Genomic DNA, 266577 nt, shown 5'->3' with positions numbered 1-266577 from the left:
GGTAGATAGCTGAAGTTATCCGGCAGCTTGGCTGGGGTTATAAAAGGTTCATGATGTCCTCACTCACATATCTGGCAGCTAATTAGGAAATACTGTTTATGATACCTGAATTCTCTATTTTCGTTAGGTGCCATAATGTGCTATAGATTGCCTATGACTGAAATCTTGATGGAAACAGATTGTTAGCTTTTTCTCTCACAGAGCCCCTGAATGAGTTCATTCCTCCAACCTTTTGATTAGCAGCTGAACACAGTTTATGTATGTATGGATTGTGATAAGAGTTGTATGAGTCCCTAATAAAATGTTAAAAAACAATTCACTGCCATCAAGTTAATTCAGATTCATAGTGTCCTCGTAGGACAGAATATAATGGCCCCTGTGTGTTTCCAAGAATGTAAGGGGTTGTTTCATTTTTTTAACTTTTGTTTGCACTTCTTTCACATGTCATGCAATTCAATAATTCAGTCCTATCAAGCAGAGTTGTACAATGATCACCATACTCAATTCTAGAACATTTTTTTCACCCTTATACTCATTGTTATTCATCTAATTATTAGTTTTGGACTCTGGCCAAAATATACATGACAAAACATTCTCTAATTCAACACCTTCTACATGTGTAATTCACAGCCACTGATTATACTCTTCATGTTGTACAGCCATTATTGATACCTTTTTACAAATTATTCCATCACCACTAACATAACATCAGCGCTCTCCAAAAGGAGGTAGGCTTGCCCAAATCTCTACAAATGGAGAACAGAATCACTACTAATCACTACTTTGGAGAACAAAGGTAATGTCTATATACTGGGATGACCCCGATTTTTAAAGGATTATAGACTGGTTGGCAGAAAGAAGGAAAAGGAAATGCTGTCTTTCTAGGATTTGCTGATGGTGTTAAATTCTGCCAAGTAAAAATGCCTAACAAAAAGCAAATAGAATGATTTCTTTAAAATACTCCTACCTTCTCATATGTACTTTAAAAGAATTGTTTTAAGTCTATTCCTTGCTGGAAAGTTAAGGATAATTCTAGTGGAATGAGTTCATGATCTGGCTACGCTAAAATACCTACCATATATACTCATGTATAAGCACATTTTTTGGGCTGAAAAACTGGCGTTCGACTTATACACGGGTCAGTGATACCCCAGCGAGGTGTAACATCTCGCTGGGGCCCCCAAGGTAACTGGACGAGCACCTGTTATCTCGCAGGTGATTGCCGTTTCGCCACTGTTCATTCAAAGCCCCGCTGACACTGCAGGGCTTTGAATGTTTGTTTACTCACATCTAACCAATCAGAGATGTCCTATGACATGGACGGCTCCAATTCTCAGAAGCACCTGTAGCGATTCACTTACGCCGGCAGCTGAACTGGTAAGGATGTGTCTGTGGCTGTGATCCCTCTCTCCCCTCTGGTCTCTGTGTTAATTCACATCCTGCATCCCCCGGCCCGCATGGACTACTCCCCCTCCTCCCAGCTAACATGTCACGGGGGGTAAGGGGGTTGCGGGGGGGGACATTACTATGAAAATTCTTTTTCAAAGTCTTGTTTTTTTATCCTATTACAAATGGATACTCTTGAACCAAAACAAAAACGCCGGTCACATGAGGCTGGTTTCAAAATGAAGGCTGTGTAAAGAGCAGAAGAGAGCAACAACAGTATTGCAAGTAGGGAATTCTGTGTTGACGAAAAGCAAGTGAGGGAGTGGTGGAAAATGAAGGCTGATTTGGAACAGATTCCAAAAGCTCGTCATGGTTTAATGTCTTTTTATGGGGCTCTAGAGAGTGAATTACATAAGTGGGTTATGGAGTGTTGTCAAAATGGTTATTGCGTAACACACATGGGAATCTGCATACATGCCCTACAAATAGCTAAGGATGACAAATATAAAGCACCAGGCATTGAAAAATTTGCTGCATCAGCAGGATGGTGTACCTGCTTCATGAATAGGTTTGGCCTGTTTGAGACAAAGAACAACGATTTCCCCAAAATTGCCACAAGACCTTGAAGAAAAAATTATGTCATTCCAGTCATTTATTATAAAACAAAGAAGGATTTATGATCATGACCTGGCAGATATTGGGAATATGGATGAAACTGCCATGACTTTTGCTCTTCCAAGCAACAGAACTGTGGCAGGTTTAGGAGAAAAAAAGCATTTTTCTCAAAACCACAGGAAATGAACAAAAACACTTTACAGTTGTTCTATCATATTTGGCTAATGGAACTAAGCTGCGTCCTGTCATTATTTTTAAAAGAAAGAACTTGCCTAAAAAGATCAATTTCCCACTAAGAATTACTGTACGTGCACAAGTTAAAGGCTGGGTGGGTGAAAATGGAACAAAAAAGTGACTGGAAGAAATTTGGAACTGACGACCAGGAGCAGCCTTAAAGAAAAAGCCATCATTACTTGTTTGGGATATGTTCAGAGCCCACCTATCGGATGACATAAAAAAATTGGCAAAATCTAGTAAATTTACTTTAGCCGTTATTGCATCTGTACTGCAGCCTCTGGATGTATCTTTGAATAAGCCTTTTAAAGACCAGGTGCAAAGGATGTGGCATGAATGGATGTCATCTGGTAAAACCCAACTAACAAAAGGAGGAAATCTCATTAAGCCTGACATAGAGTTAGTAGCAAAGTGGATTCAAGATGCATGGGAAGACATTCCAGAAGACATGGTGTGACGACTGTGCTTTGTATGAAAATGACAGCAGTGATGGTGATGACGGCATCTCAGTGAGGACAGCGTCTATGATGACCTCACACCATCTGAAGCTCTGCATTGGGATATGGATGATGATGAGGAATCCAGTTTTGAAGGATTTTAACTCTTTATGTTTTAGCTTGGTTGCTGATTGAGCTCAGAGAATAGTACTCTTAAGGTATCATTGATACCTTCTTGTTTTTGTTGAACCTATTTTCCGCTTACTGTGCTGGTTTACTAATGTTAAATGACTTGATTTCCTTTTATTTACCGTAATTTCTATAATACAATACCTACCCTAGCAGTCTGGTAGAAAATTTCTTGAGATTCTTGTGTTGCTAGTTTTTAAGAGTTTTAAACTCTGAGTAGTGAAGAGAAAGCATCCTCGAGATTACTTGTCCTCTTTATCTGATTATTTTCTGTTGCTTTTATTTTTAATTGAGGGAATCTTAATCCATACATTCATCCAGTGTGTCAAGCACATTTGCACATATGGTGCCATCTTCATTTTCAAAGCATTCTCTTTCCATTTGAGTCCCTGATATCAGTTCCTCACTTCTTCTCCCTCCATCCCCTGCACGCCCTCCCTCCCTTACGCTAAGTTATAGATTATTATTTTAATATTTACATCATCCTCCTTCACTCCTCATCCACTTTTCCATTGTTCGTCCCCCTGAGAGGGGGTTATAGGTTGATCCTTGTGATCAATTCCCCCCTCTCCCCCACCATCTCCTAATCCTCCTGGTATCTCTACCCTCATTGTTGGCCCTGGGGGGGGGGGTTACATATCCTGGATTACCTGTGTTGCTGGCTCTTAGATGTAGCAGTGTCCATGTTCTGGTTTAATCCAATTTGTATGGTAGAATTGAGGTCATGATAATGGGGGGAAGGAAGCACCAAAGAACTAGAGGACAGTTGTGTGTTTCATCAGTGTCATACTGCACCCTGACTGGCTCATTTCTTCTCTATGACCCCTCTGTGAGGGGAGGTCCAATTGTTACAGATGGGCATTGCGTCTCCACTCCATACCAGCCCCCTTCACTTTGGGTGTGATTTTGTTCTTATTCTTAGAAACCTGGTACCTGATCCCATTGACACCTCATGATCACACAGGCTGGTGTGCTTCTTCCATGTGGGCTCTGTTGCTTCTGAGCTAGATGGCCACTTGTTTATCTTCAAGCCTTTAAGACCCAAGGTGCTATATCTTTTGATAGCTGGGCACCATCAGCTTTCTTCACCACATTTACCCATGCACCCATTTTGTCTTCAGCAATCGTGTTGGGAAGGTGAGCATCACTGAATGCCGGATTGTTAAAACAAAGTATTTTTGTGTTGAGGGAGTACTTGAGTCGAGGTCTAATGTCCATCTGCAACCTTAATTCTTAACATATAGATATGAGTACATAGTTCTATTCCCCTCTCATTATATATAGATTTACCTAAATACGTGCTTCTATTTAGACCTCTATAAATGTCCTTTGTCTCCTGGTTCTTTCCTCTATTGCCTTTTATTTTCCTCTTGTCCCACCATCATGTTCAGCCTTCATTCAGGTTTAGTCATTCCACACTACTATATTGCCCTTGATTAAGCCCCACTAGGCATCCTTCTCCCTTCTCTCCATTGATTTTAGTTTACTGTGGTTCCCTGTCCCTGGGTTCCTGGGGCTGTTTTGTAAGCCTTCTGCCACCAATCTCACCTTCCCACAAGGGGGGAAGGAGGTGAGAGAGTGAGGGTGGAGTTGCCAACCTCACTAGTCTTTTACTAGCCAACAGGAAAGCTCTTTTGAATTTGAAGAAAATCTTTCTCTTTCCATCTTTCTTCAGAATAAAGGTATGCTTTCTCTTTGCCACCTTGTTTTGATGATAAATTCTGTATGACAAACTGCCAAAAATAAAGCAACATTTTATTGCTATGGTCATGATTCTGCACTTTGGGCAGGACTTGGTGGAACTGTATCGTCTTTACTCCAGGGGGCATGGGTCATTTGACTTCAAGGTGGTTTCTCTCACATGCCTGGCAAATGGATGCTGGTTGTAGCAAAGCAGTTTGAAACCACCAGGTGCTCTCCAGAAGAAAGATGAGGCTATCTACTCCTATAAAAATGTATAGTCTGATAAATCCATAAATATAGTTGTACTCTGTCCTACAAGGTGTCTAAGCCAGATATTTTATGTTTCAGCTTTTGTTTTTACATTTTTATGTTTACATCGGAAAACATGTTTCATAATAAAAGTATATGGAATTGATGTCTGTTAAAATCTACAATAAAACCAACTCATATGTAGCCACTACCCTACTTCAGAAAAGAGCATTACCAATACTTTGCAGGCACACTATGCCCCTCTCCAAGAGGCATCTCTGTATTATTATTATTATTATTATTATTATTATTATTATTATTATTGCATCTCTGCATTCTTGAGGTCATTTCTACTCAGACATTTGTAGGCATTCACTTTCCTTCTATTTACAATAGATTTTTTTCTTTCTAATGTTTTCAAATGTTAAGTACATATATATATTTATGTTTTCAAATTTTATGTACATGTATATATTTTTCTACAACTCCTTTTTCCAACATATTTGTGAGATTTAGTCATATTGAAGCACATAGATGTAGTTCATTCTTTTCCACTATCTTTACTGGTTATAGAATTTTTATGAGCACACCATAAATTTTTCATTTTCCTATCAATGAATGCTTTAATAGTCTTTAGGATTATTTTTCCCTTTTTTAAATCAAATATCTGTGAATACTTGTGTGGCAAACTCTTGTTTTTAATTATCCCTGCAAAGTGAAGATTTCTTCCTGTTTTTGATCATTGTGTTCTCATCTGAGAGATAGTTGGAATTGTGATAAATTATATTTATACAGTAAGACATTTGGTTTAAGAAGTACTTGATGTGTTAGCCTGGGTTGACCAGAGAAACAAATCCAAGGACATCCATGTAAGTATGTGTGTAAGAGAGAGCTTTATATCAAAGAACAATTGTATATTGAGAAAACAATCCCAACCCAGACCAGATCAAGTCCATAAGTCTGATATTAGCCCATATGTTTGATACTAGTCCATAATTTCTCTCAGACTCATGCTACACATGCAATGATGCCGAATGCAGGAAGATCACAGGCCAGTGGTTGGAAGGTCCTGTGGACCCAGTGGCGGTGAAAGCATCTCAGTGCCACTATGGGTCACTACGGACTCCTCCAGCTCTCTGAGTGTGACTACTTAACCACTAGGTGAAGCAGAGAGAGAATGTGGCTCACCCCCAGGAGAAAGAGGGGACGTTCTCAGAATCCTCATGAGAAGGCCATGCCCACAAGGAGGCTTCATCAGGCTGTGACCTGATTGACAGGCTAGACTTCACCCCTGTACTTATTTATCAAGTTGATATGAAATTATGTAACTACTACACTTAGTTATATCATAAGCTCTTTAAACTAATTATTTATTACTGAACACTTAGTTGTGTTTTGAAAGCTGCTATTTGCTTCCATATCAAGGTTTCTATGACAGCCACAGCCCTGATATTTTCAAATTGTCCTTAATTGACCCAATATATTCTGATTTACTACAGCATGATAGACTAAGTTCCCTAACAATAAATAAGTGCCACACTTTTTAATCACTCACTATTTATATAATATTGTCTGCTTCCTGGATTCTGAACAAAAAGGAAAAACACGATTCTTCTAATTTCACACACACACACACACACACACACACACGTGTACAGCAAAACTTTGTATGAGATTAAAAAGTAATAATCCAGACCAAGGATAGTAAGGCCTTGATCATGGCTGGTAGTGGCAGAGGTGAGAAGAAGTGGTCCGAGTTTGGATATATATTGAAGGTGAAGCTAATAAATTGATTGACGGTTGGATGTGAGTGTGTTAGAAAGCAGGCTCACGTTGGTCTCCACAATTTTTGCTTCTTGGTGAAGAGTTATGCGTTCTTGGATATTTTTTACTACTGAACCCAAGCATCTCAATTCTTTCCTCTATTTGGGCAAGTCCCCATGATACCAATCTAGCTGAAGACACCCATTTTTCAATCTTCCTTGCAACTGAGATACATGCACACAACTTGGGTGTCACCAAGCCAATAGCAATGGACAGCAACATCCTGCATGTGGAAGCCACAGAGGAAACCACACCCCAGGGCATTAGAGGTATCACTTGTGCATGGGGTAGACGGCAGTGAAGTCTTCACAGAGCCTCACAGTATGTGATTTTAGATGTCCTTCAGCTCTGTAACTTTTGAACTGAGTTCACCAATCCTCAGCAAATTCACCAGTTATAAAAAAAATCTTGTTTCTGCTTGAAAGAGCCAGTGATCCTTTCTTTTCCTCGAAACTAAAACCCTTGGGGATGTTGTCATAATAATAACTGACATTTGTTGAATGATTGCGTCCTGTATTTCAATTAATTCTGCTGAGTAGATGTTACTCCTATATTTAAAATATGGAAACTGAATATAAATAGGATAAATAACTTTCCCAAAGTTATGTGCCTAGAAACCGACAGAGCTAGGGTTAAAGTCGAAATTAGTCTGATTCTAATCTTGTATTTATACTTTAGAAAAGCCTTAAAGTCAATTGAAACTCACAACGACTCTTGTGTGTCACAATAGACCTATGCTGCATAAGGTTTTCAGTAGCTGGTTTTTCAGAAGGATGTATTGAGCCTTCCTTTCAAGGTGTCTCTAGAGACATGACATGGTTATCAGGCATACATAGTCTTCATATCCACCACTCAGGGACTCCTTGATACAATATAGATAAGCTTGTTTGAAATTCATACAGTAATGTGAACTGAAGCCTAATCCCCATTAATCTAGTTCTTTATACAACTTTTATGCATATAATCTGAACATAATTCAAATTTCCTTGAAATCCTCAAAACTGTAGAATTGAGTGCTCAGATGAGACAGTAACTTTTTAGGGAAGTAGAAAGCCTAACCTTTGTCCCAAAGAGCAGTTGTAATTACTTAAAATAGTCATACATAGAAAACAAATTTTACATAATATTTGAAAGTTGTAAACAACACCGATGCTTGCCAAGAAGAGGTGTGGCTCAAAAGAAACAAAACTGACTACCAGAAAAGAAGCGGTGGATTGTGAATCTAGAGAAGTAAAAGGAGGGGCACCTTACATTGTTTTCACTTGCATGGCATGAAGATAGCATTGAAGGATGCAGGAAGCATCAAGATAAGATGGAAAGAACACACAGAGTCACTGGACCAAAAAAGAACTTTTCAACAGTTCAGCATTTCTGGAGGTGGCATATGAGTAATAAGAAGCTGAAGGGAGAAGTTCAAGCGGCCCTGAATACATGAGCCAAAAACAAGATTCAAGAATTGATGGACTACCAATTGAGATGTTTCGGCTAGCTGAAATAAGTACAGCCAGAGTGCTCCTTAGAGGCGAGGATAGCAAGATATTGCCTCATGTGCTTTGGACATACTGTCAAGGGAGACCAGTCCCTGAAGAAGGCCATCATGCTTGGTAAAGTGGAGAGGCAGCAAAAAAGAGGAAGGCCATCGATGAGATGACTTGACACAGTGGCCACCACCATGGGCTCCCCCACAGGAACAATGACAAGGATAGTGCAGGAGGACCATGCAGTGTTTCCTTCTCTTGTGCATTGGGTCACTTTGTGTTGGGGCTGACTTGATGGAATCTAACAAGAAGAATAAGAAGCACAAAGAAGCTACATTTTGATAAGATGGAAAAGATACTTAAAAAAATACTCATATGCGCTCTCGAGTGTCATCAAGAATACTTATATAACTGAGGTGATTCTATTCAACTGAGCACAAAATGGAAGAGAATGATGAATAAAACAAGCACAGAAACATCAATAGCTATGATGTCCTATTAAAACTATTCATTCATCCAATGCTTGTTCTTAATCATATCTTGCCTGGGACTTCAAAGATGAACATAAAAAAGTCCCTTCCTGTCAAGGAGCAAGTGGCCCATATAAGGATGACTGAAGACACTACAAGCTTTTCCCACATATTACTGTTTGTAGTAACATTATACTCCTCCCAAAATGTTTTCTCTCTCTCTTCTCCTTCCCTTTTCATCTCTCCCAATCTCCACAACCCTGCTCCCAACACACACACACACACACACACACACACACACACACACACACACGGTTTAACTGTTGTCGTCCATTGTTGTTGTAGGTTGAGTTCTGTGGAGGAGCATATCCAAAACCAAACCCACTGCAATCAACATGACTCACTCACAGTAACCCTATATAGGGTTTCAAGCCCATTAAATCTTTATAGGATGACAGCCTCAACTTTCTCCTGCAGAGTGACTACTAGATTTGAATCGCTAACCTTGTGCTTAGCAGTCCAATACTTACCCAACCACACCACCAGGATATATATAGATTTTTATCAAGGAAATGGCCCACACAGCTGTAGAAGCGAATAAGTTCCGAATTTATGTGACAGATGCTAGGCTGGTGACGTCTCGACTCATGTAGCTGCAAAGATGGATTAACTCAAGATATGGAGATGAACTCAAGACTGGCTTCTGATTGCAGTGAGAATGAGTCCAAATTTGGCAGGTCAGGTTTGTGGTTGCAGAGGCTAGCTAATCCAAGATCAGCAGGTCATATGGGAGGTTAATGATGGCTCCCAGTGTTGGCAGGTAGTATGGCAGCAATTGGTTCAAGTCCAAAGAACTAGAGGTTGATGGGGTGCATGCAGGAACCAGACCTAATAAAAAAGCAAGCAAGTTTTTCCATGACATCCACTTATATTGGAAACTGGAAACACCCTCTAGACCAGCTGTTCTCAACCTGTGGCTCACGACCCCCTTGGAGGTTGAAGACCCTTTCACAGGGGTCACCTACGACCAACAGAAAACACATATTTCTGATGGTCGTAGGACCTGAGACACTGCTCCTCTATCTGTCTCCAGGCATGTCCACCCACATGCAGATACGTCCACATAGGAGTGCCCGGTGTGATGACATCATCACGCCAACCCCATCATATACACCCCATACAAATACAGGTGTATGTGAGAGGGTTGGTGCCATAATGTACTTATGTGCACTAGTCACACATGTGTAGAGAGCAGCTACTGTGTAGAGAGCAGCTACTGTGTAGAGAACAGCTACTGTGTAGAAAGCAGCTGCTGTGCTGAAAGCAGCTACTCTGTTAAAAGCAGTTACTGTGTTGAAAGCAGCAGTATTGGAGGTAACACAACACTTTATGAATTATAATTAACGGGTAAATGTAAAATCATGTACTGTAAAATCATCAACTACTGCAAAAAAAATCTGTACCATGGGAACTTAATCTGTATGCTGATCAGTCTTTTTATATTCAGCTGAGGTTGATGTGAATACTGCCCCCTTGTGATAGTAAAAGGTATGTAAAAAAACCAGAACGGTAAATCATAGGAAACTAATGATCTGTATTGACTGAACAGTGCCATATATCATCTTTTGTATTGTTAGAGCTATTGTTATATATTATTTTCATTAGCAAACCATCCCATGACAATGGATTGTGTACAGAAGATCATTAAGAAAAGAAAATACAGTGAGGATTTTTTACAGTATGGTTTTACTTCAAGAATTACAGCAGGAATTGAGAAACTGCAATGTGTTACTTGCTGTGATGTTCTATCAACCAAATCTATGAAGCCAAACAAACTAAAACACCATTTTGATAGCAAGCATCTGAGCTTTGCCGGCAAGGATATCAACTATTTTAGAAGAAGCAAAGCTGATGGACTCAAGGAAGCTACACTTGACACTGGTGGCAAGTACTACAAACAAAACGTATCAGCCGTTAAAGTTTCCTATCTGGTGGCACTCAGAATTGCCAGAACTATGAAACTTCACACCATTGCGAGGATTTACTGTTGCCAGTGGCCAAAGACATTATTTGAGTTATGATCAATGACGAATTTGTTACAAAACTGAGTGTAATTTCCTTATCTAATGACATTGTCTTCAGAAGAATAGATGACATATCTGCTGATATTCTTGATCAGGTAATCCAGGAAATTAAATCTGATCCACTTCCAATATTTAGTACCCAGTTTGATGAATCTACAGATGTTACAAACTGCTCACAGTTACTGGTTTACCTGAGGTATATTAATGATGGCAACTTTAAAGATGTTTCTTTTTTGCAAACCTCTTGCAACCACAACTACTGCATGTGATATATTTGACACGGTTGGTTCATTTCTGAAAGAGCATAAGATCTCTTGGGAAAAGGTTTGTGGTGTTTGCACTGATGGTGCTCCAGCTATGTTAGGATGTCGATCTGGATTTCAACGTTTGGTACTGAATGAGTTACCAAAAGTCATCAGAACTCACTGCATGATTCATCAGCAAATATTAGCAACAAAAGACACTGTCACATGAGTTACAAGAAGTAGTGAAAAGCATCATAAATTCTGCCAATTTTTTAAAGGCGAGCACTTTAAACAGTTGACTATTTTGGCAACTGTGCAAAGAGTTGGATGTGGCGAATAATGTTCTGCTATTTCACACTGAAGTGAAATGGTTGTTGAGAGGAATGGGTTTAAAATGTGTTTTGTTTTAAAAAAAAAAAAACAAACAACAAAAACGTGTTTTTTTTTGTTTTTTTTTTTATTTTTTATTTTTATTTTTTAATTTTAACAATTTATTGGGGCTCATACAATTCTTTTCACAGTTCATACATATACATACATCAATTGTATAAAGCACATCTGTACAGTCTTTGCCCTAATCATTTTTTTCTCTTTTCTTCTTTTACATTTTATTAGGGACTCATACAACTCTTACCACAATCCCTACATATACATACATCAATTGTATAAAGCACATCCATACATTCCCTGCCCCAATCATTCTCAAGGCATTTGCTCTCCACTTAAGCCCCTTGCATCAGGTCCTCTTTTTTTTCCCCTCCTCCCTCCCCCTTCCCCCCTCCCTCATATGCCCTTGGTAATTTATACATCGTTGTTTTGTCATATCTTGCCCTATCCGGAGTCTCCCTTCCCCCCTTCTCTGCTGTCCCTCTCCCAGGGAAGAGGTCACATGTGGATCCTTGTAATCAGTTCCCCCTTTCCAACCCACTCACCCTCCACTCTCCCAGCATCGTCCCTCACACCCTTGGTCCTGAAGGTATCATCCACCCTGGATTCCCTGTACCTCCAACCCTCATATGCACCAGTGTACAGCCTCTGTCCTATCCAGCCCTGCAAGGTAGAATTCGGATCATGGTAGTTGGGGGGAGGAAGCATCCAGGATCCGGGGGAAAGCTGTGTTCTTCATCGATACTACCTCACACCCTAATTAACCCATCTCCTCTCCTAAACCCCTCTATGAGGGGATCTCCATTGGTCGACACTTGGGCCTTGGGTCTCCACTCTGCACTTCCCCCTTCATTTAATATGATATATATATACATATATATACATACATATATACATATACACATATATACACATACATACACACACTTATATCTTTTTTTTTTTTTTGCATGATGCCTTATACCTGGTCCCTTGGGCACCTCGTGATCGCACTGGCCGGTGTGCTTCTTCCATGTGGGCTTATTTGCTTCTGAGCTAGATGGCCGCTTGTTCACCTTCAAGCCTTTAAGACCCCAGACACTATCTCTTTTGATAGCCGGGCACCATCAGCTTTCTTCACCACATTTGCTTATGCACCCATTTGTCTTCAGCGATCCTATCATGGAGGTGTGCAGTCAATGATATGATTTTTTGTTCTTTTATGCCTGGTAACTGATCCCTTTGGGACCACTCGCTCACTCAGGCTGGTGTGTTCTTCCATGTGGACTTTGTTGCTTCTGAGCTAGATGGCCGCTTGTTTATCTTCAAGCCTTTAAGACCCCAGTCACTATCTCTTTTGATAGCCGGGCACCATCAGCTTTCTTCACCACATTTACTTGTTCACAAAAACGTGTTTTTGAGCTTTGTAATGAACTGAAAATGTTTTTGAATCAGAAAGCAAGACCGAAGTTCAAAGCGATTTTCATCGATAAGAGTAAACTGCAGTAAATAGCTTACTTGGTTTCCATCTTCGCCATCTTGAATGAGTTAAATTTATCACTGCAAGGACCAAATGCAACTTGCCTTCATTTGTCTGAAAAGATTCAATCAAATAATTGGATGAAAATAAAATTTACATGTTGCCTACCTTATCTACTTTTTTGAGGAACATGACATTGAACCAGACAAAAGGATTACGATGATAATTTCTGTGAAAGAACATTTGTACATGCTTGCAGACGAAATTTCATTGTACTTTCCAAATCTACCTGACACTCCATTTGCATTTGCCAGAAGCCCATTCACAGTCAGAGTTGAAGATGTTCCTGAGACAGCACAAGAGGAGTTCATTGAACTTGTTAACAGCGATGCAGCGACAACTGATGTCTCTACAATGCCAGTGACAAAGTTCTGGATCAAGTGTTTGCAGTCATACCCTGAGACTGTGTTGTGCCTTCTTCTTCCAAAACCCAAACAAGGTTTTCTAGCTTGTTGGTTATCAAGGCTAAATTCAGAAGTAGACTTGTGGAAGATGATCTTCATTGTACTCTTGCAAAGACTACCAGAGAATTTCTTATCTGCTGAAAAAGAAGCTATCTCAACCTTCGCACATAGGCTTTTTATGCATCCTGTAGCAAACTGTAGCAATGTCGTTTACTGTTGTTATATTAAGACTGTTACCCATGCTACACCAGGCTTCAAGACAAAATTTCATTTGTTTGTAATTAAAAATAAATATTTCACAATATATAATTACATTTTGTTTTTGTGATTAATCACTATGCTTTAATTATGTTCAATTTGTAACAATGAAAATACATCCTGCATATATCAGATATTTACTTGACGATTCATCACAGTAGCAAAATTACAGTTATGAAGTAGCAACGAAAATAATTTTGTGGTTGGGGGGAGGGTCCCCACACATGAGTAGCTGTATGAAAGGGTCGCGGCATTAGGAAGGTTGAGAACCACTGCTCTAAGTGATCTCTTCATTGGCTATGTCTAGGTCTTAACCAACACATCAAAGAGCCCGGTGGTGTAATGTTTTACACTTTGGGCTACTAATTGTGAAGTCAGAAGTTTGAATCCACTTGCTGTTCTGTGAGAGAAAATTGAGAGTTTCTGTTTCTGTAAAAATGTACAGCTCATGAGGGAGAGGGGAGCAGGGAGGGAGGGGAAAAAAAGAGGATCTGATGCAAAGGGCTTAAGTGGAGAGCAAATGCTTTGAAAATGATTAGGGCAAAGAATGTACGGATGTGCTTTATACAATTGATGTATGTATATGTATGGATTGTGATAAGAGTTGTATGAGCCTCTAATAAAATGTTTTTTTTAAAAAATGTACAGCCTCCTAAATCCAAAAGGATCATCCTTCTCTGTTTATTGGTCACTATGGGGTCAGAATTGATACCATGTCCGTAAGTTTGGTTTTGAATTGACCTGACAGACCACTGAGAACTCAGACCCAGCCAACTTGACACAAAGTCTTATCTGTCACAGTTGTCATCCAATATATTCCATCTCATGTTTGCTGATGAGTAGTACTGTCCCAGAGGGATTTCACCTCTAAGGGGACTACAGTAAGACTTGCTTCCTCTGAAACTTTCCCCCTGCTCCCACCACACCTGGAACAGAATGATTTTTAGACACCTCAAACCCTAAAAAAGTATGTTTCCTATTCCTTAAGTTAAAACACACACACACACAAAAAGTGTTAATTCTATATATCTACATATATATATATATAGTCAATCTGCTCTTTTCCAGATATTGTAAACCTTAGAGAACCTAACTATGTGTATCTATCTTTCCTTCAGGAAAGATGGGGTGGGGAAAAGACATACCTACATGCATATTAAATCTTGGATGGATCATGAGGTCCATCGATTTTCTGATGTTCCCTGATGGTCCTGTTAACTACCTCTGTTCCAAAAAAGTATTTCAGGAGATATCCAGAAGACCTTGAATGAGATCTCTGGCTGAAGAGGCACAGGCTACTAAGACTAGATGCATCAGAGACTGGCACTGAGACTCAGAGAAGCAGTGAGGTGCAGTACTGAAACCATGCGGTACCTTCTCGTCGGACTTGAAACTATGCAACAAAGTGGAACAGTGACAGGTGGGCTGGCTTCCTGGCCCTCAGGGACAAAGACCAAGGGAAAACATGACTAAGAGGCTGAGAATTAGAAAGAGACGTGGGGACTGGCTGAGGAGACCAATGACTGTCCTTACTGTTTGCTGATCCTGACCATTGATAATGTCCTGGCCAGGGATAATGCAAATGGTCAAACTTCAACACCAAAGCTGAGTCGTTTGATGGGTTTTTGTGTTAGCTCTGAGAGCAGCTCCATCCTATGAAGATTGTGTTGCTGCATTGACCATAAAGGAAGATGATCGCCAGAAAGAAGCCTTTGGTATTGGGACGGCCTTTACCTCCCTGCCATGGAAAAGCAGTTGACTATACTGGACACACTGTACGAGATCCTCCGACTGGCGTCTGAGGAGACGGTATGACCTTAGTGGGACAGTGCCTCCTTTTAACTTTAAGGAATAAAGTTGGCTTGTTTTGTTGCTTAATTTTCAGTAAGCACGTCTACCCTCTCCAGCCCCCTACTTTGGAGAATGGAGAGGACAAAGCAAAACTCAGTGCTTTTTAGATATCATTTTTTTAAAAATGCATGTGTGTTTAAAAATCAAGGTGCTATAGAATTCATTTCAAAAAGCTAAATAGAAACCAAATCATATAGTTGAACTTTATTCTGAGATTACAGACTTAAACTGCAAGTTGGAAGAGCAGATTTGACAGATGAATTTATTGGCACTGTAAAAACATAAAATACAATACTGTTTCAAATAGCAGCAGTCACCCATCGGAGACAGGTTTGGGCAGAAGAGCCTGTGTGCTGCTGTGGAAGAAGCATTGGGCTCCTGGGGTGGTCTGCTGCTGGAAAGATGTACGTACACTCTTGGAAACCAAGCAAAGCAGTTCTACTTTATCTGATGGGGTCCTTCTGAGTCACAGGCCCAAGCTCCTGCAACCATTCAATTGGTTGCATATGAGTCACCATGAGTTGGGGCTTACTCTATTGCAGCTAGCAACATTCCAAAATACATTTTATTCCTAGAGTAGGAAGATCCGATCTTTAAAGGTCCTGGGAGACACTTTAAATATTTTGTGGTTTTCAGGAGACTAGCATAGAATTATTGAGGGTTTTTAATTGAGGAGACAGCATGATTACATATGCACTTTAGCAAATTCACTGTGACTGTGTACTGAAAATAGAGTTTAGGAACTAAAACTAATGACTTGGTAGGAGGCTGTTTCAGAAACCCAGGCAAGAGACTATGATTGCTAATGAGGATGCAGTTTCTTTTTGGGGTGATGTAAATGTTCTAAAATCAGATGGTGACACAATTTTTGACCATACAGAACACCAATTGAGTTGTACACTTTAGATGGGAGAATTTTATGCTGTGTGAATTGCATCACAATAACGATGTACTGTTCCTTTTCTTTTTAAGCATTAAATATTTAAAAGTCAACCTCTTACACACACACAAACACAACAGAAGTGAAGGAACTTATGGATGTGTTATAAATGGACAATGAACAGATGCAAAAACCTTTTAGGAAAGGGAACTGACACATTTCAGAGGAGAGTGACAACAGAAGTGGAAGTCAAGAAACATTTCTAGCTCTTGATTTAGGCAACTGGGAGATGACGGAGCGTGCTGTGCATTGGGTGCTACCCACAAGGTCAAACAATTCACAACCACCGGCCTCTGAGACAGAAAGGAGGCCTTCGACTCCTGAAGAGTTAACGCCTCAGAAACCCACAGAGAATTCTACACCAGTGAGAATCAACTCGAGGACGTGTTTTCTTTCCTTTCGGGGTTTTCTGGTGGAGGCATGGAACGGAATGATCTTGGTGCCATGGAGGGGATTCCACGGGACGCAACTCAGAGCTGGAGAGGAGCTCAAAGGACTGCTCACGGGATGGAAGCAGGTTTTAAAAGGAAGGGGAAACCTAGCGCGAAGGGGTCAGACTTCAGAAGGACTGACTCACCAAACTAAAAAGCCAGGAATTTCAAGACGGGCAAAATGATCAAGTGTACTGCCTTTACATTAGTCTGTCTGTGGTGTGAGAAAAAACAAAACAAAATAATTTTCTCACAAAGTAGTGATAGGTCTTTAGACATCAGCATTGCTAAAATCAAAGGTAACACCATGGAAGTGGGCACGGGGCATGGTGTGTGTGTGTGTGTGTGTGTGTGTGTGTGTGTGTGTGTGTAGTGGGTGTTCCAGGTTTATAGGAAAACTTCCAGGTTTTATTACTTAGGGAACCAGAACCAGTCAGAATGACCCTATTAATTTTGGTCTACCTGAGCACACAGGGTGGTTTTACTTTCCTCCCTAACTACAATGTGGGCTGCGTGTAGTCATGGATAACTCATAGCAAAAGCACTCCTTTTGCTACTATAGGATATTAATAATGAAACAACTACTGTAAAGAGAATTATGAACTGGTGGGTGTGACAGGGTATGAAGGAAAGAAATAGTGCTTGTTCCTGGGGCTCCACTAGTCCGATGTGATGACTGTGGTGTTACAGGGCCTGTAAGGAGCTTCCCGTCTTGAACTTTGGTTCCAGATCCAATGCTAATGAGGGGTAATTGTGCTACTTTTGAAAGCCCAGAGGAGATCTTACTCAAAGGCTTGTAAATAGGTGTGTTCTAGCTCGAAAGAAGGCCATCTTCACAAGAACTCAGCCATAGCCCCATTTGGAAGCCTCCGGTTTCATCTGGTGGTAAAATAAATGATGTAGTGAAGATCTTTCTCCTCCAGAAAAAGGCAAAGGCTGTAGAAAATCACTACCTCCTACAATGAAAATCAAACTCAACTGCAGTTGGCAATAGAAAGCACATTTGTATATGTGCTCAAACGGCTAGACCTTGCAGCCCTGCCCGGCGGCTTGGGCTGTCTGTGGCGCCGCCATCGCCAGCTCCTTCTTTAACACCGCCACCTTGTGAATGCAGACTTCTTTTGCAGTTGTGGATGCACAGTTGAGTTCCTGATTATGATTCAAACTATAGTCTATGTGAGACTAGTCTTTCGTGTGAGTTCAAGATACATACTTCTAAGTTCTGCCTTGCTAAAAGTGAGGAGGACTTGAAGCATTTGCTGATGAAACCAAGGATGGAAACCTTTGGGTATGGATTACAACTCAATGTGAAGAAAATCAGAATCCCCAGGATAAGCAGAGACAAGATTGAAATTGTCAATTATTTCATCTTGCTTGGATCCACAATCAATGCTCATGGAAACACCAAGCAAGAGATAAGATATGCATTGCATTGAATAAATATGGGGCACCAGACTTCTTTGAAGTGTTGGAAAGCAAGCTTGTCACTTTGAGGGCTAATGTGCACCTGATCCAAGCCATGGTATTTTCAATTGCCTCATATGCATGTGAAAACTGGACATTGAATAAGAAATACCGATTACAACGATCTACATGTGACCGCCTCCTTGGGGGGCGGACAACCAAAAAGTGGGTGAAGGGAGACATCGGACAGGGCAAGATATGATAAAATAATTTATAAATTATCAAGTGTGCATGAGGGAGGGAGAGCGGGGAAGAAGGGGAAAAATTAGGAGCTGATGCCAGGGACTTAGGTGGAGAGCAAATGTTTTGAGAATGATGAGGGTAATGAATGTATAAATGTGCTTTACACAATTGATGTATGTATGGATTGTGATAAGAGTTCTATGAACCCCTAATAAAATGATTTAAAAAAGAATAAAACACACACAAAAAAGAAATATCAAAGAAGAATTGATGTATTTTAATGCTGTTGGTAAAGAAAATTGAAAGTACCATGGACTGCCAAAAGAACAAACAAATTGGTCTTCGAAGAAGTACAGCCAGAACACTCCTTAGAAGCAAGGGTGGCAAGACAGTCTCACAGACTTTGAACAAGTTGTCAGGAGAGACCAGTTCCTACAGAAGAACATCATCCTTGGTAAATTAAATGGGCAGAAAAAGAGGAAGGCCGTTGACAAGGTAGAGCGACACAATGGCTTCAACAATTGACTCAAACATAGGAACAATTGTGAGGATGGTGCAGGAGTAGGCAGTGTTTCACTCTGTTATACACATGCTCACTATGAGTAAGAACTGACTCAACAGCATCTAACAACAAGTTGTCCCTTTAGATATTTTGAATCAGTCAAGTATGGGACTAGAAAATTATAGTTTAACAACATCCGGGTGATTTTAATGGAAGTCATTCAACTACCACACTTTGAAAATATACCCCCCCAAAAAAGGGAAAGAAATGAAAGATGATGAATATAATAAAGAGTGTGGTTTACAAAATGCAACTGATTCATTTGCAGTTCATGGGCCCCATCTTCCAATGAGTACAGATCATCTTCCCCACTAATCATCTCCTTAAGGATTTCGAGACTCTACTGTGTGTCCATAGGGTTATCTTTGACTGATTTTTGGAAGTAGTCCACTAGGTCCTTCTTTCTAGTCCGTATTAGTCTGGAAGTCGACTGAAACTTGTTCAACACCATCACAACACTCAAGTGTTCAGTACCAGAAAGTGGCTGCCTATGAGATGCGTTCCAGGGAAGCAAACCTGATTTGCTTGCATAGACGCAAGAATGCTACCACTGAACGGAGTGCCCTTTCTTTCACATTTAATCTTAAGATTTATTCCACTGAGTCAGTTTCCATTTGCGCTTCTCATCCAAGTTTCACTTTTTTTTTAATTTTAACAATTTATTGGGGCTCATACAATTCTTTTCACAGTTCATACATATACATACATCAATTGTATAAAGCACATCTGTACAGTCTTTGCCCTAATCATTTTTTTCTCTTTTCTTCTTTTACATTTTATTAGGGACTCATACAACTCTTACCACAATCCATACATATACATACATCAATTGTATAAAGCACATCCATACATTCCCTGCCCCAATCATTCTCAATGCATTTGCTCTCCACTTAAGCCCTTTGCATCAGGTCCTCTTTTTTTTTTCCCCTCCCTCCCCTTTCCCCCCTCCCTCATGTGCCCTTGGTAATTTATACATCGTTATTTTGTCATATCTTGCCCTATCTGGAGTCTCCCTTCCCCCCTTCTCTGCTGTCCCTCTCCCAGGGAAGAGGTCACATGTGGATCCTTGTAATCAGTTCCCCCTTTCCAACCCACTCACCCTCCACTCTCCCAGCATCGCCCCTCACACCCTTGGTCCTGAAGGTATCATCCACCCTGGATTCCCTGTACCTCCAGCCCTCAAATGTACCAGTGTACAGCCTCTGTCCTATCCAGCCTTGCAAGGTAGAATTCGGATCATGGTATTTGGGGGGAGGAAGCATCCAGGATCTGGGGGAAAGCTGTGTTCTTCATCGATACTACCTCACACCCTAATTAACCCATCTCCTCTCCTAAACCCCTCTATGAGGGGATCTCCATTGGCCGACACTTGGGCCTTGGGTCTCCACTCTGCACTTCCCCCTTCATTTAATATGACATATATATACATATACACATACATACACACACTTATATCTTTTTTTTTTTTTTGCATGATGCCTTATACCTGGTCCCTTGGGCACCTCGTGATCGCACTGGCCGGTGTGCTTCTTCCATGTGGGCTTATTTGCTTCTGAGCTAGATGGCCGCTTGTTCACCTTCAAGTTTCACTTTCTTAAAGAGGAACTCATCCTTCCCAGAAGGCAAGAAATAGTACTGATTCCTTCCTCCCTGGGCAGTTGACCTCGGATAAGATTAGCAGCATCCCCACAAACAGGTACACAGGTATAGTATATACACATACTTACGTCATTTCGCCATTTAAATTATTTTTCCCTTTTCTCGAAGTTTGCATTTTTAATCGTAAATGCCACCGTCATTAGTGTCATTTATACTGACTTTTGCCAAGGTCTAACCAGTCTCTCCAGAGACTCTCCTCCAGCTTGAGGTGACTATCACACGCCTGTTTCCCTAAGAGTTTTAATTCCTGTACTGAGATCTAGGAAAAAACAAAAACCTCTTTAATGGAAACAATAAGTTTATGGAGAAAAAACTACACAAAGAGAATCTGGCTTCCCCGCTGTCATTTCTAATATGTGAAATGTGAACTTTTCCCAGAAATTTTGTGGAAACAAAGTAAGTACCTAACTAACCCAACCCAATCCTTTGCTATTGAGTTGATTCCAATTCATAGCAACCTTAGAGGACTGAGTAGAACTGCCCCCCAAAGAACTACTAAGGATGTACGTTTGAATGGGCATTTTAATGCCACATTTCCTTCTGTGGCAACACGGTTCCATAAAAGTTTACAGCATTAGGCGTGGCCATTGGGCTTGAATGACTAATCTTGTGGTTAGCAGCCAAGGAATTCAACGCTTGCTTCGCTATGTAGATATTTCCTGCTTCTACAGCTGTTAGGTGTTTCCCCCCCCCCCCCCCTGTGATCTAAACTTCAACAAATTAACAAAAAAGTTGAAAAACAACAACAAACATAGCCACACACACACCCACACACACACACAATCACTCCCTGAACATTTTAGATTCTCTGAGCCACAATATCTTCACCCTTTTCATTTCTGAGAAAGCTTTTGCATTACATTTGCAAAATGAAATCTGCCTCGCTGTTGCTTTTTTCAGAAGGGAAGTTTATTTTTGTACATTGTTTCTGACTTGGCTAGCCCAGGAGAACAAATGCTTGCAATTCAAAGCTAAATTCTTCAAGGTGTTCTAGCTCAAAACCAACCACAACAGGAAGGGGAAGTACTCTGTCCTTGTGCAATTTTGTTATACCCTACGTGCCTAGTCTCCCCACATCCCTAAGTACTCTCACAGAGTAGAACTTCCATCCACAGATGGACACAAAGTAGCTTCTGAAATCTAGGGCTAAGTTCACCTTGCGGCCTTGCGTCCTCCCACCCACTCCCAGCCACCTCCCGCTCCTACTTTACTTGAGCTGTTTCTTAGTTCACTACTTTAAAGCTCTCTCCTACTGAGGCGTTTCTGTGGTCTTGTAGGCTGCCAAATTTCTTTCTCCAACCAGGTATGTTTCCAATTAGTGTTTGGCAAAGTGAAAAGAAACTCTATTAGCAATCAAATCGCAATAAACAATGTCTCCAACAGTTCAAATTCAAGCTCAGCAGAACAATGTTTCCAACCAAACCTAACTAAGCTTACATTAAAGAAGTCCCAATTGAACCATAATCCAGTCTTAGAATCGATCACCATGGATCCAGCGGATTTATTTGTTCAAATGCTCCTCTCCGCTCCTTTTTCACTCACATATCCCTGATGAGCTCCTTCTGTCTGCAAAAAAAGTACAACCACCCCTCCTTTTTTGTTAGCATTGAGGATCTGTAATAGTTAAGTTCTTGTGTCAACTTAGCTGAGCCAGAATTCTCAATGACAGTTAAGACTTAAAACCCCCCACAATGAAATCTTCTGGACAATTTCCAATATAAGTGGGAAAGCTTGCTTGATTTTTGCTGGGTCTGGATTCTGCAACTGGCTTGTCATCTGACCTCTGGTTCTTAAGACTTGAGGCCTTTGTATTGCCTGCTGATACAGGAAGTTGTCAGTAGCCTACCATTTTACCTGCCAAATTGGTATTCATGGACCTGTGAAGCCAGAACCTGCCATTTAGCAGCCAGTGGATTCATCCACCCTTGCAGTTACTATGAAGCAGGAATAGCCTGACATCTGACCTATGGGTTTGGAACTTGCCCACCTTGACAATGGTGTGAGCTATTTACTAGATATAAGCCTTTCTCTCTCTCAAGTTTTACTGATTTTGCTTCACTAGAGAAACCAGTATATTTGGTAGCAAGAGTGGGTCTAGAGAATCAAATTGTAAGAATGAGTTTTCTAAATCAATTCTCAAGTCTGATTAGTTTTGGGTTTTTTACGTCTGATTAATTTTTAGGCGCTGATAATTCTGCCTCTGTTAGTAAAGAGGACACTATTCATCCATGACTTGTGGTGGCAATATTAATACACAAAATTCACCATAAATAGATCAAGCATTGGCGAGGATTGAGCTCTAGGGGAATTCAAATTTGATAATTTTCTGCAATTTTGTCAGGATGAGAACTATAGGGAAGTTTCTTGGTTGATCCTACTTATAAGAAACGAAGTGGTAAAGGAAAAAGATGAGCTCAGGGTTTGGGTCACAGCTCAAGCAAAGCACCACAAAAAAAGATATTGAATTTTCTACCTATACCCTAAATCTTATTTCTTATAATAACAAAGCTAGTGTTGCCAAAAACAAGCCCAAAGTTTTATAACAAGAGTGGGTGAATTACAGTGCCCATAGAAGTCTCAGAAATATATGTAGTCTGAAGTAAAATTAAGGGTAATTGATTGGGACTAAATGGGCTTCTGAAATTTTGGATGGGGACAGATGAGCAGATAATCAGAAAGCTGAGTGCTTTGGGTCCCTAATTCCACTGAATCACTCCTACCACTGGCACCACTGCTGTTTTTGAAGAGAATTGCACCTCTTGGTTTGTTGATGGGTTTTCAGTAAAAGTATTATCCCTTCTGCTCATCTATGACAAGAGTAAATAAAGTGTGCCTGCTGATCTGGAGAATTACCCAGAGCATTGCCGGAGGCAGATTCCATAAAATTCATTTGCTGAATGTCCTCAGGAAACACCCCCACCACTTATAATTCCTTCTAGACTGATAGTCTCAGTGAGCCCCAAAAGGTGAAGAACAAATTGTCACCCAGGGAGAGATGTGCTACATTCCAAAAGAAAAGCTTGTTTTTATAATATGTACAAACAGAAACTAGAGACTATGTGTGGGACTGGCTATTAAAGGTGCGAGATTTGGTGCAAGAAGCATAAAGTTGGATCAGTCTGAGTTTATTGAGATGAACTGACAAAACACAAATTCTTCATTCAGTATTTCAGCTGAAGATTTGAAGAGAGGATCTAATAGTAAACTTTGGTTCATTGAAATGTGATTGTGGGGTGGCTTTGTTATGTTATACTGTACTAAAAAGGTACCCCCCTTAAAAATGTATCCAAAAGTTCAGGGAAATTGTTTGGTATGGTAGAGTGACTTTATCAGTGTAGTTCGATAGACCCATAAATGGAATGCCCCGAGGAAACACGTTTTCCAACAGTGAGAAACAAATTTGTAAAGGGAGTACCAGATCACGTCAAGATTGTTGGGGCTGCTACTTGACGTAAATCAGATTTGACAGCAGGAGCTTCCCTAGTGGAAGCAAACTGGCTGATTGGATCCTCTGGTAGTAGGTGCCAGTGAAAACCCTAAATCTACAAAACCAAGGTGGGCGTGGTTACCATCATGGACAGCAGAGCCTAAGCAGTACTTTTATTATGAGTATTTTCTCCTCGAATATGTTGTTGTTCTTGCTGTTCGGTGCCATGGAGTTGGTTCCAACTCACAGTGGCACTATGCACAACTACACAAAACACTGCCCGGTCCTGGGCCATCCTCACAACTGTTCATGCACTTGACCCCGTCAATCCAGCAACCATGTCAACCCATTATCAAGATCTTCCTCCTTTTTATTTTTTTTTTTTTTTTGCGGCCTCCCTATTTTGCCAAGGATGTTGTTGCTTTTCCTCAGAAACTGGACTCTCCAAATCAAGTGAGCCTAAGTCTTGCCATCTTTGTCTCTAAGGAGCATGCTGGCTGTACTTCTTCCACCACAGATTTGTTTGTTCTTTTGACAGTTCATAGTACCTTTAATAGTCTTCACAAGCATAATTCAAATGCATCAATCCTTCTTTACTCTTCCTGATTCAGTGTCCAACTTTCACATGTATTTGAAGCAATCACGTGCACCTTAGTTCTCATAGTACTCTCTTTGCTTTTCAGCACTTTAAAGAGATCTTGTGCAGCAGATTTACCCAAAGTAATGTGTCGTTTGAACCCTTGACTGCTGCTTCCATGTGCATTGATTATAGATCCAAGCAAGATAAAATCTTTGAAAATTTCAATTTTTTCCCATTTACCATGATATTACTTATGGGTCCAGTGGTGAGCATTTTGGTTTTCTTTACATTGAGTTGTAATCCCTATGGAAGGATATAATCCTTGATCTTCATCAGCAAGTCCTCCTCACTTTTGGCAAGCAAGGTTGGGTTAGTTTTGCTTAGTTTTGGTAAGCTTTCCTTTATATGAGATCCACCATAAAGAAGACTGGAGAGACAATAACTGGATTCATAGCCTTAGTGTCATGGGAGGGAAGGCTTGGGGTGGGGGGCAGATGGGGAGCTAATAATAATGAGTGCAAAAGTGAGGAAAATGTTCTAAAGTTTTTTGTGGTGATGATTCCACAATTCTTTTCAATAGGTTTAAACCATTGATTTTTATATTTGAACTATATATCATTTGAAGTATATGTCAATCACATTATTATAAAAAGGATGAAAGCACAAAGCATTTCATGGCATAGATGCAGCTGGGGAACATTTTGCTGAGCACAATTATTCAGTCATAAAAGGACAAGCATGTCAGATATCACTGTTGTAATGGAAAAAAAAAGATGGGTGAAATGGAAGATAGCCGTCCATAAGAGGGAGAAGAGGAATCAGAGTAGGTGAAGGGCAAACTCTTGTGAGGGCTGAGGAACAGTTTAAATTGTTGAATACAATGCTGATGAAATGAAATGTAAATCTCCACTAATTTACAATTTTAAAAATTTGTGGGAAAAAAATTAAAAACCAAGACAGACTATCATACCAAAGGGAACAGAGTTTGGATTACCAAGGAAGGGGCAGGGGGGAGAGAAGATGAGCAATAGGCTGGAGACCTGACAGGTATTAACTTGGGTGGAGGGATAGACACTAATCCACAAGTGGAAGGAGGGAAATCAAAGGAGAGGGTTAGTGTAAGCTATTGGGAGAAGGGTGTGTGGGAGGAGGTAGAGGGATATGTCACTTAAACTGTTAAGAACAAAACCTCCACCTTACTCACCATAGAAAATATTAAAAAACAAATAGAATACATTGGTGAGAGTAGCAATACTGTCACTAAAAGTTAAGTGTTGAGTCCTGTATAGGCTGGGAATAATGAAAGGAGGGGCAGGACATAGAACTAGATCCGTAGGTCCATGGGGTAATGCTACCCAGAGTAACAAAGCTCAAGAGGGCACCCACAGTAATGGGCAAGACTCAGAAGCATTCAAGATGGTTTGCATACAGGAAGTTGTGGAAGTGGGCTTTGCAGCAGGTGCTGGCCATGGTGCAAACATCCTGCAGGGAAGTGGTTAATAGCGATGATGTTCTAAAAAGGTCTGACCGTCATATTCATCCAGTAAGGGTGCTCACAGCATCGATAACACTGGCCAACACACACTTTAGTGCCTCAAATGTCAGACTTGTTTTTAGGATTATTTGACCTGCTGATTCTAAATACAGCACCGGTTTCCCCCTGTCAGCTCTAGGTTCGGAGATACAGACCATAGGGCACATAACCCTCCACTCGGCTAGCCCATAAAAAAATCAGAATATTTTTATGTAGTTTTAACTAGCCTGAGGTAGATGAAGTGCACAGTGGCTTTATCTAAAGTAGCTTGTTTTGTACTAAATATTTAGGCCAAGTTATACTTCTCAGGGTGTCCGTTGATCCCAAGCTACATTTGAATAGTGCAAATTACATAAATATAGGATTCCCCGTAGTATCACTTCACTTTTATTAGGAACTCAATAATAGGCAATTCCAATTTGCTATCTTAAAAAGGGACGAGAAATAAGAGTTACTATACAAGAGTTAACTCAATTCTGATAGTGGAGTGAGATATGTGTTTGACTGCTAACCAAAGGATCAGCTATTCGAGCCCACCAGCTGCTCTGCAAAAGTAAGATGAGACTTTCTACTCCCATACAGATTTATAGCCTCAGAAACTCACAGGCTAAGTTCCACTCGGTCCTATGGGCTCACTGTGAGTCATAATCAACTAACTTCCTAGTGAATTTGGTACAATCGAGAGATGAAAATGTTCTGAAACTCTCAATGGGTCTTTCAGTTCAAACTCCTTTATTAAAATTTGCGTTGGCCTTTCAAAATTCAATCATGTGATATTTCTTTTTAATCATTTTATTAGGGGCTCATACAACTCTTTTCACAATCCATCAATTGTGTAAAGCACATTTGTACCTTCATTGCCCTCATTCTCAAAACATTTGCTCTCCACTTAAGTCCCTGGCATCAGCTCCTCATTTTCCCCCTCCCTAGCCACTCCCTGCTTGCTCATGAGCCCTTGATATTTTATAAATTATTATTTTGTCATACTTTGCCCTGTCGGACATCTCTCTTCACCCCCTTTGCCTTTATCTCCCCCGAGGGAGGAGGTCACATGTAGCTCCTTGTAATTGGTTTTCTCTTTCCAACCCACTCACCCTCTACCCTCCCAGTATCACCACTCACACCACTGGTCCTGAAGGGATCATCCACACTGGATTCTCTGTGTTTCCAGTTCTCATCTGTACCAGTGTACATCCTCTGGTCTAGCCAGACTTGCAAGGTAGAATTCGGATCATGATAGTTGGGGGTGGGGTGGGGTGGAGGAAGCATTTAGGAACTAGAGGAAAGTTGCATTTTTCATCGTTGCTACAACGCACCTTGACTGGCTCATCTCCTACCCTAGACCCCTCTGCCAGGGGATGTCCAGTGACCTACAATGGGTTTTGGGTCTCCACTCTGCACTCCCCACCTTATTCACTATGGTAAGATTTTTTTTTGTTCTGAGGATGCCTTGATGACTGATACCTGATCCCTTCGACACCGCACAGGCTGGTGTGCTCCTTCCATGTGGGCTTTGTTGCTTCTGAGCTAGATGGCCGCTTGTTTACCTTCAAGCCTTTAAGACCCCAGATGCTATACCTTTTGATAGCCGGGCACCATCAGCTTTCTTCACCACATTTGCTTATGCACCCATTTGTCTTCAGCGATAGTATCATGGAGGTGTGGACCCCATGATACGATTTTTTTCTTTGATGCCTGATAACTGATCCCTTTGGCACTTCATGATCACACAGGCTGGTGTGTTCTTCCATGTGGGCTTTGTTGCTTCTGAGCTAGATGGCCACTTGTTTACCATCAAACTTTTAAGACCCCAGATGCTATCTCTTTTGATAGCCGGGCACCATCAGCTTTTTTCACCACATTTGCTTATTCACCCACTTTCTCTTCAGCGGTTGTGTCAGGAAGGTGAGCATCATAGAATGCCAATTTAATAGAAAAAATATACTTGCATTGAGGGAGTACTTGGGTGGAGGTCCAATGTCCTTCTGCTACCTTAATACTAAACCTATAAATATAGGCACATAGATCTATTTCCCCATCCTCATATATAAATATATTTGCATATGTACATGTCTTTTTCTAGACCTCTATAAATGCCCTTTGCCCCCAGCTCTTTCCTCTATTTCCCTTGATTTTCCTCATGTCCCACTATCATGCTCAGCCCCCACCAGGGTTTCAGCTATACCTCTTCGTTACATTATCCTTGATCATCCCTTACCAGGCCTCCCACATCCACCTCACCACCAATGGGATCACTTGTTGTTCCCTTGCCCCTGGGTTTGTTAACACCATTTCCTCTCCCCACACCTCCCCCTCTCCCATGTCCCCCCAGAACTGTCGGTCCCGTTATTTTCTCCTCCAGATTGTTCATCCAGCCCTATCTTATTTAGACAGACCTGCGGAGATAATAACATGCAGAAAACCAAGACAGAGCAAAACCAAGCAACAATATACAACAAACCACTGACAAAGAACAAAACAAAACACAACAAGAAAGAAAAGCTGGTTGTTAGTGCAAGGATCGTTTGTTGGCCTTTAGGATTATTTTCCGTCCAGTCTGTTGGGGCAACACGCCCTGGCCCCAAAGTCCACCTTCAGTATTATCTGGGGACCTCACCACTCCATTCCCTTGCTGTTCAGTTGCACCCCCTTAGTGTTTTGCCTCTGTGTGGCGGGATCAGATCGGGTGCAATCCCCACACTGTGTCTCTGGTGTTGTCCCCTTTAGGGATATGGGTCAGTGAGGGGCGTCATATCTCATAGTGGGGGCAGCCATGTGGTCCTCTCTGTGGACTGGCTGCTCTAATTGGGGTCATCATCTTCAAGGCCTGGTGGGCCAGGATGTGCTCCACTCTCTCCTCCTCCCCCTTCATCTGTTCTCGTGTGCTCCGATCAGATATGTCCCTCTCCCGGAGCTGCAGATTCAATGCTGTCCTTTGAAATAAATTCTTCTGGGAGGGAGGGGCAGGCATCCACTTAGTATTTGGGAATGGGACCAGAACCCCAGACCTCTCCACTGGTTCCCTACTCCACGCCGGAATGTTGCATTCACACCTTGGGGCACTGGGTTGGTTTTCATTTCTACCACCAAGACTCTATTTTCCTACTGCTGCTTCTCCGTTTTTGCTTCCAATTATTGCATTCCAGTCACCACCAATACCTGTCAAAACATCTCTGATAAATTTGCACGTTTGGTCAATTTCCAACTGAAAAGATGTTGGGTAGAATTCTTTAATTTCTTCATCACTGACTTGGGTGGTTGATGCGTAAGTTTGAATACTAGTTGCATTGTTTGAATTTCCTTGAAGGAGGAGAGATGTACTCTCATCACAGACAGCATTGTTCTTCAGGCTAGACCTTGAAATGTCCTTTTGGAGGATGAATGCAAGCCCATTTGTCTTGATTGTGCTTTTTCTGGCATGATAAGCCATATGATTTTCTGATTCAAAATGGCCAATCCAAGTCCATTTCAGCTCATTAAGACCTAGAATGTCAAGATGTATGCATTCCATTTCATTTTTATGACTTCCAATTTTCCTAGATTCACAAATTACACGTTCTGATGATTAATTGGTGTTTGCAGTGATTTCTTCTCATTTGAAGCTGTTCTCCATCAGCAAATGAAGATACTGGAGACTTTACTCTTATAGGCTTTACCCCATTCACGTCACCATGGTCGACTCTACTTTGAGAAGACAGCTTCTCTTCAGTCAGATTTGATCTTCTTTACATATGAGGTTCATTTTCCAGGAATCAAATCTAGGTCTCCCACATGGAAGGCAAAAATTCTCTTACTGAACCACCAAGGCTTCAAGTACATGGTATGTAGCCACTGGTTTGGCAAATACATTCTTTAGCATTCCAATTATTGAAAATATAATCAGAATAAATTTGTTATTGTGAGGTGGACAATATTCATTAGTATTCATTTACGATGTTTGCCAAAGATCTATGTTCATTCTCTCATCATCTGTCATGATATAGATGACAAATATACTCAAATAGACATAGATCACCTCAATATTGCACTTATCCAATAGGTCAACAACATCAAGTTGATTGAACATGCCAACCAAGAGCTGTGCTCCAGAGGTTTAGAGATAAATTCTATGAAGATTCAGTAACTTGCTACATCAATGAGGTTTTATAGGTGTAGTTATTAGGAGCATGTTCACAGAGCACTTCCAAAGTAAAAGACAAATGACTACATCTTACATCCCCACTCCAAGAAGGAATTATAATGCTTGGAAGACCTCTGAGTCAACACATTCCACAAACAGGAATATGCTTCCAATCCATACTTTTGGGACCTGGACGACTTTCCCACCTTAAGTGGGGCCAAACGCAGAAAAGGGACCTCTATCAGGATGAACCGATAAGGCACTCTGTGCTAGACAGTGTTCTCTAGAGAAACAAAACCAGAGCACTAATAATTTTATATATATATAGATAACATAATAAATAAACAGTTAATCTATAAAGCAGTACAAATGGCTCAGCGAAACTCACTTCTCTGAGACAGCTAATACACTGGCAGTCCTTCAAGCCTTGAGGGCTGCCGGGTTGTCCTCCACAGAGCAATTCAGGCTATCCAGCCACAGGTAGCAAACAGCAAGGCAGGTCACCAACAGTCAGCCAGATGACAGGGTCTGACAGCCCCCAGCTCAAGAGATGTACATTCCAGTAGTGTGGCAAAGCAGGTCTTGAAGGAACCTCAAGTGACAACTACACAGTCCATGGGTTAGGTGTCCCACAGGTGGTGTAGGTTGCAAATGGAGGCACCGAACAAGCAAGGTAGCCACACAATGGTCCAATGATCCAAGAGCAAGAGACAAGAAAGGGGAGACTCGCCAAGCCATTTATCTCTCCGCCCTTCAATTAATCTCATTTGTGTTTACTGGCCATCTTGGCACAACAAACCTATCTATCACACACTCCCCCTTCTTGTATCAAACAATTGATGCTAGGGAAAACTTATATAAGCTCCAATGGGAACATCGTATCTCAAAGATCTAGGACTCCGACAAAATCGCTGAAGACAAAGCGGGTGAATAAGCAAATATGGTGAAGAAAGCTGATGGCTCCCAATTATATCTTACAAATCTGGCTAGACCAGAGGATATACATAGGTACACAAAGCAATGGGAAACACAGGGAATCCAGGAACGATGACTCCTTCAGGACCAGTGGTGATGCCTGGAGGGTGGAGAGAATGTGGGGTAGAAAGGGGGAATTGATTACAAGAATCTAGGTATAGCCTCCTCCCTGGGGGATGGACAGTAGAGAAGAAGGCAGGGGGAGACGTCAGACAGTTTACCATATGAAAAAATAATAATTTTTTATGAATGATGAAGGGTTCATGAGGTAGAGGGGAGTGAGGGGGAAAATAAGCAGCAGATATTTTTTCTTTTCTTTTTTAACATTTTATTAGGGGCTCATACAACTCTTATCACAATCCACACATATACATACTTCAATTGTACAAAGCACATCCGTGCATTCTTTGCCCTAATCACTCTCAAAGCATTTGCTCTCCACTTAAGCCCTCTGCATCAGGTCCTCTTTTTCTCCCCTCCCTCCCCGCTCCCCCCTCCCTCATGTGCCCTTGATAATTTATAGATTGTTATTTTGTCATATCTTGCCCTATCTGGAGTCTCCCTTCCCCCCCTTCTCTGTCGTCCATCTCCCAGGGAGGAGGTCACATGTGGATCCTTGTAATCAGTTCCCCCTTTCCAACCTACTCACCCTCCACTCTCCCAGCATCGCCCCTCACACCCCTGGTCCTGAAGGTATCGTCCACCCTGGATTCCCTGTGCCTCCAGCTCCCATATGCACCAGTGTACAATCTCTGCCCTATCCAGTCCTGCAAGGTAGGATTCGGATCATGGTAGTTGGGGGGAGGAAGCATCCAGGATCTGGGGGAAAGCTGTGTTCTTCATTGGTACTACATTGCACCCTGACTGACCCGTCTCCTCTCCTAAACCCCTCTGTGAGGGGATCTCCAGTGGTCGGCACTTGGGCTTCGGGTCTCCACTGTGCACTTCCCCCTTCATTCACTATGGTATACACACACACACACACACACACAAACATATATTCTTTTTTTTTTTTTTGCATGATGCCTTATACCTGGTCCCTTTGGCACCTCGTGATCGCACCAGCTGGTGTGCTTCTTCCATGTGGGCTTTATTGCTTCTGAGCTAGATGGCCGCTTGTTCACCTTCAAGCCTTTAAGACTCCAGATACTATCTCTTTTGATAGCTGGGCACCATCAGCTTTCTTCGCCACATTAAGCAGCAGATATTAAGGGCTCAAGTAGAAGGCAAATGTTTTGAGAATGATGATGGCAACAAATGTACATATGTTCTCGACACAATGGATGTATGTATGGATTGTGATAAGAATTGTACGAGCCCCAATAAAATTATTTAAAAAAAAAGAAAGAAAGTTGATGGTGCCTGGCTATCAAAAGTATAGTGTCTGGGGTCTTAAAGGCTTGAAGATAAACAAGTGGCCATCTAGCTCAGAAGCAACAAAGCCCACATGGAAGAAGCATACCAGCCTGTGTGATCACACAGTGCCCAGGGATCAGTTATCAGACATCAAGGAACAAAAAATCATATCATTGTGTGCTCACCTCCATGATACGATCGCTGAAGACAAACGTGTGCAAAAGAAAATGTGGCGAAGAAATCTGATGGTGCCCGGCTATGAAAAGATATAGAATTTGGGTTCTTAAAGGTTCGAAGGTAAACAAGCAGCCATCTAGATCAGAAGCAACAAAGCCCACACAGGAGAAGCACACCAGCCTGTGTGACCACAAGGTGTAGAAGGGACCAGGTATCAGACATCAAAGAACAAAAATCATATCATTGTGAATGAGGGGGAGAGTGTGGAGTAGAAACCCAAAGCCCATTTGTAGGACACTGAACATTCCCTTACAGAAGGGTCTCAAGGAGGAGATGAGTCAGTCAGGGTGCGATGTAGCAACAATAAAACATACAACTTTCCTCTAGTTCCTAAATGCTTCCTCCACCCCACCCTACCCCCAACTATCATGATCCCAATTCTACCTTACAAATCTGGCTAGACCAGAGGAGGTACACTGATACAGATAGGAACTGGAAACAGGGAATCAATAGATCCACCCCTCCCAGCTCAAAGTATTAATTCACAATCCACACCTGAGCAGATTAGCCAAACTATTCAAGTGGGGCTGCATCAGTAGCATTGCCTGAGGGAGATGTCTTACAAGATGCTGCTGAGAGCACCCAGGAAACACCCTCACCACCCATTATTTCCTCTAGCCCTCTCACTAGAATTAAGTCTCAGGAAGCTCCTAAAGGTGAGGTTGAGATGATTACCCAAGAAGAAGCGTGCTATACTCATAAAGATCTGCTTGAGTTTTCAAGTATGTATAAGCAGAAGCCTGGGGAATATCCAGGGAATGGTTACTAAGGGTGTGGGATACTGGTGCACAAAATGCAATATTAGACCTGTCTGAGTTTCTGGATATGGGACCCCTAAGCACAGACTCTTCTTTCGATGTCTCTTTGAGAGTGGCTAAGAGAGGATCTAATTCTTTATTTGATTGGTTCAATGAAGCATGGAGTTTTTGGCCGACCCCTATTGGTGAATCACAGTGTAGACCATTGGGATTTTGGAGTAAAGTCCTGCCATCCTCTGCAGACAACAACTCCCCCTTTGAAAAACAGATGTTGGCCTATTACTGTGCCTTGGTGGAGACTGAACGCCTCACCATGGGCCACCAAGTCACCAATAGGCCTGAACTACCTATCATGAACTGGGCATTGTCCCATGGAATCATAAAGTTGGACATGTGCAGCAACACTCCATTGTTAAATGGAAGTGTTATACATGAGATTGGCCAGTCTCCACTCCTGTCACATGACCTTTTTCTCCCAGTCTACACCTATGGCCTCCTGGGGAGTTCCTTACCATCCTTTAACTGAAGACCAAAAAAGTTATCCTTGTTTCTGGATGGCTCTGCACGATATGCAGGTGCCAACCATAAGTGGACAGCAGCAGCACTACAGCCCCTTTCTGGGATCTCCCTAAAGGACAGTGGTGAAGGGAAATCTTCCCAATGGGCAGAGCTTTGAGCAGTGCACCTGGCCATTCAGTTTGCTTATAAGGAAAGTGGCCAGATGTGAGATTGTATATTGATTCATGGGCTGTGGCTAATGGCTTGCCTGGATGGTCAGGAAATTAGAAGGACCATGATTGGAAAATTGGTGACAAGGAGGTGTGGGGAAGAGGTATGTGGACAGACCTCTCTGAATGGGCCAAGAAAGTAAAGTTAATTGTATCTCACGTGAACGCTCACCAAAGGATTACCTCTGAAGAGGAGACTTTAATAATTAAGTGGATAAGATGACACGCGCTGTGGAGACTGGTCCTCCTCTTTCCTCTGCCACTCCTGTTATCGCCCAATGGGCACATGAACAAAGTGGACATGGTGGCAGGGATGGAGGTTATGCATGGGCACAGCAACATGGACTTCCACTCACCAAGGCTGACTTGGCCACTGCCACTGCTGAGTGCCCCATTTGCCAGCAGCAGAAACCAACATTAAGTCCCAGATATGGGACCATTCCTCAGGGAGATCAACCAGCAACTTGGTGGCAGGTTGATTACATAGGACCACTTCCATCATGGAGGGGACAGTGTTTTGTTCTTACTGGAATAGACACCTACTCTGGATATGGATTTGCCTTCTCTGCACGTGATGCTTCTGCCAAAACTACTATTCGTGGACTTACAGAATGCCTCATCCACCGGCATGGCATTCCACATAGCATTGCTTCAGATCAAGGAACTCACTTCACAGGAAATACAGTGTGGCAATGGGTCTATTCCCATGGAATCCACTGGTCGTATCATGCTCCTCATCATCCTGAAGCTGCTGGCTTGTTAGAACAATGGAATGGGCTCCTAAAGACACAATTATGGCACCAACTAGGTGGCAACAACTTGCGGGGCTGGGGCAATGTTCTCCAGGAAGCTATATACGCTCTAAATCAGCGGCCAATATATGGTGCTGTGTCTCCAATAGCCAGAATTCATGGGTCCAGGAACCAAGGGGTGGAAGCTGGAGTGGGACCACTCACTATTACTCCTAGTGATCCACTTGCAGCATTTTTGCTTCCTGTCCCAGCAACCCTGTGTTCCTCAGGCCTGGAGGTCCTGGTCCTGAAGGAAGGAACTCTCCCACCTGGAAACACAGCACGGATTCCACTGAACTGGCAGCTGAGAATGCCCCCTGGCCACTTTGGGCTTCTCATGCCTTTGGATCAACAGGTCAGGAAGGGTATCACTGTACTAAGTGGTGTGATTGATCCTGATTACCAAGGAGAAATTGGACTGGTACTACATAATGGAGGTAAAGAAGAATATGTCTGGAATCCAGGAGATCCCATAGGCCGACTTTTACTGCTATCCTGCCCTGTGATTAAAGTAAATGGTAAGTTGCAGCAACCCAATCCTGACAGGACTTACAATGACCCAGACCCCTCAGGAATGAAGGTCTAGGTCACCCCACAAGGCAATAAACTACAGCCAGCTGAGGTGCTTGCTGAGGGCAAAGGTAATACAGAATGGGTAGTAGAAGAAGGTAGTAGTTCTACCTATCAATTACGACCATGTGATCAATTGCAAAAGCAAGGTTTGTAATTGTCAATGTATTTTCTTTTTATGTGCTTATCACATATCATTCATTTGTTCAGGTATGATATATCAGATATGATTGGACTCAGTATGTTTTCACTTATATGTATGGATGATTGATGATAAGTATAAGTGTGATTTCATCAATGTCCAGAAATTATATAAGTATATATGGCTAAAGAATTGTGTACAGGTACCAGGTTGGCAAGGGGTGGATTGAGGTAGTTAGATTGTTGTGCCAGCCTGGCCGATAAACACATGTGGGATTAATTGAAGGGTGGAGAGAGAAATGGCTCGGCGAGCCTCGCCTTTCTTGTCTCTCGCTCTTTGATCATCTGACCAGTGTGCGACTACCTTGCTTGTTCTGTGCCTCAATTTGCAAGCTACACTATCTGTGAACTGTGTCACTGTAATTTGAGGTCTCTTTAAGACATGCTTCACCACACAATTGGAATGTACATCTCTTGAGCTGGGGACTGACTGTTGGTGACCTGGCTGACTGTTGGTGAACTGCCTTGCTGTTTGCTACCTTTTCCCCGGATAGCCTGAATCGACTTGAAAGACTGTCAGTGTCTCACAACTCTCTCATGGGTGTGAGTCGCACTGAGCCATTTGTACTGCTTTATAATTTAACTGTTCATTTCTTGTATTATATATCTATCTGTATATAATTTAACAGTTCATGTCTTGTGTTATATATCTATCTTTATAAAAAAAATATATATATAATTATTAGCAATCTGGTTTTGTCTCTCTAGTGATCCCTGTATAACACAATCCCCTTAGGACCAGTGGTGAGAGTGGCGATACCTGGAGGGTGGATAGAGGGTGGGTTGGAAAGGGGGAACTGATTGCAAGGATCTACATGTGACCTCCTCTCTGGGGGACGAAAAACAGAAAAGTGGGCAAAGGGAGATGTTGGACAGGGAAAGATATGGCAAAATAATAATTTATAAATTATCAAGGGTTCATGATGGAGGGGAAAAATGAGGAGCTGACGCCAGGGGCTTAGGTGGAGAGTAAATGTTTTGAGAATGATGAGGGTAATGAATGTACAAATGTGCTTGACACAATTGATGTATGTATGGATTGTGATAAGAGCTGTATGATCCCCTAATACAACGATTGAAAAAAAAGATCTGGGACTCTAAAATGTTTCCATCCATGCAGAGAAGTCATGTCTTACTAGAAACAACTTGTGATGTATGTCAGGACCTCAGCAGAGATGAAACACTTGTCCATGAGACATCAGGCAACTGTTCGTCTGGAGCATCCATTTGTCGCTAGACTCTGCTGAGCACACCAAGTCATAAAATCAGACAGAAAGCACACGACTCAAAGGTTGCGGGTGACTGTTCCAATTTTCTTCATGCAAAGCTTCAACTTATATATTCTTTTTCTTGGCTCAAAGCTTATGGCCTGAGGTCATACATCAGGAAATTCTCAGACCACAAGACCATGACAAGTTACATAAATCACATCATAATTTTTTGTTAAAAATTAGTACAGCTTGTAACTAAAACCTTCTCAACTACAAAGGTGATAGGCATAAACCTTCTAACAATAACTGAGCACACTTCATCCAACTAGGGCACATTGTTCTAACTATGAAATCAATAAAGCATTAATACACTTCATTATAAAAAGAATCAGACAATGGATGTGCTTTATACAATAGATGTATATATATGTATGGATTGTGATAAGAGTTGTATGAGTCCCTAATAAAATGTAAAAAGAGGAGAAAAAAAAGAAAATGATTAGGGAAAAGACTGTGCAGATGTGCTTTATACAATTGATGTATGTATATGTATGGACTGTGATAAGAGTTGTATGAGCCCCTAATAAATTGTTTAAAAAAAAAAAAGAAAAAAAACCTAAAAAAAAAGAATCAGACAGACTCAGCAGTAATCCATCCTCAGAGGGCAAGGTACATTCAAGTTCAGTCGTAGCAGGGCATGTAGGCTTTCATAAGCTGCTTAGCACACAGTTTGTGTCGTTCACTCCTGTTGGATCTGTGTTCCTTCCCAGTTTTCACCTACGGACAATTGGAGGATCCTGTACAACTCGCTAAAGAAGGAGAAAAATATCAACGCTGGCTTAAAAATAAGTCTGTTGAGAATGTGGAGTCCAAGCTGCCAACACTTAACAGGTGCCGTACAGCCACATTCCAAGGGAAAATCTTCCTAATGAACAGGACTGTGAGCAGTCCACTCAGTCAGAGGCTTTGTTTGGAAAGAGAAATGGACTGGGAGTTTATGTAGACTCCTGGGCAATTACCACTGATTTGAGGGGCTTTGAACGCAAACGACTAGAAGGTAGGAGATGAAGTCAGCTAGGGTGGAGATATATGGATGATCACATGGGAAAGGGAACAAAGTGTGAAGATTTGGGGCTACATGTTAATTCCCTCAGGAAGGAATTCCTACGAAAACCACAGAGAAGCTGCCCAGAAGCTGTGTGGAAAAAGTATACGTGGGTTGAAGAAGGGGTTGACTGTGACAGCGATGAGGCGGTGTCTCCATATCTCCTGCTACAGGAGGTTTATTCACTGTGCTTCAGGGAGGGGCCCTGACAGCTTTTCCAAACCTTCCTGAGACTGCACCTGGACGAGGACACTTCCCATCGGCCTTCTCTTCCTCTCTGTCAGGTTTAGATGTGTGCATGGTCGGACAGCCCTTCCGCTATCCTCTAGCACCCTGCTTATCCTCTAGCACCCTGCTTATCCTCTAGCACCCTGCTTATCCTCTAGCACCCTGCTTATCCTCTAGCACCCTGCTTATCCTCTAGCACCCTGCTTATCCTCTAGCACCCTGCTTATCCTCTAGCACCCTCAGTCTTTGCCTTCCTAGCAGCCTCACAGGTTTTTCTCTTCCAGACGGCTCCTTCTTGGGGGAACAGGACTTACAGAATTATAAATTAAATTAGGGTAATTCTTTATGATGTCAACTATTCCTGGTAAAAACATGATGTGTTTTTCTATTGCTTGAACTCTTCTGTTGTGCTTTTAAAGTTTTCTTCATGAAAATCTTGCATATATTTTAAGTTTATTCCTAGATGTTTTATACTCCTGTTGCATTACAAATCGGTCTTATTATCCTCAGTATATTTTGTATCTGGTTGTGATCTGTATATTTGAGATATTTTATTTCTTTGTTTTTGTATAGTATGTCACTAATACTTAATAAAAAAGAAATCTTTTGATATACAGCTCTAATTAATAGAAAGAGTTCGTTTTACTTACACATTTCCAGTTATTATACCTCCAATTTCTGTCTAATTGTATTGGTTGGTAAATATAATATCAGATAATATTTGTGAGTTTGGCTTTTATGCTGTTACTTATATTATGGTAAGGAAATGTCCATTTTTATGTTTTTATTTGAGTGTTTTCAGTTAGTAATGGTTGTTAAATTTCATCAAATGACTTTTAAACATTGATTGAATATATGGTTTTATTCCTAAAAATTGTATATGATTTTACCTAGTATATAAACATTCTTGCATTCTTCAAACAAATTCCTATTTAATTATAGTGTGCTGTGATTTTTATGTGTTAAGAGATTCTGTTTGATTACATTTTATTTATCTTTTATTTTTGCACTGTTCATAAGAGAAATTGATGGTTAATATATATTGCTATAGTTTATTGTGCCAGCCTGGCTGATAAACACAAGTAGGATTAACTGAAGGGCAGAGGGATAAATGGCTTGGTGAGCCTCACCTTGGTTGTTCTGTGCCTCAATTTAAAGGGGTACACTACCTGTGGGATGCCTAGCCTGTGGACGGTGTCGCTGTAAGTTGAGGTCCCTTCAAGCCCACATGATTGGAATGTTCATCTCTGGAGTTGGGGACTGACAGTTGATGACAGTTGGGGACCTGCCTTGCTGTTTGCTGCCTGGATATATATAACCCAGCTCTCTCTACAAAAGGGGACTGGCAGCTCTCAAGCCTTAAAGGACTGTTAGTGTCTCACTGCTTTATAATTTAACTGTTAATTTCTTGTATTATCTATCTGTATATAATTTAACAGTTTATTTCTTGAATTATATATCTATCTTTATAAATATAATTATATATAATTACTAGCAATCTGGTCTGTCTCTCTAGAGAACCCTGTCCAATACATATATATTTAAATGTTTGTATGCCTATAATATAAGTGTTATACTAACCTCAGAAAAAGAAATCAGAAAATGTTCCTCTATTTAAAATGTTCCCAGAATGATATCAAAGTATTAGAATTGTATGCTCTTTTACTAATTTGATAGGACTCTCAGCCTGAGCATGATGCTGTCTATGAGTGCCGTTCTTGAACAAGTTTACCTATTCCTAATACAGAATTAAGTTTGTTTGTTTTGTTTTAATCTGCTGTGTGGTCTTGGTACATTATATTATCTTAGCTGCTTTTCTGTTTTATCAAGTGTTTCCAATTGATTCATAGAGAATTAACCAAAGTACCGTATATACTCGAATATAAGCTGACCCAATCATAAGCCGAGGTACCTAATTATTACCCGGGAAACCAGAAAAACTGATTGACTCGAGGATAAGCCTAGGGTGGGAAATGCAGGATGTGAATTAACACAGAGACCAGAGGGGAGAGACGGAGCGCAGCCACAGACACATCCTACCAGTTCAGCTGCCGGCATAAGTGAATCACTACGGGTGCTTCTGTGAATTGGAGCCGTCCATGTCATAGGACGGCTCTGATTGGTTAGATGTGAGTAAACAAACATTCAAAGCCCTGCAGTGTCAGCAGGGCTTTGAATGAACAGTGGAGGAACGGCAATCACCTGCGAGATGTTACACCTCGCTGGGGTAACACTGACCCGTGTATAAGCCGAACCCCAGTTTTGCAGCACATTTTTTGTGCTGATAAACTTGGCTTTTACACAAGTATATATGGTAGTTTTTTGTGATTATTTTTGTTGCTGTAGTCATTTTTGTTTTGGGCTTATGATGACAAGTCATTTTCAAGTTCATGTCTTTTCCTTTAAATACAGAGCTAAGCCACAAATAGGTATAGCCCAGACATTTCATCTCACACGTATATGCTGCTGTGGGATCCTCTAACTGACTTGACCACTAGGCGGGGCGGGAAGACTTTCTTAGGTAGCCCCATCATGAGGCCTGGCGGGGTATCCAGGAGGACAGCTCTCACACCTGTGTCCATTCACATTTACCTGGGAACAGGGTGGGCGGTGAACCCCAAATCACAGCTCTGGAACCCATTCACCTGGACTGTAGATCAATCGTGAGAGAATCTGTTGGAGGGGGCTGGTGGGAGAGGCAGCTGCTCCTCCTGCCTCCAAGCCACTCAGTCAAGGGGAAGACTTTCACCTGCTTCCACAGGACGCCCAGCCTGCTGCTCTGTGGCACCTGGGGGCCCCGCCTGAGACTGGGAGAGATAGCCATAGGTTGGGCCCCAGACTACCAGACTAGTAGATTCACCTGTCAGTTGATGGCTGCTGCTTCGCAGGGAAGTCACCAGGCGGTCTGCCACATACAAGGTGGCAGGTTACAGTCACTGTAAAACAGTTTTGTTGACCCCTTTTCCTCCCCAATGTCCCCCATCTTGTCTATAGCAAACTATTGATCCAGTTTTGTTTCAATAGATTTACCTACACTAGCTTTCATATACAGAAGGGCATGTAAATAAAAACTGAGACAAACAAAACCCAACAACAATGACAAATCAGAAAAACTAAATAGAAAAGAAACCAGAAAATAATAAAAACTAGAACAAAATTTAAATGGTCAAAAGGGAGATAACATGATGCGGTATTACTGCATCTGTAATAATTCACTTTGTAATTCACCGTAACAGAGAGCACAGTTCGCATCCCTGGTCTGTGGTCAGAGGGGATTTCACACGAGGACCCTGGAAATAACATTGGGGCTTTCATTGTAAACCATAGCCTTCTTTAAACTAGGTGCTCAGAATTTAAGCTCTCATACTGTTTCCATCTCCAGATTTGGATTTTATTATTTACAATTCTTGGATCACACAGGCTTGTGTGCTCCTGTGTGGACTTAACTGACACCTAACTTAGACAGCTGCATATTTTAAGACAAGCCTTTAAGACCTGAGATGCTATTCTTTCTGGTAGCCAGGTACCGTCTTTTTTCTTCACCGCACTTTGCACTAGCAACCAAATATTCAGAGATTTTTTTTTCATGAAGACGATATCAAGTAGATCCATGTAATAAGAACTAATTGTTCTTAGATTAGAGCTACAATTAAGTGCGATTTAAAAATTCATAAAAGAGGAGCTGATACAAAGGGCTCAAATAGAAAGAAAATGTTTTGAAAATGATGATGACAACATATGTACAAATGTATTTGATACGCTTGATTTCTGGATTGTTATAAGACATGTAACATCCTGCAATAAAATGATTTGTTAAAATAAATAAATATATAAAAGGAAACTAAGAAGAGTGAACTCTAAATGCAATGTGGCATTACAGATCGACTCCTAAAGCAGAAAAATAAAGACATCATTCAAAAAACAGGTATAATCCAAATAAAGTCTGTAAACTGGTTAATAAGCAATAAATAAAATAAAAATTCATTCATATATCTATGGGTTTATTTTAAATCGTTTTATTAGGGGCTTATACAACTCACCACAATCCATACATGTGTCCATTTTGTAAAGCATTTGTACATTCATTGCCCCATATATCTATGGGTCATATGTGCTCTTGATTCACTTCAGACACATTATCATTTTAGTGGAGAACATAATAAATCCTCTTCATGGGTTTATTCTATTGATAGTACCATTAATTTATGATGCACGGATTATTGACTTGCACGGATTAAAAACATAAGTGACTGGACACTACTTACACAAACAATGGGGCCTGGGGATAGGGCAGAACTTTCAGTAATTCTCATTCACAGAGCCATGTTGGCTAGCCTGCCACGTGCATATCAAAGCAAAGAGAGCATGAAACAGTAAATATGTGACAGTTCTGAGCCACCATTCATTGAGCACCCTCACAGCGAGAGACCTGAACTACAGTCCAATGACCTACAAATCCATAACCTTGGGAGAGCAGGTGTCTACGTTTCCAACTAGACCATCTCAGCCCTTAGTCCAAGGGACTATTTCAGTTCCTTAAATCTGCTACATGTGAGTCTAAGGTAAGGTCTAATTCCTTTGACGGGGTACCCAACTCCGATTCTTCTGGCATGGCATAAGAAGGAGTTTGTGCACCTCAAAAGGCCGGAGTCTCCAATCTCAGTTGTCTGTAGTACACAGCCTGGATCACCAGGTCCACATGGTATCTCGACTTAAATACAAGAGCAAAAGTAAGACTTTCCTTCTCTCTGTTCGGTAACCAACTGCATGGTAAGTTTGGATGGCTTCTCCTGGATCTTACCTGGGAGTGACCTTTTACACTTTTCATTTAAAAGATGGCAGGGATGGCACGTTTATCCTGCTGTCACCAGTGTTACTATTTCGTGGGCTCTCAGGAAGAGTCATGTTCCCTACAGCTGGTGCAGCATGGCTTGGCGCTCCTTTAAGACAGCCTCAGCCTTCTCCAGTTTATTTTGTGCATCAATTTGTGTATGAATATAATTCGTGTCGGTCTCCAATACCATTGTACCCATTGCCATTTCTGCAAGAATATTATTAACTTTTTCTACACGGAAAACTAAATCCAGTTCACAGACATTTTCAAAACATTTGTTTAATGTTGCCATAAATACTTGAGTTCAATGCAAAATGTCAAGTTCAGTTTTTGAAGAATGCACCCAGAAGGTGAAGTACACAGCTGTTTAATATCTACGAATTGGTTTGTTGTCAGAGCCACCTCTTAATAATATTCCTTCCAGGAAACTACAAATGTTTTCATTTCTCTTAGATATCAACTAGAAAGTCTCCCTGATGATTTGTTGTTGTGTATCTTCACTCTAGGGCTGGGAACCTGTAGCATCCCATGATTGTTGAAGATGAGAATTGCTTAGGTCATGGCTCAGCTGGGCCAACCAGGTGGGCTCTAGAGGGCTGTGGGTCGGTGGGCATGTGAGCCTCCCCTGAGGATCTTACTAGTAATCTTTTCCCAGCCGTCCCCTGCTTCACTTGCCTGATATTGTCTCTATTTTCCATAGGCACATTCTCTTTATGCTAAGAGTTATTTTAAATTACTTTAGATTTCTGCATATACATCTTTGTTTCTGAATGATTAATTTCTAATTGTATTTACATTATGTCCAGACAATGCCTTTTATACTATTTTTATTGTTTGAACTTTAGTGAGATTTACTTTATGGACTAATATATTTTGTAAGTATTCCTGAATTGCTGAAAAGAAAGCATATTCTTTTTTTAGAATGTGTAATTTGATATTATTATGTCTTTTGTGATTTATGTACTTTTTAATTTACATGAGTGAGAAACAGAGAAATTATAAAAATAAATAAAAATCTTACCAAACTCTCATAAATAGTAAATGGAAAATTCTGAATTCAATCAGTCTGATTTTAGAATTTTAACTCTTGTACAAGCCCCCACTAAAATGATAAACAAAACAAAAATTTCAACTCTCAACCATGGTGTCAATTTAAGTTTCATGTGCACTTGTTAGATCTCATTCTATTTGGTATCACTTGGTGTCCAGCCACTCAATTGAGAAAAAGGTTTCTCAGAAGAATAGCTTGAAACCATTAAAGATTTGTACAGACATTGAAATTTGTAAAATAATTTATCAAGGTGTCTAGAAATTAGGGAAAATTTCCTAAGGAGCTAATGAATTGTGCAAAATGGCAACACGACTAGGGGAAAAAGACAAAGAAAAGAAAAGGATCCGTAACCTAACAGACACGTTGGTCACTAACATTTCATAAGATGTGCTGTATGAGGCTAGGGTAGCATATGGTGTTATGAGACAGTCGTTGGTCACTAACATTTCATAAGATGTGCTGTATGAGGCTAGGGTAGCATATGGTGTTATGAGACAGTCGTTGGTCACTAACATTTCATAAGATGTGCTGTGTGAGGCTAGGGTAGCGTATGGTGTTATGAGACAGTCGTTGGTCACTAACATTTCATAAGATGTGCTGTATGAAGCTAGGGTAGCGTATGGTGTTATGAGACAGTCGTTGGTCACTAACATTTCATAAGATGTGCTGTGTGAGGCTAGGGTAGCGTATGGTGTTATGAGACAGTCGTTGGTCACTAACATTTCATAAGATGTACTGTGTGAGGCTAGGGAAGCATATGGTGTTATGAGACAGTCGTTGGTCACTAACATTTCATAAGATGTGCTGTGTGAGGCTAGGGTAGCGTATGGTGTTATGAGACAGTCGTTGGTCACTAACATTTCATAAGATGTGCTGTGTGAGGCTAGGGTAGCATATGGTGTTATGAGACAGTGGATATGTGGTTAAATTGGAGTGGTAAAATGAGTAACATCAGAAAAGGAAGTGTGGTAAGCATAATTAAAAATGCACAAACAGTAGAAGATGAACTAAATAAATAGGACTTCTTACACATTAAATACTTATGTTAATCAAAATGCCTTCAAAAAAGTAAAGAGAGAGCCTAGGGTGGGGGAATTTTGGCAAGGACCTAGCCAACAGGAACAAACCTCTAAAATTTATAGGAAACTTCAGCAACTCAATCATAAAGAAACAAACAATTAATGAAAAATGGGTGAAGGACATAAACAGATACTTCACCAAAGACGATACCCCAAAGATACATGAAGAAATACTCAGCATCATTGACCATTCAAGAGATGTAAATAAAAAAAACAATGAGATATCATCTGCCCAGCTAGTAGTGATGAAAAATAACAAGGAGGAGAAGGAAGAGAAGGAGGAACCGAAAGCAAAGGAGGAGGAGGAGCCGGAGGAGGAGCAGGAAGAAGAAGAGGAGGAGGAGAAGAAAAGAAAGAAAACACATGTTGGCAAGGATGTAGAAAGATTGACATTCTCATATACGCTGATGGAATCGGAAAAGTTAAAAATAGAGATAGCATATGATCCAGCAATTTCACTATTAGATATACATCATAGAGAAATAAAAGCCCTCCCATGAACAGACGTATATGCACATCCATGTTCACTGTAGCACTATCCACAATGACACACACTCACATTCACTATTGTACATATTAAGAAACAGGTGGTGAGTGGGTAAGGGCTCACTAATACAAAACCATTAATTAGATAGAAAGACTATTTTGGTACACATGAAGAAACAAGATCGAGTGGCCCAAACAACTGACCTACATACAGAGACAGAAGACATTTTTAAAGAATTGGAACTATCTGATAAGAAATTTAAAAGAATGGCAATTAATTTAAACTCCTCAAAGAACTGAGATAAAGGTGGGAAAAATCCCAGGGGAAAAAAGAAAAACTTTAGAATTCCAGAAAACACTACAAGAACTGACAAAATGAAAAAAAAAAACCCACATTGAAATCATATAAAAACAAAATAGAAATACAAAGGATTAATACTAAAATTTCAGAAATAGATAATACAAAGGAAATTTTATCAATTGAAGGCTCAATTGGGAGACTTGAATACAAATCATTCCTTAATCTGTAAGAAGAATTTTTAGGGGGCGGTTAAGGTTAGACTTAGGGTTAGGGTTAGACTTAGGGTTAAGGTTAAACTTAGGGTTGGGTTAGGCTTAGGGTTAAGGTTAGACTTAGAGTTAGGGTTAGACTTAGGGTTAATGTTAAACTTAGGGTTAGGTTTAGGGTTAGAGTTAGGGTTAGGGTTAGATTTAGGGTTAGGGTTAGACTTAGGGTTAGGGTTAGATTTAAGGTTAGGGTTATGGTTAGGATTATGGTTAGGGTTAGACTTCGGGTTAAGTTTTTCAGAATTTTTTTCTTAAGTCAAATAAAGCCTAAGAGTGATGTGGGATCCCCTTCAAGGGAAATCACTTTTGAGGGAGCAGAATTCCAAAGCAATAAGAAATCCCTTGATAAAACAAAGACTAATTTGTTGACGAGTTGTTGTAAGAAATTTTCCCTAACCTCAAGAAAAATGAGAAGAATAGTGAACTCCCAAAAGGCTAAACTCCCAAGAAAAATTACTACAACATAGCCTTATCAAATTTTCCTCAATGTAAAGACAAAGAAAAATATCCTGAGAGCATCTTGAGAACAAATCGCAAAGTGACCCACGAAGCAGAGCCAATTAGACTAAACTTAGACAGTTCAGTTGAACCCATGCAGGCAAGATTGCAATAGGATAACATCTGGAAAACTCTGAAAGGAAAAAATTGCTAGCTAAGACTCATACCCAGAAAAATTGTCCTGTAAACATCATGATAAAATTAGGACATTTATAGATACACAGAAATTGAAGTAATTTATAAAAACCATACTAAGCTTACATGAAATATGAAGGGAAGTTCTTTGTTCATAAAATAGTAGCAATGGGTGACAACCTCCTGAGACTCACACACAGGACACCTCCACCAGAAGTCAGTAAAACATGCCTCCAAGGCAGATAATAGGCAACCAGTGATACCAACTTCTAATGAAGACAATTACAAAATAATTAGAAGGAAAGTGCAGTTGGAAGTCAAGGATTTCAAGATACAATACACTGTCTTAAATTTGGGAAGAAATGGATAAATTATAGGATGATCTCAAAGAAAATCAGTTAACCTTATCAAATAACAAGAAGAAAATCCTAAGGACTTAGGATTTTAGACACTCAAAGGACACTGAGGGAAATGACAGGAAAAAACCAAACACAAAGAACACAGCACAGAAATTTATGTGCAACAAGGAAACTAGCAACACCATACATATACACACACAGTTTAACAAATGACAGGAATAATTCATATATACCAACAATTACATTGAATGTCAGTAGGTCAAGGCACTAGTCAAGCGACATGGAGTAGCACACTGGATAAGAAAACACGTTCCATTCATTTGCTGTCGACAAGAAAGATGGCTTAGACCCAAACACAAAACACAGGCTAAAAGCAAAGGATGGGGGCAGGGGGATTCATACATACATATATATGTAAAACTAATGACAATTAAAATAAACAGGGATGACAGCATTAATTACGGATAAAATATACTTTTTTACAAAAGATAGTATAAGACAGAATTGCTGCACATGAAGTTAGGTTAAAATTTAGCACCTTATCTTTTGATCTTCCTTACGATTTATTTATTTATTTAAATTTTGTTCTAGTTTTCATTATTTTATGCTTTTTTCTTGATTGATGCTTTTATCTGTTTTGCTTTGTCCTTCTGGTTAGTTTTGTTTGTCTTTTAATGTTTTTATGTATGACTATACGCATAGTTAAATCTACAGAAACGAACTGAATTAATGGTTTCCGGGGACTGTGGCAGGCACCCGAATGCGACTGTAATAAGCGTACTGAAATAACCTATCTCCAGTCATCTGCTCATCACAGAGCTATATTTAAACTCATTTTGTTGAACAAACCCATGCTTGTGTGAACTGGGGCGGGGGAGATACAGCGGGGGGAAGCTCATGAGTTGTCTGCTCAGGGAAAGGGAGGCGACAATGTTGAGGAAAATGAATGGATAACCTCTCCAATGATAGTGCTTTCAACGACTGAGGAAAGGATCACATCTGACTAAACTAGTCTTTCCTCTTTGGGAGGTTGCTCTTAAGGTACTATGTCTAAAAGCACCTTACGACCAACCTCCCAAACATGAACTTGTGTCTCCTAAGCAGTGTCCTGTCAGATATGAAATGGTAGGAAAAGATGATCTCTTTGCTTATCTAGTGATCTCAGAAGTAGGAAGTGTCTATTTTCTACAAATTAGAGAATACATTAGTTGCCAAGGTTCCTAAGAGACAGTCCTTATATACTTTGTTCACAAAGATGGAGAATATAAAACCCCACCAGTATCCTAGGAGAAAAATTAAATGGTTATAAAATTAACTCCTTTGGAATCAGAAGTCATCAGAATAGGTAAAGTAAGATTAAATTTACTCAAATGACTTAATTTTCTGGGCACCAGGTTGGTTGGGGTGTGAGTTATTTGAAACCTGAAAAGGGATTCCAGATCTGAACTCATACCTATACCCCGGACATCATGGACGAGCATTACAGAGAGGTACAAGAGCTGGAGCTGTAAGCTTGTCCATCCGCGGACTGTGATCAGGCCATCCACTGAGTTGGCCACAGAGCAGGTGAAAGAGGCTGGAGTGGTTCTGGAACAACGGGCATAGGGAAGCAAGGAATAGATCGTGAAGGCAGCAGTCCAGTTACGTTCTCATGACTGCCTTCCAGCTGAAAGTGGGTGTGTGGAACTGAGGAATGGAAAAAAGAGAACCACTTGTCATGAGGTGCTGAGGGCAAGAGGTATCAGATGTTCAAAAACATGTAACCACCTTGATGTGAAGGGGCATGGATGCAATGGAGACCCAGAACTCACCTGTATGGTAATTGGGCAGTGCATCTCAGAAGGGCGATACATAACAGATGCTAAATCCAGGGTGAGGTATGGCACTGATGAACCACATAAATAACTTCTAGTTCCTCAATATTTCCTCCCTTAAGATTGAATAACAGAAAGGTACTTTAATGGATATATTGGATTTTGTAAGACATGTCAGTAAAACTATTATCATTTTTTAAGTGGTTTAAGAGAACATCACTTGGTGTCTTTCAAACACACACACACACACACACACACACACACAGTTTGTATCAAGGAAAGAAACCCCTCACACAGTTGTAGAGGAGGCCAAGTTTCAAGCGCATGGGTCAGATGTCAGGTTACAGGCTTCTTTGGATTCCTACAGGGACAGGCGCTGATGAACTCAAGATCAGCATATCTGTTCATATGCAGAAACATATGAATCCAAAGATAAATGGTAAAAGAGTAGTCTGTTGATGACTCCCAGGGCCAACAGGCAATACAGAAGGCGACTGGCTTAAGTCTCAAGAACCAGGGATTGGACGATGAGCCAGATGCAATGTCCAGGTCCACAAAAGGCAAGCAAGGTGTCCCACAGTGTCTATTGATGTTGGGGGCAGTTCACATTGGCACAATGGATGGATGGATGGGTTGTGATAAGAGTTGTAAGAGACCCCAATAAAATGAAATCTCATCATGAGGGATACTTAGGACTGAATAAGCAGCCACTGAAAATCCTGGTCAAATGAAGGTGACAAAAAACTTTAACCGTCACAGTTCGCCTCTTGTTATTTTGGAACCTTTACATAGCACATCTAACCATACATAATCTGTACATAATGACAATTCCAAGGTCAAACTTGCATATCACATGATACTAGTAACTCATACACCATTGAAAATGCACTAACCCATTTACCGCATATACTCGAGTATAAGCCGAGTTTTTCAGCATATTTTTAATGCAGTTTTTGTGGTAAAATTAGGTGCCTCAACTGCTATCCGGGTTGGCTTATACTTGAGTGTATGTGGTGCATCTTATATTTTGCAAGTTCTCGAAACAAAAATATTTGATGCCTATATACAAGGACCACCAATTTCTGTCAGTTCGTCATACCATGATAGCTTGTATGTTGCTGGAAGCTATGTGTCACCAGTATTTCAAATGCCAGCACGGTCACCCCAAATGGAGAGGTTTCAGCAGAGCTTCCAGACCAAGAAGAGACGAAGAAGGACTAGGCTGTCCACCTCTGAGGAGTTAGCCACTGAAAGTCTTATGCACAGCACTGAGATATTGTCAGACACGGAAAGCCTCATGAAAAGAAGTAGCACACTGTGGGAGGTAGTTGCCAGAGGACGAGAGCCTCGGGTCAGAAGGTACTCAAAATATGACTGAAGACAGCTTCCTTCCCAAAGCAGAGTTCCTCATCATAACGTGTAAATAACACAGAGTAATGCTGTCAGGCCCTTCATTTGCTGACGGAGTACTCAAAATGAGAAGGAACAGCTGTAAACATCAGCTAATAATTGAAATTAGGAATGTATGAAGTGAAAATATAGGACAATTGGAGTTGTAAAACATAAAATGGAATACATAAAACTAGACATTCTAGGCACTATTGAGCTTAAATGGACTGGCATTAGCCAAATTACATGGTTACTAGGCTGAAAATGAAACCATCAAGAGGAATGGTGTCACACTCATTGTTAAAAAGGATATTTCAAGGTCCTGAAGTATAACACTGTGATTTTTAAAAATTAGACACTCTAGGGATTAGTGAGCTGAAATGGATTGGTGTTAGCTAGGGCATGGACCTAAGTTTAACAGGTACTTGACTACTAGTTAAAAGGTTGGAGGTTCAAATATCTACCCAGGCCCCTGGAAAGACAGGCTTGTAAATTTGCTTTAGAAAGGCCCAGTCTTGAAAGCCCCATGGAGCTGGGCTCTGCTCGCACAGAATCCCTCAAGTTGGAATCATTATGAAACGCTTTTGGAGTATCATATACTTTTACTTTATTTTCAATCTCTATTTAAAATTTGGGACCCATTTCATAGCCTAGAATATGGTCTGGCTTGGTGAATGTTTATTATGCACTTGAGAAGATTCTGGTTCTGTTGGGCAGGGTTCTAGAAACGTCCATTGGCAGCACTGTGCATATGCTCACCCTTTGTTTTGTTCACCCATTTTCTCAAGCCAAATACCCTTTCCTTAGTATACCTTTGCATGAATAAATAATTCCACCCTTGGTCTTTTACTTTATTTTCAATCTCTATTTAAAATTTGGGACCCGTTTCATAGCCTAGAATATGGTCTGGCTTGGTGAATGTTTATTATGCACTTGAGAAGATTCTGGTTCTGTTGGGCAGGGTTCTAGAAACGTCCATTGGCAGCACTGTGCATATGCTCACCCTTTGTTTTGTTCACCCATTTTCTCAAGCCAAATACCCTTTCCTTAGTATACCTTTGCATGAATAAATAATTCCACCCTTGGTCTTTTACTTTATTTTCAATTTCTATTTAAAATTTGGGACCCGTTTCATAGCCTAGAATATGGTCTGGCTTGGTGAATGTTTATTATGCACTTGAGAAGATTCTGGTTCTGTTGGGCAGGGTTCTAGAAACGTCCATTGGCAGCACTGTGCATATGCTCACCCTTTGTTTTGTTCACCCATTTTCTCAAGCCAAATACCCTTTCCTTAGTATACCTTTGCATGAATAAATAATTCCACCCTTGGTCTAAAAAATGGTACCAATTTCCTCTATACAAAAACACATCTAAAATGTTAACTTCTACACTGACAACTCCACATCACCCAAAATGCCCATTTGTCCTGGTTGTACAAAAACTCACACCAATTCAAGTAAGTTCTTTTTTACGATCTTTTATTTCTTTTTAAACTTCTTCCTTCTCTAATGTTTTTTAAAAATAATCATTTTACTGGGGGCGCTTAAAACTCTTATCACAACCCATCCATCCATCCATTGTGCCAAGCACATTTGTTGCTATCATTGATATTAATTCTTTTAAAAATAGTTTTATGGACATATAATTCACATATCATACAATCCAATGGTTTAATCAGACTGAAGATAGTTGTGCAATTATTACCATAATCGATTTTAGAACATCTTTCTTGTACTCATTGTTATTAGCTCCCTATTGCCCTGCCATAACCCCTAAGAAACTATTAATCCAGTTACTGTCTCCATAGCTTTACCTCTCCTGGGTTCCATATACAGAAAAACATTCAAAACAGAAATAGAAAACCTCCAATGGAAAAGAAAACCGGAACTATGAGAAACAGCTATTTTAGGATGAGAGCCCCTAAAGTACGACTTTTGATGGTCAAAAAGTCTCATGAGTATTTCTTTTACATTGTTGCTTAAAATTCCATTTTTTTTTGCTTTTAAAATTTACTATACAGGTGTTGATGATGCATTAAACAAAGCAGCTTGACCCAGTAGTGGGCATTTACACATATTATAATTGTGGGTGTTGTGGTGGGGGCTGCAGCAATCCGGAGGGGGTGGACAAGCGTCAGTCCCTGACTGTGCACTCTGCCAGCCAACGTTACGGGCCATGCTGGGTGGGGGCCGAGGTGGGGCTCAGAGAACGAACATTGGTTCCAGGAGTGAGCGGTCTTACTCACTGTGGTCCCTTTTTAACAAGCAGCTTACAATATTCTTTTCATGATTGTAGACCACTCATAGGGCTGTTCTTGGCTTTGCAAGATGAAAGAATTCACGCTGAAGCCCGTTATGCAATCCCAGTGGATTTGTTTGGAAGGACAGGATGTTTCAGGTTTTAGTCTCAAATAGGTTCACAACTGGGGCTGAACATGGAAGGGCACCCACATGTGGATCTTGGAGGGCCAGAAGCCCAAGAACCCTAGAGTCTGAGAGCATGTGGACCAAGAGGCTGTGGGCCCTGAACAGGCCCAGAGCGGGTGCGGGAGGGAGGCTCTCTCCCTCTACCTGTCTCTGATCAGGAGCAGGGTAAGAGCTCAAGTTCTAATGTGGCTTCTGCCAGAACAGACACATGACCTGAGGTTAATCAGAACTTCTATAGAAAATGAATTTTCTCTAAAGTGACCGTGTTGAAGATTTTTCTCACATCCATATCCTCTGCATATCCAGAGCAGATACTGTAAGTCTTAAAACAAGCCACAGGCCTTTGGATCAGTAATGGATTGTTTTTGTTTCATAGCAGGGATTGGAAACCTTTTTCTCTAAAGGGTTGTTATAGACAAAATTGTAGCGCCTGCCCATGTTACCTTGGCTAGGCTGATCTTTTATTATTGTCCATTTTGTGCTATGATTTGTATTGTTAATCTCTGTGCTAAAGTAGAATGGCAGGGAGGTCAGAGAGAGGGCAGAACCCATAGGATTATTCTCTTGAGATATGGTATCAACCAAGTGAGCAGACTACCATCAAAAGAGCTAGGACGAGGATGTCTTTTGTACCCCAGGCTGTTAAGAACTTCATATACCCAGGGGGAAACTTGATACCAAGACACAAGTAGCTCTCCAAGGGATGCTGGGCCTATAGAGGCTGAAAGAGGGCAAAGACCTTCCTCCAGGGCCAGCAGAGAGGCCTTTCTCTAGAACGGACTCCGAATTCAGACTTATAGGTAACTAGGGTCAAACAATAGTTTGGCTTTGTGGGCCTAACGGTGTCACAACCACTTGTTTCTGCTGTTGCAGTGTGAAGGCCTTCACAGGTAAGATATGAAGGAGGAGTTGGCATGGTTAAGATTTGGCACACTGTAATTTACTGACGCCTGGTTTTAGAGCCGCATACCTATGCTAACATAGGAAGTTTGGTGAAGAAAAATGAAGGACAAACACTGCTGATTCAATTTTATTAACTCTAACTATACATCCAAGGTAGACAATCCAAATTATACATATTTTAGGCTAACAAATTAATATATAAAACATATACAAATACTACAGTCTTGGGAAGTTATGTTCATAAGACTTCATTGTAAGGATGGGTACAGGATATGTTGGAGAGATTTTCAAACTTAGAAAATAGCTGAAAATGTACACTGTTAAAAACTGAAGTTCTTTCTTGGATAAGCAACATTTCATTCGTCAGAAGCCTTAAGTAGAGCAGCTTTCTTCTTATACTTGTCTCCAATCTCTCTGCTATTTTCTAAGGGATCTTCAGAAAGGTGTTCTTCATATTCCCTTTCAACTTTAGTAATCTGTTCCTCGAGGTGTTTCTAGGAGAAACAATGAATAGTATTAATGCAAAAAGATCATTTTAAAAAAAGCCTCTCATGGAAGATTTATAAACAAGACTAAGATATTTGTAAGTTAGGAATAACAGACACTCTTGTGACCATTGTATGTGCTTTCTCTAGTGCAAGAACATTTCAGTCTTTATTAACTATATTATTCTTCTCCCTTTCCCAGAAGCAACGACTGCCCTGAATGGCATTGCTTTGGTTCATAGGATTCAGAGAGATTTTATTTTTTTAGTTCTTTTGTTTTAAAATCTTTATTTTGTTGAGAGCACACATAGCAAATGATATATCAATCAACAGTTGATAGATAAACGATTTAGGGTCACTGATTACATTCTTTGAATCGGCTTGAGTCAGGTGGCCTTTAGTCCTCAAAGTGGTATCTTTGCTCTGTAACACTTTCATGAAGTCTTTTGTTTTAAACCATTACATTTGTCATAATTTGTTATAATAGCAATAGGAAACTAACACAGCATCTATTTCAAATATTGATACTACAATACAAAAAGTGTCCCTTAAGGTGCATGTGTAATGTCTCTCTAGTGGAAAAACTAGTGGAACAGCATGGGCAAACACCTATGCGCACCTTCAGTTTTATGAGGAATTGCCATAGTACTTGCTGAAACCACTCTATCATTTTATATAACCAAAGTACACGAGAATCCCATTCTGCATTCTTGCTTGCACTTGATAATAACAATAGGTAATTTCTTGGGTGTATAAAATGGTATGTATTTTCATATTCATAAAATATGTTTATTGACCATTGTAAGATTCTTGGTGAAGTCTTTACTCATTTTCCTCGTCTAATTTTGGAGATCATTTTATAACTAAGAGCTCATTCTCTTTTGTGGCTTTTTCTTTTTCCACTGTCTTTGAATATATGAGGGGATGCCGCCCCCCGCCAAAAGCTCTGCTGGGTGTACCTTTCATAGTATGCATTTTTCCCACTAGGTGAGGATTGAGCAACGTGCTCTGAGTTAGTGCACCCAGTGGAATCACCCGGGAAGGTTCTCTCTGGTCACAGTGAATTTTTTTGTAAAAGTGGTTTCACTTGAACCTCAATTTTTGTGATGCCTGATTTAAGAGAGCAGTGAGCGGTTGTGAAATTTTGTTTCCTGCTAGGGAAAATGCTGCAGAAACAGTTTTGATGCTGACCACAGCTTACAAGGACAGTGCTATGGGAAAACTCAAAGACATGAGTGGTTCTCCTGTTTCAAAAAAGGAAAAATGTTGATTGATAACAAACCTTGTTCTGGACATCCCTCAACTTACTGAATAGACAAAAATGTCTACTCATAGTGCATTTGGAGTTCGTTCCACCAGGTCAGACTGTTAATCAAACTTTCTATTTAGAGGTTCTGAAAACATAGCTTAACAGTGTGCACCAACAAAAAAGGCCTGCTTTGTGGCAGCTGGCGGACTGGTTTTGCTAACACAACAATGCACCTGCTCACGCAGTCATCTCAGTGCACCTGTTTTTGGCAAAAACCAGCATCTCTCTCTTGCCCCACCTGTCTTCACTCCGTGCCACTTCTTTTTGTTTCAGTGAATGAAGAGGAACATGAAAGGACAGCGATTTGAAGACTTAGAAGAGGTGAAGGAAATAAAAGACGGAGCTGTCAACCACCCACACAGATGAGTTTGAAAAATGTTTCTGCCTTGGCCTCGCATCTGCTCCTTCTCTTTCTCTGCAGTCTTCTCTCTCCTGTCCCCTTTCCCTCCTTCCCCTCCCCCTCCCCCTATCTCCACAAGGCCCACCAACGGGGGCTGAGAGAAAGCTGATCCCAAGGAGACCCAAGAAGATGGGAATTGTGTTTGCGATCCAGGTCCCTTTGTCACCAGGTGGAAGGGCTATCCATTTTTGTCTTTCAGAATAATGCTGATGGACTCCCCTTAGAAGGATGCAATCATGTTTGGAGAAAGACAAAGAACTCGAAAGAACCACAAAATCTTAATCATAATTCTTTTTCTAGATTGTGAACACCCCGAAGGGAGGGGCTATTTGTTTTCACAGGTGAAGGAGATAGGTGGATTTCTTTTCAGCTGTGCCCCGAGAGTTGAGGGAACAGTTAGACATCTTGATAAGGCAGAAATTTTTATTTCACTCTGGGTTTTTGAAACTCTGCTTTTATGTGTGGGTGCCAGCCCTAGCTGTTTAGCTGTTAACTCTCAGGCATGGAATAACTGGCTGGTCTTTAATGACACCAATTATGGCTTCTATATGATAATGGGTGAAGCATTTGCAGAATATGAGAATATGAAAGGGGCAAGGAGATATGGAAACCTGTAGTTATGATTTACTGGCATGTCGTAGCTGACTCAAATGGCTCAAGTGTCAGGGGCTACATGGAAAGTTGGTAAGAAATGACACTAACTATTATTGATTGGGGCGCCAATAGAAAGTTTCTAACTAACTGCTCAGAGGAATCCTACATCACCTCATGTGATTATATCAGTGATTGTGAGTGGCAAAAGACCCCTAATGACATTGCCACTACCAGGTCAGAGTTGATGGCCTGGCATGAAGGAGGCCTTACACCTCCCTGTCCCAGGTTCCTGAGACAGGACCTGGATAATGGGACCTGGGGAAATGACCGCTTGCCACTAAGCCATTAACAGGCTACACAGGAAGCTTTACTGGCACCAGTCTGGCTATACTTATACTTTTCACAATAATGAGACTCGATTCAGTCTTGTGTGTAAAGCTGCCTTATGTACTTGCTGTAGGAAACGTTATAAATGAAACTGCTTGCAGTGCCACTTGCCATATCTGTAAATTGTTTACTTGCATTAACCATGCTCTGCTTATAAACCAGACAGCATCCTCCTCCGAAAGAGCAGGCTGGGGGTGTGGATCCCCGTGGAGATGAAGCGCAGATGAGAGAGCAGTCTGGAATCGTCCTTCGTGATGCAAGTGGTGTCGGAGACACTGGAAACACCTCGCCGATTTGTGGGAATGTTAACCGCAGCTATAACTGGACTCACGGCCATTGCCACCACTGCTGCCGTCGCTGGGCGAGCGCCACGAGCCCATCAAGACTGAGCATTTCGTGCAGAAGTGGCGAGAGGACTCGCATCAGCTGGGGCCTCTCAGGCAAAGGTGGACGGTGAACTGGGGGAAAGTAGCGGAGCTGCAGCAAACTGTCCAGTGGTCGGGAGATCAAATCATGAACTTGCAACATCAGTTAATGCTGAAATGTGATTGGAATGTAACTGATTTTTGTATAACCCCTGACCCATATAATAAGACATCGTACGATTAGGATTTGATTAGGAAACATTTACAAGGGTTTAAGGGAAACAGTTCATTAGATGTTGATCAGTTTAACAAGGGTATTTTCTACACATTATAAGACAGACTTGAGGCATCTCCTGGCTCTGATAGGATTAAGCAATTGGTGGATAACATGGAAGGATTGCATCCTCGAGCTCGGGTTCAAAGTATTTCTCACAGCCTGAGTCCAGCCTAACAGTGCTGCTCATAATCATAATGTTTGTCCTGGCTATCAAGTGTTGCTTCTATAGAAAGCTAAGGCACGTGAAGGAAAACCTCACACGGCCCCTAAGGCACTTTTGAAGTTTGTGCATACAGTAAACAGTGTGGGGAGCAGGGAACAGGAAGAGTGTTTAAGGACAAATTCTTTATTCTCTCGCAAAGAAGCCTGGTAGGCTGGGTTTCTAGAGGTGGAGGGGGACCTTCACCCTTGTGAGTTGTAGGTAAGTCCTAATCACATTCCCATGACATTGTTGCCCACTTTACCCTAGTTTACGGTGCTGATTGATCTGAGGTTGTCTCTTACAAGCACACAGCTGATTGCTGTGTGCCCGGGGCTTTGACTACAGAAGGGGACGCTCCTATTGGCCCTATTTCTGCCCACCGCCGCGGCATTCAGCTCCTCTACCACCTTCCTCCAGTAGCAGTTGGGCATAGGGGGACTTTATCCTCTATGCCGGCATTCAAAATGTTTGCTATAAGCCTGAATTTTTGGCTATATTAATTGGATCAGGAAGTTTTGCCTTGACAACTTTGAATGTATAGAAAATAACCACATCGCCCACGTGACTCATTGCATTTATATATAAAACAAAAGGAGGAATTGTGGGTAACAGAAAGATTTCTCCCAAGTTGTCTCCCCCAAAATATAAGTTAGACTTAGGACACTGCGTGCAGCTAATGGTAAATGATTGTCAAATTACCTCCCTGAAGGCAGTCAGTTGCCAGACTACTGTCTGGTCCCACCACAAATAGGGCCCACTCCCTGCTGTTAAGGACAATGGACTACTTCTCCAAAAGGCTTGTGGCCATCAGTTTGGTCCCTGCAGGGTGGGTTTACACCCTACTGAGAATGGTTTCTGTAGTGAGCCAGAGAGCAGGTCAAACCTGCTCAGTAACATCCAAAGTTAGGCTGCCATCCTGAATCTAGGATCCGCCCATCTTGTCACATGTATATCTCTAATCTCTCCTCTTCCTATTGCATGTATATCCCTAGATTGTCCCCCTCTCATTGCTGTATAACCTGTAGTTCAACCCCTTCCTGTGAAGTATGTCTATACATGTAATTAGGGGGCTTGCATGCCCCCCCCAATATATAAGCCTTGGTTAGTAATAAAGATCCTCCTTGGCCTCTAAAAAAAAAAAAAAAGTAAAATGCTTCCAAGAATGGAATTGCAGATTTGACAAATGTATTAAGTGTAATGGATGGTTCTTTGAAGGTGATAAAGTTGTTTTGTAAAAAAAAAATTCAAGAGCCTTGCCCTGCGCCATGGCTCTCCTTGGGCAAGGGGGCTTAGGGCTCTTGCCAGGTCACTAGGGACTTCTGCAGGAGCACCGCGGGCATGTCGGCAGCGAAGAGGCTTCCTGGAGCCCAGCATGAACCACAAGCAACGCCGCAATCAATGGATTGACTTCAGCAAGGATTTTGTCTTGCTTGGATCCACAATCAAAGCTCATGGAAGCAGCAATCAAGAGACCAAAGGACGCATTGCTTGGGAAACCAAATGGAGATGCTCAGGTGCTGTTCAGAAGTATCCCCTCCTTGGGTAGCATCAGGATGGACCTGCAGCTAGTGAAGAACATCACGCCTGCCTGGTAGAGTGTCAGCAGACTAACACAGCATGAGAGACCTCCACCACCAAACTGAATTCGGGCCCAGGTGCGAGTTACCTGGAAGTATTGGCCTAGATTTTTATGCTGACAACACTATATGCTCAGAGAAACATCAGACTTCCTGGCCAGCTGTGTGTGAGCTGCACTGGGCTGTTTGGACTGGAACCCAGTGCCCATCTGAGGCGCCTGTATAAGGTCACGGAGTCACAGCCAGCTCAAGGGCACGGCAGTACAGCCACTGGCCAGAGAGCAAGCTGGAGCTTCGTGAAGACCAAAAGTCTTCCTGGCGGGCCAAACTGACCCGGCCTCAAGCAGCACCTGGTGAGGCTTCACCACAGCACCTCAAAACCAAGAGCCAAACCAAACTCACAGCCTTTGGAGCCGATGCTGGCTCACAACGCCCCTGCAGGACAGGGCGGGCAGAACTGCCCCTGGGGCTTCCCAGACTGTCACTCTTCACCCCCCCCCCTTTTGTTTGGATTTAATACACAGATCACACCAGGTAGAATTGTACAATTGCTACCACAATCAGTTTCCAAACCCTCTTTTGCTATGTGGACTCCTTGACATCTACTCCCTTTTACCATGGCTGTGCCCCTGCCCCCTCATTCTGCCTGCTGTGCCTAGAGGTTCATCACTCCTGGGTGTCAGACACGGAAAAAAGAAGAGTGTGTAACAGCTTCAAGGTGATCTCCACTGACAACGCCTGGGGTACTCTAATAGTAGAACAAACAAACAATGACAGAAGCAATACAAAACCAAAATAGAAAGAATTTTGGAAGCCAACCCCCCCCCCCCCAATAAACCAAATAAAATACATAGCTTTGAAAAAAACACATTCCAAACAGATTGGGTTGTCTACATCAATAGTTGAATGTGTTTTAATTATCGAAACATCTAAACAGAAAAAAGGATGCTGAGCCCTTCAGAGAGGTGGGTGTCTAGAACATGAGTGAATAAACTTTTTTGTTAAGGATCAAATAAATATTTCAGGCTTCCTGGCCTTGATGGTCTTTGTTATAGCTAATTAATTTCACTGTAGTATAAAAGCATTCACAGAAACAAATAAATGTGGCTGGGTTCTAATAAAACTTTATTTACAAAAGATGGCTACACACCGAATTTGGCCTTATAAATTGTAGTTCACTGACCCATGGTCTGGAATATCAAATCAGATAAAGGAGCAGTATAGGACTCCAACCAGACTGATGAAACAAAGTCTGTCCTACTAAAAAAGTACACCAGCTAATGAAACCACTTGATCTAAACCAGTTTTCTTTAGTCTAACTTATCTCTCATTATATAAAATTTCCCATTACCTTTTAATGCTGTAGTTGTCTCTGTATTTAATCCATATTTTACTAGGAACACTAAGTATCACACTTAATATTCACTGCTAATTACAAATTTTGCATATTGCAAAGTAACACACTGGTGTCGAATTGGTTCCGACTCACAGCAAGCCCATAGGACAGCGAATTGCTCTTTATGGTTTCTGAGATTGTAAATTTATGGGAACAGAAAGTTTCATCTTTCTTCCATGGAGCAGCTGGTGGGTTTGAACAGCTGACCTTGAGGCCAGCATACCATGCATAAGCCACTATCACGAGGGCTCCTTAGTGCAAAGAAAATGTTTATTGAATTTAGTCTGGTCTTTATGAAAAACACTGAACTGTCTACAAATAACCCCAAACTACTGGTAATGTACCATCGAATTTTCAAAAGTAAGACTTTTAAAATTTATTTAACAATCAATCATTTTGGTTACTTTTACACAAATCCCTAGAGATAAGCAACTGCTGAACTAACCCTCTGGAGACTTGTAGCTACAGGTTGTAAGGTCCAAGATATATGGAAAATTATTGAGTACAACCCTCTGTTTTTGTAGATAAAAATACTCAGGACCAAAAATAACTAAAGTGGTACAAGCAAGTAGATTTTCTCAGCCTAAGGCATTCACTGCACACTACGAATGATCTTTCCCCCATACACCTGTAATGGCCATATGATAAGGTATTCTTGGGAAAACTGAGGAAACCACCACCTCCCATTCTGATGTGTGTTGCATATGCACCACCCTAATTGAAAAAAGGCTCCCTGTAAGGTTACAGTGTCACAAAGTGGTTGGATTAAATAGATACTAGGTAGAAGGTGAGTTTTCAGATGTAGCAGCATCCCTCCCTTTTCTTAGTTCTTACTGCTGTGTGATGGGAGGACTTGGCAAGTCAGAAAGTAAGGGTTCAGTGTCTTTTAGGGGAGGCGATGGAGGCAGGGTATATCGCATGCTCATAAAATTTCTAATAAATCAAAGTCTACTAAGGTGCTGGAATGAGTTTTTTCTTTTCCTAAACTACTCTTAAAAACAAAGCAAAAAAAAAAACAACAACAACAAAAAACAAAGCAAAACCAAACCAAACCAAAATATTGTCATTAATAAATTAACCAAGAGTTTTAAAGTTTAGTAATTTATTATAACTTTTAGTGCTCTGAACAGTAGATCGAAAAAATAGTTTTGTAACTGAACTTTCAAACTGTGAAGAGTGAAGCTAATGGTAAGTATCACAGAAACCCTTTAAGCTGTGTCACAAGAAAATAAGAAAGGAAACACATTTCTCCTAAAATAAGCTCTTCCATATTAAATTTAATGAAATCTTAGTATACAAACGTTTTTTTAGAATGTAGATCTGACCTGGCACAATATCGTAATAAGTTATTGATGTAATAAGCATCATCATGTGTTATTTATGCTAGTAAAACAGATCACTTTATAAAACGCAGAAGTGTCTCCTAAATGCCCTTGCTACCGTACTAGAACGAGTCTTCTGGTAAATTTTTACTAGATATATTTTTCATAGAAGTAAACGGTCTTTATTTTCTATAGGAGCAAGTCAGGACTAAAAGCACACACTTACCTCCACAGACCCCATGTGCATAGCTATCATTTCTAAAAGATGCTGCAGGTTATTGCCCACTTTTCGTCTTTCTTCACTTGTGGTCTGCACAGCTAGCTGGTATCTGTGGAAAAAATAACAACTCTTGATTAAGCTATCTAGAGCAAACTATCACTTCTGCTTAGCTTAATTTCTAATTCCACATGCAATAAAATCAAGCTATAATTTACAGATAATTCAGTTGTTCATCGTTACAATCAAAATAAAACTAATCTTCAAGGCTCCTCGCAAGTTAGGTTAATACACCAGCAGAAACACAACAGTTAACACAGACTGTACATTGAGCTTTCCTTGAGAAAGGGTAGAAAATTCACGAAATAGAAAAAGCTCATTCCTATTTTACTGAGTGAATTAAAATTGATCGAGAACCTTAGAGGTAGAACTGTAAGCTTTAGCGGGGAGAGAGGGCGTGGGGACAATCACTAGGTTTCCTGCAGAGGAGCTGGTGGGCTCAAGTCACCAACATTGTGGTTAGTAAGTGAGTACTTAACCATTGTGCCGTTGGTGATCCCTACCTATAGCCTACTAGTAGACCTACTTTTCACCACTCACTCGATACTTGATGTTCCTGTTCACAAAAATAGTACACATCCCACTGCTGGCATATTTGGGGCATTAACACACCCCGGGCAGTAGGAATGCAAGGTCTCTGATATGTGAACTCCGTGTACTTGTCCTACACAGCATTTCACTGCTGAGAAGGGAAGATGGACAGGGTCTCCTCTACCCCTGGGTAGAGTTGGGGGAGAGGTTGGGATAGGATGCTCTCCAGTAGGTCCTGGGTAGTCACAGGGCGCTGAAGCTGGGGAAGCAGTGGAAAAAGGAACCTAGAGTCTGGCTCTAGTCAGAAGGAGTTCTTATATGGTGCACTTTAGGTGCCTAGGGACCCTAGGTCCCATGTAAGTTGGCCAGCATCTGTGAAACCCCTTATGCTGACACTCCCTCAGAGGTTGGTGTAGGTGAGCATGGAGCAGGCTAACTGGGTGGGGCCAGTAATTTCTGTAATGTAAGGTCATGGGCAGAAACCAGGCCTGTCGTCCTGGCCTTGGAGGAAGCTCTAAATTGATATTCATAGGGATACAAAGGTAGAGGGGACCAGGGCTGTGCAGTGAGAGTAGGGGGATACTTGGCTGAAAAGCTGTTGGGAAAACTAGTTGGGGCAGTGTGAACCCCACTGCAGCATCTAGTCCTTTCTGACTGTGGACAGGACCAAGGGCACATTGCGAAGTTGACCTGCGGCCATTCATCTTAGAAACACAGTGAGGGAAAGAACGGGAGAAAGCTCAAGAGACGGGACAGGGCTGGGGTGGGTTGCCTGGGCCATTCTGATTCAGAAAGACTGACTGGGCAGCCATCCTCTGGTGGTAGTAGGGGCTGTGGAGGAGGGGCTGAGAAGGTAGAGGGGGTAAGTAACTTTATTAGTGGTCCGGGAGGACATTCACAGTACAGGTGAAGGCACGCCTCCATTCTGGTACCACACAGAGGCTTGCAAAACAACCTGGTCTTTGGGTCCTCATCATGTGCAGACTGACTGTAAGGGAACAGAGCTAGCTGTGACTTTCTCTAAAAGAGAATGTTTTATACTTAAAACATTGAAGCCAGATTTTTTCGTTACTTGAGGGCTACTTGAGACGACAGAGTCCCTGGTGGTGCAGTGGTTCAGCATTTACCTAGTAACTGAAAGGCTGGCAGTTTGAACCACCAGTCTTGCCACAGAAAATGGACGTGGCAGCCTAGAAGCCTATGTAATGCCTTAAAAACCCTATAGGATAGTTCTCCTCTGTCCTATAGGGTCACTAGGGATAGGAATTGACTCAAGGGCAATGGATTAGTTTTGAGACTAAACAAAAAGTGTACTTTTATATAAGTGTACGTACATAAATACTACAGATTCAGTACATTGATGTATATCGGCACATTACAGAATTCTAAATGATTCTTAAAGGATGTCACTAATTTTAGTTATAGTTATTACATAGCATGACGATGTAGCGTATATACTCGAGTATAACCCGACCTGAATCAGTGGAGGCAACTAATTTTACCACAAAAACTGCATTAAAAATGTGCTGAAAAACTCGGCTTATAGTGCTACAAACCTAAACCACTTAATATATGTATAATTATGCTAGCATTTTTTATTCCTGTCTTTTGTTTCTGTTACTAAAGTTTTTGAATGCTGTGCCCCAGTACCAATTTTCCACTAGGTCAGGTCTTCAGGTTTTTAATTACACAATTTTGCAAAGCAAAGTAATTTTTAAGAATGCAGATCTGTACTGTAGGACTATATAATTTATAGTCTATATAATTTTAGTGTAAAAACATAATTTCTAAGGAAAGAAAAATTAAAATTTGGTGGTTTTTCTATTATGAAATAGTCAAAGTTGTTAAGTATATCTACAAATGAATGCTTTATTCTTGAGGCAATAGCTACATAGTATAAATATTTCTTAGATAACTAATGTTTCAGCAAACTTGTAATTCTATGTCTGTAGTTCTGCTTCCAGTATCACCCCCAACTTCAAATAACATTATAAAAACAAAAAAAACAACAATCAAATAACCAATGCTGACTCATAGAGACCGACCCTTTGTGGGTTCTGTAACTGCTTATGGGAGTTGAAAGCCCAGTTTTCTCCCAATGAGCTGCTGGTGGTGTTGAACTGCTGACTATGTGGATCGCAGCCCAAAGCATAACCACTATCCCACCAGCGCTCTTATATTAATTAAAGCAAATCAAAACAGACCCAGTTTTATACAAATGTCAAATATTTAATCTAGAACATTATAAAGCTTGGAGACGAACTTACTCCCTCTCAATGGTATCTAGCTCATCCAGTGCTTCACTGAGACCCTCATTAATCACACTCTCCAGCTGGTGCTTGTGTTTCTCCAAGGACTCAAGCTCATTAGCACCCTTTCTGTCCTCTTCTTCAGCTTCCTATAAACATAATGTTACAGTTTGGGGGTATGTGATATTCACGTTACATATACTCCAAAATATTTATTTTCAAGCATTTCCACATATTATCTGTATTATTATGATGTTTATTTATGTGTAAGACTTAAAATGTTCTTTTGGGATTTCCATACCATAAACACAACTATCTCTTCTCTATATAGGATTCATTTAGCAGTATTTTCAAGTCTAAACTACTAGAACATTTTGTTACTTCTAAAAAAATTTTTTCCCTGATTATTAAGGAAGATTAAGCTAGGCCAAAATATGGATAACTCTTTATATTTACATTAACAATGTATACCAGTCATATTTTTTAGCCTATGCAAAGTGATATTTTAACATCCAAACCAAGTAACTCTTCTCCATCCATGCCTGCTATGTCTGGCACATCCCTCTGTGGTAAACATGCCAAAGCCTAAGGTGTGTTTTAACGATAGCTGACAATTACACTCCTGTGTACTCTGACTGCTGCATGTCCCTCTTCCCAATAAAGATGTCTACCCATAGTCCAACTGCATCTCCGCCCGTGACAGCCCCTTATGCTTTCATCATGTGGTCCTGTGGGACATGCTGGAAACAGCAGGGGTGGTGGGTGTAATGAATCTTTACATATTTCGGTATCTTATCATACTATGAGAGCAGGTTAAAGTACTATGCACAGGTGCATCAGTTTTCAGCTTTCTCAAGAGGGTCCTTCATGTAAGTGCTTTGGAGAATGAACTCAGGTACAGGTGGCCTTTAGACAACACGGATGTGGACAACGTCAGCCTGAGCTCGCTCACACAAGGATTTTGTTTAAGACGCCACGAGGCTAATCATTGCAGTATTAGCAGTTCTAGCAGCAGCTTTCAAATTAAAGGGTCTTCCGTTTCTCATACTTTTTTATCATGTGTCCTACAACTGCACCACCAGAAGCCTTGAATAACCTGAATAACACCCTGGGATACATACGGGGTACTTGTGATGCTGGAAGTGCACCCAAGAGTGAAAATCATGTCATTTTAAGAAAAAGTTGAATTGTTTGGTATGTGCCATAGATCGAGGTCTCTAGCTCCCTTCTAGTTCATCATAAAGGAGTCCAGCATAAGGGCCACAGTAAAAAAGAAAGAGAAATTCCTGAAGCCACGACTGTAGTTATAAGTCAGAAGTGACTGGATGGCAGGGAGCTTGTGAGTTTATCACTGTGGCTACACCAGCAACTGTGAAAACCTTGCGTGTTTGGAATCCCTTTTAGCTCACATTATGAATGCAGTTCTTTGTGGGTGCAGCACACAAAGCTTGCAAGAATCAATTGTTTATGGTAGGATTTCTGGTGCACAGAACGCTATTAGTAGTTTAAATTTCTGGACAATCCAACATTACGCATGGCGTTTTCAACTGCATGATGGAGGCGGGAGCAGCACCCTCGATCCCCTATTGCTCAAGGGTCAACTGCATTGTTATGAGGACATATGAAAACACATTTGATATGTAGGTTATATTAAGTGCAATTATGTTCTGAAAACTTCACAGCTGACTTAAGCGAAATAAAATACAGAATGGACCCTAAATATGGCATAGATCAGAAGAAAAGTTTTTAATTTCAACATTTTGTTGGCATAATGGAGAAAAACATCAGGGTGGCAAAAGTTTTTATAAAAATTGTGATAAAGTAAAAAAAAAAAATTGTGATAAAGTGGTGTTAGACAAAATCACCTGACTACGGCCCTAAGACAAATGCGCTAGCAGGGAGGGAAGCTGGGATAGGATATGGAATCAATTTTATTAATTTGTCCAGGATAGTCAGTGTGGAACGACCCTTTATTTTTTATTAATCATTTTATTGGGGGGCTCTTACAACTCTTATGACAATCCATCATTCAACTGTATTAAGCACACTTGTACATATGTTACCACCAACATTTCGAAAACATTTTCTTTCTACTGGAGCCCTTGGTATCAGCTCTTTTCCCCCCTCCCACCCTCGTGAATCCTTGATCATTATATATTATTGAAGTTATTTTGTGTCTTACACTGTCCGTTGTCTCCCTTCGCCCACTTTTCTGTTATTTGTCCCCCTGGGGGGTGGGCTACATATCCAACTTTGTGATGGGGTTGGGTAATAACTCTTGATGGATAATGACATATACAAAAAAGCCTTAAGGGAGTTCAAGACTAAATCTTTATAGACAGGTAGTTAGGCTTCCAAAATATTTTCACCAAGAAAGAAGATTGAATAATGCATATTACACATCATGTAAAATACTAGACAATGAACAAAATAACCTAACTCCTCACAAAAGATGTTCACAATACAAGAGTAAAGTGAAACAACAAAGTATATTTTAATATTTCAGCTGTGGTGCCTGAATATGCAGCTGGTTAATCAACCCTGACACGGCCGTGGCTAACTCAGCCAGAATGTGGCACAACTCTTACCGTGACTTTGTGCTGGTACAGGTCATCTAGCTTTTGAACTTCTTCTTTCAGAGACCTCACACTTCTCTTGCTTTCTGTCACCATGATATTCAACTAGGGGAATACAATTTTGGTTGAGAAACTATAGTTACATAAAAAATGTTTTTAAACCAGCCTTTTAATACTGCCAATTAATGAATGGAATAGGATTTCTTCTGGTCCTTTTGGAAAAACTTTGTACTCCTTAAAGAGAGATTTCAAAGAAACTTGTATTTTTTAACGTGTCATTTATACTTGTAATAAGAATAAAATGTACTTAGAAAAACCTCTGGTTTAATTCTCAGTAAAATTAGGCTCTTGATACCTGCTCTTTCACCGGTAACTAGGAAAGTGTTTCTAAGCACTAGTAAATACTACTTAAATATTACATATATTAATATAAATGTTTTTTGACCGCTCTAGTTTTGAAGTTTAATTCTAGATTTTCATTTGATTGACCTCTGGAATTAAAAAAATACATTAATTTTATTGGATGTTTGCCAATTGCTAATAGTCACGGCTATAAGTAGTATTACAGTAGTAACCACACTTAATCTTGCTAAAGCTTGAAGTTTTAGTTGTGTTGATAGCAAAACAGAAGGAAACAAAAGGTTTATCTAAAGTTCATTTCCTTCTGACAAATGCTGATAACCAGTTGATGCCTATAATTAATAAAATATGTTCTTCAGCTGGACCTAGAGGAAACTGGGCAGTGGGAGGGGGGTGAGAGGGAGCAATCTATAAACAGCTAAAACTTAAAGAAAAAAAAAAGTGAGTCTTTATAAATGGAATTTAAAGAATATGCATATTGTTTTGCAAAAATCAAACCAGTAATGCTATTGTTATTTGGGTAAGTGGCCAAATTAACTAAATTCAATAAAGAAATTTGTACCTTCTCATTTGATCATCAAAACTCCCTTTAAAGGGAAATTCTTTCCTGTCTGAGAAGTGGGTAGAGAAGAGGTCACATATCTGTAAGTGTACAGTAGTCAAAGACAGATGCTGTACCTCAAGGGACTGTCTCTAGAGTCTTACCCGACGTTCAAGCTGATGTAAAGATCAGAAGCAGTGATGCTATAGCAACCTTCATGGAGGTCTGTTTCCCACCGCTCAGGGTTCATTGATAAAGGGTACATTCCTTATGTTGACGGTAAAAACCACCATCAAGGTCCTTTTCCAAATTATGATTTCATTTTATATCTTAACATGTTTTTTAGCAAGCATATAATCGCTTTTGAAAAATTGAATTATTAGTGATTTGCCTTAGTTTTTGTGTAATATAATACCTTTGTACACATTTTAGAAGTTGCTTTTCTTAATGGGCTATAAAAATGCTTTATTATAAAGAACATAGTAGTGCTCTCTCTTAGGGGTATTGATAATTTTATGCTTCAAGGATTTCTAAGCAGGAACATTCTGGAAATTACTTATGAAAATAAACCGAAATTTCCCCAAATTATATGACCAGAATGAAAAACTTTCTAAAAAAACTTCTTTTTAAAAATCAGATCTCCTATTAAGGTAGCCACCTCAAATCCCTTGTAGAATGAAAATAGATTCTAATAAATTATATCTAGTGACATGAGGCGATTCTTTAGTTTTCTTAAAATAAACAAAAACATTCACTCACTTTTCTATCACTTGATCAATGACAGTCTAAGTTGTTTTGCTCAATTTCAAATATTTCTAAGTCAACTCTTATTTTTCATAATTTAAAAATTCATTTCTTAATAATTAGAAAACCATGAATCACATTACCTGTTATATTTTAAAATACTTACTTGTTCTGCAGTATCCTCTAAACCCATCTTTTTATTTAGAGCTTTATTAATTTCTTCCTCAGTCTGATTCAGGAGCTCCTTGAGTGGTACCTACAACATACATAGGAATGTAGGTTATATACCAGACATACTATTGGCAAAATTCCACCCAGGAAGCATCGATACACTGTAACAGCAGATACCACTCACCATTTCATACATAAGAGAAAAAAGTGAATCAATGACTTTTTAATACAGACTAATAATAGATCATTAACAAGGAAAATAAAAGTAAATTTTTAATGCAATTGCTATAACCATAAAATCTGCCTTTTTTTGGGGAGGGGGAGATGAGTCTTTTACAATTAGGGCTTAGTGTTTGGGTTTAAGACTGAAGCTAAACTAAGGTTCAGAGAAAGAGTATAAAATTTAGGGTTCAGGTGAAAGGTAGGGCTAGGTTTAATAGTTCTAGGGTTATGGTTAAGGTTTAGCTTTAGTTTTGGGTTTGGTTAGAGCCAGTTTTAGGTTTAGAGTATGTGCTATGTTGAGTTTTAGGTATGGGGTTAAGTTTAGATTTTGGGTTATACATAGGGTTAATGTTAAAGTTTGTTAGAATTAGGCTCATATTTATGTTTAAAATTAGGTCTAGGTTTGGATTTAGGGTTTGGATAAAGGTTAGGTTTAATAATTGGAATTATATGCTAATGCTGTCAAATTTCTCATTTGGTCATATAAAAATTTAATCTTCACTGATCGCTAATGATTATGCTTTCTATAGAGAGCCCACTCCTCTAGCCTATGTTATTGGATATTGGTTAGTTTGGAAATTCATCTCCATCGCTTAAGTTTATTGTAGGATCTTCTTTTCAAAACAATAAGCAGTTTGTATTTTTATGCCATACTTGTATTCCTCAGACACATAAATTTCTCAAAGACGTCTGGGCAGTTACATAATCTGGTGTCAGTTTGAGAATTAAGAGTGAAGGGGTGTAGTTTATCCTGTTAATCAGGATCTAGTCAATGAGGCCTCTATGTGAGCATGGCCTTCTCTAGAGGATTCTGGGAATTCCTGTATTTCCTCCTTGGAGGCAGGTGACTCTCTCTCTGCTCACTCCCTGAGAAACACTCTACTGACAAGACACATGGCACTATGCTGATAGACCCTGGGCCCTGGGAACTGGAGGAGCCACATGGAGACTGCTGCCATCGCTGAGATGGTTTTACTACCAATGGATGCACAAGACTTTCCATCCACTGGTCTGTGAGCATCCTGCATTCGGTGTCATTGCATGTATTTCATGAGTCTGAAGAGAACTTTATAGATTGGTATCAACATATTGGCTAATATTGGACTTATGGACTCGATCTGCACTGGGCTGGGATGTTTTCTCAATATTCAACTGTTCTTGTACATAAACCTCCTTCCTATACACATGATTGTCTATGAATTTGTTTCTCTAGTCTACCCAGACTAACACATGTTTTCAGCAGTTTAGTCTTATAATTCTCTGCTTACATTTATCTACCTTGTTTTACTGATTTAATTTCAAGAAGGTACTTCACTACTATCCTTTACACTTTACTTTTTAACTGAAGTGAATCTACATTTTAAAATGTTTACACAGAAATGATTAGATTAAAATGAATTTAACATAAAATTAACCATTTTAAAATATACAATTCAATGGTATTCAGTACACTTACAATACTGTACAACCACTATCTCTAGTTCCAAGACAATTGCATCACCGCAACGAAAACTGCACATCCCACTATGTTTTGAGTAGGCATTTTGAAGTTTTTAATGAGTTTTAATTTTAGCCTGTTCTTTCTTAAAAAATGTAATAACTAATCTATTTAAGAATTGGGGTTAAATGACATTGATTCTATTTCTATTGTTACTACAGACATACAGTTACATACAGAACAGTATGAAAAGATCTAGTGCTCTACTTCTGAAAACCAGCCAACGAAAACTCTACGGGTCACAATGGTCTGATACCCAGCATTTTGTCACATCATGCACGGGGCCAGCTGAACAGCAGCTAAAAACATTACAACACAAAATTATGTCTAGAACCACAGAATAGGTTCTTTTCTGAGTAGATGCATTCTTTCTATGTTGGCTAATGTCTTTTGCTCTTAATAGTACCTAACAAACGACCTCTTCGTCTGTGAATTGATCTAGACAATTATTTACTCTCACTCCCCTCGCAAACCCCATGGGTTTCTAAAGTAGTAAATATTTATAAGAGGGAGAAATTGGTGGTTTTGAACTGTGGACCTTGAGGTCAGCAACACAAGACAAAACCTACAAGCCCACCAATTACTCAAATCAGTGGCAAGCAAATTCCATTTTCATCATTCTATCCATTTACTGGAAGAACAATTCAGGAAAAGATAAAATGCTTACTAGATATATTTTTCTATTGAAAACTAATGTCTGTTCACCAAAGAACAAATTGTTGTAGAACCAGGACCTGTGTCTATTTTGGGTTGGTATTATCTCCCACATTTAGTTGGTCTGGAACATACAAAGGTTTTCAAAGTACCTGTGGAGAAGTTCCATAATCTTTCAATTCCATTTTCTCTATTAATTTTTTGAAGCCCCCTTTGTAATACACACTCTATTGAACAGAATAGCAACTCATTCTATTTAATGAATGAATGCTTACCAAGCAAGAAATACATAGATTTGAGACTTTTAAAAAAATCCTGATTTTTACTGATATAAAAAAAATCACATGTTGAAGGCCAGTGAACAGACCTGTGACTTTTGTATATTTCTTCTCTCTTTTTATTGTATTTTAATTTTTCTTATTCATTTACTATTTTCATTTTGTTAAATCAGTTTGGGCTAAAACAAAACAAAACAAAAAAACATCACAGCCTTATGACTTAAGTAAAAATTCTAACTATTCTGGAAATTGGCATTTTAAAGGGAGTAAGCAAAATAGTAAAATCTGAATAAAGTGTTGCAATACAGTAATGACTTTTTCTTTCCCAAACTGCAACTTTAGCCAATTTAGGCACAGATCGCTTATCATTAGCTGCTATTGTGCTATTGTTATGTAAATCCTCACTATAGTTCATGCTTGCATCAGTCCTTATGCTTGGAACCATTTCCAAGGGACTACCCATTTCCAAGGGACTACCCATATATATCTCATCTTCTCATGATTTTTACCCGTGTCACCACTACTTCCACTATAATCTAGGAAGGATGACTGATAATATATCTGAAAAGATTTTTAATAAAGCAAAAATATAGCAATTATTTATTTTTTTAGGAGCCCAAAGGAGATCACTATAAACTTAATAAGAGTCAGATCATATTTGTCTTTAAAATCTTGGTGTCCAAGAAGGGAGCATAACAGATAAACAATTGGAGCAAAGCCAATCCACAAAATCCCTAAAGAGCCCCCCAAATAAACTTTGGGCTAAGAGGAGGAGTCCCTGAATTGCCCTAGGACCAAGGGGGAGGACTCATAAAGGTCAGCAGACAGACCTGGAACTATGTATGGCTCCTCCCACCTTTTTCTTTTTTCAACCTTTTGTTTTCTTATTTTTTGGACTAGGACATTGCTGGTTTGCCTACTTAGATAAGATGGGCACGGGAAGCAAGTTTGGGGAGAAAGCAACAAAGCAAATGACCCCTGAGGGTCTTGGAAGAAGGCAGTGGGGGGAAGGGTGTGGTGAGCAAACTATGCCATTGACAGCGGAACAACTCGGGAATTAACACCAATATCTAGGAGGGTGTAGAGATCCTGTGGCTATTAGAGCAATACCAATGGAAAGTAAATGTCTAGAAAAGAATGAAGGCAATATATGTGCTAATATGTCGAACACAATTGATGTATGCATTGTAACAACAGTTGTCATAGTCCCCAATAAAATGATCTAAAAAAATCTTGGTGTCTATTATAGAACCATATAGAATGTACTGTATCTAATCAAATGCTTTATTACTGGATAGTTGAATAGAAAAGGTTGACAGAACACAAGAAAGTTTTATAACTTGAACAGGTACAATCAAGAGAAGATTTCTACTACCAAGAAAGAAGGAAAATAAATTAGTGTTTTGTTTAGTCCTGAGCTATGAACATACAGTTTTTAAAAAAACACTTCTGTATTAAAACGTAAAATAGTCATCAATCATAAAATTGAAAACCTTTTGAAGTATTCATGATTACTCACGTAAACTTGAGTCTTGTATTTGACAAGGCAGTTGGTACCAGCCTCAGGATTAAACTTAATTTCGAAGTCATACCCTTTGGAATTCTCACCACCTTTAGGGAAAAGTTTTAATTTTCTAGCCAACTTGTGATATTCTGCTAACTGTGCTTCAATCTGTTAGAAAAGAATAATATATTATTCAACAAAAAGAAATGTTAAAGTCCCATTCTATTAATTTAAAAATTGTCATTTCTGAAACTTTACATGCATTATGTCCATTTTTTCTAATTGTTTAGTAATTTAGCATCTTTTGGCAGTAAGGGTAATTATTTTAAAATATAACAATGAAAAAGTTTTATACACACTAAATTTGTAGAACAATTTAAAGACTGAAATAGAGCAGTACACAATCTACTAATATTTTATTTAATGGACAGATAAAATTAAGAGTACATACATTTTAAAGTACTTAATTATTATTAAAATAAGCCCCCAAAATTACACCTTAGGGGGCTTACCTGGGAAAATTAAAATATTCCATTTATCCAAAATAAGCGAAATGTATTCATTTCAGGGCCAAAATGTTACTTTAACTGTTTTGATGAAAATATTTTAGTGTCATATTCCACATTTCCCATTCATATTTCTTCCTTCAAAGCTGTTCAAATTATGCTACCAGTATCCCTTCAATGACTGCACTGGTGGTGAGTCTATTCCAACTCATTGACTCTACAGGACTGAGTATACTGGTCCCTAACGTTTCCACAGTGCTAAATCTTTAGACTCACGCAGCCTCAACTTTTTCTCCTGGAGCTGATGGTGGTTTTTAACTGTTGACTTCGAGTAGCCCAACGTAAAATGAATCTGTTGTATCACCTTTCCTTGTCATAGTCCCTAAGTTTCTTTTCTCCCTCTTCTTTGTTTTTTTCTCTGTAGCACTTATCACAACCTGCATTTGTTTTCACACAACCTCCTTTATTTTATAGGTAGTTCCAAGCTGCTGGTTGAATGGAAAAATGCAACGTTAAGGGCACACACCGGGAACTTGCTCAGATGATCTACAATGTCCCAAACTGCAGCAGATCTCCAAAGCAATCCTATCTATTTACATTACACCTTCTCTTTAAAAACGAGTGAATCAGGACATCATTCCAATTACACTACAGTATAGTAGCTTTCTAGAGATGACTAAAATATGTATGTCTGCTTGTCCTACATGGTTCTAGAATTCTGGGTTTTCTTTTGTTTTTACTTGTTTCATTTTTATCCAATGAAAACAGATTTCACAAGCTCACACAGTTGATCGAGTCTCACCCCTGCAGGGCGACACCAAACACGTGGCACTTTGGTCTGTTTTCTTTTCCTGCAACCAATTCAAACGCTGAAAACTTACCATTCACTCATCCTTCCTGATAGTTCAGCTGGAACCTAATGTTGATTTTAACACAGAGTTGCAGAAAATTACTACTGACCAGTTAGCACGTTGAATAAAAATTAGTCCAGAAAAACACAAATGATGCACGCAGTTTATGTATCTTTTGGACTGCACTACGATCATCCTCTTTCTTGATTGCTAGTTAACCAGGATCCTGTCTTTCTTCACAATGTCCAGTGCTCTGACTTGGAGCCTTCTTATCAGTTCCTTGCTTACAGATTTCCCAGATTTCTCTTTCCTTTTACTCTAGGTCCCCCAATTCAAAAATGTTATTTTTTTTTAGTATAGCTTGGTTTAGTCAAGTTCAGGTTTTGTGTAGTTGAGGAACTGATGCCCTTTCCTTTCCTACACAGTACTTGAGGTAAGATATATGCATTACTATCATTAGCTCCTTTAAGGACTCTGAAAAAGTCTGTGCTCCACGGCCGGCCCCACTATGAGACATGACGCCCCTCACTGACGCATAGCCCTATAGGGGACAACACCAGAGACACAGTGTGGGAATTGCACCTGACTGGATCCAGCCACACCGAGGCAAAACATTAAGGGTGCAACAGAACAGCAAGGGAATGGAGCGGCGAGGTCCCATGGAATGCTGAAGCTGGACTTTGGGGCCTGGGCATGGTGCCCCAACAGATTGGACTGGAAAACACTCCTAACGGCCAACTAACGATTCTTGAACTAACTACAAGCTTTTCTTTCTTGTTTTGTTATTGGCTTGTTGTCGTTGTTTTGTTGTGTATTGGTGCTTGGCTTTGCTCTGTCTTGTTTTTGTGGATATTATTTCCGCAGGTCTGTCTAAATAATATAGGCTGGATGAACAATTGGAGGAGAAAACAACGGAACCAACAGTTCCGTGGGGACATGGGAGAGGAGGATGTGGGGGGAAAGGTAGTGGTGTTAATAAACCCAAGGACAAGGGAACAACAAGTGATCCAAATCGATGGTGAGGATGGTGTGGGAGGCCTGGTTGGGCATGATCAAGGGTAATGTAACCAAGAGGAATTGCTGAAACCCAGGTGGGAACTGAGCATGATAGTGGGACAGGAGGGAAGTCAAAGGAAATAGAGGAAAGAGCTGGGAGGCAAAGGGCATTTATAGAGGTCTAGATAAAGTCATGTACATATGCACATATAATTATATATGAGGATGGGGAATTAGATCTGTGTGCATATATTTACAGGTTTAGTATTAAAGTAGCAGAAGGACATTGGGTCTCCACTCAAATACTCCCACAATGCAAGAATACTTTCTTATATTAAATTGGCATTGTATGATGCTCACCTTCCCGACACCACCGCGGAAAACAAGGAGGGTGAACAATCAAATGTGGTGAAGAAAGCTGATGGTGCCCGGCTATCAAAAGATATGGGTCTCGGGTCTTAAAGGTAAACATCGGCCACCTGACTCAGAAAAAATAAAGCCCACATGGAAGAAGCACACCAGCCAGTGTGATCATGAGGTCCTGAAGGGATCAGTTATCAGGCATCAATGAACAAAAAATCATATTGTATGCTCACCTCCCTGATATGACCACTGAAGACAAATGGGTGCATAAGAAAATGTGAAGAAAGCTGATGGTGCCCAGCTATCAAAAGATATAGCCTCTGGGGTCTTAAAGGCTTGAAGGTAAACAAGTGGTCATCTAGCTTAGGTGCAACAAAGTCCACATGGATGAAGTACACCAGCCTGTGCGTTCACAAGTTGTTGAAGGGACCCGGTATCAGGCATCATCAAAACAAAAAATCTTACTATAGCGAATGAGTGCGGGGAGTGTAGAGTGGAGACCCAAAGCCCGTTTGTAGGCCAATGGACATCCCCTTACAAAAGGATCTTGGGGAGGAGACGAGCCAGTCAGGGTGCGATGTAGCAACGATGAAAAATACAACTTTCCTCTAGTTCCTAAATGCTTCTTCCCCACCCCCCACTGTCATGATCTGAATCCTACCCTTCAAGTCTGGCTAGACCAGGGGATGTACACTGGTATAGATGGGAACTGGGAACGCAGGGAATCCAGGGCGGATGATCCCTTCAAGACCAGTGGTGTGAGTGGTGATACTGGGAGGGTAGAGGGAGATTAGGCTGGAAAGAGGGAACCGATTATAAGGAGGTACATCTGACCTCTTCCCTGGGGGACAGACAACAGAAAAGTGGGTGAAGGGATATGTCAGACAGAGCAATATATGACAAAATAATAATTTATAAATTATCAAGGGTTCATGAGGGAGAGGGGAGTGAGGGGAAAAATGAGGACCTGATGCCAGGGGTTTAAATGGAGAGCAAATATTTTGAGAATGATGAAGGCATTTAATATACAAATATGCTTTACACAATTGATGTATGTATGGATTGTGATAAGAATTGTATGAACCCCTAATAAAATGATTTAAAAAAAAAAAGGCCTGTGTTCAATTCCCCGCATGCTGGCATTTCCAAGCTTTCTATCCTCATCTTTGGCTTCAAATACAGTTCACAGATTTTTGCCAAATGTCCACTGCAAACCCAACTATATTCTAGGGTGCAATTCAGCCCAATGTCTGAGAGCATTTGTGGCTTCACAGAAAGACATTCAATACGCCATCTCCATTTTTAGGGTACCTTCCTCCTCTTCTGTTTCTGAATGAGTGGTACCACTACTGGCTCAAGTGCCCAAGCCAGACACTGAATGTCTGCACTGACTTACTCTACCTCCATAGCCCATCAGACCCGCCCACTTCTGGAATCTCTACTAGCATCTTTGCTAAACTTGGCATTTCTCACCAGATCACTGCCATGTATCTTCATCTCTTATTCCCTTCCAACTCACTGTTTATAGTACCAAAAATGAGATCTTATGAAATCTGATGTCTAAAAAACTCCTTAGAGCTTTTAAGATAATGTTAACTTCCAAACAGGGAAAATATATCCACCATCTGGTCTCTACAAGAGCGGGCTTCAAAAAGTTGACAAGGAGAAACGGAATTAACGTAATTTATTGACGAAAGTTTTAATCTCTATTGTATTTTCCCCGTTAAACTAGGTTTATTTTGTTGTTGAAAATATACTAAACCAATCATACGTCAACAATTTCTACATGTACAATTTAGTGGCATTGATTAACGCCTTTCAGCTATTTTCTTTTTAAAGTGTTCCTCCTTCATTCACACCAACTTGTGTTCCCCTGGGGCTTCTATCCAACCTTCCAGGTTGGTGTTCTCAATATGGTCCTATGTATATAGTTCTTTGAAGAGCATAATGCTGAAGAAAGTTGAAACATAAGCTATAACAATATAGTTTTAAGACCTCAGGGGATATTTTTGGTTTAAGGTTTAAAGATTATTTTAATCCTCGAAGGTTCATGTACTCTCCACAGCTCCACAAAACCAAGATCCACATTATATTTGTCCTTCAAGTCTCGTCTCTTTAAAAAAAATCATTTTATTGGTGGCTCATACAACTCTTATCACAATCCATTCATCCATCCACTGTGTCAAGCACAAGTTTCATCTGCTCTTCATTCATCACCTCAGAGTATGTCAGTCTATTTTCTTTCTAAGATTTCCCAACTAGTCCCCCACGGCCCCCCCCCCACCGGCATGCCTAACTCTCGCCACTCAGTCTTCTTTGTTTTTCTCAATAGGGGCCCTTGTGCCATGGCGGTCATGGGTTAGGTTGCCATCCACGGTTCAGGGAACAAGATGGTGGTTTTACTCCCATATTTAGCTTTGGAAACTTATAGGATCTCTATCTAGTCCTATAGGGTTGTGGATTTGGAATTAACTGGAAAGCAGTGAGTTTTTAACTTCCCATTTCAGCCCAGGTGATATCTATTCAAAGAAGCCTTTGCTAGACACCTCATCTACTTCTCCATACCAAGCTGTATTATGCTGGGTTAGTCTGCTTTCTCAGTACCCTGGACAAGCTTGTAGTGAGGTCTGATAACATGGTAGAAAGTAGAACTGGTCCTTTGGGTTTCTATCGGTGTAAATCTCTACTGGACAAAGCCTCATCTTTTCCCACGAAGTGACTGGTGGAGCCCAACTGATGAACTTGCAGTTAGCAGTGCAACATATAATATGCTACGCAACCAGGGTCCGGCAGACCTGACCCCACAAAAAACCATACTCGCTGCCAGTGAATTGATGCCAACTCATAGTGACCTTATTGGGCAGGCTAGAACTCCTGAGACTTTCTGAGACTGTAACTATTTAGGAAGTAGAAAGCTGTCTTTCTCCGGTGGAGCTGGCTGGTGGCTCTGAATTGCTGACCTTGCATTTAATAGCCCAATGCATACCCACTACGTTACAAGGGCTCCTATGGCCTGACCTACTACATATTAATGTTTGAGTGCTGATAAAGTAAATGAAGATGTGACTCTTTACAGAGTGAGGCATTAGGTTTAGGAAAATAATTTTTGTAATCTTAGAGATCTTTTAGCTTTATCTCCTGGTTTCAAATACAGGCTACCTTAAAGGAGCAATTGGGTAAGCACTGGACTGCTAACTACAAGGTTGGTGGTTCAAAAACCACCCGTGACTTGGAGGGAGAACGAAGCAGCTATCTGTTCTCAGATTTTCTGCCTTTGAGAATCTTTACAAAGTTGGAATCAATTACATGGTAGTAGGTTTTTCTTTGTTTTAAATTTGAGGGAAATGAAGGTGTCATTCATTCACTTAATAAAAAGGGAGGAATGTGTTTTTGTCAAGGCTAGAAAATTCCACCTCTTTATGCATTGAGTTCACTTTGGAAATGACAGCATACATACCTTCTCTTTGCCTCTGGCATACTTTAGTTCCTCATTCCACAACTGCTGTTGGTCACTCTGAAGGTCCTTGGTTAATTTATTAATGGATTGCTGCAATTCATTTCTTTCATGATTTATTCTTTCAATGTCTGCAACTGAGTACTTCTGGTTATCCACAATATTCTGCAGTGCTGTGTTCTCCTGTTTTATTGTTTCACATTCTAGTTCTGCAATGGGATACAAATAAATCATCATGTTTTTCAATTCCTACAAATAAAGTGATGCTGTATTTAATAGTGTTCACTAGGATGTCTACACTTTGAAGTTATAAACATACATATTTTCCCCTCTCCCATTTTTGATAATTCTGTTTGATTCTACTTTATTTTGAATGCAATTTGTTTTAGAGTAAATCTTTTGTTAAAATTTATGTTAAATCATATTACATTATTTATTTCATGTTAAATCATAATACTTAGTTTACAAAAATAGTTTATATTACATCTTTATTTTCCTGATGGCTTCTTATGAGCTTTAAAAAGTACCACATGAAAAACAAGGATTACAACGAAGCATCCTTACACCTAAGAGGGATAGTTTGTCTGTTTACTTCAAGTGTTTGTAATACTCCGGGCACGATGCTCTGTAATAAGTTAGACAAACTATAAATATCTTTCCTAAATTTAAAAGTATTTATATGAAAAAACATCTGACTTTATTCTTATTGCACAGACATTTTCAATGGCTTTATGAGCTATTAAGATCACCATTGCTTTGTTCACCAAAATTTGTCATAAAAACGGCAAAAGTGGACAAAAAAGAATTTGGTACGTACAATGATTATGCTAAAAATAGCTCTTTTATTACCTACTGTTACTCAGGGGAAAAAACCAAGTGTAGCATTCTTGATACATAGTGGCTTACACATCTGTGGCAGTTTGCAAATTGCAGAGACTTTGAAAAGCAAGATTTCACTCACTGCCAGCAAGTCAATGCTGATACATAGTAACCATACAGGACAGGGTAGAACTGTCCCATGAGTTTCGGAGCCTGTAACTATTTTCAGGAGAGTGTCTTTCTTCCGCTTAGTGGCTGGGAGTTTTTATCTTTTGGAGTCCAGCCTAACTACGCCATACGCCACCAGGGCTTCTCAAAAGCAAGACAGCTACTGAAAACATGAGCACTTAGAAATCTTATAATGGAAGCCAAAAAATTACCGTAATTTATTAATTGTAAAAATTCTGCAAAAGCTAATTAGTAAATAAATAAATGAATTATTTGAACTATTAGCTAAATATTTGTTGTTAAATGCCATTGAGTCAGTTTAAAAGATAAAAAAACCTTTCATTATCTGTAAAGGAGAAAAATCATAAAATTAAAAATATTTGGGGTTATAAACAACGTTTCCCAAGCTTCTGTGACTTTCTGTAAGAGGCTAGTACCCATGGATAAAGATGCTCATAACCAAAGGGCCCCAGGTAACCACCATGACTGAGAAAATTCTATGTTGTGGCACTATTATAACCTACTTATTCCATGATAGCTAGAAATCTCTAAGCTGGAGTGTAAAATAAATTAAAGGCTACTTTAAAGCAATCTATAGTATTTATTATAGAAATCTGTAAAAAACTTCCCAGTATCTGTAGAGGTTAAATATTCATCATTCACTCTGGAAAACAATGGCTTTAAACATTACTCTATGAGGTGACTACAGATACCATGGTTTGGGTCAGGCAAAAATTAGTTCTGAGAGTAATATCCTTGTCCTTTAACACACTTGTATAGCAGATGTACTCAATGCAATGTGCTATTTGATTTCTTGACTGCTACTTCCATGAGCACTGATTGTGGATCTAAGCAAGTCGAAATCCTTAACAACTTCAATCTTTCTGCTGTTTATCAAGATGTTATCTATTCATCCAGTTGTGAGGAGCTTGGGTTTCTTTACATTGCGTTGCGCTGCAGCTTTTGTTCTTCATTAACAAAAATGTCAAACACTCTTTGCTCCCTTTTGAAGGTTAATAAAACGTCCTCCAATCTGAAGCTGAGTTCTTTACATAGTTAATAAGTTAAGACAATTAAATAGTTAAGAAGTTAAATACTTTTATCAGCTAGATGTCTCACACTAAATCATTCTAGAAGGCAAATGATTATTTAAGTATTTCTTTCTCACACATTCAGCTAATTGAACTGGAAAAAATGTGTGAAGTGTAACACTCTTAATTACACAACAGTAAGAAAGACTGGACTCAGTCAATACTTTTTTCTGGTGTTAATGTAAACATTGCTATAATAAAATTAATTAAAGGACCAAATTAGTGGTTCAGTGTAAAACATTTTAAACTTTGGTTGAGAGCAATTCTAATATATATTACCAGTGCTACTTAGAAAAATGTAACTACCCAGGATAATCACTGTTTTCATTTTGATAGAAGATCAATATTTTATAGACTAAGGATTAAATAAACTATTTAAGGATCATCTACATAGCTCCTACATGGAACAAACACTGTGCACAGCATCCCAACAGAATAATTATCGGAGCAGGCAAAGATAACAGTAAAGGAATAGCCTAGTGGTTGGGGTGGGAGTACAGTAGCCCATCAAGTTACTTGTCTTTCAACCCACAGTTCACTGGCTGTTGTTAGAGAGATGCCTTCAGTTGCCCTTCTGACAACCTCCAAATGCTAATCTATTGTGATATAGGATTCTAGAATTCCATGACTCAAATTGAGATTAGTATGTAAAACAAGGTTAGGATAATAAATTCTAAATAGTTGAGTTTTTGTTTCCAAAGAATACATGCAGTGTTTCAGATTTATTAATCAGCCGAAGCTGAGGAGCTGTTAAGCAGGTAGTGTTGGGGGTATACCTGACAGAGACAGGCAGAGATCAAGTATGTGAATTATTAAAAGGTGAAATAGAATAAACCCAACTCCTTACATGTGACAATGTTTAGGTTTCAAATGCCAGGTCATTATGCAAAAAACTGGTTATCTGCTAAAATGGAGGACGACATCAGATCACAAAATGAATGGTGACTACATCATTACGTAACTGCCAAGAATCAGTTGACAAGTGACCTTTGTCACCACAGCCTTGCTGTATGTTACTGCTATCCATACCTATGTTACTGATGCACAAAATAGAGATTTTAAAAATTACTATTGCTGTTTAAGAACGGAATCTAAGGGAGCTGATAAGTGAGATGTGGTTAGGTGACACTGAGTTAATTCTAATTCATAGCACTGCTTGATCCTACACCTTGCTCACAATCTCTGCAATGCCTGAGCTCACTGTTAAAGCCATTGTGTTGATCTATCTCATTAGGTCTTCTTCTTCTTTTTTTTGCCGACCCTCTATTTTACCAAGCATGATATTCTCCTCCAGGAACTGGTCCCTGCAAAGTACACGATGGGAATTTTTGCCATATCAATCTTTAATGAGCTTTTTGGTGGTACTTGCTCCAAGAGAGGTTTAGTTGGTTCTTCTAGAAACCCAGGGCTGCTTTAATACTCTTTGCCAACACCATTATTCAGAGGCATTCATTCTTCTTTGGTCTTCCTTATTGTCCAGCTTTTGCATGCATGAGGTGACTGAAAATACTACGGCTTGGGCAGGTACATCTAGAGAAACATTTTTCTGGAATCCTCTGCTTTCAGCAAAGATCCACTGGATTCAGCAATAAACTTCTTTCCACATTTCTGACCATGGATTGAATTTCTGAAAGTTCCCTGTTGGCATACTGTTGCAAATGTCTTGAAATTCTCTATAGCAAAACTGTATTTGTGTGTGACATTAATTTTCCCATTCTGTTAAATCACCTTTCTGTGAGATGGGCACAAATTTGGATCTGCTCCAGTGGGTTGGCTATGGCTAGGCAATCTGAATTTCTTGGCCTAATGTGTAAGCACATTTCCAGTGTTGCATTCATCTGTTGAAACATCTCAATTGGCATCCTGTCAATTTGTCGTCTTATTTTTAGCCAATGACTTTGGTGGACTCTGGACTTTTTTTTAATACTATGGTCCTTGATCATATGCTACCTTCTGAAACAGTTGATTATAAACCATTTATTTTGGGTAAGGCAAGTCTGTGTATCTTATTTTAAAATAGTTCCTGTATCACTCAATATAGTGCCCACAGAATCCTTAATTTTTAAGTTTAATTGGCATATAATACTTTATTTTACTTTTAAATTTTATAGGCAAAAATAAGGCTCATAGTAGATGTAAAGATTTATGTATAGGAATCATAAGTCCAGGTGGTTGGCAATATGCTATGAGGTGTAGTAAGATGAATAATCAATTATATGAACATACCGAATTGTAATGCCTGCAACTTATAACAATTACTTTATTTGAAAAAAAGGTGTTTATAGATATGATTAAGTTAATTATCCCGAGATGAGATTGCCCTAGTTCAGGGGTCCTCAAACTTTTTAAATAGGGGCCAGCTCACTGTCTCAGACCCGTTGGAGGGCTGAACTATAGTTAAAAAAAAAAAACCAAGTATGAACAAATTCCTGTGCACACTGCAAATCTTATTTTGAAGCAAAAAAACAAATGGGGCAAAAATACCTGTCGGGCTGGATCAATGTCCTCGGCAGGCCGCATGTGGCCTGCAGGAAGGGGACGCCTGCCCTAGTTCATCTGAGTGGAACCTAAATGCCAAGTGTTCTTAAAAGACAGAAGCTGAAGATTTCAAATAGGATGAGCTACATCCAGGATCCTACAGAGGCATTAAAAGATGGGAAGACTAGCCAGAGTCACAGTACCCAAAAGAATTAGTCAACATTCAACCAGTTCAAGAGGTAGCATATGAACACAAGCCAATGGTACTGATGGAAGAAGTTCAAACTGCACTGAAAGCATTAGCAAAACAAAGCTCTAGGAATTGATGGACTAGCAACTGAAATGTTGCAACAAGTCAGTGAAGCCCTGGAAGCACAGACTGGTCAATGCAGGAAAGTTGGAAGACAGCTACTTGCTCACCTGACTATACAAGAGCCATATCTGTACCCACTCCAAAGAAAGGCGACCCAACAGAAAGCTCAACTTATAGAAGAATATCATATGTAAGTAAAATTTTGCTAACTATCTTCCAACAACAGTTGCAGCAGTACACTGACGCAGCTGCCAGAGGTCCAGGCCGGATTCTGAAGAGTATGTGGAACAAGGGATACCATTTTTGATATCAGATGGATCTTGGCTCAAAGCAGTGGATACCATAAAAATGTTTACTTGTACTTTATTGACTATGATAAGGGATTCAGCTGTGTGGGCCTAACAAACTATGGATAGCTCTCAGAAGAATGGAAATCCCAGACCACGTCATTGTGCCATGAAGAACCTGTACGTGGATTGTGTGGAAGATGTACAAAGAGGACAGGGCACACTGCATGGCTTAAAATCAGGAACGGTGTGCGTTAGGGTTGCATCCCCTAACATACTTGTTCAAATTAGTATATGAGTAAATCATAAGAGAAGTTGGATTACATAAAAAATAATGTGCTATTTGGACTGGAGGAAGGCTTATTAACCTGTGATATGCAGATGATACACTCCTTGCTTGCAAAAAGTGTGGATGACTTAGCACTTGCTGAGGAAGAACAAGGACTGGAATCTTCCATATGAATTACAACTCATTGTAAAGAAAATGAGAATCCTCACAGCTAAATCGATAGTTAACAGCAGGAAAATGGAGACAGATTAAAGTTGCAAAGGAATCTGCCTTGTTTTGCTTTGGTCCCAATTAACGCTCCTGGAAGCAGCAGTCAAGAGATCAAAAGACTCATTGCATTGGGTAAATCTGCTGCCTAAGATCTCTTCTAAAGTGTTAAAAACCAAGGCTGTCACTTGGAAGACTAAAGTGCACCTTGACCCAAGCCATGGTATTTGATCGCCTCATACGCATTTGCGAGTTGGCCATTCAGTGAGGAAGCCTGAAGAGTAGATGCAGTTGAATTATATTGCTGGGGAAAAATATGTAAAGCGTCATGGACCACCAAAAGAACAAACAAATCTCTCCCGGAAGAAGTAACAGTCAGAATGCTCCTCCGAGGCGAGGATGGCGAGATTGTCTCGTGTACTTTGAACATGTTGTCAGGAGCTGGCAGTCCTTGGAGAAGGGCATCGACTTGGTAAGGCGGAAGAACACTGAAAAAGAGGAAGGCCTTCGGTATGAAGGATTGTCCGTGTCTGCACTGCTGGGCTCAATAGAGGGACCATTGTGAGGACGGCACAGCACTTAGCAATGCTGTTCTGTCGCCACGGGGTTGCTAGAGTCGTACCTGCTTCGACAGCTCACAACAACAACACAGGGAGAGGCAATATGAAACCGGAGACGGCAATGGAGTGGAGTTGGGTACAAGCCCAGGAATGGCACCAGCCACGAGATGGTGAAAGGGGCAAGAACAGATTTCCCTCTAAAATCTGTTCTGGAAGCTTGAGGAATGACTAAGAAAATGTCCGAGCCTGAGGGAAAAAGGATAAAGAGGACAAACTGGCCTCAAAATTTGACAGTTCTATATATTATCACATCGCAGTCTGCATCATTTAGCATTAGCTGTGCTTACCTATTCTAGCAGTATCTTCACCAAGAGCATTCAATTTCTGGTTAAGAATGGCTGAATGAGACTCCACATTGCTCTTGTAGGCCTGGTATTTTTGAAAGTCTGCTTGCAAGGACGCTTTCAGTTTTCTCAATGACTCTAGACGATTCTTTTAGAGAAAAGAAAATTAAATGAGTTTCAATCATCAATAATCACTTTATACTTTGTTTAAAGAAAATATGATGTATTCATCATATAAAAAGGTAAATTATTGTTTCCTTCTCACTTTTAAGAGACAAAAGAATAAAAAAGGTGTTATACCAAGGGCCAAGCTATAAAAGCGGAAATATTTTTAAGCTGACATTTTATAGAACAGTAATATCACACATAAAATTAGATATATGGCTAATACACATCCAGCTTTTAAAAAGCCCTCAGGACCACATGTATAAACTCATTTATTATCATTTACTTTTCTCTAACTACAAACTCAAGGTCTCCTGCAGGTGGTACTCCCTGAAGGTAAGTAACATGGGGACCTTGTACCAAAGATATGTTTGGTGTTATGCAAAGAAGTAAGAATCTTTCATCATATTCTGAACACCATTAGTCTAAGACTGAGAGCCCTCAAGGGAAAAAGCTCTACAGATACAAAACATGTTTTCATAAGGACTTCCATCCTATGTAAAAAAAATAAACCTTTATGAAGCAATTTGTTAATTAGTTCATTTTTTAATTAAAAAAGTTGGTATTTTCTGAGGAGACTCAAGATTCTAAAAGACAAGCATGTTCACTAACCGGTTCTTTTTCTCTCTCTTGCTCCAGTCTTGCAATCTGCTCATTCAGTGCTTTGTTTTTGGCTGTCAGTGATTCCAGCTTGAAAGCATCGACATTAAATAAATCCTCTAGAGATAAACCAAAAGACTGTAAGATCCCAGAGCTGCCGAGAGCACTCTCCCCAGGGTTCACCAATGTTTGCTTTATTTCCTAACATGCTACCCTCTCTGTAAAACAGGAAGTCTTCCCTTTATCCTGCTCTGCTCTCCACCTACCTTGGACCCTGCTGAATTTCTCTCCATAGGACTTACTACCATTTGACTTAGCTGCTTCATTTGATCTAGTATCTAGACCAAATTCTGTACACTAGAATGCAAGTTCATAAGGGCAAGAATTATTTATTTACATATTTTTTATTTCATCGTTTTTATTGATAGATAAAATGCCTACTGCACAATCAACAAAGGTTATGTCTTTCATTGTGCTGGTTTTGCTATTTCACAATTATATTTGCAGCAGTTATGTCTGTTACATTTCTTTTTTCTTTTTTTTACATTTTATTAAGGACTCACACAACTCTTATGACAATCCATACATATACATACATCAATTGTATAAAGCACATCCGTACATTCCCCGCCCCAATCACTCTCAAAGCATTCGCTCTCTACCTAAGGGCAAGAATTTTTTATCTTTTATTCATTACTGACTTAGAGACTAAGTGGTGGCTAGCACTAAATGGTAATTATCCAACAAACAAATGATTGAATAAATGAATGCAATTTGTAGGCTCAATTATTTAAATAGAGGATTACTAAGTACTTCATTACAAATATTTCTCTTTTGAGAAACACACAAACTACCCCTCCTCCCCCAACCAACATTTCCTGTGCTCTTTTCCACGTGGAAAGCTGGAATTGTGCAGGCTACTCTCCAGGAAGGAACAATCCCAGGGGGAACATACAGGAAAGCTCTCACCTTTGTGCTAACAGTGGCAAGATGATATGTTCCTGCTTTGTCTCTATCTACCATCCTGGCATTTTGTACACCAGGCTATCGCAGTAGGATAAGAATAACCATGGGAAATAATTTCTCTAGAATATTTTACAGTTAGCCAGCAACTACTGAATGCCAGGAGATTATAGTTGAATGAAGTAGCTAATTTTCTTATTTATAAACTTTCTGCTACATATTTTGAGAGATAGTAAGTCTTGACTAAGTGGTACATTAAATGAACAAAAATAAAGCAAAGCTAGCACAAGAATACTATTCTCTAAGAAAAATAACATTTTCTAATTAACTTCTGTGTTCTGGTGGTGTGCTTTTGGTACTTAACTACATTGTCATTTACCCAGAAAACTTGATTAGACAGGTTAAGTATCTTGTTAAGGTAACATAACCAATAAAGGTTATGGGTCACCAGTCTTCCTACTTTTACTTCTTTCAAAGAAACCATGAAAACAAAAACCCACTTGCCGCAAAATTTGTTTAAAGTAAACAGCTTCTAGAAACACTAGGGAGGTCAAGAACAAGCTACAGTTCCATAAGAAGAGTTAATTTAAATGGCCAAATGCAAGCACCTGCGGAGCAAGGAACACTTACTCAGTTTTGACTGCAACTCTGTGTTCATGACTTCAAAACTGTCGGCGCCAGTCATGAAGCTCTCATAGCATTTTACGGTGTAATCTAAGAACAACTGAAAGGGTTAAGCAGATTTTTTTTTTAAGTCATGGCTTTTTTCCGTTTAGTTTTGCTTTCATTTTCTAAGTAAAAATTTTAGTTTGAACTAAATAATAAAACATCAATACTATGGAGTTATAAGAAATGCAAATCTACAGTATTATCATTAGTAATGATCTATAGATCCTCACAGTATCTCAGTGTTTCTAATATGAATGATGATGGAAATAACAAATTTAGATGAAGATGCTATAGAATAGACAAGTCCCTACACCTGCAAAATTTGGGGAAGGTTAAACAAAGAAGCTTATAAATAAATACAATTAAACAAAAGGTGAACAAATATAATCAATAAGAATAATCTACCTTGAGAAAAATTGAACTGTGGATTGTCTAAGTACAAATAAATTGACAAATTCTATTCATCAAAACCAGGATGTAATTGAGTCTTCAAATGTAACTTCAGTTTAAAAAGTAGTATAGTTAAGTGGAGATCTACATAAACCATTAGAACTTATCAGTATTACTTAAACTAAGCGGTGTAAGTTGCAGGTAGCTGCTGAGACCCTGTGGGTAGCTACTTTATTAGGAGGCACGCATCCACGCTCAGAATTTCCCATAGCGCCATGAAGTCAATGTCCCAGAGACACACTCATTCCTTTTGTGCTGCTTCGCTGCTTACCAAGCAGCCTTTTTATTGCTTGGTTGACATGGATCGGGTCCCTTAAATAGGCATTACGAATATCCCTGCAACTGGGATTACAAATAGTAAATTTCTTTCTACTTTGCTGTTGAAATTCATGACAATTTGCTAAGAGTCAATCACTTTCCCTAAACTTAGTCCATTTTGATCTTACAGATTAAAAAAAAATTGAGTTTCCAGATCCATAAAACAGGATTAAAATCTTAACTATGGTGAAGCTCGGTATGATATATATAATTTTAGAAACAGTACTTTATGTTTCTAAAATGGTTCATTAATATATGATTATAGGAAATATATTTTCCTTTATTTAAGCAGCATTTAGCCTAAACCAAAGATAAATCAGGGTGAAGTCAGGACTTCAATTGAGTCACTGGGTTTTGTTAGCTCCCCCATCCCTTTACTCTACCTTCTCCTTTCCCGTTCCCTGGAACCATCAGTCCCATTTTCTCTTTGGGATTGTTTACCCTGCGTATCCTAAATGGGTAGACATGAAAACCAACAAAAAAAACGCCTATAAATAGTTCCAGGTCTGTCTGCTGACCCTTATGGAAGTTTTCCGAGCGGGTCTGACGCAGTGACAAGCTCTGTACCCTGAGTCCGATGTCTACTTTCAGAATTCTTTGGGGACTTTGTTGCTTTGCTCCCTTTGCTGCTCTGCTGGGCTCTCTACATGTTATGCCCTCGGGTGTGGTGTGGTGTGTGTTCAGACCGGACGCAATTCCCACATTGTGTCTCCAGTGCTGTCCGCTGTGGGTAAGAACTCATGTCTCATGGTGAGGCCGACCCTCCGATCCTCTCTGGGCATGGCTGAGCTGGAATGTCATCCGTAGAGCTTGGTGGGTCAGGATACAGTCTACTCTCCCTTAGTTTGGTCCCGTGCGGTCTGGGCAGACCCGCCACCCTCCGGCCTGTATCTTCAGCGCTGTCCTCTGGGGAGAGGGATCAGCGTAGCTGGGGTAGGGCCTGCCTGCAGACATCTTCGTTAGTTCACTGCTTCCTGCTGGTATGTTGCCCTCATGCTTGGTCTCTCTCTCTAGCCTTCCTCCAATCTTGATGCTGCATTCTTCTTCACATATCCCAGCTTCTCTGCTCATTTATTTCTTCAGCACACAGATTGAATAAGTAGGGTGAGATGATACAACCCTGATGCATACCCTTCTTGATTTTAAACCATGCAATATTTCCTCATTTTGCTCCCACAAATGCCTCTTGAGCCATGTATAGGTTCTTTATGAGCACAATGAAGTGTTCTGGAATTCCCATTCTTCTCAAGTTTATCCCTAGATTGTTAAATTCATATAGGTGAATGCCTTTGTATAATTAATAAAACACATATTTTTCTGGTATTCTCTGCTTTCAACCAAGAGCCATCCAACATCAGCAATATTGTCTGTTTCACATTCTCTTCTGAGTCTGGCATAAATTTCTGGCAGCTCACTATCAATGCACAGCTGCAACTATTGGATTATTTGCAGCATAATCTTACTTGCATATGTTACGTAATACTGTTCTATAATTTGTTCATTCTGTTGGGTCACCGTTCTTTGGAATGGGTGCAGATACAGATCTTTTATAGTCAGTTCACCAAGTAGTTGCCTTTCAAATCCCCTAAGTGAGTGCTTCCAATATTTTCCCGGTTTGTTGAAACATCTCCATTGGTATGTTATCAGTACCTGAGCCTTTTTTTTTTTTTGCTAATATCTTCGTGCATCTCAGACTTTTTCCTTCAGTATCATTGGTTCTTGATATGCTACCCTTTGAAACAGCTAAATGTGGACTAGTTCTATTTGGCACACTGATTCTGTGTATTCTTTCCATCATTTAATACTAACTACATTGGGTAATATTTTGCTCATAAAATTTTTCAATATTGCACCTCAAGACTTGGGGTTTTTCCTTTAGTTTTTCAGTATAAGGTATGCTGAGCATGTGCTTCCTTTTTGGTTTTCCAGCTCCTGGTCTCTGCACATTGCATTGCTTCATTTTGTTTTTCAGCTGCCTTTTGAAATTTTCTGCTCAGCTTTCACCTCAGTTCTTCCATCTGCCATAGCTACTCTACAAGTAAGAACAAGTTTTGGTTTCTTCTGAGATCCACTTTGATCTTTCCTTTTTAACGTATTAGCTCTCCTCAGTTATGACGATCTGGACGTCATCCCACAGCTCACCAGGCCTTCTATCATTTGTGCTCAATGTGTCAAATCTGTTGAGAAGTTCTTGAAGTTCAGGTGGGATATACTTAAGGTTGTATTTTATTTTTTTAATCACTTTATTGGGGGCTCAGACATACATCAATTGTGTAAAGCACATTTGTATATATGTTGCCCCCATCATTCTCAAAACATTTGGTTTCCACTGAAGCCCCTGGCATTAGCTCATTTTTACCCCTCCCTCCCCATTAGCCCCCTCCCTCATGAACCCTTGATAATCTATAAATTATTATTTTGTCATATCTTGCCCTGTCTGATGTCTCCTTTCACCCACTTTTCTGTTGTCCATCTCCCAGGGGAGAGAGTGTATGTAGATCCTTGTAATCGGTTCCCCCTTTCTACCCTATCTTCCCTCCACCCTCTTGGTATCACCAATCTTATCATTGGTCCTGAAGGGATCATCTGTCCTGGATTACTTGTGTTTCTAGCTATCTATACCAATGTACATCCTCTGGTCTAGCCAGATTTTTAAGGTAGATTTGGGCTCATGATAGTGGGGGGATGAAGCATTTAAAAACTAGAGGAAAGCTGTAAGTTTCATTGTAGCTACCCTGCACCGACTGGCGTCTCCCCCCTCTTGACCCTTCTGTAAGTGGATGTCCAGTTGCCTACAGATAGGCTTTGGGTCCCCACTCTGCACTCCCCGCCATTCACAATGATGTGATTTAAGGTCCTACTTCAGGTCTTGAGGTTGTTAGTATGTTTGCAGCTTCAACTTGAACTTACAGATGAGCTACTAATGGTCTGTTCCATAGTTGACCCTGGTCTTATTTTAGCTGCTGATACTGAGCTTCTCTATATTCTAATCCCACTGAAAGTCAATTTGATTTCTGTATATTCCAAATGAGGAAACTTTTGTGTCAAAAAAATGGAAATGCAAAGAAGCCTTTGGGCTTGCAAAATTCTATCAGGTGATCTCGATCTCCAGCCTCATTTCTATTATCCAGGCCATATATTTCAGCTATTGCTCCTTCTTGTTTCCAACTTTTTCATTCCAATCGCCAACAATTATAAATGCACCTTGATTGCATGTCTGCTCAATTTCAAACTGAAGATGTTAAAGTTTTTCAATTTATGCTCTCAAGGTTCCTCTATCTTATTAGATACTTGATTTAATGTAAATACTACTGCACACACACAAAACTAGAGTTTTTTCTTAGGGGCACTGAGTTTGGAGAATAACTTATTAAGGGATATCAACAATAGTTGCTCAACAAAATGAATAGGATCACTGGCACTGAATTATACAAGCAGAAGCTGTTGAACTGGAGGTTTTGCTGTATGTATTTTTGCAAAAAAATTTTCACTAATAAAAGAAGAAAATGTTCTAAAATGGATTGTGGTAATGTTGTACAACTATTGTTGATATAATTGAATTACTGAATTGTATGATATGCTGATGAAGTGCTAATAAAGTTGTTAAAAAAAAGAAGTCAGTGTCTCAGAAACACACAGGGGCAGTTCTCCCCATCCTGTAGGATCGCTATGAGCAGGAATGGACTAGAGGGCAATGCGTGAGTTGAGCTTTAGAGTCTGCTATGTAAATTTGAATAACGGTTGTATTGTCTGGATTTCTTTTTACAAGGATAAATATCCTAAGACAGCGTTGTACTTCAAGACAGATCTTGAAATATCCTTTTGCACAATGAATATGATATTTCTGTTGAATCTGTCATTTGGCCCAGAGTAAATCATGACTGTCTGATTCAAAATGTCCATTTGATAACACACAGGTTATTAATCCTTATTTTCGATGATGTCCAATGTTCCTATTTTGTATATTACAAGTATTAGGAGGTTTTCAGTGGATAATTCTTCAGAAGTGGATAGGCTACGCCTTCTTCAGTCTGTAAGATCTGATCACGTCTGGTCACTTTGGGTGGCCCAGCTGGTGTTTGAAATACGTGACATTCCTTCCAGCGTCTCAGGACCATCTGAGCCACCCCAGTAGGACACACTGGTGTATGGCCAAGGGCTGGTGCTGCATTCGGACATACAGATGAGTGCTCCAGGAAACGGGGTGGCACTCATTAAACAATTTAGGCCCCAATAAAATCTGATGTGGCAAGCAATTCAGACTGATTCTTTATTTTTACCTCTGCCACTTTAGGAAGTGATAATGCTGTGCTTAGTCACACTGTGACTAACTGAAAGAAAATAAATGAAAACACACATGTACCATTTTAAGACCCAAGGCACTATTCTTTATATAGACAAAAACACTGTTAACATAATCTTATTGCTATAATCACTGTTGATATCCCTCATTCTAAAAGACAGGGGAAGAAATATTGTATCTATAACAGATAATGTTAATGTGTATGATTAAGTCAAATCTTGCATTTTCACTTAGTTAACATTTTATAACTTCTTTCTAGGTACTCAGGAAACTACAATTCGATGCCAACAAGTAGATATATTAATACTTGTAAAAATAAATTTAGTAGTTTCTCAGGAATCAAAAACACATGTCATACAAAAGTATGTATATTAATTGAAACACAATTATTTGCTTGATAATATTAAGAGAACTAATTTTTACAGCATATGATAAACTATGGTACCTTATTATGCATAATTCCATCTTCAGTCTCTCCTCCCCAAGGCTGTCCATCATCAAATGAAGGTGGTGAGTTTTCTTTCATGGCAGTGTATAACTAATTAGTACAGAAGCAAAATGTGAAGTTGATCTTTAGTGCTAAGATACGTATTTTTTGTTTTGTTAAATTTATTTTTCTTATCATTTTTAGAAGCATTTAAATTATCACAGGATGAAAAGTTTCTTTTGAAGATCTACTGAGTCCTAACATATGATCCTTTTAATATTTTGGTACATTAATCCTGTATGATTAAGAATGAATGGATTCCCTGTTTAACTGTGTGCTATAAAGAAGACGCTGACCTGTACGTTATTTTTCTATGTTAGAACCTAGATATAAAAATTTAATGTAATTCTAAGACTACAAAACAAAACTGACCTATATTTGGAACACCTGGTTTTTTAAAAACGTGTTTTTAAAAGTAAAACCTTTCAAGCACAAATAACTTTTAGCAATTTTAAACAAAACTGATATAAATATCAAGATGTGTGTCTCTACTAAAATGAATATTAGGCTTCTCAGGAAAGGACTATGTTAGAAGTATGAATTTCTGTTGAAAACATTTTAAACACAACTTTTCCTATGCTTGGTCTCCTATCTTGGATTCACAATGAGCAACAGTGCTCTCAGCTCCTTATATTATATTTCAAAGCCATTCATGGAACTTTCTGTACATCTAGAGTGAATGCACAGAAACGCTATCAACCTGTATCTTTTATACTACAGAGTCCCAGGAGACAGACAGGTTTAAATAAGTCTAAAAAGAGAATATTTAGAGTCCAAGATGAAGAACAGAATCCTCTACCTTGCCATCAGGGTAGAGTTGAGACAAAATTTCTGCTGCCTTGTCAAAAGTCCTTATGCTAACCTGGTACTCCGCAAGGTTCAAAAAGAACCTTATAGAAGGAGAAATTAGATCCAGAGGAGCTTTTGAAAAGACTCTATTGCAAAGACTGGAACATTCTGTTCAACTTAAAGAGATCTGTTTAAAATAGTTTCAAATTGGAATTGTAAAAAAAAGGGAAAACAGAAACCGAAAACTCAAACCAAACTCAATGCCATTGAGTTGATTATAACTCTTTAAATCTCATAATGAGATTTGAGCTGCCCAATTAGGTTGCCAACGCTGTAAATCTTTATGGGAGCTGAAAGCTTCATCATTCTCCCACGGAGTGGCTAGTGAGTTCAAACTGCTGATTTTGCAGTTAGCCTATGCCTAATGCCAATGCCCAATCCACGGTAGCACCAGGGTTCCATATACAGATAAAGAAAAACATGGATTTTCTAATCCATTTTTTTTAGCTAAAGCTGTCACTTTCCCACTACAATGACATTATCAAGAAGAAAACTTGATAATCTCAATAGCTCTAACAGCTGAATATAATAATCATCAATGAATATTTATGATCTTAAGTAGAAAGACTCTTCAACATGAAAAATACTGACTTCTAGCTCAATACATGGTAACTAGTGATAAAATAGAAAATATTTCATTTGAAAACAGTAGAAATAACAATTGACTATGAATAGTGAGAATAATAGTCAAGCAATTTAATAAGCAAGAATTTAAAAATTGTAGCTTTTTCTTAACAATAACAACTTTAGAGGAAGAAAAACAAAGCCTATTGACAATACTATGTAGATACATGGAATCAGGAATTAACATAATAGAAACAAAGCTATACTTTACTGAAGAAACAAAAGCCATAAATGGGACATCAATAGCTTTCTCAAGTAGGAAGAGCAAACATTTGTCTAAATAAGTGGCAATTTGACACTAGATTAACAGATTTAACGTGATACCAAAACTCACCAAAAAAACCTTAAGACACCTGTTGAAATTTAAAAAAAATAATTAAAAGTATGAGGATATGAGAATAAAGATTATGAAAAAATTTTACAAGCCTATTCTACTAAATACAAATTGATTCTAATGCTGTAGGAATAGGATGCTCACAATGTCAGAATATACCAGTTACAATTCAAAACTAGACAAAAAAATGGATTATTCAGTAAGTGATATTGAGGGAGTCTTTTAAAGAAAAGTATTTTTTCTTCTTACACTAGAAAAAAAATTCAGATGGATCAAGAGTTAAATATACACAAGGAAGTCATAAAAATACCAAGGGGGAAAAATAGGGAAAGATCCTTCCCGGTTCCAGCACACACGTAAGGGAATAAACGAAGCCTTCCTACAGCTCCATGTGCAGGATAAGGAAAAGTGGCAAACACACTGTAATTACAACAAGAGACAACCTTGGTGTCTCACTGTTTCTTACAATGCTACAGTGCTCAGCAATCATGATCAAACAAATGGTGACAGCAAGGAAGGGATTTCCATCCACATCATGGACTTGGGAGGCATTTCAAGTGGTTCCTCTCCAAGAGAAGCCACAGTAGCTGGTCCATAACCTTCTGCATCACTATGGAAATGCTATGGCGCAACCACATACCAATGATACCAACTGCTTAGGCCAGCCTGCATGGAAGTGTACAGTCACAACAACAGGGGTATTTTCTGCGGCGAACAGATTACTCAATGTTCACGAGCATCGCATGGGAGACAAACTGAATGCATTAATGCTATAAAGTCTAATAACACTGAAGTTTCACTAATGGACTACGACTCAGGCGACCTCAAACGGTGGCCCCTGGGCCACATGCAGCCGGCCGAGGACATTTATCCGGCCCGCCGGGTGTTTTTGCCCCGTTTGTTTTTTAACTTCAAAATAAGGTATGTGCAGTGTGCATAAGAATTTGCTCATCGTTTTTTTAAAAACTATAGTCCAGCCCTCCAGCGGGTCTGAGGGACAGTGAACTGGCCCCCTGTTTAAAAAGTTTGAGGACCCCTGGACTATGTTATAGGATTTCTACTCCTATATTGACCATTAATGGTAATAAATCTACTAACATGGCTCCTGGACCAAAAATGCATCCATCAGGACCAAGTGCCTGCCTACATTTATTAAAAGCTTAGTTGATGGCCAAGAGATTGTCAGGGAGGCAGTGTTAGTTTCAAAGGTTCCAGCACTACATGGCCTAGAAAACCTGGAAGCATTGAGAGAAAGAAACTACACTTTGAAGCAGTCAGTATTTCAGAATATATGAAAACAAACAAAACAAACCAGGGCATAAAATCGAAAGGAAACAGAGGGGAAAATATTTGGACCATTGTATATTGGCTATTTTCCTTAACTGAAATATATGACTTATAAAACTGGGCCCTGGAAAATCAACAAGCTAAATAAGAAAGGACAAAAAGCATCGAGAGGCAGTTATAATGTAAAGAATATCTGATTTTAAAACCAACCCAAACTCACTGCCTTGGAGTTGATGCCAACTCCTAGTGACCCTACAGGGTAGGGAGGAACTGCCCCAGTGGGTTTCTGAGACTGTCACTGTTGATGGGAGTAGAGAGCCCTGTCTTTCTCCCAAGAAGTGGCTGGTGATTTCGAACTGCTAACCTTGCAAATTGCAGCCAAACTTGTACTTACTACGCCACAAGGGCTCCTATTGGATCTTAAAAACAATAAGCAAGTATGACAAAATTAGCTTTGTTTGTCATATGGTCAACAATTAAAAAATACTTATATTCTGGCTATGAAAATTTATGGAAAAATGAAATTGGAAGTGCTCCATGAGCCTTTTGAAGTCCCCTTTTATAAACAGCTCAGTGAACCTACATAGGGTCCACTTAAAAGGCAAAAGAAATAATCCACTAAGGGTGGCCAAAAACCGGACAAAAAGGTCTTGCTACTTCAACAATCCTATATGCTGCATTGATATGCATTATTCAGGCAGTCCTGTGATAGACAGTCCGTATATGCTTGTTACTATTAGCGTGTATCTCAGTGGTGCTGTGTGAGCGGGTCACTCTCTTGAAGTTGTGTTACTGGTTTTTTTGTTTTATAGTAAATGAAACCCAGGATTAATGAGCATATAGGGGAAGCAAATAGAACAAGGGTTTTGGGGTGGGGGAGGGTTGTTTTTTAAAAAGTATGTTCAGAGACTGATTTTGAAAGCAATTGTACAATTCTGCTTGATGTAAATGAACTATCGAAGGATATGACAAGTATTAAATCTCAAGTAATAACAAAAAACAAACAAAAACCAGGTCCTGAAATGGGTTTTGGACTAACACTAAATCCTAGCTCCAATGATTGGTTCTTACATCATGGTCCTACTTGATACTCGCCCTCAGAAAGGGAACTCAGAAGATATGGTGCTATAGCAAAATGTGGCAAAGAAATTAGATGGTGTCCAGCTATCAGATGAAATAGAATCTGTGGTCTTAAAGGCTTGCCTCCAAACCAGCAGTCATCTAAGTGAGATGTCAAGCAAGTCCACGTAGAAGAATCACACCACCATCAGACATAGGATTGGAATTCATATACGGTAATCTGAAGTCGAACAAAGGATTAGTATCAGAGCCTAAATTGTGAGACTACGGTGTGCAAAAGGCAGTGGATGCCAGTGGGAGCCTGTGATTCATGAGGACAGGAAATAAGCCTCCGGAGAAATCCCCCTTCTAAAATAGACGATGGGAGGAAAGTGGGCACTAAACAGAGAGCTTAGTACAGAAAAAAAAATCAAAGGCAGAAATATGACTTGTTCATAGATTCCCCTGTATGATGCAGGATCATATCTGGTTTCCAAAGTATTATGTAGCTTTGGTTTGTGTAGTTTTCGTCAGTTTTTGTATCTTCCTCCAGGAGTGCATCTCAGAGGTGCTAGGATGCCCTCTTGAAGTTGTGTTATGTTTCCCTGTTTTTTAGTAGAAGAAACCCAGGTTTGCTGAGCCTATAGGGACAGCAAGTAGAGGACCAGTGGTGGTGGTGGGGTGAAATGGAGACCATGCCAAGGAATCCATGTAGAAAAGGAATGTTTGGAAACTGATGGTGGTAGCAATTGTGCATGATGTGACTGCACTATGGAATGATAGATGTATCAAATCCTAATTTATAACAACAACAACAAAGCGAGCGAGAGAAAAAAGAATGGCCAAAAAAAGCACACGCTGCCAGGTTGGAATGTAAATGGGAAAGCATACAAAAGTTCAATGAGCTCAAGCTCTTTTCACCTCCCCAATCAATCAGATTCTAAATAAAGACCACGATCTGCAAAAATGGGCATTCGCATACATTGTTGAAGTGCTTTTAATTTACAGAAGTGTTCTACTAAAGACTTGTCTATGTACCAAGAGTTTAAAAAAGTACATATGAGGGGGTATCAAAAACCAACCAACCAACACAAACATCCTGGAATTTTTTTCCCCAAAGCTATGTATCGTATATACTTGTGTATCAGCTGAGTTTTTCAGCACATGTTTAATGCAGTTTTTGTGGTAAAATTAGGTACCTCGGCTGATATTTGTGTTGGCTTATACTGGAGTATATATATTTAAAAACATTTTTACAAAACAACCTTATCACCTTCAAAGTACTCTCCGTTATATTTAATCAATTTGTCAACTCTGATTCCATTCTTGGAAACCTTTTTCAAACTCATCTGGTTGGATGACTGACATCACCTCCGCCATCAAATAGCTGTCCTTTCATGTCCCTCTTCATTCGTGGAAACAAAAAGTTGCATGGAACGAGGTCAGGTGAGTATGGTGTGTGGGGCAAGAGCAACTGGCACACTGAGATGGTTGCGTGAGCAGTTGCATTGTTGTGGAGGCAAAACCAGTCCCCCATAGGCCACAGATCAGACCTTTTTGGCTATATTTTGAGAACCTCTATATAGAAAGCTTGGTTAACTGTCTAACTTGGTGGAACAAACTCCAAATGCATTATGAGTAGACATTTTCATCTGTTTGTGACCAGAGAGAACCTTTCCAGGTGACGCCACTGGGTGCACTAACTCAGAGTGAGTTGCTGGATGCTTGCCTAGTGGGAAAAATGTGTACTACGTAAGCTCCGCTTTTTTGGGGTGGATATCCCCTCACATACTGTTCAGCAATATTGTACTTTTCAAGCTAAATCCCCCAGAAAAGAAAGGCTATCAGATGTTACCTGTGGGTTACCAGACTATGGGTTATATTACTTTTGAACGCACTTTTCTACATTTTCCAAAATGTTTGCAAATGAACATGGATTTCAATTAGAAGTGGGAAACATACACACAGGCACAGACATACAGGACTGCCACGGGAAACGTAAAACCTCATGAAAACAAAGTTCTCCTTATCAACGTGTGCACTTCCCTCCTCTCACCTTTGGTATCAGGTGTTTCAATTTAAAAAAAATCAGGTGTACTTTGAAAACTAAAATTCTGAAGCAGAGTTTCAGATGAGTGGCACAGCAGGATTGGGATAAAAACTGAAGCAACACCTTTTTTTGAGAAATAAATCTTTCTCATATATACATTTTAAGATGACAAATCAAATACCTTGATGCAGTCTATTAGCCAAACCAAGGCTGTCACAATGTGAGGCCATGTATGGGGGGCCCCCACTGTATACATGGAGCTTTTAGACAAAGCAAAAGGGTACCTGTAACAGATCAGAAAAAACAAGGTTACTTAATATGCTAATCTAGTAAAAAAATTAAGCAAAGCAAGAGGTTACAATTCAAAATTTGGCATTTAGATTCACAATCTTGACTTACTTCAAAACAATTTGTTGAGATTTTCTTATTTTTTGTGAAGTGAAATTTCTTAATGTGGCTCTTCTATGCATGTCTCTAAATCCTACCAAACGATTGGGTGGGACTATAAAAACAGGTGTTTGAAAAACTAAGAGAAGATTGGTCAGTTTTAATTTCCATTCCTCTATGAGAGCCATGTAAGAAGCGAGGGAATTCTTGTTATCATCAGGGAAGAACTACCATCAGAGCACAGCTGCGCCTCAGGTAGACTTCCTGGCCCACAAGAAGGCGAAGCCAAGGGGCTGAGGACCAGAGAGACTTGGGTGCTGGCTGACAAGAGGTATTGCTGTAGACCAACAAAATTATCGTGACTGTTCACCGATACTGCCTGGTCAACCTGCTAACTGCCCTAGTACATCCCCATACTCGTGAGTTTTGTCTCAGAGTTCCCTGTGGCGATTACAACAAACTACTGAACCGGCAGAAACAGAGTGTTGTGGGAGGAAATGTTGGTGTCAGAATAGGGTAAAGTAAGATGGCGGTGGAGATACGTCTGACCTCTGTCCCGTGGCAATGGCCTTGGGTTTCTGTGGAGTTAGATTTTCCTTCTCCTTGTATAGCCAAACGAGGTCAGATGTGACCACTCATCGCCATGCTGTTTATTATCCGTGATTTTGTCATATTTTGGTTATCTTCTCTGTAGGTTACTCTCTACATCTAGCCCTTTGCCCTTTTTAAACTGCAGGACTGACAAGCAATAGGTTGGGCTCTCCTATAAGAGAGCCTTTGTTCCTTTAATTCAATGTATTCTAAATTAAGTAACTGATGGGTAAGATTTCCTCATCCTTTCCGTGTACTCATTAAACAAAAGCAAAGCAAGAGCCCTTTGCTAATTAACCTGAAATTGCTGAAAGCCCTTTCCTTACACCTCACCCTTTTTTTTTTTAAATCCATGCCATCTATCCTGCCTCCTCCATTTGTATAAAATTTTGGGTAGCCAGCCCATCTTTTCTATTCCACCTGCAATTTTAGCAGGTCTGTAATGACCTGCAGTGTCTTGTTGCTGGCTTCTCAAATGTATTGAGTTTGATTATTCTTTGGGTTCCAATATTCCCTTTAGGCTAATGAAAAATAAAGCAAACACTAGTCACAGACAAGGGTCTTGAACAGCTTTGCTATGAGACAAAGCACTGTTAACTTGAGCATGATGGACTGAACTTGACACTTGGTCAGTTGACCTCCCTCTTCACTCAATCTGAATTTGTTCTAGACTCAAGTATCTCTTGCTTGTTCGAAGACAAAAATTTCTTCCCTGGCGTTTTCCAATATGGATGGTGTTCTTTTATATCTTACTTATTGTTTGTAACTTTATATTAATTTATGCTTACCACTTTATTTTATTTGTTTCTGATGGGTTTCCCAATTTGTAAAGCACAGAAAGTACATAGAGATAATAGCTGATGTAATGGTTTATCAGGGATATGGGGCTGGGGGGGTTTGGAGATAGGGAGGGTGAGGGGATTTTGGGGGCAAATAATGAATGCAGGAGGGAGAGTGACCACTAGAACTGATTGTGATTATGTATATACAACTCATTTTAAAAGTGATTTAACCATGGAAGTGTATGATATGTGACTACTACATTAAGAAAATCATGGGGGGGGGGGGGGGGGGGGGAAGAAACCAAAGTTGATCAATGGTGAAAGTTGACCATAGGTGAAAGGGAAAAAGTTGTGTGGGGGCATTGAGTTAATGATAATAGTGGTCGAATAATTTGGAAAAAGGTATCAATAATGGTTGTACAAAATGATGAGTATAATCAATGACAAGTGAATTCCACAAGTAGAAGTTGTTGAATTGGTTAATGTTCTTTTGTGTACATTTTTGCCACAATTAGGAAAATAAATTACATGAATAACAGTGATTACAAGAAAATTTTCTAGAACTGAATATGGTGACAACTGTACAACTCTTCTCGATCTGAATAAATTATTGAATTGTATGACATGTGGATGCAATGCAAATAATACTGTAAATAAATAAATAAACAAGTCATACAAACCCAAGATCCTTAAAGATTCTGGGAACTTCTTCTTCAAACTTTGTATCAGGAAGTTTATATGAAGGGCACAGCAAGCCATACAGAAAAGTGAAGATCTTTAGAAAGTCTTTCACAGATGGAGCTTGTAGAGATTTCATGGATATGTTATATGCATAACCATTTTCTGTAATAAACTATAATAATCTTTATGAAACATCAGTTATTAGAAAAATCACTGAAGCACATCTAAGAGAACATTCCAAGCTCAGATTATTTAAAATGATAAAGTACCTCACAGAGCTGTCTAATACACTGCTGTATGAATGCTTTGTCATTGAGTGGTCTTGGGTCCTTGATTTTTTCAGAATTGGAAAAAATGCCCAGCTGACTGTTCCGGGATCCAGTGCCACTCGTTCTGGAAGCATAATTTTTTTGAAAAGTCGATCAAAATTGGTTAAGTCTAAATTATTTGAAGGTGAAGTTATATTTTTAACATTAGCATCAATCATTTAAGTTCAAAATTAAATTTGAATTTAATAAAATTCTCATTCAAAGCAGAGAAAAAGCATGCAATGAAGAATGAAGTATGAGGTTACAGCAGTTAAATTCAAGGTGAGAATAAAGATACATTTCTGGTGCTTTGCATTATCAACACATACACTGGCCTTTAAGAATGTGCATCATTTAAGAATGCCCACACGGAAGCAAACCAAGAAGGAAAAAGAAAGAGTGCGGGTCTAGACCCCATATTGGCACACCAAGCCCTGGGGACAACATCCCTGGATGGAGTTGCTAAGGGACACAGAGGACTGCAGCCAACAACAGCTCAAGACATGATGTCCCCTTGCTGGAGTCTACCATGACAGAGGACAATACTGGGGACACATGGTAGGGTGTTAGTCCGGTTTGAACCCCCATAGCGGGGTGCAAGCACTAGAAGGGAACATAACAGATCAGCAATGGAGTAAAGCAAAGCCACAAAGCCCCCGAGGAGCCCCCAAACGAGACTTCTGGCTAGGAGAGGCAGTTCCTGAACCCCCCAGGACCAATGGGACGACAGTCATAAAGGTCAGCTGACAGACCTGCAATTATCTATGCTTATTCATGTTTTGGCTAGCTATTATTATTCATTTTCTCTTTCTATATTTAATCTTTTGTTTATTGTTTTGGGGTCTCCATTACTGCTGGTTTGCCTACTTATATAAGATAGACATAGGAAGCAAGCTTGAGGAAAAAGCAATGGGACCAACGATTGCAGAGGGAACTGTGGGGAGCAGGAGGCGGGGAAGGGAGCAGAGAGCAAACAATGCCATAGACAGGGGAACAACTAGGTGATTCAAATCAACGAGGAGGAGGGCATAGAGATCCTGGGGGTGCTGGAGCAACAGCAATCTAGCTCAGAGGAATTATTAAGAGCCAGAAGAAGGGTGAACATGATGGTGAGGGAAGGAGGAAGGTAAAAGGAAAAATCTAGGAAGCAAAGCTGTGGATAGAGGCACAAAGATGTACACTTAAATACATTATTCATAAAAATAGCAGTATTGGGGAAACTCGACTGCATAATTTGTGGTAGTGGGGGACTGCGCTTGCGCTCTCCCCTGAATGAAAAATTAGAGGTATTGGCCTATGTACATATTTTTATATGGCAGTACACTGATGGGACTTAAGGTCTCTGCTCAAGCCCTGCCTCAATGCAAGAACACTTTGTTCTAACAACCTGGCATTCTGCGATGCTCACTGTCCTAACATGATTGCTGCCAAAAAAATTGGTATGTAAGCAAATATGGTGAAGAAAGCTCATTACCCCAATAAAATGATTAAAAAAAACCAACGCAGCATTTAAGGACAAAGTACAGGGGGCTAGGAAAGTAAGCATGGAGACAGAATACAAAGGGAGGAAGTTGGCTACATGATGGTAGGTTGTGGGGATGGCAATTGGCGAGATGAAGTACTGTGTGGACTGTTAAATGTAAACCCGATGATCTGTTCTGTACACCTTTATCTATTTCACAATAAAAAGTTAAAAAAAGAAGAGGAAAGCTCTTTAATGTCTCATGAGTGGACAATGGAGTTTTCCAGAAGTTACATACAAGACTGTATGAAGAAGGAGATACAAGAATATAAGCCATCTTCTAGTAAGTCAGAGATTAAGATTTTAAAAATGTAGAACAATGTGTTTCTAACTGAAGATGTCTTTGAAAATGTTTCTTTAAAAGTAAAAGCATACTATTAATGTTAACATGTAATAGGCATATTGTTTTTAATGGAATACATTTAAGTCTATAAACACTGCTCAGTTAGTTATTAATATGATAAATGTTGATATAACCTCTAAGTAGCCCTCATTAATAATTAATGTTAAAAAGTCTGGGGCCAAAAAAATTGAACTAGATGATGATTCCTACTAATTTAAAAATCTTATTAACCTAAAGGTTGGCCATTCAAATTCGTCCAGTAGCACTGCAGAAGAAAGGTGTGGGGATCTGCTTTAGTAAAGATTACAATGAAGAAAACCCAAAGGGGCAGTTCTACTCTGTAACACAGGAGGTTGCGAATTGGATTCCACTCGATAATAACAGGGTTTAGCATGGTTCCATAATATTGGAAAACCAGGCATGGGATTTTCAACTATTCAACTGTGTATTAATTAGTCTTGGTACTTTAGAGAAACAAATCCATAGAAACTCATGTAGAAGAAGAGTTTTATAGAAAGGATAAGTGCATATCAAGAAAATATCCCAACTCAGAGCTGCCCAAGCCTACAAGTCCAACATTAACCCCTATGTCCAACACCAATCCACAAAGTCCTGCTCCACCTCACAAAACACACACTATGATGCCAATTGCCGGAGGAAAGCCGAATCAGTGAATGTGTAAACATCTCAACGCTGGCAGGGGTCTCCACGTGGTTGTTCCAGCACCCAGGGCTGCATCGAGGTAGGTCCATGTGGCTTCTCCTTGGGGATGTCTTGCAGGAAGTCAGCCTTGCAAGCTGAAGCAGGGAAGTGCCAAAGGCAGCTGCACCCTGGTCTGACCATCACAAAGCAAGAGATCTGGAGACCATGAGAACTAGAAAGGCTCACTGAGCTATATATCCCTCCACCTTTCAATTAACCCTGAGAATGATGTGGGAAATTATCAAGAGAAACAACCTGCATCCCATCAAGGTCCTGGAGCATTTGCATTCTTTTTGGAACATTTTAAATTTGTTCCAGTTTGTATTATTTTCTGCATTCTTTCAATTGAAAGTTTTCTGTTTCATTAATTACTGTTGTTGGCTTTTTAAAAAAAATCTTTTTCTGTATTTGAAATCCAGAATAGGTAAATCTATATATATAGAAACTCGATCAATAGTGTCTTAGGATTATGTTAGGAGATATTGGGTTGGCAGGGAGTGGGGAATTAGGAGTTTGTGAGTACAAGACTGAAGAAAATGTCCAAAAATTGATTTTGTTGATGATTGCACAATTCTTTTCAGATGTTTAAGACATCAAATTGCATGTGAATTATGTCAATAAAACTTATTATACACACACGACAAAAAATAAACATAAAAAACTATTAAAAAAATCATACCTTTTGCCAAACACAGAGACTTTTCTTTCAGATGTAGAAGATGAGGGTTTGTTTAAACTCAATTTTCCAAAGGTAGATTTCTCTTTGCTTTAAGAGAAATAGAAAAATGTGTCTTTAAAATAAATATCAAGAATCTTAATTTAACAAACCTTTAGAAACATTAGAATCATTAACTCCCATTACCTACATAGTTAAAAATCATAAAACTTTGCTAACATATTGTAAGTTCTAATGATAAAATGTTAGGAAGAACAAAATTCATCTACATTAAGATTTCAATTACAGTGATACCTTGGTTGTTGAGCTCAGTTTGTTCTAAATTTGTGTATGAACAGTGAAAAGTTCGAGAACTAAACATTTTTTCTTTAAGAAATAATGGGAAAAAAATTGGTTCTGAAGCCCAAAAATGATATTTATAAATTCATTTTTCCAGGGCTTTAAATCACTATGGAGGTTTTTATCCTTTAACATGTTATCACCATTGAGTTGTTTCTTATTTATCCAAATTAACAGTAACTTAAAAAAAATTTTAATAGTAACTTTTTAACCTCTTTGATGGTCTGGGTGTTTCATGGTTGATGGTTTCACAAATTTTCTGTCTGAGCAAAGTGTCAATTATACTGCAGGGTCACCCTTTTGTGTCTGTGGTGAGACAGAATGCGTGATGGCCTGTACAGTTTTTTTTTTCAAGTTGGATTTTCCATTTGAGTGTAGAGCACAGTAGCCCAAGTCCGTATTAGTATAAGCCTAGGTATTTAAAAGACAGTTATCATGTTCACTTGTCCCTTGGTCTTAGAGTAGGACTGCGATGACTCTTGTGGCATATAAACAACCTTCTCGCTTTCTATTTATTTTTAGTGGCAGGATGTACACACTCATCTATAATTCCTACACTAACAGTTCAATGACACTGGTTAAATACTTCTTACAGTAAGTCTGGTTTCCTTATTATTTTAAATTCCTTATGAAAATCTGTTCCATGATATTTATCCTCTGCAGCAGGATCCATCTACCGTGTCCTTTATCAAAATGTTGGTTACAATAACTATCCACCACCTAGTTCTTTTATTACCAATGTTAAAAACCACCTTCTCCGTAATTGTTAACTAAATCACCCACAAAACCCTACAGAAGAGTCAAGGTCCAAAGAGATCTAGGCATACTCATGTTCATCAAAAAAGCACTGACATAACAGGAAGAGGATGGAAAGAACCTAAATGCTCATTAATGGAAGAATATAAATTTTGGTAATACACATAATGGAATACTATGCATCGATAAAGAATAATTATGACAGTAAGAAGCAGGAATGGACTTGGGGAACATTAAGCTGAGTGAAGTTAGTCAGTCAACCACAAAAGGGCAAATATTGTATGCGACCAGTTATAGAAGAAAATCCAAAATTAAGGTTTTCATACCAGTAGAAACAAACTGATGCTTGAGGCAGGGGCCAGTGAAGAAATAGCATGGTTTCTCAAACTTATTTGATCTACTGTCCCCTTTTCAGGAAAAAAAAATTACTTAAGTACAAAACTGAAGATCTGAAATGTAAATCCCCACCTAATTCACAATAAAAAAAAATCACTCACAGAAAGTTTTATAATAGGTATTCATTTAGACACTTCCCCCCTACTCCCAGGAAACTTTAAAGAAATGGACTGGAGAGGTGGTATTCTGTAGGCTGCTAAAGTTCATCAACGGAGCAAATAAAGCCTTTGATTGAGGCTTTGGTAGTTGGCTACGCCTCACTAAAGTGCGGTTCAGTCAACAGTTCCAGAATAAAGGAGGACAACTTTTAGCATCCTGGCAATCTCACAAGTACAGTACATTAAACAGCTCCAGACACAGCTCCACACATGTGAAGGGAAAACTCATGAAGTTAGCAATAAGAAAGAGTGCACAAGGTAAATTATCTTTGGTGTTGCCCAAGGAGATTTGCATAGGACTTGGCTTTGGAATTTAAGAAACAAATGAGATAAATTACTATATCTGACACTGTGCCCACTCTCACCATTCTAACTAACTGCTGCTGAGCCATAGTGACTAACTATGGCTGAACTACCCCACTGAGTTTCCAAAGTTGTAAACTTTGATAGAAGAAGCCTGCCACATCTTTCTCCCAAGGAGCGGCGGGTGGGTTTGAACTCCCGCATGTACTCGAGTAGAAGCCGACCCGAATAACAGCCGAGGCACCTAATTTTACCACAAAAACTGCATTAAAACATGTGCTGAAAAACTTGGCTTATGCAGGAGTATAGACGGTACTGACCTTTTGGTTAACGCTCCAGTACTTTACCTGATGCAGCACCAAGGGTCCCTTTCACTCTTTAGTGATACAAAAACAAGCATCCCTGGGAACTGATAAAAATAACCAAGACCCTTCATCTGAACCATTTCTAAAGATGTCTTTGCCCAAGACAAAGGAGTCCTGGTGGTGTTGAGGGTGAGACATACGGCTGCTAAATGCAGAGTCAGTGATTCGAATTCACTAGCTGCTCTAAAGTAGAAAGATGAGGCTCTCTTCGCCCATCAAGATTTAGTCTCTGAAATTCTATTTAGGGTCATGATGAGTTGGAGTCCACTCAGTGACAGTGGGTTGGATTTTTAGTGTCCTCCTCCCCCCCAAGATAAGACATACAGGTGAGAACCACAAGTGGCAGTACTTACCTTTGAGGGGTATAGAGGCCTTGTTTATTGAGGTCCTGCAATCTTAATTCTTGCACAGAGAGGCGGCCAGCACCACCGGTGGAAACAGAACTCCGCTTCATGTTCATTGTTTATGACCTAACATTCATGAAATCCGTATTTAAAAATCCTTCCACACACAGATGGCTTATTAAACACCTAATACTGTTTTTTATAAAAAAATAAAGGAGGCTAACTTTCATCCTTTCTTCAAGATGACCCCCCACCAAGTTGTCTTTAGTCATTCATAGTGTGTAGTTTTCAAATAACAATGTGTACTTATTACCTATTTTAATTGTATTTAAGAACATGCCTATATGTGTCAACATTTACTCCACGCCCTGTTGTCCCTGTAGGCTATGTGGTTTACTTGGAGGAAAAAAAGATGCAGATGTTGGCTCCTGAAAAGATGTACAGAATTGACTTGAAGGCAGGCAGTGGGTTTTAAACATTTGCGAATTGCCACCTAGATGGCAGTGACTTTAACTTTCAACTGCCAACCACTAACATGGGAGTGCAATTTCAGTAGAGGATACAATAAGGTATGGCACCTCACTGCTGTGGGAGTTGGAGCCTTGAATTTAAATGGAAGTCCGGGCCTGGACAAGGACATTCACGATGGCTGTCGTTTGGTCCTGTCTCATCTCTCCATGGCATACTACGCATTTGCCCAGACTTCCTGGGCCATGGAAGCGGACCTCTGTGGTCATAGTTTTACTTCCCTGGCCACCACGCCCTAATTTTGTTTTTTTTTTTACACCGATTGGCTGTGGCAGCCTAACTCGTCTCCTTCGATATACAACTCTTTATCCACACAACTCTCTCATCTCCCTGCCCATTCTCACTCGCGACTTGAGGTTCAAGTGCACAGCGAGTCTGCAGTAGGACAGAGTGGATTTTTGAGATCGTCTCTTCCTGGAGTCGCACGCCGCATCCTTCGCCCGCGGAGCGGCTGGTCCTGAATTGTGGATCAGCCCAGTGCGGAACTCCCTACCTCAGGGGACCCTAGTGTGGGGCACCCCACGCACGGCCCCCCGCGCTTCCCTCAGCCGGCACGCTCCCCGCGCGTCTCCCCTCCGCTCCCGCTTTCTTGGAAAGTCACTGCCCGCAGAATGGACAGGGCTCGGAGAAACCGGCGCCTGGCACACTTGGCTGCGTCGGCCTTCAACCGAGCAGACCCGCGAACGAAGTCCCAGGACGTTACTCGAGCTAAGCCGTGGGTGCCGGCGCCTTCTCCCCTGAAATCGCAGCGGCCGAAACAACACCCCCCCAGTTTCTCTCGAGCCCACCACCCGGGAGGGAGCTCCTCACCTTTCTCCGGGCTTCCCGGCACCACCGGGGGGCCGAACCTCCCAAGCACGCAGTTTCTTTCCGCAAAGCCGCCAAAACGCCACGCCTCCGCCTACCCGCCAGCGCGGTTCAAATTTTAAACATCCCCGCCCGCCCGCGCTACGTCATCACGCACTACGTACCGCTCGCGAGACGCGCTGCCGCGCCGCCGCCGGAAGTCCGGTGCTGCTTGTTCCGCGTCGCCTCGCCGGAGCGACGGGTCGCTCCCAGCTCGAGTAAGCGTCTCCCCGAAGTTGGTCGGATCCCCCCCCCCCACACACACACGCAGTTTTCAGGGACCCCCGGGCTCCGGGTGAGGGGCAGGCAGCGCGAGAGCTCGGAGTGGCCCCCGATACACTCTCCGTACAGCAACATGGCCGCGCCCGTGGACTGTGAGAAAAACATGGACGTTTTTCTCCTCCTCGCCTTGAAAGGGGCGTTTCCCTCCGATCCTACTTAAAAGCATGCTTTTCTCAAGAAGGGAGTCTGGAAGGCGGCCAGCGTCTCTCCCAGAAGGGACGCTGCGGGGAAGGTGGTGCCTGCTGAGGGGGCCCTCGCTACGATTCTGGGCGCCCAAGTCCAACCCGGGGAGGAAACGCGAGGGGGAAGAGGTCAGAGCCGCAGTCCGGACACCTGACTGTGTTCGAGTTTTACTTTTGAGAAAGTTACGTTTCCTGTTGGCGTTCTTCCCCGCTAAATTCCTCATTCTCAGGAACAAGGCTCTAAGTAACTGGCCCATTGTCACCAAGCTCTTACCCACCCCGTTTGAGACTTTACGTCTTTAAGGGAGAAGTCAGGCGCAGCCTCATCTCTGCCCAGAATGGATGACTGAACCACACTGACTTTGCCAACCCTCACACCCCCCTAACCAATCCCACTGGCATGGAGTCGTTTGAGTTTCTGAGACTGAACCTTTATGGAAGTAGAAAGCCTCATTACCACCCCTACCCACCCGTCCCCAAAGCTGGTGGTTTCTCACTGTTGACTTTGTCACTAGCAGCCCAAGTCGTAACCCCATAGGGCACCAGGGCACCTCAGTCAGTACTGCTACCAAAACTCAAATTCAACTCACTGCTATTGAGTTGACGCCGCCAATAGGGACCCAAAAGAACAGGGTAAAACAGCACCTGTGGGTTTCCGAGACACATAACTGGTAACTTAAGCCCGGGCTAGTACCTGGGCTCCCATCAGCAATACAATTAGCATTTCCTTCTGGATGATTGCGGTGGATCTGGTACTGCATGGCATTTCATGTAAATAGATTTTCTTCTTACTGAATTCTCTAAAGTGTCCTCGGAGAGGCGATAAGAAATGATGAGATGGAGGCTTAGGGAGATCAAGTAGCTGGTCCACGGTCCCATTGCTAATGCTTTTGGGGGTCGAAAGCTTGGTTTGAATGCTGTGATTAGTAACGAGGGTGTTGGAATGGACTGCATGGCAATGAGTGTGGTTGCTTGTCATTTCTCCATTGTACTAGATTGAGAAAGTAATATCCATAGCTATAAATCATCTCTTGAGAAAATATAACATGCTTTCAAAAACCTAGCTTCCTGATGAAAAACCTAGCTTCCTAGGTTCCTGCTCGGAACCAATTACAAATTTGGTCCTGTCACCTATTTTACTAGGCCTTAGTGTTTTTGATATACCGTCAAAATTGCATTTTGTTATGCCTAGGCACCTTGGGAGGCCTGGTGGTGTAGTAGTTAGGTTTTGGGCTCACCATAGGATCAGCAGTTCGAAAACACCAGCCAATCCGGGAGAAAATGAGGCTTTCTACTCCCATAAAGAGTTATAATAGTCTTGGAACCCACAAAGGCAGTTCTACACTGTCCTGTTGGGTCTCTGTGAGTGGAATAGACTCTGGCAGTGAGTTTTTTTTTGAGCGGCTGTAGGCTGCTGACCTCAAGTTCAGCAATTCAAGCCCACCAGTGGCTCTGCAGAGGAAAGATGAGGCTTTCTGAAAGCTCATCATGATTTACAATCTTGGAAAATCAAAGGGGGCAGTTCTCTTCTGCCCTATAGGGTCCGTAAGAGTCAGAATTGACTTGATACCAATGAGACCACTAGTTTGCTATCTCCCCCCCCGTAATTTTTTTGATAGCAGCGCTTTAATAGAATAGTGTACTGGAGAATGGGCTAACTACGGAGTATATTTGAAAAATGTGAGCTGTTTTGCTAATGTGTGTAAGAAACATGTGGCAGTTGACTTCTATAAAGATTACAGTTTTGTAAACTCTAGGGAGCAGTTCTCTGTCCTAAAATAGGGGTGGGAGAACCTTTTGTTTTCTTTTTGTCCTGCCAAGGGCATCTGGATATTTTTAGCACCGTTAACTCACCCCTGGTATGCAACTGGAACTGCTCCTCTTTGATGAGGTGTGTGATGTTTGCTGGTAGTGATGATTTTGTGGGCCTTATTTAACCTGCTAACCTATCTTATAGGGTCTCTATGAGTCAGAATTGATGTTGACAGTGGGGTAATGGCCCGTAGGAGCCCAGGTAGACTAGCAGTTTGGGGCTGCTACCTACAAGGTCAGTAGTTCAAAAGCGCCAGCTGCTGCAAGGGAGAAAGACAAGGTTTTCTACTCCAGTAAAGAGTTACAGTCTCAGAATCAATCCCACAGGGCAGTTTTGCCCTCTCCTATAGGGTCCCTGTGAGTCGACCTGGATTCAGTGGCAATGAAATCAGATTGATACAGCTGAACATTTCCACCCCTGTTCTAAAAAAGGGCTATGGTTAGTTGTAATTAACTCTGAAGTAGGTTTGTTTTTATTTTCCTGTTAACTTCCTATCTCGAAATTCTGTGCCCCTTTCTAGATAGGTCCATGTCATTTAAAAGACTGGATTCACATAGGTAATGTGGTGTTCTTTGCTTCCACAGGGCGCTTTCATCTTTTCAGCATTCATTGACGTCCTCACTCGGAGATTTTATACTTGCTGGCTCGGTCCATGGATTTAAGCTGAAGTTGTGGAGAGTCCAGAATGAGAGGAAGATCAAATTGGGTTTGCAGAACTAAGATCAGGTTTTAGCCACCTTTGGCCAAACTGACTAAACAATTTTAAAGGATCAACAATGACATTAAAAGAAGCCTGTATTAAAAGGTGTAATTGATAAACTTGCATCACAAATAGATGTGTCTGAAATTACTTTTACTGAAATACAGACTACTTAAAGGCGGTCTGGACAGTAGAGTGTGACTTCTGCAGGTGTTTGTATTGAGTAAGATGTCTGTGGTGCACCAGCTGTCACATGGATGGTTAGTGGATCACCTTTCTTTCATCAACAAGATAAACTATCAACTCTCTGAGCCTTGCTGTCGTAAAAATGAGCCCACTGTCAACTTTGGTCCTCTTCATGTGGATCCAACATCTTCTTTTGAACCCTCTGCTACGCTTATTGCTTCTGACATGACCACGGAGCCTGAGAATGATGATAGACAAGATAGTGACATGCTCAGGCAAAAATACGTCTTTCGATCTGAATTATTTGACATCACCAAACCCTATATAACTTCAGCTGGTCATGAAGAATACGAACAGAATAATGGAAAGAAAGAGCTAATGGAAGGTGTTAAAAGAGAGAGTTCCACTTCTGTCATTGGGAAGGTAGACAATTATAAGGAATATTTATTTTTTATATGAAACAAACGTATCATGAAAGCATCTCGGCTGTTTTGTGATTTACTAAGTATAAAGAAAAAAATCAGTAAAACCTAACAAAGTTTAGGTTATCCAGAATAACCTTTAACTCTTCACAAGTATTCTACCATTACTGTAAGATCAAGTGTTCATAATTCAAAATCAATCAAACTTCACAGGAAGTAAATGTAAGCTAAACATACAGTCAATCAAAAGTCTACTTTTCTACTTAGATTCTTATATTGATAGCATATTTTACATCTGCTGTTACTAAAAGGTGATTCCTTTTCTAAAAAATTGCAGGGCAGCAAATGGTTTTTGGGTTATCTTTAGAGGCCCATCCTTTGGGAATAATCTCAAATATTAACATTTAGAAGAAGGGATGTTGCTTATAAAACTAGTGATGGAAATAGCTACGATTTATATATTTGTATAAGCACAGGTGTCATCTTTTACTAGAATTTTCAGAATGTCATAAGATCAAATTATATGTTATTATTTTGTAGTTTTGAAAAGTTCAGAAATAATTTTACAAAGTCTATGTTAGCTAGTTTATATTAACTTTTTTGGGGGTAATGATAGGAACAGCATTTGTTATTCCCCCAACAAATGTTGGAATTCCTTCTATTTGCCATTGTACTTAGAGGGATGAGACAAGATAAACACAAGCCCTGCCCTCTTGAATCTTGTAACCCAGTGGGGGAGAAGTAAAGAGGAAAGCATGCTGAGAGTTAACATAAATACATTAACAGATAGTATAACTACTCGAAGGAGAACTTTTAATATTCTTATAATTTCTTTTTGCACATTTTTTTCCTTTAAGCAATTATTTACTGAACCTCTGCTGTGTCAGGTACAAGAAGGAATGTGAGTTCTTAGTCACAAAGAACAGACGTAATGGTTCTATTATTATTATACTTCAAGAGTCCACTCCCACCTAGCTTGACTCAGGGTTCCCGAGACTGTAAGTGTTTGTGCCAGGGGTCCTCAAACTTTGTAAACATGGGGCCAGTTCACTGTCCCTCAGACCCCTTGGAGGGCTGGACTATAGTTTACAAAAAACAAAAATGACGAACAAATTCCTATGCACACTGCACATATCTTATTTTGAAGTAAAACAAAAGGGGGAAAAAGACCCAGTGTGCCGGGTAAATGTCCTCGGCGGGCCGCATGTGGCCTGCAGGCCGCAGTTTGAGGACCCCTGGTTTATGGAACAGGCAATCTCACCTTTCTCCTTTGGATTGGCTGGTGTGTTGGTGGTTAGCAGTTCAATACTTGGCCAACCATGCCACCAGGGCTCCTTACTATTAAACTAGTCCAGACAAATAATAGACCTTATGAAGAACTTTGCAATTTATAGCATATATTATGGTTCGTTTCTTATGTCTGATAAGTTTCTCATATTTTAATATTGAAAAATAAGATGGACATATGCAATGGATGTTATGACAAGACTTATCTTATTCCAGATAATCCTAAAGCAATTTATATCATTAGCCTACTTATAAGTTGATATATCTATGCAGCCAACAAATATTTATTAACCTGCTAGTCTTGCTACCATGTAAACACTGGGATTTCAACAATAAAACATACAAAGCCCCAATGTTGTAGACATTCTTTTTATGGAGTTGTTAACTATAGGACGGTGTTAATAATATTTGACTTGAACCTAACTGATCCATCGGAGAGTTATTATAAATACATTGCATTTAAAAAAATTATAGTACATGGATTGTCCCTCCTCAAAAATGAAGAAAGCTGAGAATACTTACACCATGTACTAGTATACCAACTTACGGTGACATGGCTTACTGATTACTGTGTCACCATCACACTATATTTTGTCTTATGGTGGCCCTGGTGTGTGCCGTAAAGTTGATTCTGACCCCATAGTAACCCTGTATGACAGAGGAGAACCGGCACATACGGGTTCTAGATTACAACCTGTATAAGAGTAGATCGACAGATTGGTCTCTTGTGGAACTGCTGCTGGGTCTGAACTGACTTTGGTTAGCAGCAGAGTGCTTTAAATATTGTGCTACCAGAGCTCCTTATTATGTTGTACTAGTTCTTATTAGTGGTAGTAAGATAACCTCTCATCACCTATTAAATTGATATTTATTATTTTGGTAAAGTTTGTGTCCTTAATCTGTGCCCATTCTACTGATTTTGATCTCAACACATGATTATTACCACCACATAAAGGTTGGCATACATATATTAGAACAATATAGTGAAAAATAAATTAATACATTTAAAGGGTTATGTTATGATAGTTGACAACATAATTTTTCCCCTGTAATTTATTTACCTTTTAGAAGCGTAAAAGATGTATTGTTTTCAATCAAGGTGAATTGGATGCTATGGACTATCATAAAAAGGTACGTATTAAATGTTCATTGATCACATCTGAAGATTTATTTGAAGTACTATGAATAAAGGACTAACTAGGTGTAGCAAGTGGATAAGCACTTGCCTACGAGCTAGAAGTTGGTAGTTCAAACCCACCTGTGGAAGCTGTGGTAATCTGTTTTTGACAGATCACAGCTTTGAAAATCCCGTGGAGAAATTTGATTTTGTACACATGAAGTCACTAGTCAGAATGAACTGACAGCAACTTACAACCACAAAAGGTTGGTTAAATATAAGATTGTAAATGTATTGAAGATAGCTGAGGACATAAAAATTGAGTCCTTAAATACCAAAAGTCCACATATTTGGTTAATTTTAGAAAAACATTTGTGGTCTGAAAATGCTTTTTGTGAGATTAAACTGTAGAGCTATGTAAAAATCCATATATTGTGAGGCAAGGATGATTTAAGATGTTAAATGAAACTAGATAACTGAATTTCTTGATTTTTGTATATTGACATTGCTAAAAATTAAAATGCTGGTAACAATAATTAATATAAATCATGGAATGTTTATATGCCTCAGCATGGAATAAAACTTAAAAAGCCCTAAAATAATATATATTAAGAAAATCTTATTTAGAACTCTCTTTGCTTCAGCAGCAAATTTGAATAAAGATAGTTGAAGGTTGTTTATGATCAGTTCATAGATTAGAACAGTGGTTCTGAGAACCTGGGGGATCAGAACAGTGGTTCTCAAAGGGTCAAACGACCCTTTCACAGGGGTTGTCTAAGACCAATGGAAAACACATTACGTTTACATTACGATTCATAACATTAGCAAGATTACAGTTATGAAGTAGCAACGAAAATAATTTTATGGTTGGGGGGGCCACCACAACATGAGGAACTGTATTAAAGGGTCACGGCATTAGGAAGTTGAGAAACAGTGGATTAGAATAAATTTACTATTATTTGGTGATAATGAATGAACCAAAAAGGACTGATGCCAGGGCTGTGAAGAGTGAAGATGCTAAAACTCAAATCAACTCATAGCGACCCTACAAGATAGGGTACAATTGCTGCTATGCATTTCTGAGGCTCATCTTTCTCCCTGGGCAACTGGAGGGTTGAAACTGGTAACCCACTGTGCCAGGAGTGCTCCTTAATTAGATAAGGTAACTAGGTTATTTTAGGGAGCATGTTGTTTTTATTATTAGGTGTCATTGAGTCAGTTCTGACCCATGGCGACCCTGTGCACAACAGAACGAGGCACTGCCCAGTCCTGCATCATCCTCACAATTGTTCGTGTACCTGAGCCCATTGTGCAGCCGCTGTGACAATCCATCTCGATGAAGGCCTTCCTCTCACTCCCCTCCACTTTACCAAGGATGATGTCCTGCGCCAGGGACTGGTCTCTCCTGATCACATGTCCAAAAGATGTAGGACAGTCTTTCCATTCTTCCCTTTACGGAGCCCTGTGGCCATGCTCTTGAAAACAGACTAGTTTGTTCATTTTAGCTGTCTATCGTACTTCCAATATTCTTCACCAGCCCCACAATTCAAAATCATTGAATCCTCAGTCTTCCTTGTTTAGTGTCCAACTTTTCACATGCATATGAGACAATGGAAAAGACCGTGGCTTGGGTCAGGCATACCTCAATCTTCAAAGTAACATCCTCGCTTTTCAATTCTCTAAAGAGATCTTGTGAAACAGATTTACCTAATGCAACACGTCATTTGATCTCTTGACTGCTGCTCTCATGAGCATTGGTTGTGGATCTAAGTAAGACAAAAATCTTTGACAACTTCCACCTTTTCTCCATTTATCATGATGTTACCTATTGGTGCATTTGTGAGGATTTGGGTCTATTGATTCGTAATCCATACAGAAGCTGCAGTCCATGATCTTCATCAGCAAGTGCTTCAAGTCCTCCACTCTCAGCACAGCAAGGTGTGTCAGCTGCATATTGCAGGTTGTTAATAAGCCTTCCTCAAACCCTGATGCCACGTTCTTCATACAGTCCAGCTCTTCTGATGCAGATTGAATACGTATGGTGAGAGAATACAACTAGGATGCACACTTTTTCTGATTTTAAACCATGAAGTATTTATTCCCTTGTTCTGTTCACACAACTGCCTCTTAATCTTTGTATGAACACAATGAAGTGTTGGAATTCCTATTCTTAAGGTTGTCCATAGTTTGTAATTATCTGCACAGTCGAATGCCTTTGCATAGTCAGTAACACAGAAATAAACATCTTGTTGGTATTTTCTGCTTTCACCCACGATCCATCTGACATCAGCAATGACGTTCTCTGTTTCATTGTCATCTTCTGAATCGAGCCAAAATCTCTGGCAGCGCCTTGTCAATATACTGCTGCAACCACTGTTGGATGATCTTAAGCAAAACTTTACTCACATGTGATACCAGTGATATTGCTCTATATGAAGATTCGGCTGGGTGACCTTTCTTTGAAATGGGCCCAAATATGGATCTCTTCTGGTCAGTTGTCCAAGTACCTGTCTTCCAAATTTTCTGGCACAGACGAGTAAGTGTTTCCAGTGCTTCATCAGTTTGTTGAAACATTTCAATTGGCATGTGTGTTAGACAGGGTTCTCTAGAGAGACAAACCAGATTGCTAGTAATTATATATAAATATATTTATAAAGATAGATATATAATACAAGAAATGAACCATTAAATTATATACAGATAGATAATACAATAAATTAACAATTAAATTATAAAGCAGTGAGACACTAGCAGTCCTTTAAGGCTTGAGAGCCACCAGTTGCCAGTCCCCTTCTGTAGAGAGAGCTGGGCTATATATATCCAGGCAGCAAACAGCAAGGCAGGTCCCCAACTGTCATCAACTGTCGGTCCCCAGCTCCAGAGGTGAACATTCCAATCGTGTGGGCTTAAAGGGACCTCAACTTACAGCGACACAGTCCACAGGCTAGGCATCCCACAGGTAGTGAACCCCTTTAAATTGAGGCACGGAACAAGCAAGGCGAGGCTCACCCAGCCATTTATCCCTCTGCCCTTCAGTTAATCCTACTTGTGTTTATCGACCAGGCTGGCACAATAAACTATCGCAGCATGCCATCAATTCCTGAAGGCTTGTTTTTGGTTATTGCTTTCAGTGCAGCTTGAACTTCTTCCTTTAGCGCCATTGGTTCTTGCTCATATACTCCCTCTTGAAGTGGTGGAATGCTGACTAGTTCTTTTTGGTATAGTGGCTCTGTATTCCTTCCATTTTCCTTTGATGCTTCCTGAATCATTCCCACTGATCTACATCTAACCCCCTCCCAGGGGGATGGACAACAGAAAAGAGTAAAGGAGGCATTGGTCAGTGTAAGGCATGAAAAATAATAATTTATAAATTCTCAAGGGTTCATGAGGGAGGCAGGCTGGAGGAGGGAGGGGAAAAGTGAGGAGCTGATACCAAGGGCTCAGCTAGAAAATATTTTGAAAATGATGACAACAAATGTACAAATGTGCTTGACACATAGATGGATGTATGGAATATGATGAGTTATATGAGCCTCCAATAAAATGATTTAAAAAAAGTAATTGGTCTCTCAAAATTCTACCTTCAACTTTTCTTCTTTCACCAACTCCATATTTTCTACCTACTATTTCTTCCTCTTTGTTTCCAACTTTTACATTCCAATCACCCAAAACTATCAATCTTGATTGTGTGTTTGATCAATTTCCAAATAAAATCTGGTAGAATTCTTCAGTTACTGCACACTAGCTTTTGTATGTGGTGCATAAATTCGAATAATTTTTGAATTGATTGGATTTCCTTGAATGTGGATATAGGCCCATCACAGACAGCCTTGCACTTCATGACTCATTCATCAAGTTCCTAGTTGACAAGGAGTGCCACGCCACTCCTCTGGATTGTGTTCTGCTAGGCAAAGTAAATCATCGTTTCTGATTGAAAATGGCCAACACCAGTCCATTTCAGCTCACTGATGCCCAGGGCATTGATCTTTATATGTTCATTTTCATTGTTGACCACTTCTAATTTTCCTGGAGTCATACTTCACACATCCCAAGTTCTGAATATTAGCAAATTTTTACAGCTGTTTCTTCTTACATTGAGTTGTGCCTTATCAGCAAATGAAGATCCGTGAAGGCTCCCATCCCACTGGCTTTAGTCCAGTACCGTCACCATGGTTGGCTCCTCTGAGAGAGCAGTCGAGGCACATTTCAAATGTGGGGCCGAAGGGGCGCTAGCTCCAACAACGCGCTGCTTCCTCTGTGTGGACCTTCAGTATCTGACAGTGTCTTGAAACTGTGCGTAAGATTTGCAGAGGCTCCTTCCTCCTGAAGTGGGCAGCAGAGTCTTTCTTTGTTTTCTGTTCTTCGTCTGGAAACCCCTCTGAAACCTCTTCACTGTGGGTGACCCTGCTGGCATTTGAAATCCCAGGGACACAGCTTCCAGTATTAGAGTAACACACGTGCCATCGCAGTATGAGAAGTGGTGGTCAGGAGCATAGGTTAAGGCAAAGCCTGGAGTAGGACATGCCAAATTAGTTTTCTCCACTGAAATTATCCGTCTCCCTTTCTTCCTATTTAGTTTATTTGTCTCTTTCATGTCTGACTCATTAATTAAATTTATTTACACATGTTCATTGAATGCAGACTACATATTGGACGCTGTCAATTCAAGGACTTCAAGGTAGATGTAGTCTTTCATAGAATTCACGATCTTGAGAGGTGGAAACAAATTAAATCGAATACAATGTAACGAGTTTTATCATAGAAGAATTGCTATAACCGTGGGTGGGGGGGGGGTGCATAGGTTAGGAGTCCAAACCAGACTTCGAGCAGAGGTGTGAAGGAAAGTTTTTTTTTTTTAGGTAGGGTGGGGGTGGGGTGGGGGATAGGGGAGGTAGGAAGGAAGGAAGGAAGGAGTAAGTGAGAGTGGGAGTTAGGTGGGGAGGTGAGTTAGGGCATTGAAGGAAAGTTTTATGGAGACAGTAATAACTTTAATCTCAATTCTTGGAGTAGATGTTGATCATGAGGAGAGTGATAGAGTGTTTTAGGCTTAGAAACAAGTAGCCTTCATGAAAGTTCAGAAGGAAGAAAGAATATGACATGTTAGGAGAGCTGAAAATTATTCAGGATCCTAGGTTGGAATGTAAAAGAGAGTGGTTAGAGATGAAATTGGAGAAGTTAGAAGTAGCAGATATGTCAGTTTTTATAATCCTATCTTAGGATGCTTTTTATACTTATTTCTATAGGTAGTGAGAGGTATTGAGAATAGGTGACATGGTATGATTAGCTTTTTATTGAATTATTTAATATTAAACTTAATTACTTTTGATTATACATTTATGTGATAAAATTTAAAATACAGTGACATCTCCCTCTGCCTGTCTCCTTCCTCCTTGTCTAGTAGTGTTCTACATATATAATAGGTAATATGTACATGTGCTCTCTTCTATTTTTTATTTAGATCTTTCACCCTTTTGCACTTTGATTTTTATCCTTCACTTAAACATATTTTATGAATTGTTTATCACTCTCAATTTTATTTATTTTGCCTTGGCTGACATTTACATTTATTATACACATGTCACTTTGCACAGGTATACTAGGGAGTACCCCCCAAAAAACTGGAAAAATTTTTTCAAAGCCATATATTTACATTTTTTTATAAAACAACCTTATTTTATTCAAAGTAGAGCTGTATTGAACTGTATAGCTGTGTTAACTTTTGCCTCCTTTCAGCTTCATCTTTTCAATTTAGGGAATCTATTAAGCCGCTTATATTCTGCCCCTTTGTGGCCTTGAAACTCACTCCAGTCGGCTTACTAAGGTTTATTTATGGTTTCCTTCAGATGTCAGGGAAGGTTCATTTAGGGTCTCCTTCCCATCTATTGTTTTCCAACATCTGATGTCTTAGAAACCGTTGTCATCATTACGTCATTTTGTTTGGAAGTGGGAGCTTTTGGTTCCACCTAAGATTTTCTAAAACCCTATGATTTTCCATTACTGTTCTTTTTTCTAATCACCCTTAAAAAACATTTCATGGGATCTCTTACGGATGTTATTATAACCCGTAGTTCTGTTAGTTCAGGTGTAGTAGTGCAGTTGTTGCTATCATCGTTTACAATCCATTTTATTTTTTCTTAACTCCTTGGTATCAGCTCTCCTTTCCCCCCTCCCTCTCCCACCTGTTACTGATTCTTAAGTGATTTGATTGTGCTGTTTCTTAATGCACTTTTTCGTGTTTTAGTTCTTTGAGGTTTTTGAGCCTTTTGGACATAGGAGTGTTATAGTCTTAATTAAATATGGCCATTATTTTAAAAATATTTTTTCGTCTCCTCATCTCTGTTACAAGTTCCAGTTATACATAAATCAGACCACTTGAAGGTGCTGCATAGCTTGTTGATACTTCGCTCATTTCTTTTTTAATGTTCTCAGTATCATTTTGAATGATTTTTTCATGGTTTCTTTTTTTAATCATTTTATTAGCAGCTCATACAACTCTTATCACAATCCATACATACATCAATTGTGTCAAGCACATTTGTACATATGTTGCCATCATCATTCTCAAAACATTTGCTCTCTACTTGAGCCCTTGGTATCAGCTCCTCATTTTTCCCCTCCCTCCCTGCTCCCCCCTCCCCCATGAACCCTTGATAATTTATAAAATTATTATTATTTTGGCATATCTTACACCATCCGACGTCTCCCTTTACCCACTTCTTCGTTGTCCATCCCCCAGGGAGGAGGTTATATGGAGACCTTGTAATCGGTTCCCCCTTTCTCCCTCACCTTCCCCCCACCCTCCAGTATCACCACTCTCACCACTGGTCTTGGGTTCATCTGCCCTGGATTCCCTGTATTTCCAGTTCCTATCTGTGCCAGTGTACATCTTCCAGTCCAGCCGGTTATGTAAAGTAAAATTGGGATCATAGTGTGAGGGGAGGAAGCATTAAAGAACTAGAGGAAAATTGTATATTTCATCATTGCACCCTGCACCCAACACTGCACCCTGAGTGGCTTGTCTCCTCTCTGCAGCCCTTCTACAAGGGGATGTCCAATTTCCCACAGATGGGCCCTGGGTCCCCACTCCACACTCCCCCTCATTCACAATGCTATGATTTTTTTTTTTTTGGTCTTTGATGCCTGATACCTGATCCCTTCGATGGCTTGCTATCTCAGGCTGGTGTGCTTCTTCCATGTGGGCTTTGTTGTTTCTCAGTTAGATGACCCCTTGTTTATCTTCCAGCGTATAGGACCCCAGATTCCATATCTTTTGGTAGCCAGGCGCCATCAGCTTTCTTCACCACATTTGCTTATGCACCCACTTTGTTGATCTTTATCACGGTTTCTTCAGTTGCACTAATTTAGGGGTAGGCAACCTTTTTTCTGCCAAGGGCCATTTGGATATTGATAACATCATTCACAGGTCATACAAATTATCAATTTAAAAATTAGCCAGCTTTATATGGTCAAACTCTTAATTAACTCACCCCTACTTTGATGGCTGGAACTATTCTCTTTGGTGAGGCATGCACTGTTAACTGGTATTGATGATTTTGAGAGCCTGTACAGCCCATGAGGCTGGACGGCCCCCATTACTGTACTGATCTTTTCTACTTCATTGTCTGATCAGCTTTCAACCCAGTCCAGTGAATTTCCCTTTGCATGCATTAAAATTGCCATCTCTGTAAATCTGATTGTGGAGCCCTGGGAGCATAGTGATTGTGAACTAGGCTGCGATCTGCGTGGTCGGCAGTTCGAAACCACCAGCAGCTCCATAGGAGAAAGACTAGGCTTTATAAGCCCCCAAATAGTTTCAGTCTTGAAAACCCACAAGAAGGTCGCTGTGAGTTAGCAATGACTTGATGGCAGCAAGTTTTTTTTTTCCATTACATGTCTTTAACACGCTCATCTTTTTCTTCATGTTCTTGAACATCTGTGATGTAATTATAGTAATTGCTTTTGTACTTCCCCAATCTTTTAAACAAGCTGACAGCAAACCTACCCAGTGTTTTCAGCTAATTGAATCACATGTACTGTTCTGTGTTGGTTTCTACTGAATGATCACGTGTCCTATTTTTATACTTTATATTTCTAGTTTTGAATTTTTAGAAAATATTTCAATTTTACTTTGTTGGGTGCTGAATATTTTTGTATTCCTATGATTATTTTTGAGTTCCGTTTTTGACAGTTATCTTGAACTAATCTTTTAAAGACCACCTTTGTGCTTTTTCAGGTAGGAGCACAGAATATACATTGTCTAGGGCTACTATTTATTAAAAACATAGTTTTATTAGGGCCTCATACAACTCTTATTACAGTTCATAAATACATCAGTTGTGTAAAGCACATCTGTACATTCATTGCCCTCATCATTCTCAAAACATTTTCTCTCCACTTAAGCCCCTGGCATCAGGTTCTCTTTTTCCCCCTCCCTCCCTGCTCCCCCTTCCCTCATGAGCCCTTGGTAATTTATAAATTATTATTTTGTCATATCTTTCCCTGTCCAACATCTCCCTTCACCCACTTTTCTGTTGTCCGTCCCCCAGGGAGAAGGTCACATGTAGATCCTTTTAATCGGTTCCCCCTTTCCAACCCACTCTCTCTCTACGCTCCCAGTATCGCCATCCAAACCACACTGGTCCTGAAGGGATCATCTGCCCTGGATTCCCTGTGTTTCCAGTGCCTATCTGTACTAGTGTATACCCTCTGGTCCAGTCAGACTTGCAAGGTAGAAGTCAGCTCATGATAGTGGGGGGTGGAGGAAGCATTTAGGAACTAGAGGAACGTTGTATCTTTCATCATTGCTACATTGCACCCTGTTTGGCTCGTATCCTCCCCCAGATCCCTCTGAAAGGGGATCTCCAGTGATCTACAAATGGGCTTTGGGTCTCCACTCCGCACTCCCCCGCTCATTCGGGATGGTAAGATCTTTTGTTCTGATGATGCTTTATACCTGATCCCTTTGGCACCTCGTGATCGCACCAGCTGGTGTGCTTCTTCCATGTGGGCTTTGTTGCTTCTGAACTAGATGGCCACTTGTTTACCTTCAAGCCTTTAAGACCCCAGCCACTATATCTTTTGGTAGCTGGGTACCATCATCTTTCTTCACCACATTTGCTTATTCACCCTCTTTGTCTTCAGCAGTTGTGTTGGGAAGGTGAGCATCATAGAATGCTAATTTAATAGAAGAAAGTATTCTTGCATTGAGGGAGTATATGAGTGGAGGCCCAATGTCCTATCTAGTGCTATTTTTCTCCCCTTCGTGCAAGGGAATTATTTTTCTGAATAATGTAGTTTACTCCTTCCATGTGAACTAGGAGGTTTTTTACTCTGCCTGGTGGGATCACTAATAATATCCAGTCTGTACCCTCTAATAATTTCATCTTTTTTTGTCCCTGACAGTGAATCATTTCATTCTACATATGTGCTGATCAATATTCAGCTGGACTTTTGAGAGAACCCTCATAGATTTCAAGAAATACTTCTCTCTCTTGGTCTCTCCTTTAAAACTGTTAGCTACCATTGCCTTTCCAGACACCTTGCACCTCTCCTCCACTCAGAGAGACTTGACTCTGTAGATCGCTTTCGTCTATGCTTCTGTCTTGAAACTTTAACTGTGACTGTCTGGCACTGCTGAAAGTCTGCAAATCACTTTCAAAATGCATACATTTTGTACAATCTTTTGGCTACTAACTGCAAGGTCAGTAGTTCGAAACCACTCATTGCTTCATGGGAGAAAGATGAGGCTTTCGACTCCCATAAAGATTTACATCTTAGAAACCCACAGGGACAGTTCTTCTCTGCCTGTAGAGTTAGTTAGATTTGACTTGATGATAGTCAGTTTCTTTTGAGTTTCTTTCTTTTTTTAAAAAAAGTTAATTCACATGGAAGAGTAAATCTTATCCTTGTTACTACATATACCCAAAGTAGGATGGAGGAATTTAGTTTTATAATTCCTCTAGTTGAATTTTTGCAAAACTTTTTTTATATGTTCACTACAGTTCGCTCTCTCCTTCTTTAACAATTCAAGCTATATTTTTAAAAATGAAGGGATGTGTATTTCATAATACTTGTTCCAAAAACCAAACTCAATGCCATGAAACCAATTCTGACTCAGGGTTTCTGAGACTGTAACTCTACAGGAGTAGACAGCCTTATCTTAGTCCGGTGAACAGCTGGTGGGCTAGCAGTCCAGCGTGTATCCCACCATGCCACCACAGCTCCTGTAATTGTGAGGTGCCCTCAAGTTGGTTCTGCCCCATAGTGACCTACTGTGACAGAGTCAAACTGCCTTATAAGCTTTCAAAGTGCAATCTGTATGGGAGTAGGTTGTCAGGTCAGTAGGTGGGTTTGTACAGACAATCTTTTTGTTAGCAGCTGAGTGTTTAACCATTGCACTGCAAGGTCTCTTCATTTAACAGACCATTAAAAATATGTAATATTAAATATTTAAAATGAACTCTTCGTAGCCTAGAAAATTCCATTTTCTCAGAGCTAGGAGTAACTATCTGAACAGACAAGTTCATTCTATAAATATTTTTTTCTTATATGTGAAGGGATTTCAAAAGGGTAGTGGGAAAATGGAATTAAACTATAATGGAAATGCTTAGAAAGTAGCAGTTACAGGTTTAACTAAATACTCTTTTTTATTCTAATATAAAATTATTTTATTACAGGTATTAAAAATGTTGACTTCATTTTAAGTGAACTTAGAAAATTGTTTTAATGTCAATGCCCTTTCTTGTAATGCGGTTTAAAAAATTCTCTTACAGATCAGGAGACTAATTTTGGATGGATCTTCACAGTTAGTCCAAGAAGGTCTCAAAAGTGGTTTTCTTTATCCACTTTCTGAAAAACAGGCCAAGTGTAGTGGGCATGTCAATTTGCCACTCGATACATGCAATTTATCAGAATTATGTGAAATGGCAAAGCATTTGTCTTCTATGAACGAAACGAAGCTTCAGACACTACAGTTGATGGACGACGATATGTCTATTGATGAGCAGGATTTATTTTCACGGATTGTTGAAAACAACTCTTGCTTCACAAAAATGATTACTTTAATGGGACATAAATACTTGCTGCCACCAAAAAGTGGTTTTCTTTTGTCTGACATTTCTTGTATACAACCACTTCTGAATTGTAAGTAATTATTTTGTTTATTATGATAGACAGTTTTTCTGTAGTCTCAAAAGGCCTAGTCTGAATTTTCTATAAGGGTCTGGAAAGGTTAAACATATTTTCTACCTTTATTTTGCTTTGAAATTTTAGTGTTAACTTTTGATTTTTTATTTTTTAAATTCTGAATTCTTATTTTGAACAAGGGCTCAATGAGTAGCTAGTTCCCAGAGAGAGCAACTGTGGATACTGCTCTGTAGCTAGGAATTCATGATGCTATGTGTGGCCACGTTGCTTACAGCAAAGCTGAATACACAGCAACATGAATGTTAATCCCCAGATCATCCCAAGATGTTAGCTGATCTTCAAGTATATTGTTGAAAATTTCTTGACGTATTTGCCTGCACAAAGTTAAAGAAATTAAATATTGCAGTCTGTGGTCACACAGACTTGGTTTGCACTTAGTCTGCAGCTTCGTCGTGCCTTTTACTAATCACAAACGCTGTGGCCCTTTACTTCTCAAATCTGACCCTCGCTTTCCTTATTCGTAAATCAGTTTCACAGCCCAACTTCGCTCATCACTTTGAGGAGTACACGAAATCCTTTGTATTTAGACCTCAGATCAGTGATTTATAATATTACACTATCCTTAGGGATGATGTGGGTAAGAAATGTATTGATCAAGTTGAATTTAATTTGCTGTGTATTTATATTTTGACCTTTTAAAACAAAAGTCTAAGCTGTTAAGCAGCTACAACATCGCTTACTAATGAAGGACATCATTTAATTGCTGTCAAGCCATCTTCCTCATGGGTGGCTCTCCATGTAACACTGTCAGAAAATCGTTAGAGGCAAATAAATGACAGAATCACAAATTAGTGAGAACATCATGCCATATGTTTAAACATTTTCTCCAGTTCTCTTTGATCTTTGTTAATAGTAATGTTTGAAAATATCATTTTAATTGCATTCATTGATTATTTGTGATAGTGTGCAATTATAAATATAGCTTTATGTTTATAAAAGACAAGAAAGGGACAGCTCTTTGTTACAGTAAAATTCCAGTGAGTAAATTTGGATGGAATGATGGATGTAGAAAATTTCCACTTGGCAAGAAGCATAGTAATAATTATTACAGGCAGGGTATCCTCAGTTGCTGTCAAAATAGTTGGTGAAAAAAATAAGACACTAGTATACTCTTGAAATTATTTCCCCACAAGGTGCTGTGTAGTGATAAAGAGAAAATTTACACTGGGGAAATGTGGCATAGAACGCTTTAGCCAAAGTAACCAAATGTAATATAAAAATGAAATATATAGTTGGTCCTTCATATCTGTAGTTCTACATCTATGGATTCATCCAACAACAGATTGAAAATATTTGGAAAAAAATAAGAGTAAATAAATGGTCTAAAGCAATCTTTTAAAGACCTAGAGGAAGAGTAAAGTGCTATTTATGTTGGATTGCTTTGAGTCAGCATTAACTCAATGGAAGTGAGTTTATCTTTTTTTTAACATTATATTAGGTATTATAAGTAACTTAGAGATCATACACAGGATATGCATATTTATATGCAAATATTATGATATTTTATATAAGAAGCATGAGTATCTGTGGATTTTCATATCTGCGGGGTCCTAGTGGAATAGTGGGTTAAGCCATTGGCTGCTGCTAACTTCAAAGTCAGTTGTTCGAATCTACTAGCTGCTCTGTGAAAGAAAGATGAACTTTCTGCTCCTATAGAGATTTGGAGCATCAGATGCCCATGGGGCTTCTTTTGTCCTATACAGTCATTGTAATTTGAAATTGATGCCATGGTAGTGAGTTTTAGTAGTTGATTTGGGGGTCAATATCTGTGTCAATACCTGTGTCTATACCAAGGGGTGACTGTATTGAGCCTCATGTGCCTCATGATATGATGTTTTTATCAGGCACACATAGTTCTGTGGAATTGTTGCCAAAATCTAAATCTGATCATGAGGAACTTCAAACTCCAGTTGAGGGACAGTCTATAAAATAACTGGTCAGTAACCTTCAAAAGTGTCAAGGTCATAGAAGTCAAAGAAAAACTAGGGAATTTTCCCATATTAGAAGAGATTGAGGAGGAATGGCGATTAAATGCAATACATGATTCTGCTTAAAATCTTGAACCATAAAAAGGCGCATTAGTAGATAATTGGGAACGTTTTACAGTGGTTGGCATATCAACTCATATTGTATCATTTTTAATATTTTTGGTTTTTCTTAGTCATGATATGCTTATTTAAGAGGTTAACCTTTGGGAAAGATAAGTAAAAGTTATATGGCAACTCTGTATTTTTAGAACATTTTTATAGGACTGAAATTACCGTATATACTCGAGTAAAAGCCAACCCGGATAACAGCCGCGACACTTCATTTTACCACAAAAACTGCATTAAAAATGTGCTGAAAAACTCGGCTTACACACAAGTACATATGGTATGTTATAGTAGGAAGTTCAGAAAGGGTAAAGTAAAAAAAGATTTAGGTCTGAAAGGGCCATACAGTGGCTATACATGTGAAATGATGAGACCGCAAGTGACTCCTGAGACTTACAGAGATTTTATCAGTCATTTTTGTAAAACTTAGTGAACTTTAGTCATCTTCAAGCATTATCTGCAAAAGTAGCAATAAGTTAAAGTATGTTAAATTCCTAAAGGTAATAAATGATAAGGGAGATATCTAATTTTTTAGATAAATTATGTTTCATTCTCTTATTTTTGCATATATAGTGAAAGCATTTAAGTTTTGAAGAGCATGTTTCATTTTAAAAGTGATCATATATGGAGGAAGATGTTTTTTAGAATTGTGTTTTTGTTTTCAGGCAGGAAAAAATATGATTTAATTGTAATAGATCCACCTTGGGAGAACAAATCAGTGAAAAGAAGTAACAGGTAAGTGAAAACATATATTAGGTATTTTAGGGATTGGCCCTCTAAATATTATGTCGTGTCCTCCTTTGTCTCCATAACAATTTTTAAAAACTCGATTTGCATGTTAATAGAATAGCCTCTCCATCTTTCTTGTGGTTGGTAGCCCACTATGTCACCAGGGTGTCACCCCAGCACTCTTGTGATTTGTGTTGACGTGCTATATCTTGCCCCATTCTCTTACTTTTAACCCAATGTGCGTTTGAATAGAAGGTTTAATCTCTTAAAGACAGTATTTGGTTGGATTTTTAAAATCTGGTCAATCTTTTTTCATTGGAGCATTTAGAGCCATATACATTTATTGTAATTATTGTTAGGTGCTGTCGAGTCAGTTCTGACTCACAGCAACCCTGTATTTATACTAGAACAAAACACTGCCTGATCCTGTGACCATCTTCACAATCTTTATGTTGTTTGAGCCCGTTGTTGCCGCCACTGTGGCAATCCTTCTTGTCGAGGGGCTTCACCTTTCTTCTGCCCTTCTACTTTACCACACATGACGTCCTTTTCCAGGGACTAGGCTCGTCCCAAAATGTGTGAGACAAAGTTTCGCTATTCTTGCCTCTTAGGAATATTCTAGCTTTGCTTATTCCAAGACAGCTCTGTTTGTTCTTTTGCCAGTCCGTGTTACTTCGTATGTTCTTCGCCAGCACCATAATTCAAACACAGCGGTTTTTCTGGTCTTCTTTATTCAGTGTCTAAACTTTTACATGCATGTGAAGTGAATGAAAATACCATGACTTTTGTCCTCAAAGTAATTGCATCATTGCTTCTCAGTCCTTAAAAGAGGTCCTGTGTAGCAGATTTACCCATTGCAATGCATCATTTGATCTCTTTAATTGCTGCTTCAACGAGTATTGATTGTGGATCTGTGCAAGGCAAAATCCATGACAACGTTAATCTTTTTTCCATTTATCATGGTGTTACCCATTGATTCAGCTGTGACTATTTTGGTTTTCTTTACATTGTTTTGTAATCCATAATGAAGGCTGCAATTCTTGATCTTCATCAGCAAGTACTTCAAGTCTTCCTCACTTTCAGCAAGCAAAATTGTTACCTGCATATTGCAGGTTGTTAAAAAACCTTCCTCCAACCCTGATATTATATTCTTCATATAATCCGCTTTCTCAGATGGGTTGCTCAGCATACAGACTAAGTATTGTGAGAGGTACAACACTGACACACACCTTTCTTGATTTTAATCCTTGCAGTGTCCTTGTTGTGTGCACACCCCTGCCTCTTGTTCCTTGTACAGTTCTGCATGAGCACAATGTAGTGTTCCGGAATTCCCATTCTTCTCAAACGATCCACAGTTTGTTATTGTTCACACAGTTGAATGCCTTTACAGAGTCAATAAAAACAAGTAAACTTTTTTGTATTCTCTGCTTTGAGCCATGATCTATCTGACATCAATAACAATATACCATGTTCCTCATCTAGTTCTGAATTCAGGCGGAATTTCTGACAGCTGCTTGTAAATGTCCTGTTGCAACTGTTGTTGAATGATCTTCAGCAAACTTTTAATTGTATGTTAATATTATATTAATGAATTGTTCTATAGTTTGAGTATTCTGTTGATTACCTTTCTTTGGAAACGTTACAGATACAGAACTCTTCCAGTCTGTTAGCCAAGTAGCTGCTTTCCCAATTTATTGACATAGAGGAGTGAGTGAGTGTTTTATCAGCTTGTTGAAACATTTCAACTGGTATTGTATTGCATCAATTTCTGGACTTCTTTCAGTAGTATGGTTTCTTCATCATATACTACTTTTTGAAATGGTTGAATGTCAACTTGTTCTCTTTAGTGACTCTGTGTACAAGGGGATACCCCAAAAAATCCCAGAATATTTTTTCAAAGCTATGTATTTAAAAATTTTAGCCAAACAACCTTATTGCCTTCAAAGTACTTTCCATTACGCTTAATCCATTTGTCAAATCTGCTGTTCCATTCTTGGAAACATTTTTTAAACTCATCTGTTTGGATGACTGACATTGCCTCCCTCATTGTTTTCTTCACCTCTTACTTGTCATCAAATCACTTTTCATGTCCCTCTTCATTCGCAGCAACAAAAAGAAGTTGCATGGAGGGAGGCCAGGTGAGTCAAGTGTGTGGGGCAAGAGAGGCATGCTGCTTTTTGCCAAAAACTGGCACGCTGAGATGGCTGTGTGAGCAGGTGCATTGTCGTGGTGGCAAAACCAGTCTCCCGTCTGCCACAGATCAGGCCTTTTTTGTTGCACACTGTTATGCTGTCTTTTCAGAACCTCTAACTAGGAAGCTTGCTTAACAGTCTGACCTGGTGGAGTGAACTCCAGATGCACTATCCCCCTCACATCAAAACAACTGATGAGTATTGTCTTGATTTTTGATTTCACTTGACCAGCTCTTTTTGGGCCAGGTGATGATGACGTCTTTCACTGGCTTGATTGATGTTTGCTTTCGGGGTTGTAAGAATAGCAACATGTCTCCTCACCACTAATCACCTTGGACAAAGTCTGGGTGACTTTGGAGCTGTTCTTTTGAAAGGACAGCATGTTTCCAGTCTGTGCTCTTTTTCCCGGTCAGACAGATCCCATGGCACAGATTTTGCAGCCACACTTTTCATTCCCAAATCTTGCATTAAAATTCACTGAACTGAGCTCCAAGGTGGTCCAGATAATGTCCCCATCTCTTCATCAGTCTCTTGTCAGTACAGTCTTCACAAGTGCACAGAGTTTGCACATTTTTGTCCATTTGGGAAGTTGACGGATAGCCAGAACAAGGTTTATCATTGATTGACTTTTTACCTATTTTGAAACGAGAACCCACTCATACACTTGAGTTTTCCCCATAGTGTTGTCCCTATAAGCGGTGTTCAACACCACAACAGTTTCTGCAGCCTTTTTCCCTGAGCAGGAAACAAAATTTCACATCTGCGGGGTCATTCTCTTAAATTCGCCACCACAAAAAACAAGGTTCAAGCAAAACTGCTTTTACTAAAATGTTAAGTGTGACCAGAGAGAACCTTTCCAGGAGATGCCACTGGGTGTACTAACTCAGAGCAAGTTGCTGATGCTTCCTAGGAAAACGCCACTCTGCCCAGCAGAGGAGTTTTTTTTTTTCACTTTTAAAAAAAACATTCCCTCACATTCTTTCTAATTTCTTTTGATGTTTTTCATTGTGTAATATTTTGCTCTTAAATATTGTAACTCCAGACTTGAATTTTTTTCTTTAGTTCTTTCAGATTAATGAGCATGCTCCTTTTTAGTTTTAAAACTCTGGGTCTTTACACATGTGATCATGACACTTTTGTTTTCTTGAGCTGTCCTTTGAAATTTTTTGCCTCAGCTACTCCATGACTAAGAGAAAATTTCAGTCTCTTCTGATGTCTGCTTTGATCTTTTCTTTCTTGTCTTCTTAATAGCCTTTAGCTTTCTTCATGTACCATGTTCTGGATGTCATTTGCCAGTTCATCAAGTCTTCCATTATCAGTGTTCATTGTGTCAAATATGTTCTTGAAATGCTCCTAAAACTCAAGGAAATTCAGGTGGGTTATATTCAAAGTCAGTTTGGCTCTTATGGACTTGTTTCAGTTTTCTTCAGCTCCAACCTGAATTTACATATGCACATTTGATGCTTCATTCCACAATTTGCACCTGGCCTGATTTTAACTGCCAATATTGAGCTTCTCCATTGTCTCTGCTCATAAATACAGTCAGTTTGATTTCTATGTACCATATATACTCGTTTAAGCCGACCTGAATCTCAGCCGAGGCACCTAATTTTACCACAAAACTGCATTAAAAATGTGCTGAAAACCTTGGCTAATGCACAAGTATATACCGTATTCCCTCAGGAGATCTCTCTGTGTATAGTTGCCTTTTTTGGTGAAGAGAGGTATTTTCCTTGCAGAAGTCAAAGGTCTTGCAAAATTCTGTCAGGCAATCTCTAGCTTCATTTGTATCAAGACTCCATTTTCCAAATATTGCTTCTTCCTCTTTGTTTACAATGTTTTCATTCTAATCACCAATAATTATTAGTATATAATGATTTCGTGTTTGAATTGATAAACTTTAAAATTTCTTCATCACTAGTTTTAGTGGTTGGTACATAAATTTTTACAATAAATAATTTCCTTGTATGTATATATATTTTTTTCCAAGCTGATTTTTTTTAAACGTTTTATTAGGGCTCATACAACTCTTATCACAATCCATACATATACATACATCAATTGTATAAAGTACATCTGTACATTCTTTGCCCTAATCATTTTCTTTTCTTTTTTTACATTTTATTAGGGACTCATACAACTCTTATCACAATCCATACATATACATACATCAATTGTATAAAGCACATCCATACATTCCCTGCCCCAATCATTCTCAAAGCATTTGCGCTCCACTTAAGCTCTTTGCATCAGGTCCTCTTTTTTTTTCCCTCCCTCCCCGCTCCCCTTCCCTCATGTGCCCTTGGTAATTTATACATAGTTATTTTGTCATATCTTGCCCTATCCAGAGTCTCCCTTCCCCCCCTTCTCTTTCGTCCATCTCCCAGGGAGGAGGTCACATGTGGATCCTTTTAATCAGTTCCCTTTCCAACCCACTCACCCTCCACTCTCCCAGCATCGCCCCTCACACCCTTGGTCCTGAAGGTATCATCCACCCTGAATTCCTTGTGCCTCCAGCCCTCATATGTACCAGTGTACAACCTCTGTCCTATCCAGTCATGCAAGGTAGAATTCGGATCATGGTAGTTGGGGGGAGGAAGCATCCAGGATCTGGGGGAAAGCTGTGTTCTTCATCGGTACTACCTCGCACCCTGGCTGACCCATCTCCCCTTGGGCACCTCGTGATCGCACTGGCTGGTGTGCTTCTTCCATGTGGGCTTTTTTGCTTCTGAGCTGTTTGTTCACCTTCAAGCCTTTAGGACCCCAGGCACTATCTCTTTTGATAGCCGGGCACCATCCGCTTTCTTCACCACATTTGCTTATGCACCCATTTGTCTTCAGCGATCCTATCATGGAGGTGTGCAGCCAATGATATGATGATTTTTTGTTCTTTGATGCCTGATAACTGATCCCTTTGGGATCACTCGATCACCCAGGCTGGTGTGTTCTTCCATGTGGGCTTTGTTGCTCCTGAGCTAGATGGCCGCTTGTTTATCTTCAAGCCTTTAAGACCCCAGTCACTATCTCTTTTGATAGCTGGGCACCATCAGCTTTCTTTACCACATTTACTTGTTCACCCACTTTGGCTTCAGCAGTTGTGTCGGGAAAGTGAGCATCATAGAGTGCAAATTTAATAAACGAAAGTATTCATGCATTGAGGGAGTGCTTGAGTAAAGGCCCAAGGTCCTTCAGCCACCTTAATATTAAACCTATAAATGTAGACACTTAGATCTATTTCCCCATCCTCATATATATGTTTGCATGTACGTGTCTTTGTCTAGACCTTCATAAATGCCCCTTGACTCCCAGCTCCTTCCTCCATCTCCCTTGACTTTCTTCCTGCCCCACTACCATGCTGCGTCCCCACCTGGGCTACAGCTATACCTCTTCTCTACGCAACCTTACCCTTGATCGTTCCCCATCAGGCCTGCCACTCCCCCCTCTCTACCATTTTGGGTCCCATGTTGTTCCCTTGTCCCTGTGTTTATTAACACCACTTCCTTACCCTTCTTCCCCTCCGCCACCCGGAGCTGTCTGTCCCCCCGGAACTGTCTGTCCCATTGTTTTTCCTCCAGATAGTTCATCCAGCCTGTCCTATTCAGACAGACCTGTGGAGACACTAACATGCACGAAAACAAGACAGAGGAAAACAAAGCAACAGTATACAACCAGACAACAAAACAACAAAACAAACCACTGACAAAGAACAAAACAAAACACTTCACAAAAGAAAGGCTTGTAGTTCGTTCAAGGATCGTTTGCTGGCCCTTAGGAGCGTTTTCCAGTCCAGTCTGCTGGGGCACCACGCCCTGGCCCCAAAGTCCACCTTCAGCACTCCCTGGGGACCTTGCCACTCCATTCCCTTGCTGTTCCACTGCACTCACCCAGTGCTTTGCCTCGGTGTGGTGGGATCAGGTCAGGTGCAATTCCCACAGTGTCTCCGGTGCTGTCCCCTGTATCGCCCTTAGTCACTGAGGGGCATCATGTCTCATAGTAGGGCCATCCATGTTGTTCTCTCTGTGGACTGGCTGCTCTACTCAGGAACATCATCCTCACGGCCTGATGGGCCAGGCTGTGTTCCACTCAAGCTGATTTTTTATTTTCCAGATTATTGCACACATTTCTTTGACAATGCAGTTTAAAAAAAAATCATTTTATTGGTGGCTCGTACAACTCTTATCACAATCTATATATACATACATCACTGTGTCAAGCACATTTGTACATTTATTGCCATCATCATTCTCAAAACATTATACTTGAGCCCTTGGTATCAGCTCCTCATTTTTTCCCCTCTCCCTGCCCCCCTCCCTCACGAACCCTTGATAATTTATAAATTATTGTTATTTTTTCATGTCTTACACTGTCTTGATGCCTCCCTTCACCCACTTTCTATTGTCCGTTCCCCGGGATGGGGGTGGGGTTATATGTAGATCCTGTGTTCAGTTCCCCTTTTCTATCACACCTTCCCCTTCCCCTGCTGGTATTGCTCCTCGCTTTATTACTCCTGAGAGGTTTAGTTGTCCTGGATTCCCTTTGTTTCCAGTTCTTTTCTGTACCAGTGTTCTAGCTGGATTTGTTAGATAGAATTGGGATCATAATAGTGGGGGGGGGGAGCATTAAAGAACCACATGAAAGTTGTATGTTTCATCGTTGCTACATCGCACCCTGACTGGCTCATCTCCTCCCTGAGACCGTTCTGTAAGGGGATGTCTAGTTGCCTACACATAGGCTTTGGGTCTCCTCCCCGCACTCCCCCTCATTCACAATGATATGATTTTTTGTTCTTTCATGCCTAGTGCCCGATCCCATCCATACCTCATGGTCACACAGGCTGCTGTGCTTCTTCCACGTGTTCTTTGTTGCTTCTCAGCTAGATGGCCGCTTGTTTATGTTCAAGCCATTAAGACCCCAGACGTTATATCTTTTGATAGCCAGGCACCATCAGCTTTCTTCACCACATTTGCTTATGTACCCGCTGTGTCTTCAACGATCGGGTTGGGAAGGTGAGCATCAGGGAGTGCCAGTTTAGTAGAACAAAGTGTTCCTACATTGAGGGAGTACTTGAGTAGAGGCCCAATGTCCTTCTGCTACCTTGATACTAAATGTATAAATATATGCACATAGATCTATTTCCCCATTGTCATATGTAAATATATTTACACATGCACTTGCCTGTATTCAGACATCTATAAATGCCCTTTGCCTCCTAGTTCTTTCCACTATTCCCATTTACTTTCCTCTTGCCTGTGGATAGATATTACCCTGTCATGGACAGCATTTACTTCAAGATTAATCTTGAATGCAATGCCATGCCTTTATGTCATTTTTGGCATAATAGTAAATAGTAAACCATACTATTTTCTTACTCAAAATGGCAAAATGCCAATCCTTTTCAGCTCACTGACATCTATATGCATTCAATTTAAATTTTGACAGCTTCTAATTTTCCTATATTCATACTTCGTACATTCTAAGTTCCATTTTTGAGTCATGCTCATCAGCAAGTGTATACTTTACTCATATTACATAGTCAGTTCTACTTTGAGAAGACAGCTAATCCTCAGTCATATTTTGAATGCCTTCCAATCAGGGTTTACTTTTTTGACACTGTGTTTGACAGTGGTCTGCTGCTGTTCATGAAATTTTCAGTATTTGACAATGTTTGTGTTACTACCCATTGGGTTCTCAGTGGCTGATCCCTCTGAAGTAGACAGTCTATTCCTCTTCGTCTGGTAGCTCTGCTCAAACTTTTTTGCATAGGGTGCCTCTGCTGGTATTTGAAAATACTAATGACCTTGCTTCCTGCACCACAGCCACCACAGTAAGGCAAACTGACAATTAGTATAATTGCTTATTACATAATTTTCTCATTCTTACTTGTTTTAGTTTCTTGGTTACTATCATCCTTCGTGTCAAATGCATGTTTATCTAGTGTGCCATTTTAATTCCCTTATTGTTTCTTTTATTATATGTTACTGATTTATTTTCTAAGTGACTGTCTTGGAGCATATAATTAATTTCTTAATTTATAACAACATAGTACAGATTGATAGCAATTTAATAGTAATTGTGTATAAACTCTGCTTCTAAATAGTTCTTTTTACCTTCCCTCATTTACACAGTTTTTGTCAATTTTATTCATGTGTTTATTCTTTTAATAAATTTAAAAATATATTATGTGCCCATCCACCTAGATTTTATAGGCATTACTCTGTATAGTAGATTTTAAATGCTAGGAACTCTTGTTGGTGTTCTTTATTTTATATAGATTTGAGAAAATTTCCAGTGACCATTATTCAGTCTCAAGGTCTCACTTTGCAGGACAGATATGCTAGTAATGAACTCTATGAATATTTGCCCCTCTGACAATGTGCCTTCTTTTAATGACTTAAATAATTTTGCTGTTTATAAAGTCATCCTTCTGTGCCTGTAGCGTTTCACACCTTTCACGCGATTGCTGCCTGTCCCCCTTGGTTTCTAATGAGGAGTCAGTTGTTACTCTTATTGGGGTGCTCTTGTTCACGACGGGTCTCTTCACTCTGGTTGCTTTCACTGTCCTGCCTCGGTGTCTTAATAGTCTGATTATCCTATGTCTTGGTATGAATTTCTTTGAGTTTATCCAGCGTGACTTTGTTAAGCTGCTAAGGTGTGTAGATTCATGGTTCCTTTTAAATCAATTTGAGAAGAATTTGGTCATTATTTCATCAAATGATCTTTTCTTCTTTCTCTCTTCTCCTGCTGAGATTCTCGTATTGGGTGTGTAGGTGTTCCACAGTTTCCTTATGATCTGCTTAGTTTTTCTTGTTTTCACATTTCAAAGCTCATTTTTTTCAAGTTTAGTAATGTTTTACTCTGTATGGTTAAATTAACTGTTAAGCCCCTCGAGTGAATTTTTTAGTTTAGTTATTGTGCAATTTAGGGTCTTTTTGTAATTTCTATTTCTTTATTGATATCTGCACTTAGTTAGGCATTGTTCTTGGGTGTTGCTTAAATTCATTGTCCATGGTTTTGTTTAGCTCTATTAAGCATTTTTTTAAAAAGCTTGTTTAGAATCTTTGTCCAGTTGGTCCAATCTCATTGTGTTCTTGTAGACTATTTTTATTTCTTGTTTATAGACTATACTTTCTTCCTCCTTTGAATGTGTTTAAACTTTCTTTGTTATTAAACACTTGATGTTTTATGCAATAAAAAGTTATAACTGGGGCAATCAAATTCTCTCTCCTCCTCAGAATTTGTTGTTGCTGTTCGTTGCAGCTTTTTGTTTTGTTTTTTACTTTAGTGTCTTTCCTGAACTAATTTTATATTCCTTTTCATCTGTTCTGGTTGCTTAGTGGTCAGCTGCCTATTGAATTAGAATAAAACCTCAGACTAAACAGGACACTGATAAATCATACAAACTACTTTTTGCTTCTCACTTTAATAGAGAATGGAGTGTTAAATTTAAAATCACATAGGCCATTTTGGGATAACCCTCACTTTCACTATTAATGAAAACGAATAGATTTTTGTATCTTAGTTTTCAGTTTTTGTTGTATGTTAAAAGCATGTTAAAAAAAAAACGTAAAAAACCAGGGAAGGGATGAGTCAACCAGGGTGCATTAAAGCAGTGATGAAACACGATATTCCTGTTTCTTTGAAGCGTCCTCACCCCCCACTGTCATGACCCCAGTGCTGCTTCTCACTTCGCGCTACACCGGAGCAGTGCACAGGGACAGATAAGAGCTCCCTGACACATGGAATCCAGGAAGAGGAATGGGAATAGCGATACAAGAAGGATAGGGGAAAGGCGGGGAGTGGAGGGGAGGAAGAAGGGACTGATCGCAATGATCAACACATAACCCCACAGACCCCTCAGGGGGAAGAACAACAGAAACGATGGGGGAAAGGGGAACAGCGGTCGGAGTGAGATATGAAAATAATAATAATAATTTATAATCCATCAAGGGGCCACATGGGGGGTGGGTGGAGGGAGGGAAAAAAGAGGAGCTGATACCAGGGCTCAATAGAAAGTAAATGTATAAAAAAAAAAAAAAAAAAAAAAAAAAAGAAAGTAAATGTGTAGAAAAGAATGATGACAACATATGTACAAATATGTCCGATAAATTGGTGTATGGATTGTAATAAGAGTTGTAAGAGCCCCCAATATAATGATCTTTTAGTAATAATAAAAAAAAATCTCAAATGCCCCCCCCCAAAAAAACCTATGTAAAGAAGTGTTTGATTCTAACTGTTAGTATCGCTGGAGCCCTGGTGGTGTAGTAGTTACACATTGGGCTGCGATAGAGAGGTTGGCGGTTTGAAACCCGGAGGAAGGTGGGGCTCTCTCCTCCCATAAACAATTACAGTCTCGGAAACTCCCAGCAGTTCTACCCTGTCCTAAAAGGTTGTTATGAGCCGGCCTTGACTGGATGATAGTGAGGGAAGTGAGTAGTATCTCTGAGAGATGGCTTTTATTATTTAAAAGAATAGATTCCTTAATTTTATAGTCTCTTTATGACACTTTTAGGTACATTTGAAGTTTTTGTATATATTGAAAGATTTTGAGAATTCCTCTTGTAAGTATTTATAATAATGAACAGCTATGTTGAGATAAATTGACTTTAGTGTAACCAACCTCACAATACGTTGGTATTAGGTGAAGTCTGGTGAGTTTTTTCTCATATTAATCTCATTGAGGTATAATTTATATACAGTAACACACATACACTATGTAGTGTAATGAGTCTTGAGAAGAATTTGTACACACCAATCAATGCAGAACATTGGCATTACCCTAGAAAATTCTCTCTTGCCTTTTTCCAATCAATCTTCCTACCCAACCAGTTGATCTGATTTATGGCACTATTTTTATTAAATAGTAAACTTTGCCATTCTAACCATTGTGAAATACATAATTCAATGGCCTTAATGCACTCTCAATGGTGTGTGACCATGAGTTATGTGCAGGTTTTGACTTGGGTTGCTGAGACAGCAGTTAATGCCGCTTATGGGGTCCAATGGTTGTGGTTTATTTTGAGTGAGAGAAAAGCATAACTTAAATATTCATAAAATAACTGAAATATGTTTAAAAGTGATATAAATAAATATAGCCTGACAATTTTAAGCTAGTAAACCCGAAAATGAAAAATGAAGTTGCCAAAAAGAATAATGGTTATTCTAGCCTGTGTATTAACCTGTGTCCACCAGATGTCACTGTGACTCCTTATTTAGTTACAAGAATAATTTCTGGAGCTTTGTGTTTGTTGATTCAGTGTTATTACACAGGCCTCCTTGCTGCTGCTTTTCCTTTTCTCTGCAGTGATTAAAATGTTTTGTTTTCTTTTCCCCATTAATTTTAGGTACAGTTACTTATCACCTCTGCAAATAAAGCAAATACCTGTCCCTAAAATGGCTGCTCCAAACTGTCTTGTGATTACATGGGTGACCAATAGACAGAAGCACCTACGTTTTGTAAAAGAAGAACTTTATCCCTCTTGGTCCGTGGAGGTGGTTGCCGAGTGGCACTGGGTAAAAGTAAGTTCAAACGTTATTTGTCAGTTATAATCTGATATGTGTACACCATATAAAAGTACCATCTACTTTTTAACGTTCACATGTTACTGCCGTACTCCTTCAACACGGTCTAATTTAAGCTTATTATTTTTTTTTAGAAGGACACTTCTAGTATCTTATCCTCAAGTATCTTCTTTAGTAATCGTGCTGACTTTGGAAAATAACTCAGGGAGACACCAGAATGAAAAACTGTAAAAACCCTGATGTCTGTTTAAAAAATACCGACTAAGCAAACATGGAGGTCACCTGAGCACCACTGTTTTAGGTTCAGAGGACCGCAGTGACACAAGAGCCCAAAGTGGGGTTATTCTGATCTCACGGTTCTGATGAGAAGTCCAAATGGGGGCATCTGTGGTATTGACTGCTCTCTGGGATCTTAAGAGAGTATTTGCTCCTGGCAAGCTTTGGCCTTCTTTGACCTAGAGATACATCTTCATATGGGAGTCTTCTTCCTAGTTATATCTTTGTTTGTTCTATGAATTTATGAGACAGTACTCAGAAAGAATTAAGACCTGTCCTCCTTGGTATCACCTTGTCTGCTTAACTGATACATCTTCAAAGAAAGGCTATTTACAAACATGGTCGTACTCACATAGCCTAGTACTTTAACATATCTTTTTGGGGAATGGATCTTAATCCAGAACAATCATTAGGCATAGAAAATCTTATGCTGTGGCTTCTATTTTACATGTACACACAAACAAATTTTGGTCACTTTTTGTACTTTTCTCTGTTTTGGGGAGTTGTTACAGATGATGAGAGAGGATAACAAAGGTAGGTAGCATGTGCAGATGCTGGAAGGAAGAACCATCTCTAGTCTAAGTCTTAATGTAGGTCTTCAGTGCTTTCCGTGCTACAGTGCACATTTTGAATCTCTGGGGTTGCTTGAATGATCTTATCTCGGCATAATGTAAGAATACCAAGAAATCCAGAAAAGCAAGGCATGAATACAGAGTTTACTGGACATCCTTTGAGATGCATTGTCTACAAAGATGACTTCCACAAAGCCCTCCTCAACTTTAAAAGACAAGCCAAGTTACTCACAGTGGAATGTGTAATACTTCCATAGATGCTGTAGTCATTTTGACACAGCACAGTTGTATTTTCACGTGCTTTGTAGTGTATTGGGATATCTTGTAAAAACTGTGTCCAGTGTTTACATGTACCTATTTTATGAGACTTAACAAAGATTCTCAGTTGTAATTGCCTTCATGGTATATCTATAGCCTTAGCTTTGGTTGATTTGGCATAGGATCACAATAGGAATTTAATAACACCTCAATATGACAGTCTTCTTGTAGGCCAGAGTTTATGAAACCAAAACTATTAGAATGTTGATACATAAAAACTGCAATTGAATTTTTGTACTTGTAACTGGTTCTAGGAAATGATTTTTAAATGTAACTGATAGTTTAAAACAAAACAATGTGAAACATCTGTAGCTGCATCTACCATAACGAATAGTCAAAGAATAAGAATTTACTGTGTTTCCATAGCATTATGTGTAAAAAAATGTTTGTCTGCTGTGCTGTCAGGGATATAGAAGACCCTACTGACTACTTCATAGCTCTTTCAGGTCCTTTGATGGTGGGTCCAGAGCTTCCTCCACAGGAACCCACTGCTGTCAAGTCCAGCCTGGCTCATGGGACCGTGTATAAACTTTAACTGAACAGACAGTTTCATGTTTCTCCTGTGGAGCGACTGGGGGCTTTGAATGATCAATCGTGTGGTCAGCGGCCCAACACCTGAAGCTTAAACGTAATAAATATGAATATTCTGATAATGGAAGTATTTAAGTCTCATAATAAATTAATGAATTTCAGTTTTTATTATGGGACAGAGTGGAGACCCAAAGCCCATCTGTAGACATTTGGACATCCCCTCACAGAAGGGTCACAAAGAAAGGGACAAACCAGCCAGGGTGCAGTATAGCACCGACAAGACACACAACTTTCCTCTGGTTCTTTAATGCTTCCTCCCTCCTCCTCACTATCGTGACCCCATTTCTACCTTACAAATCTGGCTAGACCAGAGCATGTATACTGGTACAGATAAGAGCTCTCAACACACAGAATCCAGGACAGATAAACCCCTCAGGACCAATAATGGGAGTAGCAATACTATGAGGGTAGGGGGAAGGCGGGGGTAGAAGTGGGAGAAAGGGGACTGATCGCAATGATTGGTATATACCCCCGCCCCCCGCAAGGGGATTAACAACAGAAACATGAGTGAGGGGAGACAGCGGATGATGTAAAATATGAAAATCAAAATAATTTATAAATTATCAAGGGTTCACGAGGGTAGGAGGGTAGGAGAGGGAGAGGAAAAAAGAAGAGCTGATATCAAGGGCTCAAGTAGGAAGAAAATGTTTTGGAATTGTTGATGATAACATATGTACAAATGCGTTTGACACAACGGATGTATGGATTGTTATAAGAGCCATAAAAACATCCAATAAAATGATTTATTAAAATAAAAAACAATTTTTCTTATAAATTATGTTTTGAATTGAGTATGTTTCTGTGAGTACTGTGAGTCTAATTATTATGGGGTGAAATAATTAAAATTGAATTTTTAAATTTCAAAGGTCAAAGGCTAGTTTCTGCACCAGCTATTGTATAACTCACCAACGACCCAATTTATTTCCTTATTAATTTTAGCTCTGCCAACATCTAATGACACTACTTTTGTAACTAAAGGACAGTGCTGTTTTTGTTCTGTTGAGGCACAGTACCAGCAACTAGCAAATGGTACCTTAATGAACAAATAAGTAGATTATTGATGAAATAGTTTTCCAAATAAATTTTAGTAAAAAATAGAAATTATGTGAATATAAGATGCTGTCATAGCTATATTTAAAATATTATTTAATCCCTTAAAGCTTCTCTGTCTAGTATGGTACCCATGAGCCATGTATACATTTTCAATATTTGAATGTGACTGGTCCAAATTAAGATGTGCTGTAAATGTAAATTATACATTGAGTCTCAAAGAGCTAGTATTGAAAATGTAAATATCAATAACTTAAAATTGATTATATATAGAAATGTTTTATATATTAGGTTTAATTAAACATACAATTAAAATGAATGTTACCATTAACAAAACCCAAACTTTTATAGTGACATTCCTGTTAAGTGGTTGTTAGGGGCCATCAAGTTGGTTCAAACTCAAAGCAGCCTCTGTCCAACAGAACAAAACTGCCTGGTCCTGTGCCAGCCTCCCCACGGTGGTTCTGTTTGAGCTCATGTTGCAGCTGCTGGGTCAGTCCATTCTGTCCTCTTTTTCCCTGCCCCTCCACTCTGGCAAGCATGTTTTCTAGGGACTAGTCTCTCCTGATTACATGCTCAAATCACTGAAATTACACATTCGGCTTACGCTTTCATCATATTTGAAGAGCCCTGTCCTACAGTATATATACATACGTATGTATTCTAGGATCTTTAGTAGAGAGTGAATAGTAGATTCTTCCCTATATATTAACAGTTTCCCCCCCCCTGATTCTTTTATATTAGATCACCAATTCAGGAGAGTTTGTGTTTCCATTAGATTCTCAACACAAAAAACCTTATGAAGGTCTTATACTGGGGAGAGTTCAAGAAAATACAACTTTATCATTAAGGTAAGAAAAGCGATTTTTCAAATTGGTATGAAAGTGCTTAGAGTTGATAACAATTATGAACACAGTGACCATTGAATATATATATATATATACACTTGTGTATATATATGTATATACACTTATGTGTGTATATACATATATATACACATACACACACATATATACTTTTAATTTTTTTCCAAAACCGTTTATTAGGAGCTAATACAGGTATCATTCCGTAGTTCAGTCACATGGAGCAGTATTGTACAATTGCTGCCACAGTCAGTTTCAAAACATTCTTTTCCTTGTTGTACTCCTTGATATCAGCTCCCCTTTACCTCCATTCCCCCACTATGTCCCCAGAAACCCTTATATGTTCATCAATTCTGGGTTTATCTACTGAAAAATGGAAAAACATGACCAAAATTCAAGAGGGTTACCCCACAATGACAAAATACATCTGAGATAAACCCAATATGAAAAAAGGACAAAATGTCTTTAAAATGTAATTTACTTTCTTACTGTGTTTGCCTTAGGAACGCTGATGAAAAAGTGCTGCCTATTCCAGATCATAAGTTAATTGTCAGTGTACCCTGTACTCTTCACTCACATAAGCCACCTCTTGCTGGTATGTTTCCTCTGGAAAGCAGAGTGATTATTATTGTGTGATCTTTGTCAAAAAGATTTAACTTAGTATTTGAATTGCCTAGAGATTACTTGGAAATTAAATCAGGTATATGTTGTTTTTATTAATGTTCTAAAGTTTCATAGCAGACTTATGAAAACCCATAAAGATGTAGTCTTGGAAACCCATGGGGCCAGTTCTGCTCTGTCCTGTAGGGTCACCACATGTCAGAACTTACTTGATGGTAGTGAATTTGGGAGGTTTTTGTTTTAACCACCTATTGCTTTCTTGACAGAATGAAGACTGATGATGGCACATATAAGGACTGTAGTTTAGTTAGGGATTTTAATTTACTACCATAGCTCTATCCCTTGTTTGGTCCCTAACCATGAGCTCAGAATAGCAGTCAGAGGGATGACAAGAAGTCCCATGATTTGGTCGAGGCTCAGTGTTATGTGTGTAAGAGGTAGTGTTGCTGCCTTCGAACATTGGAGAGGTACTGCTGCAACCTACAGTTCTCCTTAGTATTAATGCTTTCGTGTAAGCTTCATCATTCAGTGGCCTGAATCAGTGGGCAATGGACTCTCTGGACCAAGATTGAATGATGCTGCAAACAGCAAAAGAAGATAGAAAAGATGCACAGAGTCACTGTACCAAAAAGAATTACAAGGTGGTTTATGTTCTGCAGTTTCACGATGTAGAGAGCATAGTGAAAGAAAACATACAAGCCTCGCAGAATGCACTGGCAGAAAACAAGGATCCAGGACTGATGGAACCTTAGCAATTGAGATGCTTCCATAAACAGCTGTAGTGCTGGAAATACTGACTTTTCTATGTCAAGACATTTGGACCACAGCTATCTGACCAATCAAGTAGAAGAGACCCATATTTGTGTCTATTCCGAAGAAAGGTGATTAAACAGAATGCAGGGAATTCGTTAACAATGTGATTACTATCACATGCCAGCAAAGTTCAGCTGAAGAAAATGAAAAAATAACTCTAGTAATACGTTAACTGCAACTGCCAGAAATCCAAACCATATTTAGAAGGGAATTTGGAGTGAAGGCTGCCATGGCTGATGTCAGCTAGGTCTTGGCAAAACACAGAGACTACCAAAAAGATGTTTCCCTGTGTTTTGTTGCGTATGCAATGACACTCAGCTGTGTGGGTCCTAACAAACTGTGCCTATTGTTGCACTTCTAATGCCCCACTTAAAGGGGGAAATTGTGGCATTTAATATTTCAGAGTTGCAAGGATTGCTGAGACTTTATTGAAATCCTAAAAGCTCAGTTAATGCTAAACTTTTCAAATGAGAGTCTTAAAAAATTGTGGGTTTTTTGTGGATTCCTAATTAGCTAATAAAAATTTATGTAACAAATTTTTTTTTCCAGGAGAACTTATTTTTTTAAGTTTGATAATTTCTGCTTCAGAACAAAACAAAACAAAACAAAAAAAACAACATTGCTTCAGTGCCACCCAGGAAAAGGATAGACTATTATATTATTTTGTAGACTATATCGGGTAGTATACGAGCTAGGAAATGTGGGAAAATCAACTCAATTTACCAGACACAAATTGTGAAGGTAATTTTATTAGTAGCACTCTGGATTGGTTATCTTAAATTACATAGGCAGAAGATAATTTCTACTACCTCATTTGAGAAATATTCACATGTTTGTCTGATGATTTATTCTTTGACAGAGATTTTCAGTTATTATAAATCTTGCATATTTACAGAGTCTTTAATGATTAAACACATGACTTAAAAGTAAAATTGTACTGATCTGAGGGAGGAAATATATTATATTCCACAAATGAAGTCTAATTTTTAATCCTGTTACTTGAATTTTCTTATCATTTATATGACGGACACCAAAACTTAGTCTGTTTTGCTTTTGAAAATATAAATGCTAATTCTCAGTGTTCATTTTCAAATAATAGTTAAGCTATCTATTCTTCTCAAATAGAATAAAATTATATTTAAAGATCACTTGTTAGAGCCAAGACTAAAATAATGAGTAAAAATTAGTTTACCCTGTGAAATTAGTTTTACCTCGTTTGCCAGTGAAATGCAGTAATGCTGTAGTTCCAGTAGAGTGCAACACAAGCACATGTTCGAAATTGAGAACATTTTAAAAACAAAAACTAGATTTGAAGAGGAAACCTGGATGACTCATTGCATGTAACCCTAGAACTGGGTTAAGTAGTGGTAGATAAAAAATATTTGTAGTATTTTATCTTTGAGTTCCATGTTACTACATAGCTATTACAATACTACTACATAGTGTTGCATATGTTCTGATTATAATGAATAATTCTCTAGATTAGTTATACCAGAAGAAAAAGCTCATTGAAGTTGAGTTGATTCCAACTCTTAGTGATCCTGCGGGACAGAGTAGAATGGCCCCATAGGGTAGTCTTTAGGGAAGGCTGGGATATTCATGGAAGCAGATTGTCACATCTTTCTCACGTGCAACAGTTAGTTGAATGTTTGAGTTGCCAACTTTTGGGTTTGCAGCCAAAAGCTTTGAGCCACTGCACCACCAAAGTTCTTTAGGTCATTTATAAACCCCAAATGCAAACTTGTAATTGTTGAGTTGGTTACAATACAAATTAAGTATAAATCAAAACTAATAGAGTTGAATCTGACTCAGAGCAAGCCTATAAGACAGATTAGAACTGCCCTTTTGGGTTTTTGAGACTGAACATTTTTACAGAATTGAACAACCGTATCTTTCTCCTGTTGAGCATCTGATGGAGTTGAATCACTGACCTTGAATTAGCAGTCCAAATGCTAACCCAGGTGCAAAATAAAGCCACCAGAAAGCAACTGTTAGATTTCTGCAGTCTATTTAACTCTGAAATAATAACTCTTGGGTCTTGGGAAATACATGTTCTTTATGTAATGTTTATAGCTTTTATATGTAAATATTCTTAATCAGCTTTATGCAGATTCTTAAAATGAAATGTTCTCCCTTTAAAATGAAATGTTCTCGTTTTTTGCTCCTAGAAGCACCAACATTTTTAATGGCTTAACTTGTCTTTCTTCTGCTGCAATATGTTACCAACAAACAAAAAAGTACATTGGCAGAGTATTCCATCCCAAAATGATATATTTGGTCCATTTTTAAGTTTAGAAGTTTTCTCTTGTAGATTGGAAGGTAAGCCACCAATAGTTACGGCTTACATTGTAAATTTTAGAACATAGCATTATAGGTGAATTTTCTAAACTTTGGAAGTCAGAAAACGAAAATAAAAGTACTTCAATCAAATTCACATTTCATATTTCACCCTAGAGGAATTTCCACTCCTTTTTAGTCATTGTATTTGCCGTCTGTCTGAAGAGTGAAACATGATTTGGTGAAGGCTAATACTCTGATGCTTGAGTCACTACTTGCCAGCCCCGCCTTAGAGCTAAAGGGGAATGACTTGTTAAACTCAGATTGCTTCTTCGTTATTGGTTCAGTGTAAGTTTTCTGACACCAAGTATTATGTAGTTATCTATATATTTATGCATCACACTCATTTAAATTTATATCTTTGCTTAAAAACTATATTGAACTTTAGTAAAACTGTATTTCTGGTAACTTTTATTTATTTTGCTCTGATTTGAAATAAAATGTAAGTGGTCAAACAAACAAACAAAACATAGGTGGTTATAAAAACGCTAACTTCACCTTGATTTCCTAATTTTCTCAGCTATAGAGAATGGGAAAAAATCAAATTAACCCCAAACATGTAAAGATGTATTAGAGGTATACTGAGAGAACCAATGCTGGTACATGGGTCCGTTACAAAGTTATCCCTTTCTACTAGATTGTGAGCGTTTATGAAACATGAATATTCTGCTTCATTTGTTAAGTCTCCTACAACACTGATTACAATAAAATGATGAATCAAAAATTGTGTGCTTTGAGCATTAAGCTTAAAGGTTTAAGAATTAATCCTAATGGGAAGAACTATCTTTATGGGGTCAAATTGACAACAACAACTTGAAAAATTAGTTAGAAACCTTAGGGGGCAGTGAGTTAGTGCTATGCTAGTGAGGGAAGACAGCTCAGAAAAGGAGAGTAAGAATAGTTGTACGACTTGAAGACTAGTCGGGTCACCGAACTGTACATGCAGAAACATTTGGATTGGTATAAACTTGCTGTGTATGTTCTTAAAAACAAAAACAATAAATAAGCAGACAAAAACCCCAAATTTGAGTTCAGTTGAATTATAAACAACAAATAGATTAAAAGTGAAAAAAAATTGCTAAACAAGATTTGTATCTTAAAATAAATAATTGTTTTGATTTGAGAGCAACTGAAAAACATCACACCTAAAACATTTCCTATGTTGTCTTTTAAGCCTCACCTACATAAACTATCCCTAAAGAACACTTTTCAATCTTAAAGAAAATTTGGTAGGTATCTTCCAAACTCAGCCATATATAACAATTGAAAATTATATTTTATTTTACTGTGTGCCTTTTCTTCCCGCAATAGTATTTTTATATCCAATTTTTATATTTAACCATCAACACAAGCAAGCTTAAATCAGGTTAAATATTATCATACAAATGAGCAGATGCTTAATATCCTCCCTAACCACATTCATTTCTTCTTTAATTATAGACCAACTACTTAGTCATCATGTACAAAGGGGTTTCAAACTCTTCATGGAAAAAATTCCATTCTACTTTTTTCATGAACTTTTTCAGCTTCCTTTGTATTTGATAGAGGAGTATGCTGGCATAGCGGGTTACACATTGGGCTACTAACCGGAAGGTCAGCAGTTAGAAACCACCAGATGCTCCTCAGGAGAAGGTTGAGGCTTCCTGCTCTGGTAGAGTTACAGTCTTGGAAACCCACAGGGGCAGTTCTGTCTTGTCCTGTTGGGTTTCTGTGAGTTAGAATTGACTCGATGGCAGTTTTATTTTGTATATGGTAACATCTTCTCCCAAAAAAAACATAATCTTTAATGTGTATTACTTTTTTGAATAAACAATCAAGTATGGAAATAATTTGGTGAAATTTTAGATAAAGAAGGAACTATAATTTGAATATGAAGGGATGTCTGGGTCTGCCAAATGATTGCCAAGGGGGAAATGTCTATTAGTTATTTGTTCTGATTACTGTATGTACTCGAGGATAAGCTGAGTTTTCCAGCACATTTTTAATACAGTTTTTTGTGGTGAAATTAGGTGCCTCAGCGGACATTCGGGTCGGCTTCTACCCGAGTATACATGGTATTTGCTCTGAATCCAGTTCTGAATTTACTGCCTATTACTGAAGAATGTGTTACAATAGATGTATTTTGTCTTAGTTTTAAAAAGTGTCTCTGTATTGTCTTTATAAATTTTTCATGTATAAATTGCATTTGTTAAAAAATAAATACAGTTAGTACTTAGAAGATAATATGTCAGAGTAATGAAAAATTGAAAAGTCACTTGTGTGGGTGTTAAAATCCTCATATCGCGTGCAAATGAAAACCAATAAATCAAGATTATTAAAAATTCTGGCAATGGTGTTGCCAATCTCAAGGACACTATTCCAAATACTTTTTTAACTAGAAATAGTAAAGCTTGTTGATGAAATCTTTGAAATTAATTTGCTATCTTTTCTGTTTTTAAGGAACTATTTCCCCCCACCCCCTCTGTTTTCTGTTTGTAATTACTAAAAGGAAATGGACTCAGTTCTTCTTCATAATCTTTGTGTCTTTGTCTTTTTTTTTTTTTTTGGCAGAGGTTCTAAAAGATTACATCAAGCCTGGTGGCGAATATTTGGAGTTGTTTGCTCGGAATTTACAGCCAGGTTGGACTAGTTGGGGCAATGAAGTTCTCAAATTTCAGCACTTGGATTATTTTATTGCTCGGGAGTCTGGAAGTTGACTCTGATCTTATTTTGAAAGCATTTCCTTCAGTTTTCTCTTCGTTCTCCTGCCATGTTCTCACTCATTACCTTTTTCCCTAACCAATATACTTAGAAATGTAAATAGGCATTTCAACAAAATGGCCAGAATTGCCTAGTGTTCATGTACTTTAGAGATGAATTTTCTTTCAATAGCCCAGGTTTATTCAGATCTATTAATAAAATGGTCAATAGAAAGGTAGCAAAATTATTATTTTTTTACATGAGTTCATTCTGACTCATCGTGACCCTATGGGAAGAGCAGAGGTGCCCCTGTGGGCTTCTGAGATGGTAAATATTTCCACATTTTCTCCTGGTTTGGAACTGCTGACCTTGTAACCAACATGTAACCTACTCTGCCCCCATGGCTCTATTGGTCCATATAATAGTCTTTTTAAAAAGAGCTGTTGCTATAAAAAATCAGGACATAAAAGCAGAGATTTGGCTAAGTATTGGACTGCTCACTACAGAACTTGGGCTCAAACCCATCAGCTCTGACTTTGATGGCAGAGTTGTTTTAAACCTCAGAAGCACTGGCTGCTAAGGCATATACTCTGTCGGGCATAGATCTGCTGGGCCTAACGGTGGCAGCTTATTTCAGAGGTCTCCACTGTCTACTCCACCACAGTGCTGCCGACACTGTTCCAGCCGTATTACCTGTGTGGCCCATGTCCAGCTTCCACTTTTCATCTCAGGGATGGTGTACGGCAGGGTGGTAATGGGTCCGAGTTGACTCAACAGCAATATACTTTTACCTTGTGGGAAAAAATACCCTAAAAGCTGCCGAGTACAGCATCACTATATTGAATTTGGAATTTTACCTTTCAAACACTTTTTAGACTTGGTGGTTTTTCTTGAAAAAACTGTAAAGATAGTTCTTGTAACAGTACCAGAAAGTAAACCTTGTTATAATTGGGAAAAAAATTTGTATTATTTACAGATTTTCTGCAAATAAATATTTACTGAGTAAAATGTTTATACTAATGTTTTTTTTAGAAAACTTACTTACTACATATTACCTTTGAAAACACTGAGGCATAATTTTCACCTAATAATATTCTCCCATTTTCAATGTAGCATTCAATGAGTTTTGAAGATGTAGAAGTTGCCCATCTACAAACATAGTCATAGAGAATATTTCCTTAAACCCAGAACAAAGAAGCAAACAAACAAACACATTGCTGAGAACAAAGGGGGTCAGAACAGAGACCCAAAGCCATCTCTAGACAATTGGACTTCCCCTCACAGAAGGGTCACAAGGAAGGCATGAGTCAGCCAAGGTTCAGCATAGCACCGATGAAACAATATTCCTCTGGTTCTTTGAGGCTTCCCCATCCCCTATTGTCATGACCCCAGTCCTACCTTTCACTGCGGGCTAGACCAGAGAATGTACACTGGCTCAGATAAGAGCTCATGACACATGGAATCCACTTTTCTGTTGTCCATTCCCCTGGGTGGTGGTGGTGGTAGTTATATGTCGATCATTGTGAGCAGTTCCCCTTTTCTCCCTTCACCTTCCATTTACCTTCCTGGTATTGCAACTCTCATTATTAGTTCTGAGGGGTTTATTTGTCCTGGATTTCTTGTGTCGAGAGCTCTTATCTGTACCGTGTACATTCTCTGGTCTAGCTAGATTTGTAAAGTAGAATTGGGGTCATGATAATGGAGAGGAGGAAGCATTAAAGAAAGAGGGAAGTTGTATGTTTCATTGGTGCTATACTGCACCCTGACTGACTCATCTCTTCTTGTGACTCTTCTGTGAGGGGATGTCCAAATTGTGTACAGATGGGCTTTGGGTCTCTACTGTGCCCTCCCCTCATTCACAATGATATGATTTTTTGCAGTTAGCAGCTCAATGCATAGACACCTTCTACCTTAGTTTGAAACCAAGTCAGAACTGCCATCATGACTAAACAAGCTACCTTCTCCCACTAAATACTCCTAGGGGTAAACCTATACCTCCTGGGGCTTCCATGAAGTTGAATGCAACCACTTGGGCTTTTTTAGTTCCTAATCCAAACTCTAGGATTTATGAAAATATCGATTTTTAGGTATGGAGAACATAAGGAAAATGTATTCGTCCAACTTTACATTTTATCTTAATTATCAAATACTCATGGCACAACAGTGGGATAACTGTATAACATTTAAACAGGTAAACAGTCATTTGCATTCTTAAAAGTCTTTGGTCAATATTTAGCAAAAAATTAGATTTTGTTGCCCAGTCTCCTTTTTAACTTCTCCCAGCAAACCTACATTTACCATGGACAGTCAAATATGCTATTAAGTGAATTTATACCTTTCAGGTCTTTCTCATGGTGTGTCCTCTGCCTAGGAAAAAACCCAGGCTTTGGATGAGCTGCATTGAGACGGGACATTTAGCTTCTGTGTAAATTCAAATGATCTAACCACTTTATTCTGATATTCTGTATCTGAACAATAAGAAGTGCCATTTTTGGGCCTTGTAGGATTATTATGAGGACAAAGTAAAATAAAAATGTGAAGGCCCATAGTCTGGTTCCTTACAACTAAAAATATTCAATATATGTATGTTTGTTTCTTTTTCTTCACAGTCTCCCTGCAAACCCCTTTTACTTTGTGATACATTTTTTCAAAAAATATAATTTTGGACTAAATTTAGAATTATAAAATGTGGAAAAGCAATTTCAATATACCTCTCAACAAGACAGGACTCTTCTTTGTGAAACTAACCACTACTTTCTAGTCAGTTATAACCAGTTTTGGATCTAGCATTTTCATGTTTCTGAGAAGATATCAAATTCACTCTGTATTTCTGCATTTTCTCTTCAATAGGTAAAGGAAGTAGAGCTAGTTTTTATTTGTAACTGCCAATGAATGGACTTTCACTTTGAATGACCTTCAAATATCTTTAATTGAATAGACAAAACTTCAGCAAGAAATGACAGCATAACAAGCCACACAACAGTAGGAGCTGTGGGACAAATGAAGGTGATGTAGAAACTTATAGAAGCACATCACTGAATGACCACTAAGAATAGGAGACAGCAGGAACTGTATCCTTTTTTAAAAAAAATTTTTATAAATCATTTTAGTGGTTGGTCTTACAACTCTTTTATTTTTTAACATACTTTTCTTATTGCAATCCATACATTCATCCAGTGTGTCAAGCACATTTGCACGTATGCCACCATAATTTTCAAAGCATTCTCTTCCCACTTGAGCTCCTGATATCAACTCCCCATTGATTCCCCCTCCGACCCCCGCCCACCCTCCCTCACAAACCCTTGATAAGTTATAGATTATTATTTCCATATCTTACATCATCTTCCATCGCCCCTCACCCGCTTTTCCATTATTCGTCCCCCTGGGAGGGGGTTCTAGATGGATCCTTGTGATTGATTCCCCCCTTCTCCCACCATCCCCTAATACTACTGGTATCTTGACTCTCATTGTTGGCCCTGGGTTTTTTTTTTAATCTATCCTGGACTCCCTATGTTGCGGGCTCTTATTTGTAGCAGTGTGCATCCTCTGGTCTAATCCGATTTGTAAGGTAGAATTGAGGTCATTTGGGGTGAATGAAGCATAAAAGAACTAGAGGAAAGTTGTGTGTTTCATTGGTGCTATACTACACCCTGACTGGCTCATCTCTTCCCTGTGACCCCTCTGTGAGGGGACATCCAATTGTCTACTGATGGGCATTGGGTCTTCATTCCCCCCCACCCCCCGCCCCATTCACCTTGGGTATGGTTTTGTTCCGAGTCTTGATTCCATCGACACCTCATGATCACAGAGGCTCGTGTGCTTCTTCCATGTGGGCTTTCTTGCTTCTGAGATAGATGGCTGCTTGTTTATCTTCAAGCCTTTAAGACCCCGATGCTATGTCTTTTGATAACTGGGCACCATCAGCTTCCTGCACCACATTTGCTTATGCACCCATTTTGTTTTCAGTGATTGTGTTGGGAAAGTGAGCACCACAGAATGCCAGATTGTTAGAACAAAGTGTTCTTGCATTGAGGGAGTACTTGAGTTGAGGCCCAATGTCCATCTGCAACCTTAATTCTTAACATGTAGATATGAGTACATAGTTCTATTCCCCTCTCACTATATTTCTATTTATATATGTACATGCCTGTATTTAGGCCTCTATAAATGTCCTTTGCCTCCTGGTTCTTTCCTCTATTTTCTTTTACTTTTCCCTTGTCCCACCATCATGTTTGGCTTTCATTCAGCTTTAGTAATTCCTTGCTGCTACATTGCCCTTGATTTAGTCCTACTAGGCATCCTACAACCTTCGTTCCATTGATTATAGTTCCCTTGTTCCCTTATCCCTGGGTTGACTACCCCCTTTTTCTTTCTCCTACTCCCCTTCTCCCGTATCCCCCGGAACCATTGGTCCCGTTCATTTCTTCTCTGAATTATTTATCCCACCTATGTTATCTAGATAGACATTCAGATACATTAATAAGTGCAAAAACCTGGCAAAGCCAAATAAAATAACAAAGGAAGTAGAGACCAACAAAGCAATAACGACAACCCAAAACAAAAATAAAATAACAATAACAAAAAGAAAGCCGATGACAAAAATGGAAAAGCTTATAAATAGTTCAAGGTCTGTTGGTCTTATATGTTTTCTAGTCAAGTCTGATTGGGTGCCACACTGTCTCCAAAGTCTATTTTTGGTATTCCCTGGGGAGTTCATCCCTCTGTTCCCCCTGCTGCTCTGCTGCATGCCTCAGTGCCTCACCCCAGCCAAATGAGGCCACACCATAAACTATTCCCGCACTGTCTCCAGTGTTGTCCCCCGCAGCGCTATGGTTTAGTGAAGGATATCATATATAGTGGAGGGGCCGGCCCTACGGTCCTCTCTGTGTGTTGTCTGCTCTGAGCAGGAATATCGTCCTTGGGGCTTGGTGGGCCAGGATGACCTCTCCTCCCTCTTCATCCCTCTCTATTTCTCCCATGTGCTCTAATCTGATGCGCCCCTCTCCAAAAGCTGTAGTCCCAGTGCTGTCCTCTGCAGTGCATTCTTCTGAGGGGGGATGTGTCCATATAGTTGGGGTTGGGGCTGATCCTGCAAACCTCTGTATTGGTTCCCTGGAACATGCTGGCATGTTGTATTCATGTTTTGGCACATAGGGTTGAAGCCTGGTCTCTCCCTCTCCTGTGTAGATATAAAGAATACTCTCCCCTTGGGTGTGTTAGTGCCCTGCTCCCTACAAACCCATGTCTTTCCCCCTCTTTCTTCCGCCCTCTTATTTAGTTGGCTCCCACATGTATCCCTGGATTAGGTTTGGCCTCTGCCATAGTTGCTGGACCTCACCCCAGGTCAAGTTGTCCAATTGTGCTGTTCAGATCTGTAGCCTCTTTGTTTTTTCTTTCCCTATGATCTGTCTTTTTCATAGAGTGGTGTGTTAAAGTCACCTACTATAATTGTTGAGCCTGTGATTTCTTTTTTCATCTTTTGGAGTATTTGACGAATTCATGGAATTCTCATTGGGCATTATAAATTTATTATGCTCACTGGTTCTTGTTCTACTGTTCCCTTGAGCATTATGTAGTGCCTCTCCTTATCTCTTGTTATGGCTTGTACCTTGAGATAATTTGTCAGAGATTAAAATTGCTACCCCTGGTTTTTTTTTTGCACTGCCATTTGCCTGGTATATTTTTCTTTAATTCTCAACCAGTTTTTGTCTGCAAGCTTGAGATATGTCTCCTGTAGGCAGCAGATCAACGCGTTATGTTTTCTGAGCCAGTCTGTTAGCCTTTGCCTTTTAATACCTGAGTTCAGTCCATTGATATTCAGTGTTATTACATCGATATGTGGACTCTGTGATGTCATCTTAGACCTTTTGTGTTGGGTGTTTTCCTACCTACCTATCTTATCTGCGTGTGTTGTGTGTGTATGTGGTTCATTCTTTCCTTCTTTCCATTAGTGAGCTAATGCCATCTTGGGGTGTGTTTTCTCTTCGTCGCCCTCTGGGTGGAGTTGTTCTATGTGATGGTCTGTTATTTGCTCTCTGTGAGTGTTGATTTTCTGCCCATACTAGATCAGCAAGGATCTTTTGTAGGGCTCGATTTCGTTTTATGTATTCTTTTGAGTTTTTCCTTGTCTGGGAAGACTTTTCTCCATTTATCTTCATAGATAATTTTGCTGGGTATAGTATTCTTGGGTTTGCATTATTTTCCTTCAATTTTTGGAATATGGTACTCCACTCCCTCTTCTTCATCATCTGTACAAAGTAGCAGAATTCTTCCCTTATCCTCCCTGTATTGACTCCTTTCTTTCTTTTTCTCCTTCTTTTAAAAAAAATTAAATCATTTTATTGGGGTCATACAACTCTTGTCACAATCCATACATATATCAGTTGTGTAAAGCACACTTATACATTTGTTGCCCTCATCATTCTCAAAATTTGCTTTCCACTTGGGTTCTTGGAATCAACTCCATATTTTCCTTTTTCCCTCCCCCCTCCTTCCCCGCTACCCCCTCCCTCCTTAACCCTTAATAATTTATAAATTATTATTTTCTCTTATCTTACAATGCCTGGCGTCTCCCTTCACCCACTTTTCTGTTGCCCATCCCCCAGGGAGGAGGTGATATGTAGATTCTTGTGATTTGTTCCCCCTTTCTAACCCCCCTTCCTTCCTGGTATCGACATTCTCACTGCTGGTCCTGAAGTGTTCATCTATCCTGGATTCCCTGTGTTTCCAGATCCCATCTGTACTGCTATGCATCCTCTGATCAAACCAGGTTTGCAAGGTAGAATTGGGTCATGATAGTTGGGGGAGGAAGCGTTTAAGAACTAGAGGAAGGTTGTGAGTTCCATTATTGCTACACTGATCCCTGAGTGACACATGTCCTCCACAATACCCCTCTGCAAGGGATGTCCAGTTGTCTAGTGTTCTGAACATATTCTTACTTGGATACCTTTATAAGTGGATGTTTGCTTTTCTGTAGCTGCTCTTATGATTTACTCCATTACCTCATAGTTGGATAATTTAACTATTATGAGTCTTGGTGACTTCTTCATGGGATTCAGTCTGGCTAGTGTTCTTTTGGCCTCCTGAATGGTTGCCTGATTTTCATTTATTAAGCTGGGGAAGTTTTCTCTTAGAATTCCTTCGTTATTTTCACTGTTGACTTCTTTGTTGTGTCTTGTTCCTGTAGTCCTATTACTCTAATATAGTTTCTCTTCATAGCATCAGACATGGCTCTCTGTTTTTTCCCCCCAGCTTATCATATTGTCTTTTCTCATTTGTTGAGGTCTGCTTGGTCATCCTCTAGGTCACTAGTATGATTCTCTGCCTCCTCAAGTCTGTTGGCAAAGTTTGTTAATTTGCTACTGGATTTTGTTATTTTATCCCTTATGTCTTGTATTTCTCTTTGGTGTGTTGCCTTTATCTCTTGTATCATTTCATCCTTTTTCTATATTGCTTCTTTCATATCCTGTATGACAGCAAGCAGCATTCTGAAAATTTCTTCCTGTGGCAGGTCAATGTCTGCTTATTCTATTCACGTTGTTAGGTTTATGATTTCTTCTGGCCTTGTCTTCTGTTTCTCCTGCTGTTTAATTGAGGCTGTTGCAGCTTTTTGCTGTTTATGTATTCTTTTAAAGGAGCCCGGTGCCATCTTCCAGGGTGGAAGAGCACTGGGATCTCTCTTGGGGGACTTGTATGAGTACTTTTACGAACTACCTTCAGGTAGCTGCACTGAGGTGGGGTTGGGGTCAGACCACCGCTGTATCTTCCTGACGTTTCATTCTTACCCTAGCTAACCAGTATTCCTTTATTTGGAATGTGAGTTGGATAGTCTTTTCATGGGATGCTGGTTGGGTGGTTGTGACCCCATAAGGATGGTGTTTCACTGGCTGATCTCAGTAAGCCATAGTAGTGTGTCTCATGGGTCTTGGAGCACCTTAGGTGGCTTGTTCTGTTTCCCTCTTGCAAGTGGAGGGTCGTGGAGTGTGTGTGGGTGTACTTCTTTGGTGTAGAGCACCGTAGATGGCAGAAGAAATTACCCTAATGTGAGATATCACTGTGGAGTTCGGACAGGTGTTCCTGCAGTAGTGTTGAGCACCACAGAGGGTGGGCAGGAGTCACTTGCAGAGCCTTGGGGTGTAGGTGGGATTTTCCACAGCTGTTTGAAGTGGAGATCCCTCCACTACTTGGGGTGTGGTGGAGGATGGGTGTGATTTCTCCAGCTGGGTGGAAAGCCAACAAGTATGGGTGGGAGCTTCCCCATCTGGGCCATGAGAGTTGCCCTAGGCAAAGTGGAGTGGCCAGGAGGCTGGTAGTGGCCTGTGGAAGGAAATGGAGGGAGAAGAGAAGAAAAAGAGAAAGGAGAAATATGGGAGCAAAAATAAAAACAAACTAACACACACACTCGCAAAATGCAAAGACAAACATCCTGGCTCACCAAGCCTTGAGGATGATATTCCTGCTCAGAACAGCTAATCCCAAGAGAACACCACCTGGCTAGCCTCAATATGAGACACAACATCCCTCACTGACTCATACCCCAAAGGGGTCTACACTACACTGGAGACACTGTGGGAATTTCGCCTTATCTGATCCCACCACACCAAGGCAAAACACTAAGGGTGTGCAACAGAGCAGCAAGAGGAACAGAGCAACAAAGTCCCCAGGGAATACTAACAATAGACTTTGGGACCAGGGTTTGGCGCCCCAACAGACTCCACTGGAAGACACTCCTAAATGCCAATAGTCCTTGAACTAAATACAAGCTTTTCTTTCTTGTGTTTTTTTGTCATTAGATTGTTGTTTTGTTTTACTTTGTTCCTTGGTTCTGCTCTGTCTTGTTTTTGTGCGTGTTATTATCTCCACAGGTCTGTCTAAATAATAAAGGCTGGATGAACAATCTGGAGTATAAAACAACGGGACCGAAAGTTCTTGGGGGACAAGGAAGAGGAGGTGGTAAGTGTCAAAGTAGTGGTGTTAACAAACCCAGGGACAAGGGAACAACAAGTGATTCAAATCATTGGTGAGGAGGATGTAGGAAGTCTTCCTGGTAGGGTGTGATCAAGGGTAATGTACTAAGGAATTACTGAAACCCAAATGAAGACAGCATGATAGTGGGATAAGAGCAATGTCAGAGGAAATAGAGGAAAGAGCTAGGAGGCAAAGGGTATTTATAGAGGTCTAAAGAAAGACGTGCATATATGTATATAGGAGGATTGGGAAATAGGTCTATATGCATATATTTATAGGTTTAGTATTAAGGTAGCAGCTAAACATTGGGTCTCCACTCAAGTAATCCCTCAATACAAGAATACCTTTTTCTATTAAATTGGCATTCTATGATGTTCACCTTCCCAACACAATTGCTGAAGACAAAGTGGGTGAATAAGCAAACGTGGTGAAGAAAGCTGATGGTTCCCGGCTATCAAAAGATAGTGTCTGGGGTCTTAACAGCTTGAAGGTAAACAAACGACCATCTAGCTCAGAAGCAACAAAACCCACATGGAAGAAGCACACCACCCTGCATGATCACGCGGTGCCGAGGGGATCAGTTATCAGGCATCAAAGAACAAAAAAATCATATTGTGTGCTCACCTCCCTGATACAGTCACTGAAGACAAATGGGTGCAAAAGCAAATGTGGCGAAGAAAGCTGATGGTGCCTGGCTATGAAAAGATATAGCGTCTTGGGGTCTTAAATGCTGGTAGATAAACAAGTGCCATCTATCTCAGAAGCAACAAAGTCCACATGGAAAAAGCACACCAGCCTGTGCGATCATGAAGTGTCTAAGGGATCAGGTATAAGGCATCATCAGAACAAAAAATTCATATCATTGTGAATGAGGGGAAGTGTGGAGTGGAGACCCAAAGCCCATCTGTAGGCACTTGGACATCCCTTTCTGGAAGGGTCGTGGGGAGGAGATGAGCCAGTCAGGGTGTAGTGTAGCAATGATGAAACATACAGCTTTCCTTTAGTTCCTAAATATCCCCCCTTTACATAATTCCAATTTTACCTTACAAAGCTGACTAGACCAGAGGATGTACATTGGTAGAGATAAGAACTGGAAACACAGATAATTAGGACCAGTGGCACGAGTGGCAATACCAGGAGGGTGGGTTGGAAAGGGGGAACCGATTACAAGGATCTACATATAGCCTCCCCCCTGGGGGACGGACAACAGAAAAGTGGGTGAAGGGAGATATTGGACAGTGCAAGATATGACAAAATAATAATTTATAACTTATCAAGGGCTCATTAGGGAGAGGGGAACAGGGAGGGGGAAATGAGCTGATGCCAGGGGCTTAAGTGGAGAGCTAATGTTTTGAGAATGATGAGGGAAATGAATGTAAAATGTGCTTTGCACAATTGATGTATGTATGGATTGTGATAAGAGTTGCATGAGCCCCTAATAAAATGATTTTAAAAATTCAAAGACAAAAGAAATGTAAATACAATGAGTCAAAAGAGAAAGTAACAGAAAAGAAAAGCTGAATCTCCTGAAATTGTGGCATGAAAGAGAAGAGGTAGAAGAGGAAAAGAGAAAAAGTGAAGCTGATGGTGCCCGGCTATCAAAAGAGATAGTGTCTGGGGTCGTAAAGGCTTGAAGGTGAACAAGCGGCCATCTAGCTCAGAAGCAAATAAGCCCACATGGAAGAAGCACACCGGCCAGTGCGATCACGAGGTGCCCAAGGGACCAGGTATAAGGCATCATGCAAAAAAGAAAAGATAGAAGTGTGTGTATGTATGTGTATATGTATATACGTATGTGTATATATGTATATATATATATCATATTAAATGAAGGGGGAAGTGCAGAGTGGAGACCCAAGGCCCAAGTGTCGGCCAATGGAGATCCCCTCATAGAGGGGTTTAGGAGAGGAGATGGGTTAATTAGGGTGTGAGGTAGTACTGATGAAGAACACAGCTTTCCCCCAGATCCTGGATGCTTCCTCCCCCCAACTACCATGATCCGAATTCTACCTTGCAGGGCTGGATAGGACAGAGGCTGTACACTGGTACATATGAGGGTTGGAGGTACAGGGAATCCAGGGTGGATGATACCTTCAGGACCAAAGGTGTGAGGGACGATGCTGGGAGAGTGGAGGGTGAGTGGGTTGGAAAGGGGGAACTGATTACAAGGATCCACATGTGACCTCTTCCCTGGGAGAGGGACAGCAGAGAAGTGGGGAAGGGAGACTCCGGATAGGGCAAGATATGACAAAATAACGAGGTATAAATTACCAAGGGCATATGAGGGCGGGGGGAATAGGGAGGGAGGGGGGGGGAAAGAGGACCTGATGCAAGGGGCTTAAGTGGAGAGCAAATGCCTTGAGAATGATTGGGGCAGGGAATGTATGGATGTGCTTTATACAATTGATGTATGTATATGTATGGATTGTGGTAAGAGTTGTTTGAGTCCCTAATAAAATGTAAAAGAAGAAAAAAAAAAAGAGCTGTAAGAGCCCCCAATAAAGTGATTATATATAAAAAAAAGAATGATGTGAGAAATGAATGTACAAATGTGCTTTACACAACTGATGTATGTATGGATTGTACTAAGAGTTGTATGAGCCCCTAATAAAACAATTTAAAAAGAAAAAAAAAAGAGAAAAAGTGAAAGAAGAAAAGAAAGAATAGAAAAAAAATAAAGAGCTGAGCCCCATGCCGTACTGTGTGTAGCACGGCCCCGTGATGCGTGCAGTACTGTCACAAGGGGCAGGCTGTAGCTCTCTGCTGAGTAGGCGGAGTTGCCCTAGGCAAAGGTTAGGGGGCATGTGGAAGGAGAGTGAGAGGAGTGAGAGGAGAGAAACATAAAGGGAGAAATAAAAAACAAGAGAAAAATAAACGAAAAAGAGACCGAAGAAAAAAAATATAGAGCAAGAAAGGGGAAAACACTACTGTGCTTGCTAAAATTGACTGTACTGGGAAAGAGAGAAGAAAGAAATAAAAATATTTAGGAGATAGCTGAACCCTGATTGCCTGAATGTGGGGCTGGAGGGGTTTGAACCCTGTCCCAAAGTAGCAGGTTGGTGAGCTCTTCTAGTGGACGGTCCCACTGGTGCTGGGCAGAATTTCTCTAGTTGGTAAGATCATCGTAGAGGCCAGACTGAGGTTTCCTCAGCAGTGTGGAGTGCTTTAGGGGGCTGTCACAGCTGCCTTCAGTGGCGTGAAGCGCTCCCACAAAGGGCAGGCTGGAGTTCCCCCTGCTATTTTGGTGGAGTTTCCCTAGGTAGAGGGTATTTGGCCTGGAATCCAGCAGTGGTGTATGAAAGGAAAAAGAGGGAGGAAAGGGGGAAAAGACAGAAAAAGAAGGAAAAATTTAAAAAGCCAAAACAAAACAGCCTGTAGAGACCTACTGTAGTGGGAACAATAGAAGGGAAAGAATAAAGAGAAGAAAGAGTGGTAAGTAAGGCGATATCTGAGGCTTGGTTGCCTGATCGTGGGGCTGGAGGAGTTCCAACCCTGCCTCAAGGTAGCGGGGTGGTGTGCCCCCTTGGTTTAGGGTCCCACAGATGCCAGGCGGAACTACCCTCGAAGGTAAGATCACAGCAGAGGCCAGGCAGTGGTTTCTGCAGTGATGTTGAGCACTGAAGATCACTAGTATAGCTTCCTTGTGCTGTATACAGCATTCCAGCAGGTGGGGAGAATTCCTTCAGCTCCGGGCAAGCCCCCAAGACAGGCAGGGGTTCCCCTAGTCACACAGAGGACACACCGGACCTCTCCAGCTGCATGTAGGATCACTGAGTGTGGACAGTTGCTCACCCCCTTGGGCTTGTGGAGTTGTTTTAGCTTGTGCCAAGATAACCGATACCCTAATACCTCAGAGTTTTGGTTTTTTTTCCCACCTGGCCAGGTGGAATTGAATTAAGTTATTCTGAAACAGGCTTGCTCCAGGGGGTCTTTGTTACATTGAAAGCCTCTGGATTTATGGCATTCCTTAGCACGGGCTCCCTTCATCCTCTCCTATGTGCTCCGATCAGATATGTCCCTGTCCTGGGGGCTCCCTTATTATGCCAATGTATGTTAAAGGACTCATTCTAACAGTTGTCTTGGAGTTAAACAATGAGCCTGGGATTTGCAGTTTTTGCCAGAAAAATATTCGTTCTCTTTTATATTGGGTTTGTGGGGTGCCCTGATTTGGGGGCTGTCACGCTGACCCCCATAAGAAGAGATCTAACTTATTTGAGAGGTTGTTTTTTTCTTGGCCAAATATAACTGAATTTGCCCCCTGGACTATGTCATGTAAATTTCCTTATATCTTTTCAATTGCTCCAAATCTATGGCTATCCGCTCACCCCGAACTCCAGGCTATGAGCTCAAGGTAGCGAACAGTGCGGGGGGCTCGGTGTGGGGTCATGGGACTAGCTTTCATAAATTATCCTCGAGTCTGGGATTATGTCTCGGGCGTCAGCCTTGGGAAATTGCTGCTCTCAGCTACTTGGCTGGAGCCCACGAGCCCAGCACACTGAGCCTAGAGCGATTTAGTGAGTTCTAAGTTCTCTTCGTGAGTGAAAATTTTAAAAAGCAGAGTTCAGGACAGACTCTAGTACCCTGATTCTAATTTCAGGACTCTGCCTCCCAGTCTCCTTCACCTTACCTCCCGATTTTCTGGTCTGGCAGCAGGAGCTTTGGGTGGGCAAAACTAACTGGACGCCATCTTCCATCTCTCTCCCTCTCACAACTCTTATAACATTCCATACATCAACTATATCAAGCACATTTGTACATATTTGCCATCATCATTTCCAGAACATTTTCTTTCTACTTGAGCCCTTGGTATCAGCTCCTCTTTCTTCCCCTCCTACCCTCACCCTCGCACCCTCCTGAACCCTTGATAACTTATAAATTATTTTTGTTTTCATATTTTACACCATTTGCCATCTCCCTCCGCCCATGTTTCTGTTGTGCATTCCCCTGGGGGGAGGGGGCATTGTACATCAATCATTGTGATCAGTTCCCCCTCTCGTCCCCTTCTCCCTCCCCACTTTCCTCCTACCCTCATGGTATTGCTACTCTCACTACTGTTCCTGAGGTTTATCTGTCCTGAATTCTGGGTGTCAAGAGCTCTTATCTGTACCAGTGTACGTGCTCTGGTCTAGCCAGACTTGTAAGATAGAACTGGGGTCATGATAGTGGTGGGAAGGAAGTATTAAAAAAACTAGAGGAGGGTTATGCATTTTGTTGGTGCTATACTGCACTCTGGCTGGCTCGCCCCTTGTGACCCTTCTGTGAGAGGATGTCCAGTTGTCTACAAATGGGCTTTGGGTCTCCACTTGTTTGCATCGAAATGGTTGTTTGTTGTGGGTCTTCTGATTTCTAATACCTGATCCCATCGACACCTCGTGATCACATGACTTGGTGTGCTTCTTCCGTGTGGAGGGACCAGACCTTGATTAAATTTTGGTTTATTTTTTTAACTCTAGGTCATGGCTATAATGATGTTATCAGACAGCTAAAATGTGCTAGTTCAAAAGAGTTACAAAGGAAGCAGTTTTGTTCTTTCCAGATTATACATTAAAGAAATATTTCCCCCAGAAATTTAAAAGATATTAATGCTTACAACTTATTTTCTCAATTTAACAGAACTAGAGGTTACATTAGCAGTGTTTTTGCTCGCTTCTGTATATTCTCTACTTTTTGAATGAAAATGTTTTGGGGCTTCTTTCCTACAATTGCCCAGAAATCTTATTTTACCAATGATTATTTTTATTCTTGTATTGAGGTATAATTAATATATAATAAACTGTATATGTTTAAAATGCACAACTTAACATATATGTAAATCCATGATAACACCATCATAAATAAGATAATTCATAATTTACAAAATTTTCCTTGACCCTTTATAATCCATCTCTGTTTAACTATCCCTACCTATCACATGTCTAGGCAAACCCAGCTGTTGCCTCTTACCTTGAGTTGTAACCTATGCACAAGTGAAGCTCCTGAAGTCTCCATTCCCACAGGTTTTTCTCCATTCAAGTCACCATGGTTGACTGTACTTTGAGAAAGGGACTCCTCAGGCATATTTGAGTGCCTCCCGACCAAGGGGCCCTTCCTCTGGCCCTATCTCTGGCAGCGTTCTGCTTCCATGCATTGAGCCACAGGATCTGACAATGTTTCAGTGCTACGCGTAAGGTTTTCAGCGGCTACTTCCTCTGAAATGTGCAGTGCATTCCTCCTTCACTCTTGGTGAAGGATTCAGGGTTTTTCAAGCCACACTCAAAGTCAGCCTTTCCTTTCCACATAAGGTAGCACAAGTTTTAGCTTACATGTCTTATCAACTTATTTCTTGGAAGTAGAATTTTCTGGGTCTGAAGGAGCACCTGGTGGCATAATGAGTTTTCACTTGAGCTGCTAACCGCACGGTCAGCGGTTCAAACCACCAGGCATATTGTGGGAGAAAGATGAGGGTTTCTACTCTTGCTCTTGTAAGAGTCACAGCTTCAGAACCCCACAGGGGCTTTCCTACCCTGTCCTATAGGTTTGCTATGAGTCAGAATCAACTCTATAGCAACCGAGTTTAGGTTTTAAATTCGACAGCCTTGATTACTTTATATTCTCTCCCTTTCAAACCAGTGGTCTCTTCATGAGGGCAGTATTGAGGAGGGCCATATCATAAGAACTAATTGTTCTGATAGTAGGGCTAGAATTAAGTGTAAGCTCCTAGTATTTATACATCTATGGTTTTCATATGTCTCTGGGTCACTTTAGAGACATTATCATTTTATAATACAGAATATTGGAACTCAGCCTTCTGAAGTATAAGGTGATTCCATTGATGGTGCCATTAACTTAGTCAGTAGTACAGAATTTAAAACACTGTTGAGAAAGGAAATTATTCACATATAGGCCAGTTTTCAGAACACAATACATGAATTTTTGACTTTTACAGATTCAATCTTTAAATGATTGGACACTAGGAACAATGGGTGTTGGTGATCGGGCAAAGCTTTCAATAACACTCCTTCATAAACGTGGAAACATAATGACCAGACTACCTGTCATGGAAAACCAAGGAGAGCTTTAAAACAGTAAATATGTGAGTTTGGGAGTTTGCCATTCCTTTTTATAGTGTGGAATAGTTCCTGTAAAGCTGATGATAAGTCTTCACTGAATACTTGTTAAATTCCCCTGTGAAACCATCTGGTCCTGGGCTCTTCTTGGCTGGAAGTGTCTTGATGATCTTCTCTATTGCTTCTTTTGTTATGCAGCTGTTCAGGTATTCTACATCTATGTGCATTCATTTGGGTAGATTATGTATTTCTAGGTATTTTCCCATTTCTTCTAGATGATCAAACCTGTTGCAGCACAATCTTTCAGTGTGTTGTATTCTTTCGATTTCATTTGGATCTGTTGTGATGCTATCTTTTTCGTCTCCAATCCTAGATATTTGCATCTTCTCTTTTCCTCTGTTAAGTTGCCAGTGGCTTGTAAATTTTGTTTACAATTTAAAAAAAACCAATTTCTTGGTTTGCTTATTTTTCTCTCATTGTTTTTCAGGTATTTCTGTTCAAATCCGTATGACTTTTTTCCCCTTCTGTTGTTGGAGGGCTTATGTTGTTACCCTTGTTCTGTTTGTTGAAGGCATTGTGTCAGCATGTTGATTTTGGGTTTCTCCTGTCCCCAATGTTTTGGTATGCTGTATTATGGCTCCTCTAAATTTCAGATCTTTATTTCATCCTTTATTTGAGCTACTCACCAGTAGTTTTAAAGTAGTCTGTTTGTCAGTCTCCCTGTATTTGTCTTTATGTGCTTGCTTTTTCTATTGTTGATATCCTGTTTTTAAAGTGTTGGGATCTGAGAAAGTGGGTTGTTAGAGCTCAGTGTTTTTAAATTTGTTGAGGCTTTGCTGCAAAAATTTGATGAATTTGAGTCTTCCATGGGGTCTGTGATTGTTCATTAAGGATATATGTTCCTGGTGTATTTTTGCTTTCATCATTATGGAATGTCCATTCTTTTTCTCATTATGTTATTTATCTTGTAGTCTACTTTATCAGAGATTAATATTGCCTCTCTTGCCTTTTTATGGTTGCCATTGGCTTGGTAGGTTTTTCTCCATCTTTTGATTTTTAATCTATTTTTGTCTTTAACTTTAAGCTATATCTTTTATAGACAGCATAGAGGTGGGTCTTGCTTTCTAATCCAGTCTCTGGAGTGGTGCATTTAATTAATTGACTTTTATTCTCATTATTGATACTTGTGGGTTTGTTGCAGGCATTTTGCTATGTTTATGTTTGGTTACTTTCCCCCTTTTTTGGTGTGTGTATGGTTTTACTGGTGTCTTTGTTCCTCCTCTATTTGTGGGTTGTTTTGAGTGATGCTCTCAGTGTACTTGTTTCTTGATGTTGCATGATGCTCTCTGGTTTGTCTGCTTTTGATTTACTGTCCCAAGTGATCTGGTTAATACTTTCTGTAATGCTGATCTTCATTTTACAAGTTCTTTTCATTTTTCCTTGTCTGGAAGTACCTTTATTTCTCCTTTGTTTATATGATTTTGCTGGCATCTAGGATTCTTGGTTGCAGGTTTTACTCCGGCACAGTTTTGTACGTGTCGCTCCATTGTTCTCTTGCTTGTATTTTCAGCTAAGAACTCTAAAGCTTAATCAGCTTTCCTTTGCAGATGACTGTTCTTTTATCTCTAGCTGCCTTGAATTCTCCCCCTTTCCTGAGACTGGAGAGCCTGGCGATGAGGATGCCATGTTGCTTTCTTTTGTGTTGGCCCTATTTGGGGTTCTATCAGCTTCTTGAATTTATAGCTCCGTCTCTTTTATGATGGGGAAATTTTCTTCCTTGATTTCTCCTATTACTTTCCCTGTAGATTTTTTGTTTCTTCTTGTTGCAGAATCATAATGAGATGCAGGCTATTTCTCTTGATAGAGTTCCACATCATTCTCAGGCTTTCTTTGAATTCTTTCACATTTTTTGTTGTTTCTCTTTTCAATTGTAGTCAGAATTATTGTCTTCCACACCAATGATTTGATTTTCCTTTTCTTCCATTCTATTCCTCAGTGCTTTTATTATGTTGATTTATTCTCTTTTCTCATTGTTATTTTTTTGGATTCCTTTTGGTTTGAAGATTTTAGTTTTTCAGTTTGTTCCATGGTTCTCATTAGTGTGACCCACATCTCTTTAAGGGACATAAACATCATTAAAAAAAAATTTTGTTCCTAGTATTTCCAGGACCTAATTTTCAGAGTAATCCATTGGGCTTGGGTGATTTTCAGTTGCTTGCGTTTGGTTTATTTTTTATTTTCTGGGCTTACTATGCTTGACAGCTGTTTCATTATCATGGTGATACAGCTACTAATGGTGTGTGACTTGCTGGTCCATATAGGAATAGTTGGCTGTCTAGTTATGTGATAGAGGTCCACTAAGAGCTGGAAAACATACAGTGAAATGGAGAAAAAGGGAGAGAGATGAGTATGTGGGGAAGTGGTGGGGGAAGGAGGAGAGAGAGAATGAAAGAAAAATGATAAGTGGCCATCTGTATAGAGCAACAGATTTTTAAAAATAGTGGGTGAGTATATTTTTTAAAAGGTGTAATCTGAATTAATAAGTTTCATGGACTTATATTTCATGAAGAAAAAGAGAGAGATCATACAGAGAGTGGGTGGGGCAAGAAACAAGTGTAAGTGAATATTCAGACCAGAATAAGAAGACTCTTGTGTTTGTGGAAAGCAAAAGAGTTAGGGAAGAAGATAAAAAAGTTAGAAAAAGACAAGAAGCAAAAGAAGCACAAGCTTGTGCATTTGCAGAGAAGAAGGGATAAAAGATTGAGTATGGCTTAGGTGTGTCATTCTGTGTCTCTGGTACCATGAATGTGGGCAGCTCTGTGTACTCAGGGGGAAACAAAATAAAAAACAAAACAAAAAGAAGTCCTGTTTGGGTGAGTGTGCCAGAATCTCCAGGGTTGCCTGCTTTGCCTGTGGGGTCATACCAGAAGGGGAAGTGGGAGAGACATCCAGCTCTGGTCCCTCTCTCTCTCCCTTCTCTTTCCTGCTTGCTGGCCACCCAGAGAGCTGCTGGGGCTCTGTAATGTTTTCCACCGACTTTGGATCCACGAGACTTTGCACACACCTGCCTGTGATCCTTCTGCATTCTGGATCATTCTCCATCTGTATGTGGCTGTGAAAGTCTGAAGTGAGACATGGACTATTATTAAATTTATGGGCTTGAGTTGGACTGAGCTGGGATCCTTTCTTGATATTTAATTACTTCTTGATATAAAGCTCTTTGTTGCTGGATATGTTTCTATAGTTAACCAGGCCTAATACAAGTTGCTAATGTCAATTTGATCTCATGCAGAGACTTTTTAGACAGGATAATGTTTGAGGAAGGAATTTTTGAATAGATAAGCTAACATCTTTTTGAATTTTATGAAAATTTCAGGGAACACTTTTGATTTGTGGGTTAAAGATTTTCTCAGAGCAATACTTTTAGGGCTTCATCCTATCTTCTAAAGTATATGAGAATTTGAATAAAGGCAGACATATTTTTCTTGGTTCCTAGTCTATGTCATCTGCTAGTTGTGTTTAGAGATTACACACACACTCACATAGAAACACTAAGGAATAAATTAATTGCAAAGGTATTTAAATAAATGCACAGAAAATAATACATAGGTAAAGTTACTACAGAAGTGAGTTATAGAAGTATTGGCTTATTTTTTTAGTTTCATAAAAGGTTTATTAGAAATATTTCACTCTGAACAAATGTAGCACATGGTGCAGTGCAGCCATTCATTGAAACTGACTGGAGAAAAGGGGCTACTTTCCAAGGTGGTCCCCTGATTAAATGTACAAAATTCATTTCTGGTGGGACTTGTGCTCTGGCCTCTGCCCTTGACATTCCAAAGCATCCCACCAGTGGTCACAGACTCCCAGGAACAGGAATGGCAATCGCGATATCCAAAGGGTAAGGGCAAGGTGGGGAGAAGGGAGGAAGGGGGTTACCAATTGTAATGAATGGCACATAACTACACACCCCCATCCAATGGGAAGAATAACAGAAACCAGAGGGGAAGGGAGACAGCAGTTGGTGTGAGTTATGAAAATAATAACAATCTATAATCTATCAAAGGGCCATGAGGGTGGTGGTGGGGGGAAGGAGCTGATCCCAAGGACTCAATAGAAAGTAAATGTCTAGAAAACGATGGCAATTTATATACAAATATGTCTGATACAACTGATGTATGGATTGTAACAAGAGTTTAAGAGCCCCCAATAAAACGATCTTTAAAAAAACCCCAAAACATTGGCATCAGTTAAATTTGCTTAATTAATTAATCATATGAGAATTTCACAGAAGGCTTACTTTGTGTTTAGTGCTGCCCTAATAAGGAAGAGGGCATGATTTCTGGAATTTATAATTTAATTGGAGAGAGAAGACATAGCAAAAACAACCCAAAAACTAAGTAACCATGCACAGAGTATATATGAGTATGCATTTAAAAGCCAATCTGAATGGCAAGGACAATAAGGACCGCAGTGTGTCGGATAAAAGGGAGATATAAAATAAGCTTCCTGGAAGACATGAAACAAAGAAAACGTCTTTGGTTTTTATCCATACAATTAAAAACCCTACAGAAGGTTTACATATTTTTATTTTTAGATTTTTAACAAGAACCTAATAACAAATTACCTGGGTTGCCTACTTTTTATTTGGGGAATATTATTTAGACAATTATTTATTGATTATATATTCAATTATCTATTGAAGCTATATATTGGGAGTTGATTTATAAAATATTCCCAAAGTTAAAAATGTGTAGGTTGCAGGGTTTTTTTGGGGGTGGGATTCATTGTTTGTTTACCTTAATTTTCTATTCTCAAAATACTTGAATATAAGATAATTGTGAACTCAGCAGAGATCCGTTGGCTTCTTGTCTGGGAAAGTGATAGTGAACAATAGTTTCAAACAATCTTTGGGGAATGACTACGTATTCTAATATCTGGTCACCACCTGTTTGTCAGTTAGTCATACTGGGGTGACTTGTGTTGCTGTGATTCTGGGAACTATGTCACTGGGGTTTCCTATGCCAGCAGGGTTACCGAGAGTGAAGAGGTTTCAGCTGACTGCATAGACTAAGAACAGACAACCTGCTGATAAGATCAAGTACTGCTGCCTTCAGGATGGGTTACAACTCAATACAAAGAAGACTCAAACTCTCACACCTAGACCAGTAGTTAACATAACGATAAATGGAGAAAAGATTGAAGCTGTGAAATATTTGGTCTTGCTTGGCTCCACTATTAGTGCTCATGGAAGCAGCAGTCAAGAGATCAAAGGATGCATTGCATTAGAGATGAAAGGACACAGTGCATTAGGTAAATCTGCGGCAAAAGCCCTCATTAGAGAATTGACAAGAAAGGATGCTATGTTGACTATGATGCACCTGACCCAAGCCATCATATTTTCAACTGTCTCATATACGTGTGAATGTTGGACATTGAATACGGAAGACCGATGAAGAATAGGAGCATTTGAATTGCGGTGCTGGAGAAGCATATGGAAAGTGCTATGGACTTCTAAAAGGACATATCAATCTGTCTTGGAAGAAGTACAGCCAGAGTGCTCCCTAGAAGCCAGGATGATGACACTTCATCTCACTTACTTTGGACTTGGCAGGAAAGACCAGTCCCTGGCAAAGGAGCACAGGCTTGGTAAAGTAGAGGGCAGGGAGAAACGAGGCAGCCCCACAGTGAGATGGATTGACAGAGTGGCTGCAACAATGGGCTCTCAGGCATGGGCACCATTGTGAGGATGGCACAGGACGTGGCAGTGCTTCATTCTGTTTTGCAAAGGTCGCTATGGTTTGGCACTGACTCCATGGCACCTAACAACAACAACAGCACATATAGGGGCTCTTATCAGTTTATTGATAAGTCTTCTGGGCCTTTGGCATTCTCTCAGAGCACTGTGAAACTGTTGGGTATGTCTTGAATGACTAATAAGATGAGGCCAACTGCTCCCTTAAAGACTGACAGCCTCAGAGACCCGACATCAGGTCGCTATGAATTGGAATCAATTGGATGGCAGAGGGTGGTGTGGTGGTAAGTATTCTAGTTGACCTTTTTTTTTTTTTTCTAGTTGACCTTTCTAATGAATCCTCCCTCTTTTAACTAGTTCTTCTTAGCCAGAGTGTGGTCATATAGCCAGAGGTGTCTGAATAATTTGTGAGGTACATTCTAAGTAAGAATGATTCACTTTCCCCACATATGAGAGTGTTTGTTCCAGATGAAACAGCTATTCACTACATTGGAAAATGAAAATGGACAAGATGTCCATATAACTAACCTCCTAGGTTTTTTGAGTTGTATGGCGTGTGTGTGTGTGTGTTTATGAGAGAGAGAGAGAGAGAGAGAGAGAGAGAGAGACAGACAGACACAGACACACACACACACACACAGATCATTCATCATGTGTGTATTGCTTGAATAAAAAGAACAATGGTTCTATTTTTTTTCTTTTCGGGAGAGCCCCTCTACCCCACTCCCCACCCCTTCAGCCCCTCTTTCCTTGCCTGAATCTCAAATCCGTTTTCTGGTGACTGGCCAAAATTACTTTTCCTTCAGTCACTCGGACACCACTTTAGTTAGACCCTCTCTCCTCAAGGCACATAACCCTTCTAAAAATCACCCAAGATGCCCACCACCCAATTTTAATAACTTACATTTTGTTTCCCCCTCCGATGTTTTCCAATTTTCCCTCTTATTTTCTCTCCTCTGCCCCCGCCCCCCCTTTTTTGGTTCCTCATCTGAGAAACAACTTCTGGTCCATTGTCTGAAATAAATATTAGTTTACCTACCTACTAATTACACCTTAATCCCTCCAGCCCCAGCTTGTTTGGGATTTCTCCAATTGTTTAGAGTTTAGAGAGATGGTTGTTTTTGTTTCCACTGCAATTATTTAATGATTCAACATCTGTAGAAACTAAAACTTCAGAGGAGGCTAATTAAACTTCATATCACACTCATGAAGTGGGAGAGTGAGTAGGCTGGTAGGCTGCAATAATTTCCTCCAAAGTCTGATTAAAAATAAAGTTTTAAAATGGCAAGCCAGTGCTAATCTGCATGACTGCTTCAGGTTTCATTTAAGAAAGAATTGTGGCTGCTAATATTATCACTAAAATATGTGAATCCATTTCCATAATCAGAGCCTCATGGGAAAGAGCCTTGATTTAATGCAGATTTAGTGCTCATGTGTTTTCCAGAACGGGCAGTCCCTTGGTTATAAATGTCTGATTTACATACAACCCGTAATTATGAACCAGCCCCATAAAGCCAGTTAAAGATATTTTAGTTTATCTGGAAGTTTCTCTAAAATTTTTAATGCATAGAAAAGTACACTATTTATTAGATACGAAGACAAATATTTGACTAACTGATATTCTCAACAAACATAACTGATTGTTCTCTTTATGTACAAATTTGACTTAAATACAGATTTAGGAAGGAAACTTGTTAGTCATGTGGGAACAGCACGTATACTGATTAATACTGTCTTTTCAAGTGGATCATAATAAGGGGCAACCTGTTACAGGGTGGCTTTCCACAAATTCAGCTAAGCTAGAATCTGTGGAAAACTTAGCACTAAAGAAGAGTACAATTAAACTTGCCTTGTGAATTGAAGAATGAGGCAAAGGATAATGAGCATATTGAAATGATTCTACATGTTTTATGCATGACACATTTGTAATTAAAATAGATCCTGAAGATAAGTTTATATATACTAATATAATGACTTCAAAAAGGCAGAGTTTCTTATTAAATACCTACAGGGCATATTTTCCAAGCAGAGAATGTGAAATTTTGGTTTGTTTCGATTGCTCAATAGTTTGTTTATCAGAAAGCAGAGATTGGGTGCATCAGCCAACCATACTTAGGATATTTGTTTATAATGATCAAATATATACATATTACATAAGCTTACTAGCTCATTCTCAATTTATAACTTTCTTTTATTTAAGAATATACTGTGATTTGGTTGAAAGTTTATAGAGAAATTGGTTTTCTATTTTGTCAGAGCTGTCTTTTATTTTTAAAACTTTCAAAATAACACGTTCTAGGGTTAATAAGGTAAAATAAGCATTTATGTCATTAGAAAATTTAATCTGTACATCTTTGACATCTAACCCATGATCACTTCAATTATATCAATTTTGCACTGTCACAGTATTTTATCTTCCTTTAAATTGAAATAGTTTTGGTCTGATTTTGACAGCCAATATGATTGGCAAAATCTTAAGAATGAAGTAGTAAGATTTTTCCCAAGACCAATGACATTCCCGACCTTCAATCTAAAGGCCCAAATTAAATTAGTTCACAGGTTTAGATATCTTACTATCCACGATGGCTTCTTAGCAATTTTTACATTCTTTGGCACATGTACACATTGTACAGCCAACCCACGTGGGCACTTCCCAAGACCAAGATACTTATTGCTCACATCGATACGTTTATCAAGACGTATGGCAAAGAGCTGTTCCATGCTTTATCTCTCAGCGAGGCCATACAAGCAATGGTCCATACCTTTCTCTGAAGGCACAACAGGAGGATTCGCGCCTGTGAGCATGGAAAGTTTTGCTTCATCAATGTCTTGCCTGTGTGATTTTTCCATATTGAGCCCAATCAACACCTTTTCTGAAAGTCTGGAGACCTTTTATTGAGAATCCCTAGTTTATAGTAAATCTATGGATTTCCCCCCTCCTTCTTTATATTGTAGCGCTTTCTCATGAACTTTACTGCTTGTTCACCTCCACACTTTATAGCTTACACAGCAACCAGTCATCTTCTGCAGCCCACTAGTGAGCTGCATGGCCTTGGTAGATAGTGTACGAGAACAGGTACAGGTGGCAGCCATTTAACCCAATGTGGGAATCACTAATTGGTTTTCCATTCAATGGTTCATATACATTTTGTTGGGTGACGTTGATACAAGTCTGCACAATGTAGCAGAACTCTTCCCATGTCCTCCCTGTATTGACTCCTTTCTTTCTTTTTTTTAAAAAATTAAGTCATTTTATTGGGGCTTATACAACTCTTATCACAATTCATACATACATAAATTGTGTAAAGCACACTTATACATTTGTTGCCCTCATCAATCTCAAAATTTGCTTTCCGCTTGGGTTCCTGGAATCAGCTCCTCATTTTCTCCTTTCCCCTCCCCCTCTTACGCTGCTCCCCCTCCCTCATGAACCCTTAATAATTTACAAATTATTACTTCATCTTATCTTATACTACCCAGCATCTCCCTTCACCCATTTTTCTGTTGCCCATCCCCCCAGAGAGGAGGTTATATGTAGATTTTTGTGATTGGTTCCACCTTTCTAACCCCCTTCCCTCCTGGTATTGCCATTCTCACCACTGGTCCTGAGGGGTGCATCTGTCCTAGATTCCCTGTGTTTCCAGTTCCCATCTGTACCGCTGTGCATCCTCTGGTCTAATCAGTTTTGCGAGGTAGAATTGGGATCATGATAGTTGTGGGGAGGAAGCGTTTAATAGGTAGAAAAAGGTTGTGAGTTTCATTATTGCTACACTGAACCCCGAGTGACTCATCTCCTCCCCATTACCCCTCTGCAAGGGATGTCCAGTTGTCTACGGATGGGCATTGGGTCCCCATCATGTGCTCCCCTCATTCATGATGATATGATCCCCCTCGCCCCCTGCTTTTGGTGCTTGAAACCTGGTCCCCTCGGCCCTTCATGATCACACATGTTGGTGTGCTGCTTCCATGTGGGCTTTGTTGCTTCTGGGCTAGATGGCCGCTTGTTTACTTCAAGCCTTTAAGTCCCCGGATGCTATATCTCTCGATAGGTGGGAACCATCAGCCTTCTTCACCACACTTACTTATGCACACATTTTTCTTCAGCGTTTATGTGGGGAAGGTGATCACACAATGATGGTTTTTGTTCTTTGGTGTCTGTTACCTGATCCCTTCAGCACCTCATGTTCACACAGGTTTGTGTATGTCTTCTCTATGGGCTTTTTTGCTTCCGAGCTAGGTGGCCACTTGTTTGCCTTCCATCCTTTAAGACCCCAGATGCTATATCTTTTGATAGCCGGGCACCATCAGCTTTCTTCACCACGTTTGCGTATGCATATGTCTGTCTTCAGCGATCATGTCGGGAAGGTGGGTATCATGAAATGACCGTTTAGCTGAGCAAGGTGCTCTTGTATTAAGGGAATGTGCGCGAGGAGGCCCAATGTCCACCTGCTACCCTAGTACTAAACCTATAAATATATGCACATAGGTCTATTTCCCATATAATCATAAATATATTTACACATGTACATGTCTGTATTTAGGCTTCTATGTATGCCCTTTGCCTCCTACTCCTTTCCTCTATTTCCTTACACTTTCCTCCTGTCCCACTTCCATGTTCAGCCTTCATTCTGGTTTCAGTAATTCTTTTCAGTTACCTTGCCCTTGGTCACTCCCTACCAGACCTCCCATCCTCTCCCTGCCACTGGTTTTGAACCATTCTTTGTTCACTTGTCCCTGGGTTGGCCAACATATTCCTACCTTCCACACTCTCATGTCCCTCCAGGACCATTGGTCCTGTTATTTACTTCTCACATTGTTTGTCCAGCCTATCTTATCTAGATGGACCTGCAGATATATTAATATGTGCATAAAATTGGGGATCACTTTGACAGCACCAAAGTGGCACATAAGAACATGGCGACAATGACAGCAACACCGACAAGTTAACAAACAAAAAAGCCACTGACATACAAAATTTAAAAGAAGAGAAAAAAAAGAATAAAAAGCCCAAAATACAGAAAAAAATTAAAAAAGACTGTTAGTAGTTCAAGGTCTGTTTGTTGACCTTTAGGAGTGTTTTCCAGATGAGTCTATGGGGTGCCACGTCCTGGCCCCAAAGTCTATCCTTTATACTCCCTTGGGACCTCCTTGCTCTGCTTCCCCCGCCACTCCATTACATGCCCCCAGTGTTTTGCCTCAGTGTGGTGGGGTCAGCTCAGTCGCACATCCCACACTATGTTTCCAATGCTTTCCTGTGTAGGGCCATGGATCAGTGCAGGATGTCGCATATTGCTGTGGGGCCGGCTATATGGTCCTCTTTGCACATTGGGCCCTCTGAGCTGGGCTATCGTCCTCTGAGCTTGGTGGGCCCAGGTGTGCTCCGCTCCATTCTTCCTCCTTCCTTTGCTTCAGCTTCATTCTGGGTGTGGTGTGGTAGGTCAATTCCTTTCCCACACCAGATGATCTATTTTCATTTTCTGTGGTACTCACTTCCATGGTGGGGGTCGGGCTAATTCTCGTTAGGGCCAGAGTATGGTCCAGCCTCTTTGTGGATTCCTCTGCGCTATGTTGCCCTCCTGGTTTGGCGTGTCATGGTGGGGTCCGTATGCATGTTCCAGTTCTATGGGGACACAACAAGTACTCTCCCCCTGGGTGGGTTAGTGTCCTGTTCCCTCGTACCATCAACTCGATTTCTCACCACCCTGCTTCTCCCTCCACCTGCCCCCTACCCCGTTCTTTATGCTGCACTCTCATGTACCTCCCTAGGTGCGGCCTGCCCTCCCTCCAACTATCTATGCTTCTACCCGTTTATTGTGAGAAAGGTGTTTATTCCTCTGTTCCTTGCATGCTGATTGTACTTACCTCAGGGAACTCATGTTATACCTGTCCTTTTGAGTTTGGCTTTACCTCACTTAACATGATTCATTCCAGTTCCTTCCATGAAACGATGTGTTTCATGTGATCGTCTGTGCTTTTCAGTGCTGCATAGTACTCCATTGTGTGTATGTGCCAGAGTTTACTAACCCACTCATCGATGGAAACTTAGGCTGTTTCCAAGTCTTTGCAATTGTGAATTGTGCCACAATAAATATTGGAGCGCAGATGACTGGTCATGTTTTCTTTGTTGCTTCCACCGGTTATATGCCCAGTAGAGGGATGGCTGGGTCATAAGGTTTATCAATTTCCATTTTCTTTAAGTATCTCCAGATTGCTTTACACAGTGGCTGTACAAATCTGCACGACCACCAGCAGTGGAGGAGGGTTCCTACTTCACCACAGCCCCTCCAAGACTTGTTGCTAACTGATTTGCTGATTTGGGCTAGCCTCAGGGGTGTTAGGTGGTATCTCACGGTTGTTTTGATTTGCATTTCTCTTATGGCTAATGACCTGGAACACTTTCTCATATGCTTATTGGCCATATGGGTCTCCACCCTAGTGAAAGTTCTTTTTAGTTCTTTTGCCCACTTCCTTAGGGAGGTAACTGTTTTCCTCTTTTTGCAGGACATGATGGTGTTGCAGATTTTAGTAATGAACCCTTTGTCTAATGTGTCATTACTAAAAATCCTCTCCCAGTCTGTGGGTTGTCTTGTCACCCTCTTGGTGAAGTATTTCGGGATGTAAAGGTGCTTTATTCTTATTAAATTCCATTTGTCGATTTCCAGTTCACCTGTGTGTGTACCCTTCCCTATTGCATTGAGCCTATGAGCTCCCTGGGCCAGTGCTCTGAGGTTTTTCCCAATTCTCTCCTTGATGGTCCCGATGGTTTGGGGTTTAACTTCTAGGTCTGTGATCCACCTTGAGTTTATTCTTGTGCATGGGATGAGGTAAATATCTTGTCTCATCTTTCTACATGTGGATATCCATTGTTTCCAGCACCACTTGTTAAAAAGGGCATCCGCTTCCCACTTGATAGTTTGGGGACCCTTGTTGAAGATCAGTTGTCTGTATGCTGATGATTTTACTCTTGGGCTTTCTATTTTTTTCCCACTGATCTGAGTGTCCGTCGTGCCAGTATCATCACACAGTTTTGACCACTGTAGCTGTGTAATAGGCATTAAAATCAGGTAGGGTGAGTCTTCCAACTGTGTCCTTCTTCCTGAGAAGTTCTCTGCTAATTCTGGGTTTCTTCCCTCTCCATATGAAATTGGTGGTCAGTTTTTCCAGTTCTTTGAAGAAGGTTGATGGTATTTGAATTGGTATAGCATTGAACTTGTAAAGTGCTTTAGGTAGGACTGTCATCTTTACTATGTTGAGCCTTCCAATCCATGAGCAGAGGATGTTCTTCCATTTGTGGAGGTTGCTTTTGGTTTCCAGTATTAGGGTCTTATAGTTTTCCTTGTATAGGTCTTTAGTATTTTTTGTTAAATATATTCCTAGGTATTTCAGTTTGTTTTTAGCTACTGTGAAGGATACTTCCTTCTAAATTCCTTCTTCCATGTTCCTGTCCGATGTGTATAGAAAACCTACTGACTGCTGTTTATTGATCTTGTATCCTACCACTCTATCACTGTAAGTACTCCAGCTGTGGAGCTTTTGGGGTTTTCAGTGTACAGGATCATGTCATCTGCAAATAGCGATAGTTTCACCTTCTCCTCTCCCATTTGGATCCCTTTGATGTCCTTCCGCTGTCTTATGTTGTTAGCCAGAACCTACAGAATGATATTGAATAGAAGTGGGGACAGGGGGCATCTTTGTCTTGTACCCTTTTTCAGTGGGATTGTTTTTGTCTTTTCTCCATTGACTATGATGTTGGCTGCTGGCCTTTCATAGATAGCTTGTGTCAGCTTGAAGAACTTACCTTACAATCCTATCTTCACGAGTGTCTTGATTAGGAATGGGTGTTGGATGTTGTCAAATGCTTTTCCTGCAGCTGTGGGTATTATCCTATGGTTTTTATCCTTTTTCTCCTTGATGTGGTGTATAATGTGGATTATATAGCTTTTCGGATGTTAAACCATCCCTGCATCCCTGGGATGAATCCTACCTGGTCGTGGTGGATGATATGTTTTATATACGTTTGTATTCTATTGGCCAATATTTTGTTTAGGATTTTTGCATCTATGTTCATTAGAGATATTGGTCTGTAATTCTCTATACCTGTGGGGTCTGTGCCCTGTTTGGGTGTCAAAGTAATGCTGGCTTTGTAAAATGAGTTTGGGAGTTTGCCATCCTCTTCTATGTTATGGAATACTTTGTGGAGGATCGGTGTCAACTCTTCCCTCAATGCTTGGTAGAATTCTGCTGTGAAGCCATCTGGCCCTGGGGCTTTTTTGTTGGTAGGTTTTTTATGACCCTCTCTATTTCTGGCGGGAAAGAGCCGGTAATGGCACCTCCCCTGCACCCTGGGAGGAATACACCAAGGCAGGGTCAGAGCTCGGAGCCACCGGCCGCTTGGGGAGGGCAAAGCCACTCCGGCAAGAGTGCACGGCCCTGTCGCTTGCTCTCCCAGTAGGCAGAAGCCCCCATTGTTCCACCTGGTGCTGTCCGAGCTGGAAGGGGTGCCCTGGGGCAGGCAGGTTTAGTGCTCCAAGCCATGGCCACAGGTCTCCGGGTGCCTGAAGTGGCTCCAGTGGAAATGTAGTGTCGGCCATGCCAGCGGGACATGCACAGCTCAGGTTTCCGGCTGGGAGTGGAGCGGGAGCTAAGCTGATGTGGGTGGGCGGCTGGGCAAGTGGAGTGCTGGTGGAGAGGTCACAGGCAGCAATGGGGGTGGATTGTACCCCATGGGGGTCACTCAGGCAGCCCCCAGTAGATTGCAGGTCAGTTACCTGGGCCTTGGATGAATGGAGGGAGGGATGTGGGCCCTTGGGCAGATCGCTTCCAGAGGGGAGAGGGGAACCGCAGGAAAGGGAAGCTTCTCTCCTAGTGGGGTCCTGCGAGTGGGCAGCTGCTGTAGGGGTCCTGCCACCACTGCACATGTCTCAGCAAAGCAGGCAAGCGACTCTGGGCACGGGGGTCTCGGTCTGGCGATGGAGTTGGGGCTATAGCTATTCTTGGCTGTGGTCGTAGCAGCCTAATGACCCAAGATGTCCCATGAATCTGGTCCTGGGTCACCGAAGTCCCTGCTCAGGACAAATGCATGGAGTGGGGGTGGGGTGCTGTCCCAGGGGGATTTTTCACTCACGAGACTCCTACCACTAGGCTACCTGGACCCCAAACCCGCCTTGTTTGAAAGAGCTCTCAGAGTAGGCGGGTCCCCTGGTCCTCCATCTTCCCAGAAGTTCGACTCCTTTCCTTAGTCCGTCTTCCCTACCACTTTATGCTTATTGAATTTTATCCCCGTGCCAATGCTGCCCGTTTGAGCTATCTGGTCTACTGTACTAAGAAGGGTTACTACCTAGATGTTCTTGTTCACTCTATGTTGCTGCTGTTGGTATTGGTGACTCAGTTTTGACTCATGAGCCACCCTATGTAAACAGAGGAAATATCAACCAACCCTGTGCCATCTTCACAATTGTCCTTAGCTTCTTCGAGCACATCTCTGTGTCAGTCCATCTTGTTGAAGATCTTTTTCTCTGTCCCTCAATGTTACCAAGTATGATGTCCTTCTCCAGCAACTGATTTCTCTTGACAACATGTACGAAGTATGTGAGACATGCCTCGTCATTCTTGCCTCTCAAGAGCATTGTAACTGCTTTTTCCAAGACAGATCTGTCTTTTTAGCAGTTCATGGTACTTTAAATGTTCTTCAGTGACACCATGATTCTAATGCATCGATTCTTTTCTATTGGCCTGCTAATTGTTTGGCTGAAAGTTGAATCATGGGGGTGAGTTCATTTCCAAGTCTGAAGAGGGACTAATCATCATGGTTTCTGGGAATCTACTAGTTTCCATCGAATCAGTAAATCATGTCAGATTTCCATCAGATCAGTAAAGATTTTGAATTTTGTTTCTTATTTTCCTCCCACTGTATCCAGTACTGTCTCTTATAATCTCATTCAGAGTGATCATCAGTTGTAGCCAGGCACCATCTAATACTGGTCTCAGGGCTCTGGAAGCTGCGATTTGAGTGGTCCATTAGTCCGTTGAACTAATTATTTTCAGATGTCTTTGATTTTCTTTGCTTAGGATAGGAAGAGATCAGAGTTTGTACCTTAGACGGTGTAAACTTTTAAGACCCCAGTTCACTACTCAACAAAGTAGGATTTAGAACAGTATCTTTGTGGATTATGTTATGCTAGTTGATTTTGATGTGCCTTATATCTGTGGTCCTAAGCTTTCAGACCCAGAAGGCTAGGAATTATACAATGCCCTAATTCTATTATTAATTTTAGTTTTAATTACCCAACTAAGTATAAATATTTGTTAAAATTCCCCATTTTTATTTAATTATTATTTTAAAATTTGTGATATTTTAAAAATAGATAATTTTACTGAGGGTGTTTACAGCTCTTATAATGATCCATACATCAATTATATCAAGCACATTTGTATGTATGTTGCCATCATCATTTTCAAAACATTTTCTTTCTAGTTGAGCCCTTGGTATCAGCTCCTCTTTTTCCCTCCCTCTCCCACCTTTCCACCCTTGTGACCCCTTGATAAATTATAAATTATTATTATTTTCATATCTTACACAGTCCGCTGTCTCCCTTCACCCACATTTCTGTTGTTCATCACCCTGGGTGCATGGTTATATGTTGGTCATTGTGATAGGTTCCCCCTTACTCCCCCCTCTCCCCACACCTTTCCCCTACTCTCATGGTATCACTACTACCATTATTCTTTCTGAGGGGTTTATCTGTCCTGGATTCCATGCGTCGAGAGCTCTTATCTGTAGCAGTGTACATGTTCCAGTCTAGCCGGATTTGTAAGGTAAAACTGGGTTATGATAGTTGGAGTGGTGATGAGGGAGAAAGTATTAAAGAACTAGAGGAATGTTGTGTGTTTCATTGGTGCTACACTGCACCCTGGCTGGCTCATCCCTTCTTTGTGACCCTTCTGTGAAGGGATGTCAAATTGTCTGCAGATGGGCTTTGGGTCTCCACTCTGACTTGCCTTGTCTAAGTTGATATAATTGCTTATTTTGGGTCTTCTGATGCCTGATACCTGATCCCACTGACACCTCATGATCACACAGGCTGGTGTGCTTCTTCCATGTGGACTTTATTGCTTCCCTGCTTGATGGCCGCTTATTTAACTTCTAGCTGTTAAGATCCCAGACTATATCTTTTAATAGCCATGCACCATCAGCTTTCTTATTTATTTATTTATTTTAAAATTTAATTTAATTTAATTTTTTTACCATCAGCTTTCTTTACCACATGTGCTTATGTGCCCATTTTGTGTTCAGCGACCTTGTCAGGAATGTGAGCATCACAGAATGCAAGGTTCTTAGAACAAAGTGTTCTTGAACTGAGGGAGTACTTGAGTAGAGAGCCAATGTCCACCTGCTACCTTAATACTTAACATTTAACTATATGTACATAGACCTTTATCCCTATCATTATATCTTAATATATTTACATTTGGACTTGCCTATATTTATACCTCTAAATTGTCTTTTGCCTCCTAGTTATCTCCTCTATTTCCTTTTACTTTCCTCTTGTCCCATTATCATGTTCAACTTTCATTTGGCTCTTCATACTTCCTCTCAGCTGCAGTGAACTTGATTATCCCCCAATAGGCATTCTACACCCTCCTTGCCATCAATTTTAGATCACTTGTTGTTCCCTTATCCCTGAGTTTCTTGACTCCCCACTTCCTTTCCCTCACTTACTCCTCTCCCCTGTCCCTGCAGAACTATTGGCCCTGTTGTTTTATCCTCTGGATTGTTTATCCTGCCTATCTTAAATGGATAGATATGAGAACAAAAAGGGGAAAAAGTCTATAAATAGTTCCAGGTCTATCTGCTGACCCTTATGAATGATTTCCAGTCAGGTCTGGTGAGGTGTCAAGCCCTGCTCACTGAGTCCAAAGTCTATTTTCAGGATTCCTTGGGGACTTTGTTGCTCCCCTTGCTACTCTGTTGCTCTCCCTTTGTGTTTTGCCCTGGTGTGTGTGTGTGTGTGTGTGTGTGTGTATGTGGTGGAGGTGATCAGACCAGGAATAATTCCTGCACTCTGTCTTCACTGTTGACCCCTGCAGAGCTGTGGGTCAGTGAAGGGGTGTCCTGTCTCATGGTGGGACCGCCCTAAGGACCTCCCTGTGTATTGGCTGTTCCAAGCAGAAATGTCATCCTTGAGGCTTGGTGGGGTGGAATGTGGACCACTCTTTGTCTTTTCCTCTTAGCTTGCTCCTGTGTGGTCTGGGCAGATCTGCCACTCTCCTCACACTGTATCTTTAGTGCTGTCCTTTGTAGTACATTCTTCTGGGGAGGGGGGTCAATGTAGCTGGGGTTGGGGCCAGCCCCACAGACATTTCTGTTAGTTCACTGCTTCATGCCAGTATGTTGCCCTCAAGGTTTGGTGTATCAGGTTGATGCCTGGTCCCTCCCTCCTTTTCCTGTGGAGACATAAACAGTACCCTTCCCATGTGTGGGTTAGTGCCCTATTCCCCAAATATCCACATCATCTTTTGTCCCCTCCCCCTTCTTTTCTTTGGCTGCCATATGCATCCCTGGGTTGGACCTGACCAATGCCAGAATACTTGGACCTTGCCCTAGGACTTTATGCATTTAGTGGCTTTCCCCCTATGGCCTTTTGGCTTTTTAAGCTTACTTCAGTGGACTCATGTTGTACTTGTCCTTTTGTGCTTGGCTTACTTCACTTAGCATAATTTCTTCCAACTCCCCCATGAGATGAAGTGTGTTCATTGCTGCTTTTTAGGGATGCATAGTACTCCGTTGTATACCAGAATTGTTTATTCCATTTGCCAGTTGATGGAAATTTAGATTGTTTTCAATTCTTTGTGATTGTCAACTGCACTGTGATGAAACATTGGAGCACAGATGTCTGGCTGTGGTCTGCTTCTTGGCTTTTCTGCCAATATGCCCAGTAGTGGGCTTGCTGGGTCAAATAGTAGCACAATTTTCATTTGTTTTAGGTTTTACCAAATCAATTTCCATAATGGCTGCACATACCTACAGGACCACCAGCAGTTGATGAGAGTTCCTATCTCACCACATCTCTTCTAACACTTGTTGCTTTCTAATTTTTTTTATGTTGTTGAATTGGGCTATCTTTGGGGATGACTATAGATCTTTATGATGGGACCTGAGGAATCTCTGGGGTCTTGAACTGGTAAACTTTTGGTTAGCAGCCAAACTTGATGCACTCAGGGAGTCCTCTGTATTTGATGAAATTATCATGTTTGGCATCAAGGGCACAATATGGTAATACATATTTGTAAATTAATGAACATTTGCGATTATTGAGGTGGGCAGACTGGGTATACAGCCCCTTCCAGAATCTCACTTGTTTCTATCAGAGTGAGCCATGTTGTTTTGCTTGGATTTAGCAATTTGAGTACTTCAGCGATCAGTACATTGCACATGAAAATAATAAACTTCTCTTTTAACTGTTGAAGGGACTGTTTTAGGCATTTCTTCTGGAGAACTCTCACTTGGACAAACTGGCAGGAAAGAGTGGGAGGCTTATCTGAAGCAGTCACAGCCTTGTAAAGGGATAAGAAAAGATGATCTTATGTGTGATTAGCCTACTTGAAAAATATCGAAACAGCTTCTTTTGGCTCTGCAGTGAGCTCTTATTTCTTTTTTTGGTCTTCACTGTCATTCACTGGACCAAACACCTAACAAGGCATGGAAAAGAGAACTTTGACATTTTTAAGCCATAAAGCAAGGTATTTACACATTCTTTTTCCTTCCTACTAACTTATCCAGCAATAGAAACCCAATAGTTATCATGACACTTCCTGTGAAGACCAGTTGGATCTTCCTGATAGAAAACTACCCAGCCATTATAGCCAGCTTTTTTCCTTCCTAGAAAATGCATTTTTTTGAGGTGGGAAAGTTGTTTTCAACAGAAGATATGAACAGCCTGGGAGATGTAACATGTATAGTTAGAAGGTAGATAGTCACTTTACAATATAATAGTTTTGTTGCAAGCCTATTTTATCTTTAAAGATCAATAGTGATTGTTTTTGCTTCCTTTTACTATTTAGCTGCCCAAACTACCACTAGTTTCTATTTTTCAAAATCAATTTGTTGGGGGCTCATGCAATTCTTATCACAATCCATATATCCATCAATTGTATAAAGCACACTTGCACACCCACTACCCCATTGTTCTCAAAACACTTTTAGTTTCTATTTTAAGATCAAACTAAGTAAGCAAGATTTGTAGTCAAATACTTAAAGTTAATGGGGTTTGCTTTCATGTAGGAGAGAACATGATGGGCAGATCAGTTATATTTTAGCTCACAATTTCTTAAAAACAAAAACAAACAAAGTTGTTGCCCTTTTACATTTCCTGTATTTGGTGGCATAATGTGTTAAGCACTGAGCTGTAACCACAAGGTTGGTGATTCAAAACCACTGGCAGTTCCACAAAAAAAAAAAAAAGAAAAAGATTTATAGTCCTAGAAAAAGTACATAATCACATAATATCCTTCTTGTTGACTAAAGAGCAATCTAATGTATGGTTCAAACTGCCTTCTTGCTCCAAAATCCAATCTAAGTTTAAAACACTGAGTATTATAAGATTATTTCTATTTCGCTCAGCTAGCATTGAGACCTACACCTCTTCAATACTTCCATGTTACACTGGAATGGACATTTACTCTGTGTGTGTGTGTGTGTTGTCAGACCAGCATCTTTACTGTTATGTGGTGACAACTGTCATCTTGACCACAGTGAGTACTCTGGGTGGACAATGGGCTCTTGCTGAGCCAGTGACAGGATGCTCTTTGTCTTCTGTGGAAAGTTGATCCCATGGGGTGAGAAGTCTGGAGCTTCTGGTTTCTGCCCTTGTAATTCCAGTTCAATGCAGTAGGATCAGTGTTCAGAGACAAGCAGATATAAGAACTCGACCATGGTCTGTTCCAGTTTCTGATCTCAGCCCCATTTCTACCCCTCTGGAAACTGGGTTAAGTGAATCCTTCCTACCTTCTTGCTTTCCCTTTAATATCGGTGACACAAATGGTTTGTGCTTGATTCCTATCTGAAAGGCTGTATATTTGAATCTACACAGTGGTACCATGGAAGAAAGTCCTGATGGTCTGCTTTCATGAAAATTGTAGACAAATAAACACCGGGAGTTTTTACTTGAAACACATGGAATTGCCAAGAGTCAGAATTGACTGGATGCAATGTATTAAATTTTGTTCACTTGCAACCAAAAGAATCTTGACAGAAAGATTGTATCACCCCTCTTGATGGGATTGAACAATAGAACTGTATGGGAAAGGAAGTGATATATTGGAACAAGTAAGATATGTCAATAAAATATTATTAAAAAGAAAGAAAATTCAGTCACATGCAGCATTTTATGATTTTTGGTAGACTTTATTATATTGGGTGGGAGGGATTACATTCAGCATTTCCCTCAACATATCTCTACCTCCAACTCCAATAAAAATTTCTCCTTCATTGAGAACATTGTAACTTTCTCTAGACCATTCTTCCCTATCAGCATCGGCAACCTGGGGTTTCCTATCAGTTATTTTGAAGCCCCTCACCCCCCTAAAACAACAATATTTTCTTTTAAATGCTGAGCACTTCTCTCTTTGCTCAAGACACCAAAGCTTGGTAATTTGCTTCTATTTCCAAGGTACATATGAGGACATCTTAATAATGTTGATTCTTTCCCGAAAGAGGATTTTTTTCTATTAACTGTTCATAGAATATGTATATTTCTTTATAATGGAACACTTGAAATTTTAAAATAATTATCATTCACTAAGGTCCTCAGGGTCATTTTCAACATCTTATATCAGCACACTTAATTCTTATTAGTTAATTTATATTTATAACTTTTCTTTTTCCACACAATTTTTCCTTGTGAACCTAGACACATCTCATCTCTTTCTAGCCCTTACTTCCTAAGCGGATTAATCATTTTGCCCATCAGTCCTGTGGTGGCTTTTGTGTTGCTGTCATGCTGGAAGCTATATAAATACCAACAGGGTTATCAGAGGTGAATGAGTTTCAGCTGTGCTTCCAGACTAAGAATAGATTACAAAGAAAGAATAAGCTGTATACTTCTGAAGGATTAAAATGGAAACCGCCCCCCCCCCCAAAAAAAATCAAGCTCACTGCCATAAATTGATTCCCACTCATAGTAACCCTATAGGAAAGGGTAAAACTATCCTTTTAGGTTTCCAAGAGTAACTCTTTATGGGAGTAGAAAGCTTTGTTTTTATCTCAAAGATTGGTGGGTAGTTTCAAACTGCTGACCTTGCAGTTAGCAGCCCACTGTATAACCACTGTGCCACAAGGGCTTCTAGGGACTAGCCACTGTAAGTCTTATGAACAGCAGCAGAACATTGTTAGGTATACTGGCAGAAGATGAATCCCTTAGGTGGGAAGACACTCAAAATATGACTGAGGAAGAACTGTCTCCTCAAAATCAAGTCAACCATAATGAAGCAGATTGAATAAAGCTTTTGGGATCTTCATTTTCTGATAGGGCCCGACTCAAAATGAGAAGAAAGAACTGAAAACAACTATTCATAATCAGAATGTCGAATGTACAAAGTACTGGCTTAGGAAAAGTTGAAATAATAAAAAATGAAATGGAAACATAAAGATCAGTATCGTAGGCAGGAATGAGTGGAAATGGACTAGTATTGGCCATTTTGGATCACGAAATCATATGGTGGATAATGCTGGCTAGAATGACAAATGCAAGAGGAATGCATTTGCATTAATCATCAAAAAGAACATATCAAGGTCTCTCTTGAAGTACAATGCTGTCTGTGATAAGATAATATCTACATATCTATAAGGAAGTCCTGTCAATATAACTATTATTCAAATTAATGCACCAACCACCAAAGCTAGTGATGAAGAAGTTGAAGAATTCTACCAGTTTCTTCAGTTTGAAATTGATCAAGCATCCAGGCAAGATTGGTGATTGGAATGTTAGAGTTGGAAACAATGAGGAAGGAACAGTAGTTAGAAAACAAATCCTTAGTGACATAAATGAAACTGGAGATCCCATGATAGAATTTTGCAAGACCAATGATTTCATTGCAAATACTCTTGTCAAGAACCCAAATGGTGACTGTGCACATGGATTTCACTAGATGGAATCCACAGGAATGTAATAGCCTATATTTGTGGGAAGAGGTGATGGAAAAGCTCAATATCAGCAGCCAAAACAAGATCAGAGGATGACTGTGGAATAAACCATGAAATACTCTAATGTAAGTTCAGGTTAAATTAGAGAAAATTGAAATAATGATGAATGAAGTTAGACAATCCCCAAAGGATACATATTGTGTAAATCCGCTACTATAAGGATAAACACCAAGGAGGAAGCAGGTTTCTGGTCTCAGGCCATGTAATCTTCCAATGTGGTCCCAAGCAATGAGGTAGAGAGCCTGTCTAGTGTCCATGAGCCGCATAGCTCCCCCTTTATATGTACATTTAAAAATTACTTCGACAGAGGAGCCTTATCCTCAGCTAGGATCAGTTTTCAAGTTGGTGGGGGTGGGTTGAGAAGAAGACAATACATACAGCATTGTACAAAGGTCACCCCAAATCAGCAGACACTCCTACAAAAGTTATACATGAAACCTACTGGAAATTTAAGTCAACATGTGAGGAGTAGAACTTGTATGGCTCAGAGAAGGCAATTACACTTCTCTTGATGGATGCACTGGATGGAGCAAGCACCCATTGGGGAGAAAATACACTTAACTAACCTTATATGGGATCCAAGAGAAGAGGGAACACACTTGGTATTATGTTCCTATTTTGATACTTTTGACTTAGTTTCTATCTAGTCCTTGGTAATTCAGGCCATAGACTACTGGCAATTTACAGTCTGTCTTTCCAGGTGCAACACATCCTTTATGGGCCACACTAGTAAAGGTTCAATGTGGAAACCCCACGAAGTGAACGGCGATTTACCTCAAACTCACCTATTTAAGGTGAGTTTTAAGGATTTAAGGAACTGATATACTCTCTTGGACTTATGACTGAAATGTACCAATGTGAGAAGCAGATGAATCCTATTTCAAGGCTATGAAAGTGGTGGTCATTGGATTTTGCTTTGGATCTCTTGCTTTTAGGGTGCCTAATGAATTATGGCCCGGGTTTACCATATCTTTACTACATTTATGCTCTCCTTGCTTTTGACATATATTAGTCTGGTAAGCATGGTTCTGCCTTTGTGAATGAGAGTTACTGAAAGATTTGCCCTATCGCCAACTCCCATTGTTTGTATAAATTATGTTCAGTTACTTAAGAGTTTAATCATTACAAGTCAACAATTCATGTATTTCAGTCCAAAGCTGGCCTATATTTGTATAATTTCCTTTCCTTAACAATGTTTTAAATTCTTTATCATTGGCTAAATTAATGACACTGTCAATAGAATTACCTTATGCCCAGGTGAGGCGATTTATACTGTTTTCTCTCACAAAATGATGATGTCTATAAAGTAAACCAGAGGCATTTATAAGCCATAGATATGTAACAATAAATTTTAGCCCTGGTCTAAGAACAATTAGCTCTTATGATATGGCCCTGCTCGATGCTTGCCCACATGAAGAGATCACTGAAGATATGGGTGTTATAGAAAAGTGTGGTGAAGGAAGAAGTTGGTACTGCCTAACAGAAAGAGTAGCATCTGGGCTCTTACAGGCTTAAAAAAAAAACAAGCAGCCATCTAAGTAAGGCTTCAACTAAGTCAACATAGAAGAAGCATGCCAGCTGTGTGATCCAAGGATTGTAAATGATATGATACAAGTCTGAAGGAGGGAATGGTATTAGAGCTTAAATGGTGAACACTTGGTTACCAGAAGGTTATGGATGACAGTGAAAGCCCAAAATCTATTTGTAGAGTCCCCACATGGATGAAGCCTCCAGTGAATCCCCTCTGCACACAGTCCAGGGATGTGGAGGGCCTGGTATTCAGACAGAGCATTGTAAGGTCGATTATGGCAGCTGTAGTTACGTTACAGTGTAGTACCCTATTTTTTTGATCTCCCTTTGGCCCACTAAGGAGCCCTGATGGTGTAGTGGTTACATGTTGGACTGTGATCTGAGGTTTTCTACTCCCGTAAACTGTTGGTCTCAGAAACTGAAGGGACAGTTCTACACTGTACCATAGGGTCGTTCTGAGTCAGTATAGACTCAATGGCAGTGATTTCTTTTTCTTCATTTTGAGCCATTTTAAAGTTGTTTCAGTTTTTAATATTTTGTTTCCTTCTTGCTTGAGATTTTTCTGTTTTGTCTAGCCATTGTTGTTGTTTTTTGTTTGTTTACTTCCTGTTTATGTTTTGTATGATTTTCTGTATATGAAGTCCATAATATGTAGATCTATAGATTGTGGATTGTATAGTAACTGGATTGATAATTGCCTTGGGACATGGCATGGGAGAATGGGACAAATGGGGAGCTAACCACAATGTGTATGAGAATAAAATTGATTTTGGTGATTGCACAAATATTCTTAAGATAATTAAATGAGTAAATTTTAAGAAGTTTGAAGTATGTGCCATTAAAACTCCTTACCAAAAAGAAGAAGAAGAAGATGATGATGATGATGATTGTGCTAGCCATTAGTGAGCTGAAATGGATGGGCACTGGTCATTTTGAAGTAGACAATCATATGGCTTACCAAGCCAGAGATGACACACGAATGGCATCACATTGATCATAAAAAGCTAATTTCAAGAGCTATCATAAGATACAATGCTGTCAATGATGATATACATATGCACCCAAAGAAAACTAGCCAATACAATAATTAATTATTCAAATGTATGCAAAAATCAGGAGAGCCAAAGATGAAGAAATTGAAGATTTTCATCAAAATCTGAAGCATGAAATGAAACAATCACATAATCAAGATGTTTTGATAATTACTGCTGACAAGAATGTGGTAGAGGGCAGGTGTCAGCACTGAATCAACAGAGACAGGGTGGACATGGTTATTGTAATAGACAGCAAGGTTTCCATAGTAATCAAAGCAACCTGTAGATCAAGTATAATTCACATATCATATAAGTCAATGGCTCAAATACATCAAAAAGTATTGTGCAATCATTGCTACAATCAATTTTAGAATATATATTTTTCATTTTTTCATTAATTGTTACCAACATCTCCTGTCCCTCAACCTTCCCTACTGCAACCCCAACCACTGATCTAGTTGCTGTCTCTATAAATTTATCTCTCCTGGATTTCATACAAGGAGAAATGTATCAAAAAAAGGAAAAAGGAGGTCTTGGGGAAGAGAGGAGCCAGTCAGGGTGCGATGTAGCAAGGATGAAACATAGACCTTTCCTCTAGTTCCTAAATGCTTCCTCCTCCCCCACTATCATGATCCCAATTCTACCTTGCAAGTCTGGCTAGACCAGAGGTTGTACACTGGTACAGATAGGAACTGGAAACACAGGGAATCCAGGGCAGATGATCCCTCCAGGACCAGTGGTGAGAGTGGTGATACTGGGAGGGTAGAGGGAGAGTGGGTTGGAAAGAGGGAACTGATGACAAGGATCTACATGTGACCTCCTCCCTGGGGGACGGACAACAGAAAAGTGGGTGAAGGGAGACGTCGGACAGGGCAAGATATAACAAAATAATAATTTATAAATTATCAAGGGCTCATGAGGGAGAGGAGAGCAGGGAAGGGGAAAAATAAGGACTTAATGACAGGGGCTTAGGTGGAGAGCAAATGTTTTGAGAATGATGAGGGCAATTAATGTACAAATGTGCTTTACACAATTGATGTATGTATGGATTGTGATAAGAGTTGTATGAGCGCCTAATAAAATAATTAAAAAAGAAAGAAAAAAGGAAGAAGGAAAAAAGAAACACCCCACAAAACAATTCAACGACAACAATAAAATAAAATAGAAAAAATTCATTCCAAAAGAAAGTAGAAAGTAATAAGAATTAGGACAAATTAAAATGGGTCAAAAGGGATAGATAACAAATTATATCTGCAGTAATCCACTTTCCAAGTCATCCTGGCTGAGAATAAAATCAGAGGGAATTCATCAGAAGCTTCATCCATGTGTGAAACTCTACAAATGAATTTTGGGCTTTCCCTGTCATTCTTAGCCTTCTTTTAACCAGGTGGTTAGAATTTAAGGTCTCATACTATTTCTTAGTCCTCAAAGTAACATCTTGCTCTTCAACACTGTAAAGAGGTCTCTTGCAACAAATTTACCCATATTAACTTACTCGTGCTAACAGACCCCTAGTCTATTCTGTCTTCTGCCCTTAGGCTATGACAATTCAGATTTTTGCTTGAAAAGCAGGGGTCAGCATGCCAGGGGAGGAAGTACCATTTGCTTTTGGGGGATGGGGAATTTTGTCTCTCTTGTTAGATCAGTGGTATAGGGTCTCCTTTGACTGTAACTGGACATTGGAATGTGAAGAGGGCATAGGTCTAGTGTCTGTGATGGACGAGTGACTAAGTGGAGCCTGCCTGGGTTTGCACAGAGGGCTTGTGCTCCAGGGACATGATAAAGTTAGTGTACATTAGTGAAGGCCACTTATATCTTGAATCAAAGGGGCCAAAGTGGGACTTGTGCCTATTAGTGCATATGGCAAGCACCTGTAAGAGGGGCGAGAAGTAAAACAAAGCCCGTAGAACAGAAGGGGATGGCAATTTGCACAGGGACAATTCTGGAGCATAGGAGCAATAGGTTTCCTATTGTTATTCTGCGATTTGACTTTTACTGGGTAACTTCCATCTAAATAACTGGGCAACATCACCAAAAATTAAACTCTGTACCAATTCCTAGTTCCTTGATTTCTTTGTACTTTCCACAGGGAGTGGAGCTCACAACTGGTCTTCTGTACCTCCCCTTTGTTCTTTTGCTAATCTGCTGTTGTTGGTAGGTGTCACTGAGTTGGTTACGGCTTATAGTGGTCCTATGTGTAACAGAACCTAACACTGCCTGGTCCAGCTCCATCCTCACAGTGTTTGAGGCCATTGCTGCCACCATCGTGTCCATGTTCATCTGGTCAATAGCCTTCCTCTTTTGCTGCCCCTGGACCCAGCATGATGTCCTTTTCTAGGGACTTGTCTTTCCTGATTACATGACCAAATTATGTGAGATGAAGTCTCACCACCTTTGAGTCTAAGGAACATTCTGGTTATATTTTGTCCATGGGAGATATGCTTGTTCTCCTGACAGTCTGTGGTATTTTCAATATTCTTTGACAGTACCATCATTCAAATACATAGATTCTTCTTCCATCTTCTTTATGTCCAACTTTCACATGCATATGTGGTGATTCAATATTCCATGCCTTGAGTCAGTTGCACCTTAGTCCTTAAAGTAACATCTTGCTTTTCAGTAATTTAAAGAGTCCTTTTGCAGCAAGAACTCTTTGTGATCGGTTGGGTTCTCTCGAGAAACAAAATCAGTGATGCTTGTATGTGTCGCATATAGAGAGAGATTTATATCAAGAAATGGCTTACACAATTGTAGAAATAGGTAGGTCCAGTCTGATTCATATCAGGCTTCTCCCGACTTGTAGAAACTGATGAACAGAAAGCAGGATGATGAAGCAGAGACAGCAAGGGGCATAGGCTGGTGGATGCAGAGGTCCAAAGTCAGCGGAATGAATCCACTGTAGGCAGTCTGCGGATAGCTCCTGAATGACAGGCAGCATAACAGATTGAGGACCCAGATGCAAGAGTCAGCTCCAGCCGACGGTGAACAGCTTGATCTCTGTCTTACATAAAGAAAGCTTATGACACGAAGGAGGCACCATCAGGCTGCAGTGCAATTGAAGGGTTGAACTCTGCCCCTACCCTTACTCAGGAGTGTCTGCTTGACATAATTCCTCACCATCATGCCTATGTCATCCCTGGAGGTGTAGCGCTTACAAGTGCATGCCTAGTGGATTCTCTCTTCTGCCCTTAGGCTCTGATAATTTCATTTACTTCACTTATTTCCTGGCACAAAAGCTACACCACTCTTGTGGTTCACCCTACCAGGTCTGCCCCATCATAGGACATGTCTGTGTTAGTCCGGGTAGACTATAGAAACAAATTCATAGACACTCACATGTGTATAAGAAAGAGCTCTCTATACAAGAGCAATTGGATATTGAGAAAACATCCCAGCCCAGTCCACATCAAGTCCATAAGTCTGATATTAGCCCATATGTCCGATACCAGTCTATAAAGTCTTCTTCACACTCACAAAACACATGTAATGACATCGAGTTCAGGAAGATCACAGACCAGTGGGTGGAGAGTCTTGTGGATCCAGTGATGGTGTAGGCATCTCAGCGCTGGCAGGGGTCTCTACGTGGCTTTTATGGCTCCATAGGTCTAGCGTAGCTCCATGTGTCTTGTCAGCAGAGTGTCTCTCAGGGAGTGAGTCGAAAGAGAGTGTGTCTCCCATCTCCAAGGAGGAAATAAAGAAGTTCCCAGAATTCTCAGGAGAAGACCATGCCCACACAGAGGCCTCATTGGCTATGACCTGATTGACAGATTAGACTCCACTCCTTTTCTCTTAATCCTCTCAAGTCCCAAATTGACACCAGATTATGTAACTACCACAATGTCCTGCTCACATTTTCATTTATTTTCAGGGTTGTTTACACAGAAACACTGTGTTCTCTTGAGCTTGTTTTACTGGAGTTTTCATTGTGGGTCTTTGCTTGATGCTGTCTTTTAAAAATCATTTTCTTGGGGGCTCTTACAATTTTTATCATAATCCATCCATCCATCCACGTGTCAAGCACATTTGTGCATATTTTGCCACCATCATTTTCAAAACATTTTCTACTTGAGCCCTTGGTATCAATTCCTCATTTCCCCCTTCTCACACTCCCTCCCTCATGAACCCTTGATAATTTATAAAGTTTTTTTAATGTCTTACATCAACCACTGTCTTCTTTCACCCATTTTTATTGTCCATTCCCCTGGGAAGGAGTTATATGTAGATCATTGTGATCAGTTCCCCTTTGCTCCCCCACCTTCCCCTTCCCCTCCTGGTATGGCTACTGTTATTACTGGTCTTGAGGGGTTATCTGTCCTGAATTCCCTGTGTTGTGAGAGCTCTTATCTGTACCAGTGTACATGCTCTGGTCTAGCCAGATTTGTAAGGCAGAATTGGGATCATGATAGTTGGGGTGGGGGAGGGGGAAGCATTAAAGAACTAGAGGAAAGTTGTATGTTGCATTGGTGCTATACTGCACCCTGACTGGCTTGTCGCTGTCTTGTGACCCTTCTACAAGGGGTTGTCCAATTGTCTACAAATGGGCTTTGGGTATCCACTCCACACACCTCCTCATTCACACTGATATCATTTTTTCCCCTGAGTCTTTGATGCCTGATACCTGATCCCATCGACACCTCGTGATCACACAGGCTGGTGTGATTCTTCCATGTGGGCTTTGTTGCTTCCCTGCTAGAGGGCACTTGTTTAGCTTCAGCATTTAAGATTCCAGACACTATATTTTTTAATAGATGGGCACCATCAGCTTACTCCACCACATTTGATTATGCACCCATTTTGACTCCAGTGATTGTATCAGTAAGGTGAGTATCACAGAATGCCAGGTTGTTAGAACAAAGTGCTCTTGCATTGAGGGAGTACTTGAGTAGAGACCCAATGCCTGTTTGCTACCTTAATGCTTAACACTTAAATATAGGTACATAAGCTATCCTTATATATTAATGTATTTACATATGTGCATGACTAAATTCATGCCTCTATAAATGTCCTTTGCCTCCTAGTTCTTCCTTCTATTCCCTTTACTTTCCTCCTGTCCCACCATCATGGTCAACTTTCATTCAACTCAGTACTTTCTCGGCTTCATTGCACTTAATTATACCCCATTAAGCAGTCTACGCCCTCCTCGCCTTCGATTTCAGATCTCTTACTGTTCCCTTGTCCCTGGGTTTGTTGGATCCCCCCTCCCTTTCTCCCACCTCCTCTTTCATGTCTGGCGGAGTGGTCCGCCCCATTGTTTTCTTCTCAGGATTGAGTATCTTACCTATCCTATATGCATAACATGAGAAAAAGTAAAATAAAAATGAAAAAAAGGAGAGAAAGTAACCAAAAAAAACCAAAACAAAACAAACCAACAAAAAAACACTCCCCCCACCACCAATTCACCAAAAAACCCCAACCCTATAAATACTTTCACATCAGTCTGCTGTCCCTTCTGAATGTTTTCCAATCTTGTCTGGTGAAGTGCTATGCCCTGCCCACCAATTCGGGGGTTTATTTTCAGGATTCTTTGGGTACTTCATTGTTTTGCTCCCCGAGTTTTTCTATTGAGCTCCCTTCATGTTTCACTCCAGTGTAGGGAGGTGGGGAGAAGGAGAGGGGTTTCAGACTGGGCACGTTTCCCACTCTGTGTCTACAGTGCTGTCCCCGGTAGCCCTGTGGGTCAGTGAGAGGGCGTCGCGTCTCCTGGTTGGGTCAGCCACAGGACCCTCCCTGTGCATTAGCTGCTCGGAGCAGGAAGGTTGACCTTCAGGCTTGGTGGGCCAGGTTGCAGTTCTCTCTCTCATCTTAATTTGCTCTGGTGTGGTCTGGGCAGACCCACCTCTCTCCCTGGGTTGTAGCTTCGGTGCTGTCCTCCGTAGTGCATTCTTCTTGGGCTGGGGTTGATGCAGCTGGGACTGGGGCCGGCCCTGCAGGTCTTTCTGTTACTTCACTGCTTCAATCCTCTATTGTCCTGGAGGCTTGGCGCCCCAGGTTGAGGTCTGGTCCCTTTCTCGCTTTCCTGTGGAGACTTGAACAATACCCTCCCCCAGTGGGTTGGTGCCCTGTTTCCCCCCATCCACGTCCTCTTTCTTTTCTTTCTAAAATATGATCGTTTTATTGGGGGCTCTTATAGCTCTTATAACAATCCATACATCAATCTAGGTTGCCATTTTAACTGGAACTGAACTTCTTTGATTTGTGGCACCTGGGGAAAGGTAGGAATTAGGATATGCAAGTGGTGGAATGAGAAGTGGGTGAGTAAATCAAACAAGTCAACTGTTTTTGGGAAAGAATCACAAGGGAAGACAAAATGGCCAAAATCAGACAAAGGGATGAAAAGAAGGGAGAGGATTACATCAGTATTTTGTGTACAGTGAGAACATTTTTGTTTTTAATCTATAAGATCATAACACTTTTGATAACTGGTAACATACAGTGATTTTTTAAAACACAGCCTTTTTATAGCTTTTCATGGTACAAATAAACTGAGGAAGAAGATAAAGCTATGCAGTGTCGTTTTTAAAAAGGTGAAAGCTACCATTACATAAGACAATGTAGGCTGCTCAGCATGAGTGTTTCAGGGAAAGATTTGTTGTCTTATATTACTGCAGTTACTATGGCGACAATGCATTTTTAATGGCACCATTAAGTGATACTATGACTATTTGTAACTAAGGAGTTCTGAATCTTCACAGCTGTATTGTTTAGAGTATACATGTATTTTCTCCTGGATGTTTTTTTAAAGACTTCAAAATAAAAGTGTTATATAACACACCATCACTTTGGTTTATGGTATATGTGGAAAGGACCTTTGAGATAGTTGGTTTTCTTCATTTTTAAACACACATACATATAGCAGGGGAGCGGGGAAGAGAGAGAGACATACATGTATACGTACAGACAGACAGACAGACCACGGACAGACAAACTTTAGAGATCTGGAGAAACAGAGTGACTCAACTCAGCTCTGAATTAGAATGAGATCTATCTATCTATCTATCTATCTATCTATCTATCTATCTATCTATCTATCTATCTATCTATCATCTATCGATCTATCTATCTATCTAATATCTATCTATCTATCTATCTATCTATCTATCTATCTATCTATCTATCATCTATCTATCTAGGAAGAGCTTAGGAAAGCTTGTTCAGAAGCTGAGGATGCAAGGCAGAAAGCAAAAGAGGATGACCATCACTCCTACCAAAGGCATAGAGAACAAAGCTTTTGATCATAATACAGAGTCTCTCTTTGAAGAACTGTCTTCAGCTGGCTCAGGCCTCATTGGAGATGTGGATGAAGGAGCAGACTTACTAGGAATGGGTCGTGAAGTTGAGAATCTTATATTAGAAAACACACAATTGTTGGAGACCAAAAATGCTTTGAATGTGGTGAAGAATGATTTGATAGCAAAAGTAGAGGAACTGGTGGTTCTCAAGCCTTAAAGGACTGCTAGTGTCTCACTGCTTTATAATTTAACTGTCAATTTCTTGTATTATCTATCTATCTGTATATAATTTAACGGTTAATTTCTTTTGTTATATAACTATCTTTATAAGTATATATAACTATCTTTATAAGTATATATATATATATATAATTACTAGCAATCTGGTTTTGTCTCTCTAGAGAACCCTGTCTAACACAAGATCCAAGGTTTCTCTAGAATCCTCAGTTTTTTCCTCCTAGTGCATGCTTTCTACTCCTAATTAATATACAACATTCAACTTATTCTACATTTTATGCATGCAAACTATTTGTAAAAGGTTGCATTGTTTTTTATAATCTTGCATAGTTTTGAAGTAGTTAAGACCCAGGTGAAAGAGTAATGAACAGTACTGTAATGAATGGAGTCTGTACATGGAATTCAATCCATACAGTGCAAATTAAAACAACAGCAATTTATCAGTTTCACCCAAATCAACACATTAAAAAATACATTGGTAACATTTTATATGGCAAAGAGGCAGTGAGATAAGTAGATCTCAATAGTGCTTATATACAGGTTCACAAGCTTAAGAAATCAAATTCATAATTTGAAGTAAAAGCCTTAAAAATAATAAGTAGCAATTAAAATTCTAAAGAAATAGTTATATGCTAAAGTAATAATCATACATTCTGACTTTGTGTAAAATGTCTCTTAGCATTAGTTAAACTAGTGAAAATGAGAGATTATAAATGTACAATATAAAAAAAGACAAAATAAATTACAATGTTCCTAAGAATCCAATCAATTATCTTGAACATTTTGGTAGTGTTATAGGTAGGTTTATTGTGACAACCTGGGCAAGAGACACATGTGAGATTAATAAGGTTGCAGTTTAATTGAAGGGCAAAGAGATAAATGGCTCGGCGAGCCTCGCCTTTCCGTCTCTTGCTCTCTGATAATCAGATCAGTGTGCAGCTGCCTTAGCTAGTTCTCTGCCTCAACTTGTGAGCTACACTGCCTGAGGGATGCCAAACCCATGGACTGTGTCACTATAGTTTGAAGTTCCTTTGAGACCTGCTTTGCCACACTGCTGGTGAATATATCTCTTGAGCTGGGGACTGTTGGACCCTGTCATCTGGCTGACTGTTGGTGACCTGCCCTGCTGTTTGCTGCCTGTGACCAGACTGCCTATATCACACTACCAAAGACTCGCTGTCTGTTTCCTTGATTGGCACCCAGCAACTCTCGTGAGTTGAAGGACTGCCAGTATATTAACTATCTCATGGAAGTGAGTTCAACTGAGCCCTCTGTATTGCTCTATGGACTAATAAGCGGTTTATTTCATTGTGTTATATATATATATATATGTAATCATAATCATAAGTGTCCTGGTTTTGTTTATCTAGAGAACCCTGTCTAACACAGGTAGTGATATGGAAAACTTGTGTGATCTGTTATATTTGTAAACATTCAGTGTAATTAATTGCCTACGGAATATAATTCCAATCAGATAAATGGATTAAAAGTAATAGGAAGGAATACACTATAACAATGATGTGGATTATCTTTTGGTTCATAGGATTATTATTAATTTTTGTTTACTTTTTTGTACTTTTCTAAGATTTCTATAGAAAGTTTTCTAAGCTTTCTGCAGTGAAATTGTATAGTGAATTGATGTTGCTCAGCTAAGAAAATGTCATCTAAGATCTACAATATGGGCCAAAGGCTGGGGAAAGACATATGAATAAGACAGGATTCCTGCCAAGCAGAGTTTATGTTTTGCTAGGAGAAACAGTTATGCAATAATCATACAAAAACGGCTCATGTGTACCTCATGTTATGTCAATACAAAGAAAGGAGTGATGAAATCCTTCTGAGAAAATAGAGGAGGAGAGAATTGAGTCAAGTTTTGAATGATGGCTGAGAGATCATTCGGTGGTCAAAAATGAAAGGATTTCTTCAGAAAGTGTATAGGGGTATGCAAATTCAGTACTTCTCTGACACCAAGTCCAGTTGGGTGGGCTTTAGAGTGTCCTGGGAGACAACCAAATCTCTTATACTGGAGGATTTTATTAGAGAAGGTAGGGAAAGGCTCAATGTTGCAGGAACTTCATAGGAGTTCAGGAGCATATCTTGTAAGCAACTCCCTCCCCCCAACCTCAAGGCAAAACCAAACCAACCAACCATCCATCCAACCAACCAACCAACCAACCAACCAACCAACCAACCAACCAACCAATCAACCAACCAACCAACCAACCTTACCATCTCCTTACCAACCAAGCTCCTTACCATCAAGTTGATTCTGACTCATAGCAATCAGATAGGACAGGCTAGTACTGCCCATTTGGTGTTCTGAGACTTTGAATCTTTACCAGAGTAGGCAACCTCATCTCTCTCCCATTGAGTAGCTGTTTAGCATAAACCCTTGATCTGGTAGTTACCAGTTCAGTGGATAGAAAGTCATTGAAAATGTTCTATAAGTAATCAGATTTGTTCAAATAATGAGCATTTGAGGGAATACTCTTTGGCCAAAGCAGCAGAAATAATAATTCAATAATCATTTAGATATTTTTTAATTGAAATTGCACTGTATAAGGTAGAACTTCAAAAATATTGAGAGATGCTATCAAATGTAACTATCCTTGCCACTAAGAAGCATGCTGGCCATACTTCTGAGACAGATTTGTCTGTCCTTTTAGCAGTCCATATGTTCTTCTCCAGCACCACAATTCAAATGCACCAATTCTTCTTCAGTCTTCTTTATTCAATGTCCAACTTTCAAATGTATATGAGGGTATGGAAAATACCATATCTTGGGTCAGGTGCACCTTAGTCCTCAAAGATTACTAAGCTACCTCTAAATTTGCTTACTTCTGTGCCTACATTGTCAATGACCTTTTATAACTACCCATCAGTCTAATTTATTTTTGAAATATGTAGATCCACACAGAAAGGTTTCGTTTTGGTTTCTGAATACCAGGGGATGGTTATGTAAAAATATTCATTGAGTTGTTTCCATAATCGTCTTTTTCTTTTCTACTGAAGAGAGGGCAGTTACATGCTTATTCTTCATCTTATTTGAGAACATAATGCCGTTCAGAGTAAGTAACTTAGATTGGCATTTAGAAGACACAGACTACATTCAACCTCACACTTCATTCACTCTTCAAACTTAAGCCAGGAGTCAATCTAACCACATTTCATTTCCCCTGTATTCTCTACACTTAGTCATATGCTAGCCCAGACTGGTTTTTGGAAAATTAGTGGATGAACTAACTCTTCAGAAAGATATTGAAATAGGAGAAGAATCCAGGAAAGAATTTGAAAAATATGTGTTTGTAGAAAGCAGGCAAATGGCAAGGAATGAGATGAAGAATGAAATTCAGGGACTCCAAGAAACTCAGGGATCCAAAGAGCATGAGCTTTGGAGCAGCCAATGCACAGTGAGGATCATAGGGCTGGACCCATCACGACAGACAACTTTCTTTCACTGACCCATAGCATTAAGGGGGACAGCACTGGAGACACTGCACAGAGTGTGCCTGGTCTGCCCCATGCAGAGTAGGGTGCATTGGGAAGGGTGTGCAACAGGGCAGCAAAGGGAGCAACATAACAAAGTCCCCGAGGAACCCTGAAAATAGACTTCTGACTTGGGGGGACAGGGCTTGGCGCCTCCTCAGACCTGATTGGAAAACATTCATTAGGGTCAGCAGACAGACTTCAACTATCTATCTTTTTTCTTCTTCTTCATCTTTCGCTCAGTCTAGCTATATAAAATAGACAGAACAAACAATCCCAAAGGAAAAAACAATGGGAACAGCGGTCCTGGGGGACATGGGAGAGGAGGGGGTGGAGGGGAAGTGGGGAGCCAACAAACTCAGGGATAAGGGATCAACAAGAGTTCTAAAATTGATGGTAAGAAGGCATATAATGCTTGGTGGGGATTTACTGAGGATTTACTGAGAGCTCAATGGAGAGTGAGGATGATATTGGGAAAGGAAGAAGGTGAAAGGAAATAGAGGACAGGACTAGGAGGCAAAAGCTATTTAAAGAGGTATAGCTATAGGCATATATATGTAAATATTTTAATTTATAATGAAAAGTATTGAGGCCAATACACATATATTTATATGTTAAGTATTAAGATAGCAGATGGACTTTGGGCCTCTACTCAAGGCCTCCCTAAACACAAGAACACTTTGTTCTAATAAGCTGATACTTCCTGACATAATCGCTGAAGAAAAAATGGTTGCATAAGCAAATGTGGTGAAGAAAGCAGATGGTGCCTGGTTATCAAAAGTTATAGCATCTGGGGTCTTAAAGGCTTGACGTTAAACAAGCAACCATTTAGCAGTGACACAAATAAGCCCACATGGAAGAATCACACAAGCCTGTATGATCATATGGTGTCAGCAGAATCAGATATCAGGTATCAAAAGATCAACACCAAACTATATTGATATGAAAGTTGGAGATTGGAATGGAGACCCAAAGCCCATCTGTAGACAATTGAATATCTCCCCACAGAAGGGTTACAAGGAAGGGACAGGAAGGGATGGTTCAACCAGGGTGCAGTATAGCACTGACAAAGCACACACATTCCTTTAGTTCCTGAGTGCTTCCTCACCCCCACTGCCATGACCCAGTTCTACCTTACAAATCCGGCTAGACTGGAGTACACACATTGGTACAAATAAGAGCTCTCCACACATGGAATTCAGGACAGATAAAAAACCCTTAGAAACAGTAATGGGGGTAGTGATATCATGAAGGTAGGTGGGAGGAAAGGGGAGAAAGGGAACCCCAACAGAAGGTTGGATATATAGTCCCCAGCCCAAGGGAGACAAACAAATAACAGAAATGTGGGTGAAGAGAGACAACAGACAATATAAGACATGAAGTAACAATAATAATATATAATTGATCAAGGATTCACAAGGATGGGAGGATGAGGAGCTGATACCAACGGCTCAGTTAGAAAGAAAATGTTTTGGAAACGTTGAGGGCAACATGTGTACAAGTGTGCTTAATACAATTGAATGATGGATTGTTATAAGATATGTAAGAGTCCCCTATAAAATGATTTTAAAAACCCAACAGATAAATGGAGAGAGAGAGTGAAAAAAAGAGTGTGAACTTAGTTTTTTGAAGGCCTAAGATGATGACGACAACAACTGTAATGATAGTTGTCAGATAAGAAAGGACTTTAACTATTGCATGTGGAAGACTGGAGAAGGAGTAGACATAAAGAAGTAATACAGTGGAGTAATTGATAGGGAAAATTGTTCTCTTTTGCAGAAATTAAGCCAGGATGAATCACAAGCTATAGAGAAAAAAACTGGCCTATTTACTTGTACGCTAAGAAAACAGCTTAGGGTTATTTACTGAAAAACATTATTGCAACCCCTCCCCCCCCAAAAAAAAACCCAAACAAACCAGAAGCATTATTGTAAAATTACATGTATGTGTCATTTTGGTTGATAAACAGTCCTGTTCTTATGCTCCTTTGTGCAGAGATTTTTAATTAGTTTATTTTTAACAGTGTCATGGACATACAATGCACACACCGTATGTTTCAGCAGTTCAATCACACTCGAGTTGTGTAACCATTACCACAATCAGTTCCAGGATTCGTTCTCCTTGTCCTCATTATTAACTCTACATTTCTCACAAGCCTCCCTGCATGCTCCGTTGAGTCTACTAATGCAGCTGTTGTCTTTATAGGTTTATCTTATCTGGGTTTCATATATAGGAAAGCATACCAAACCAAGACAAGATATAAACAACAGCAGAATGAAGCAGAGCAAAACTCAAGAGAAAACAAAGAAAACTATAAGGCCTGGATTAAAATTAATTAAAAACTGGAAGAATTAGACATTAGATCAAGAGAGAGAGGTCAAATACAAGGTGTCGTGTCTTGACCTAACTTCAATCGCAGGAAATCTCCCTACAATGTTCGCTGCGTGATAAGTAGGCCTTTTCCATGGAGGATCGGAGATCCGCTAGTCTTGATCCACCTGCGGGACCCTGCAAATAGGCTTGGGGCTTTCACTATCACCTGCAGCCCTATTCCAACCAGGTGTTTATACCCATTTCCTCCTCCAGGTTTGGATTTTATTGTTTACAAGTCTTGGCTCGCACAGACTGGTGTGATTCTTCTGTGTAAACTCAGCCAGTGCCTCACTTGGGTGACTGCTTGTTTTAAGACGAATCTTTATGAGCACACAGTCTATTAGTTCTGACAGCTGAGCATCACCTACTTTCTTCACCACACTTTCCGACAGCACCCATATCTTCAGTGAGTACTTCATGGGGGTTGGTATTGAGCAGACCCATACTGTAAGAATGAATTGCCCTTAGATTAGGGCTATGATTAAGTGTAAATTCAAAATCCATTCATCTATCTATGGCTCATATATATCACTTTAAAGACATCATCATTATTTTGTTGAAGGACATTATAAATGATCCCTGTGGGGGCATATAAAAGTTATATTGGTAATACCATTAATTTAGCCAACGTTATAGAATTAAAATGCTGTCCAGAGAAAGTCTGGGACATTTTTTATAAATCATTGTATTGGGGGCTCGTCCAACTCTTATCACAATCCATCCATCCATCCATCCATTGTGTCAAGCACATTTGTATACTTGTTGCCATCATCATTTTCAGAACATTTTCTTTCTACTTGAGCCCTTGGTATCAGCTCCTCATTTTCTCCCTCCCTCCCCCACCATCCCACCCTCATGAACCCTTGATAATTTATAAATTATTATTATTTGTTCATGTCTTATGCTGACCAATGTCTCCCTTCACCCACTTTTCTATAGTCTACCCCCCTGGGAGGGGGTCATATGAAGATCATTGTGATCGGTTCCCTCTATCTCCCTCCACCTTCCCCTTATGGGTATTTGGGTGATTTCCAGTTTCTGGCTATTGCAATCTGTGCTGTAATGAACACGGAAGAGCATACAGCTGCTTGTGCTCTTCCTTTAACTTCTTTGAGATATATTCTTCCCAGTAGTGGTATTGCTGGGTCATGTGGAATTTCTATTGCCAGTTGTTGTAGGCAGTTCCCTATTATTTCCCACGGTGGTTGCACATATTTAAAAGCCCACCAGCAGTATATTAGAGTTCTTCACTTCTCTCCAGAATTAGTTGTTTTTTGTTTGTTTGGTGTTTTTTATTGGGCTGTCATTATGGGGTAAGGTGGTATCTCATCTAGTTTTGATTTGCATCTTTCAGATGGCTAGTGATCGTGAACCTTTTGGTCATGTATTTGTTAGCTATTTGAGTATCATTTTTCATGCACTGTCTGTTCATTTCTGTTGTCCACTTTTGTTTGTTATTTTTGTTAATTTAATTTTAATTTGATATTTTCTTATTGAGGTATTATAGAATTCTACAGAATTTGATAATTATATCTTTGTTGTGTCATTGCTAATTTTTCCCAATCTGTGGGTTCTTGTATTACTCTTTTGATGAAATCATTTGCTGTACATAAGTGTTTTATTTTTCGTAGGTGCCAATCATCTATTGTGCAGAGATTTTTATGTACACTTTATATTTTGCTCGAGGCTTGCATGGTATTAGAATTCAGGAAATTTGGGTTTAATCTGGGTCTGCCATTAGCAACTTTCTAGAATATCAAGGGAACTTTGATCAAACTCTTTATTTGCAGCTCAATATTTTTGTATGTATAATGGATGATTAAAAAAAGTTATTTCTAACATTCAGTGATTCTAATACTGAGGGAGACTCTATTTGGATGTAAATAAAAGAAAGAAACAGAAACAAATATAATTGCATTGAATGTTATTTGTATCAATCTTCTGTTTTGATTTTAAATGGAATTTTTAGAGTAGTGTTTAAAATAGATGTCCATTTATTATACTTTTAAAATTTGATAAATGTTAAATATGAAATCATCTGTATTATTTATCTGACACATTTTTCCCATAGGTCCAGTTGTGGAAGTAGTACATATGGTTACTAAATGTGAAAGATATTTTAAATCCATATACTACATCCTCATTATTATGTCTTCTTCTTCATACATAGTAGGTTGATAATAGGGTGATAAACACACACAAACATCTACTGCATTCTTTGTCCAAAATTTTTCTCCCACTCTATCTAGCACTAGAGTCCTGATAGTGTAGTATGCCTTGGCATAACTACAAGATCAGCAGTTCTAAACCACCATCCTCTCTGGAGGAGGAAGACGAGCCTTTCTAGTCCCATAAAGAAATACAGTCTCAGAAACCCAGGGGCAGGTTGCTATGAGTCAGAATTGACTCAATGACAGTGACTTTGATCAAGGATCTTCTAATGTGATCCTTCTCAGAACCTGGTAGTTGTAACCAACACCATCTAGTTCTTCTAGTCCCAGAGTTGTGAAGACTGCTGATTCATGGGCTACTAGATGGCTACTTGTTTAACTTCAAGCATTTAAGATCCCAGATGCTATATCTTATAATATCTGGGCACCATCAGTTTTCTTTACCACATTAGCTTATGCACACATTTTGTCTTCAGTGATCATGGTAGGAAGGTGAGCATTACAGAATGCCAGATTATTAGAACAAGGTGTTCTTGCATTGAGGACATACTTGAGTAGAGGCCCAATGTCCATCTGTTACCTTAATACTTAACCTATAAATATATGGACATACACCTATATTACTATCATTATATATTAATATATATATGTACATGCCTATGTTTATACCTCTATAAATGTCTTTTGCCTCCTAGTTCTTTCCTATATTTCCTTTACTTTGCTCCTGTCCCATTATCATGTTGACTTTCTTTTGACTCTCAGTAGTTCCTCTTGGCTGCATTGAACTTGATCTAACCCTACCAGACATTCTATGCCCTCCTCGCCATCAATTTTAGATCTCTTGTTGTTCCCTTGTCCCTGGGTTTGTTGGTTTCACCCCTGCCTTCCCCTCTTACCCCCTTTCTCTGTCACCCCAGAACTGTTGGTCCTGTTGTTTTCTCCTTGGGATTGTTTATCCTGCCTATCTTATACAGATAAACATGAAAAAGAAAAACAACATCCCTTCCACCCCCCCTCCCCCGCCCCAACTCCCAGATGTCCTATGAATCTTTCCAGGTCTGTCTGCTGACCCTTATGAAAGTTTTCTGATTGGGTGTCTGTTGCAGTGCCAAGCCCTGCCCCCAAATCTGAAGTCTATTTTCAGAATTCCTTGGGGACTTTGTTGCTTTGCTCCCCTTGCTGCTCTGTTGTGCTTCTTTCTTGTTTCACCCTGGTGTGAGTGGGTCAGACCAGGCACATTTCCTACACTCTGTTGCTGCCCCCCTTAGCGCTGTGGGTCAGTTAGGGGACGTTGTCTTTCTCTCCTCTCTTCTCCTTCTCCTCCTCCTCCTCCTCCTCCTCCTCCTCCTCCTCCTCCTCCTCCTTCTTCTTCTTCTTCTTCTTCCCCTCATTCTCTCTCTCTCTCTCTCTCTCTCTCTCTCTCTCTCTCTCTCTCTCTCTCTCTCTCTCTCTCTCTCTCTCTCTCTCTCCCTCTCCTTTTCTCCCGGCTGTACCTTCAGTGCTACCTCTGCAGTACATTCTTCTGGGGAGGAGGATTTACGTAGCTGGAATAGCACCCAGCCCACAGACCTCTCCGTTAGTTCACTGCTTCATGCCGATGTGTTGCCCTCAAGGCTTGGCGTACCAGGTTGAGGTTTGGTCCCTCTCTCCCTTTCCTGTGGCGACATAAATAATACCATCATCACCATGGTGGATTAGTGCCCTGTTCTCCCAATACCTTTGCTTCCCCCACTTTTTTCTTGCCCCCTTTCCCCCCTTTTTAATATTGGTATGCTGTATGCATATTTGTGAATTCTTGAACTTCATAAAATTCTGTTGCAACCCCCAAACCCTGCATCTTTGCAGTCAGTCACAATCGTGCACATAGTAGGAGCGTTTTGACGTGCGCGTCACCAGCTGCTCCTCAGCAAGAGGGTGCTCTGTCTGCTTTCAGGTCTCATCTTTCACACAAATGTTTTTGTGATCTATTTAGTGGCACTGTTTTCAAATTTTTGTAATTTTGCTGTTTAAAATTACCCCCAAGCATTGTGCTGAGCCTATTTTTTTCTAACAGTAGAAGGTCATGATGAGCCTAATGGAATAACGTGTTATGAAAGTTCCCCTTAAGCACAAGTCAAAGTACTTTTGGTGTGAGGTCGGTGTTAATTAATCAACCTCATATATTAAGTGTCTTTAAATAGTTATACACAAAAAGCAAGGCTATGTATTGATTGACTGACTGAGGAAATCTTGTGACCAGAAGCTTGTAGGAACCTAATCCTGCCTTTCCGCAAGGACCAATGGTTTCCTATTTGCTTCTTCAGTGCCATGGCAACGTTGCGGAGTGTGTTTACTGTGTATAAGGAGAATGTACAGCACACCCTTTTCTTAGTGGATCTGTTTAAGGAATCACTGAAATTATTTCCTCCCTTAAGCAAGGTTCCTTAAACCATAAACATTGTTCTAATGTCTTGCATTTCTCTAATTACCTTCCCCCCTTTCTCTTCCCTACCTTTTAAATGTCAACACAGATGAGAGGGAGGAGATGTGGTAAATGTTAGTGAAGAGCGATTACAAAATTGAATCCACCCTTTTTTATTCATACAAGATTTTATGGAGCTGAAGGTTCTTATGCAGTTAAAAGAATAGTGAGATGGCTAATTTTGGTGTCAGTTTTTAAAAATCATTTTATTAGGGGCTCATACAACTCATCACAATCCATACATACATCAATTGTGTAAAGCACACTTGTACATTCATTGCCCTCATCATTCTCAAAACATCTGCTCTCCACCTAAGCTCCTGGCATTAGGTCCTCATTTTCTCCCTCCCTCCCTGCTCCCCCCTCCCTCATGAGCCCTTGATAATGTATACATTATTATTTTGTCATGTCTTGCCCTGTCCGACGTCTGTTTTCCCCCAAGAAGCCCGATGGCATATTGGTTAAGTACACTGCTGCTAATTACAAAGTTAGTGGATCAAACCCACCCTCCTCTCTGGGACAAAGGCATGGCAGTCAACTTCCTTAACTAACTATTGCCTTGGAAACCTTACGGGAAGTTCTTTTTTAGAAATAAATTTTATTTTATTGGGGGCTCTTATCACAATCCATACATATATCCATTGTGTCAAACACATCTGTACAAGATAGGAACTGGAAACACAGGGAATCCAGGACAGATGATCCCTTCAGGACCAGTGGTGAGAGTGGTGTTACTGGGAGGGTGGAGGGACGGTGGGGTGGAAAGGGGGAACTGATTACAAGGATCCACATATAACCTCCTCCATGGAGGATGGACAACAGAAAAGTGGGTGAAAGGAGATATCAGACAGTGTAAGATATGACAAAATAATAATAATTTATAAATTATACGGGAGGGAGGGGGAAATGAGCTGATCCCAAGGGCTCAAGCAGAAAGCAAATGTTGAGAATGACGATGGCAACAAGTGTACAAATGTGCTTGACACATGGATGGGTGGATTGTAATAAGAGTTGTATGAGCCCCCAATAATATGATTAAAACAAACAAAAACCCCACATCTGTACATATGTTGTCATAATCTTTTCTAATACATTTTCTTTCTACTTGAGACCCTTTATATCAGTTCCTCATTAAACATTTTTTCTTCCCTCCCCACCCTCCCTAACCCATTGCCCCTTGATAATTTATTATCATTTTTCCATGTATTACACCACTGCTGTCTTCTTTCACCCACTTTTCTGCTGTCTGTCCCCCTGGAAGGGAGCCATATGTCAATTATTGCGACCCCCCTTTTCCCTTCCCCCTTCTCTTCCCCTCCTAGCATCACTGCTCCCCTTATTGGTCCTGGGGGTTTATCTGTTTTGGGTTCCCAGTTTTGCGAGCTCTTATCTGTATCAGGATCCATATTCTGGTCTAGCCGGATTTGTAAGATAGAATTGGGGTCATGATAGTAGGGGTGAAGAAGCATTAAAGAACTAGAGGAAGGTTGTGTGTTTCGTCAGCGCTATACTGCACTCTGATTGGCTCTTTCTTGTGGCCCTTCTGACAGGGGATGTCCAATTGACTACTGATGGGATTTGGGTCTCCATTCTGCTATGGGTTTGATTTGGGTATGTTTATTTTCTAGATACTAACTAATAATAGAAAATGACAACAACATGTTAAATGCACATTTGTTGAATATCTGATGAGGTGCCTGCCACGTACTATGATGAGCAGATAACAAAGCTGTTTAGTAGCCAAAAAAGAATGACAAATGTTCACTACAATTGTTCTTGGAGTGTTGTACAAGAATTTTCTGATATCTATAATGATGAAGGAATGGAGTTTAAGTTGCTTGGTGACGGGATGTCTCCAGGTTGGCTATTTCCAAAAGCCTTCCACATACCCAGAGTGTCCATCTCTTCTTGTATCATGAACTGGGACCAGCAATTTCTTTTCATCTTTTCCTTCGGTGGCTTCCCTCTTTCCTTTCTAAATTAGCTCCCATTTGCACCCCCCCCCAACCTTTAGCCATTTCTGAAGTGGATTGCAGGTGTTTCCCTCAAGATTTTAGGGGACAGAAACCCGGTCTTCCTCTTCGAAAGATGCAGTCATCACTGACGTCGGGAGCTAATGAAGCTTTCATCGGAAGCCCTTGTCATCTTTTGAGCAGGGTGATATCACGCATCGCTCTAGGCAAACGTTGATGCAGAGAAGCTGAGTTCGCTGCCCCAGGGCTCTCTGTGAGTTTATTCCATCTCACAGTTTTGCTTATTTCACATTCCCCTCCAGTCACCAGCTGCCCCCTCCTCCTTCTTCACCACCAATAACTGGATTCTCATCGAGTGATGATACCCTTGACCGCGCTGTCTGTCTTTGATGCACAGTATTACGTCTCTGAGAGCGTTTTCAAGCCACAGTTCTTTTCCGGCGTGCAGTCCCAGGCTTTGTTCTCACCGAAAACCCATTTGAACAACATCCAGTACTCGGAGAAGCTCCTACTTGTGCCTCCTTGCTTGGTGAATATTGGGGCTCATAGCTTCATCCCTCTGGAAGGTGTACGCAGTTTGACTACTAGAGAGGCTGGAGATGCAGGTGCACTCTCAGCAGAAAGCCTTGGAGATCAGCTTCCAGGAGGTCATGCCCTTGAAGAACCTGTGGAGGCAGTCCCACTCAGCACGTGTGTGCTCATTACGAGTCAGAATTGACTTGAGAGCAAGCGGCGCCCGTGTTTGTGTAAACATAAAGTTCTGTTGTTTTTTCTATGGCGCCTAACTTTCTACGTCCCTTCATTGTTTGAGAATGTGTCCCGGCCTTACCCACTCTCTACAGTTTGGCTGAGTGAACCCAGAAGTTATGCGACACAGCAATGCCCTGACCCGCAGGGACGAGTGTAGGCAGGCGGGGTTGTTTCCGTTGCTGCTTTTACTTGCAGAGATGATTGTTTCTTGAATTAGGGACAACTCATGTCAGAGCTGCCCCCTGCTTTAGTGCTCTTCCTGCAGGAACCAGTCTTCATAGTCTTGTCTTTCTGACGCCATATCATTCGAGGATATATTTTATCCTCTTCAGAAGAGACAAATATCATTTTATTTTTCAAGACCAATTATTTTAGGGACTGGTGCCAAATTTAGCCTGATGGAAAAGGTACTCTCTTTCCAAGGAGATAAATGATAACAAGAAGCTTCATTCTGCAATTGCAACATTGAATTTGACTTCAAGCACTTGTGATAGAAAATAAACAACAGGACACTTAGCAAGATCCAAGCAGATAATAGATGTAGAAAGTGGAATATGGAACCACAGATCAAGGTTTCGTAAATATTATAATGCCTATTTTTTTTCAGTGTGGTTTGCATGAACTTTAATAACAACTCAATTATAAGCACTAAACAATGATACTTAGGTGGTGCAGTTATCACAGTGAAGAGCCATAAAAATTAGAAAAGATTATGTCAAAATAAGTGACAAACTGGGAAAATATAACAAATGTGCATCACAGATAAAAGTTAATATCTGAGATAAGTAACAGCCTTTAAAACTGTAGCAGAAAAACATCAAAAGCCCTGTAGAAAATTGACACAGGATTTGAACATGCAATTAGTAGGGAAACAAGAAAACACCCTTCAATATTATATATATATAATATTTTATATAAATGTGAAAATATATGCTCAACCTTATTTATGAGGAATGATACAAATTAATGTTTTGCCAAGGCATCTTTTCTTACCTATTAAAAATAATGTTCTCAAAAATGTTCTATGCTAACTGCACAATGATGTTTGACATGATTGAATTATGGAATGATATGACATATGTTGTGGCAGCTACATAATCTCCTGTCAAAAAGTGGTGGAGTCTAATCTGTCAATCAGGTCACTGCCTGATCCCTCTGGGAACTCTGTCTCTGCTACACATTTCTGTTGACATGCCACAATGAGCTATGCTGATGGCAGCCAGAGCCCTGGAGCTGAAAGAGCCACGTGGAGCCCCATGCCAGCACTGAGACGCTTCTACCACCATTGGATCCACAAGACTTTCCATCCACTGTATTCGGCGTCATTTCATGTGTTTTGTGAGTCTGAAGAGGAATTTATAGACTAGTATCAGACATATGGGCTAATATTGGACATATGGACTTGATATGGACTGGATTGGTATGTTTACTTAATACACAATTACTCTTTGATATGAATCTCTCTCTTATACATATCTGAGCGTCCCTGGATTTGTTTCTTCTAGTCAGCCCAGATTAACATCTATGTATTGTCTCCCAAGTTACAGCAAAAAGAAAAAAAAAGGTATAAATCCAGGAATGGGTTTTGGGCTCTCACTAAATCCTAACTCTAATTAGGAATTATTTCTTACATTATGGCCCTGTTACATACTCACCTTCATGAAAGGATCACTTGAGATAAGGGCGCCCAGCTATCAATCACAGTAGTGCCTGGGGGCTTAAAGGCTTGTATTCATGCGAGAACTGGACAACGAATAAGAATGGCAGAAGAAGAATTGATGCTTTTGAATTATGATATGTATAAGAATATTACTTATTCCAGGGACTCCCAGGAGAACAAACAAATCTATCTTAAAAGAAGTATGTCCACAATGCTCCCTAGCATTAGGATGGGGGGATTTTGTTATTCAGAAGATATCCATGGAGGAGATCAGTCTTGGTATATTGAAAAAGGGATGATTTACACTGAGCTACATTGAAATAGTGTCCGTATCAATGGGCTCAAACATAGGAACCCGGGTGAGGCTGGAGCAGGAATGGCAATGGTGCATTTTGTTGTACATAGAGTGGATAGGTGGTGGAATAGATTGGATGACATCTAACAGTAACAACATCTCATAATATCTACCCCCAAGGTCTTCTTTATGTGGCTTTCCATAAAACCTGCTGGTGTGAATGACATTGCTTGGGTCTCTTCTCACCTGATGCTCTTGTTCGGTGTCCTTCGGTCAGCTGTGACCCCTGGTGACCTCACGTACATTGACGTATCTTGCACCCCGTTTAGCATCGTGGTTAGGTTTGAGTCCATCGTGGTGGCTACTGTGTCAATCTGTTGTATTGGAAGTTTTCTTAATTTTTGTTGGCAGTGTACTTTACTGACTGCATTGTCTTTTCTTAGTGATTAATATTTCTTTTTCTTCTTTCTTTTTTTTAGAGATTAATATTTCTTGATGGCACGTCCAAACTATGCAAGTTGAAGTGTTAACCAAACTTGCTTCTAAGGCACTTTCTGGTTGTAATCTAAGACTCCTATATTTGTACACAGATAATAGGCATCTTCTAGGTTTGTTTGTCGATTGATTGCTATTCTAGAAATAGAAATGTGTGAATGTTGGTGCTGCCAAGATCATAAAAATACCTCAAGAAGAAAGGGTGTAGTTAGCAAAAAAGTGTAGAAGGCACGTGGTATTTGTGTATAAAAGTGGTACTTTGTTCTTTTGGCCCTAGTGGTTTAGAGGTTCTGTGTTGGGCTGCTAACCAGAAGGTCAGCCATTTGAAACTACCAGAGGCTCCTTAGGAGAAAGACTGGGCTTTCTACTCCTGTAAAGAGCTACAGTCTCAGAAACCCATACGGGCAGCTCTGTCCTGTCCTACAGAGTTGGTACGTGTTGGAATCAATTTGATGGCAGTGAGCTTTGTTTGTTTGTTTATTAACCACAAGGATGGCAGTTCAAATCCACCAGTCATTCTTTGGGAGAAAGATGAGGCTATTTTCTCTGGGCAAGATTTGCAGTTTCAGAAATCCTATGTAAATTTGTTATGAATCAGAATGGGCTCCATGGGCAGGGGTTTGGCTTTGTGTGTTTGGGTGCTCTATAGAACACGAGATGCCCATAGCAGGAGGTTGCTAGGAGCTTGACATTCATGTTCTTGTAGGGCCTGCACATCTCTGACTCAAGCTCCTTCTAACTGCACATCCAATTCGGTGTTCCCTATTCTGGATATTTTTGGTTACTTTAGGCTATCTTGACTCTAAAAGTAAACTTTCATCTTTAGCTCTCTTTTCCACTAGTCATGCGGTCTTCATTCTGAAATCGTTGGGTGTCTTTACTTGGCACGCTTCCTTTTTGAGGTCTATCTACTCGAGTGAAGTGAAATCTCTGCCACCAGCTCACTAGTGCCACAAGACCCCTACTCCATCCTCTTAGTTCCCGTTCTTTTCCTAGCTGGAGAAGTCCAGGTGGACCGAAGTGTTTCAACGTCTATTCTGCTCCTCAGCTGCTTGAGGAGGATGAAATCACAAAGTTATTCCTGAAAACTTTTTTTTGCAGATATTAAAAAATATATTTTCTGTAGCTGAAAGACTAACTAAGGGTATTGGCCGTGGGTATGAAAAACAAATTAAATACGGTTATTTCTAGTTATTTACAACAGCGAAGTTCCATAAACTTGCTAGAAATTCTGTTAGTGAATACAGCATTTTTAGAGGGAAATATTGGGCTAGCTTTCTGTGAGCCTTGGGTCACAGTATTTGCATCAACTATGAACTCCTAAAAGGACAAACCGAGTTGTCTTTGAAGAAATATGACCAGTGTGCTCCTTAGAGGCAAGAGTGGGGAGAATTCATGTTACATACTGTGGACACGTTGCTAGGAGAGACTAATCCCTGGAGAAAGACATCATGTTTGGTGAAGTAGAGGGTCAGGGGAAAAGAGGAAGGCCTTCAGAGAGATGGATCGACACAGTGGCTGCTGCAGGGCTCTAAGGCACAGGAACAATTGGAAGATGGCACAGGACTGAGCAGTTCTTTTGTGCCCTTGTGTACAAGGTCACTTATGCGTACCAACTTACTGGTACCTGACAATAATAACCAATCAATACATAACCTCATTTTATATGTGTTCCTATTTAAAATACACATTACTAAATATATGTTGTTGATGTATTCATACTGAAGTCACAACTGACCACTCTAATAGCTGAACGAAGCCTACCTAAACACGTATGCTATTTGAAAGACATATAGCATTCTTACACTTACAGACAATAGAAAGTGCTTTCACACCAAGGTTGGGTTATTTTAAACAGTGAAATCAACAGCAACAATCACAACATGGGAGAACTGTGGCAGTAAATACCTATGAAAAGGACACTGTTTATAGTAGGAGACTGGAACAAGAAGGCAGCGCCACCTTGTGTAATCCCGGCTGGGAAAGTGCACGTTTGGCAACTAAAATTTTTCCGCTCTGTGCATGTGTGTGGAAACTTTATGAGTATTGATTGTGAGGTAACAAACATATTTTAGTGAGTAGGCAAATCTATAAATGCAGAGTTTCCAAATAGTGAAAATTGACTGTGGACTTGGATAGCTCTCACAGTGGTTTTGATACATGGATGTCTGAGCCTGCATAGGTTCCTGACTGGAATTAGACCTACAATTTTCATTTGAAAATGTATTAAGGAAAAAGAAACAAAACAAAACAAAAAAAATTAAAAGAAAATGTATTAAGGAATGTCCTAAGAGGTAAGGGAAGAAAGGAGAAATGGGAGGTATTATGTGTAACTATTCACATCCAATCATTAGTGATAACTGGGAGGTTGCAATATTGCAAGAAAGAATAATGTGATTGATTTGACTGTCCTTGACTAAAGAAAAACATCACATCCTCCCCAAGCTGAAAATTTGACCTCTTCAAACCCCAAATGACATTTATTCCTGATATGCATTATGCTGACTGTATGATATAGTACTATACAGTTGTGCATTATTTTTCCAGACATAAATACCGTGAAGGAAAGATATTCCTTGATGTAAGAATGCGATGCTGATTGTTAGCTGTAGCTGCTCATCAGAAAACTGTGGCAGCATGGTAGCATTCCCTGTGGAATTCTGTAACAGCCTAAGTGTCTTGCAAAACATGTTGCCATTTATCACTGTAATGTAATAGAGAGGTACCTTATGGGGATGGAATGAGAAAAGGCTTTTATATTATTACCTCATATGATGATAGATGCTAACAATTTGTGCTTCTTATGAGAACAGTTTTCTAAAGCGAATTCTTGATAAAATTTGCAATTGCTCTTCTCTAGATGTATATACGTATAGCTTATATTAAAACATAAATATAAATAACCAAGTTAGAAATAGGCAAGAGGGATTTAGAATTGTCTGGATAGAACAAAGTTGAGAAAATCTGCATATTTGCTCCGTTCTTGTTTCGATTAAGGGAGCCTGATAAAAAGAATGGGTAAAAATAATAATCCTAAGAACATTTTACTCGAATTATCATCTACGCCTCTGTGACCCCTAAACTAAGTTATTAAAGTGCACACAAGCAGAACTAAGAAAGACTGTACCGTAGAAGTGTGAGTTGAGGAATCCCCAGCCCGAGGTAGGCTGAGAATTATTAGTGTCTAGAGCTCATTATAGCTGCTCTCCTACAGCTCACGAAATGGGAACCGATTTGATAACTCCTGCCTAGGAATTCATCGAGAGCCGCTGAGCGGAGCGTGTGCACGTCAGCCATTCAGCTGTCAGCCTCTTTCTGACTTCAGTAACTTCAGGCTGGAAGCGTGCAAAGTTTCGGCTATGGCTGATAAGTCAATGTCACCGAGCATGCGTTTGATGAATGTGTATTGCATACTACATTGTGAACCATGTGAAATGTATCACATGCATTTATATGGTCAACATGCATAATATATGGCCCTGCTCACCAAAAACTATAATTAAGATTCACAACCAGGCCGGCTTGACTTCAAATCTTATATATTTTATTACAACATGCTATTGGCTAGGTATTTTCTTACATTCTTTTATTTGATATTTAAAAGAATCTACCAAGATGCTAGTATTACCTGTAATTTGTCCAGAAATCCAAGCTATTTTAGCAGAAGCCAAGATAGTGAAATGAGCAAGGTGGTCAGATCTAATTAGACTTTATATATAAGTTCTTGCTGATAAATTGTCCAAGTATTATTATTCTCATTTTACAAGCAAGGAAACAGATGTGGAAGAAACATTTTATTTTTTCTAAGTCAAGATAGCTACTAAGTGGCAGAACTCATATTTATATCTGATTGTTTTCTCTATCTCAAGCCACCTTCCTCCTGATTGGCGGTTTCAGTTTGAAATCTCATGGGCAGGGTGGAGAAATATGGTCAGATATCAATGACCCAATTCTTAAGAGAGGATTAGAGAGATACTGTCTTTGAAGATGCACAATCAGAATGCTCCTTAGAGGGATATAGCTTCATGCTTGGTAAAGTGGAGGGACAGTGAAAAAGGGGAGGACCTTCAATAAGACAGACTGACTCAGTGGCTGCAACAATGGTGTATTAGTCTGGGTAGACTACAGAAACCAATTCATAGACACTCATGTGTGTATCAGAAAGAGCTTTACATACAAAAGCAAATGAATATTGAGAACACATCCCATCCCAGTCCTGATCAAGTCCATAAGTCCCATATTAGCCCCTATGTCTGATACCAGTCTATTAAGTCCTCTCCAGACTCACACAACACATGCAATGACACAGGAAGATCACAGGCCAGTGAGTGGAAAGTCTTGTGGATCCAGTGGTGATGAAAGCATCTCAGGGCTGGTAGGGATCTCCGTGTGGTTCCTTCAGCTCCAGGGCCCTCGGGTAGCGCCATGTGTCTTCTCAACAGGAATGTCTCACAGGGAGTGTGTCTGTGTCCCGCCTCCAGCGAGCTATATTTATCTCCGTGGCACCTCCAAATGAATCATCAAGGTGCGACCTCATCGACCAGCTAGACTCCACCCCTTCACTGGTAATCATCTCAAATTGACAACAGATTATGTAACTACCATAAATGGGCTCACACATAGGAACAATTCTGAGGATGGCACAGGATCAGGCAGTGTTTTGTTCTATTGTCCATCAGGTCACTATGAATCAGAATTGACTCAATGGCACCGAACAACAACGGGCCAAGAGTCATCCTGACCACTAACAAGGCCAACCATCCTTTGAGTGCTTTGCATATTATAGGTCAAGACACTTGGAAGCATTAGAGATTCAGTAGTAGAATTCTTACCATCTGTGCAGGAGACCAGAATTCCCGACTGAAGCAACTCAGGATAGCCATCACGTGTTGGTGAATGGAGGCTTATAGGTTGCTATCATGCCGAACAACTTTCAGCAAAGCTTTCAGACTAAAATAGGACAGGAAGAAAGGCCTGGTAATCTTCTTCCTTAAACCAGCTGCTGAAAACCATATGGATCACAAAGGTATGATCTGGAAATGATCACAGGGGTGCTGCAGGACCGGGCAATATTTTGTTATGTTGTACATGAGGTCATCACGTGTATGGGCTTACTGAATGAAAGCTAAAAAAATGTACAACTTTGAATGAGTGAATGGTTTAATGATATCCTAAGTTTTAGATTCTTATGCACATCCTTAAGAGATTTTTTCAAGAACTCAGAACTTGTCTTTTAAAAAGAACACACTGTGTTCAATTAGTATTTTTCACAAATACTTGATTATGACTCTTTTAACGTTACTGTGGATGAAGAAGGAAACCTTAATTCAAATCACATAATTCTACTAAATGCAGGGGACAATCGGTGCTCCTTTCCCATCTGCTTCTGGAAGTTGGAGGCTAGCAGTCAGCATCTTCACATTAGTGCAACTTCATCATGTATCCGGGCTCAGTGGTTCTCACCAGATGGGCATTTGTGGGCCAGAGAAGAACTGCTCATCTTTTTAGGTCGCTCGCTGCATCCTTCAAAAGAATTCAACTGATCGCACTAAAATTCAACTCTGAACTGCTGGTTGTAACCATTGTTTGAAAAGTTTAAACATCACCCATCTTATGCATGTGATGGGAAAAAGGACCAATAGCAATCTTTAGCAAGGAGCACAGGTTTCACACGGTTCATGAGTCAGCACTGGGCTGGGAAGGCACTTAGGGAAAAACAGTGTCGCTGAGTGTTGCTTTTCTTATCAGCGTTAATAGATTGATCACGTTATAAGATCATAGTCTAGCTCTTTGTCACATTAGGTAATGAGAAAAATATGTGGAGATAATTTTAGAAGAAAATATGGGCAAAAACCCTTTTATCCCTCCTGTTTTTTGTCTTTCAATAATGTTTCTCAACTCTTATGGCTTGAGTGTCCCCCAAATTTCACTTTGTTTGGTGACATAGGATTTTTCTTTGCCAATGTCAGTTAAATTAATGATGTCATACCAGAGTTGGGTGGGTCCTAATTCTATATGACTGGTATCTTAAACCAAATCAAACTAACCTCACTGCTATGAAGTTGCTGCCAACTCAAAAGGACCCTATAGGACAAGGCAGAACTGTTCTGTGAGTTTCTGAGAGTCACAGAGAGGAGAAAATAGAAAGTAAGAGAGGCAAAAGTCTTGTCTTTCTCCTATGTGGTGGCTGGTGGTTTCAAACTGTGGACCTTGGGGATTGTGCATAAACACCGCAGAAAGAGGAAGGCAAACATGGGAACAGAGTAACACTTGGGAAACATTCTGTGAGGATTCAGTTGAAAGCAAAGATGCACCAAGAGGGACAGAACAGTTTCTCTCTCAAAGCCCTCGTAAAGAATAGGCATGGTTGACTCCCAGATTTGAACCTCAAGCATATGGAACTGTGAAAAAAATTCCATTTTTGTTCTCGACAATAATCCAATGTATGATACTGTGTTATGGCAGCCCTAGGAAATGAATTCTCATAAACCGTAGGTTCCCAAATTTATTTGACCTATTACCCCTTTTTTCTGAGAGAAAAAAATTACTTATTGCCCCACCCCCTGGAAATTAAAAGCTTTTACACTAAAGACTTGTACTATAATCTAGGATAAAGCATGAGTATCTGTTTTTTTTTTCAGAGCTCCCTGGATCCTTCCAGCCCCGCCCAACCCCCCCCACCCCTGACCAGGGAGCATATCACCTACTTTGGGAAACACTGCACAGACCAACTGAGACTTAGTGTTTTAGTGAGTTTTGTACTGGCTGCTAACCACAAGATGAGCAATTTGAAAAGACCAGCTGCTCTGGGGAGAGATGAGGCTTTATACACCTATTAAAAATTTAGTCTCAGAAACCGACAGGGGTAGCTCTACTTTGCCTATAGGATTTCTATGAGTCAGAATCAACGTGATGTCAGAATCCACTTGATGCCAGTGAGTGAATTATTGATTATGTGTCTCTGGTATTATAGAAAGGCATCGACTCAGTCCAAATGGAGGCAGCATACCAACGTGTGTGGTTCAAAGATGGAAAATAATAAAATAGAAACCTGAAGGAGGGAATGGTATCAGAGCTTAAATTGTGAACACCCAGTTTGCAGAAGGCCATGGGTAACAGTGGGAACCTAAAATCTATTTGCACAATCCCCACATGGATTAAACCTCTGATGAATCAATCCCGTGTGACCATTGTGGAGGGATGCTGACAGCAGAGGACATGGTAAACTTGGCCATGGCAGGTGTGATTAGGTTAAAGTAGGATACCTGAGCATTTGATCTCCCTTTGGATAAATTGTAAATTTGTTTCCATTTTTATAGTGCCTGCTTTTTTCTCAATTGGATTTTTTCTCTTGTTTATTTTATTTTGTTGTTAGTATTTTCTTTTTCCTTTCCTTTTCATTGGCAGCTTTTCCAGTACATGATGTCTGGGATGGGTGAAGTTATATAGACAGTAACTGGATTAGGGGCTTATTGGGAAACAGGGGTGGGGTGGGGATGGGGGTTGCGCGGAGGGAGTTGGAGGAAAATGGGGAGCTAACAATGAATATAACAGGGAAGAAAATGTTCTGTAACTGATTGTAGTGATGATTGTACAACTCTTTTTTTTAAAAAAGTCATTTTATTGGACGTTTTTACAGATATTATAACAATCGATAATTCAGTTAGATCAAACATAATTGTACAATTACTATCACCATTATTTTCAAAACATTTTCTTTCCTCTTGAACTCTGATATCAGCTCTCTTTACAACTTGTTTTTAATATAACAGAGCTACGGAAGTGTGTGATATGCAAACCATATGCCAATAAAACTATATTAAAAAGGTTTCTTTTAAAGTATTGCATGGAAGAAGCACACCATCATCAGTCTCTGAAGGATTGTAAACCATAGAATCCAAAGTCGAAGGAGGGATTCATATAAGAGTCTACATTGTGCGAATGCGATGTGCAGAAGGCTGTGGATGACAGCGGAAGCCCAGGATTCATTTGCGGAACTATGTAGGAAATAAGCCTCTGGTGAACTCCCTCTGTCTACAATCGAGGGAGGGGAGGGAAGAGGATACTAAGCAGAGTTCCTTGGAGAGAGGAGGATAGAACGTCAAAGGCATACATCTGACTCGAACAGTTAAAGCTTTGTCAGTAGATTCCCTCCTCTGGTGCACGCTGGACTTGATCTGGTTTCCAAAACTTTCTGTTTGCGGTCTGTATTGTTTTGTTTGGGTTTTGCTTGTTCACATTAGGGTGTATATCAGAGGGGTTATGTCATTTGAGGCAACTCTCTTGAAGTTCTGTTATTTTTGTTTTTCAGTATATGAAACCCAGGATGATGAACTCATAGGGACAAGAAGTAGAATAAGGGTTTCAGGGGGAGGGGCGTACAGGGGTGGTAAAAGTAAGACGATGTCAAGGAGTCCAGGAAGAAAAAGAGTATCTGGAAGCTGATTGTGGTAGAAATCACACAATGCTTGATGTGATTGAACTATGGAATGATATGATATATGTATTAACCTCCAATTAACAACAACAAAAATATTGTATGACGGTGAAATTTAAATATGCCTTTCTGTCCATATTTTGGTACTCTACTTGCTCTCTGTAGAATAGCTGCCCTCAGATATCCTCCTAACCACTAAAAGCAAACATGAGTTGATATAAGCTTTTCTTATTATTGCCTCTCCTTTTTTTATGCTTCAAACACTGCCATCTTTTATACTTGTGTTTTCTCCTTTTAGCCAAGATTCATCTGACATCAGAAAAGATAGCCCTTGTTCCAAGTCCTGTACTGAATTCAGCTTGAATTTCTGGTAGCTCCTGATTTATGTACTGCTGCAGCAGCTTTTGAATGATCTTCAGCAAAATTTTACTTGCATGTGATATTAATGACATTATTCCATCATTTATGCATCCAGTTGGATCTCTTTTCTTTGGCCTAGGCCAAAGAAAATGAACCTCTTCCAATTGACCAACCAGGAAGTTGTCTTCCAAATGTCTTGGCAGAATTCCCGAAAGGTGTTTACTGATTGTGCAAGAGCGTTCCACTGTGTGGATCATAACCAACCACGATTAGCACCGAGAAGCATGGCAATCCCTGAACACTTATGTTCAGAGTGTGAAATTCAGAGAGCTGTGTGTCAGGCTTGTATCCTTTGACCATACTTATTTAATCTGTATGCTGAGCAAATAATTCAAGAAGCTGGGCTGGGGAGGGTAAAAAGAGGAGCTGATATCAAGGGCTCAAATAGAATGTAATTGTTTAGAAATAATGATGATAACATATGTACACATTGCTTGATACAATTGATGTATGGATTATAATAAGAGCTGTAAAAGCCCCCAATAAAATGATCCTTAAATATAAAAGCAGCTGGACTGTATGAAGAATTCAGCATTAGGTTTCTTAACAACCTGTGATAGATGACACAACCTTGCTTGCTCAAAATGAGGAGGACTTGAAGCAGTTGCTGATGAAGAACAAGGACTGCAGCCTTCAGTATGGTTTGCAACTAAATGAAAATAAAAAAATCCTTAAAATCGGACCAACAAACAACATGATGATAAAAGGACTGGGGCTGTAAAAGATTTCATCTTGCTTGGATCAAAGCAGCAGTCAAGAAAGCAAGCAAGCAAGGTCTTGCCTTAGGCAATCGTGCTAGCGCACAAAATGTCTTTAAGGTGTAAAAGAGCAAGGATGAAACATGAAGCGAAAAAATGCGTTTGACCCAAATACGTGGTAAGTTCAAGGGCCTCATTTGCATGTGCAATTTGGACACTGCATAAGGAATACTGCGGAAGGTTTGATGCTTTTGAATGATGGTGATGATGAAGAATTTTGAAAGTGCCATGGACTGCCAGAAGAACGAACAAACCTGTCTTGGAAGTTTAACCAGAATTCTTAGAAGAGAGAATGGTGAGGCTTTGTCTCATGTACTTTAGACATGCTATCAGGAGAGACCAATCTCTTAAAAGGTCATTAGCTTGGTGAAGTAAAAGGTCAGTGAAAAAGAAGATTCTCAGTAGCTGCAACAGTGCACTCAAACATTGCACGTGTGAGGGTGGCACAAGGTCATACAGAGTTTGGGTCTTTTGCACGTAGGATCGAATGAGTAAGAGTTGACTCAACAGCACATACCAACAACCAGAACAGCATCTTCTGTACGAGAAGCCCTGATAGTGCTGTGGACTAGGCATTAGGCTGCTGACTGCAAGGTCAGATAACATTGTGGAGTATGCTATGTGGAAGCATAGTCTTGTATGGAGAATCAGGGAACCTGGTCATTTCCTAAATGATTTTCTGACCATAACTTCATGTCCTCTAAAACTGGGCTACTAGCAGCAATGACTCATGAGTCATACCCCAACTACCGCATAGCGAGGTAGTCAAAGCTCCATGGCCACTCCTCTAATCCAGCGGTTCTCAATCTTCCTAATGCCTCGACCCTTTAATACTGTGCCTCATGTTACGGTGTCTCCCTGAACCATAACATTAATACAGTTCCTCATGTTATGGTGACTCCCCCAACCATAATATTATTTTCGTTGCTACCGTGATGAATCAGACACCCCCTGTGAAAGGGTCGTTCAACCCCCAAAGGTTGAGAACTGCTTGAATCCTTTTTAATTTGCAATTGTGTATGTATTCTCATCCTGGTGCGTTCTGTTTCTGTAGTCCCACCAATGAGAAGGATGAATTCATCTCCTGCCCGTCATGATCTGGGGATGCTTTCCTTTGTTTTCCGTCAGCTTGCATCAGCCCCATGGCTCTGAATTCTTGGGACGCCCATCTTGGCATCAGCTGAGGATTTTCCTTATCCAGATCATTGTTGCTTGCCAGTTGTCTTTTCACACTTCCTGGAGTGTCTTGGGCACTTTTATAAGTCACTATGAAAGTTTTAGGAGCCTTACTTGCACTGCCAACAGCAAGGTCAGTGGTTTAAACCATCAGCCACTGTATGGGAGCAAGATGAGGCTCACTATTCCCGTGAAGATCGGCAGCCTTGGAAAACTCAGACAGCACCTCTGTGAGGTGGAATCAACTTGATGGCAACTGATGTTAAATCATCCACTCTGTGGATTTTCAGGGTATTAAATGAGTTATTATTTGTTTCCTTTGTTGTGGTTGTTTCTTGTAAACAAAGTTTGTTTCCTCAGATCTCCCCCGCCCCTCTCTTTTACAAGGATATATTTACAATGGGTGCCTTTTACAACATCTCTCCAGCTTTAGTTTATTTAAATACTTCAGTGTGTTAATCTAAACCTTAATCTGTAGGTACATTGATAAGAAGGACACTTATCCTCATTAGGATCAGAAATGTTTCTTGAGTTGGAAATAAGCAGAGAAAATAATGTGCTTCCTTTATGCGAGCTCATTTAAAATATTGCTCTATGTACGTCAGCTGACACAGCATCAGACGTTGACTGCATTGCTTCTTAAATGCTCTCAGCACAGCTTAAAATGCTGTTTGTTCTCTGTAAAAAAGAATAGATATTAAGGATGGAGTCAGTAATGAAAACATGATTATCTGATTTATCTTATTTTAATTCTACTTAAAATGTATACTAAATGCATCCACTAATTCTTTTTCCATAGTCAGTTCTGATGAAGACTGCTTAAAGCTCAATAGGCTTAAAAATAGAAATTTGTCTCTATTGATTGTGATAGGCATCTGCAGCATAAATTATGGTCTCCAGAATACATACCACTTTAGTTCTTTTCTTCCAAGTTAAAAGACAAGCAAGGCTTTGATGGTTTCCCAGTAGGTCTAAAATAGAACTACATAGTTCCAGTATGTAAGTTTGATATGAAACATGAATCTGCGTATCATAATAGCACGTGTGTCTGTGTCGGAGCCCTGGTGGCACTGTGGGGGAAGCATTGCACTGCTGGGGTCCAAACCCAACAGCTGCTCCGCTCTTAGAAAGATTGATAGGCTTAGAAGCCTGAAGGGGCTGTCCTACCCTGTCCTTTAGAGTTGCTGTGGGTCAGAATTGACCCAATGGCAGTGAACACACACACACACACACACACATACACATTCTAATGAGAATAAAGTTAATATAAATATTTATGTTGTACAGGTCCTTCTTCGCTTGATGGTGACAAAATGCATGAAATTCCTGTTGCTGAGAAGCAGTTTTTTAGATCTATAAATCTTCATTAGATTTCTTTAGTTCTTCTTCTGAATGTCTTTGAATACACAGACATAGTGCTAAGTTCACCAAGCTCAAGTATGAAATGGGTCTGTCTTGCCTAAGATGAACATACAACAAAATTAGTGTTGTCTCTCACAGCACTGTGCTTTTCAATTGTACCTGATAATTCATTGCAATGGCCACACTGAACTCACAGAAGATAAATCTAGGGGTTTATTAGGGAAGTTACTAGATTGCTATTCATGTGAGGAATGCTCTGGACACAGTTGCTCAGTCAGGGCAGCTTCTTTCCTTCTGTGCCTGCATGCAGGTCTCTCTTTGGCCCGCCTCTTGGCCTGGCCTTTGCCCTGCTCGGACAATGTTACAAAGCTCTTTGAGGTTGTTGATAAATTCCCAGAGGGTATGCCACTCCACTATAAGCCTCAGCCTGAAGGCACTCAGCCCCAGCTCTGTGAATCAGCAAATTCAGCCTTCTCAATTAAGTGCTTGGGGGTAGCCCACTCCACAAGCCAGTCTCTTGCCCCAAAGCACACAGCTTTGCTTGCTCTGTGGCCTGTAAAGTCCACTTCTCTGTCCCATGCTGTAGCTCCTTGTTCTGCTTCGTTTGCTGCTCCTGTACCACTCATCTGGTATCATAGCTGTATCTTCGGTCAAGGAGGGTCAACGTACTGGAATCTCTGTGTCCAAAGGACATAACTTTATTCCTGGCTCTTCTCTTTCACTGGTAGCAAGATCCCCTATTCCCGTTTCTGAGATGGCTCATTTTATACCCAACAAGATGACAATCACAACTAGCTATGCTGATAATCATTTACAGTTGATCATATAATCCAACCAGTATTTTTCCTCTTCTTTTTCTTTTAATTTAAAAATTTTAATCAATCAATTATTATTATCATTATTAAGAAAAACATTTTAATGGGGGCTCTTACAGCTCTTGTACAACTATTATATCAAGCATATTTGTATATATGTTGCCATCATCATTTCCAAAACATTTTCTACCTGAGCCCTTAGTATAAGATCTTCTTTGTTCCCCTTCCTCCCCCACCCTCCCACTCTCATGAATCCATGATCAATTATATATTGTTATTATTTCGTGTCTTACACTGTCCGTTGTCTACCTTCATCCAAATTTCTGTTATTTGTTCCCTTCAGGGGTGGGAACTACCTATCCAACCTTGTGATGGGTTTCCCCTTTCTCCCCATTCCCCCTCCCTGACTATGCCCCTACCTTCATGATATCACTACTCCTATTACTCTTCCGGAGGGTTTTATCTGTCCTGAATGCCATGTCTTGAGAGCTTTTATCTGTACCAATATGTGTTCTCTGGTCTAGCCAGATTTGTAAGGTAGAACTGGGTCATGGTAGTGGGGTTGGTGGGGGAGGAAGCATTCAGGAACTAGATGAATGATGTGTGATTCGTCGGTGCTATACTACACCTTGGTTAAATCATCCCTTCCTTATAACCCTTCTGTGGGGAGATATCCAATTGTCTACAGATGGACTTTGGGTCTCCTATCCAACCGCCCACATTAGCATTGATAGAGTTGTTTGTTTTGGATATTTTGATACCTGATACCTGATCCCATTAACACCTCATGATCACAGAGGCTGGTGTGCTTCTTCCATGTGGGCTTATTTGCTTCCATTTAACAGCAATCCTTTAAAACCCCAGATGTTATATCTTTTGATAGCTGGGCACCATCTACTCTTTCTTCACTACATTTGCTTATGCACCCATTTTGTCTTCAGTGACTATGCCAGGAAGGTGAGTATCAAAAAGTGCCAGGTTATTAGAACAAAATGATCTTGTGTTAAGGGAGACCTTGAGTAGAGGCCCAAAGTCCGTCTTCTATCTTAATACTTAACATATAAACATATGTACATTGGACTCTATCCCCTTCATTATAAATTAATATATTTACAAATATACATGCTTATAGCTATACCTCTATAAATAGCTTTTGCCTCTTATTTCTTTCCTCTATTTCCTTTCCTCTTCCTCCTGTCTCACTATCATGCTGTCCCTCCATTTGGCTCTCAGTAATCCCTCTCGGATACATTGCACTTGATTAAACCCCACCAGGCATTATACACCCTTCTGGCCATCCTTTTAAGATCTATGGTGTTCCCTTATCTCTGAGTTTGTTGGCTCCCCTCTCCCCCTTTTTGCCCCCTCCCTTTTCCTATGTTCCTGGGAACACTGGTCTCATTGTTTTCTCCTCAGGATTATTCGTCCTGCCTATCTTGTATAGGTAGACAAAGGATGAAAGAAAAAGAAAAACAACCAAACACAAACAAAAGGCAAAACAAGAAGAAAAAAAAAACCCAAACAATAGATAGTTCCAGGTTTGACCTTTATGTATGTTTTCTGATCAAGTCTGATGAGGTTTCAAATCTGTCCCCCAAGTCAGAAGTCTCACTTCAGGATCCCTTGGGGACTTGGCTACTTTGCTCCCCTTGATGCCCAGTTGCACTCCCTTCATGTTTCACCCTGCTGTGCATGGGGCAGACTGGGCACAATTTCCGCCTAGTGTCTCCAGTGCTGTCCCCCGTAGAGTTATGGATCAGTGAGGGAACACTGTGTCCCACCTCCTTTCTTTCCCAGGCCCAGCATCTGTTGGATTTGAGCTACTGAACACATTTGGCAACTTTTTTCCCCCAAGCATTGGCATTGAGCAAGCTACATGAAGGCCCAAGAGAATCTTGTTCAAAATTTTATTAGAATTAGATTGTTTTCTATGCTAACTGTAGTTTGTATGTCATTAAAAAACAAACACCGAATTTTTTTCATGCACCACATGTTTGTCAGTTTGTCACACTGTGGTGGCTTACACATTTCTATGATATCAGACACTATTACACTGCTCTGCATAAGGTTTTTCCCAGTATCAATTTTTTTCCCCAGAACTCCTATGTCCTTCTTCCTAGTATGTCTTAGTCCGTTAGCGCTACTGAAATCTACAAACCATCTGCTGTGGTTCTACTGGTATTTTAAATATTGGTGGACCAGCATCCAGAACCATAGAAATAGAATGTGCTAATAAAATTTTTTAGAAAATTAGCTCTTCCTGTAGCAACCTGAGGTGGTCTAGTAAAACGACATGCTACTGATTGATGCAGAAAGTCCCACAGAACCATGCAAATAAAGAAGGTCGGATCTTCAGGCATATTTTAAGAACACCCGTGAAACTATCCAGGCCATCAAACTATCCATGTTCAGAAAGCCACCAAGTATGTGAAAGATATCACTTTGTGGAAGCAGTGTTTGCTGTCCCAACATTACAGTGGTTGAGTTGGTAGGTGTGCCCAGGTCACACAGTGGGGTTGGACCCAGGGTGGCTGGTCCAAGGAGAGTGCTGAATTTTCAGTGTACATGCTTAAACATGTAGAAGGTAATACTGAACTTTAGGGTTTAGATGTGAATTCTCTGGTCTCTGAACACATCCCGGTGACCAAGGTCAGCAAGATATACCACCTGACTTATAGAGCTCATGGTCGGGTCAACCCCATATATGAGTCCTCCTTGCCACATTGAGAAGATACTTCCTGAAAAGGAACAAATTGATCCTCAAACAGAAGAGGAGCTTTCACAGAAGGAAAAAAAAATCAGAAGAAACTGAAGAAGCTAACACTATGACTCAGGAGTAAATTAAGCTTAAAGAAAAAAGGCTAAAATAAAAGTAAAAACTAAAAGAATTTAAGAAAATTAGAAATCTTCAAAAATGAAATGGAAAGCATAAAGATTGATATTGTAGGAATTAGTGAGGTGAAATTGACTGGTGTTGGTCATGAATATTTCCTGAGGTGTAATACTGTCAGTTATAGAATAAGATCTATACACATATAAAGAAACCTGGTAATATGCAAACATTAATGTCAAAGATGAAGATTATAAATTTTACAAGTACCCTAGGCTGCTAAGAGAATAAATAAAGTTAGTCTTGGAAGAAGTACAGACAGAATGCTCCTTAGAAGCACAGGTGATGAGATTTCATTAAACATACCATGGACATATTGTCAGGCAGGACCAGACCCTGGGGAAGGATCTCATGCTTGGTAAAGCAGATGGGCTCTGAAACAGATGAAGACTCCTGACAAAACTCATCGATACAGGGGCTTCGACAATGGACTCACACGTAAGAGCAGTTGTGAGGGTGGTGTTTCGTTTTGTTATAAATGGGTTATTAAGGGTTGGGACAGACTCGACCGCACCCAACACCAATAGTAACAAAACTATAATTGGACATGGATGCCTATAATTTACTTTGATGTCTTTAGAAATAAAAGAGGTTGATAAAAGTTTTCCCTTTAATATGTATTGATAGTATTTACAGCTGGGGTTACATTCAAAATAGTTAATGATTTGTGTAGCAGAGTTATCAGTCAATTAAAATAGACATTGGATAGTTAAGTCAACAGTGAGAGAAACGATGTATTTTAAAACATCACTATTATGACAGATAAAATGAGGATAAAGATCGACAGATTATAAAAGTGTATGGCAACAGTAAGATGATCATTATAAAGTTTCATATTTCAAATATAGGTTTAATGAATATGCCCCTTATTGTAAATAGCTTTACAAAACCAGGTTCAAAGCATGTCTCCCCGACCCTTTCACTTAATTGTCTACTATTCGAGAAAAGTAAGCCATGATCTCTCATTTTCTGTATTTCCTATCTTCTGACTAGATACACTCCATACCAGTTAGAGAGAATTTCCTGTTTTATTTGGTGTCGTTCTGCTCTTTACAATTTTGTAAACTGACACTGAGGAAAATGAGTGGCGGGAGGGAAAATTGAGGTTCAACTTCCTTTATAGATGGTGAGGCAGGGACTGTAATGCCTGCTCTGCTGACAGCCCAGCAATACAAATCAGGCTCCCGGACTTCAGTCAGCTTCATATACAGCGAATGAAATTCTAGTTTTAAAATAATATGTGTCTGGGATGTGGTTTCTCTTCTCTGGAAGAGCATGATTTAAACTGTTAGTTTGTAATCTACAGCAAGATAGGGGAAGAGAGAACAAAACAGCAATGTAACCTTTCACTTCCTTGGGAAGAAGGCAGGATGTAATGCCCATTAAGAAGTCCCTGGGTGGTGTAAAAAGTTAGCACACTGGACTAACTGGAAGGGTGGAGGTTCGAGTCCACAGAGATGGCTCAGAACAAAGATCACAACCCCCACAAACCCTCCATTGAAAACCCCATGGATCACAGTGCTATACTGACATATGTTGGGCTGCCAGTTGTTGGGATTAACTTTATAGCAACTGGTTTGTGGTTTAATGCTTATTAAGCAAGTGAATAAATAAAATAATTGTATTTGAAGTTTGAGCTTAGAGGACTTGCATTCTGGCTATACCTCTGGCCTATTGGATTTTAATGCCTTTACCTCATACTTGAAAATATTAAAAAGTAGAATGTAGTGGTGTATATACAAGCAAAATAGTATTGTGATAGGATCCAAATTCATGTATGCAAGGGCTTATTCTAAGTAAAACATGTTTAAATATGTTTCTGCAATCAGTAGTTTGACTACAGAAAATTCTCAGTCATATTGAGGTAGTTAGTTTATTGTGCCAACCTGGCTGACAAACACAAGTGGGGTTAATTGAAGGGTGGATGGATAAATGGCTCAGTGAGCCTCACCTTTCGAGTTCTCGGGTATCTTGCTTTCTGATGGTCGGACCAGGGTGCAGCTGCCTTAACCAGTTCCCTGCTTTAGCGGGCAAGACTGACTTCCTATAAGACATCCCTGAGGAGAAGCCACATGGATCTACCCTGATGCAGCCCTGGGTGCTGGAGCAGCCGTGTGGAAACCCCTGCTAGCGCTGAGATACTTAGACGTTCACTGACTCGGCTTGCCTACTGCAGTCGGTGTCATAGTGCGCTTTGTGAGATGGTGAACTTTGCAGATTGGTGTCGGACATATGGGCTAATGTTGGACTTAGGAGCTTGGGCAGCACTGGGTTGGGATGTTTTCTTGATGTGCACTTGCTCTTTAAATAAAACTCTGTCTTATACATATGAGTTTCTGTGGATTTGTTTCTCTAATGTACCCAGTCTAACACACATATATACCGTATATACTCGTGTATAAGCTGAGACCAAAAAGACTCAAAAGAATCCAGAAGAGAAAGAAATGTCTTTGTCTGCCCAAGTCACTTTAAGTAAAACAGAAAAGCATAAAGATCATCATAAAGAACAATTCTCCAGTGATAGAGATAACCACAGTCCTAAGAAACATACCAGTGTCACAGTTCAGCAGAACCTCAGCAACGTTCTAAGTCACCTTCTCACAAAATAGAACCCTCTTCTCCAAAGGCCAGTTCTAGATGGCACTTTTGAAAAAAAAGGAGAGACTTCTCCGAAGGAAGGAGAGCCTATGAGCTCCCAAAGTACAGGAAACAAGATTGAATTGAAATGCGAGAGAAAAACTCCTAAGAAAACCAAAAGTCCCCAAGTGAAAGAGTCTACACGTCCTGAAGATTCAGACAAGAAACGGACTGATTATCTAGTTTATCAAAGCTGCCTCCATCCAGAAAGTCCCAAAGCTCTGTGTGCCAAAGAAATACCCAAGGGAGCTGAAAATTGCTTGGAAGGCCTTCACTGTATAGTCCCCGGGTGCTGGAGTCCGTCGAGTGAGAGGAGGCCAAATCTATAACTGAACAATATGGGGTGGGGTTGGGGGCAGCGACAGAAACTGTCAGCAAGAAGACAAACTGCCTTGTCATGGGCCGGGACAGTAGACAGTCCAAGAGGGGTAAGGCAGCAGCTTAGGGAACAAAAATGATTGATGAAGAAGTTTTAGATCTTCCCCCTCCAGCTCTGAGTGGAGTAATTTGGGGAGCAAATCAGGATATCAGACAGGTTTTACACAATCGAGCATGTGCTGGGCACAAAGTAAGGCACTTACCTATGGTCAGGCCAAGGCCGATTCTAGCAGAGCCAGACAGGCCATCATACCAGGCCCGTTTGATGTTGCCTAGAAAATATTTGTAGCTGGAGAGGAGACAGCTCATCTGTCACGTGTGGACAAATTTAGATTCTTTTTTCACGATTGCTCCATAGTACTGCTCTACGTCCAGGCGAGGTGTGCATATGTGACGCCTAGAGCCACACTGGCAACATGAACAAGCACTTGACGCTGTTTAGCAGGGCAGTGGACAGCGTAAGTGATGGCGACCTAGGAGACAGCCAGATCCGGAGAAAACAAAACTGGAGCCTTTTGCCCACACAGGCCATTTATGCCAGCATTCTTCCTGGAGAGCACATGAGGGGTGCATGACTCAGTTTCCCACTGTCCCAAGCTGGTTGGGGAAGCACTTGTCTATGGGCAGGCATGATCATGTGCTTCAGGACCTAGCACTGCACATGAGTCTCAGAATGGACTCCAGCAGAAAGACCATAAACATGGACTAGCCGTCGCCCACGAGGGATGTACCTGTATAGCCCTTGGCCTTGCGAGGGGTGGGAGGGGTGCAGGTTGTGGATACACTTGTGGATGAGTATAATTTGATGTTAGAAGACATGACAACATCATGGAATTTAGCAGCTGTGGAGGCCAACCTTTTCCTTTCTCCACACTAGATCCCAACGTCAAAGCCGCCTTCATGAGAGCGTATAAAAAAACCCTGACCCTATTCCCTTCTGACCGTGAAGATGCCTAGATGCAGCACAGATCCTGAACTTGACTCTGAATCCAGCGAGTTCAATGAAGAGGAAGTTCAGTCTGATGAAAAAATGCAGATGATCAAGAAAAAGACAAAATCATCAAAGCCTTCAAGACCAGAAAAAAAAAATGAGGCCAAGAAAGGAAAAGGAAAAAGTCAAAGAAATGAGATTTCTACATGACCGACGGTCACTTTTTACCCACCTGCTGACGAGTCTCACTGGTTTAGAGAAAGTGGTACTTTCCAGAAGAACCATGTGTTGACAGTAATGGGGTAGCCAGTGGACCATGATGAATACAATGTTCAAGCAGTAGGCTAATAGACACCTCTTGTCGTGGTTGATCGGATGATCCCTATGTCGCCCCACCAGATGGCTGTACTTCTAAAGGGCCATGTAGAAGGAAAACGAATGTGAGTGTGGACTTTGCAGCTGGGTTTTAATTAACAATAACCTGCTTTTGAACAGTGAAACGGCAAGTGACTTTTTGACTTAAGATCTTATACGGGTAGCCTGCATAGCACCCAATACTACTACTTCTTCTTTTTTAAGGTACTTATTAAGTGGTGAAATTTTGTAAATAAATCATAATGCGAAACATTTACCACTAAGAACTGGGTATTCTTGGTACATTGTCAATGATCTTGCAGAGTATAAATTGTGAATAAAAATGTTCCACATGGTCAAAAAAAAGTTCTATGGTGTCCCAGAGATTGTTGCCAATTAAATAAAATCAAGATTTAATAGGAAGTATGCCACTGAGAACTTGACTTTTCTAAAAGCTCTCATTAGGGCCATTTCATAGCCATTTAAAGAGTCACAATTCTTCAGTGAGAAGTAATGAATACATCTAGACCCTATGACATTCCTAATTTGTAAAAACTATTTTTAGTGGTTACTAACATCCCAAGTACCTGATTAGCGTTACTTCTTTATTGCAAAGAAACAGGCTGCTGATTCACAAAACATAATGACATTAGTTTTTCTAGGGCTGCTGAAACATAGCCCTGCCAACAGAGTGGTTTAAAACAACCACACAATTCTGGAGGTTCTAAGTGTGGAATCAAGTTGTTGGTGGTGCCAGGCTCTTTCTGAAGACGGTAGGGGAGGACACTTCTCCGATTCTCCTTTGCTTTTGGTGGTTGTCAGAAATCCTTAGCATTCCTTGATTTGTAGTTGTGTCACTGCCAACTCTGCCCCTGCCTTTACATAGCTGTCTTTTCCCTCTGTGCATGTCTCTCTCTTTTCTTCTTATAAGTATTCCAGTGACATTTGGCAAGAACTCATCCTACTTCAGTATGATGTTATCGTAAATAATTACATATGCAAAAGTCCCTTTTCCAAATAAGAACACATTTAATGGACTCCACATATCTTTTGGAGGGTGCAAATCACCTCGTTACAATGATGTTGTGTGTGTGTGTGTATGAACACATTCAAATCTCTAAGCAATATAAGTGTAACTACAAGTATTTGCTTTAACAATAATAGCTAATACCTATTAAATATGTAATATGAAACAAGTATCATCCTAATGCTAGTATTCTAATCCTAATGCCAAGTATCATTGTAATGTTGCACATTCTTCTCTGCAACAATCCATTCATTCCCCAGAGCAATCTTAAGAAGTCAATACTGTATAGTTTAGGAACTAGAGGCACAGAGAGTCTAACTTGCTTAACATTTTATACCTAATAAATGGTATTTGTTAAATTTGAATCCTGAAAATATGACGCAGAATCAATGCTTCAAGATTGCACTATACTATTCAATCATAAACGTTCTTTAAACTACTGTGCCACCGTAGAATGATCATATGGTTTGGATCGGCCATGGAAAATCTTAAATCCACAGACAGGTTTCAGGTTCTCATTTGACATTCTCTTATGTCAATATTTTCAGCTTTATTGTAACATTTGAAATGAATTTGTCACTTAATGAGGCTATACTGCTCAAAGCAATACAGATGGACACATTCATTTTTTGTTATTATTTATTTATTTAAATATAATTTTATTGGGGGCTCTTACAGCTCTTATCACAATCCATACATGTATCCATCCACTCTGTCAAGCACATTTGTACATTTGTTGCCATCATCATTTTCAAACCATTTTTTTCTACTTGGTATCAGCTCATTACTCCACACCCTCCTTCCCTTATGAACCTTTGATAATTTATAAATTTTTTTCATGTCTAACATTCACTGCTGTCTCCCTTCACCCACTTTTCTGTTGTCCCTTTCTTCCCCCACCCTTCCCTTCCTGTCCTGGTAATACTACTCTCATTACTGGTCCTAAGGGGTTTATCTGTCCTGGATTCCCTATGTTTCCTGCTGTTATCTATACCCGTGTACTTGCTCTGATCTTGTCAGATTTGTAAAGTAGAATTAGGATTATGGTCAGGGTGGGGTTTGAGGGTGGGGGTGGGGAAGAAGCACTAAAGAATGAGAGGAAAGTTGTGTGTTTTGTTGGTCTTATACTGCACCAATGTCTCTTCCTTGTGACCCTTGTATAAAGTGATGTCCAATTGTCTACAGATGGGATTTGGGTCTCCACTCCGCACTCCCCCTCATTCACATCGATATGATTTTTTGTTTAGGGTCTTTGATGCCTGATACCTGATCCCATCGACACCTCATGATCACACAAGCTGGTGTGCTTCATCCATGTGGGCTTGTTGCTTTTCAGCTAAATGGCTGCTTGTTTATCTTCAAGCCTTTAAGACCCCAGACTTTATATCTTTTGATAGTTGGGTACCATCATTTTTCTTCACCACATTTGCTTATGTACCTGCATTGTCTTCAGCAATCATGGACAAACACTTAAGAGAGGAAAGACCAAAATTTCTTTGTGATCTTTCAGAGTATTGAGGCTGATGGAAGGTGTTTACGTCTCAGTAGTAAGATGCAGTAAGAAATTGCAAAATATGGTAGACAGTGGAGAGTAAAAATGAGGCAGACACCTTGTTGGATAGTTAAATTGTATTCTTAGAAATCTCAGCAATTTTTTTGGCCTTGGTATGTTCTATTACCATAACTGAACTTTGTGATGTGTCCAGTCACACTTCCAGATAAGATAATGTTTATAAGGGAGGGAGTGATGTGCAGATGTTTCTATTTGATTGAGATTGCTCCACAATATTCTTTCAAAGTTGATTCCAAGGGGCGATAGAGAGTGTTCTATCTAAAGTGCTGCCAATATGTCCAAATGAAAGGTTACGTCTTGGAATGGAGCAAGGCATAAGCTCAAGGGATGTTTTTGAAAAAAAAAAAAAAGTAAGATTGATGTAGTGGCAAAATATCTGAGATTTTCTTGTCTGTAGGAAAATAAAAGGAGTCAGAGAAGGGTTCTGAAAGTTCCCATTGGGGATTGTGATATCCTTGTATTGCCAACATATTGAAATAGAACTAGGCCTGTGGCTACATGGAAAGGACTGAAGGGTTTGGTTGAGCATGAAAGTGGTGATGTTGAGTTGGTTCATACTCATGACAACTCACATACAACAAGATGAAATACTGCCAGTGTGAGGCCATTTTCAGGATCATTGAGGTGCTCGAGCCCATTAGTGTAGCCACTGTGGGTTTTGAGTGCCCTCCATCCTGGAAGGATCATTTCCCAGCAATCTATATCACTGGCCAATTTTCAAAGTACATTGTCAGGATTTTCTGCTGGTTTATTCTTCACAAAATAGTCAATGTGACCTTCTAAGGAAGTAATCTGAATATGTCACTTCCTTGCTTAAAATTCTTTAATACACTCAGGGAGAGGGACATGTCTGATCAGAGGACACAGGAGCAAATGAAGGGGGAGGATGAGAGAGTAGAGCATAGGCTGGCCCACCAACCCTTGAGGATGATATCCCTGCTCAGATCAGCCAATGCACAGAGAGGACGATATGACCAGCTCCACTATGAGACACGACATCCCTCACTGACCCATGGCCCTACAGGGGACAACACTGGGGACACAGTGTGGGAATTTTGCCCGATCTGACTCCACCACACCGAAGCAAAACACTAAGGGTGTGCAAAAGAACAGCAACAAAGTCCCGAGGGAATACCAAAATTAGACTTTGGGGCCAGGGTATGGTACCCCCATCAGATTTGACCAGAAAACTTCTAAAGGTCAACAAACTGATCTGGAACTATTTACAAGCTTTTCTCTTTTTTGTCATTGTTTTTTGTTATTTTGTTTTCTTTTGTTGCTTTGTTTTGCTATGTCTTGTTTTTGTGCATATTATTATCTCTGCAGGTATATCTAGATAAGACAGGCAGGATAAACATTCTGGATGAGAAAACAGCGGGACTGATGGTTCCAGGGGGACATGGGAGAGTGGGAGGTGGGAGAAAGGAAGTGAAACCCAGGGACAAAGGAACAACAAGTGATCCAAAAACAATGGTGAGGAGGGTGTAGGAGGCCTGGTAGGGCATGATCAAGGGTAATGTAACTGAGAGGAATTACTGAAACCCAAATGAAGGCTGAGCATGCTAGTGGGGCAAGAGGAAAGTGAAAGGAAATAGAGGAAATAACTAGGAGGCAAAGGGCATTTATAGAGGTATAAATACAGGCATGTATGTATGTAAATATATTTATATATGATGATGGGGAAATAGATCTATGTGCATATATTTATGGGTTTAGTATTAAGATAGCAGATGGACATTGGGCCTCTACTCAAGTACTCTCTCAGTGCAAGAACACTTTTTCTATTAAACCGGCATTCCATGATACACACCTTCCGGATATGATTGCTGAAGACAAAGCACATATCTAAGAAAATGTGGTGAAGAAAGCTGATGGTGCCTGGCTATCCAAAGTTATAGTGCCTGGGGGCTTAAAGGCTTGAAGTAAACAAGCGGCCATCTAGCTGAGAAGCAACCAAGCCCATATGGAAGAAGCACACCAGCCTGTGTGATCACGAGATGTTGATGGGGCCAGGTATCAGGCATCAAAGAACAAAAAATCATATCATTGTTAATGAGGGGGGAGTGTGGAGTAGAGACCCAAAGTCCATCTGTAGGCAATGGGACATCCACTTACATAAGTGTTGCGGGGAGGAGACTAGCCAGTCAGGGTGCAGTATAGCAACGATAAAACGTACAACTTTCCTCTAGTTCTTTCAATGCTTCCTTCACTCCCCCCACTATCATGACCCCAATTCTACCTTACAAATCCAGCTAGACCAGAGGATGTACACTGGTACAGATAAGAGACGGAAATACAGGGAATCCAGAACAGATAAACCCCTCAGGACCAATAATGTGAACACCAATACCAGGAGGGTAAGGGGAAAATGGGGTAGAAAGGGGGAACCGATCACAGGAGCTACATATAATCCCCTCCCTGGGGGATGGACAACAGAAAAGTGGGTGAAGGGAGATATCGACAATGTAAGACATGACAAAACAATAATACTTTATAAATTATCAAGGGTTCATGAGGGGGTGGGCAGGGAGGGAGGGAAAAATGAGGAGCTGATACCAAGGGCTCAAATAGAAAGAAAATGTTTTGAGAATGATTATATGGCAACAAATAAGAGTTGTAAGAGCCCCCAATAAAATGATTTAAAAAAAGAAAAGAAAATTCTTTAATACATTGTTCTTAAGCAGAAGTAATATAAATGCTTCAAAGATGTTTTTGAAATGAGAGGGTGTGTGTTATGACCACAATGAAGGTGGAAGCTATTATTACTTAGTGGTAGTGAGTGAAGAATTTTGTACATTCTGAAGTAATGTAATGTTTGAGCATTAATATGTTGAGATTTATAGTGTTTCATTGTAAGACATCATTTTTAGCCGTTAGGATATGCATTATGCTAATTTAAAGGATTATGTGTAAATAAGCAAGGTACATAGTATTATATATTAATTTCATTTCCAAATAAAAGGGTGGTCTCACAAATATTTCTAATAAAAATTCTTTACTTTCTAATTTTACTTCTCATTGAACAAAAATAAGGCATGAATCATAAGTATTAGTTCAAAAGATAATATTGAGATTTGAAGAGGAAGTCTCAATGTAGATAAGTCTAAATTTAAACACAATTATTTTCAAGCCTTGAGTTCACCTCATTATCACTAACAAAATGAGAACAGTGCTGAGTGCCACTCAGAAGAACATCTGAGCTCAGAGCACAGGGCTGTCATCCTGGGTCAGGTTTGGGGCACAAAACTTGGATCCTGGCTCAGAAGGGGGCTCAGAGGGGCAGGTGGAAAACAGGCTAAGTGACAATTCTGACATCTGTCTTGGTCATTAGGACTCTCCCACCCCTTGTTTCCCTTAGAAACCTGTGATCAGCGTGCCACTCATAATTCATTCTGAGTCTGTTGATATTTTTCTTTTGTATAAGATCTCGGGAAAGTGAACTATATATGTTTACTACCAGTGATCTAAGCAGTGTGTTCTAAAGCATGAGAGCTATTTCCTAGGCCAAATGTATTTGAGTTTCATGGATGTGTAGTACAGATTGTTGACTGGGAATGGGAAGACAACGTGCATCTGTCTACTGCTTGGCTCACCAACACACAGCCTGCTGATGAAGACAAACCACTCATAGGAAGAACGTAGGTTTTGGGGTTATAAGATGAGAGTGGAAAACTTTAATCTAATATTACTTACATCTGCATTAGAAGCGTCACTTGTTTTTCCTGAGTTTCTTCATGTATGAAACAGGGATAAGGATACTAGCTATTAATAACTATAATTTGTGAATTATATAAGTATTTGCTAATTCATATGAAAATATGAGGAGGCAGTGCTAGAAAATTATTTATTTTAAGCGTGTTTAACATATTTAATAAATTCTAGATTAACATGAACCCTGGGGTTCTAATTAGTGAACTGAATTATTAAAGATGTAGTAGATGACTCTTTAGGTTTATGTCTGAAAATCATCCTTTGCGTATAAATACTCATATATAAAGGAGAGAGAAATTCAACACTTTCCCTGCTAACGAGAAAAAAAACGCCCACCCAGAGGTTAATCACTGTGCAATTGCTCCCTGCCCCAGGTGCAAACTCAGCCCATTATACCAGCGGCCCAGCTGGCCCAATTTAGCGCTCAGCACCGTTTTCCTCTCTGCTCTGTCGGAACTCCCAACACAAAGAGCAGCTTCTGAAAAACGGATTTTAATACTTTTCGAAGCTAATGTTCCCAAGAGGTTAGGTCTACAAATAAAGAACATTTTTTATTGTTGCCTTTCATAGTAAACGTTATTTCTACTGGGCTTTTGTTAACATCTCTTTCTACTTTCTTTAACCACAAACACAACCTATAAACAAAACTTTAAAAATTTCTTCCAAAACCCCACAAGAGACGGAATCATAATGTCCTTTCCAGGACTTGAAAGCCAGAAATACTTAAAGAAATATGTGAACTTCTAAACATAAAAACCTGAAGAAAATATTGCTCGGTACTAAATGTATTAATGAGGAGGCCTATTGGTTTAGTGGTCGCCCGTTGGACTGCCATCCACAAAGTCAGCAGTTTGAAACCAGAGGCGCTGCGAAACAGGAATTTCTACTCGGTGAAGAGTTACTACCTACTGTCTCAGAACCTCCCAGGGCCGGGTATCCCCTGTCCTATAGGGTTGCTATGAGTCAGCATCAACTCGATGGCAGTGAGTTTTGGTTTTGGAGACATGCATAATGGACATGCAAGTAAAAGTGAATGTAAATGGTGACTCTTCTCAGCAGGATCTTTGCCATTTCAAAACAAAAGTAGCTTGCATTCATTCTTAGTGAGAATTCATAGATGCGTCATAGGCCACTGTTGAGAGAAAAGAGGATGACAAACTCCAACAAGAGATGAGATGACGCATTTCTCAGAGTGGCCCCTTTTATTGCAGTACCTGCTCAGGGCAGGCCTTGTGATTTCGGCAAAGGCAATGTGTCCCTAAGTCATGGCAATTGGATTTGAATGCGTTTTGGAGAAGTAACTCCGTGAGAGAACCCCAGAAATGATGAGTGAAAACCTCAGAGAAAAGCATCAAGAATTGAAAGGACCCGCCTTCTTTGTTTTATTTTTCCTGATGGTGTTGTTGTTGTTGCTGTCATCTGTGTTCCCGAATAAGTAAACAATAAAGTGTCACATGATGGACCTTCAAGTCAGTTCAAGACTGCCAAGGCAGTAAAGTTGACCAACTGTCAACAACCCGAATACACGGTGCAGCAAGTACACGCACCGTGTGAAGGGGAAAGATGGAGTGCAATGAACGCCCAGCATGGGTTGTAATGGAATGAATCCGCATGCTACCCAAAGGCACTTAAATGACATTCACATTTTGAAAAGAACAAGCCAGATTATATAGATCCAGGATTCGTGGTCGTTTGGAAACCTCTTGGCAATAGTTTAAAGAGTTAATCTGCCTAGATTCAAATTTTTGTTAGTGTGGACTAACAAATTTGAAAATTATTTAGTATTGCAAAAAGTCATTGACCTCATCTGTAAAATATGGATTCTAACAGTACTTACTTTAAGATGATTGTGATTGCTTAGGTGTGAACACTTATACATTGTTAAAACCGTTACACTTTTATAATGATGCCATCTGTAATAAATACCTTGCTCAAAATATTCTCATGCCTACCCTTTTTTCGAACTCTCATTAGGATTGGTGACATTCTTTTTTAAAAAAACCATTTTATTATGGGCTCATACAACTCTTGTCACAATCCATACATATACATACATCAGTTGTATAAAGCACATCTGTACATTCTTTTCCCTAATCATTTTCAAAGCATTGCTCTCCTCTTAAGCCCTTTGAATCAGGTCCTCTTTTTTTTTATTGTAACTAACTGATGACAGTAAATCTTAGTTTAGGAGCATGTACAGAGTGGACATGGGGAACTGTTCAGAAAATATGGGTCATATTTACTTTGGTTTCAAGCTCTTTGGCATTTTTCTCCATATCTTGTTGACCTCTAAGTGTTGGAGAATCCCAGGGCTCAGAATGAATCTCTTCTGTCCTTATACTCGCTCCTTCTTGGGAATCTTATGTAGGCATGTGGATTTAAATACCTTCTATTTGCTTAACTATAAAACACATACCCCTAGCTAGGATCTGTCCACTGGCATCAACTTGTATATCCAACCACCCATTTGACACCGCATCTCAAACTATCATGTCCACAAATGAGCTTCCGGTACTCCTTGCCGCCCTTTCAAACAGCTTCTTATGTATCTTCCTTGTCTCAGCTGAAGCCAACTCTGTCCTCCTCGTTGCTCAATATAAGAACCTTGTTGTTATGCTTGGGACCTCTCTGTCTCCTGTACTTCAGCTCATTAGCGAAACCTGTCAACTCGAACAAGTTTTATCACTCCACTTCTACTACAAATCCAACCATCATTGTCATCCTCCTGGATTATTACAATAATCCTTCCAGCGCCAATGTTTCTTTTCTTCAACACTTAATTACAAGGATCCGATGAAAATGGAATCATGTTATAAATCAACTACTCCCTATGTGACTAAGTTAGAGTCCTTACCACACTCCACAAAGTCCCACAAAAACTCGAGCCCTATTGAGCTGTTCTGATTTCACTGATTAACACTCACATGTCTTCATTTTCGTGAGTTGCACCGGCCTTGCAGTTTCTTGACCATACCAAGCGATACCACTTAAGAATCTTTATTTTTTTTAATCTCTCTCTGGTTTGATATTGTTCTCCCATATGTCTGCTCACTTCCTGACTTCCTTTAGGAATTGAGGTAGATAGTTTATTGTGCCAACCTGGCCGATAAACACATGTGAGGTTAATTGAAGGGCGGAGGGATAAATGGCTCAGTGAACTTCACCTTTCTGGTTCTTGGGTCTCTTGCTTTCTGATGATCGGACCAGGGTGCAGCTGCCTTAGCCAGTTCCCTGCTTCAGCTGGCAAGGTTCACTTCCTTCAAGACATTCCTGTGGAGAAGCCTCATGGACCTACCCAGATGCAGCCCTGGGTGCTGGAGCAGCCGTGTGGAGACCCTTGCCAGTGCTGAGATGCTTACACATTCACTGACTCAGCTTTCCTCCTGCAGTCGGCATCATAGTGTGTGTTTTGTGAGACGTAGGAGGACTTTGTGGATCAGTGTTGGACTTATGGACATATGGCTTCAGGTTGGACTTGTGGGCTTGGGCAGCACTGGGCTGGGATGTTTCCTTGATGCACACTTAACCTTTATATAAAACTCTCATACATGAATTTCTGTCGATTTGTTTCTCTAAAGTACCCAGACGAACACAGGAACTCACTTAAAATTTGCCTTGTTTTATTACCACATTTCAATATTTACTTCTCCCTCTGACTGTTCTTCACAGTTTCATTATTTTGTTCTTGGCTCCTCATTTCCCATCTTTCCTTATAGAATTTAAGTTCTATAGAGGCAGGGAATCTTGTTTGTTTTATTTACTGCTGCATCTGCTGGGCCCTGACTAAGCTTGCCTCGTGGTAAATACTCGATAAATATTTGTTGAATAAATAAATACAGAATTAATTGCTCTTACTGTTTTATTAAAAAATAATTTCCCGAAGCCTGGAAGAAAGAGGCAACGAGGTGTAGCTGAGGAAGTGCTGTACTCAGACAGGGAGACCTTGGGTTCTATTCCAGCTGCATCACGAAGTAGCTGCGTGGCTCAGGCCTGTTGTTTAGCCTCTGTGAGTGCTGGTTCTCACCTGCACTATGCGGTGCTTACATGATAGAGGTGATTAGCAGCACTTCTTCCATCGCTGCGGTTAGATGCCACGGAGCTAAGGAAAGCCTTAGACTCTCCTTCAGACCAGCTTAGAGATCACTGTGATAGGGGTACATTTTAGAGATGACTACTAGTCGGGGGTACATTTTAGAGATGACTGTGATAGCTGGGGGTATATTTTAGAGATGACTGATAGGGGTACATTTTCGAGACGACCGTGATAGTCAGCCGGGCATTTTAGAGACGACTGTGATAGTCAGGGGGTGCATTTTATTTTTTTCAGGAAGCAAGCAAACACTAATTTCACAAGGCAGAAAAACTTACTAAAATAGGCCACAAATAAGTAAAATTCTTTATTTAAAGTAAGTTTCCCTGGTGGAAATGTTTGATTTTATAAACTCATCTAAAAGTACCCTTTTTTCATCTCTTGAAAATAATTCAATTTCACAAGTAGCAAAACGAAAAGGCTATTTTTTCTTTACACATTCATTGTTCTATGAGTCTCGTGCCCCGATGACACTGACTTTAGTCATTCTCAAGGCCAGTTCTGCCTTTTCAGGCGAGAAAACTCTAAGTCAACAAGCACGTGGGATTTCACAGTGGAAGGTTTCATTGACTGCTTACCTAGGATGAACTGTGAGCCAGTGGGCCGGCATCAAGTCTGACGTGAAACTGCTGTCAAGAGATGATCGTGGACTTTTAGGATCATCTGAGCTTGTCAAATATAACCAAAATACATACTCCCAAGTAGTCAGTAATTCTCCATGACATTGGGGCAAAAGAAATTTATTTTGAAGACTTATTCACAACATTACTGATGAGGGTCCTTGATTGATAAAAGCAAAGCAAGTGTAAAGACTTGCTTGCAGACCCTTGGCCCACTTGGCATGCAGCTGACATTGTGAGCCCCGCTACAGGCCCCAGGAGGCTGTGGTCTTTCATTAAGAAACCTCATATTCTGAAAGTGGGCCTGCCTTTCAGTAGACACTAATTTAGCTCTGAAATCTGAGAACACAATTCACAAAAGAGAACCAGTCTTTAAAAAATTCGGTTACAACAATGCAGTATGTCAATTCCCCCACATTAAAGCTACTTTTCTAGACAGGTATACATTATTTTTGTAAGATCCTTAACAAAACCACACAGTACATTTACAGCTCATACCTGAGAAGCATCTCACAATATTACATCTAAGATGCATAGCTGACCCCAGTGGTCGCTGGGAAATCGGCCACAGTCCAGCTTTTCCAGCCCCAGGAGGTCCAGACTTCGAGGAATAATGTGGCCCCCGTCAACTGCTGCTCTGAAAAATATCCTATCAAATCGAAGCTTACAAGTGGCGGGCATTCCTAGATTAGAGTTCATTTGTGTGTTCCATGTATATTGGCAATGCTTGGGTTTGCCCAAACACTCCCAGATATCCAAAATATTGTCAGATAAACCTCCACATTTGGTAACTTCTTGATCCCTTAAATTGGTGTCTCCTGCAAATATCACTGTAGCGGACTCTTGCATCTCCTTCAGAACCACTTTCAATTGACCGACACGTTCCTTAGCATGCCCTCTGGTGCTCTCCAAATGTGAAGTCATAAGGCAAAGGTCGTCTCCTGACACGGTCACGTGCACACGCAAAACGTTTCTCATCATTTTGGTGCTCGGAAAAGGAACAATCTCGTGGCTTTTTAGTTTGACTCGTGATTTCTTCAACATGATGGCTGTGAAATATCCCTCTTCATTACCTGTAATAATTTCATAACTGGTTGCTCTCTTCCTTAGGTCGCTATAGTATGGAGGAATTACTTCTTGAAGAAATACCACATCTGGGTTGTACAAAGCTAGATAGGAGCACACCCCTTGGGCCCTCTCTGGCAGGTTGTGTGGATCCAATCCATCAAGATTCCAGGTAAGGAGGGAGATCATGCGGCCATCTTGCTGGCCATTTTCAGGGGGGCTAATTTTAGAATCCGGGCAATCAGTTGCTTCTTCCTTTGTGAGGTCAACACAGGTTTTGGGCTCGGCACGGGCCTGGGGCCGGTTTTCCACTGCGCTCTCATCCACCGGCGGCTCAAAGTAGGAGTTCAACGCTCTTTCCATCTCCCAGTCGTTTGCCGCCAAGTAGCACTGGGCAACAGTGGAGTCACGTTCACGACCAAAGCAAACTCTGCCCACTGCAGTCGCCGCTTCCTCACTCCAGCTCAGCCCCAGGGGTTGCATTTTAGAGACGACTGTGATAGTTAGGGGGCCATTTTAGAGATGACTGTGATAGTCGGGAGGCCATTTTAGAGATGACTGTGATACTCAGAGGGCCATTTTAGAGACGACTGTGATAGTCGGGGGTGCATTTTAGAGACGACTGTGATAGTCGGGGGTACATTTTAGAGACGACTGTGTTAGTCGGGGTGCATTTTGGAGACGATTGTGATAATCAGGGGGCCATTTCAGAGATGACTGTGATAGTCAGGGGCATTTTAGAGATGACTGTGATAGTCGGGGGGTGCATTTTAGACAGGACTGTGATAGTCGGGGGGTACATTTTAGAGACGACTGTGATAATCGGGGTACATTTCAGAGATGACTGTGATAGTCGGGTGAATTTGAGAGATGACTCATAGTCGGGGGTGAATTTTAGAGGCGACTGATAGTCGGGGGTACATTTTAGAGATGACTGTGATAGTCGGGGGTGAATTTTAGAGACAACTGATAGTCGAGGTGCATTTTAGAGATGACTGTGATAGTCAGTGGGTGCACTTTAGGGGTAACTGTGATAGTCAGGGGGTGCATTTTAGAGATGACTGTGATAATCGGGGTACATTTCAGAGATGATTGTGATAGTCAGGGGGTGCATTTTAGAGATGACTGTGATAATCGGGGTACATTTCAGAGATGATTGTGATGGGGGGGGGGAGTTTTAGAGATGACTGTGACAGTCAGGGGGTGCTTTTTGTGATTTTCCTTTTAGCCTTTTCGAGACTTAGTTTTGTTTCTGCTGTGAATTAAAAAAAATTTAAGAAAGGAAACAAGGTATTTTTCAGTAACAGATGTCATTTTAAATATATTTTATCTTGTTTTATTAAGTTTTGTGGGCATATAACTCACATATCATACAATACAATGGGTTAAATATACTGAAAAATGTTGTACAGTCACCACCACAATCAGTTTTAGAACATTTAATTCATTCTTTTACCTATTATTATTACCTCTCACTCCCCCACCTTTCCTGTCATAACCCTAAGAAAATATTCATCTCATTACCATCTCTATGGATTGCCTATCCTGGATTTCATGTAAAGATAATCGTAAAGAAAAGCCCAACAAGGACACTAACATAAAACAGAAAAACCCCGGTCCCAAAAGAGCAGAAGACAATAGAAGCTAGAACAAATTAAAAATGGGTCACTAGGGAAAATAAATGATATGGTAAATTTTGACCTACTAATACCTGCAGCAATTCACTTTTCCAATGCATTTTGTCTGAGAGCAAAGCTAGTTACGCTCCTGGTCAATCACCTGAGGAAGGTCAGTGGAGGCCTAGTCCAAGGGCAACTCTGCAAATGGATTCCAGGTTTTTGCTGAATGGAAAGCATTTTAAATGAACTTAAACGTGGATTTTTTTGAGATAATATAGATATTGAAATATTAGTGGGACACATCCTAAGAAGTCTGGTGCTGGGATTGGTGGGGTGAGACCGATTCTTCGGCTCCATACAGTTACCCAGGCCCTCCCCAGATGAGAGTACACACTAACCCCCAGGGCAGCATTAACTCCCAGTGGCAGGAAAGGTGACGGAGGCACTCTGTGTCCTTGGAGACACAGACGGGTGACTGGCAGTCTGTAGAGTCTGTTTTTGAGGGCAGTCCACTGCGAAGGTGGGAATAGGAGAAGAGTAGTTCTCTAGCATCGGTCTTTGCCTCTCATCTGTACTACCTGCTGGATATGTGCCCCTACCAAGCTGTCAATCTTTTACATATAACATGAAGTTAATATTTTACGAATATTTCTACACATACTGATTGGCATAACAACATCCCTGTGTGGAAGACGGTTCAAGCTTTATTAATATCTCCATTAGCAGGAGCTAAAAGCAGACAATCATAGTGTGATGATTTGGCAGTATCACAGAGAAAATGAAAGCCAGGTTCCCATAATAGAAGTGTTCTTTTTCACTAACAGGGCGTGAAGGAGGCAAAGTCAGAACTGTTAGTGTTCTTGCCTAAACTTCGAAGTCTGGAGAGGCAGGTTGTTTAAAAACATTTGTAGAGATGTTTCTGCAACTCAGAGTGGCAGAAATGTCTCCCAAATTTATTGGATGCTTGAAGACATTTCAATGCAATATAATGTTGAGCGATCAATGCCTATTGACTATGGGCTTTCTAGGATCATATCCTTGCCTGTCTCTCCCCAAATCAAGTGAAAACAGTTCTACCTGGACTTGTTTCTTGAGCAGCAATGGAATTCTGTACTCTGAATTTCTGGTAAAAAATAAATGGTGACAATGTGGAGTAAGATGTGCTAACGTGTTAAGAAACCCAAAGTATTCGATAAGTGAGAACAGAAATGGACAATGATAGCTGTAACTATACAGATAATAATTAGTTAATGAAAATGTTTAAAGTGAGAAGGAAGCTCATTATAACATAAATCCACTGCCATTGAGTTGATTCTGATTCATAGTAATGCCATAGGACAAAGTAGAATTATCCCTTGGTATTTCTGAGACTAAATTTTTCTAGAACCAGAAAGCCTCATCTTTTTCCTATGGAATGGCTGCTGGGTTTGAACTGCCTAGTTTTCAGTTAGCAGCACAACTCGTAACCCACTGTGGTACCAGGGCTCTGCCATCACAGCATAGCAGGTATAAATAGAGCAAAGCATTGAGAAACCAATTTCAAGTTTTGAAGATAACTGAGTTCCAGGGCAGTGTCCTTATTGAGAATAATAATTGAGCCCGGCCGGGCTAGATTTGATGTCTGTTAAAATGGGTCTTAGAAGTTGAGGCAGGGTTCCAAGGTAGATTACATAGAAATTATAGGGTTGAATATTTAGGGTTTTTTTTAAAAGTTGGAGAGGTTTCTAAAAGCTATATTCCTTAGTGATTCTTAAATACAATATTTTGTTTTTATAACAAAATAAAATACTATGTAGCTTCAAAATATTAATTGAAAAACTGGATTAAAAGATAATGGCATTTCCCCAGGGAGTTTTTTAAGCCCCATTGTATGCCCAAACAATTAAGAACGCAGATGAATAATCTAGTATGCAGTATTATTTGGGAAGAAGTGTTTGAGGTAGGAAGTGTCATGGGCATCTGCACTCTATTTCTGTATGCACCTAGATTCCTAATACCAGGGAGATTCTTCCTGGCAAAAGGAAGAGATACAACCTTCCCTTGCTCCCAGTACTCCCCCAAGAATGGACCTGCTGAGGGAGGTAGACAGAGCACAAAGTTCAAGAGAGAGCTGCAGAGACCAGCTGGCAGATGAACGTTAGCCTAAGCGTTCACAAGCGCAGCAAGTGATAAGTGCGTGCAAAACTTATTACCACTTTACCATTATACCAAGGAAACCAGACCCGCTGTCATTAAGTGGATCCCAACTCATCGCAACACGAGAGCAGTGGTGAGAGTCAGATATTTTCACGCCAGGCTCGCTGCCCTAATGACCATTTTAAGTATACAAAAAATGAAACAAAACCAAAAACCCCCAAAGAGATACCAAAGGGTAGTTTAGGATTTCAACACGAGACCAGACACCGTTATTGTGCAGAGGACCATTAAAAAAGACGAAGGAATGCAAACTTCTGATTTCTACATGGGCCGGCTTGCTCAACTGCCTAGGAAGAACCTAGGAAGAACCCGGATTACAAGGCCCATTTAAAAAACTGGTTCACCGGACTCAACATAGCATTAGGTATCATTTCTGCCAAACGAGTGAGACCAGCTGAATCCCACCACTGCCCTAAAGGATAGGGTAGAATTGCCCTGCAGTCTTCTGAGTCCCTAAATCATGGGTGTGCACACGTTTTCAGCATGTGAGCTACTTATGAAATGATCAAGTCAAAATTATCTTCCAACTACAAAAATGCAAAACATATTTATTTTTATTTATTTATTACATTTATTCATCAATGCATTGAGAATTCATTATGTTTATGTACCTTGCATAACTGCATGAGTCCATATTGCATAACACAACACAATTAACGATGTGCATTTTCTGTCATGACCTGAGTCTGCTCTGATGACTTGCACTGAATGGAATGAGCCAGGGGTGCACAGTCCGTACAGTAGCTGCTGACAGCCAGCCTCAAGCACACGTCCAAATGATCCTCAGTCACGGTGGAACGATGCTTGAACTTCATGATCTTTATGTGCGAAAGGCCGACTCACATCAATAAGTAGAGCCGAGTCATGCAGTCAAGGAGGTAGTGTATTTTCTCAGGTTTGGGTACTTTCCCTCTGCGAGTAAGTTCCAGAACTGACCATGCACTCTGCACTTCAGTTGAATGTCGGCTTGTAGTGTCAAAATCCCCCATTCCGTATGTAAGTGATACGTTTCTGTCTTCTTACTTGGTCCAGCTCCCCCACTCATTTTAATAACCTTTCTTACGTTTTAGAGAAAATAAAAAACCAAGGTCTAAAAACTGGTGATAACTTAGCTTGTCAGTTTTGCTGCACTTAGCGCCGTTGTTTGCTCATGTGGCTGACACCTAAGATTGCATCTGATTGGCTGCACTATCAGTTAATTGACAGGATTGCTGATAGGCTTACGTCTATTTTTTTTTATTGTCATGCGATCTACCCACACTATATTAGCGATGGACTAGTAGATAGTGTTCAATGCATTGAGCACCCCTGCCCTAAACCTTTAGGGGAGTAGAAAATCCCATCTGTTTCCCCACAAAGCATGTGAAGAATTAATAAATCTTCAGTATAAATCAACGGATGAAAAAGAACTTGGAATAGCCCTAGAGGCCGAGACAGAAAAAAAGCAGCATACCTGGGACCACCCAACAGAAGGCTACCAGCCTGACCTGACACATGGGGTCAATTTCAACTCATAGAAATCCTATAGAGGGTTTCATTGGCTGTAAAGCTTTTCCAGGAGCAAATAGCCTCATCTTTTCTCTTGTTGAAGGCTGGAGGGTTTGAACTACTGACCTTGCAGTTAGTTATAGTAAACTGTCTAACACTATGCCACAAGGGCTGGAGTATTAGAGGACTTGAAAGTCGATTTCAAAACCTCATCGCTGATCATTTATATTTGGAATTATGTTCCTTCTTGTTTGTCTACGAGTTTGGGTTTAGTCCTTCCTGGTTAGTTCCGTTGGTCTTCTGATGCTCCCCTAAAAGAACCTCCTGTTCCAACAATGGTGACGTGCTCAGGTGCCGATTGAACTGTGGGCTGTTTTAACCCATCCGGAGAAAAGATCTGGTGATTTGTTCTCTTAAAGATTACAGCCTCAAAGACCCTATGGAGCAATCCCGTCTTGTCCTGTAATATCAACATGAGGCACAATTGGTAGCATGCAATGAGAAGAGGATCCGGGATTGGTATATTGAAATACCTGGGCCAGGTGGATTCTGAACACTATTGCTAATTGTGGATATTCTTGTATTTAAACTAATGTGGTTTTAGCAAGGGTCATTTCTGTTTAATTATAAAACTTCACATTGTCTTCTCAAGCCACCCTTTGAATTCTGTTCAGCTCTTTAACAATCATGTTCTTTCTTCATATACTTTATCCTCGATGTTACCTATACCTGGTATTGTCTTTGGTCATTAGTTCTTCATGTGTCAAGTTTATTCTTGAGATGATCTTCAAATTCAGATGAGATATACTCAAAAGGTATATATATATATATATATATATATATATATATATATATATATATATATATATATATATATATATATATATATATATATATAGTTTCTTTTTAAGGCACAACCTTTGCTACACAAAGTGCAAGATTAAGAGGGCAGAGTCACTGTGAGGTGGTATCCTATCCAATGGTGATATTATTTTGCTATTTCTACACGTGTCCCTGGTGCCAAGGAAATAACACGAGCGGTCAGAAAGGTTGTACATTGGCTCCAAGGGAACATACATTTTCAAGGGCGTCTCAAGAACATGAAGTACTGAGGGAGAAGGTCTGATCCTGAGAGATTCTTCCTGAACCAGGGCCTCAGAGTCTACGAATCTAGGCTTCTAGGGAGGGAACCCCATAGCTTGCTCACTGTTGCAAAAGTAACAGCTACAAGCAAGGCTCAACTTCTCCTGAAATGAAACCAGCGAAGGGCGTATTTTCTAAGGGAATATTATCTGCTACCTCTAAAGGATTGTAATAGTTCCTAATCAAGTTCTGAGTTATACCATCATATTACACGAGACCTAGCATTTTGTTGCATTGGTGTGCTTTGTAATACTGGGGTACAAGGGGGTCTGTTTTGATCATTTTAAATAGTTCCATTCTTTTTTCTGCCTCTCTTTGTCCCATCTTTATTGACATAGAAAACAGCAGTTCACTAACAACCATTACAAATAATAGAATACTCACAGGGTAATATTGACTTGGGTGCTACTAGATTTTTTACTTGGCATTGGTCAATCTCAATTCCTATTGTAAGGGACAGTATACTGTCTAATAATTAAGGAAATGTTAGTAGAATGAAGGTTATTTATTTACTGTCATACTAGAAATCCACGGTGAAGAGAGTCTGCATTCACTAGAACATATATTCTTTCTAAATACATTAGTTGACTCCTTTAATCTAAATCCCAGTGAGAAGATTGACTGTTGCTGATACTAAAAAACAAAAACAACCCCCTACCCCTGAACAAAAACAAAACCTAAGTTGGTTACCTTTTCAATGTTCACCAATATTTAAGAAACTCTTTCACAAACTGAAATGGTTGGCTTGAGGTATTATTGAGAGAAACTGTTGGCAGTAACCATGCACGATCCACGTGCCTATAGTGGAAGGTCGCCTTTCTGGACCCACTGTGAATGCCCGAGAGGCAGAACACAGTGGGAGAAAATTACTGAAAAATCCTTATTTTATTTTTAGAAAAATGTTCAGGATTTCAGGGTATCAACAAAGGAGACTAAAAAGATCTACTTTGATAAAATTGTTGATTTCCTCATATCCTAAATTAGAAATCTTGTGAATCAGGAATATCGACAGATATATCCAGACTAAAAATTTAATCATAACCGTAAATGTCTTCCAGTGACATTATTCAGCGATTACATCTTATTTCAGAGAAAAGTATAGCTTGTATCAAGTTTACACATCACTGTCAATGCTGCAAAAGTAATCCACGTCTTTGACTGTGTTTTATACCCTTTTCCTTACTGAACCTGCAGCAGACTGTGAACTTACATTAACTAACCCTTCCTGTGAATTTTGCCAATCAAACATTGTATCTAATTTTATTAAAAGCATTTTGTTGCAATCTAACTGTATTCTGGGAAGTGAACAGTGTTATAATTTTAATTTACAAACACTCGAAGGAAACTTTTAAAGCAAAATCCTTGTACTGTTGATATCTGCCTGATTACTGGCTGTTCCATAGATCACCTGTTTATTGCATTTATTCAATGCATAAATTAAAAAGAGAGAACACGAAGTAAGGAATTAAAATGAAATGTGCAAAGACCTGGAGTTCTTCCTCAAAAGGAATGAACACAGTCCGCATTTCTCAAGCTGAAAGAACTTGGGGGGTGGGAATCAAGTTTTGAGTTGAAATACTGAAGGATTCTACGGGAAAAGTATTAAATGACACAGAAAACATTAAAAAAAAGATGGAAGGAATATGTAGTCCCTGTACCCAAAACAATTGGTTGATAATCAACAACTTCAGGAGGTAGCACTAATCCAAAACTGAGAATGGCAATATTAAAGGCAATATTTGACTGCATTGAAAGTTTGGGCTAAATCAAGGCTTCAAGAATTGATAGAATAACAGTTGAGATGTTTCAACAAATGGACGCAACACTGGTGCCGCTCACTTGTCTCTGCCCCACATTTAGCCGCTTGACTAGCAGATGGAAAGACACTCATATTTGTGCTCATTCTAATGAAATATGATCCAACAGAATGAAGAATCTATCAAACAATATTTTAATATTACATACAAGTAAAATAAATATTAAAATTAAATAATATTTAATATTACACATTTCTTGCATGTAATATTAAAGCTAATTTATAAAATAAGTTGCAGCAGTCCATGATAAGAAACGGTCAGAAATTCAAGTTGGATCCAGAAAGTAATGTAGAATGAGGAATATTGTTGCGTATGGCAATAGATTTTGGCTGAGAGCAGAGAATGTCAGAAAGATGTTTACTTGTGTTTTATTGACTATGAAAAGGCATTTGACTGTGTGGAATATAATAAATTATAGATAACATTGCAATGACTAATAATTACCGGACACTTAATCATCGTGCTAATTGGGAGCGTGTACATGGAACAAAGAGGCAGTTGTTAAAACAGCACAAAGGGCTATTGCTTGGTTTACAATCAGGAAAGGCATGTGTCGGGGTTGTATCCTTTCACTGTACATATTCATATTCAATTTGTCTGCTGAGCAAATAATCCAAGAAACCGCATTATATGAAGAAGAATGCCGAATCAAGATGGGAGAAAGACTCATTAGCAAATTGCAATGTGCAGATGACGCAGTCTTTGTTGCTAAAAACAAGGCAGAGGCACTTACTGATGGAGAACAAAGAATCGAGCCTTCAGTACAGAATACACCTCATCATGAAGACAACAAAAGTTGTCACAAGTGGACCAATAAGTAACATCGTGATAAACAGAAAAGATTAAAATTGTGAAGGATTTAATTTTATTTGGATTCAGATGAAATGTTTCTGGAAGCAGGAGCCAAGAACTCAATGCATTGCATTGGGTAAATCTGCTGTACAAGACCGCTTTAAAGTTCGAAGAAGCAAAAATGTTCCTTTAAGAAGCAAGGTTCCAGTAAGGAATACCTGACCAAGACCATGGTATTTTTAAATTTTTATTTTTGTAGGGGAGGGAGTAAGATGGTGGTGATAGTTTTGATAGAATTCCTCAAAGACTCAGAAGGATTACAGAGGCTTACAAAGAAATTTTAAGAAAGTGGGAAACAGCATTGGCACACTAAAGGCCAGGGAGATTGCCTAGAGCATTGTTTTCCATCCCAGAGCATTGTTTTTCATCCTGAAAAAGCACCTGCTTATCTTTGTAGGAGGGTGACAGGCCATCATATAGTCTGTTCTCTTTCTTTTTTAAAAAAGTCATTTTATTAGGGGCTCATACAACTCTTATCACAATCCATCCATCCATCCATTGTGTCCAGCACATTTATACATATGTTGCCATCATCATTCTCAAAACATTTACTTTCTACTTGAGTCCTTGGTATCAGCTCCTCATTCCCCCCTCCCCACTCCCTGCTCCACCATGAACTCTAGATAATTTATATATTATTATTATTTTGTCATATCTTACACCGTCCGACGTCTCCCCTTACCCACTTCTCCGCTGTCCATCCCCCAGGGAAGAGGTTATATGTAGATCCTTATAATCTGTTCCCCCTTTCTCTCTCCCCTTCCCTCCACCCTCCATTCCCTATTTCATTAGGGAACCTGATCTATCCACTCTACTACAGCACAGATCTTGTCCCTTCAGGCTTCTTTGTGCTCCCAGAACTCAAAGAACATTCCAAAGGAACACAATTTGACTCCCTCGCTATCTTGATGTGGCGTATATTGAAGAGCACCGGCTTCTTTAGGGAAGGATTAGTGAGGTAGAAACTCCTCCGTCAGAAGGACACAGTCCTAGATAGAGGATGTGTCAGGAACAGGAGCTTCACAGTTTGATATTATTGTTTAATAAATGTTTCCATGATCTTATGGCAATTATTGCTGACACGTCCTCATATTTCTTTTTCTTAAACAGTTTTATTGGCACATAAGCCACCTATCACACAAATGATAGTTAATCGTATCAAGATGAGTTGTACAATCATTACCACAATCAATTTGGGAACATTTTCTTCTTTCTTGAACTCATTGTTATTAGCTCCCCATTTCCTCGACCCCCCTGCCATACCCCCAAAAAACCATCAATCCAGTTACTGTCTCTATAGAGTTATCTATTCTGGATTTCATATACAGGAAAACATACCAAAAAAAATCAAAACCCAACAACAAAAAGAACAATAACAAAATGAAACAGATAAAAGCCTCAATTGAAAATAAATGGAAATATTTTTTAAAACAGAAGAGCTTCAACATGAGTCAAAGGGAGATCTAATGATAAGGTGTTAGAGTTTAACCTATCTGCATTTGCCATAACCCACTTTCCAGTGCACTCCGCAGGATAGCAAGACTACTCACATCTCTGGTCTCTGGTCAGAGGGGATTCGTGGGAGGGTTAAATTATGCATGGACCCTGAGAATGGAGTGTGGGCTTCCACTGCCATTGATAGCCTTCTGCAAACCATCGGACCATGGCATTGTCAGTGTCTTTATATGCATGTGAAAGCCAGACAATGGTTAAGAAACCAAAGAAGAATTGGTACCCTTGAAACAAGGTGCTAACGAAGACTATTGGCTACTCCGCAAACTGCCAGAAGAATGAACATGTCTGTCTTGGTAGGAGTATAGCCAGGAGTACAGCCAGGATGTCCCGGAGAAGTGAGGCTGGCAAAACAGTCTCAGGTACTTAGACTGTTACCTGGAGATATCAGTCCCTGGAGAGAGACATCAGGCTTGGTGAAATAGAGAATCAATGAGATGGTTTGACACAGTGGCTTCCACGAAGGACTCACACATGACAATGATTAGGAGGATGGGACAGAATTGACATGCACTAAGCTGACTTGATGGCATCTGACACCAACAATAATTTTTGTTTCAATAGTTCTCTATAGTTCATAATTCTAAGGGAGTTCTTTAATATATTGATTCTAGTATTTATATGCATCCAGAGTTATTTAAGGAGGCTTTGAAAACTTATTAGAAAAATGTTCTTATCAGAAACTTTTTGAAGCCTCCTGGTAATTTGACCATTTATTTCATTGTGATTTTTGCTGTTTAACCTACAAACATATTTATGGGCATTCTTATAAGCCTTAAGGAAAGTTTTCCAGAAGCTATAAGATAAAGAGTAATCTCTCTGTAGTGTGTGAAAGCAGGTGCATGCACACACACATGCAGGAAACTTAATTCTTTTGGAAAGGAGATGAAGGCAACACAAACTAATGTACCAGAAAAACCTATGGACAATTTTTTTAAAAAATCAAGATCTAACTCAACTGCCAAAGACCTTTCCTACCTAGATAACTCATTGCCCAATGGGTGATCCATTTTTTACTATGCTACTCATCTGTGTGTCATCACCTATGGGATAAAGCTCCAGGTCTATCATGGATTATAGATGATGTAAACTTCATGGATTATAGATGATGTAAACTTCTGCCACTCTGTCTTGTATTTTATGCTTTAATGTCAGCACACTGAATTGCTCTGGGGATGTGTGTAAACAACTTTATTATCTTTCCCCATAGATGTTGTTCTTCCTTCTGCATATTCTTTTGTCTCCATTTTCTTCTGCCTAGTTACCCCAAGAAGGATCCCTCTAGCATAGTGTTTAAATGGTCGGCTGCTAACTGAAAGGTTGGTGGCTTGTATTCGCCAGGCGCTTTGTGTGAGATCCTACCATGCACATCACAGCCTTGGAAGACCATGGGCCAGTCTACTCTGTTCTATGGGTGTTATTCAACCCGCCAGTGTCTCCTCTCTTTGCAAGTCCTTTAAGATTATCTTCCCCACATCCCTTGGTTTACCTCTCTTCACTACTGGTTGGGTGAGGCATTCTTTTAAGTTTCCATTGAACTCAATACAGATCACTATGAAACACATTTTATTTGTTCGTTTTTCTCCTACAAACTCCTAGTTCCTTGAAGGGAGATGCTGTTCATTTCTTCTTGAGCTTTGGATTTCCCCTTGTGTAGCTCAGTGCCGGGTATATGGCATTTGAAACAATTAATAGCTATTTATTTCATTGAAAGATACAATTATTCAAAATAGCAAACAATCATGGGAATAGCTACTGAACTGTTATGACAGAACACACATTCCTGTGGTGTGTTGAAGACTGGTGAGAATGAGAACTCAGATCTGGCTTCAACTGCATTCATTAACTGATAAACATGAAGTGCAAACTAAAGGAGAAGTAGGAAGTCAAGTGAATTTTCTCAGTTCATCACAACATTTTGCAAAGGGAGGTCAGGTTGGTAGAGTTGGAGGTAGTGCTTTTTACAAAAGGATACTGAGGGAGAGGTCACCCAGCACAGAAAAGTCTCTCTACTGCAAATGGACATTCCTTGCTTTGGCATGGACACCTTTTCGAGGGTCCTATTTGTTAACATGCTCTCAAACCAATAGTTTACTTGACCAAAGACCAGCCTTCTCCACATTATTCTAATGCTGGCTGAACGTATGTGAAAGGGGCTGTCATACCTAACGTCTATGAGTCTGCCATACACCACACCTGTACTTATGTTTACAGCCCGTAGCATCCCCCACGAGACTCATTATGTCTATGGAAACCAGGTAAGATTATGCTTAAGTTATACATTTTTTTAAATAGGGGAGAACGCGAACACAGTCCCCCACTACCACAAGTTATGCAGTGGAGTTTCTCACATTTGGGGAAATCTCAGGGGTCGGCACATCCGGAGTGCAACAGATGAGCCTCGCCCTGGGAAAGCCACCTTCATGATCATGGTATCAGTTATAAGATTATAGTTATAAAGTTATAGAATTTTATAAAACTATAAGTTATAAAATTATAGAATGAAAATCCTATGTCCTAGCAACTAATAGAAATGTATATAAGAAAATAATAAAAGTACAGGTTGGGGTGACAGAGAATTTATTTGACTGCTTTGTTAATAAAGGCAGTAGATATATGAAGGACTAATAAATGGAATTTTCCATAAGCTATGAGAGAGAGAGAACATTTCACACTTTAGGAAATACCTTTCCGTCCCCCTCTCTTTCTCTCAAAGGGCATGTGTATGTATTTGGGAAATAACAGTGGTGACCTCCTGGTTAAAGTCTGTCTTTTTGCATCTATAAATCATTCTTCCTGTGATACTTAAAATATACTAGTGTGCACATTTCAGATGATGCAGGATGATTCATGCTGTCTCATTGGAATCATAAAGACTTTTCCTGTTGTCAGGCACTTCATTGAAGTCTAGCCAGTCACTAGACCATTATGAACTCTATTTTGGACTTCTGGAAGGTTAGAAAGGTTGAATAAATTTAAATGAAAAATTAGACTTTATGATTTCCTATGTATTTAAAAATCATTGTCATGATATACCAGGTTTTTCAAAAATTTCCCTTCAATCCAACAAGTTTTATATCCTATTCCCATCCCATCCAGTTTTCCCTGCTATGGCAGGGATGTTTCTTTCTTTCTGGTATGGAGTACACATTTTATTTACTTGATTAATTATTATAACAGTTTTATTGGCATATCTTACACAATTCAATACATCCATTCGCATACAAATCTGTTGTTCAATCCCATCGAGTGGAGTTATACAATCATGAATGCTATCAGTTCCCCATTCCCCCTTCCCCCACTTCTTCCCATAATCTCAGGGAACCATTATTTTGGTTATTGTTTCTTCAGGGTTGTCTATCTTGACTTTCATGTACCAAACAATCTTAAATATACCAATGATTATTTGCAAATCTAACATGATTGATGAGGTAAAACAAATAACAGCCTTAATAGTAAACGGAGGAAATATTAAAGAGCTAGTGGGTAATTATGTGATTCATCAGCGCCATGGCTTTCCCTGGATTCATCATCCTTCCCACGTGGCCCCTCTGAGAGGGACTGTCCAATTACCTTGCAGGTGAGATTTGGGTCTATTTCATCCATGCTCCTCCACATCTTGTTATTTGCGTGGTTTTGAACTTCTGATACCTCTTCTCATGGACACCTCGTGATCACACAAGCTGGTGTGCTTCTGCCAAGTGGGCTCTGTTGCTTCCCTGCTAGATGGCCGCTTGTTTAATGACAAGCCTTTAAGACCCCAGATGCTATATCTTTTGATAGCCGGGGTATTTCTTAACCTCCACCACCTCCTTATTTCACCGAGTACTTGCTGTGCTCAATTCTAACTGTTTTATTTTGTGCATGCTCTTTCCCTACCTCATGAATGCTCATTCCTTTCCTACATTACACAATCAACTTCTGGTCATTTTTCAAATTGTAGCTCATTTACTAACTACTCTACCAATATTCTTCAACATATTCATTCTCTCTTCTCAAGGTATTATAATAATTTTCTGTGTTTAACTTATTTTAGTTCATATAATTATTATCATCACTGTCTCAGATATATGTGCTGACCTTAACTGATCTCCATGGTAACTCTCTTTCCTGTTATAATTCTAAACAGTTTCCTTCATCATATAGTCAGTTCCATAAAAAATGCAATTCAATTTTTGAACCACTTACAATGTCTAGGACAATGAAAAGTACATAGCCAGGCACCATCAGCTTTCTTCACCACATTTGCTTATGCACCCATTTGTCTTCAGTGATTGTATCGGGGAGGTGAGCACACAATGATATAAATTGTGTTCTTTGATGTCTGATAACTGATCCCTTCGGCACCTCATGATGACACAGGCTGGTGTGCTTCTTCCACGTGGGGTTTACTCTCCATTTCACTTTAATACCTTTGTCATGTATGATTCATACTGTGATTCCATTCTTTTTCTTTTCGATTTTTATTAGGGGCCCATACAACTCTTATCACAATCCATACATATACATATATCAATTGTATTAAGCACATCCGTACATTCTTTGCCCTAATCATTTTCAAAGCATTTGTTCTCCACTTAAGCCCTTTGCATCAGGTCCTCTTTTTCCCCCTCCCTCCCCGCTCCCCACTCCCTCATGAGCCCTTGATAATTTATAAATTATTATTTTGTCATATCTTGCCCTATCCGGCGTCTCCCTTCACCCTCTTTTCTGTTGTCCTTCCCCCAGGGAGGAGGTCACATGTAGATCCTTGTAATTGGTTCCCCCTTTCCAACCCACTCACCTTCTACTCTCCTAGTATCGCACCTCACACGCCTGGTCCTGAAGGTATCATCCACCCTGGATTCCCTGTGTCTCCAGCTCCTATATGCACCAATGTACAACCTCTGCTCTATCCAGACTTGCAAGGTAGAATTCGGATCATGGTAGTGGGGGGGGGGGGGGGGAGAGGAAGCATTTAGGAACTGGAGGAAAGCTGTATTCTTCGTCAGTGCTACGTTGCACCCTGACTGACTCTGTGATTCCATTTTTGGAAACATTTTTCAAACTCATATATTTGGATGGCTGACAGCACCTCCCTCATTTTTTCTTCACCTCTTCTATGTTGTCAAATTGCTGTACTCTCTATTTTTTATTAAATACTTTTATTTTTAAATGCTTTTACATCTCTTATCACAGTCCATACATTCATCCATGTGTCAAGCACATTTGTACATGATGCTGCCATGATCATTTTCAGATCATTTGCTTTCTACTTGAGCCCTTGGTATCAGCTCCTCATTTTCCCCTCTACCCTCCCCAACCCTCCCACATGAACCCTTGATAGATTATTATTTTCATATCTTTTACATCATCCTCTGTCACTCTTCACCCACCTTTCTGTTGTTTGTCCCACTGGGAGGGGATTATATGTTGATCCTTGTGATCAATTCCCACTTTCTCCCTGCATCCTCCCTTTATCCTCCTGGTATCTCTATTCTTATTGTTGGCCTTTAGGGTTTATCTGTCTTGGATTCCCAGTGTTGTGGGTGCTTATCTGTAGCAGTGTGCATGTTCTGGTCTAATTGGATTCGTAAGGTAGAATTGAGGTCATGATAGTGGGGGAGGGGAGGAAGTATTAAAGAACTAAAGTAAAGTTGTTTATTTCATCGGTTCTATACTTCACCCTGACTAGGTGATCTCTTCCTTGTGACCCTTGTGTGAGGGGATGTCTAATTGTCTACAGATGGGCTTTGGGTATCCACTCCTCATCCCCCCACCCCTCTCCGCAAACACATAAATTAACATTGGTATGATTATTTTCTGGGTCTTAGATGCCTGATACCTTATCCCATTGGCACCTCATGATCACACAGGCTGGTGTGCTTCTTCCATGTGGACATTTTTGCTTCTCAGCTAGATGGCCACTTGTTTATCTGCAAGCCTTTAAGACCCCAGATGCTATATCTTTTGATAGCAGGGCACCATAAGCTTTCTTCACCACATTTGCTTATGCACACATCTGTCTTCAGCAATTGTGTCAGGAAGATGAGAATCGCAAAATGCTGGATTATTGGGAAAAAAGTGTTCTTGTGTTGAGGGAGTACTTGATTGGAGGCCCAATGACCATCTGCTGCCTTAATTCTTAACATATGCTGCCTTAATTTTTAGCATATAGATATAAGTACATAGATATATTTCCCTCTCATTATAGATAAATACATTTACAAATGTACATGTCTGTATTTAGACCTCTACAAATGTCTGCTTTAAAAAAAATAAATGTCCTCCTTTCATGTCCCTCTTTATTCACAGAAACAAAAAGAAGTCACACAGCATGAGGTCAGGTGAGTAAGGTGTGTGCTGCGTTTTGCCAAAAAACGGCTCACTGAGATGGCTGCGTGAGCAGGTGCATTGCTGTAGTGGAAAAACCAGTCCCCCACCTCCCACAAATCAGGCCTTTTTTTGTCACAC

The 266577-nt window shown here is 40.1% G+C and overlaps 2 protein-coding genes, 1 non-coding gene and 3 pseudogenes across 4 annotated transcripts; 2 read left to right on the top strand and 4 right to left on the bottom strand.

The window, feature by feature from the left end:
- Window positions 1-43197: 43197 nt before the first annotated feature.
- Window positions 43198-43768, bottom strand: LOC142427923 (AP-3 complex subunit sigma-1 pseudogene; annotated as a pseudogene).
- Window positions 43769-54033: 10265 nt separating this feature from the next.
- Window positions 54034-110816, bottom strand: NDC80 (NDC80 kinetochore complex component). The gene is made up of 17 exons (XM_075532885.1): window positions 110709-110816; window positions 109380-109496; window positions 106713-106799; window positions 103428-103551; window positions 103158-103330; window positions 100899-101001; window positions 94473-94565; window positions 88918-89011; window positions 87337-87443; window positions 86563-86707; window positions 80007-80212; window positions 73849-74001; window positions 69673-69762; window positions 67874-67966; window positions 65304-65434; window positions 62455-62557; window positions 54034-54408 (listed from the first exon to the last, which is right to left on the bottom strand). The coding sequence occupies exons 2-17, from the start codon at window positions 109484-109486 to the stop codon at window positions 54271-54273; spliced, it is 1947 nt and encodes a 648-aa protein (XP_075389000.1). The 5' UTR covers window positions 109487-109496; window positions 110709-110816; the 3' UTR covers window positions 54034-54270.
- Window positions 110817-110864: 48 nt separating this feature from the next.
- METTL4 (methyltransferase 4, N6-adenosine) lies at window positions 110865-153584 on the top strand. Of its 2 annotated transcripts, none has more exons than XM_075532854.1 (9): window positions 110865-110962; window positions 113606-114330; window positions 116685-116747; window positions 127506-127875; window positions 130697-130766; window positions 142294-142468; window positions 146023-146129; window positions 146645-146736; window positions 152463-153584. In XM_075532854.1, the coding sequence occupies exons 2-9, from the start codon at window positions 113950-113952 to the stop codon at window positions 152606-152608; spliced, it is 1404 nt and encodes a 467-aa protein (XP_075388969.1). In that variant the 5' UTR covers window positions 110865-110962; window positions 113606-113949; the 3' UTR covers window positions 152609-153584. The 2 variants fall into 2 exon arrangements, with proteins under 2 accessions (XP_075388969.1, XP_075388970.1); XM_075532855.1 differs by lacking the exon at window positions 110865-110962 and adding an exon at window positions 111188-111337.
- A 73380-nt stretch (window positions 153585-226964) lies between these two features.
- On the top strand, window positions 226965-237267 carry LOC142427474 (replication factor C subunit 1 pseudogene; annotated as a pseudogene).
- An 11675-nt stretch (window positions 237268-248942) lies between these two features.
- On the bottom strand, window positions 248943-254127 carry LOC142427473 (tyrosyl-DNA phosphodiesterase 2 pseudogene; annotated as a pseudogene).
- An 8289-nt stretch (window positions 254128-262416) lies between these two features.
- On the bottom strand, window positions 262417-262575 carry LOC142428250 (U1 spliceosomal RNA). The gene has a single exon (XR_012780185.1). It is a non-coding gene; the product is annotated as a U1 spliceosomal RNA (small nuclear RNA).
- Window positions 262576-266577: the final 4002 nt, after the last annotated feature.

The sequence above is a fragment of the Tenrec ecaudatus genome, chromosome 15 (genome assembly GCF_050624435.1).
Source record: "Tenrec ecaudatus isolate mTenEca1 chromosome 15, mTenEca1.hap1, whole genome shotgun sequence".
Lineage (NCBI taxonomy): Eukaryota > Metazoa > Chordata > Mammalia > Afrosoricida > Tenrecidae > Tenrec > Tenrec ecaudatus.
This window is presented reverse-complemented; position numbering and strand designations above follow the sequence as displayed.

What these genes read in the sequence shown, in the direction of transcription:
- NDC80 (XM_075532885.1), bottom strand. Translation starts at nt 109,486, where the DNA reads ATGAACATGAAGCGGAGTTCTGTTTCCACCGGTGGTGCTGGCCGCCTC. An exon ending in GGCCTCTATACCCCTCAAAG is followed by an intron (nt 106,800 to 109,379) that starts GTAAGTACTGCC and finishes TTTCTCTTAAAG; the next exon opens with CAAAGAGAAATCTACCTTTG. An exon ending in TAGAGGATACTGCAGAACAA is followed by an intron (nt 67,967 to 69,672) that starts GTAAGTATTTTA and finishes GTATTCCCCTAG; the next exon opens with TTGAATATCATGGTGACAGA.
- METTL4 (XM_075532854.1), top strand. Translation starts at nt 113,950, where the DNA reads ATGTCTGTGGTGCACCAGCTGTCACATGGATGGTTAGTGGATCACCTT. An exon ending in CCGAGTGGCACTGGGTAAAA is followed by an intron (nt 142,469 to 146,022) that starts GTAAGTTCAAAC and finishes CTTTTATATTAG; the next exon opens with ATCACCAATTCAGGAGAGTT. An exon ending in ACATAAGCCACCTCTTGCTG is followed by an intron (nt 146,737 to 152,462) that starts GTATGTTTCCTC and finishes TTTTTTTGGCAG; the next exon opens with AGGTTCTAAAAGATTACATC.